We start from the raw sequence: 276,914 nt of genomic DNA, 5'->3' as shown, positions 1-276,914 counted from the left end.
CATCAGATTAAGAAGCTTCTGCACAGCGAAAGAAACTGACAACAAAACAAACAGGCAACTAAATGGGAGATGATATTTTCAAATAACAGCTCAGATAAGGGGCTAATATCCAAAATATATAAAGAACTCACAAAACTCAGCAACAAGCAAACACTACAATAAAAAAATGAGAAGAGTACCTGAAGAGACACTTCTCCCAAGAAGAAATACGAATGGCCAACAGATATATGAAAAAATGCTCCTTTTTACTAACTATTAGAGAAATGCAAATCAAAACTATAATGAGATACCACCTCACACCTGTTAGATTAACTATTATCAACAAGACAGGTAATAACAAGTGCTGGAGAGGCTGTGGAGAAAAAGAAACCTTCACCCACTGTTGGTGGGAATGTAAATTAGTACAACCATTATGGAAAAAAGTATGGTGGTTCCTCAAAAAATTAAGAATAGAACTACCTACCATATGACCCAGCAATCCCTCTACTGGGTATATACCCCCAAAACTTGAAAATATGAGTACATAAAGACACATGCACCCCCATGTTCATCGCAGCATTGTTCATGGTGGCCAAGACATGGAAACAGCTAAAATGCCCTTCAATAGAGGATCGGATAAAGAAGATGTGGTACATATATACAATGGAATACTACTCAGCCATAAGAAATGATGACATTGGATCATTTACAATAACATGGATGGACCTTTATAACATTATATTTAGTGAAATAAGTAAATCAGAAAAAGCTAAGAACTGTATAATTCCATACATAGGTGAGACACAAAATTGAGACTCATGGACATAGATAAAAGTGCAGTGGTTGGGGGAAGGGGGAAAGGGAGGAGAGGGAGGGGATGGGGAGGGGGAGGGGCTTAAAGAGAAACAAAATATAGGGTGACAGAGGATGATTTAATTTTGGGTGATGGGTATACAGCATAAGTGACTATCCAAATGATGTGGAGATGTTTTCTCTAAATTTATGTGCTCTGGTTGACCAATGCCACTCTGTTAAATTTAATTGTCTAAATAAAGAAAAAAAGAAAAGCGATATGGAAATATCTTAAATAACAGTTTTATTGTTTTTTGTCAGGCATTATTTAATATTTTTTCACTGATATTTTAATACTCTTATTATATAATCTAGTTTTATGTACCTCTTTTATTGTTCTTATTTAAATATTAAATGCATGAAATAATAAACTACCTTTCAGTATATCTTTTTTTATACTTAAAATGATCATTAGAGTAGAGAACCGGTTGTTAAATTATCTGAATCTCACCACTGATCTGGGTCCCTCACACAGTCTTACTCTGGGCCGTTAGAGATGTGAGAGACATTCCCCAGAGCATGTGTGCGTGTGTGTGCACGCACACACACACATATGCACATCACAGGGTCTCGCAATGTATAGAGGAATATGTAAGAAAAGTTTTCTTTAGATTTTTGCATTCACTTAAATATCAAATTATTTGAGTAAAAAGCATAAGATTTGTTTTTATAATGTACTCTTCATTTGCTAAATTGAAATTTAAATATGACTAAATGCCCTAGTTTCAACGTTAATTTGGAGGAAAAATGTACATGTGATTAATTTAAAATATTAAAATTTAGTCCCAAACTACCTTGTCAGGTTTCTCGTGACATTTCCCTGTGAAACCTACATGCTGGCTGTATGTTCTTACTTGGGGTCACTGCTCACATATTCACCTTTTTGACTCTTTCCCTTTGCTTTGCTCTTCTTTCTGTCTAGAGTTCCTTTTCCTTTCATTTTCCACAAAGCAACATCCCAATAATTATTCAAAATCCAGATTAAATACTACTCTCTCGCTTGCCTGGTTCCGGAGTTGGAACGAGTCATTCCTTAATAGGGCTGTAAGATTTCCTGGAAAGACAGAAGAGGAAGTGTTTACTTGTGTTTGGAATGGTGGTGGCCACTCTCATACATCTTGTGTTACCCTCACATCAATCTGGCAAAGCCAATACTATTATCCTTAGGTTTACACATCTATTTTTTAATGCTGTGTAACAAATTAGTGGCTTAAAACAACACACATTTACTATCTCAGTTTAGCTTGATTGGGTCTTCAGCAAAATTGCCATTGAGATCTTGGCCAGGGCTATGCCCTCATCTGAAGACTCAAATGGAGAAGGGTCTGCTTCATGTAAGTTGTCGGAAGGATTTATTTTTGGGGGATGTAGATAGACCTCATGGTAGCTTGCTTCTTGAAACCTTTCAAGGAGAGCAAGCCTCTAGAGCAAAGTGTTGTATTAGATGGAGTCCTATATAATATAACATAATCACAAGAGTGACATCCCACTGCCTTTGTCATATCCTACTGTTTAGGAGCAAGTCACAGGGTTATGGTGGACACAGTCTTTCAGTCTACCTGCAGACACAGAGAAATTTGCACTCAGCTATGCTGACAACATTCTTACTAGTAAAAGACAGATGCCAGAATTCTTGTTTTAATTGAACCTAAAGCCATGTAATTGGCATAAGACCATATGCATTTATTTTATTATAGTTAGATGATATGAAGGGATGGAATTACTATGATGCTTAGGAAGCTTCAATTTTCGGGTTCCTCATTTGTATGACCTCATTTGGAGGGCCCAGGGGGAGATCCAAACCTTGTACATAAATACAATATAACAAATATATAATTGCTAGGGCTCCTCTGAGGGCCATTGAAGAAGTCCTCCAAGTAAGGGGCCCTAAAGCTTACGTGTCATGACTTCATGGTAAATCTGCTCCCTGCTGACATGTCTTCACCATCAGACTTTCACTGGGGTCTTTATCTTTAGTCTATTACAAGGCCTGGGAAAGAATCATTTTGCATTACTAAATCAGCAGACACACTCTCTGAGCATGACCTGTTTTCCTGCACTTTGCTGGCTTATCTCCCTCACCACAAGGGCGCTCTGCACTCACCTGCCTCCTAGCCTCCTTGCACAGTGGCCCCTGCATCTTCCACTCCCTCAGCTCTCCACTGTTTTCTTTTCCTGCAGCCAGCATAGCTTTCACAGAATAAAGTCCCTAGCTCTTTTTTTTTTTTTTTTTTTTTTTTTGGTATTTTTCTGAAGTTGGAAACGGGGAGGCAGTCAGACAGACTCCCGCATGCGCCCGACCGGGATCCACCTGGCACGCCCACCAGGGGGCAATGCTTTGCCCATCTGGGGGCGTCGCTCTGTTGCAACCAGAGCCATTCTAGTACCTAAGGCAGAGGCCACAGAGCCATCCTCAGTGCCTGGGCCAACTTTGTTCCAATGGAGCCTTGGCTGCGGGAGGGGAAGAGAGAGACAGAGAGGAAGGAGAGGGGGAGGGGTGGAGAAGCAGATGGGTGCTTCTCCTGTGTGCCCTGGCCGGGAATCAAACCCGGGACTCCCGCACACCAGGCTGACACTCTACCACTGAGCCAACCAGCCAGGGCCACCTAGCTCTTTTTTATTTCTGTTGTACCCATCTGGCAAAACCCCAATCATAGATGAGACAGAAACATTAAATATATAAAACATTCTAAAATAAAAATATTAATTATGAAATGAATATGTTATATACATTTCCTGTGCCCTTTGTCCCAACCATGCACTGGGATCCTCATGCTGTGGGACCACGAGCTGCTCTTAGAGATCTCTCTGGCTACCTGACCCTCTCCTTCCAGGTGACCATTTCAAACATCACCTCTCCTCAGTCTCAGATGCCTACTCCTTTTGGCAGATTAATTAGCATCCCACATCACGGAGAAAACAGAAGCCACCAGACGGATATACCTAGTCTCTGCAAACCGCCTTTAAACTTCACCGTTCCGCTCTTTCTCCAGAGAGAACCCGGACTTCCTCCAAGTACAGAACCACTCCCCACCTGTGCTCTGAGTGCTGCCCGCCCCCACCGCCTCCTCCACCAGAAACCTCACGCTCAGGATCATTTTCTTTTCTCCTTTCTCTTCTTTCCTTTTCTTTTCACTATCCCTTTTATCTTTTATCTTCAACTCCTCCCACCAAAGGGCTCTTTATCATCAGTTTTTAGATATCCGCAAACCAAACCGATCCAAGTCAGAAGAAAGGAAACCCTCTCTTCTCGCCCATCCCCAAAGCCGCGGCTGCCTTTGCTTTCTGCCTCCTTACAGCCAATTTTCTCAAAATTCTTGGTTATTCTTTCTGGCTTCCTTTCCTTCCTTTGCATTCACTCTTTTGCACTGGTTCAGCTCTTGTTTGGGGGAACCGGTGATCACCACATTCAAGAAATGCTTTTCAGTTGTCATCGCACTTGTTTCAGCATCATGCGACACTGCTACCTAACCACCCCCTCCCTGCCTGCCTTCTGGGCAAGACACAGTGGGTTGGCTCCTGCCACATTCATTCCACTCCTCGCTTTGCATACCTTCTTGGCAGAGGGTAGAAAGCTAAAAACAACATTTTCCATATTCTCTTGCCACCGTTTCCAGATGAGATTTAGGTTTCACCAATCAGACGCCCTCTCCTAGGGACTGCCATTTGAAACCGAGACAGGCGGGGCTGGCGGCATCTGCTTCGCGGGCGAGCACCGTGCTGGAGGCAGGAAGGCGCTGAGCCAGCAGCTGGTGTGGCTTCCCCATCGCGGGTCCTTGCCCTGTGGGTAGTAGCTCCTTTGGAGGACCAACTCGGCAGTGTGGTTTTGGGAGGTATTCCTGGACATTCAGCCTAAAGTTCATTTCCTTGCCTTTTGTAACAATTATATTAGTTGCCTGTGACTTTTAAGAAATCTTTTTTTTTTTTTTAAGGCTGACCAGGCGGTGGCGCAGTGGATAGAGCGTCGGACTGGGATGCGGAGGACACAGGTTCGAGACCTGGAGGTCGCCAGCTTAAGCACAGGCTCATCTGGTTTGAGCAAGGCTCACCAGCTTGGACCCAAGGTCGCTGGCTCGAGCAAGGGGTTACTCGGTCTGCTGATGGCTCATGGTCAAGGCACATATGAGAGAGCAATCAATGAACAACTAAGGTGTCGCAACGAAAAGCTCATGATTGATGCTTCTCATCTCTCTCCATTCCTGTCTGTCTGTCCCTATCTATCCCTCTCTCTGACTCTCTCTCTCTGTCTCTGTAAAAAAAGAAAAGAAAAGAAATCTTTCTTTAATTTTTATTAGGTAACATGGATCCTGTTGTCTGAGATGAAAAACATTGCCAAAATGATGAGTTTCTTTAAAAACCAAACAAACTGATGAGCCATTTATTTGGATGAGACAAAAACATCTCCACACTGTTTCCTTTTATATAGAAAGTGGAACATTGCAAATATATTAGTTTTTTTCTCTTTTCAACACAATTCATTTCAATCTGATCTCCCAGAGTGTTTCTCATTTTAAGATTCATATTTAAATAGCACATATGTGCCCATTACAGCCGCAAGAGCCTACTTACTCCACACAGTCATTCATTATCACAGGGACCATAACAACATATGGTTAGCAACTGTCTGGCCCTTCCTACATGTCCTCCTTTTAAGTCAGTTCTGGCCTTGTCTGTACAAGCCTCTATCATCAACTGCATTATTATCTCCTTCTGTCGAAATGTGATGTCTCCATTATCATTTTCATGAACTTTGATTACTCTGTGAACTATTGGAATGCTTGATTCTTCCAACTTTAAAAACAACTCCTTCACCAGCTCTCATAGGCTCTTCCAGGAAACGTGGTAAGAACAGCAGGTCTACCCTATGAAAGGCTAGCTGCACACTGCCACCGAGAACCCCCCCATTGGGCTCTTGCCACCAGGGAGGACCACCCGTGATTATTCGCATCTTCCTTGTGCCTTGTGGCTCCTGCTGCTGCTTCTGTCTGCCAGGGCAGGAAGCAATCCCTGGGGCTTCCCCCTGGGCGCCTTCATCTTCTTCCCCTCCCTCCCCTGGGACACTCTGATCCCTGTCCATGCTGCTCTCCACCCCTGTATAAAGTTGACATATCCAACCAAACCCCTTTTCTGTATATAACCAATGTATTAATTTTTTATTGTTCCTATATAACAAATCACCACAAATCTCGTGGCTTAAAACAATATCCGCTTATTATCTCGTAGTCCCGAAGGTTAGAAAGTCCAGCATGGTGTGAGGCTTAATAGGCACGTCTGCTTAGAAGGGAAGGCCAAAATCAGGGAGCAGCTGGCCAGCTTTCCTTTTTGGAGGCAGGGATGAGCCTGCTTCTGCTATTCAGGTTGTTGGTAGAATGCGGTTCCTTGAGGTTGCAGTGCTGAGGTTCCTGTTTCCTTGCTGGCTGCAGGCTGGGAGCCTCTCTCAACTCCTCAAGGCCCCCTGTGCCCCTCTGCCGCCCTCTCCCACAAACCAGCAACCTGTGTTGAGAATTTCTCATGCCTTGAATCTCCGGTTTCTCCTTCAGCCTCATTTTCTTCTGATTGCTCTTGGAGAGAATTCTCTGCTTTTTTTTCTCTTTTTGTATTTTTTTTTATTGAGACAAAATTCATATAACAGGAAATTCCTCATTTTAGACCAAGGGTTCCCAAACTTTTTACACAGGGGGCCAGTTCACTGTCCCTCAGACTGTTGGAGGGTCGGACTATAAAAAAAACTAGGAACAAATCCCTATGCACACTGCACATATCTTATTTTAAAGTAAAAAAACAAAATGGGAACAAATACAATATTTAAAATAAAGAACAAGTAAATTTGAATCAACAAACTGACCAGTATTTCAATGGGAACTATGCTCCTCTCACTGACCACCAATGAAAGAGGTGCCCCTTCCAGAAGTGTGGCGGGGGCTGGATAAATGGCCTCAGGGGGCCGCATGCGGCCCGCGGGCTGTAGTTTGGGGACCCCTGTTTTAGACTATATAATTCAGTGGTTTTTAGTATACTGCAATATTGTGCAACCATTGCTGCTGTCCAATTCTGGAACATATCCATCATACCCAAAGGACTATTAGGTAGCTGTTAGCAGTCACTTGCAGTTTTTTCCCTCTTCCTGTTTCCTGGTACTCACCAATTTGCTTTCTATCTCTACAGGTTTGCTTATTTTGGACATCTCATATCAATGTCCAAATGATTATAATATAATTATATGCCATATAATATATAATTATATGTCATGTAATTATGTGATCTTTTGTGCCTGGCTTCTTTCACTTGGCAAGATTCACTCATGTTGTATCACGTTAGCTCTTAATTCATTTTTTTTCTCCCCCACTGATTTGAGAGAAAGAAGGAAGAGAAGAGGGGGGAAGAGAGAGAGTAACATCAAATTGTTGTTTCACATAGTTGTTTTATTTAGTTGTGCACTCATCGTAGGAGAAGATTGCTACTCCTCCGTGCCCTGACTGGAGGTTGAATCTGAGGCCTCAGTGGATGCTTTCTCCACTGAGCCCCCTCACCCCGCCTCAGACAGGGTTAGGGTTCTTTATCGCTTTCTATGGCAGAATAATATTCCATTTGTCTATCCATTCGTCAGTTGTTAGTCGCTTATACGTTTGGCTGCTGTGAATAATGCTACCTACTATAAACATCCACGCACAGGTTTTTGTACAAACATATGTTTTCATTTCTCTTGGATATATGCCTAGGAGGAGAATTGTTGGGTTATACGGCAACTTCATGTTTAACTTTTTGTGGAGTTATCAAAATGTTTCCCACAGTTGTACCATTTTGCACTCTGACCAGCGCTCTGTAAGTGTTCCAGTCTCTCCACATCCTCACCAGCACTTGTTATCCCCTCCCCCTAACACGGTCAACCTAGTGGTATTTCATTGTGTATTTAATTTGCATTTCCCTAGAGACTAATCATGTTGAACATATTTTAATGTCCTTATTGACCTTCTTTGGATAAATGTCTATTCAGGTCCTTAGCTCTGTTTTTAATTGGGTTGTTTTTTTTTTTTTAATTGATTTTACAGAGTTGGGGGAGTGAGAAGTATCAACTCATAGTTGCTTCACTCTAGTTGTTCATTGCTTGCTTGTTGTATGTGCCTTGGCTGGGCAAGCTCAGGGTTTTGAACCAGCAAACTCAGCATTAGAGGTCGATGCCCTGGTCACTGCTCCACCACAGGCCAGGCGGGTTTTTGTCTTTTTATGGTTGAGTTTAACAGATTTTTGTATTTTTAGGATACTAGATCCTTGTTAGACATATGGTTTTCAAATGTTTTTTCCTATTATCTTCAATTTCTTGATATAGTACGATGATGTACAAAGGTTTTTAACTTTGACTAAATTTGTTTAATCTGCCTGACAAGGCGGTGGCACAGTGGATAGAGCATCGGAATGGGATGCGGAGGACCCAGGTTCGAGACCCCAAAGTCACCAGCTTGAGCGCGGGCTCATCTGGTTTCAGCAAAGGTGAGCTTGGACCCAAGGTCGCTGGCTCGAGCAAGGGGTTACTTGGTCTGCTGAAGGCCCACAGTCAAGGCACATATGAGAAAGCAATCAATGAACAACTAAGGTATTGCAACAAAAAACTAATGATTGATGCTTCTCATCTCTCTCCGTTCCTGTCTGTTTGTCCCTATCTATCCCTCTCTCTGACTCTCACTCTGTCTCTGTAAAAAATAAAAAAAAAATAAAAATTTGTTTAATCTATTTTTTTTTGCTTGCTTGTGTCATATTTAAGAAATCTCTCTGCTTTTAGGGCTCACACAGATAACCTAAGATTATACCTGAGACTCCTAACCTTCATCACATCTGCCAAGTCCCTTTTGCCACGTAAGGTAATACATTCTCAAGGTCCAGGAATCAGGCTGTGGACATCTTAAAAATGTTGGGGGGAAGCATTCTGCCTACCACAACCAAGCCTTTTGGATTCAACATATCCACAGTCTTTCTTCTTCTGGTTTTCATTATCCTAGCGAAGAATGTCATCTATTCATTTCAAAAAACAATGGGTTCAAAGTCATCCTTGAAATCTCCTTTTTCACTTTCTACACATTGTTCACTGCCAAGTCCTCTGTTTTTTTACCTTCTAAATTTCACACATATCTGTCCATTTTCTCCATTTCTACCAATCTTATCTATCTCTTGTTAGTTGTTTTTTTCACTTTTTTATAAATAACAGATGTTACTATACATGTAACACATCTCTAAAGCATTCAGAAGTGTTCTTGATACAGAGTTAGCTTTCAGTGTTAGCTACTATATTGCTACTATTGTGAGTTGAGGGAGAGACACAGTTTCTTAGCACTACCTATGAGACCCTGTGTGGTTTGGTCCTATCCTTTCTTTCCAGCTTCTTCTGGCAGAGTTCCCCTGCTGTTTGCTCACCTCCTTTAGGTCCCCCCACTCCTTGTGCTTCCTTTCACCCCGTGACCTTGGCCTGAACCTCACTTCTCTTTCTTCTTTCTCATCTGGTAAACTCTTACCCTCTTTAAACTTTGGTGTAAGAGCCTCTTACTCTGAGAATTCCTCCCTTTTTCCTTGACTGGGCCAATGCCTTTGGCTCACATAACATGGTACATGTGTCCTTGTCACAGTGGCCATTTTACATATGTTTGTCTGATTATTTGGTATATGACACTCTTCCTCACTAGACTTGAAGTTCCCCAAATAGCTCTATCACCTCACACAGGACTTGGCACAAACTAACTGCTCAATAAATATTTGTTGAACAAATATATGGTCTTATAGAATCCAAAAGCATTCGGCCTATAGAGCGATCAGTTAGTCTACCCTTTTCTGATGTGGAAATAAATGAAAACCACTAACGTGAAGAAAATGAAAAGCTATTTAGTCACAGCTGGCAGGGAAGTCGGCGACCATCACTGCTTTTGTCAGCGTCTCAAAGGCAGGCAGCGGTGGAAAAGCTTTCAAGTGAAATAAAGGGAAGGTCTGACTGGAGGCTGTGGGCATGGAGAAGCTATAGGGGGCTCATTAGAAGTGGGCATCCTATGTAATTGGTTAGTGGTGCATATTTGGCTTTCTCTGGTTGTTGTTAAGTTGGAAGCAGGTAAAAAAAATCAAGAAAATTGTCAGTTACTAATCGAGTCCTAGCTATTTGGGAGCCAAAATTATGACAAGGACGGTACCGTTTGGCCTCCTGGAGTGTTTACTAGAGATAGTGGTCTCACTTCCTTCAAGTCTAACCTTGTAGTCGATAGTATGTCAGCTTCCAGGACCAGTTATCATACATAATGGGTTGTTTCCTGGGCTAGATGCTGCAGATATGGGTCAGAGCTTTACTTTTTTTTTTTTTAATAAATAAATTTTTATTTTAATGGGGTGACATCAATAAATCAGGGTACATATATTCAAAGAAAACATTTCCAGGTTATCTTGTCATTTAGTTCTGTTGCATACCCATCACCCAAAGAGAGATCGTCCTCCGTCACCCTCTATCCAGTTTTCTTTGTACCCCTCCCCCTCCCCCTTCCCCTCTCCCTCCTTCCCTCCCCCCACCCTCCGTAACCACCACACTCCTGTCTGTGTCTCTTAGTCTCACTTTTATGTCCCACCAATGTATGGAATCCTGCAGTTCTTGTTTTTTTCTGATTCGCTTATTTCAATCTGCTTAATGTTATCAAGATTCCACCATTCTGCTGTAAGTGAGCCGATGTCATCATTTCTTCTAGCTGAATAGTATACCATGGTATATATGTGCCCCATCTTCTTTATCCAGCCTTCTATTTTTTTTTTACAGTGATTAAAAGCCTTTAAGCAAACTCTTGGCCAAAACAGCAAGAATCCATAAAAGAGTAGTGTCCTTAACATGTTCACCAAGTCCAAGTTGGCCCCATCACCATGCCAAATCCCTGAAAAATGCAACCCGACCACAGTTCAGTCTGTTAGGAGCTGTCACAGGGAGCAGGAGTCCAGGAAAAGTCTGCATGGCACTGGAATTGTTGTAACCATTCTATACTTTGCAGCAGAGCTTTACTTTTATATGTAGTCTGGCCACTGTCCATTTGTATATTCCGTCTCTCACTCATATATACAAAAAAGGAGATCTAGGAGTGTTAAGAGACTTGTCCAAGTTCACACAGCGTGCTAAGAACATCTGTCTAGTAATGTATACCTTACCTTACTTACCCCTCCCACTCACACAGAAGGCAGTCTATGCTTGAGGTGCAGATGATAAATTGCTGTCCTGTAATACATGAATCAAGGGCTGAGTGCCTTTTAAAATATTCTTGAGGAGATCAAAGAAGGACTATAAAATAAGTTTTGAGTTGAAAGTGATAAGGCATTTAGTCTTATTATTATGAAAAGCTCCGTATCTTCCCTTGACAAGTAAATTAGCTCCCATTTTTCCCTGGTGTGGTAGGTCGGCTCAGATGATTCATTTAAATGTGGTTTCCCTTTAGAGTATTCAAGGCGGGAGCTGGAGGACACAGAGGGCCATGTTGGCATGTGCAACTCTTAGAAAGATAATGGTGACAGACTCGGGAATAGAGAACTATAATTTGTAGACCTGGGGTAGGATCATTTTTAGCTTCAGGGAGTTTCCCAAGGAAGCTTTTGTCTGGAGTTAGGCTGACTGAGAGATGAGTACATTGAAAATCTCAGTCCCTTTGATTACCATAGGAATACAAGTGGCATCTGGTAGTAGCCCCCGTGGAGTGGCCCCTGTGAAAGCCACATCACTGAGCACCTGCAGTCTGTGTCCCTGAGCTCAGAGTGGTAAAGATGTGTTGGGACCTGTGGTGGCGCAGTGGATAAAGCGTCGACCTGGAAATGCTGAGGTCGCCGGTTCAAAACCCTGGGCTTGCCTGGTCAAGGCACATATGGGAGTTGATGCTTCCTGCTCCTCCCTTCTCTCTCTCTCTCTCTCTCTCTCTCTCTCTCTCTCTCTCTCTCTCCCCTCTCTAAAATGAATAAATAAAGTTAAAAAAAAAAGATGTGTTGGAAAGAGACCCTCAAGGCGTTCTACTTCAAGGGTGTGCCTGGGACATAGCTGAGCCACCGCTGGTGACTTTGGCTTGAAATGGCTTGTACTCATGTTTTCCTGTTGAGATTCAATATGTTTCCAGTCTTTCTCAGCCCATCAAACTACCAATGACATTTTTTAAAGAAATAGAGCAAAAAATCATCAGATTTATATGGAACTATAAAAAACCCCGAATAGCCAAAGCAATCCTAAAGAAAAAGAATGAAGCTGGGGGCATTACAATACCTGACTTCAAACTCTATTATAGGGCCACGACAATCAAAACAGCATGGTATTGGCAGAAAAATAGACACTCAGACCAATGGAACAGAATAGAAAGTCCAGAAATAAAACCACATATATATAGTCAAATAATTTTTGATAAAGGGGCCAACAACACACAATGGAGAAAAGAAAGCCTCTTCAATAAATGGTGCTGGGAAAACTGGAAAGCCACATGCAAAAGAATGAAACTGGACTACAGTCTCTCCCCCCCGTACAAAAATTAACTCAAAATGGATCAAAGATCTCAGCCCTTCCTAGAATAGTTCAACTGCTTACAGTTACTGTAACATTCTGACAGGTGTGAATCACTTACTTATTCAGCTTAAAGATTTCAGCTACTTTCATGAACCATGCCCAAACAAAAATGTGACTTTACAGATTTAAACCCAGCAAGTGGTTAATTGAACAAAAACAGACTCAGTTTTTTTTAATGTCTTTACATTCACAATGTAAACAAACACATTTCACTAATTTCAATTTAGTGCCCTTGATTGAAAAGGCTCAGATCGCCAGTCCAACATATATAGCAAAGTGGTAAAAATCTCAACTTTGCATTTCACTAAGTTGATATATGTTGTGATTTAGGAGGGATGAGGTCAAGTTTATATTTGAACTGTCTGTGGGGGGAGGGATTACTTAAGCAAGTAGTAGAGTGATTGTGGAATAAGATGTTTCTCTACGATGTTACTTTCATGCACCATGGAAGCTTTCTTTTCCCTATGAGTAGTTGTGCTAATTGTAAATCACTTTATCTACACATTAGAAGAGGTTCCCTCAATTATGCAACATTTGCTTAGCCAAGTCCAAGTTACTGTTTGTATTGGAAAAAAATAAATCTGCCTTTCATCAAAAAAAGGAAAAAAAAAAAAGAAAGGAAAAACACTATAGAACAAAGACTACACATTGCTCCTACAAAATAAAATATATGGCAAGAAGCATGCGTTTTCCGGTTTGTGTTTTTGAAAGATAAACTGAGGCATCCTAAAATTTTTAAGAGTTTATTTAACCAAAATCTATTTAAATGAGACAGCACCAAACCGGAAGTGGTTAGCACCCTGCCAACAGAAGTCGGGAAAGACTTATAGAGAAAGTGCTGAAGCAAAGTGAGGAAATTGTTGATTGGCCATGGCTTAAAGCCTAGTGGGCTGTTTATGGCTGGTTGTCTCTAGAGTTTTGGCTTTGTAACCTTGAGGCAATTACCGGCTGAGATTTCAGTTTGCTTAGATAGGACTCTACCACATCAGAGCCGCTCCATTCCAATGGCCTCCTTGTTTAATTAGTTGATCAGTGTCCAGGTCCAGTTTGCAGCTTCGGATTTGACTGACGGTACACCCAATAGCGAACACAATCCCATATCCTCCTCCCCAAGAGCGCCTCAGGCTGCCTCAGGCTCACACCAGTGGCGATAGCTGCAATCAGGCTTAGGGGAAACCTCCTCGCTACTTCCCAGAGGCTACTTCTGAAAGGAGGAAAGTTGCAAAGAGAAAGGTTAAAGGAGAGTCACCCTTCATTTCTCTAGCTGAGTACTTGCTGTAGATAGAATCTCTTGGACAACCACACGCCCCAGGCGATACTTCTGGATGACTCAGAGTTTAGAGTCCTGCCTGGGTCTGAACATTGCCCAACTTACCTTCAGTGTAGGCTGTTCTCAAGCCATGTTTCTTGAAGTGATGGAGTAATTGCCACACAGAGACCAGGTGCCTCCCAGCTCCCAGTCTGACAACATGTTCCTTCGCTCTGCAGAATAGTGAGGCTTCCCAGGATGGCCCTCCTTCCCTACTTTATGTCTTCTGAAGTATTACAGAACAGAAAAAGTCTGTCCACTCAGCACTAGCAGAGCCAAACACTAATCAGTGGTAGTCAACCTGGTCCCTACCGCCCACTAGTGGGCACTCCAGCTTTCATGGTGGGTAGTAGCGGAGCAATCAAAGTATAAATAAAAAGATAGATTTAACTATAGTAAGTTGTTTTATAAAGATTTATTCTGCCAAACTTAGCGAAAATCCAACATAAAGTACTTGGTAAGTAATTATTATTATATGCTTTAACTTGCTGTAACTCTGTTTTATAAATTTTATAAAATAAAGTGACTTCCCTACTTTTATAAATCACCATTACTATGGAATTGGTGGGCGGTTAGAAAATTTTACTACTAACAGAGATATAAAAGTGGGCGGTAGGTATAAAAAGGTCGACTACCCCTGCACTAAATGCTGAGAATTGCAGTGGAGAAATACTGGCTTTTATGAATGGCACCACCCAGTAAAATGGGAAGCTAATGCTCAAAACCCTGAACTCCATGATGGTGTATAGGTGACAGATTACTCAGGACAAAAAGATACTGAGGGTTAGTTGGTTTGGTGTCATACTGGAAGCTGATTGGTTGGAGGTGAGGTAAGAGTAATAAATTATTTTTTTTTCCAGGTCTTGAACAGTTCTGAGGTCAACTCCAGCATCCATCTGTCTGGTCTCATGAGAAAGTAGTCAGCATGTTATTTTACCTTAGGGCTCAGGAGCTGAGACATAACCTATGTCAAGATGTTATCTTGAGCCTGCCAGAGGTTTAGACCATACGGCCATTAGTCAGGCTCTGGGCTACTGTCCTCTGCTGCCTTTGTTGGTTATCCTGGGGAAAGGCTAGGTCTTTGAGGGGTATAAAGAGAGAGAGAGAATTTCTAGAGCTAGCATTTAAAGTTAAATTTAGTCAAAGTCACAGGATGCCTGGTTTCAGAAGTCCTTTTCCTTTAAGCCTTTTCCTCTGCCAGCATTGCCACTTTTTCTTTGCTGGTCTTCCCCACCCAGAAGAAATCCCAAAACCCTAGTCTGGTCCTGCGTCTTGCAAATTCCGTTGTTTCAGGTGTTTGCAGAAGTTCAAAGGCTTATTTCTCAGCTCAGGAGACTGGTGAGATCTGTAACCACACTTTGGTTTTCTCACCTTGTAATGAATTTATTTTCTCTAGCCATTGCTACTCAAGGTGTTCATCATCGTAAATAAGCAGTACTGGCCTCTTTAACCTCAGAGTGTGTTACAAATGCCAATCTTCAATCATTACTCAATCAGAATTTGCATTTTCACAAGATCGTGAATGACTCACATGCCCATTGAAGTTCCAGAAACTCCGCTCTAAACCACCAGATGAGGCCATGTTCCATATGAGGTGGCAGAGACATACTGCAGGAAGTAGATCAAGACAGAACTCCTAAGCCTGCACTCTCTAAAGAAACTGCCTCCCACCCACCGCTGAATTGCACCTCAGTGAGGCCATGGACTTCAGTGTCAGAAATCCAGACCCAGCTTTGGGCTGTGGGTTTTCTTGAATGGAACATGAACAGACTTCAGTGCTCTCATGTTGAAACATGTCTTTGAATTAGTCCTTACTCAGCAAGTGTTTGATGCAGCAGACGTTTAATTCTGACCAGCATCAGCGTGGCCCTCACAGTGTCGATAGCACACCCTCCTTCCATATGATCCTGGTTCTGTGAGAACTGTTTTACAATTCTGTGTGGTGTTCGTGACTGATAAGAGATGCAAATTACGCCTTGTCTGTTAGAAAGGTTCAATTTACTTTCCTCCCCAACTGAAAAAACCAGTTTTGTCTCAATTTGCATTTTAATTTCAGTATACCTGATCTATAAATTTGTTCTTCAGATTCTCTTTTGAACTAGCTGTAAGATTTGTCTTTCTCATGAATTTAATACAATCTTTATCATGGGCTCACTTTTTTTTTTATCTGCATGAGAATCATTGATTTTATCTTTTTTTAAAAAAAATTAGTTTTCTCTGCCTGAGCTGTGGTGGCACAGTGGGTAAGACATGGACCTGGAATGCTGAGGTCACTGTTTGAAACCCTGGGGCTTGCCTGGTCAAAGCCCATGAGAAGCAACTAGTGCTGTACTATGAGTTGATGCTTCCTGCTCCCCCAACCCCTTCTTCCTCTTTCCTCTCTCTGAAAAAAAAAATCAATTAATAAAATCTTTTTAAAAATTACTTTTCTTCTCCTGTTCTAATTTATAGTAGGATTTTTTCTTATTTCTGCACTATCGACATCTGGAGCCAGATCATTCTTTGCCAGGGGCAGTCCTGTGCATTGTAAGATGTTTGGAAGCATCCCTGCCTCTGCCCACTAGATGTTCATAGCACTTCCTTACCCCACAGTCATGACAACTAAAATGTCTCCTGAAATAGTTAAATGTCCCCTGAGGAGCAAAATCACCACCCTCACCCCCAGCCCCAGTTGAGAACCATTGGTTTGTAGTTAATAAACATGCATGTTGTCACAATTAAGCTAACAGAAAACACAGAGTAAAAGTAATATTATTCTCTCGATTTTTTTTTAAGTAGGAGGGATGAGTAAATCTGCTGGGAATATCATGTTTCAGACATTATGAAAGGTCGTGAGAGCTTTGGGAAAAGCAAACATCACTGAAATACCAAACGGAAGCCAAAAGTTTTTGTTGTTTTTGGCAGAAAGCCTTTGCTTTAAGGGCAATTTGGGAGGTTTCAGTGTCCTGAGGTCTCCAGGAACTGGCTCAGGGAAGGCCATCACCTGACAAAGACAAGGTATTTGCTTTGGATTTACTCGGAATTAAAGAGGCTGAATGTCTGAGCTAATTCACTTGAGCTGCTTGTAGCCTAGGAGGGCCCCATGGATGACAGGTGGAGTCAACGTTGACTCACTCCCTCACTTGCCCATTTGTTCATTCACTGACCATCCAACACGGGCCGGGAGCTGAGTGTGCTGAGTGAAGAGGGAGTAGAGATGCTGAGGTGCATTCCCTTTCTCCCAGGAGGGTTTAGTCTACTAGCAAAACGGAGATGTGGTCCTCATGACCATAAATAGTAGCTTGTATTTATTGAGTGCCAGGTGCTCACTGTAGACTTCTTATATTTTTCATGATCGTAATAACTCTACAGGTAGGAATGATTGCTTTCCAAATGAGGAAACTCGGGAAGATTAAGAAACTTGCCCGAAGTCACAGAGCTTCTGGCAGAGCAAGTCCTTGACTGCAGCCTGTGTTAGGTCCGCAGCAGGCGTGCACCTCCCTCTCAGTCACCCTCTGCTTAGTGCAGTAATAGACGCGCCAGAGAACAAGGCGGGCGGGCTCAGAGACACAGCTTCTCCAAGGTGCTATTTGAGCGTGGCCTCGAAGCATGACTAGTGCTGGGATGTTCGTGTGTGCCTGTTCCCACTCATCAAACATTTATGGGTGTCTGCACGGGCTCAAGGACTCCGCGCTGTGAATTTAAAACTAGGCTCACCTCTGTAAGGTTTTTAACCTTTAAAAGCCTGTTTCTTGTCCCCCTTTATTTTATGTGTAGGTTGTATAACTGAGGTTCCCAGGTTCTCCAGGCCTCTAGAATCAGTTGCATGACTGCAAAGAAGGCAGCCCCCCTCGTGTGTGTCAGAGGTTCCCCAGGGGTGGGAGGGGGTGCTAACATGTCCTGGCTGAACCCACGACCTCTTGCTTGGAACTCCTGTTGCCACTTCTGTATTTCCTCTGGTGTCTGGTCTCAATCACCTATGCTCACGCTTCCACTCAGGACCCCTGGCCTGACCATGGGGACATGCCTTCCCTCTGCTCCCCAGGAGGGTGGGGACACATGTCTGCCCACACCGCAGTGGTGAGAGAAGGGAGGGTAAGGGAGAAGGACTTCTGCCAGTGCACAAGAAAACACGGGGTAAATCTGCAGAATTATTACCAAGTTTATGCTTCCCCTTAAGTTGTTGAATTTGATCATCAGTGCTCTTATGTCTTCTTGTCTTTAGTCAGAATTAGACCGAGAATAAGAAAGACTGAAACTGCTTATTAACTAGTGAGAGCTGCTTGGCCGTGTGTGGGGTCATCTCAACAGTAAACCAGATTCCCTCTTGCCAGGGTTCAGGGGCTTCTCGTAGATGCAGCGGAAACTTCTAAAACACTAATTTATATTTTACGTAAAAGGTGGAACAGTTGCTACTAATGTTTTTTTAATATATATTTTGTGTTTTTTCTTTTAATTATAGTAGAATCACTTAAATGTCACCATTTGAATCATTTTAAGTGTACAGTTCAGTAACAGTAAATACATTCATGTTGTTGTGCAACCATGACCACTGTTCTTGTGCAGAACTTCTTCATCTTCCCAGACCGAAACCGGCTACCATTAAACACTAGCTCCCATTCCCCACCCCCTCAGCCCTTGGAAACCACCGTGCTTCTTTCTGTCTCTATGAAACCGACTCCTCTAAGTACCACATGTAAATGGAATTATACAGTACCTGTCTTTTTCTTTAAGATTCTTTAAGGCTGAAAAACATGCCATTATTGGATATACCATAGTTTGTTTATCCATTTATCTATTCACAGACATTTGGGTTGTTTGCTGCGTTGAACATTGGCGCACGAGTGTCTGAGCCCCTGTTTTTAGTTCCTTGGTGTGTGACCCTGGAGTAGAATTGCTGAGTCACATGGTAGATTTTGTTCAGCTTTTTGAGGAGTCAGCTCACTGCTTTCCGTGGCAGTCACATCACTTCATCTTTCCACCGGTAATGCATGAGGGTTTCGATTTCTTCACCTCCTCACCAAGACTTTTTTCCTATCTTTTTAAAAAATAGCCATTTGAATAGGTATAAAGTGATATCTCATTGTAGTTTTGATTTGCGTTTCCCTAATGACTAGTGATGATGAACAGCTTTTCATGTGCTTATTGGACAGTGTGTAGATCTTTGAGGAAATGTTATTCAAGTTCTTTGCTCATTTTAAAATCAGGTTGCTTGTTTCTCTGTTGTTGAGTTGTATAAGTTCTTTATATATTCTGGATGATAATACCTTGTCAGATACATGATTTGCAAATATTTTTCTTCGCACTGTGGTTGTTTTTTTATTCTCTCAAAAGTGTCCTTTCTGCTACACAAACGTTTTTAATTTTGATAAAGTTCAATTTGTCTATTTTTTTGTTGTTGTTGTTGTTGCCTGTATTTTTTATTTCATATCTAGGAATTCAATGGCAGGCCCTGTGGCTGTGACGTTATGAAGCTCTTTCCCATGAAATTTTTCTAAGAATTTTGTAGTTGTAGTTCTTACATGGAGGTCTTGATCCATTTTGGGTTAATTTTTGTATATGGTTTAAGGTAAAGGTTCAACTTCATTCTTTTGCATGTGGATATCTAATTTTCCCAGAATCATTTGTTGAAAAGACTGCCCTTCTTGCACTTAATGGTCTTGCACTCTTGTCAAAAATCATTTTATTATGTATGCGAGGACTTACTTCTGGGCTCTTTATTTTATTCCATTGTTCTATACATCAGTCTTTATGCCAGTACCAAGCCATTTTGATTATTGTTGCTCTGTAGTAAGTTTTGAAATCAGAAAGTATGAGTATTCAACTTTGTTCTTTTTGTTCAAGAGTGTTTTGGGGTTGTTTTTTTTGGGGGTGGCTAGTTGGAGCCCCTTGAGATCCCACATGAATTTTAGGATGAGTGGCACTATTGATTTTAGTGGCACAATTCTAGAGAATATTTTAGTATTTAAAATTTTAGCTTCTTTTTGTTGCTTGAATTCTCTCTACTTAATCATTGGACCAGCAGTCTGTTGCTTTTGATTCCTCATCCATTTGGTTAATAGAAAAATTTCACACACCCTGAAGATTGTATCATATTATATCCTCTTGGTTGGGAATTATTGTTTCCTGCATATCTCCAGAGTCTAGAGGTTTTTTTGTTGCCTTATTTCCATTTTGAAAATATTTTTTTCTGATTTAAATAGAAAATTATATAATTATAATAAATATACTTTTAAAAATGACACCCCTTTGGTTACGACTTAATGATACGGTGATTCTCCAGCCCTCCCACCATTTGTAATGGCTGATCTGCAAGGAGAAGAAGGATGTTACTGTGGACAGCAATTACTGTCAGAAGGTTCTTCTCAGTGCTTGACCATCTGAGATTGTGCACCTACATCACAGTGTTTTGCCTCCTCAGATCAGAGCTGGCTGTACTTTTTTTATTTTTTATTTTATTTTCCTTTTTTTGTATTTTTCTGAAGTTGGAAACAGGGAGGCAGTCAGACAGACTCCTGCATGCACCTGACCGGGATCCACCAGGCATGCCCACCAGGGGGCGATGCTCTGCCCATCTGGGGCATTGCTCTGTTGCAACCAGAGCCATTCTAGCACCTAAGGCAGAGGCCATGGAGCCATGCTCAGCGCCCGGGCCAACTTTGCTCCAGTGGAGCCTTGGCTACAGGAGGGGATGAGAGAGACAGGGAGGAAGGAGAGGGGGAGGAGTGGAGAAGCAGATGGGCGCTTCTCCTGTGTGCCCTGGCTGGGAATCGAACCCGGGACTCCTTCACGCCAGGCCGATGCTCTACCGCTGAGCCAACTGGCCAGGGCCTGCTGTGAGTATTTTTTAAGAAGCATGTCCAGGGGTCTCAAACTCGCGGCCCGCCGAACAATTTTGTGTGGCCCGCAGACTAATCCACGAAGTTCAAAATATTTTGGATAAAATTAAGTAAGCCTAGGGGCCTACTTGTATTTGCCGAACGGCTGTGATCTTGCTCTGCGGCCCACATGCTGAGTTGAGTTTGAGACCCCTGAGTAGACTGTCCACTGACAGCCCCAGTAGGAAGGCCACCATGAACGCTGATGAAGATTCTCTCCTGACCAAACTCTGATCTGGCCCCTCCAACTTCTTTTCCCACCAGGCCTTGACTTTTGGGCTTCTCTGTTTGCCTCTGCATTGTTCAGTTTTAGCAAGAATCCTTCTAAGTCTGTTTAGCCAGAATCTCCCACCTTTGTTGTTATCTGATCACCCTTGATATTGATCATATTCCTCACCCCACAACCCGCCCCCGCCCTGCTTCCCCTGGGTGAAAGGTGATAGCTGACCACCCCGGGCCTGCCTTTCGCAAAACTCCCGTTAGGTCACTTCAGCCAGAACCCCTTATCCCTGATGTTTCCTCTTATAATTTTCCACCCATTGACCCCTACCCTGTTCCTTGGCTGTATATTTCAAATTTCCCTTGTTGTGTTTGAAGTCGAACTAAATCCTTCTCCCCACCATAAAAGTCCATTTTCATCAATCCTTACATCTATTGCTGCAATTCCTTGAATAGCGAAATAAGGCAATCACAAAATTGAATTGATTCCACTTATATTCTTTAACAAGTGTTGTGAGTAATTTTTTATTTAATAGTACCTCTTGATGAGAAGGGGGGAGGCATTTCTCTCAGGCTCCAGGTTCAGGAAGAGTTGTGCTTCCTGTGAATTTCTGGTTTGTTTTAGCTTCTGGAAGAAATAAATATTTTGCATATGGCATTTTTTTCCTATATCAAGTGCGCAGAGCTATATGACGTGCACTTTTTGTGCTGTTCTTACCCTAGTTTTATTATTTCCATACTTATTGGTTTTTTTGACATCAAGTCCCTCAAACGTTTATTAATCCTTAAATATTATATACATTTTCTGGTAAGCTGCCCCAGACCTTTATGTAATATAGTTCATATAAATAGCTTTCTAAAAATAGATTGGATTGCTGTCATCCTCAATGAGACTTAGCCTCACTTTGCCCCCAGAGCCACACCAAACCCATCTGATCCTGTGTCGATTTTAAGAGTGGATAGGTGTCAACCCAAAGCTTTTCTGGGTTGAATCTGAGTGAGTAAAACTTTTAATCTATAAATAAGAAAAGCTTAACTTCCAAATATTATCCTACTGACCCACTATTTAGTATTTCTAATCATGTAAGTATATAACTGGCCTCTCCATCTAGCCCTGTATATGTTTAAGCACTAAATTAGTTCATGCTACTGGGTCTGCCTTTTATTTCCACAGAATGGTGTTTGTTTGGAAAGAATTTTGAGGTATTTGAGTTCTACAAAATACAATGTAAAAAACAAAGCATTTTAAAGCCTGTCAGTGTTTTAAAAAAGAATAAAACAAACCAAATACAACTGTGGTCTTTGGTTAACTCACTGGAGAGAAGGAAGCAAGCCATCTGCCAGGGACAGGTTGCTTGGGGGTGGCTGATCACAGGGCCAAATGAAACGCACATAGTCATTAGCGGCAGCACCAGAATAGTAACTTCAGCAGTGCTTTTCCTGTTGTTATGGTGATAGCCCCCCAAACAGCCCACCCCTCCCCTTCCAAGGCACGCAGCACTTTCTGTGGCCTTCCATCTGGTGTGCGTTCTTGTCAAGTGCAGTGAAATTAAATTGACTGCTCATTTGTCACTCTGGCATTGTGTGTGTGAGCTGGGCTGTAGGGAGGAGGAGGGCAGGGATTAGAAGAAATGGGGGCTGGGGAAAGGCTGTCCCCCTGCGCTCAGGAAGAGGGACAGGACAGCAGCTGGAGCATCAGCCCAGATCACCAGACAGGTGGCATCAAGGCGCTGAAAACTTGATAATGCCTGGGTGACAATGAATTAGAGCTGGCTTTAGGGTTGCAATGAAACAGGCGGAAAACTGATGCCTAAGAGCCTTGATGTAGCAAGACGTTCACACTCTGTCTCTAAGTCGTTGAGTAATTTCCATGGGTTCTTCTGAAGAAGTTGTGAAGTGTAGGAAACTTGTTGACCTGCTAAAAATTCAAGAATTTGGCCAGAAAGTCTGGGCTGCTCCTGTTCAAGAGAGACAGACAGACTCCCGCATGCGCATGAGCCCGACCGGAATCCACCGGGCACGCCCACCAGGGGCGACGCTCTGCCCACCAGGGGGCGATGCTCTGCCCCTCTGGGGCGTCACTCTGCCGTGACCAGAGCCACTCTAGCGCCTGGGGCAGAGGCCAAGGAGCCATCCCCAGTGCCCAGGCCATCTTTGCTCCAATGGAGCCTCGGCTGCGGGAGGGGAAGAGAGAGACAGAGAGGAACGGGGGAGGGGGGGGGGTCGTGGAGAAGCAAATGGGCACTTCTCCTATGTGCCCTGGCCGGGAATCGAACCCGGGTCCCCCGCACACCAGGCCGACGCGCTACCGCTGAGCCAACCGGCCAGGGCCTGTTGCTTATTTTTCTTAGGGTCTTGTTCATTTTGGAGCTAGATGTGAAAGACAGTGATTTGGTTACCAATACTGCCTGCTGCTGTCAGTGGCACCATCTCTCCAGCCCCCCCGTGCCCCCCCTCCGGGTCTGCACTTTGAGGGACCTGATCAGGACATAGCTTCTCTGCCCTGGCACCAGGAATTACAGAGATAATACACAGAAGTGCTTTGAAGAAATGTGTGCTACACTCAGGCAAAGTGCATGGTTTGCCTGTGGTATAAAAAGTCTCTAGGTTTGAATGTTTTATTCTCTTAATAATTCTTCCCTATATGGTGCTGCCCTGTGGACTGGAGTGTTCACGTAATGCATGAAGTTGTTACCATTTGTCTGGGCTGCATAGTGAAGATACTTCCTTAGATATTTGGGTGGAAGCTGAGCCGGTAAGAGTGAGAGACTGCTACCAGGGAACACCCGCTTTTAAGCCACACCTGTCTCTGTGTGTATAAATCACGGCCTCAGGGCCTGCCGTTGAATTACTGGTGTCTTCCACGTTGAGCTTTTGTGACTTGTGATGCTTGAAGCCAACTTTGAGGTCCCTGCATTCAATGCAAACATGTCTATTTTATAATAATATTTCCTTTTTGGAGAGACAGACTCTGCCATTCATCATACAAACTTATTTCTAAGGACATGTTTCTAGTGTGATGTTTAAAAACAGGTCCTATTTGGGTTTGATCATCTTTAGTTAGGCTAGGTCCAGTCCTGTAAAATGGAATCATCTGAGTAGCGATTCACGGAACTGTATGTAGACTGCTAGAGCTAGAAGGTTTTAGGGGCCAACTAGTTGCATTTGGCAGAGAACGCAGCCTGGGTCAGAGAGCTGATGGGTAGTGCAGAACTGCGCTGAAGGACAGCGCTCGCTATCCTCAGCAGTTCGACTTCACAAGTTTGGGGGCTGCTGAAAAGGGAGGAGGTGTAGCAATTTCTAGTCTGGTCAGAAAGAGGCAATGCAGGCTCATGTCCCAGCTGGGGCACATTCTACTCCTGGGGAAGCACATGTATGATTGAGGGGTGCCCTGTGGGCTCAGCCTGCCTGGTCCCAAGTGTCTGCTCACCCTCGCTGGCTCTGTGTCTCTGGGAAAATTACTAGAACTCTGTGACTTTCATTTTCCCAATTGTAAATTGGAATTAAGAATATCTTCTTAAAAAGGTTGCTGTGAAGACTCGGAGCAGTAACGTAGAGAAAGTCTGGGCACACTGCCCGGCACAGAGTAAACCGTCCAGCACCACGAGTTACCCTCTTCAATCAAGCAAACCTCCATCGCCCCGTCCTGCCTGACTCTTTCCTCACTCACTTCGTAGGTCTTAAGCTTCCCCTTCAGGCTCTCGGTAAACAGACTGTATGGCTCTCCCTGCCGGGCAGCTGTTCAGGTTCCAGTGGCAGATGGCCAGCGTCTCATGCCATTAACATCTGACCATCTTTGTGGATGGGAACGGCGCAGGCCTGTCTTGATTGGCATGACCCACAGCACCAGATCTGTGGTTTCAGTAGGCGGTTCTGGCACCATAGGGGTGGGATCAGCCTCCCCAGGGGAGAAAGGCAGCCTCCCCAAGGAAGGAAGCCGGCACAGGCTCCTGGAGCCTGGTTCTGCCGGCCAGTCCTCTGGGGGCCTGCAGACTGAAGTCTACTTCTCTTTATTTTTCCGGATAAATTTCATCCAACAAACATGCGTCCAGTACTAGACTCAGTGCTGAAGACACAAACTGAATAAAATAAGAGTCCCCGGTCCTTGGGTTGCCCACGGTCTAGTGAGCTGGCTGCCCAGACCACAAGACAGGAAAGAGAACCCGCCATGAGAGTTTAGTGGTGTTATGAGAGAGGGAAAGGTAACACCCGCCACATTTTCAGGACTGACTCTACTTCCAGCACAAGCTCTTAGGTCATTTAGTCCTCCCCACAGGTAGGTGCAATCATCCTCGCTTTACAGATGAGAAGCTAAGGCCCAGAGAGGTTAACTGCCTGATCGAGGTAACCCAGCCTGTCTGTGTGCAGTCAGAGTTGAAAAGTACACACTACTCTCAGATGTGCAAGCCCAAGACCCCTCTGTCATCTGTGACCAAGCTCATCTCATACTGGCCGAGATGCCCACTGGTGGTGGCACCAGCCAAACTATGTTCCTTGTGTGTAGCTCTGCCCCTTTCAGCCCTTTTCAGTTTAAAACTGCGATTTTGGAGTTCAACTCCCTTTTCTTCATCCTTGTCCTCCTTCCTCACATGCATCTGAGTGCAAGCAGGAGCTCATGTCTACTCTTTTATTTTCTTTTACAGGGACAGAGAGAGAGTCAGAGAGGGATAGATAGGGACAAACAGGAATACAGAGAGATGAGAAGCATCAATCATCAGTTTTTTGTTGCGACACCTTAGTTGTTTATTGATTGCTTTCTCATATGTGCCCTGACTGCGGGCCTTCATCAGACCGAGTGACCCCTTGCTCAAGCCAGCGACCCTGGGTCCAAGCTGGTGAGCTTCTTGCTCAAGCCAGATGAGCCCGCACTCAAGCCGGCGACCTCGGGGTCTCGAACCTGGGTCCTTCCGCATCCCAGTCCAATGCTCTATCCACTGAGCCACCGGCCTGGCCAGGCTCATGTCTACTCTTGACACAGTCTTCTCCACTGGTTCCCACTGGCCGAGGAGTGACACCCCAGCCCTGGTACTTGAGTGATGGCCTGGGCTCCCTGCTGGTCCCCCCTGATTCTCCGGAGCTGCGCAGGCCCTCGTACTGGTGTATCTGCAGCTGATCTGATCCGAGGTCTGGTTCTCAGCACCATCAGGGTCTCTACAACTTACCCCCACTCCTCAGGTCTGTGCCCCACACTCTTCCCCAGCCCACCTCATCGCCCCTCAGCGCTAGCTGGTGCAGCAGGCGTTCTATGTCCCAGCCTGACTTGACCCAAACTTGGAGCGGTAGCCCTCCTGCTCTCCTGCTTCAGTGAGTGCCCCCTCACCTGGGAGTTCCTCAGCAGGCCGCAGCTCCCTGCAGGCCTCCCCTGGGAGTCGCCTAGGACTGTCTACAGCCCAAACGACCTAGTACAGGTCAGCCAGCCTCGCCATGGACCAGTTGTAAGGAGAGTTCTGGGAGCTGAGAAAATCCTTTCTCTCTCCATGTCTGATTTGTTTGCCTGATGTCTCACCACCTGACTCTAGTACAGGGGTCCCCAAACTTTTTACACAGGGGGCCAGTTCACTGTCCCTCAGACTGTTGGAGGGCCGGACTATAAAAAAAACTATGAACAAATTCCTATGCACACTGCACATATCTTATTTTAAAGTAAAAAAACAAAACGGGAACAAATACAATATTTAAAATAAAGAACAAGTAAATTTAAATCAACAAACTGACCAATATTTCAATGGGATCTATGCTCCTCTCACTGACCACCAATGAAAGAAGTGCCCCTTCCAGAAGTGCAGCGAGGGGCCGGATAAATGGCCTCAGGGGGCTGCATGTGGCCGGCGGGCCGTAGTTTGGGGACCCCTGCTCTAGTAAGTCCGCCTGAGGCTCAAAGCACATCGGGGACTTCTGTGTTCCAGGCAGCACCCGCCCGGTCATCTCAGTGGAGTGAAAAGCCTCATGGCTGAGCATCAAAGGTGGGAAGGCTGCAGGAAACAAACCTGCACAGTAACGAGGGGGAAAAATGTCACCAGTGGAACTGCGCCCTCCGTGTGTGACAGGGACAAGCTGGTATCCGCCTCTCGGTGCTGCTGCTGTGGTGCGGGGGGGCCTCCCCGGCATCCCTGCATGGGAGCCGAGAGCAGGAGGCCCTAACTTCCAGGCCGGGACTGGGGGAGCAGGGGCACACCCTGGAAAAGGTGACTCCCAACTCTTTCAAAACAGACTTCAGTGAATCAATTATGCATGGACAGTGTTGGGGGTAAAAGAAGCAGCATGGGGAGTGGGAGTGTGAGGAATCAGAACAGCTTGTGGAGCTGCATATGTTCAGTTTCTCCTTCAATAAGGGTTTTGAGCAGGCCCAGTTGTCGGCCTGGACTGAATACTAGGGATGGAATGACATTCGTATCACAGCTTAAAATCTAATGGGTTTCTGCTTCACATCTGTGGGGCTGCTGGGCAGCCCTGTGGATGCTGGTGTGGAGTTTGCTATGAGAAGCACAGGAGTCTGGAGGGTGTGGGGAAGATGGTTAGTTCTGCGCAGACAAGCTGAATTCGCGATATCAATGAACAGGCATGCAGATGTGCCTAGTACATCTCTGATGGAACTGAGCTAGGTCAGTGTCTCAGTTCTCTCTCTCGCTGGGTAATAAACCAGTAAACCCCAACTCAGTAGCTGAAAACAACAGCCATTTCATTATTTGACTGGGGGGTTCTGCTCCTTGTGATACTCGCTGTGGCTGAAGACTTCCAGGGCAGGAGCGGTCTGATGGTTCGCTCCTAGGAAGCCCCGGAGGAGATGATTGGAGATCTGTGCTCAGCTCAGAGGCTGAGGCAGCCAAGCCCCCTTCTCTCTCTCCCCCCTCTCACTCCATCGGGACTCGGGGCTTCTCTTTTTCCACATGGTATCTCCACATAGTCTCGCCATGTGGTCTTCCCAACAAGATAGTCAGGCTTCTCATATGACAGTTCAAGGTTCCTAAAGGCGTGTGATCCAAGAGCCAAGGAGCAGGCACTGCCGAGACTCTTAACGGTTAGGGCTGGATGGTCTGTACATTTCTCCTGGTTGATAGGAGTCACCGGACAGCCCAGATTCAATGTGGGAGGAGACTCCACAAGGCAGGAATGTCCAGAAGTGTGGTTCATTGAGGAAGGATGGTCATCTTTGCAGACCAGTTATTCTGTCACTATGTAAATACACAGAAAATGTGGAATGGGTTGTAAAAAAAAAATATATATATATATGTATATATATATATAAAATGTATATATATATAAATAAAATGTGACTAAGCTTTACCCCATTAAAGGCTTTAATTTCTACACACACATATATATATATGTAATCACAGTTCATTTTGGGGGATTATATTATGCTTACTGACTTCTAGCTACTTTTCTTTCACTCAACAGTATATCCCAAACAATACCCCGAGTATTCAGTATTCTTCTATAAAAGTACTTTAACATGTATTAGGTATACAGTAGAGTACACTGGTTTTAATTCGTATAGTTCAGGGCATTTTTACATGAGTGTCCACCTGTGTAGCGTTCCCTTGTGTTGCACCCACCTCTGTCCACGTACCTGCTGTGTCAGATTATAGAGCATTCCAGGACCTCAGGGATTGCCTTGTGCCACTTTCCAGTTTGTACCAATCTCTCCTCTCACTGAGGTAACCACTGTTTGACTTCTAACACTATTAATTTTGCCTGTTTTTGAACTTCATACAAAAGGATCATATAATACATACTGCTTTGGGTCTGGTGCTTTTGCTCATTGTGGGTCAAATAAGTTTGCAAATATGATGTATATGTTTGTTCGCTTATAGTTTGCATTGGGTGTGGGGGACAGGCTGTAAGCAGGCAAGGTCCTTATAGCCTAGGCTTTATTTTAAGACTAAGCTTTTCCCACCCTTTTAATACTAAGATCTTCTCAACACTAAGCTTTACCCCATACCCTTGACTGTTGCATGATAGGAGGTGGTACACTCTTATGAGGAATCCCATTTATGCCTCAGATAAGAGGCTTTGTATCAGAGACTTCCTTATTTGTATACTGGCTTAAAGGCTTTAATTTCTACACTATAAAATAAGGGAGACCAGGGGCTCTCTCTTGCGGTTCCTGAAATTAGCATTGCAGAAGGAGAAGCCAGTTTGTGCAGAGAGAAGGAGATGGGGAACAGAGGTGAATAAGGCTGGTGAGGTAGAAACCTTTGATTCTAGGAAACTCGGATAAGTCAGTGGCTTTGGGAGCCCTGAATGGAAAGGGAACTGTTTTCCCACTGTGTATATTTCTTGCCCGCCGGGTGCGAGCTAGGATTAAAGGTAATGGCCCACCAGTTCTTGGCTCCATTGTTTCATTACCCTCTGTCTGAATCAAATGCTAACCTGCATGGGCCAGGCAGCTGTGACGTTGGCCGTGGCTACTGGCTTTACACTCATCAAAAGCCTTTTAGATTGACCCACATTGTTGCTTGAAGCTTATTCTCTTTAGTTTATTCTCTTTACCTTTATATGATAGTATTCTATTGTATGAGCAAACCACCATTTAATTATCTGTTCTATTCTTAATGAAATTTAGGTTGTTTACATAAGTATTTTAATGATTGTATTCATCTGAATGTTATATAACTAATTTAACCAATCTCTTTGTTGGACATTGTGTTTGTTTATTCTTTTTCTTTTACAAACAGTACTATGATAAATATCTTGGAAAACAAACTGTTACGCACATTATTTTTCTTTTTTTTCTTTTTATTTATTATTTAAAACTATTTCAAACATATAAAGATATAAGAAAAATATAACACACATTTATGTATGTACTACTAATATTAAACTGATACTATTATATTTGCTTCAGATATTTCTCTTTTATTTTTAAAATCACTTGTAATTTTTCAATTATACTTGATATACAATATTATATTAATTTTAGGTATATATCTCAGTGGTTAGACATTATATATCTTTCTAAGTAATCATTCCAATAAAACTTGTGTCCATTTGACATCATACACAGTTATTAGAATATAATTGACTATATTCCCTGTGCTATACTTTCTATCCCTGTGACTATTCTGTTAATACCAATTTGTACTTACTCCCTTCACTTTTTTCACCTCTCCTCCTAACCCCCTCCTGTAGTACTCCAGCCCGCTGGGAACTAACTACCAGTGTTGTGTGGAAAAAACCTACTCAAGACACAAATTTATTTCAAGAGGAAGAGGGGGAGGCTTACCAAGGGAGACAAAGAAGACCTCCTGAATCTCCTTCTCCCTTAGCTTTTATTGATCAGAAGCAGAACAGAGGTGAACAGGATTACAAGGGAGGGAGACCAGGTGATAAGGAGAAAGAATGACTAATGGCTACTTTGCTGACATGGAGAAAACATTAATTTGGGTCAGAACATTCTTTTTCTTTTGCTAATTAACAAGCACAAAGGAAGGGGCAAGCTAGAACCTCCAGGCTAATTTTCTTTCTTTCTTTTTTTTTTTTCCTGAAGCTAGAAACGGGGAGAGACAGTCAGACAGACTCCCGCATGCGCCCAACCAGGATCCACCCGGCACGCCCACAAGGGGGCGATGCTCTGCCCACCAGGGGGCAATGCTCTGCCCCTCTGGGGCATCGCTCTGCCGCGACCAGAGCCACCCCAGCGCCTGGGGCAGAGGCCAAGGAGCCATCCCCAGCGCCCGGGCCATCTTTGCTCCAATGGAGCCTCGGCTGTGGGAGGGGAAGAGAGAGACAGAGAGGAAGGAGAGGGGGAGGGGTGGAGAAGCAGATGGGTGCTTTTCCTGTGTGCCCTGGCCAGGAATCGAACCCGGGACCCCTGCACGCCAGGCCGATGCTCTACCGCTGAGCCAACCGGCCAGGGCCCAGGCTAATTTTCTAAAGTCCTTTCACATGCATTCCTTTGTGTCTGCACAAAGGTCACTTACAGTTTCTTGGTGTTTGCATCCAAGAGACATTCACTCAGGGCTTTTAATTAAAGTTTCCCAATTCAAGTCATAGAGGATTCAAGATTAGATGGATGATTCCCTAGACTCTCTCATCTGACAATTGTCATAATATTCTTTGTATCTATGAATCTGTTTCTGTTCTGCTTGTTCATTTACTTTTTTAGATTCAATTGTTGATAGATGTGTATTTATTACTATTTTATTGTTCATATATTTTTAAAAATCTTTTCTTCTCTTTCTCAAAGAACACCCTTTAACATTTTATGTAATACTGTTTTGGTGCTGATGAACCACTTTAGTTCTTGTCTGGGAAGCTCTTTATATGTCATTCAACTCTCTATGATAGTTTTGCTGGGTAGAGTAATTTTGGTTGTAAGTCCTTGCTTTTCATCACTTTGAATATTTCTTGCCCGTTGTGAGGTCAGTTGGCAATGGGGGAAGGTCACATGAGGAACCACACTGTTGGGCAGATAAAATGTATTATGCTCACTTTGTTAAAGAGGCTGTTGCCCAGGTGATATTAATGTGTGTTGAGAATCGTTGTAGCCTGAGGCTTGGTTTTGGGATTAAGCCTTTCCCACCCTTTTTGATGTGGGGTGGTACAATCCAATCATGCCTCAGAGAAGTGACTTTGTATTAGAGACTTCCCTATTTTGTATATTGGATTAGAGGTTGTGAAGCTACACTATAAAATAGGGGCAGAATAGGAGGTTGGCGGCTCTTGGTTCCTGAGATTATCATTAGAGGAGAGCAGAGAAAGGCCATGTGGAGGAGGCCAGGAGAAGCAGCCAAGATGGTGGAGTGCTGAGTGAGATGCCAGTTTGTGTAGAGTTTGTATTTGGGATAAGGAAGGAGATGGGGAACAGAGGTAAATAAGGCTGGTGAGCTAGAAACCTTTGATTCTAGGAAACTCGGATAAGTCAGTGGCTTTGTGAGCACTGAATGTGACTGGGTTTTGGAGCCCAATGTGTATTTTTACTTGCCCGCCGGGTGCAAGCTAGAATTAAAGACTATGGCCCACCAGTTTTTGGCTCCGCTGTTTCTTTACCGACTGTCCAAATCCAATGGGAACCTGCATGTGAATGGCCACGATGGCAGCTCCTGGCCTTACACACACACACCCAATGCCTGCCAAAAGAAACAGCACAGAATCATTTTGAAAAAGAGCAACTGTCTGTCAGCCAATGAAATTTTGCCACCCACCACCACCCTACCAACGCTATAAATTACCCCCGGGTGGGAGAAGCTGCGCGACTTCCCTGTCCCCTGTCTTGTGGACCAGTGAACCTTGCCCGGGAGCGCTCTAAATAAAGCTTTTGCTTGTCCACACTTGGTGGCTATGTCCTTCTTTCTTCCTCGGCAGAAAATACCTTACACCAGTCCCTTCTGACCTGCAAAGCTTCTGTTGAGAAATCAACTGGTAGTCTTATGGGAGTTCCCTTGTAACTATTTTTCCTTTGCTGCTTTTAGCATTTTCTGCCTTTAACCTTTTGTATTTTAATTATGATGTGTGGGTCAAATAAGTTTGCAAATATATATATGCTTGCTCGCTTATAGTTTGCATTGGGTGTGGGGGACAGGCTATAAGCAGGCAAGGTCCTTCCTTATAGCCTAAGACTTAGTTTTAAGACCAAGCTTTTCCCACCCTTTTAATACTAAGATCTTCTCAACACTAAGCTTTCCCCCCACACCTTTGACTGTTGCATGATATGGGGTGGTGCACTCTTATAAGAAATCTCATTTATGTCTCAGATAAGTGGCTTTGTATCAGAGACTTCCTTATTTGTATATTGGTTTAAAGATTTTGATTTCTACACTATAAAATGGGGTAGACCGGGGGCTTCCTTTTTCTTGGTTCCTGAAATTAGCATTGGAAAGGAGAGGCAGCCAAGATGGCAGAATGCTGAAGGAGAAGCCAGTTTGTGCAGAGTTTGTGCAGAGAAGGAGATGGGGAACAGAGGTGAATAAGGTTGGTGGGTAGAAACATTTGATTTTAGGAAACTCAGATGAGTCAGTGGCTTTGGGAGCCCTGGATAGAAAGGGAAGTGTTTTCCCACTGTGTGTATTTCTCGCCTGCTGGGTGCGAGCTAGGATTAAATATAATGGCCCACTAGTTCTTGGCTCCGTTGTTTCATTACCGTCTGTTCGAATCAAATGCAAACCTTCACGGGCCAGGCAGATGTGATGGTGGCTGTGGCTAATGGCTTTACATGATGTATCTTGGTGTGGGCCTTTTTGAGTTCACCTTGTTTGGTACTCTCTGCATTTCCTGGTCTTGTATGTCTATTTCCTTCACCAGGTTAGGGAAGTCATCTGTCATTGTTTCTTCAAATAGATTTTTAATTTCTTATTCTTTCTTTTCTCCTTCTGGCATCCCCATGAAGCAAATGTTGGTATGCTTGAAGTTGTCCCAGAGGCTCCTTACATTATCTGCACTTTTTTGGAATTCTTTCTTTTTTTTTTTTTTTTTGATGTTCTGATTGGGTGTTTTTTGTTTCCTTTTATTCTAAATTACTGATTTAATACTTGGCTCAATTTACTCCATGATTGATTCCCTGTAAGTTATTTTTCATTTTAGTTATTGTATCCTTCATAACTGACTGGTTCTTTTGTATTGTTTCCATGTCCTTTTTTTGCCGTTGAAGTTCTCACTAAGTTCATCGAGTATACTTATAACCAGTGTTTTGAGCTCTGCATCTGGTAGATTGCCTGTCTCCACTTTGTTTAGTTCTTTTTTTGGAGTTTTGTTCTGTTCTGTCATTTGGGATATGTTTTTTTATTTTTGTCTTTTCATTTTGGCAGTCTCCCTGTGATTATTTCTATGTATTAGGTAGAGCTGCTACCTCTCGCAGGCTTAGAAGAGTGGCCTTATGTAGTAGGTGCTCTATAGGGTCCAGTGGCACAGCCTCCAGCTTCATTTGAGCTGGGCATTCCAGGCATGCCCCTCCCCCCCCACTCCTCCTACCTGTTGGCTGTGTATATCCTCTTCTTGTAGTTGAGCCTTTATTGCTAATGGCATGAAAATGGGAAGAATTTACCACCAGGCTGATCAGCTGCAAGGACTGGCACCATGAAGGAACCATGCAGGGGCCACCTGTGGAACAGGACTTACTTCAGCGGGGCCCTGGGCCTGCTGAATCTACCCCTTGAGTGTGTCATTTGTGGAGGTGATTGGGTGGTGCTTTGATGTGATCTGAAGCTGTCTTCCAGGTTCACTGGCTCTGGGGCCTCCAGAGAGGTGAAGGGCAAGATTAACCACTACCTGTGTTCTGCCCAGGGCCATCTGGCGACAGCTAAAAAACAATCTGAACATGGATGCTACTTATGCTGGGCTTGGAGGTGCTCAGGAGAGGTCAAGCTGTGAACCAAGGCTGGCTGTCATGAGTACTGGGTATGGGGCCACTTAGCGAAAGGAAGGGGCCATATTGATGTCAGACGCTATTTTTTTGAGAGATTTTTAGTTAAGTCAAAGCATGCACCAAGATAGGCTATTTGTATGGAAAAGTCACTGGAAACAGCTTGGGTGGGTCCACAAGTTGGGTGGGGTGGGTCTCGAAGAACCACCAGGGTGGGCAAACAGTGTTAGCCAGGTTAATGGAGACTCAGCTATGGCACCAGCCTGTGGCTCAGTGGGGGCAGGGCTCAGCAAAGGAACAATGACTTCTACCAGCACTTCTGTCTGGGAGAAAGCTGCCTCCCACTCCCCAGCTCACTCTGATGCCAGAAAATTCAGTTCTTCCCTGTATGTCCCTGGTGCCTTTTGAATGCCTGCCCAGTGCCGGAGTTCAGAGGGAGTGAGTCTGAGTAAGTCCCTGTGTGGGCCCTTAGAGAGGATCTGCCTGGACTCCAGCAACCTCCGTCTCACTCAGCCACCATCCCTGCTGGTTTCTACAGCCAGAAGTTATGGAGGCTTTTCTTTTTGGCACTGTGACCCTGGTCTGGGGGTCCTGGTCTGGGGCTGGGCCCCTCACTTCTCAGGAGGAAGCTCTCTACAGCCGAGATATCCCTCCTGATTTTTATCCGCCACCTGCGGGTGTGAGTCCGGCCCATTCTGCTTCTCTGTCCCTCCTACCAGTCTCAATGTGGCTTCTTCTTTATGTCTTTAGTTATAGGGCTTTGAGTCAGCTAGATTTCAGGACTTTCATTCAGCTAGATTTCAGGTTGTTCCGGAGTTTAGTTGTAATTTCTGTAGTTTAGTGGTAATGGGATGAATGTGAGTTGAGATTTCTCCTTTAAAAAAAGAAATACGCCTGACCAGGTGGTGGCACAGTGGATAGAGCGTCGGACTGGGATGCAGAAGGACCCAGGTTTGAGACCCCGAGGTCGCCAGCTTGAGCGTGGGCTCATCTGGCTTGAGCAAAGAGCTCACCATCTTGGACCCAAGGTCGCTGGCTCCAGCAGGGGGTTACTCGGTCTGCTGAAGGCCCGCAGTCAAGGCACATGTGAGAAAGCAATCAATGAACAACTAAGAAGTCGCAACGCGCAACGAGAAACTGATGATTGATGCTTCTCATCTCTCTCCATTCCTGTCTGTCTGTCCCTGTCTATCTCTGCCTCTGTAAAAAAAAAAAAAAAAAAAAAAAAAAAAAAAAAAAAGAAATACAAGATTAGAGGTGTAGCTAAAACCTCATTCTCAAGCATTTCACATTTTTATCCTTTCCAATAGAATCAACACCCGATCGTTGTAGTATATTATGCTTTGATCATTTCTGTGTTTTTATACATTCACTAGACTATTCTTTTTTTTTAAATTTTTTTAAAATTCATTTTAGAGAGAGAGAGGAGACAGAGAGAGAGAAGGGGGGAGGAGCTGGAAACATCAACTCCCATATGTGCCTTGACCAAGCAAGTCCAGGGTTTCGAACCGGCGACCTCAGCATTTCCAGGTCGACGCTTTATCCACTGCGCCACCACAGGTCAGGCCACTAGACTATTCTTTAGTGTGTTTAAATATGTTAGATAAATGAAGTCATGCCATATATATATATATATATATATATATATATATATATAAACTTTTAAACTTTTTTATTCAACATTATATTTTTGAGATTTATTTATGTTCATAAATGTTTATCTAGTTTAGCAAACTTTTTCTGTAAAGGATCAGATGGTAAAAGTTTTTGGCTCTGCTGGCCCTTACAGCGTCTGTCACAACTACTCAGTGTAGTGAGAAAGCAGCCACAGACAATGTGTAAATACATGGACGTGGCTGTGTTCCAATAAAACTTCACTTACAAAAACAAACTGGTGGCCAAGATTTGGCTCAGAAGCCATAGCTTGCCTGATCCAGTTCATATTAACAGCTGAATACTCTGTATACATAAACCAGTTTGTTAATTTGTTTTTCTTCTTCATGAGGGTTAGGTTTTCACTTTTCAGTATTTCAAAGAAAGCTAGAATGAACAACAGTCTGTATGTGTCTTTGTGTATAAGTGAGAGTTTCTTTAGGATGGACACCTAAAAGTAGAATTGGTATTCTCTCTCTCTTAAATAGAAAAAATATCTTTATTTGCTTCAAGTGCATCACGTAGGCAAGGATATATGCCCTTTCTTCAGAAGCGTGATTATATTCATGTAGCTCTAATCTCTGTCTCTTTAGTGGCATGGGTGGTGCCATGCACGTAAGGATGAGACAAGATGGGCTCATTCTAAGATCCTTAATAGGTTTTACTAATGTTCTCAGTATAAAAACCCTCCTTCTCCCTCTGCTATTCTCATCCCAAAGTCTGCATGCCTCCCCCAAAGTCACCTTCCCAGCCAGCCTTCTGTGATCTCACAGTCCCATCACGTTCCTTGGGCTGGTGCTCCACAGATGGCTTTCTTTTTGCTTCTTGTGTATCTATTGAGCCAACGGTCTGCCCATCACCAGAATGTAAGCAGGAACCATCCCTCTTTCCCCAGTGTCACCCCAGTGTCTGGGACATGCCTGGCACCTAGGAAGTTCTCAGTGAGGTATACTGAATAGATGAGTGAATATTTCCTTCCAGTCTTTTCTGTGTGTGTGTGTATAATGTTGACATAGCTAAGATCATAGTCAACATTTCTCAGGAACTCCACACGTTTTTTACACATAACCCCTTCTACTGTTCTCCCTGCCTACACAAACTCTAGGCTTGAGTCAAGTTCCTGCTTCTGTGGGACCAACCAATAACCCCTACGTGTACCCCATGGGGAGCTGAAATCTGGTAGACATCAATTCATGGAGGCAATAATAATATCTACACACTACTTTACATCTACAAAATTTTATCCTCCATCCTAGTGGAGCTTCAAAATCACTTTTGCCAATGGGCAGGGCAAGAAGAGCCTGCCCACCCCCATTTAAAAGGAAGCTACTGAAGCTCAGAGAGACCGTGTGGCTGCTACAATCACCCAGGCAGTAAGTTGACCCAGGTCGTCTGGACCCAAACAGTGCACTCTACGCCATTAGTTTGAATCAGAGAGGATTCACCATAAAAAGACCCAGAGAGGTGAACAAAGGAGATGCCAAGAGCTTGGCTCCAGAGTCTGACTGCCTGGGTTTGAATCCCAGCTCTGTTACTTACTAGCTCTGTGACTCTGGGCAAGTCACTCCACTTCTCTGGGCTTCAGTGTTCTTCCTGTAACATGGGGTGACAATAGTCCTGCTTCATTCTATTGTCAGCAGGATTAAATGATTTAATAATACATGAAAAGGGCAGAGAATGGCAAAAAAAGATCAGAGGGTCACTAATACTCAACAAACACTAGTTTTCCATAAAAACACACCTGTCCAGATGCACCTACATTTATTTAATGAGTGCACAGCCCACCCCTCAGATACAATACCACATCCCTGGGGACCTGAACAGCCAGCCCACAGAGATGAATCTCAGTTTATGCAGTGAATGAATCCCCTCGAAGCTGGCTGTAGATGGACTTCTTGTATAAGCAGGCTCCTACTGCAGCGCTCACTCACACGCAAAACCCTCGCCACTCAATCCAGGACAGAGAGTGGCCCCTCAGTCTCTAGTGTGAAGCCCCCCCACCCACATCCCGCCTGAGTCACAAACACCGACATCTGCAAACACCTTAAGTCAGCAGAGGAAAGAGGGAAAAAAAGAACCCTCCTGCTTGCTGAAAATGGAAAGAGAAATTAGGTAAGGGGTCCTGAATCCCTTCTGAGTACAGTAATACTCTAATAGTCCTCTGCATTTGTCTAGCACAGGGGTCCCTAAACTATGGCCCACTGAGGCCATTTATCCGCCCCCCCCCCCCGCACTTCCGGAAGGGGCACCTCTTTCATTGGCGGTCAGTGAGAGGAGCACATTGACCATCTCATTAGCCAAAAGCAGGCCCATAGTTCTCATTGAAATACTGGTCAGTTTGTTGATTTAAATTTACTTGTTCTTTATTTTAAATATTGTATTTGTTCCCGTTTTGTTTTTTTACTTTAAAATAAGATATGTGCAGTGTGCAAAGGGATTTGTTCATAGTTTTTTTTATAGTCCGGCCCTCCAACGGTCTGAGGGACAGTGAACTGGCTCCCTGTGTAAAAAGTTTGGGGACCCCTGGTCTAGCACATTGTGGTTTTACCCCACAAATGTATATTACCTCAGTTTGAACTCACAATAACTTTCTGAAGAAGGCACGAAAGCTTTCACAGGTGTAGAAACTCATGCTCGGTGAAATTAAGCGAATTATATAAGTATCAAATGTGTCAAAGTATACTAATTCCTGTTCCACAGGCACCTCAAGCGAATTCCTGCTGTTACAATTATGTGCAGATCTTTAAATTGGTAACCACAGTTAAGGCATGAATACTCTCAATATACAAGTCAGTGCATTATGCTGTGTTGAGAGGGACCGGAACCCTGTTATGTCTGCAGGACCTTGGAGAGCGCATGCACCTGCCATGTAACACTCTACAGTGCTAATTGCTGAATATTAATTATTGGAGGAAAGAAGAACCTTTTTATGTTCAGTTACTACTCTTACTGGATTCTATCACATACTTAAGTTTTCTGTTTTGTAGGGTTTTAGGGTCATCTGTGGATATGTACTGACATATTCAGTAGCATAAGTAAGACAGGGTGTATGTTGTTAAAGACATTCTATTATTAAAATAATGATTTTTTTAAGGTTTGTGATAAGAATGTTCTATACCAGTGGTAGTCAACCTGGTCCCTACCACCCACTAGTGGGCGTTCCAGCTTTCATGATGGGCAGTAGCGGAGCAACCAAAGTATAAATAAAAAGATAGGTTTAACTATAGTAAGTTGTTTTATAAAGATTTATTCTGCCAAACTTAGTGAAAATCCAACATAAAGTACTTGGTAAGTAATTATTATTATATGCTTTAACTTGCTGTAACTCTGCTTTATAAATTTTATAAAGTAAAGTTACTTTCCTACTTTATAAATCACCATTACTGTGGAACTGGTGGGCGGTTAGAAAATTTTACTACTAACAGAGATATAGAAGTGACGGTAGGTATAAAAAGGTTAACTACCCCTGTTCCAAACCTTTCCCATGATTAAGGATAAAATGAGATGAATGATGCAAAAATGTTTTGCATACTGTGATTATCACCAATAAATCACTCACTAAGTAGGTGGCTATATATTATGTAGGAGATTTTGTCTTCTCTTTTGTGCTTTTTCACTTCATGTTTGGTCCCTGAATCACATTTTCACTTCATGTTTGGTCCCTGAATCACATTTTCTTGAATCACAATTTTCTTGACAGACACATTGGCCAATTTGAAATTGGACCAGTTTCTATAAATTGTTCATATTTCTTGATACAAATACCAAACAAACAGCCTTTGAATTGCAAGAAGACTCAGAATTGATGCTGGCCATTTTCCTGCTATACTGACTCACATTTTCATTTATAAAATATGAGCCAAAATTTATCCTCCAAAGAGTAGTTGCAAAAAATAGAAGAGCTATTATGTAAAATCACTTCACAAATACATAGTGTACACTGTAAGGTATTTTTCCCCGCTGAGAAGGAAGGAAGGGGCTGGAGCCACGAAGTGTGAAATAGTAAAAGGCTTTATTGAGTACAGAGTGCATCCTGCCCGAGGAGGTTCCCTGGCCCTGAGGAAATATGGAGGCCAGGGAAGTCGCAAGTGGTGACCCGTGAGGGAGATATTTAAAGGGTCCCTAGGGCGGTCGAGCTAATATGACATGGTGAAATCTCACTAGCTGGCAGACGGTCGCTGTTTTCCAAAGGGTTCCTGGGAAGTTTCTTTTGGCGTGCTTGGTTGTGGGCAGTCCTAGCCAAAGTCCGCGGCTCTGGGTTCCCCACATGACCATCCCCCATTATCCACCAACCTTACACATAGCACTGAACAATTGTATCACTTTACTACTTGCTATTATTATCTCTCAAAATATCCTGGAGTATAGTATTGTCTATAGTCTATATCTTTTCAACCTCTCAGGAGATATTGGGAAATTTGTTATTAACACTGAAATTTATTAAGGCACAGCTTTATCTTTGCATTTTATCACAATACAGGACATAATATTTCAGCTGTAACTGACTTACAAAAATGTTGTTCAATTACGCATATCTTAGCCTAAGTGAACATATATCATTATGCTATATGCTTACTATTCGTAAAATAATTGTTACCTACTAACACATTAGCCAATACATTAAAGTTAGTTAATGCTCTTGTCGCAGAAAATGAGACTCTAAAATTGGATAAATGTCTATATAATTATTATTAAAATCAGAAACATTTATCTTGTGACAACATTGGTTTTCAGTAGCTTTATTTCCATTACATAAGTGCCAGGCAGGCAATTGTTGTCCCTGAGGAATAACTAGTAAGGACTAGTTACTTCATCAACAGAGAAGTCTTTCTATTCAATGCCAGATATGATTTGAAGTCCTAGATGTCAATTCAACTTCTCGATTTAAAAAATTTTATTTGTATATTCTTTTGATACATAAGTAATAATCTAAAATTCAGAAGGTTCTAAAGTGTAGATAATGAAACATCCTCTTCCTTTCCTAATACTCGAGCCATTCAGCTCCCTTCCTTGGAAGGAAATGGTGTTAATGGTTTCTTTTTGTTGGAATCCATGGGAGTCTGAAAGACCAGACTAACAGGCTTTAGTGAAAGGAAGAAAGGAACCCTGCCGGGCACTTCTCCGGGGGGAGAAGAGCGCCAGGTTACAGACTAGGGGCGAGTTATATAGTGTTTGGGAGAGCCTGAGGGGATACTGAGGCAAAAGTCCTAGTATGTCCAGAATGCTCCTCCTTGGGGGGCTTGGAGCATGCGAGTGTTAAATTAAAAGTCCTGGTATGTCCGGAGCCCCTCCTTGGGGCGGCTTCTCAGCTTTTTGGAATTCCTCTGTCTCAGGGGCGATAGTCCAGTAAGGGTGAGATCTGACAGATAAGCGGAACATCAAGAGGGCAGTTTGGAATTTACATATCTATCACTTTTGTATATTCCATAGAAATATTATGCATATAGACATATATCAACATTATAGCTATCTTCTTTTTCTTTACTATTATGGGCTGAATTGTGCCTCCCACCCCCAAATTTATATGTTAAAACCCTAGCTCCCAGTATATCACAGTATTTGGAGATAGGGCTTTTAAATAGGTGATTAAGGTAAAATGAGGTCCTATGGGTGGTCCCTACTCCACAGTATCTGGCATCCTTGTAAGAAGATGTGATTAGGGCACAGAGGGAAGGACATGTGGAGACAGCAGGAGAGCTATAAGCCAAGGAGAGGGGTTCTGAAGAAAACCACCCTGTCAACCCTTTGATCTTGGTGTCTAGCCTCCAGCTCCCAGTGTACCTGCACCTTTTCCCAGTTATTCAATGAAATGCCCATCTAGGAACTCCCATGTTGTCATTTTGCAGATATAGTTAAGTTTTCAGATCAGCTAGTGTCAAGATAAAGAGATTACTTGGAAATGGTGGGGGGTAAGAGTTACCTGGCTATATAAACCCTTTAAGAATGGAGGGGAAAGTCAAAAATTTGAAGCATATGAAGGATTTGAGGCCCCCTTGCTGACTTGAAGGTGGAGGAAGCCATGTGGCAAAAATATAATATATATGACATCTGATAGGTAAAATGGCTACTCAGCCACTGTCTTAAGAACAATGTAAGCTTAAAGGAGGAAGTAAGACTTGCTGACTCAGTAATCTGGCCCAGACTTCCCTTGCAGCTGGATGCTGATGAGGGACAACTGGACCAGAGTACAAACGATTTTGAGGAGAAGTGGCACCACTCCCAACCACAAACAGAAGAAGCTATCTTTGCCCAAGGCCCTTTGACAAATCCATATAAACTCTGCTCTATCCCTCCCTCGGGGCTGACTTCATTTGCTGGTCTCAGCCCACCTGCGCCCAGGTGCTTTTTTTGTGTGTGTGTATTTTTTTTTTTTGTATTTTTCTGGAGCTGGAAACGGGGAGGCAGTCAGACAGACTCCCGCATGCGCCCCACCGGGATCCACCCAGCACGCCCACTAGGGGGCGATGCTTGGCCCATCTGGGGCATCGCTCTGTTGCAACCAGAACCATTCTACCACCTGAGGCAGAGGCCATAGAGCCATCCTCAGTGACTGGGCCAACCTTGCTCCAATGGAGCCCCGGCTGCGGGAGGGGAAGAGAGAGACAGAGAGGAAGGAGAGGGGGAGGGGTGGAGAAGCAGATGGGCACTTCTCCTGTGTGCTCTGGCTGGGAATTGAACCCGGGACTCCTGCACGCCAGGCTGACGCTCTACCACTGAGCCAACCGGCCAGGGCCCCCAGGCCCTTTTCAAATAAATTTTCCTTTTGGAACACACCAGCTTTGTGTTTTTGGTTCGCCAGTGGTTTCTGCCTTTCAACATCTAGGTGCTAAGAGCAGCTCTCAGCCGACAGCCAGCAAAGAAGCTAGGACTTCTATTCCATAAGGAGAAGGAACTGAATTCTACCAACAACTAGAATGAGCTTGGAATTGAGTTTTTCTCCAGAGCCTTTAGACAAGAGCTCGCTTGGCCGACATCTTGATTCAACCTTGGATACCCTGAGCATGGAATCCAGCCATGCCAAGCAAAACTTCCAACCTGCAAACCTGTGTGCTAACCTTTGCTTCAAGTTGTTAAGTTTGTGGCAGTTTGTTATGTATGCAGCAAAAGAAAATTAATGTGAAGGTTATTAAACAGGAGGGTTTGGAGATATACTCCTTTCACCACACAAAACTGCACTTAAGTGGGTGGATAGCATTAGCTTCTGGAAGAATGGGGAAGTGGTGAGTGTGACTAAAATAAAAAACTCACTGAACCTGAATGGATTTATATGAGACTAGTTTGAGTTTTCAGAATGAGACAGAATGGGGGATCAAGTTAAAAATTAGTAAAATGAAAATACATTTTACACTTCTGAGTCTATGTGAAATTTATACTCACTGCTATTTTCATTTGGTTGTTAAAAGTGTTTAAGCATTTCCTTACCCTACAGTTTCCACAGAACAATGATATATTTATTTTGTTTATTGCAGACTATTCACATGGTAAGAAGTGTTTACCCCTGTGTCTGGATCTTCCTTCAAACATAGATTAAAAGACTAAGAGAAACATCTACTAATTGCAACATATTCACCTTGTATGGACTCTGATTCAAATAAACTTTCAATAAAAAATTGAGATAATAGGAAGATTAGAATCCTGGTTGAGTCTCACCAGGTGATGGCGCGGTAGATAGAGCATCGAACTAGGACACAGAGGACCCAGGTTCGAAACCTCAAGGTTGCTGGCTTGAACATGGGCTCACCAGCTTGAGCGCGGGGTCGCTGGTTTGAGTGTGGGATCATAGCGATGACCCTATGTTGGTCAAATAAGTTTGTAAATATGATATATATGTTTGCTCGCTTATGGTTTGTATTGGGTGTGGGGGAGAGGCTGTAAGCAGGCTGGGTCGTTATAGCCTAAGGCTTAGTTTTAAGACTAAGCTTTTCCCCATACCCTTGACTGGTTGCATGATGTGGGGTGGTGCATTCTCATGAGGAATCCCATTATGCCTCAGATAAGTGACTTTGTATCAGACTTCCTTGTTTGTATATTGGAGTAAAGGTTTTGGTTTCTACACTATAAAGTGGGGTAGACAGGGAGCTTGCTCTCTCAGTTTCTGAGATTAGCATTAGAGAGGAGAGCAGAAAAAGGCCATGTGGAGGAGACCAAGAGAGGCAGCCAAGATGGCAGAGTGCTGAGGGAGAGGCCAGTTAGTGCAGAGTGTGTGTAGGGAGAAGGAGATGGGGAACAGAGGTGAATAAGGCTGGTGAGCTAGAAACCTTTGATTCTAGGAAACTCGGATAAGTCAGTAGCTTTGTGAGCACTGAATGAGTGGGATTTGGAGCCCAGTGTGTGTTTTTACTTGTTTGCCGGGTACAAGCTAGGATCAAAAATAATGGCCCACCAGTTCGTGGCTCTGTTGTTTCATTACCATCTGTCCGAATCCAATGCGAACCTGCATGGGCCTGGCTGCTGTGATGGTGGTTGTGGCTACTGGCTTTACACCCCATGGTCACTGTCTTAAGCCCAATTGTTGTTAGCTTGAAGCCCAAGGTCACAGACGAGCAAGGGGTCACTCACTCTGCTTTGCATTTCAAATAAAAGGGCAGAGATATCCTGAGATGGAATAGTGCGAAAGCTATTTAAAGTATTTTTAGTTGTATTGGGAGGAGTGGTGGTTCTTGTTATATTATCCTACTCATAATTATGACTGTGTTGGAAAAAAAATGTTTTCACTATTTATGGAAAACTTCAATGGTATAATATTAATGCTGAGTTTCTGAAGGTAGGAAGGTAATCTATTAGAGATGAGGCTATTAAAAGAAAAAACAGGAGAAGGGCTTATTTTCCTTTTAGCAATAGAGCTGGTTACAGGACTTGCCATGAACAGAAAGATCTCCATCTATGCTTCGGTTTCCTCGTAGGAGAGCAGTGCCTTCGTCGTGGGCATGCCTTCACTCAACCTCAAGTTACCAAACAGGACTGTAGTTGGTCCATTCAAAACCCCATCATTATGACTGACAGATGGGGCATGTGCCAGCATGATTGGAACCTGGTAGCGCATCAGAATAAGGAAGTCAGGTCTTCATTTAGTTGTTGGTTTTAAGACGCGAATAAAATCCAGCTCTTTCCCGTGCCGTTCTGTCATCGTTCCCCCAGAGTTCCTGAGCAGAGCATGAGAAAATCCCAGCCGCTGCTCACATTCACTTTGGGGACCTTGGATTCTGCTGCAACTAGAGATGAAGATTATCACAGCTGCTGAAAGATGGTAAATAGGATCTTGTGTGTTGTATTTGAGTGCCACTACTAAAACACACTGAGTAGGTCCAGAGATACTTTATTTTCCTGCGGTATTTATTAGCAAGGGGAGTGATTTTGGCTAACCCTTGAACTTATTTTCCAGAATAAGTCATCCTGACTGGGATATCCCCGAGCAGTTCTCCTGGACCACACTGGGGATGACCCTGCACATAGCACGGCAGGGGCGGCACCTGTCTGTGTGCTGCCTCTGGAGTAAGCCCTCGTCCCAGAGTGGCACACTTAAAGTTCTTTGTGAAGGTAAGTCACAGGAGCGGCCTGCAGGCTTGGCAGAGGGCTGACTGCTTAGACAGTTCTATCAGAGGAACAGGCAAGAAAGCCACTTCAGGGCGTGAACATCTGCAGGACTGTCTCCTCAGGGCTGGGAAGGATGAGCAGTCTGGCACAGGTCTGAAGGGCCAGAGGGCCCAGAGAGAAGGCTTTTCTTGACACTGTTCCCTGTGCTGAGTGCTTAGGGAACTCCCAAGAACATTTTCAGCATCTTTGCCTGTGGGGTTGCTAAGCACTTTGCTGCAGCCTTACACTGGCTGGAACCCTTCCGCTGCTAATGGACCAGAAGCCATTAGCTCCATCGATCGCTGGCCAGGATGCAGCCCCGGCTCCTCCGGTGCAGCCCGCTCCTCCCTGGGTAATTAATGAGATGGGCGTCTGGGCAGCGCACTGACTGACTGCCTTCCTGAGATGTGGTCCGGGCCGCACCAGAATCCTTTCAGCATGAGCCTTTAATCCGGAGTACAGACCTCAAAAGTTAAAGAAGGAAAGAAAGCTGGACAGAATTTGAGGCTGACACTTTGACATCAGTGACAGCCCAAGATATCGCACTTAGCAGAGCAGTGGAGAGGTTGAGGAGAAGAGGGCTGGGAAGGTGGGACAGTTGGAAGAACAAGTTTTTGGTTGAGCAGTTAACCTTTGGGGCAGTCAGGGTCCGAAGCAAAGGCTTCAAGTCTCACCTTTCCTCTGCGGCTTTGCCTTTCCCGGCTTCCTCTGGACAAAGGTTTGCTATCACCCACGGAGCCAGCCTGCGGAATGTCTGCAGAATGTCACCTGGCAGCAGACTTACCCCCACCCAGGGCGATGGGAGGGTCTATTGGTTACACAGCACAAATTTCTTCTTCTTCTTCTTATTTTTGCATTTTGTAGTAAGAACTCACAAGACTCAGGTTGTCTGGTCTGTACACGTGGCAAAACGTGCACATGATCAAAGTTAGCCTTGTAAATCCTTGTTATCCCCCCAAATTAGATTGCGATGCCTCTCAGTGAGTCGGCCACAGCTGGTTTCCTCTTCTGTGTCAGAACTGACTGCTTTTTTTTGGGGGGGGGGTTGGAGGTTGAGCATCAGATGGATTAGTTGGCTTGCATTTAGGAAATATTTTTATGAAAAATATGAATCTATAGTAACAACTCACTTCCGGGATGGCACAGAGATTGTCTGCAGGGACAACAGAGCCCTCACTTCCCCCTCACTGCTCATCCTGAGTCTCATACTGGCCAGGTGAGAAGGTATGCTACGGGCACTAGTACATTGTGCTCCTCTTACTCTGCAGGTCACGAAGGGTTTAAACTGGCATGAATTAAAAAGCATGTAGTATGGCTTCACTATGAGCCATGGGCAGCTGGCTTGCTGGTGAGCTCCAGAATCACTCCTGGCCCGGCCTCGCTCTGCTCCTCTGGAGGCCTTGTCAGCTGGGAGCACCTTGGCCTTCTGACCTCAGTGTGGCTTTGGCCTTGGCTCTCTTCCTGAACTGATTGTTCCTTGTGATTTGGCTTCAGGATGACTGGAGCTCTTTGGTTCTTGGATTGCCGTTTGTTGAAGCTTAGTCTGCTTTTGAATTTACTTCTCAGATTAGACTGCTGTTCTGAGGGGCTCAGGTTCACAAACTAAAGGGCCTGTCCTGCCACTGCCTAGCTGATGCTTTCCCTACACCCACCCTCCCCTCTAGAGAGTGAGATCAGAGACTAGAGGGTTCCCAGTCTCCTGGGATCTGCTTCCTCAATTGGCCCTGGATACAGGTTGGAATCTTGAGTTGGGGCTGGGCTGCTCCTTCTCTAGGACGTCCTGAGAAGGAAGGAAATTCTCCATGTCACTTCTGAAATACCATCTGCGATGTAAGCGGCCCCCACGAACCCTGAGCCACCTCCTTCATCTTCTCTGGAGGCTCCATCACCCTGAGACTCTGAAAAATGTATCACTAGTTCAGGGTCACAACTGGCTCTTCAGGGAAGAATCTTAGGTTCTGCATCCAACAAGTGATGAGCCTTTTCTCGTGCTGGCCACTGTCTTGAGGTTCTGGGTAGACTGTCAGAGTTCTCTGAGGGGACATCTTCGATGGTCTTCTCACCACCGTTTACAGGAGGAAATCAAACTGAACAAATCCAATCATAACAGAATTTTTCACAGAGAGGTCATATATATATATATCTTTAAACCAATGCTAAGAACTTCTATCCCATGCATGTCCACCTCTGGAGCTGGTGGTGTGGGGGTGGGTTGAAGACACAGCTGATTGAAACAGAGGCTCCCACCCACCATGGAGTGAGCAGAGTTGAGACTTTTGTCATCCTTGCCCATCTGCAGCGCCCACAGACTTCCTGATGAAAGCTCCGAGCAGCCCGTGAGGTACCATTTTTTGAACCACTCCATGTGTCATTTCTGTGCTACATGTTTTGCCGACACAATGGGCAAACGATAGTCACTGTTATGACCCATAAAGGGACAGCATTACAATCTCCAATGTGATTGGTGGAAATGGAGATCCAGGAAGGCCCAGCAGCTTGTGTGGGTTGCACAGCTGGAGGCTGCAAACCCTGGCTGGTCTGATTCCAAAGCTTTTATTTTTAACACTCTGTCACACAAATGTCCAGAAAGTTCTGAAGTAGGTAAGTCTCATCTGTGTTACTTTCAGGTTTTCCTCTCTCCCTATACTCAATCCAGGAGACACAGCTCACTATAATACCTCGTTTTGTTCTGAGTTTCAAGTGGAACCCTAAACTACAGTTTATTGCCTAATTCATACCATCACTCTGAAATAATTGGTCCTGGGGCCATCTCAGGAGGCTTGGTGCTGGGCTGGGTGACTCATAACATAAAATGGCTGCAATGCTAGTAAGAGATAATGGCACATGTCTTCCCTTTGATTAAAATGTTTGCACTTTAACCTGACCTGTGGATAGAGCGTTGACATGGAATGTTGAGGTCACCAGTTTGAAACCCTGGCTTGCCCGGTCAAGGCACATACAAGAAGTAACTACTACGAGTTGATGCTTCCTGCTCCTCCCTCCCCCCCCCGCCCCCTTTCTCTCTGTCTCTGTCTCTCTCGCCTCTCTCTAAATTCAATCAATTAAAAAATCTTTTAAAAAAATGTTTGCACTGGCCTGACCTGTGGTGGCGCAGTGGATAAAGCGTAGACCTGGAAATGCTGAGGTCGCCGGTTTGAAACCCTGGGCTAGCCTGGTCAAGGCACATGTGGGAGTTGATGCTTCCAGCTCCTCCCCCCTGTCTCTCTCTCCTCTCTCTCTCTGTCTCTCTCTCTCCCTCTCTTTCTCCTCTCTAAAATAAATAAATAAAATAAAAAAAGAATATTTTAATAATAAAAAAAAATGTTTGCACTTTAACAAACTCTAGCTTAGAGGACTTGGTAGGAATTTGAGGTATGTAACAATTTGGGAATGGAAGATATTTTTGGATAGACTTTGTCAATATCCTGCTGATCTCAAGCCACACAGCAGAGGCCGCTGCAAATGGCTGGGGACTGCAGCACTGAGCTGCCCTTCAGCGAGGAGAGAGGAAGGCAGCATTTCCTTCCTGACGCTCTTACTGTAAGTGCTATGAGGAGACGGAAGGACTCTGTGGTCAGCACTAAGTACTTTAATGGGCTATCTGACCTCTGAGACATGAAGGTTACCTGCAGGAGCCAGACAGAAAGGCATGGAAACAGAGCAGTAGGGAGGCAGCCTGGAGCAGACAGACAGGGTCTAAATCTGAGATTTTCCGTATGCCCTGTGCAGCCCTCACCCTCTCTACGTCTAGTCCATGCAAAAGAGATAATAATACTTAGTTTGCAGGTCTGCAAGGATTAAGGAGTACTCCGTAGGATTATCTACATATCTCCTGGAAGAGCAACCAGCAAATGACATCTCAAAAAAGTGCAAGATACCACTGAACTGTACACTTAAAAATAGTTAAGACTAAATTTTATGTTATGTCCATGTTATGGACTGAATGATTGAGACCCTCCCCTCCCCCATTTCGTATGTTGAAATCCTAACCTTCAATGTGATGGTGTTTGGAGATGGGACGTTTGGGAGGAGATCAGGTCGTGGAAATGAGGACCTCGTGCCAGGGTTAGTGTCCTTATAACAAGAGACGGAAGAGAGCTTGTTTCCTCTCTCTGCTCGTCTCTCTGTGAGGGCACAGGGAGAAGGGGGCTGTCTGCAAACCAGAAGGCCCAGCCCGATGCTGGGGCTGTAGGACCTTGATCTTAGACTTTCCCACCTCCGGAACTATGAGAAATAACTGTCTGTTGTGTATTTGCTAAAGCAGCCCAAAAGGACTAAGAGAGTCCATTTTACTACCATTTTTAAATTTGTACAAAAGTTGTACAAAATGACCCTCTGGCTTTCCTTTCCTTATTCTTCCCAGATTAAGAATTCACTGGGGATGACACCTGGCTCCTTCTCTCACATTTTAGCCATATGTCACAGTGTCTGGAGCAATGACTTAAGACTTGCCTAGTCCGGGCCTCATTTCAACCTATCCTCCGAGGACCTGAGATGACTGTGCTGACATAGACCACGGCAGAACTGACACAAGGCATGAGAAGAAGCTGTTTGTGGGCCTTGCACTGAGAGGAGGCAGTTCCTGCGTTTGTCTGCTCTAACCTACACCAGACTGAGCGAACTTGTCAGCCAGGAAGGGTTGCCACCATCACTGCCATTGTTGGATCCTATGGACTGGCAGGGGGCAGCGGACCCATCATCATTAGATGAGCACCTGAGGATTCGCAGGATGCAGTCAGTGGAGAGCATTTCAGGACCAGCAGCCTCTCCTTCACCAGCGGTTTCAGTCACATTTGCCTCCTGGTAAGGAATGGACATGAGCTAGAAGAACATAGCAGGGTCTGGGGCCAAAGTCATTAGATAAGTGACTCTGGCTGAGTTTCAGTGGGGCTGAGCCCCATCTTCAGAGAATAAAAATGGATTTGCAAAGGAAGAACAGAGATGACATCTTGTCCAGACAGCTGGAGGTCTTCCCTGGGAGCACAGAACCTGGGCACTGGACAGGAGGGTCTTGGGGATGAGGGGGAAACAGTCAAGCGCTGTCTCCTTGCTGAAGGTAGCTGGAAGGCACAGATGTGCCAGCAAGAAGGAGCGACAGGCTTTCAAGGGACTTCAGTGATTTTGTGACAACCTGACAGCAGGCTAGAAGCCAACACAGAAAGTCTACGACACCGCTGAGTCAGGGAGTCCCCAGGGTGGTGTGATTTTAGTCGAGCAGGGCTTCTACTTCCACCACTGGTGAATTCTTCAAGGAGCTGTTTTCAACAGGTGGCAACATAGATGGATCTCCAAAACATAGTGTGAAATGGAAGAAGCTAGACAAAAGGATGCCTATGGTATATTCCATCTATATGAAGTTTCAGAAGAGACCAACAAATCTAGGGTGGTAGAAATGTGAGTGTTATATTCTGACTAGGGACAGAGGCTGATGGTGGAGACTGGCTAGAAAGAGAACTAGGGAGCATTCTGGGGTGGTGGGAATATTCTCTATCTTGATTGGGTGATAGTTGGGTGTAAAAACAATGAATTGGACACTTAAAATCGATGCATTTTACTGATTTAAATTATACCCTAATAGAATTAAGTAGCGCACACACACACACAAACACAATTATGTCCAAGTATACAAAGCATTGTGTTAGGTGGTTATAAGCTACAAGCATAAATCAAACAAGAACCTACCCTAAGGAAGCATGGAGCAGATAACAGAATTGACATAAAAGATATGATCCCCTAAAGTCATAGTACAAGATCGCTGGTGATAATGTCCCTAAGAGAAGTAGGTACAAAGTGACATCAGAGATTGGAGAAAGGAGGATGACTTTTAGCTGGAAGAACTGTGTTGGGCTTCATAGAGGAGGCAACGTTTGATCCGAACTTTGAAGGAGCAGGACAAGGTAGGAGAAACAGCAGCATCCAGGCAGAATAAGAGTCTGTCTAGGAAGCAGCAAAGAGTTCCATTTGGCTGAGATGCAGACCATGAGATGAGAGCAATGGAAAAAAAAGATTAGAAAGCAGGTCTTGAATGTCAGTTAAGAGTCTGGATTGTATTCGTAGGCAGTTGAGGGATTTTAGCAGGGATGTTACCGGTGTAACATGCAGGTTAGACTCAGGAGGGGGAGCCTGGAGGGTGGAGCCTATTTTTATAGCCATCTAGTGTCTTGCTACCCAGAGTGATCCACACCCAGCAGCACTGGCATCAGCTGGCAGACTAGGCAATCAGACCTCATGAACCACAATCTGTATTTTAACAATATCCCAGGGTAATTCTTATGCAGATCAAAGTTTAAAAAATACTAGTCTTCAGTTAGATTATGGAATAGTGGTCTTGTATGAGGACAGGACATTCTGAATCAATCCTTTGTTATATGAATCCTAAGTACAACCGGGGAATGTATATATATAGGTAATGAATCTTTATGTGCTGTTGATGTGACTGGAAGAACTGTTCCTCTCTGGAGACGGAGGAAGAGCGAACAAAATCTCCGGGAAAGGAAGGAAGGGGTGAAGCACTCAAAGTAGAAATGCAATTGCTCCTCCATTTCAGACTGGCCCCTTAGAGTGAAGGCCTCTGTGCATTAGCGACGGTGGGATCAATATTCTTGTACTAAGGTGAGTGGGAGCCAGGATTATTTCATTTGAATAATTTATCAATCCCTAGCATTAGAAACGGAAGACTTGCCAACTATTGAGTTCTTTAAAAGGCTGTGGTTTTTTCTGTCTTTTCCTGAATGCCATGTTAGTTCAGTTCACCATATGCTTTGCCAGACTTTGTCAAGATAATTTTTTTTTTAAGCTACTTAGTTGTCTTTCAATTCTGCTTTGGAATTCCACTTGGCCAGCACCATCATCTTGACTTGTAAATGATGAAGAAGCGAGGGGCAAGGAAAAGGTAGCTTGGCCCACTGAGAGACTGCCTGCCTCTTCCTCCCCAGTGGTTCAGCTTCACTGGTGCTCTACGTCACTTCCCAGGGAGTGGTGGGGGATGACAGAAAGCAGAGGAGAGAGGACCATTACATGCATACGAAGAAGTTAGTGAAGGTGCAGGGATCTACATTTTCTTTTTTTTTTTTTTTTTTTTTTGTATTTTTCTGAAGCTGGAAATGAGGAGAGACAGTCAAACAGACTCCCGCATGCACCCGACCGGGATCCACCCGGCATGCCCACCAGGGGGCGATGCTCTGCCCCTCCGAGGTGTCACTCTGCCACAACCAGAGCCACTCCAGCACCTGGGGCAGAGGCCAAGGAACCATCCCCAGCGCCCGGGCCATCTTTGCTCCAATGGAGCCTCGGCTGCGGGAGGGGAAGAGAGAGACAGAGAGGAAGGAGAGGCGGAGGGGTGGAGAGGCAGATGGACGCCTCTCCTGTGTGCCCGGCCGGGAATCAAACCCGGGACCTCTGCACGCCAGGCCGACACTCTACCACTGAGCCAACCGGCCAGGGCCAGGATCTACATTTTCTATCTCACTCAGACTCACACGGAATATTGGGAGATGATAGGCCATGTTCCCCTTAAATTCAAACCTGACCTCAGGTCTCAGGGAATGCCTGACTGTTCCGAAATAAGTCATTAATTTATATAGTCACGACCTCAAATGCTGAGTACAGACCCTCTAGTTGTTATTCTGGTGAGTCTTAGGAGGGGTTCTTTACTGGTTGCATTCGGGTAAAACAAAAACCCAGGTACCATGGTGAAAAGAACACGCTGATAGGCAGGCACCTTGCCTGGGCAGGGGGATGAGTCTTGCCCTGTCTTGTCATCCTTGTACCAGGTGGATGGCTCTGATGAGTTATTTCTCCGTTTGAATCTTAGTTACTCTTTTGTACAATGTGGATAAAGCAATGCCACATCATAGGGATTTGGGGAGAACCCACTGAGATGATATTCTACAGCAATGTTAACACAGAACTTACTGACAAATTCCAGTCCTGGTGGAACATCTATGTAGCCCATGAGGCCCTCAATTAAATGCCATAAAAAAAGCTCATTCTTCTTGTACCAAAAAGCAAATAGAATCCCATCTCATTCAAAGAGTGGTTTGGGAGCATTGAATAAAGAAAGTGGACTTATTTTGAGCACATCTGATGGGAGGTATTCCTTTTTATGACCCAGCTTATCAAACCTTACTGTCTTCGGGGCACTAAGAAAATCAAATGTAATGTTGTCTCAGGCAGACCTGTCCTCCCAGGAATGCCCAGCATCAGGGGCCTAATATCCCAGCCTCTCCGAAGCCTCCACCAGCAGCTCTCCCCCATGGGCTGTGAATCATACAAGAAAAGATGTTTGTGGTTCTTATCATATTGTTCCTATCATCTTAGACCCTCCCCAGGAAGGAAGGAGAGAAATAATTAAAAGATTCTTCTACCTCCTATATTTGATAAGTTGCTAACCTAAACAACCTTGAACGATTTCCTAAAAGTCAAGATTCCAGGACTGTCTCAGATCTCTTCCAGATTTCCTGGTCTATACATTAGACCAGTGGTTCTCAAAGTGTGCGCCAGGGCACACTGGTGTGCCCTAGAGGATTTCCACATGTGCCCTATGGTATTCCAGAGAAATATGTGCCTGTTGGGGACCAAAAATCCAACCGGGTTTTTGGAGTTTAGATTTTTGGGGGACAGAGGTGTGGGGAATTGGCTGTAAGCTGACAGTCTGCCCAACCCCCTACCTCACTTGCCTGATTAGGTTGCAAAAGGCTATTAAGCTGTGGTGCTGGATTGTTTACACTACCCCCCATGTCCCCCAGAAAGATAGGAGGCAAGTTTCTTCTATCCTTTGTTTGGTATAAAGTTAAGATGTTATGTATGGTGAGGGTTCTCTGCACACAACACAATTAAGAGTAAAAAGAGAGGAATTCTTCAATGTATTGATGAGGAAATGAGAGTTTGCCTTTCAAATATATGCCCAAACATTGAAGAAATCGCTAGGACACATCAGGCTCATGTTTCTCATAAACACAAATGAAAAAACTTAACACATTCATGCTGGGACCTGCCAAATTTACTAAATCTTACTAAGAATGTATCTAAATACATATATAAAAAGGTAACTTTTTTGTTTTTATTTTTTAACCCCTCTTTTTTACAAATTCTGAAAAGCATAACTCAAAATATGTAACATAAAAATGTTTCTAATGTCAGAATAAATTTAATTTTATTGTATTTATTTCATTTAATTACCATAAAAGCACGCTTGGACTTTATATATATATTTTTAATATCCGACTTAATTATTATAACATTTCTCAGAAATTTGTATATAGTGTGCCTACAATTATTTGTAGGATTTTAAATGCACCCCGACTTCAAAAATTTTGAGAACCACTGTATTAGATTGTGCAAAGAATACTTCTAGTGTCATAAAGAGAAAAAGTAGTTACATTCCTTTGGAAAATATCTGACGTACAATTTGAAGAGGAATAAGATTGACTAGAAAGGTGATTTTTCTCGTTTGTGTGCTCACACTCATGCTTGTGAATTTATAATTCCCCATCTGGACTCCTATCTCCGTATGCTTTATTCATACACTCAGTCAATGTTTCTGGAAAACCTGTGTGCCAGACTGTGCCTGTGAGGTGACAGCAGAAACAGAGAGACATGGTTACAATATACAGATGATGTATTCCAGAACTGAACACCTGAAACCTATATAATTTTACTAATCAATGTTACTCCAATAAATTCAGTAAAAATAAATAAATTTTAAAAAATGTACTTAAAACAAAAGTTACTGGAAGCCAGCCGGATCAGCAAAATATCACATTCCTATTTTAACATTTGTTTTTATTTCCTCACTCAAGTTTTACTAGGACAATGGAATACACCATAAAATGAATTTCAGTGGAGAAAATGAACTTCATTTTTCACTTAGAGAGAGAGGGAGAGAGAAAGAGAGAGAGAGAGAGAGAGAGAGAGAGAGAGAGATGGTTCCTGCCCTAACTAGAGCTTACCTTGCAGGACCTCAGGCTCTGGAGTTCAGCCTTCGCCCAATCAGAAGAAAATTAAAGCACTCTAATACTTTGATGACTCATCGGATCATCTTGGCTTCAGCCCTGTCCTAACTGGGAATGCTGGTTTGAATTAGCAGTGGCATGTCTTCCCTCTGGAGGTCGCGGAGGAGAGATACCTGCTGGATGAGCCCTGGTATCTGACAGGCCAGCTCCAAACTTGGCTCAACTCCTTACGAGCTGTGAGATGGGACTTTGGATGAGTTACACTTAATTTAGTGTCTTGACTGTAAAATGGGTTTGTTGGGCGGCTTAAAACAGCTGATTTTTTGCCTGACCGGGTGGTGGCGCAGTGGATAGAGCATCGGACTGGGATGCGGAAGGACCCAGGTTCGAGACCCCGAGGTTGCCAGCTTGAGCGCGGGCTCATCTGGCTTGAGCAAAGAGCTCACCAGCTTGGACCCAAGGTCACTGGCTCCAGCAGGGGGTTACTCAGTCTGCTGAAGGCCCACGGTCAAGGCACATGTGAGAAAGCAATCAATGACTAAGAAATCGCAACGCGCAACGAGAAACTAATGATTGATGCTTCTCATCTCTCTCTGTTCCTGTCTGTTCCTGTCTATCTCTGCCTCTGTAAAAATAAATAAATAAAAAAAAACAAAACAAAAAAAAAACAGCTGATTTTTGAGAAAAGCTCTGTTCAGGGCCTTGCACAGTGAGTGGCCCATAAAGAACAGCTTCAGCTGCCATTCTCCTGTGCTGATATACCTGGCCCTGTAGCACAGGTGCTGAGGCTCTGCCCTAGTACTCTGGCTAAGACTAGCAGCTTGCCTGACTCATTTAACGAAAATGTCCCCACCAATTTACATTATGAAATGTTCAGGCATAAAGAAAAGCTGAAACCTATGTACTCTTATTGATCAATGTGAACACGTTTAAAAATTAAAAAAAAAAAAAAAAGAAAAGCTGAAGGAGTTTTATAGTGATCATTCATCTAATTACCACCTAGACTCTGCTATAACGTTAATGTTTTACTCTCCTTGTTTTATCACATATTTATCTATTTGTTCATTCATCTTTTCATTCATTAATACATTTACAATTTTGGATGCTTTTATGTTTTTCTTTTGAGGTAAAATTTTACACTATTTTAAGGTTGTCATTTGTTGAGTTTTGGTAACTGCCTAAAGCTGTGTAACTGAAAGTGCCACTTCCAAGGTCAGAGCAGTCGCGCAGCCCAGAAAGTTCGCTCAGGCCCTTTTCCAGTTCATTCCCAGCCCCTCCCTCTGAGAGGCACCACCTATCTGATTTTTCTTTTTCTATGATAAAACAGTTTGCTTTCTTTCTTTCTTTTTTTTTTAATGAATACTTCTCTTTTTTTCATATAGTAGTTTGGCCTACACTTAAAGTTTTGCATATTCTTTCTTTCTTTCTTTATTTATTTATTTTTGTATTTTTTCGAAGTTAGAAACGGGGAGGCAGTCAGACAGACTCCTGCATGCGCCTGACCGGGATCCACCTGGCACGCCCACCAGGGAGCGATGCTCTGCCCATCTTGGGGCATCGCTCTGCCGCAATCAGAGCCATTCTAGCGCCTGAGGCAGAGGCCACAGAGCCATCCTCAGCGCCGGGGCCATCTTTGCTCCAATGGAGCCTCGGCTGCAGGAGGGGAAGAGAGAGACAGAGAGGAAGGAGAGGGGGAGCGGTGGAGAAGCAGATGGGCGCTTCTCCTGTGTGCCCTGGCCAGGAATCGAACCCGGGACTCCTGCACGCCAGGCCGACGCTCTACCACTGAGCTAACCGGCCAGGGCCAGTTTTGCATATTCTTGAATTTCAAATAAATGAATTGTGCAGTATGTGTAGACAATACTCTTTGTGGTCTGGCTTCTTTCACTTAACATGATATTTTTGAGATTCATGTTGTTCTGTGTATCAGTACTTTGTTCTTTACATTTTGCTGAGAATTATCATATTGCATGAAAATACTGCCATTTGTATATCCATCTTCTACTGATGGACACTGGGGAGTTTCCAGTTTGGGATATTATAAATATGAGCACTCTTTCACAAGCCTTTAATGTGCATGTGTTTCATTTCACTTAGATAAAAGTTAGATGGAGTTGGTGGACCATGGGGTCGGTGTATGTTTAATCTTACAAGAAACTGCCAGATACCACTATATAACCTCAACAATATATGAGCTCGAGTTGCTTCACTTTCTTGCTAACATTTGGTGTTAGTGTTTTAATTTTAGCCATTCTGATGACTGTGTAAGGGTCTCTTTAATGGTTTTAATCACTTGCATCTTTCTGATGACCAATGGTATTGAGCTATTTTTAATATGCTTATTGGCCATTTGTATACTTTCCTTGTCAAGTACCTGATCATATTCTTGACTATTTTAAAAACTGGTTTGTCCTTTTATTATTGAGTTATAAGAGTTCTTTATTTATTCTAGATAATAGTCTTTAGTTATATGATTATTTCATCTAAGTCTCCAGCTTGTCTATTCATTTCTTTAATAGTTGTTTGATGAGCAAAAGTTTTTAGTTTTGATGAAGCTCATTTATTCTTCTTTTAAAGTCACTATTTTCTAAGAAATGTTTCCCTCTTCTCACTCATAAAGACATATGTTTTCCCTTAAAAGCTTTATTACATCTACGATAACTTTTCCATTGAAATGTCCCATCTCAAGTAATATTTCTTGCTTAATGGGAGGCAGGCACTGAGGTTTCTCTTTTCCATGTGAGTGTCCGATTGTTTGTACATGTTGGATGAAAAGGCTCTCCGTTTTCTAGTGTATGGCTCTGACACCCTTGCTGGGAAATCAAATGAACTTTGGCTTCTGGCAAAGATACAGTAAAGGAGCCCAGATTTACCACTGAGCTAGAAAATGCTAACCGCCGGACAAAAATCTAAGAAACGATGGTTTTGACATTGGACAACAGGCAGGAAAGTCATCCTGAGAGTGGGGAGACCAGGGCCTGAGCTCCACAGCTGCTTCAGCCGAAAGCCTGCAGAGTCATGCCGCGTGGGGAGGGGACCGAACAGCGCCTAATGGTGTCCCTGAGTCTGAGAGTCAGGGGAGAGAATTTGGGGGGCGGGGTCAAGGCAGCTAGAATTTCCAAGGCCGGAAAGCCAGAGAGGGGAGAGCTGCGGGGATGTGGCTGTGGAGAGCCGCCAGGGGACGGGCAGTGGGCACACCCCTTACTGGGGCGGTGGGTGGGACTGGTTTGGGTGTGTGGCAGCGCTGGTTACCCTCAGGGTAGGTGGTGCATTTCATTCTCTCCAGCCTGGGCTGCTAACACTCTGCCCACGGGGGACCGTGGTGTCACAGTACTTCCTCAGTGCTCCTCCTCTACCCTGGGCCCCGGAAACCCTGTGTGCCCCGGACGAGCCCCTGTTCCCTGCCCGTGCCCACCTCCTGGGCCGCTGTGGCCTGCTGCTCTGTTAGGCTGGTGTGGGGAGACGGCTCCTCGGTCCTGCAGGTTCATCCCCGTGTGAGGGGCGGTCTTTGCCTGGCCCCAGTCTTTCCTGCGATGCGTGGTGGGGACCACAGAAAGCTTACATGCGCGCCTGAGGCTTCTGGGTACTGTAAACGGTCACACTTAGGCCGCAGACCTACGGCCTGGATAACATGTTAGCTGTTTCCATCCTACCTGCTTTCGGAGCAGCCACGTGTTCCTCCACTTCCGCGCCAGTGAATCGGCAGAGTCCTGTCCTTCCTCAGAGGGGCTGTCCCCTTTGGCATTCTGTTCACTTTATCGGCTTATGGCCTCACTTCTCTGATGGGCTCAGAGTAGGGGTTGATCGGTATTTTAGAGCTGGCTTTTTGTCGTTGTGTCAGAGCTATGCTCCCCTGCTGGGTGAAGGGGAGCTCTGTCTCCTTCGTTTCCACAAACATTTGCTGACTGCCTTGCTTGTCAGGGTTTGCAGGGCTCAGGAGATAAAAGGTGGGCTTTGCCGTCTGCTAACTGAGCATGTAGAGCAGGGGTCCCCAAACTACGGCCCACAGGCCCGCATGCGGCCCCCTGAGGCCATTTATCCGGCCCCCGCTGCACTTCCAGAAGGGGCACCTCTTTCATTGGTGGTCAGTGAGAGGAGCACATTGACCATCTCAGCCAAAAGCAGGCCCATAGTTCCCATTGAAATACTGGTCAGTTTGTTGATTTAAATTTACTTGTTCTTTACTTTAAATATTGTATTTGTTCCCATTTTGTTTCTTTACTTTAAAATAAGATATGTGCAGTGTGCATAGGGATTTGTTCCTAGTTTTTTTTATAGTCCGGCCCTCCAACGGTCTGAGGGACAGTGAACTGGCCCCCTGTGTAAAAAGTTTGGGGACCCCTGATGTAGAGTATCAGACAAGCAGCAGGGACAACAGGATGTGTCTCTTGCTGGTATGCATGACAATCGCTGCGAACAAGAGAAACCAGCCCAGGGGAGGAGCCAGGGCCTGCGCAGCCCTGGGAAGTTAAGCTTAGGTCACTGTCTCCTCTCAGGGAGGAGGCGCGGCTCCCACGTGGACCAAGGAGAGGATGACATCCTGGGTAGAGAGGCACCACCCCTGTAATCACCGTGGGATATAGGAGCATGACTGTCCTTGTGGGGTACTGTCCCTGATCTCCAAGTTTGTTCCCTGACTGTCACTGTCTCAGAGCCCAGGCCTTTCTTCAATAAACAGCCGGTTATCTCCGTGTTCTGCCAAATGACACCCGCACACTAACAGAAGCTGAGGGCACTGGGCCTCCAGTGGACAGGGTTCCACTGTCCCAGGACAGTTCTGTTACACACTCCTGGGCTGCAGGAGCCCTGCCTTTCCCAGCCGCCCCAGCAGATAGCGATTCCCTCAAGGGCAGTGACGGAGTTTGCATCTCTGAGTTCTCAGCACCCAGCCAGGGCATGGCTTGGCACGAGTTCTGAAAGTGCTGCTGGATGAACTGAAATAAAATGACGATTCTGTAATGTCCGGGTGGTCAGACAGTTCTTTGACCCTCAGGTCTGAACCCCACTCTCCCACTCGGAGGGGGAGTCTGGGAGGTGGACATACAGATCGTAGAGTCAATTTATTTACTTATTTTTAACTGAAGAAAGGGAATCATTTTATTTCAAACTGCCTCGACCTCCTGGAGGTGGCAAGTCTGTTTTTTCCTAAATGTTACCTTCAGTGAGCTAAATTATTCATTTATTCCTCTAACCCAGTGACATTTTGGTTGCTGCATTCACTGTTTAAATTTTGAGTGAGCTCAGATTTTATTTGAGCCTGTCTCCAAAGAGTGGGAACTTCAACAGGAGGGGAAGGAATCACTTGTTCTGCAACACTAGTTTCAACTGTAATTTTACAGAGCAAGTAACTTATGCTTAAACCGAGGAAACAATGAAGGCATCTGTTTTCAAACGTGACGTTCTTTCCCATGGGAAAGGCTTTCAAATGCGTTTTGTTTCTGCCTTTTGCTTTCGCCTGCTTCCTTGCCTCTTACCAGCCTAACAATGCCATATTTTTCCAGAACTAGCTCAATCTTGGGAACATGGAAGAAAAAGATGACTTGAAATATAAAATACTAACATTTTCTAATGAGTAGTTAATTGTGGAAAAACTTGGGAGTATCAGATGAAAATGTAAGAAACAGTTTCTCTGTATATGCACAGGTCAGTAGTTACTCAGATGTTTAAAACAAGTAAAACAACATGTATTTGTAGTGACCTGTGGTCACAGCTTGGGTTGCAGAACTGAGGGAGCAATGACATCGGGGGCAGTGGGAAGGGAAGTGGCTTCAGAGAAATCACTGGGAGCTGGCTCCTGGAGGATGAGGGAAGGTCCTGGAAGATGAGGGAAGGCAGGCTGGAGAGGTCCTTGCAGAGAAAAACAGCACGTCCTAGTTGCCAGATTAGCTGCGGTAGCAAATTTAATCTACCCAACTGTAACTAAAAGCCTATTATTTTTTATATCTCCCATTTGATGTACACTACACTTTCCCACTTAAAAAATAAAAAACGAAACCACTCACACCACCTAAAACATGAACTCTTTCCAGATTATAGGCTCATGTTATTGTCTCCTTCCCTAATTAAACTCTCCATCTCATTTCTAAATGATTGACTCCCCTACCTTTGTGACTTGGCTTCACTTGCCTCCCACAGCCCTCCTGAAATCCTTCTTCCCCTCTGGCTTTCACACAACCCCTCTGTTCCCTTCTGTCTGCTGGTGTATAGTGGACCGGAGGTTGGAAAGCTCCTTCTAAAGATGAAAATGGACAAGTCTGAAAACAGTAGAACAAGTAGCAAATAAATGCATTCTTCTGTTTATATTTTCATCATTTACATTTAACAAGTGCTTTTTAAATACCTACTATTGAGACAGATGTCAAATCAGAGGTGAGTTGATAAACCATGCTACAATGCATGAAATATCAGATGTTAAGAATAATGTGCTATTGAACCCCAGCAGGCTTTGCTTTAGGGAGCTCATGAAAGTTTCACTAGAATAATGAATAGGGGTAGGTCCAAGCTTGGAAATGTCTGAAAGTTACACAGTTTGGTTATCCCTTTAATAAAAAATACTTAATGCTGTCATTTTACAAAAACAACAAATGTCAAGTTGCTAAAACCCTCCCCTTGCAAGGCTGGGAGCTTAAATATCATTGGCTTCATAGTATATCTGCCTCTGAAGATGACATTTGAGTTGGATTTGAAGGATGTCTAGGAGATTTCCAGACAAACAAAGAAGGGAATAATTTACCTGGCAGAGCGATTAGTATTTGCAAGGGCTGAAGACGTGAAAATGAGGTGCATCACAGCATTGATTGCGTGGGGTTGAGTGATGGGGGATGATACCAGAGAAGTTGTCCTGGGGTCAGATTGAAGATGACCTTGACGTACTGAGGAGATTTGATTATATTCTATGTCATACACTCAAGAGAGTTTTCACAAAGAAATAATATGACCAAATTTGTTTTTTAAGACAATTCTTCTAGAGTAGAATGAATAATAGCTTTTCAATGGAAGTGCCTAAAACCACAAATGACTGATATCATCTAATTACTGAGTCTTGAATTATTTACGGAAGTTTCTTTTTTTCTTTTTTTATTAAGTGAGGCAGGGAGGCAGAGAGACAAGACTTGCGCATGGGCCCCAACCAGGATCCAGCTGGCAAGCCCCTTACCAGGCAATACTCTGCCCATCTCAGGTGCTGCTCCATTGCTTGGTGTAATGCCAGTGGCTGAGGCCAGGCAGGTCCACATTGGATTCCTGCAGATGGTAGAGAAACTGTGGAGCCGAGAAGCATTGGGCCATTGATTTAATAAAGTCTCACAATGGCGGACAAGCACGCAGGCAGGGGAAAACTGCTTCTCAGTCAAAGAAACAGCAAAATGGCTCCTTACAGTGGCAGGCAGGCAATCTGCCATCCACAATCCCTGAGTGTAAGCAACCATAGCCTTATATAGGCCATACACACGTGGCGCAGCCACACACTCACATACCAATCAGGCAAAGTGCTTGCAGCCGGTAAACCAGCAAGCAAGCCTAACACAGCTGCCTCACACTTGGCAACCTAGCTATTTTAATGCCAGAGGCAAGGCCATGGAGCCATCCACAGTGCCTGGGGGCCAACTTGCTCAAACCATTCGAGCCATGGCTGTGGGAGGAGAAGAGAGGGAGAAGAGGGAGAGAAGAGGGAGGGCTAGGGGTGGAAGCAGATGGTTACTTCTTCTGTGTGCCCTGACTTCCACATGCTGGGCCAACACTCTACCACTGAGCCAACTGACCAGGGCTAGAAAATTTCATTAATTAAATTAGATCTTTATGTTTCCAAATAAATAGATATTGAAAACATACTGTTAAGTGGATAAAGCAAGGTGCAGAATATTGAAACGGTATAACATTTATGCAAAAAATGTATAAACCCTATAGAACCATATCACATTCTGTTTATGGATACACACACCAGAGGCTCCTGGCCACCTAACCATACTTCCCCTTGGAGCAAGGATTCAGTATGCACTATTTAAGGGTTCAGGGCAACTTTGTAGAACATTATTAATGGGAATAAGAGAGATCAATGTAATTGATACAATATGTAAATGTTAACAAATGTTAAGCATTCTTTTTAAGTAGTAGATACATGAGTATTGTTATATTATTTTTTATCTTGTATCTATATTTTGTTGCTCAAAAAGAAAAGAAATCAAGAGTTTGCTTTGAAGTGTAACCACAGGATAATCTAAAGATTGCTTCCTGTTACTGATATTAGGTTGAAATATACACTTACAATTCTCACATTAAAAAAAAAAAAAGAAGGAGGCGGGGTCTTCTTAATCAAGGGTTTCCAGGGAAAAGACTGCTAAAGCAATCTTTAGTACCACGTAAACATTGAAAGGCTCTTCTCCTTTTTCTTTTAATTAAAACAATTTTTTTTCAATTGCAGTTGCCATTCAATATTATATTAATTTCAGGTGTACAGCAGAGTGGTTAGATATTTATATAACCTATGAAGTGATGCCCAGAGAAATCTTGCCCCAATCTGACATTATACATATTTATTACACTATTAATGACTATATTCCCTATGCTGTACTTTATATCCCCACGACTATTTTATAACTATCAATTTGTACTTTTTAAAAAATTTTTATTTACTTATTTATTTTTAAGATTTTATTTATTCATTTTATTTTTTTTATTTTTATTTATTTATTCATTTTTTCAGAGAGGAGAGGGAGAGACAGAGAGAGAGAAAGGAGAGACAGAGAGAGAAGGGGGGAGGAGCTAGAAGCATCAACTCCCATATGTGCCTTGACCTGGCAAGCCCAGGGTTTCAAAATGGCGACCTCAGCATTTCCAGGTCAAGGCTTTATCCACTGCACCACCACAGGTCAGGCTATTTACTCATTTTAGAGAGGAGAGAAAGAGAGAGAGACAAAGAGAGAGAGAGAGAGAGAGACAGAGACAGAGACAGAGAGGGAGAGAAGGGGGAGGAGCAGGAAACATCAACTCCCATATGTGCCTTGACCAGGCAAAGCTAGGATTTTGAACCGGCGACCTCAGCGTTCCAGGTCGACACTTTATCCACTGCGCCACCACAGGTCAGGCCAATTCGTACTTCTTAATGCCTTCACCTTTTATTACCCAGCTGCCAAACCCCCTCCTATCTGGCAATTATCAGTTTGTTCTCTGTACCTATGAGTTGTTTCTGTTTTGTTTATTCATTTACTTTGTTTTTTAGATTTCACATTGTTGAGAAAACAGCTGTGTTGGGCTTGCTTGCTTGTACTTTGCGTGATGAGGGTGTGAGCAGGGGACAGAGCCACACATGTATAGTCTGTGTAAGGATATCATGCTTTCCTTCAGGGAGGATTGCTTGCTTGCCACTGTGAGTGGCTATTTTGCCGTTCATTTGCCTGCTCTCGTGAGAAATGGTATGCCCCAGCCTGTTTGCTCGCCCACTGTTGCAAGAATGTATTAAATGGGAATGCACCACTTTCTGGCTCTGTATTTCCTCTACCATCTGCCTGAATCCAGTGTGAACCTGCCTGGCCTTGGCCACTGGCATTACACATATAAGTGAAATCATATGGTATTTATCTTTCTCTGTCTGACTTATTTCATTTACTATAATACCTTCTAGATCCATCCATGTTGTTACAAATTGTAAGATTTTATTCTTTTTTATGACTGGGTAATATTCCATTATATATTGAAATATTATAATATTCCACATCTCCTTTATCTATTCTTCTTTTGATTGGGACATTTAATTCATTTACATTTAAAGTAATTATTGATAGGTATGTAGTTATTGGCGTTTTAATCATTATTTTCTGATTGTTTTTGTAGCTCTCTGTTCCTTTCTCATTTTCTTGCTCTCTTCCCTTTTATATTGATAACTTTCTGTGCTGTTGTGTTTGGATTTCTTTCTCTTTATTTCTTGTATATCTCTTTTAGATTTTTGGTGTGTGGTTCATAAATACTAAGCTATAGCAGTTTAATTTTGTAGTTGCTTCAGTTCAAACACATTCTAAAATCATTAACATTTTTACTCATCCCTTCCACATTTATATCTTTGTCATTAGTTTTTATGTCTTTTGTTTGCATGTTTGTGTGTAGCCCTTATTAACCGTTGTAATTACACTGGATCTTTCTACTTTGGCCTTTTTTACCTTGGTACTAGTTTTACTGTTAGTTGATACATTGCTTTGATTATGTTTGCCTTTGTCAGTGAGAATATTTTTCTTTGCAAAATTGCGTTATTCATATATATATATTAATATATATATGTTTAATTTCTTCTTAAAGAAGTCTCTCTAACATTTCTTGCAATATTGGTTTGGTAATGATAAACTCCTTCAGCTTTTTCTTGTCGGGAATGAAAGGCTCTTTTTCTATTGCTGTATTAGTCTCAAATGAGACCCGACCTCAGTCACTTTAGAATCTGTGTTTGGATTTGCATGAGAACATTTCAGAGTTCTGCTCCATCTCAGCTGTCCAACCTCACCCGCTTGTCTTCCAAACTTTAACAGCGAGCAGATGGAAGCTGCTGAGGGGCAAGAGGATGCAGATGGAGGAGGAGAGAAGCCAGTTAGAATGAAGCCCCCCGCCTGACCAGGCGATGGCGCAGTGGATAGAGCGTCGGACTGGGATACAGAAGGACCCAGGTTTGAGACCCCGGGGTTGCCAGCTTGAGCACGGGCCCATATGGCTTGAGAAGAAAGCTCACTAGCATGGACCCAAGGTCACTGGCTCAAGCGGGGCGTTACTCGGTCTGCTGAAGGCCACGGTCATGGCACATATGAGAAAGTAATCAATGAACAATGAAAGTGTCGCAACGAAAAACTGATGATTGATGCTTCTCATCTCTCTCAGTTCCTGTCTGTCTGTCCCTGTCTATCCCTCTATCTGACTCTCTCTCTGTCCCTGTAAAAAAATTAAAAAAAAAAAAGAAAAAAAAGAATGAAGCCCCGACTGGAGGCAGCATCACAGGTGCGGCATGGAGTCAGGTGGGCAGCCAGACAGGGAACCCAGTCCCTGGACCGAGCTGCTTAGATGGCTGCCTTTTAAGTAAAAGGTTGATCTGAAAGCCAGTGGTTTGCTTTCCATCTTCATAGTGAGGACAAAGTTGCATCTCTTATTCTCTTTCCAAATCAGCAATTCTTTCTATTACTTAGTAAAGAATATAGGACGAATCCCCTTCCAGTTGGCTATTTTCAGTGACAGATGCTGCACTGTAACGCCTGGGCCTATTCTCAGTTGATTACAGTAACTGAACACATAAGACTTCTTTATTTTTCTTGGTTTTTTTTTTCTAGGCTATTTTCAATCATCAAAGAACAAATGGGTCATCTATTAAGCTGGGCAATTTACCAGAACGCAGCACTGAAACAGAAAGAGTGTTGTTTGTCTAATGCTGGGTTGTGAAGGCTTTGTGGGGAAGGGGTCATAGCTGATTATCTTCTGAGACCCAGTAAGTGTTTGGGGATTTGTTTGCTCAACTTCTGCTTATTGTGCTCAATGTCTCCAGTACTTCAGAAATCAAAAGGGAGATAATAGAGAAGGTTCCTGATTCCTTAAGGTGCGTGTATACATTTAGTGACACAATTAGATGAAATGATTATAGAATAAGCTTCAGCTGATGGTTCCTGTGGCTGTAAGGTCTGCCACGCAGCTCTGGTTTTATCAGTGGTCTTAGAATCTTCCTCTCCCCTCTAACTCCTTCAACCAGCCTTGGTGGCTTCCTCTTCCACTGTAGGGATATGCTATGAAAGTATGCAAAGTTAGGGTAAACAATTAGAGGCAGAGAGTCACCCTCAGGTGAAAGCCCTTGAGTGGACGAGAGTCCAGGGTTCCCTGACCCTGAGCTGGAAACAGCGAAACAGCAGGGTAAGATTCACTAACAGAATTGTTAGGCTCTCAGAATAGAGCAGGGGTCCCCAAACTACAGCCTGCGGGCCGCATGTGGCCCCCTGAGTCCATTTATCTGGCCCCCGCCGCACTTCCGGAAGGGGCACCTCTTTCATTGGTGGTCAGTGAGAGGAGCATAGTTCCCATTGAAATACTGGTCAGTTTGTTGATTTAAATTTACTTGTTCTTTATTTTAAATATTGTATTTGTTCCCGTTTTGTTTTTTTACTTTAAAATAAGATATGTGCAGTGTGCACAGGGATTTGTTCATAGTTTATTTTATAGTCCGGCCCTCCGACGGTCTAAGGGACAGTGAACTGGCCCCCTGTGTAAAAAGTTTGGGGACCCCTGGAATAGAGATTAGAAGGCAGCATGTCCCTTATCCTTTACTTCACCCCCGTGAAAACTTCTTCTTTCTGTTTCCTTAAATTATTTGCACTAGCTAATAAATATCTGAGTAAGGCTGGGGGCGGGGCTCCAGTCCTTCCGTCTGTGGACCGGGGCTGTTGCCTCCCCTTGGCCCCTTGGAGCATTCCATCTGGTCTCCAGGTAGTTCACTGTCACCATGAAAAGGAACCAGAAGAAACGACCTCCCAAAGCCCAGCAAAGGAAAACAAGGTCCGCTCATCTCATCCCGTTTGGTAAGGGACACCAGCAGCAGGGGACTAGCCCTTGAATGCTTGCAGCTAGGTCACTTTTAGGGAGCAGGCCAGGGGATTTCTCTTTCTCTTCATCCCTCCATCATAGGGAATCCCTTTCCTCTGAGCAGCTGAGTCTCAAATTACAGCTACAGGGACTTTGAGCTGCTGGGTGTCAGACTGGAATTTAACTACCCTCTTGCTCACGATCGGACAACAGTGCCCTTGGTATCCGAAGGAGGGAAGTTTAGACTTAGAAAATTGAAAAAGCACTTTCACCAAGGGGATGGTTGAAGCAATCGGGATGGGATTTGAAATGACCCATTGGGATTGGAAAGGATTTGTAAAAACTGTTCTCACCACCTAGCCCGAATCTCAGACCAGTCCCACCCCCTTAGATATTTCACCAACCCTAACCAGCAGGAAGTAGCTACAGAAGTAGAGACTTTTGGTCCTTTTCCTCAAATGACAAAAGTCTAGAATGTTAGGTTTGGGTCCAGGGTGCCTTTATATTCAAAGCAGGCTATAAAAGTGTGAGGGGTCATGCCAGGAGCTCAAGGTAAAGAAAAAAAAAAAAAGATACTTTTAAAACCCAAGCGGCTCCATAGCTCATCTCTCCCTTCTCTTCAGTCATCCTGGAAGACTGCCAAAGACAAATAAAGTTTTGCTTTCTCTGCAATTATAGATAATACTGTAAAATATAAACATGTCAAAAAAATTTTAACCACGTAGTCTAGGAAAGCATTTGATATTACTGCTAGTTTAAATGTGATTAATGTCTTTTGAAGTTCTTAACAAAAAATATGTTTGTTTTCACTAGGTTTACACAGGTTCCTGTTATGTCTGTTATATCTTCTAAAATGTGTTTATTTGCCAATGAAAGAACCTATTTCTAAAGATCATGTAATATGTTCATAAAAGTATCAATCTAAAATTGCTTATTACTGACTTGCTTGTCACTGAAATTTAAGGTTTTTAGAAGTTAAGAGTTCTGATTAATTAGAAAGAAATTGTATGGCTTTAATGATAAAAGGTATAAGGTATGTAAGTACTTTTGAAAGTAAAATGAAAGTAAATTGTTCTGAAAGCTGGTTATTTCTGAATTGTGAAGGAGGTTTGTGTAAGTTGCAGAAGGTTTGTGCAGGTTATAGAAGGTTTGTGCAGAGGGAATAAACAAAAAGAGAAGGAACTGAGAAAGTAGGAAAAGGTGAGAAAAGAAAAAAAGAGGAAGAACTTTAGAAATAGGATTGTTTTGAAAGGAAAATTAAAAGGGACATTAGAACATTTTTAGGGACTTTAAGAGTTTGAGAAATTCACCCAAACTTACAGGTGTTACAGAAGGAGCTGAAAGCATTCTTTTTTTTTTTTTTTAATTTTTTATTTATTCATTTTAGAGAGGAGAGGGAGAGACAGAGAGAGAGAGAGAGAGAGAGAGAGAGAGAGAGAGAGAGGAGAGACAGAGAGAGAGAGAAGGGGGGCAAGAGCTGGAAGCATCAACTCCCATATGTGCCTTGACCAGGCAAGCTCAGGGTTTTGAACCGGTGACCTCAGCATTTCCAGGTCGACGCTTTATCCACTGCGCCACCACAGGTGAGGCTGAAAGCATTCTTAAGCCCCAACTACACAAACAAAAAAGGCGGAGTCAGGAGAAGAGACTCATCCCATGAGAATAATTGTATAAGGCTCTCTTTTACTCTTTAGTTTTTAAACATTTCCTCTTCTGGAATTATTACAGCTGAGAAGCATTTTATACCAGCTGAGCAAAGGCCTAACCCTCTTGTGTTGTACCAGGATATATTAGCTGGCCCTAAGTGCCAGAATCCAATCATATTGCTAACCTGGGGGCAAGGGTATGTTTCAATTTTGTCATGAACAGGTCCTCTTTGGATACCAGCGAGGAACGTGAAGCCTTATCCCGAGTTGGCATCAGCCCCTAGAAAGCAGCCCAGTTCCAGAGATCCAGCAGCTGACGGTGAATCCACCTTTGGAAGTGAACTAAAAAAAGAGAAGGACACCTAACTCACTCCCAAGCACTCAGGGAGCGCCTGACATCACCTGGGACGCTTTGAAACATTTAACCAGGCATACTAAAGAACTTTTGCAAAATACAGACATGCTTGTGACATCTGAAAACCTGTTTCTCTCTCTGCTTGCCCTTCACCTTCCACTGCAACCACCTAACCATCTTACTCTGTGTTAATCTTTACTAAAACAAGAAAGGGGGATATATTGGAATATGCTATGAAAATATGCAGTTAGGGTAAACAATCAGAGGCAGAGAGACATCCTAGGGTGAAAGCCCTGAGTGGATGAGTCCAGGGCCTCTTTGACCCCATGCTCTCAGAAGAGAGGTTAGAAGTCAGCATGTTCCTTGTCTTTTACTTCACCCCACCCCCCTCGAAACTTCTGTCTGCTTCCTTGAGTTATTTGTACTGGCTAATAAATATCTGAGTAAGTCTGGGGACAGGGCTTCAATCCTTCAGTCTGTAGACCAGAGCTGTTGGAGCATTTTTGTCTCCAGGCAGTTCATTGTTGCCACAGGACATTCCACATTGTTAATGACCCATCCACAAGATAAGCCTCACTGTTTGTTACTTCAGTGTGCCAATGACCTTCACCCTGACTACCTTTCAACCACCTATTTCTGAGGTCATAGTCTTCATTGTGTTATCATGTGGAAGTGTTCTGTCTCTGAGATCTTAGGCCTTTGTGTTTTACTCAGGCCATTTGCAGAGACTGCGAGGAAGCTTTCAATTGCCATTCTGACAGCTATTCAGAATAAAGCTTATATTTTCTAGTCTCCCGACCAGGTGTGACAATGTGACTAAATAATAGTTTGATAGGATGTAAGCAGAAGAGACACATGGCAACTTCTGAGAGCCGTCCTCAAAGGCTCTATCCATCCTATAGTCCTTCCTCCTTCTTGCTGGGTAGAATAAGGATGTTGATGACTGGGGCTGAGCAACCATAAATTAGAATCCCTCATACCAGGGGTCAGGAAACTTTTTGGCTGAGAGAGCCATGAACGCCACATATTTTAAAATGTAATTCCGTGAGAGTCATACAACGAACGACCCATGTACGTTAAGCATTATCCAATAAAAATTTGGTGTTGTCCTGGAGGACAGCTGTGATTGGCTCCAGCCACCCGCAACCATGAACATGAGCTAGGAAATGAATGGATTGTAATACATGAGAACGTTTTATATTTTTAACATTATTTTTTTTTATTAAAGATTTGTCTGCAAGCCAGATGCAGCCATCAAAAGAGCCACATCTGGCTCGTAAGCCATAGGTTCCTGACCCCTGCCTCATACTGAAGATGACAGAGCGACATTACAGAATTCCTTCTGAGTGTGGCCTTCGTCACTACCCTGTCTTGCCTGTTTCCGTGGAAGGGAAATAATCCCCCATTTTGTTTAAGACACTATTCTTTTGGGTTCTCTGTCCTTCACAGCCAGTCTCAATTCTAATACAGCGTGGGGCAAAAGTAGGTTTACAGTTGTGAGTATGTGAAACACAGAGTTTATCCTTGTATTATTATTTAGTAATTATTGTATTATTTTCCATATGAACAACTGTAAATCTACCTTTGCCCCACCCTGTATTCATAGCTCTCTTTTCCCCATTATGTTTGCATTTCCAACCTCAAGAACTCATCTAGTTTCTTCCAGATTCTCTCTTGGTATTATTTCCTTTGCTCTTCATTTTCTCTGACCAGCCTCTGTAGTCCATGCAATATACATTGTAAAGTGACTCAGTTACATGGAGATCTATTTGTTTCTAGGACATGCAGGAACGATTCTGCTGTCCTCGCATCTGTGCAGTGGGGGATCTGTTTGTGAACCAGGTTCCAAATGGAAATGCTGCTTCTCTCAGAGCTCCAGCTCCAGCCCAGAGGCAGCAAATTCACCAAGACCACTGATCCTGAAAGAGAGCAGTGACACCAGGCAGGACAACCAGGCAGGATACTTGGGCTGGGAAAGTGTGTGTGGCTTTGAAGACCATGTCTAGCAGAGCCACGGAAGGGACACGTGCTGTTCAAGAAGACTGATGGAGGCGGACAGTTCTTTTAGCAGCTGCATCAGCAGAAGGCTCTGAGGAATCTGAGAGCTGGCGACCCAGGCAGGGAAGCACTGCAGAGAATGAGCTGGAGCTAGACTCTGCCCCCCGCCACCCTGGCTGGGAGGCATCACCACCTCCTTAATGGGAAGGAGGCTGTGATCTACAGCCAGCATTTCTGATTCACTCATTGACTCTGATATAAAAGCTACGTTTTAATACTTTATTTATTTATTTATTTTTAATTTTTCTGAAGCTGGAAACGGGGAGAGACAGTCAGACAGACTCCCGCATGCGCCCTACCGGGATCCACCCGACACGCCCACCAGGGGGCGATGCTCTGCCCCTCCGGGGCGTCGCTCTGTTGCGACCAGAGCCACTCTAGCACCTGGGGCAGAGGCCAAGGAGCCATCCCCAGCGCCCGGGCCATCTTTGCTCCAATGGAGCCTTGGCTGCAGGAGGGGAAGAGAGAGACAGAGTGGAAGGAGAGGGGGAGGGGTGGAGAAGCAGATGGACGTACAGCCAGCATTTCTGATTCACTCATTGACTCTGATATAAAAGCTACGTTTTAATACTTTTTAATTTAAATGTGAGTTAAGTCTGTCTCAATAAATCCTTTTGCCATCTTCATAAAGTTCTGAATTAAAGAACCTTGCTAAATATTTTTATAATATCTAGAAAAGAAGGAATTAGAAAGGCCCTGAGTCAAGAGTCTCATCCCCAAAGAGGACCAAACTGAGACAGTGGTACATATTTCATGGGGTTCACTTTTGTTGGCATTTGCTACCCTTGAGGTGGAATAAAGGTTCACCCTTCTCTGTGCTTCCGTAGTGCCCTCTGCTAGAATGAAGCAATTCTTCTTTGCTCTTGGATGCTGAGGAATTCCTTGAGAAATCTTCAGAGTTTCTACTCCTCTCCAAATCCCCAAATAAGAGACTTGAATGTTAACAAATATTTGTTGATAGACTGAGTCTTGACTACATTGTGAATATGTGATTAGACTTCACACTGACAACATAAGTACATAAGTACATAATAATAATAATAATAATAATAATTGTTTACGTAGAATTATTGAAAAGGGAGACTACACACAGGCATTTTAAGATGCATGCACAATGTAATTCCTGGGGTGCTTTAGTAAGAGCATGTGATCAGAAGTTGGAAGGAGAGTAGGCTTATTGGTGCACTTGTGTTCCGTGTAGAATTGTACGTATTATGACTAACAAGTGGCACTGGGGACCTGTGTGAGCTTTATTCACTGCTCTTTCTTTTGTGCTGCATGGAGATGAGAGAAAGCAAGTGGTCCAAAGTAGCATGGTTCCTACCCCAGGAGATCCTGGTGTGTACAATCCACAAACAGCCTTGGAGGGAGGAGAAAGGTTTTCCTACCTGCTTAGTGTAGGGCCCCACCTGGCCCAGGGCTATGACTTCCTGAGAGAAGGGCTGGCCCACTCAGGAGGGAAGCATGGCTTCGGGGTGACATGATCTCTGGAGACGGCATCTTAGGTGAGGGATGACTGCTAATGCACAGGTGGAGGTTACCAAGAAGCTCTTCCCTGTGGGAGCCATAGATCTGTTATCAGACAGGTCTTTCAGAAAGCATCTTCTCCAAAGTCACATCAATGTTCTTTTATTATTCATACAAGCTTTCCCACTAGAACTTCTTCCTTTGTTTCCCTGCAAAATCATCTCTTATTCTGACCTGGAAAAAGACACAGGGGGATCTCTTTGTAACCCGTGCCTAGGAATGAACAGGTATGAGGCATGAATGGAGGACAGATGGATGGATGGGTGGGTGGACAAAGAGATGGTTAGAAAAACAGGAAGAGGCCCTGGCCGGTTGGCTCAGCGGTAGAGCGTTGGTCTGGTGTGCCGGGGACCCGGGTTCGATTCCCGGCCAGGGCACATAGGAGAAGCGCCCATTTGCTTCTCCACGCCCCCCTCTCCTTCCTCTCTGTCTCTCTCTTCCCCTCCTGCAGCCAAGGCTCCATTGGAGCAAAGATGGCCCGGGCGCTGGGGATGGCTCCTTGGCCTCTGCCCCAGGTGCTAGAGTGGCTCTGGTTGCGGCAGAGCGACGCCCCGGAGGGGCAGAGCATCGCCCCTGGTGGGCGTGCCGGGTGGATCCCGGTCGGGCGCATGCGGGAGTCTGTCTGACTGTCTCTCCCCATTTCCAGCTCCAGAAAACAAACAAACAAACAAAAAAAAGAACAGGAAGAAATTAGTCATAATATAGTATGAATATTTCCATTAATATTATTAATATATTGATTAATTATGAGTTGAAATTAATAATATTTTTAAAATTAAGCCAGAAAATGAGGCAGAGATATTGAGTGTCTCTTCATCATCTGGCTTTGCCGACAAGATAGCTAGAATTATCAAAAGCCTATAGGAACTTAAAACACACCCTAGTGTAAGCACTGCTTATTTGTTACCCAGTAATTATAAATACCATGATGGCTTAATCTGCACAATTAATAAAAGAATAGGCACTGGAAAGTAGTGATAGAGACAGGAAAAAGTGTGTATATTTTATTTTCTGGAAGATCTTGAGACATGGCTTAGTCATGTGAATTATCTATTTTTGACAAAATGCCATCTTCCAGCAGCACAATATTTGACAAATGTCAGCATGTTAACGCTCTTGGCCCCAGGCTACTGCAGACACGGGCATGTCTCTGTCCTCAGTCACCCTTGGCATCTGGTGCGATGGCTCTGATTTAAACCAGCTTTATTTGCAACTGCTTGTGTGTGCCAGCATTTTCAGGTTGCATCACAATAAATGTCACTGTGTGTTGATACTTTCATGAATGCCTGGCTGGGCAGAGTGTCAGCGTGGTAGGTCTGATAACAGAGCTGTCAGCTAGCTGTATGAGGGCAAGAACTTGGCCTGCTCTGGCTCCTGCCATATGTGCCGCATGTAGTGAGAACCAAGGACATGGTAGAGGTCAAATATTTGCTGAGTGCCTGAATGAAAGTGACCACTGTAGGGACTGGGATGGCACTTGTCTTTTGGGGGTTCAGTGAGGTAGGTGTCTGTTTATAGGTCTCTGAGTAGGAACCCCTGTACACCCTCTGTGGGGCTTAAGCACTCTTATTTGAAGATGACCACCGAGGGTTGAGCTTCAACATTTCCTCCGTGACATCTGCTGCACCACCAGCAGAACAGCCACACCTTCCCGTGGGTCCCTCAGCACCCAGGCCTGTCCTGGTCCTGTCTAGAATTATATTCTGAACATATCTGTGTATGTGTCTCCTTCTTTTGAGGGCAGGAACCAGGTTTATCTGACTCTTGACCAGAGTCTAGAGAGAGTGGTCCATAGGGGTGGGTACTCACTATGTGTTTGATGAGTGAATGAACAAATGGACACAAAATCTCATTTCACTGATGACCCCCAAATGGTGCACAGGTAGGGAACAAATTACCAAAGTTGTGTTTCTGGAGATGTGCAGAAATGCCACAGGGCGATTTGTGCCCCGAGCCAGGGCAGAGGACAAATGGTGCAGAAGGGTCAGGTGCTGGCTACTAGCTGCTGGCTGCAAGCACGGGCATGGGCCCCATGGTCCAGGGTCTGAACAGCTAGCTCCTCTCTTCCTGCCTATCAATGGCCTAAGCTCTCTGAGATTGTTTCCTCACCTATAGGAAGCTTAAGATTGTTGTATTAAATGAGAAAATACCTGGCGTATGATCAAGTGTTCAATAAATTATTGTTATTATGTTTATTATTAATTAAAATTCTGGGACGTATTAGGCCCAGCCAATAAACAGGGGGCTTAAGTGGAGTGATGAGTACCCACGGGAGGCGGAGGGGAGATGTGAGGTTTCTGACACCTTCCTCTCCTGGTCAGCCCCTCCCTTCTTCCTCTGAAATAGCTCAGGGTCTGCTTCAGTGTCCCCCAGAGACCCCTCCAGGGGAATCAGAGAGGCTTCCAGGAAGAGCAGTTTATGGCTTGGTGAGCAGCCAAGTGACCAGAGGACCTGAGTAAGGGAGAGTTGTGGAAAGGGTGAGAAAGAATGACTAATGGGAAACAGCTACTAAACTCAGGCCTCCAAATCAGCATTCTGTGAAGCCAGGAATACATATATGCAAACTGTAGGTATTGGCATTTCAATGTGCTTTTTATTGTTATGTGTATGTTTATGCTAAGCAATGTGTCATTCAGACTACCTGATTAGTCCCTTGAAATTTAATGCACTACACACACACACACACACACACACACACACACACACACACACACGGGTCTACTAATTTGTGCGCAGCACTGTGAGGTCACATACAAGGAAGAGATCTGTTGCTTTCCCGGCGCACAGCCACTGGTGTCTGCGAAGCCATAATGCAGGAATTCATGTTGCACTGAGGGCACGGAGACGTTCCCTTAACTATTGTGTCACTGCAAGTGAGCAGTAAGCTGAGGGAGCTAGAAATATAAAGCAGTCCTCCTTGCGTGCATAGCAGCCTGCTGAGCGGGCCACCAGACCCGGTCGAAGGGTGCGCTCCTGCCCGGGAAAGGAGATCGGTGGTTTCACGCAAAGGAAGAGGCAGTATTCACACTCCCGGTGATATGTCCCATTCGCTGTATCTCCCACCTGCAGCAGTGAACTAAAAAACCCATACTGCGTTTAAAAAAAAAATGCTAGAGTAACGTGCTCATCAGATGCGTCTACTGAGGCTCTTAAGAGAGCGAGCTTCGATGTTGCCAGGCAACGAAGGAGGCGGCGCACTGCACATCCCCAGAGCCAGCGCAGAGCGAGCGTCAGACTCGCGTCACAGTCCCGCCCTGGTCTTGACCACAGGGCAGTTTGCTGCCCATTTGGTTTCCCAGGTGGCGAGTTAATACTGGATTGAACCTCTACACCGGTCACTGGCTGCGTTATGAGTCATCTGTGCCTTGAGTACAGTGTCCCAAATTTCATTTTTAAAAGGCCTGCTTAGTTCTGGCTCCTCCCCTAAGTGGGTCAGGGTAAATTGAGATAAGATCTTTAGTGTCTCTGAGAATTCAATTCAGTTTAGACTTGGCTTTTGAGGACACTGGGTTCCTGTCTTGTTATTTTGGGATTTTTGCTTTAACCAGTAGTATGGTCTGGAATTGATCTCCTTCAGAATGGAGTGGGAGCCAACAAGGCCAGAAATGACTGGAGAGGTCCCCTCTGAAGAGAATGGTGGCCTTTTTTTTTTTTTTTTTTTTTTTTTTAGTAGGAGGAGGGGAGGAAGAGCCAGACTCCTGCATGCACCCTGCCTGGAATCCACCCGGCGAGCCCTCTAGGGGGCGATGCTCTGCCCATCTGGGGCATTACTCCATTGCAACTGGAGCCATTTATTAGCACCTGAAGTGGAGTCCGTGAAACCATCCTCAACCCGTGAGGCCAACTCGCTCCAATTGAGCCATGGCTGCAGGCAGGGATGAGGAGGAGAGAGAGAGAGAAAGAGAGAAGCGAGAGGAGGAATGGTGGAGAAGCAGATGGTCGCTTTTCTTGTGTGCAATGACCAGAATCAAACCCAAGACATCCACATGCGGGGCTGACCCTCTACCACTGAGCCAACCGGCCAGGGTGAGAACAGTGGCTTTTTGCACCAAAATTCCCTCTGCTTTCTCGGGATGTCAAAACTGCCAACACAGGTGGCCCTAACGCTGGAGCTCATAACCATGGGAAAATGCCTTAACAAAGCTGCTCTAAGATTCCTAAGTGGTCCTGGCTGGTTGGCTCAATGGTAGAGTGTCGACCTGGTATGTGGAAGTCCCAGGTTCAATTCCTGGTCAGAGCACACAAGATAAACGACCATCTATCTGCTTCTCCATCCCTCCCCTTCCCCCCCCCCTCTCTCTTCCCCTCCCACAGCTATGGTTCCAATGGTTAAAGTGAGTTGGCCCAGGTGCTAAGGATGGCTCCATGGCCTCTCCTCAGCGCTAAATTAGCTCAGGTTGCCGAGCAGTCCCAGAAGGGCGGAGCATCTTCAGATATGAGCTTGCTGAGTGGATCCTGTCCAGGCCCATGCGGGAGTCTGTCACCCTGCCTCTCACTTAAAAAAAAAAAAAAAAAGATTCCTATGTGGGAGTGGCTACAAGGCTTTGTTCTAGCTGAGTGGGGAGTAGGAAAGTTTTCAGAACTGTTTTCATGTCCATGACATAGCAAGTGGCAAGTCAGCTGTTTGTCTCTAAATAAATGGGTGAGGGGCTATAGGAGAGGAGAGGAGGTGGACAAAATACCCTAACTCCCTCTCCCGGGCCTGCCCCACTGGTTGAGGGGAGGCAGGGACCTGGGACAGTGCACAGACAGCTCCTTAGTATGACACACATTTTAGGTAAATGAAGTATACCTGTGGTCATATCTGAGGGTGCTGGGTACCCCATCTAAGCCCTCCTGCTCTAAACTTTTCTTCATATGTTCTGTCAAAATATTACATTATAGGACGAGACAAGATGGTGATGGAGTAGGCGGACGTACTAACTTCCACCTCCCAGAACCAAAGTGGATTACAAACTAATTTTAAGAAACATCATCTGGAAAAACCAACTTTGGACTAAACTAAGAGGACTCTTCAACCAAGGAACACTGAAGTAGGAAAAGCGGAAACGCGGAGAGGGCTGCCCAGCTCCCCTCAGCGAACGGCAGCCGGGAGAGACTCGCGTGGCGGGAAGTGAATTTAGCAGAGAGGGGAGGGTCCTGAGTCCCAGGAACAAAGCCCCAGCCTGCAGCCCCAGAGCCCAGAAGAGGCGGAAGGACAGTATTTAGCTGGAAACAAGACAGGATACTGTTTGTGAGAAAATATTCCATTATATGGTGTGGAAGTGCCTTAGGCAATTTCCCTGTCTTTATAATCTACGCAGCAAATAAAAGCAATGTGCTCCCAGTGCCTGAATGCATCCTGTTGCATCAGGAGTTATGTCAGGATTTAACAGAAAGCATATCATGTGAATAAAAGAAACTGGTGGAGAAACATTGCTTTCCTGGAACACATTGAGAAAAGATTCTAGTCAAATAGGTCAGGTGAGGCTATTTTACAATGAAGTTAATGACATTCAAGACATTTTAGTCTATGAAGCTCCAGGACAGAAGCAGGTGAGCTGAGCTGAGCCCAAGTCCACCTGACAGCTTGACTGTGTCCCACAGTGGGGCCAAGTGAACAGCACAGGCCAGCCCCACCTGCTCACACAGGACAGGGAGGCTGATGGACTGGGCATGGGCAGCTGCAGGTTTCTCTCAGTAAGACCTCAATAAATGCCAATTATTACCATGTAACCTTGAGGTAGCCAACAGCCTTCCTGAATCTCAGTCCCTTTAGCTATCAGCTTAGGACAATAATCTTGATTTATAGGATTATTGAGAGATAATTAAATGAGATGATATGAACTTGTTTTTTGAGCAAGTTTCATAAGACAAGGCTGTGAGCTACCTCACTATCTCATTCAGTCCACCAGCCACCTAGTTGTTCCCATTTCACAGAATGAGAAAGCCAAGCTGCACAGCGGCTCAGGGCCACGCCCACGACCACACAGAGTGTGGATCTGTGCCCATCTCTGTCTGACTAGAGCGCTAGTTCTTATATCCGGTTAAGACTGTGGCTCCCAAATGATGCTGCAAAATCCTGATGCCTAGGTCTCATCCCAGAGCAAGTCTACCGGGACATCTGGAGTGGGAAACAGACATTGGGTTGTTAAAGCCCTCATTCTCCAGGTGATTCCTGGCTTGAGAACTGCTAGGTTATGAAATTCTGCACTATAGGTAGTTCTCAAGCCTGGCTACACAGTAGAACCACCAGGGAAACATTTAAAATATACTGATAGTCACACCCAAGAAAATCTGATTTATTTTGTCTGGGTCGTGCCTTACATTACTCTTAGTGATTTTAAAATGCAGCCAGCCAGAGACTGCTGTGCTACCTTACAGGGACAGCACCCTCAGAAAATGGTTGTATTATTAAAATTAGGTATTAAATGAAGGCTTGGTAAGGAAACTTATAAGGTCTTTTCCATTTTGTCCCTGTAACTCCCTAAGAAAATCACTGTTCACCATTGTCTCAGTTTGTTGGCTCAATCTATGCATTTCTAAGAAGTGTAGCTAGGAAGAAGGGAAGGGGTGGGAAACAGTATCATTGGAATATTTAGTTCATTTGCTTCTGCTTCATACGTGTCAATTAGGTCAACAATAAGCATAGTTCTACCTTCATCTACCTTCCTAGGTAAAGGAACTAGAAGTTTCTTTTATTATGAATGCAAAGAATTCAATAAGGAAAACAGTAACTTTGCATAGCTCTTACCTCTTTAACATAAACTAACATTTTTACAAGCTGTGAAAATTTGACCTTCTGTTCCCGATTTCCTCATAGTATTTATACATCCGTTATATTTTTGGATACTTATCTCAGTCAGGATGGACTAAGTTATATTGCTGTAATGAATAATTCCCAAATCTCAGTGCCTTAACCTACTGGGACTTATTTGTCCCTGGTGTTACACATTTAAAGTGGGTCTGTGTATGACTGTTACCCAAGGGCCTAGAATGAATGGTCACACACTTCCACAACTGCCAAGGAAGAAAAAGAAGGTAGTAAGTGGTATATTGGCTCTTAAAATTTCTAGCAGGAAGTGGCACAAGTTAGTTTTTGTTCACATTTCATTGGCAAAGAGCCAGACCCAACTTTTTTTTTTTGAGTTTTTATCAGTTTATTTGAACCAAACTAGTGACAATAGCTGAAAATCAAAATCTTAATGGGTTGTGAAAATGCTCCACAAAATGGCAGTTTCACCACTTATTTTATATATCAAAGGGGAAAATGTAAAGGGGTCACATGAAATCCACTGGTGATAGATTAGGGAGACAGGAAAAAGCAAAGTGGGGAAATCTCTGAGATTGGGTAAAAATTAAAACGGATAGATAATACTTCTTTTACTTTATAGGTGGGTGGGTATAGGAGACTTAACAGTTAACAACCCCAGCACCTAGAGATGCTAGGCGCGTTTTACTTGTTTCAATTAAAATTATACTAGAGGTGTTTTCTGACAGAGACAAAACAGATTATTCACTCACACAGCTCAATAGACAATTCTGGTTTTTTAAGCTTTTCGAGATGGCAGGGAGTTGTCAGCATAGAGGAGAGGAAGAGAGAAAGCAGATGGATGGACAGTGTGAGCAGCTGGATGGAAAAGAAGGAGGGTCAGAATCTATAGGAGGAGGAGGGTAAAGTACTGGTGTGGCACCACGTGGTTAGAGGAGTCAAAAAGATTTAGAGCTCTGAGGAGAGGGGAGAGGGCGAGGAGGAAAGAAGCACAGTCACAGTTTGTAAGGAGGGAGGAGGAGTCAGAGAGGAGACAGCAACAGCTTCTAAGGAGGGGGGAGTGGATGAAGAACAAAGTGGAGAAGGGAGGGGCTCCCAGCCTTCAGGGGAGGAGAAAGACTGGATTTGCAGGTGAATGAGAAAACAGGATTCTGCGAAGGGAGGGGGCTTTTTGGAGGGAAGAGAGATTTGCAGAGGGACCAGAGAGGGGTTCTGAGAGAAAGGTGCCCTTGGGGGTCAGGCAGGAGGGAGAGAGTTGGGAGTCCACGGAGAAGGAAATATTAGGAGTGGAGGTTTTAGGTGAGGTTTCTTTGGCTAAAAACGGAAGGCACAGAAATTAAGGACAGGAGAGAAGGGAGAAGAAAGCCTACATGTAAGGAATTTCTGATGCCCTCCCCGTCCGGTGGCAGAAATTGTCAAGATCTCTTAGGATATTGTAATAGTAGTAGAAAGCAAGCTGGCTAGGCACCCAGACTTTCGAGGAAGGCCGTAGAAGCTAGCCACTCGGAGTAGAAACCTCCCAAACTGTGAACCTCAGAGAGTAGAGTGAGTCCCGAAGGAGTAGAGGAGTAGTCTCTGAGGCCTGAGATTGGGAGGAGCCCGTGTTCCGAGGGGAGTCTGTCTGGATGGTTTGGACTGAGAGGAGCTCACAGTAGAGGAGACTGGTGAGAGAAGGGGCCATCCCCGCCTTCAGTCATAGTTCTGAGAGGAGAAAATCTCTGTAGAGAGAGAGAGTCTCAGACAGGAGGTTGTCACCCCAAGGCCGAGATCCCAGGACGTAGGAGAGTGGCCTGGCTAGGCACACCTAGACTTTCATAGAAGTCCAGTTAGAGGAGTAGAGGCAGACCACTCATAGATATGGGGTCCGAAGTCAAAACTGTCTGACCAGGAAGGGGTGTTTTTAGAGAGAAATTTAGAGGCCAACTGGGGAAGGGAGAGGGAGAAACTCCTTACCTTCTGGTCCAGCAGGGTTCAGGACAGGGTTAGACTGCTGGCCAATCAAACTACAATTACACATCCAAACAGAATCAGGGAGTAAGCCCGGGACGAGTTGCCGCTGCCCATTGCTTCCCTGGTTGTAAGTTTGGATGGCAAAGAGGGATAGTCCAGGTAGTTAGTACCCTGTCCCGAGTTTCAGCACCAGATGTTGAAATCCATGAGACTCTGAAAGACCAGAGTAACAGGTTTTATTGAAAGGAAAAAAGGAACCCTGCCGAGCACTTCTCTTGGGGAGAAGAGCCCCAGTACAAGCTAGGGAGATGAATTTATAGGGTTAAAAGGAGGGTCTCAAGCAAGTGGGTGTTCAGTCAAAAGTCCTGGTATGCTCCCTTCCGTAGTTTTACGATACCGGCTTCTTGAAATGCTTCTCCTCGGGGCGGCCGACCAGTTGCCTAGAACTTTTCTGTTTCAGGGGCGATAGTCCAGTAAGTAAGGGTGGGGTCAGACAGACAAGCGGAACAGCAAAAGGGCAGCTTGGAAGTTCTGGTGAATTCATGTATCTATCACTATCTAATAGAAGGGTGAGTTAAGAATCAGACATGGATATGGAGAATTTTGAGGAAATGGAACATTTTGCCTGCCCACCGCCCCACCTGCTGTTCATTTTGTAGACCCGGTACCTGGAGCAGTATGGCCAAGGGGAGGAAGAATGTCTCTGAGATTTCAACTTGGAGGAGGAGTTCAGATTGCCAGAACTGGGCCAGCACTTCTGAGTTCCTGGGGTGGAGGCCCTGTGGCTTCCTTGAAAGGCTCTGCACCATTCCCCAACCCCACCCCTCCATCAATAGCCCCCCTGTCCCACCAGCCCTGTGCCACTGGAGCCTGGGCCACCCAGGTGTGCAGGCCCAATCTGGCCTCACTGTGAGGGCTCAGGGGAGACCCAGTGGGAGTTAGCTGTGCCCTCTGCTAGGCTAAGGGAAAAGGACTTCTTGGTTCCCGGGGATTCTGGGAGAACGGCTGGCTATTCTGCAGTCAATCTCAACCCAAAACTAACAAAGGTTCTATAAATAAAGGTTGGGACCTGAGGAGGGGGGTGCTTGGTTGCTAAGGGGCACATGCGTGACATGGCTACCAATTATGACATGTCTGCCAGTTGTGACACGGTGACCAATTGTGACACTGGTGTCAATTATTCACTTTATCTCAGTGCATGGTACTGTTACCTCATTTACTTAGGTCACATACTGTGAACTACTTGTCTAGTTCACTTTCTGTGTCCCATTTGTGTGAATTGCTCTGTGTCCTGAACATCATGTCCGGGATGCACTTCTGGACCCCACAGCTCCTACTTATGTGGCAGCTGTTGTGGCTCCTAGTCCAGGCTCACCTGCTTGCAGAGCGAGCCCTGGACCCTAACCTGCTGACCCCCACCACCCGGGGGCTCACCGAACCCTGGCCTCAGGATCAACAAAACCTCACTGAAGAGCCCTCATATGCTCCTCTCTAGGAGGGAAATTTAAATTTCCCTCCCAACAGGAAGCCTCAGCTCTGCAGACAGAGGCCCCTGAGGAAGTGGAAATTTCTCCGACTGCCCAAGAAGACTCAGCTCAGCAACCAGAAGTCACTGAGGAAAAAAAAGCAACAGAAAAGGCTTTAGAAGTTCCTCCAGAGATAAAGTCTGCAATATTCCAAGGGCACTTGGCCAGTGCACAACCTTTCTTCTGGTAATGAAGAGGGTCCCACTCAGCCTTCAGAGATCCCTGAGGTGACATTTTTCCATCCAGAGCCCCCTCAAGCTCAGCAGCCAACCACTCCTGAAATCGTGGTTCAGCCAGTGGACCTGGGGCTCACCATCACCCCACGTCCTATGGAGGAGGCTGAACAACCTACCACTCTGCAGCAGACTACAGAGTCTCCACAGCACCCTGAGGTGACACCTCCCCATCGAGAGCCTACTCAGGTTCAGCAGTCAACTGCTCCTCAGGTAATATTTCAGGCCATGGACATGGGGCTCACCATCACCCCACAACCTACCGAGGAGGCTGAACAACGAACAGACCTTCAGCAGACTACAGCTCCTCCAGAGCACCCTGAGGTGAAACCTCCCTATTGAGAATCTGCTCAGGTTCAGCAGTCCCCTGCTCCTTTGATCACAGACCAGTCCATGGACCTGGGGCTCACCATCACCCCACAACCTACCGAGGAGGCTGAACAACCAACAGACCTTCAGCAGACTACAGCTCCTCCAGAGCGCCCTGAGGTGAAACCTCCCTATTGAGAATCTGCTCAGGTTCAGCAGTCCCCTGCTCCTTTGATCACAGACCAGTCCATGGACCTGGGGCTCACCATCACCCCACAACCTACCAAGGAGGCTGAACAACCAACAGACCTTCAGCAGACTACAGCTCCTCCAGAGCACCCTGAGGTGACACTTCCCCATCGAGAGTCTGCTAAGGCTCAGCAGTCAACCACTCCTCAGGTAATAGTTCAGGCCATGGACATGGGGCTCACCATCACCCCACAACCTACCGAAAAGTATGAACAGCCAACTTTGTGCTCATTGTTGAAGACAGTGACTCGTCATCAGACACAGACGAGGACTAGCTAAAGGATGGGAGTTTTGATAGTGAGGAGGAGTTGTATGAATTTTATGATGAATAAAACTTGAGTTCAATAACTTTACGTAATACCTTTTTTTTTCTTCAAATTTTGGGCCCCATAAGGTGCGTCTTATACATGGGATCGTCTTGTACATGGGGAATTATGGTAACTCGATAGAGTATTATTAAGATAGTTTACATTGGCCCGGGCCGGTTGGCTCAGCGGTAGAGCGTCGGCCTGGCGTGCAGGGGACCCGGGTTCGATTCCCGGCCAGGGCACATAGGAGAAGCGCCCATTTGCTTCTCCACCCCCACCCCTCCTTCCTCTCTGTCTCTCTCTTCCCCTCCCGCAGCCAAGGCTCCATTGGAGCAAAGATGGCCCGGGCGCTGGGGATGGCTCCTTGGCCTCTGCCCCAGGCGCTAGAGTGGCTCTGGACATGGCAGAGCGACGCCCCAGAGGGGCAGAGCATTGCCCCCTGGTGGGCAGAGCGTTGCCCCTAGTGGGCGTGCCAGGTGGATCCCGGTTGGGCGCATGCGGGAGTCTATCTGACTGTCTCTCCCCGTTTCCAGCTTCAGAAAAATACAAAAAAAAAGAAAAAAAAAAAGATAGTTTACATTTTTTCTCATTGTGTCTTCAAACTATCCAAAAGTACTATATTATCTTTTCTACATGGAATCAATATAAAAATTGTTCATGATAGAATTTAGTCATTTTTTCATACTATGTCTTTGAAATTTCCATTTCATTGCTAAATTTTTTATCAGAAAGACTTGATCTGTATTTAGATTGTATAAATTTACAGTTGAGAAAGGAGCATTACATACCCCAGTTGTTGCCACCATACTTAAACGGGACTCGGAGGAAGGGCTGTGATTGGAGAGGGCCACCCTGCGGGCTCTGGGATGCTGCAGTGTTCTTTCTTGACATGAATGGTGTCACATGAGCCAGACCCAACTTTAAGTGCAGTAGGAAACCGTGAGTTTATTAATGTGCTCAGAGTAGTAGATGGAATAGTCACAAACAACTCTAATGACAACACAACAGAATTCATAGGTATCTCACTTTTTATTGGCAATACCTTGAGAATGTTGGTACCTGTCCAGAGTCTAACTCCCAGGTAAACTGGTATAAACTTATAACAAGTCCATGCAGATGTGGTTACTGGTGTCACGAGGAACACGTTGGCAGTAAAGCTTCTAGCAGAAAAGGGTAAAAGTGACTCTCCCTACAAAATGCCATAGGTGGAGGGGTGCCTAGGAAAGAGAAACTGACATTCCCGCTAGGGTATCCCTTAGAATGGGGTTTCTATATTGGGGTGCAAGAGGGCATCCTGGGCATCAGAATGGATAAGCCACTTTCCCCCCTTCAGTTTTCTTGCCAATAAACCAAATGTTCTTTTTGTCACATTTGATAGAACACCAGTTCGGTATACAAAGGTAATTAAAAGATCATTTTGAATGTCTCTTGAAAAATTCTGAAAGAGTATTACATGCATCACTTAGGCCCGTGATGGCAAACCTTTTTATAAAAACCGCCCACTTTTGCAATTCTGGCCAACCTGGTCCCTCCTGCCCACTAGTGGGCGGTCCAGATTTCATGGTGGGCCAATCGCAGCGCTGTTTGGTTGCTCCGCTACTGCCCACCATGAAAGCTGAAAAACCCACTAGAGGACGGGAGGGACCAGGTTGGCCAGCACTGCAAAAGTGGGTGGTTTTTATAAAAAGGTTCGCCATCATGGACTTAGGCAATCCTCCTTGAAGTTCTCTGTCCCACTCTCTCTTCCCTCACCACTGGAGAAACCTATGCATCCTTCAAAGTCTTACCTCACTTAGTGTGAGGTCTTCCTAGACATCTCCCAGGCAGTTCATCCCTTTTACATGTTCACTCAATAATTACATGTGCTATTACAATACTTATCATATTGTATTATAATATGCCAGGCATTATTCTTGACAGACATTAGCTAATGTAATCCTCATCACTTACCTATTATGTGAGTGCTATTATTATTTTTATTTTGCACAGGAGAAAACTGAGTCTCAGAGTGTGTGGGTAACTTTCATGAGGGTGTTAGGTTAGAAAGTAGTGGAACAGGATCTGAGCCCAGATAGTGGGATGTCCTTGACCAGGTCATGAGCCTTGTGGGAGCAAATATGTCTTGTTTATGCTTGCATTCTCACAGGTCCAGCCTGGTCATTAGGAATTTTTTTTTTTTTTTAGTTGCACAGCAGAATATTACAATGTATTGATGAACCATAACTTATTTAGTCTATTTCCAAATTTCCTTTATAATTTGGGCTGTGATGGATGTATTTTATAAATTATACTAATTTCATTGTGTGAGATAGTTGGAGTATAAATTCCCTTAAGTGAAATGACTCAAGAAGTATAAACATTCGATTCCCAGCCAGGGCACACAGGAGAAGCGCCCATCTGCTTCTCCAACCCTCCCCCTCTCCTTCCTCTCTGTCTCTCTCTTCCTCTCCTGCAGCCAAGGCTCCATTGGAGCAAAGTTGGCCCGGGTGCTGAGGATGGCTCCATGGCCTCCGCCTCAGGTGCTAGAATGGCTTCGGTTGCAACGGAACAATGCCCTGGGAATTTATAGAAGATTTTACCTTTGAAATGGTGTGGGTTCTTTCAATCTAATAGAAAGAACTTGGCCTAGGAAAAAAGAAATAGACACTCTTATGTGCCCATCCCATTTAAAAAATTTTAAATATCTTTACTAAGGTAAAATTGACATACAATAAACTGCACATATTTAAAGTGTACAACTTGATAAGTTTTAATATATGCAACCATCCCACAGTTAAGGTAATGAACATATCCATCATCCCCAAAAGATCCCTAGTGTTTCTTTGTAACCATCCCCACTTCTCCTTCCCTTCTACCCCCATACCCCCTCACTCCCCAAATATACTGATCTGCTTCCTGTCACTACAGATCAATTTGCTTTGTCTACAGTTTTATAAAAGTGAAATCATAAAGTATGAACTTTTCTTTACAACATAGTGATTAGACATGTATATAATTTACAAAGTGTGATCACCCCAATAAATCTAGTAACCTCCCATCTGACACCATACAGTTATTATTGATACAATTATTAACTATATTTTCTATTCTGTACTTTATATTCCCATGACTATCCTGTGACTACCAACTTTTAGTTCTTAATCCCTTCACAGTTTCACCCATCCCACCAACCTCCTTCCCATCTAGCTACTGTGAAAATGCTCTCTGTATCTATGAGTTTGTTCTGTTTTGTTTATTCACTTATTGTATTTTTAAGATTCCCTATATAAATAAAATAACTGGAATTTTTTCTTTCTCTGTTTGACATATATTTCACTCAGCACAACACCCTCTAGGTCCATCCATGTTGTTGCAGATGGCAGGATTTCATTCCTTTTTATGGCTGAGTCATATTTCATTGTATCTGTGCATCTCTTCTTTATTCACTCATCTGTTGATGGACACCTGCATATCATGGCTGCTTTCATATCTTGGCTATTGTACATAATGCTTCAATAAACATATGGATGGATGTCTTTTCAAATTAGTGTTTGGGTTTCTTCAATAAATAAGCAGAAGTGGGATTGCTGCATCCTTCTTTGTCTCTTCTTATAACTTTTGTTCTAAAGTCCATTTTGTCTGATATAAGTATTGCTACCCTGTCTTTTTTTTTTAATGCAATTTTCACAAAATATCTTTCTCCATCCCTTTCCTTTCAGCCTCTGTGTGTCTTTTGATCTGAAGTGAGTCTCTTATAGACAGCAAATGTAAAGGTCTTGTTCCCTTCAAGAAGACCCTTGAATATTTTTTGAAATACTGGTTTGCTGTGGTGGCGCAGTGGATAAAGTGTCGACCTGGAAATGCTGAGGTCGCCGGTTCGAAACCCTGGGCTTGCCTGGTCAAGGCACATATGGGAGTTGATGCTTCCAGCTCCTCCCCCTTCTCTCTCTCTGTCTCTCTCTCCCTCTCTGTCTCTCCTCTCTAAAAATGAATAAATAAAATAAAATAAATATTAAAAAAAAAGAAATACTGGTTTGGTGGTAAGGAACTTCTTTAGCTTTTTCTTGTCTTGCAAGCTCTTTATCTCTCCTTTGACTCTAAATAATAGCTTTGCTGGGTAGCATAATCTTGGTTGTAGGTCCTTGCTTATCACCCCTTTGAATATTTTGTACCAATCCCTTCTAGCCTGCAAAGTTTCTGTTGAGAAATCAACCAACAGTCTTATGGGAGCTCCCTTATAGGTAACTACCTGCTTTTTTCTCGCTACTTTTAGAATTCTCTTTTTGTCTTAAAACTTTGCCATTTTAATTATGATGCATCTTGGTGTGGGCCTCTTTTGGTTTATCTTGTCTGGGACTCTCTGCACTTCTTGAATTTTTATGTTTATTTCCTTTGCCAGTTTAGGGAAGTTTTCTGTCATTTTTATTTCAAATAGGCTTTCAATTCCTTGCTCTCTCTCTTCTTCTTCTGGTACTCCTATGATGTGAATGTTGGTCTACTTGATGTTGTCTCCTTAAACTATCCCCATTTGGGGGGCTTTTATTTTCTTTTTGTTGTTCTGCTTAGGTGTTTCCTGTTACCTTATCTTCCAAATCACTGATTCAATCTTTGGCTCCATTTACTCTACTGTTGATCCCTTCTAGCATATTCTTCACTTCTGATTTTTTTTATGGGTTATATATGCTTTTTTTTTTTAAGTTTAACTTTTTTTCTTTTTTTACAGAGACAGAGAGAGAGTCAGAGAGAGGGATAGACAGGGACAGACAGACAGGAACAGAGAGATGAGAAGCATCAATCATTAGTTTTTTGTTGCGTGTTGTGACACCTTAGTTGTTCATTGATTGCTTTCTCATATGTGCCTTGACCGTGGGCCTTCAGCAGACCGAGTAACCCCTTGCTGGAGCCAGCGACCTTGGGCTCAAGCTGGTGAGCTTTTGCTCAAACCAGATGAGCCCACAATCAAACTGGTGACCTCAGGGTTTCGAACCCAGGTCCTCTGCATCCCAGTCCGACACTCTATCCACCACCACCTGGTCAGGCTATATATGCTTTTTTAACCTGTTAATGTTTTCATTAATTTCTTTGCGCATCTTTATAACCATTGTTTTCTATCAGGTAGATTACTTGCCTCTGTTTCATTTAGTTCTTTTTCTGAGGATTTCTTCTGTTTTCTTTCATTTGCAGCATGTTTCTTTGTCTCACCATTTTGTCAGCCTCTCTGTTTGTTTCTATGTATTAGGTAGAGCTGTTACATTTCCTCGTCTTGGCAGAGTGGCCTTATGTAATAGGTGTCCTGTGGTGCAGTCTCCCTGGTCACCTGAGCCAGTTGCTCCAGGTCCCTTGTGTGGGTTGTGTGTGCCCTCTCATTGTAGTTTAGCCTTGCTTGCTATTCGGAAGGATTGACTCTCGGGATGATTGATTTAAGAACTGGATGTGACTGTAGTGGAGGAGCTGTTGTGTGGGGATTGACTGTATGTAGCAGGACTTGCTTTAGTGGGGCTTTGCTGCCTGCTGAGTCTGCCCTTTGAGTGCATCATTTGTGGAACTGGTTGGGTGATATTCTTGTGTGGCCTGAAACTAATCACCAGGTGTATTGGTTCTGGGGCCTCTTGGACATGCAGGTCAAGGTCAGCTGCCACTTGTGCCCTGCCAGTGGCCACCCCATTTGAGCTACAAAGTGATTTGCAGATGGTCCATTTGTCCTGGGCTAGGAGGTGCCCAGGGTCCACTAAGTAGGAGGTATGGAACATGCTGAGGCCAGATGCTACTTGTTTGGGATTTATGATCCTTTGAGAGATTTTAAGAAAGCCTGCAACATGAATCAAGAAAGGCCATTTGTATAGAAAAACCACTGTACGCAGCTTGGGTGAGCCCACATGTTAGGTGGAGCCAGGCCTCAGGGAATCACCAGGGCGGGGTGAACGGTGTGAGTCAGGTTGAAAGGAACTGGGCTCTGGTGCCAGCCTGCACCTGCAGGGGAACAGCTCAGCAAAGAACAATGACTTCTGCCAGCACTTCTGTCTGGGAGAAAGTGCCGCTGCAGCCCTTGCTCTGAAACCAGATGTTTCAGTTCCTCCCTATACACTCCTGGTGCCCAGACTGAGTGATCCCATCGGCAAGTCTGTGCGTGGGCCTTTTAAGAGGACTCCAGTAGCCTTCCGGCTCACTCAGGGGCAATTCTTGCTGATTTTCCCAGCAGGAAGTTATGGGGACTTCTCACCCTAGTGTTGGAACCCTGGACTGGGGAACAGTTGTGTGGAGGGTTAGATCCCTCAATCCTCAGGGGGATCTTCACAGCTGAGACACCCCTCCTGATTTTTAACTGCCACATGTGGGTGGGGAGCCAGCCTGTCCCATGTCTCTGCGCCTCCTACCAGTCCCTATGTGGCTTCTTCCGTATATCCTTAGTTGGAGGACTTCTGTTCAGCTAGCTTCCAGGCAGGTCTCAATGACGGCTGCCCTGTAGTTCAGTTGTAGTTTTGAAGTGGTCTTGGGAAGAAGCAAGTATTGTGTTTACCTATTCTGCCATCTTGACCGAAAGTCCTAGCTCATTCTTTTTGATTAGGTTGTGCAGCACCTATAACTGTACCACCCCAGCTCTCCCCAATCATTCCCACGCTCCGAGCTCTCAGTTGTCCTCCTAGAAAGTCAACTTGAAAGAAGCAGGAACTCACTTTTACTAAATTGCCAATGACTGATAATAGCTTACAAGGGATGACTTTTTTTTTTTTTTTGAGAAGGATCAGACCTTAAAAACAAATCATAACAGAAGTGAGAACACTGCTATGTGATTTTGTGGCCTTAAAGGGAAGGAGGTAAGAGGGGAGACCTGTTCTTCCTGGCCCCAGGCCATTGAGAAAACTGCTGGCCCATGCTGAGAGGACCCAGAAGGATAAATAAAGGCTTGGTTCAGCTTTCATCTGAACAACTGGGACAGATTCTAGAGTTAGGAAGTGGAGCCTGTAGAATCCTCGGCAGCAGATTCTAAAGCCCAGTTCTTAATGAGCAGCATGTGACAAGCCTGAGGTTGGTGATGCTAATAATAACACAAAAGCTGTCCTCCAAGCCACCATCAAGGCTTCTCTCTGGGTCAACAGAGCAGCCTTCTATTTTGAAGCCTTCCAATCTTGCTCCTTCTCCTACATCAGAGTAGTCGCTAAAAAGTAACTCCATTGCTTAATATCTTTCAATAGACTTTTTTCCCTCACCTAGCATAAAATTTAAACTCTTTCCCGTAGACCCTGAAGCCTCTCCCCAAGTTCCCCGGTCTCTCCTCCTAACCCTCTCTCCCTTGCTTAGGCCACAATGGCCTTCTTTTGGCTTCTGTAACTGATTTGCAATTACACACACCGGGCTCATGACCACCTCCTCCTCTCAAGGTTGAATCAGATATTCTCTCTCCCTGGCTGACAGCTACTTCTTGTTCAATCCTCAACTCCAGTGCTGTCCCTCCAGGGAAGCCTCTTAGTGACACTCCATCACACTGACATTTGTTTACTGTGTGTTTCTCATCACTTGAGTTGAAAAGAAGCAACAGGCCCCAGATAGAGTCACTTGTGCTAAGCTCATTTCAACAAACCAAGACTTAATTAATAGCAGCCTCAGCTTTTCCCAGACATGTAGCCGTTAGCCAGTAACTGGAATTACCTGGTCAGTACTGGTGAGGTATATTTGCAACAGGCCCCTTCCATTCCCCTTAGGAGGGCAAACATGCCTGAAACAAAGCAATTCCAGCTAATAATTTCCTCCCCAATCCTTTCTGTCTTTAAAAGCCTTCCCTTTCAGGCCCTGGCCGGTTGGCTCAGTGGTAGAGTGTCGGCCTGGCGTGCAGGAGTCCTGGGTTCAATTCCCGGCCAGGGCACACAGGAGAGCGCCCATCTGCTTCTCCACCCTTCCCCTCTCCTTCCTCTCTGTCTCTCTCTTCCCCTCCCACAGCCAAGGCTCCATTGGAGCAAAGTTGGCCCGGGAGCTGAGGATGGCTCCATGGCCTCTGCCTCAGGTGCTAGAATACTCTGGTTACAACAGAGCGACGCCCCAGATGGGCGGAGCATCGCCCCCTGGTGGGCGTGCCGGGTGGATTCCGGTGGGGCGCATGCGGGAGTCTGTCTGACTGCCTCCCCGTTTCCAACTTCAGAAGGATACAAAAAATAAATTAATTAAAAATAAATAAATAAAAGCCTTCTCTTTCATACAGCTCTTTGGAATGGAGCACCTCTTTATTCAGTAGATGGAATGCGGCCCAACTCATGATTCCATAAAGCCAATTCCATCCTCAGATTCATTCAGTTGAATTTTTGTATTTTAGCACTAGAATATAAGCTCTGGGAAAGCTGGGGCTTTATCTTTTCTGTTCACTTCTGGTATTCACAGGTCTTAGCATAATATCTTGCAAACTATAGGTATAATACATAAAAACTTTAATCTTTATAAGCCTGGGAAGTAGGTATAATTGTTGCTATTTTTTAAATGAGTCATAAAGAAACAGCCTGAAGTTATATTGCTTTAATTGTTCAAACTAGGATACAAATTCAGATCTTTCCCCTCTCAGTGCCACACTGATTCAAGTGACCAAAGTGTATTAAATATCCAGTGTCATCAAATTCATTCAGAGAACTTGCTTATGACGCAGCCTGATTTCCTGCTATATTGGTTTCCAGTGCACATTGCATTCAAAGAACGATGATGAAAAGACTAAATGCAAATCAAAGAAAGTGTTTTTTTTTTTTTGATTTGCAATTATACACAAGTACAGTATAATAAATATACACTGGTGGCCTCTTGAAACTATGTTTAAGAGTTAAAGATGCCGGAGTGTCACAATTATGTAAACCGATTGATCAGTGTCCTGAACTGCCTATTTTTGGGGAATGTTCAAGGCTGTTTAAGGTCAGTAACTACATTTCCACCAGCTGATGAATGAACAGAAAGTAGTACATCCATAAAATGGAATATTATTCAACTACCATATAAAAGAAATGTTACTGATGAATGCTACATTATGGATAAAACTCGAAAACATTGTGCCCAATGAAAGGAGTCCAAAAGGCCACATATTGCGTGATTCCATTTATATGAAATATCCTGAAAAGGCAGATCTATGGAGACTGAAAACTGATTCGTGGGTGCCAGGGGCTGGGCAAAGCGACTTTCAGGGGTGGTTATCTTAATGCGTATTTCTTTGTAGGATGATGAAAATACCCCGGGACTATGCAATTGTAATGATGGCACAACAGTGTGAATGTACTAAATGCCACTGATTATATGTGTTAAATAGTTAAAATGGTAAATTTTATATGTATTTTTACCATTTAAAAAAGGCAATGAATTAGAAAATAGAAAAAGATAGTTGTACTTCTCATTTACTTTTTTGAGCAAAATACACATAATTCTGACAAGCTTACTGAAAAAAGAAAGGGTGAAATACAAATGTACTAAATAAAAATTAGAATTATGCGTATTTTTTGAAAGACACATCATGTTGAATACCTTGATGTAACACGGGCACCTTCTCAGGGAGAAAAACAGAATGAGTGAAATGTGGCTGCTACTGCCCACACCTACTGCAGTTTGATGAGCAGTGTCTCTGGGCTGCTGGTGCTGGCCGTGACCTTGCGGGCAGGGCATGCCTGCTGTGCAAGGGCTATTAGCTGCATTCAAAGAATCTGCTCCTGCCTCTTTCCTTAGGGCATAAAGGCAAATGGCACATTAATCCTGGAGACATAAACAGATACCTCCTGTAGACTGCTCCCACGCAGTGGCTCTCCTTCCGGGCCCCGCATCACCCACTTAAGCTGCCTTGGCATTCATTTGGACAGAAGTGTAGAAGACGATTTCATTTTACTATCTTGCCTTTGCAAAAGTTGGAGTGGTTCAACAATAAATGGATTCAGAATACAGTGCCCAAGTATTAGTAAATTGGGTGGTTGGAGAAGTTCCAAACTGGCTTTCAAGGCACTGATGCTGCGTGATACGGCTCTGTTCACTGCAGGACCCGTTCTTAGCCCAGGCACCTCCTCACAGCCCTGCCCAGGTGTTCTTATTACCACCTCCTCACATCTCTGCTCCTACTCGTCTCCCATTGAACCACCTCTCCTGCCTTCTCATGTAAACCCTGCTCTTCCTTTGAGGTCCAACTCAAGCCCATTAACTTAGGATTTACACCACACTACTTTTTTTTGCATTTTGTTTTTTGCCTGGGAATTCCATCTCCCTCAATTAGAGTAGCAAGTTCTCTCTGATGACCAGAACTTCTCCTTATAATTCTGGGGTGCCCGTAGTCATAAGCAGCTTTCACCATCTTCACGCAGTTTCCCCTGTATTCGAACAGCTCCCTGGGTTTTCTTGGCTGGCTCATCTGTCAGTGGTGGCTCAGGGCAGACTTGTGAATTAAAGCAGACCCAGGAGGCTCATTAGTCTTAGGGCTTCTGCAGGAGCTACTGGTAAGAGATCCCTTTCTCTGACATTGCTAAGTTGATAGGAACCGCTATGGACCATCACTACAACTCTTAGGATGCTTGTCTGAGAAGAAAGCTACACACAGGAGTGCAGAGCCCGGTGACTGAGCAGAGAGTCCCGATGGCTTTGTCTGAGGCTCTGGCTTACTGCCTGTGATGCCAAAGCTTGTTCACTTATGAACACTAATAACTTCCCTTCTTGCTCTGGCTGGTGGCTTCCAGCCGAAAGGATGTTATTGTTCCTCTCAGCATTTATCCTGGGCACAAGGTAGGCTTGTTGATAATTTGTTTACAGCTATGTCTAGGGTGGTTAAGGGGAATATTTATTTTTGGCATTAAAGCACTGCTATTGTGGCAAAATATAACGTTTAACATTTTAATCATTTTAAGTGTAGAGTTCAGTGGCATAAATACATTTCTGTTGTCATGCAACCATCACCACTGTCCATTTCCAGAACTTTCTCATCATCCCAAACAGAAATCTGTACCCAATTCCCATTCTTCTCTCTCCCCACCTCCTGGTAACCATTATTTTACTTCTATTTATCTATAAATTTGACTACTCTAGCTTCCCCCATAGTGGGGAAGAAGTAGGTTTACAGTTGTGAGTACACAGAACAGAGCTTATTCTTGTATTATTATTATTGTACTGTTTTCCATATGAATAACTGTAAACCTTTTTTTGCCCCACCCTGTATAGGTGGAATCTTACAATATTTGTTATTTTTATTTATTTATTTTTTTGTATTTTTCTGAAGCTGGAAACGTGGAGAGACAGTCAGACAGACTCCCGCATGCGCCCGACCGGGATCCACCCGGCACGCCCACCAGGGGCGACGCTCTGCCCACCAGGGGGCGATGCTCTGCTCCTCTGGGGCTTCGCTCTGTTGCTACCAGAGCCACTCCAGCACCTGGGGCAGAGGCCAAGGAGCCATCCCCAGCGCCTGGGCCATCCTTGCTCCAATGGAGCCTTGACTGCGGGAAGGGGAGAGACAGAGAGGAAGGAGGGGTGGGGGTGGAGAAGCAAATGGGCGCTTCTCCTATGTGCCCTGGCTGGGCATCGAACCAGGGTCCCCCGCACGCCAGGCCGACACTCTACCGCTGAGCCCACCGGCCAGGGCCTATTTGTTATTTTTGTGACTGGCTTATTGCACTTAGCATAAGGTTCTCCCATGCTGCAGTCTGAGTCAGAATTTCCTTTTGTAAGGCTGAGTAATATTCCACTGTATGCACACCACATTTTATTTATCTCTTCATCCATCAGTAGACACTGGGGCTGATTATACTCTATGGTAAAGAATGCTGTGAACATGGGTGTATAAATAGATGTTCAAGTCCAAGCTTTTCATTCTTCTGGGCCTATAACCTGCAAGTGGAATTGCTGGAACATACGAGGATTCTGTTTAATTTTGGAAGGAATCACCATACTGTTTTTCCACAACAGCTGCACCATTCGACATTCCCACCAACAGTGCATCAGGGTTCTAGTGTCTCCATATCCTCGCCAACAAATAGTTGTTATTTTCCATTTTTGGGGGTATTTATAGAGGGAACTATGGTAATGCTGGGAATAAAACTTATTCTATTAGTGTGTCTAGATAAGAAAATAGTTGTTTTAATGAAACATCAAAGCCAGAAGATTTGACCTAAAATAGTCCTTCAGGTGCTCTTGGCAGTGCACACACCTCTGTTGACTCCTCCTCCACCAAATACATCTCAGTGTCAGCGTGCAAACGCCTGTCCTGCAGTGACTGGCTACTCCTGCTTCCCCCCAGAAGAGGAAAAACATTATGCTAAGTGAAGTCAGCCATTCACAATGGCACATTTGGACTTGCTGATAGCCAGTTTCTTCACAACCCCACACCCACCCCCTTCTTGACTTTTTCAACATGAATGAAGTTGCTTTGTTATCTGTCCCGGGGCTCCCTTACAGCACAGTGAAACTAAACAGTCACGCACTCTGCGCATGCTGTTAGGTATGTCAGCGGCAGCTGCCTTTCCACATGCCCCCTTTCCCACAATCCCCCGGTTATGGCAAACTTCTTCCTGAGCCCTTCGGCGGAGATGGAGGGCGCAGGAAACACGAGGTCCGGAACCGGCTGCCGTCTCATAGAGGCTTTATTTCTATTCACCTATTTCACCACGTCTCATACAGACTCTGAGGCACCATCCTGGGCTTTCATGTGGTATCCTCCTGACTTTTTGTAGCATTTTTTTTCCTTAAACAGAAAATGTTGAGTAAACACTGCATATTGTCAGTTAATCTTTTAACAATAATTTAAAAGTGCCATTGCTGTTGTATCATCAATGCAAGAAGACAACAGAAGTACAGTACAAGGGAGTTCACAATGTGTCACGATGGGACAGACAACTCACACAGAGGTGATGGTGAGACCACAGCAGCAGTATGTATGTACATGCACGCAGTGCTTCAAACCCGAAGACGTGCAGGTCGCGTAGAATATGTGGATTATACAGAGTTTGGGAAGCCCGGCTGAGGGCCGGACCTGCTCCAGAATGCCGACACGTAACCCTCCAACATACAGCACATCTGTCTGGTCTACTTGGCTTCATGGCTTTTCACTATGAAGAGTTCACTGCATCAGTCTGAAGTTTTCAAAGATGCTTAAAAACCAAAAAAACACTGACAAAATAAAATTAACTTAAAACACTCTAATTCAACATGGAAATAAGCCAAACCAAAAATGTAACAGTGCGAATTTAATAGAGGCAGTCAGTATTGACAGTGCGGGGGTCCAGAATCGCTTAAAATGTGCATCTTTAAAACTTTTATTATTTTTTTAATTTATTTATATCTTATTTACCTTTTTTCTTTGATATATATATATATACTGTGTGTAAAAAAAGATGGAGGACAAAAATAGTTTTCTGAGCTATGAAAAAAATTAAGTTCTTACAGGCACATTTACTGTTTCCTTCTAGAAACATCTCAGGTTCACAGGTTGAACATTCAGCAGCTGTGTGTGTGTGTGTGTATTTTTTTAAACATTCTTTGACCTAGGAAAAAGTAGATCTCTCTTTTTGGGCAGAGTTGGGTTGATGACGATGGTGTGGCTATGCAAATTACAGTGAATTATTCCGTGATAATCCATGCAAACTTGCATCACGTCACAGGTGTACCTTCTCCCCGGGGGGCTCCTCGTCGCCGAGCTCCTCCAAGGAGGCCAGGTCTCCGAGTGACTGAGCCGGTGAGGCAGTGGGGGGATGTGGCGCCCACCGGGACGGAGGGCGGCGGTTTGCTGGTCTCTCGGGCCTGGAGAAGCAGGGTTCTAGGGATGGAGCTAGGGCGGAACAAGGTAGTTCCTTCAAAAGCCAGAAAGGGAAAGACAGGGTTAGTCAGATGGATAGTTCTTCCAGGGGGCGATTTCCCCAAACACACTTCTCAACAAACTAAGTTAATGTAAACAGACCAGGGGCAACTTCCGAGTGTTAATTTATATCATGCTCATGGAGACTAACTTAAAATGATAAGAATCCAACATGAATGATCAGTGATGACAGTAATGGGAAGGTATCAAATTAGGATAAACAATGATAAAACCATGAAATGGGTGTGTTTGCAGAACACCATCAGAATTAGGCTGGAGCACATGGAAGGCGGGGAAAGACAGAGGCCATGCGGTCATACTCTGATTCAGCTGATCCCAGCATGTTGGCCCTCCTGAATGATCTATTTAGTGACAGTGACTGGTCCTAAAGGCTAAAGGCCAGCCTCTCTATGCCTGGACTGTTGACAGCCCATGATTTCCTCTAGCTGTGTTAGAAATGACTCGCCTCAAAACAAACTCCGCTACCATTTATTCTAAATTGACTGGCAGTGGGTTAAACAAACTCCCACAACATGAAGAAATGCTGCTGGCAGAAATTTTAATTTGGGTCTAGTTCCCTATACGAGGCTTCCTTGCAGCAGTGTTTACAAAAGTGAAATCAGAGTGTGGTGTTCTGTCGTGATGCAGGCACCCCCATGCCTCTGAGAACAGGTAATGCAAGACACCCTCCACCATGGTGCAAATCACCTGCAATACTTCTCAGGGGCCGCGGCTCCGTTTTCGGTTTTAAAGAATGTTAAGCTACTTGACCTACGTTTTCACCATCAGAAACAAGCACACCCAGACTTGGAATTTGCTGGCACAGAGGAATGTGAAAAGCTGTGGCTTGAAGAAACAGTGAGTTCTACAGGGCGGAACCTGTCTGCCCGAATGACACTCAGACAACAGAAAGCTGTGATGGTAACCACTGCAGTGAAGGATGACACAGACCAAAGGCCATCGGAGCCAACCAGGAAGTTAGTCAGAGGATTTAAAGAGAGGCGACAAGCAACTGCAAAGATCAGAATGAGGACAGTTCAGTCAGCAGAGCAGGGGAGCGACACGGGGAAGAGACAGCGACGGTGTTGAAGGACAGTGTGATGAACAACGTGACTAGGAAGATGGAAGGTGCAACAGGAGAGGGATGCAGTGAGGTGGCCGCCTCCCTGTGGGATCAGCGGACAAGCACTAACACAGGAGACTAACTCAACGTTCCCTGACTCTTCTGTGGTTGGTACTTCATATGACAATGGGGAAGCCCCAATTAGCAAGCATGTAGCTAATGAGAACCATGGCAACCCCACCTGTGAAAACACCATCAGTCCTGAAATGGCTGAAATGTGAACTAACAGAGGGGTAAGCTGTGTCCCTACCTCACTCACCTCAGCCCAGGGCATTAGGGGACACATAGTTTGGGAAATCGGCTACTGTAGTATTTTTTGTCTCCTCGTGTCACTGCTCCTGGTATTGTGTGTGTGTGCTTGTGTTGTATGTGTGCTGGTATTGTGTGCAAGTGTGTGCACACTGGCAAGGCGGCTGCTATCGGTTTGTGATGTGGGCTTACAATTCTTGTAGCACCTTTTTAGTATTTGAGAGACAACTGTACTTTGGTACTCAACACTTCATGTTGAGACCAGGGAATGAGGCAGATGGGCAATTATATCCTTGATTAAAAGCAAGCCTCCTGCCCTGGCCAGTTGGCTCAGCAGTAGAGCGTCGGCCCAGCGTGTGGAAGTCCTGGGTTTGATTCCCGGTCAGGGCACACAGGAGAAGCACCCATTGGCTTCTCCACCCTTCCCCTCTCCTTTCTCTCTATCGCTCTCATCCCCTCCTGCAGCCAAGGCTCCATGGGGGAAATCTGGCCTGGGCGCTGAGGATGGCTCCATAGCCTCTGCCTCAGGCGCTAGAATGGCTCTGGCCGTAACAGAGCAACGCCCCAGATGGGCAGAGCATCGCCCCTGGTGGGCATGCCAGGTGGATCCCGGTAGGGTGCATGCAGGAGTCTGTCTGTCTGCCTCCCCACTTCTAACTTCGAAAAAATACAAAAATACAAAAAAAAAAAAAAAAAGGCAAGCCTCCTATTTTCTCATGTACTTCAATTGGGGCTTGGAAGTCAATTCTGAGAGAATCTCTTTTGGGGCAGGGATGACTTTACTGTTCATCCAATCAAAAAATATTTATTGAGTACTCCTAGGTTACCTATGGTGATCATTTCTAAGGACAAGATGTATTTGCTTTTATTCCTTCTAGTACGATTATCAAAAAAAAGGAAGAAGCCTCATCGTATTATGGTCACACCTGATACTGGACATGTTAGTGACACGTGTCACCCAATACCGGCAGCAGGTCCAGGCTGCCTTGGAAAACGCTTGGCTCAAAGATGCCCAGAGGCGAGAACCCTTTGGCAGAGGCAGCGCCTGCTCTGGCCGGTGTCCCTGCCGTCGGAAAGCGAACCGGCTGCACACTGCCCAGGACAGCAGGAGCCTCGGCAGGACCGCCACAACCCGAGGGCCTGTCTGTGCGCTGAGTGGCCAACACTCGGCAAAAAGGGACGGTCCGGGCTTTCAATCTGTCCCTGCGGACAGACCCAGAGCCAGGGTCTCCCTGGGACACTTCTGCGTGGTTTCTGACTGTCAGATGCCAACCCCGAGTCGCACCAATGACCTCTCCAGACAGTTCGGAAAGAAGGATGAAAGCACTTACGGCGTGAGGCAGTCAGGGCTAGAGTCCCCAGGGGGCAGTTAGTAAGACAGTTTGATTCTGGACAGAACAGACAGAGAAAAGAAAAGAAAAGCAAATAGGTTTGAAAGTATTTTTTTAAAAAAGAAGAACAGTAAATGTTGACAAGCCAGGTGCCAGCTCCAGGGACGGCTATCAGGGGAGGCGTGAGGTCCCGCAGAAGTGGCACGTGCACTCCTGGGGCACACCCCCCCTCTGCCCTATCCAGAGGGAGGAGGGACCCTCACTGTGCAGCAGCCACAGGCCTCTCTTCCGGTTTCCACTCTTCCCCGAGTTGCCCTTTGGCACACGGGGAGTTGGAAGTCTCAGGACTCTGGTGTTTGAAACAGAGCACGGAACAGCCAGTTTGTTTTAGTCACGGTGATCAAGTGCCTGCCGCTCATACTAAAAACTTCTCCTTCCATTTTCCACTTGGACACGAGAGAGAGGAACGGAATTGCATTTCCAGATCATTGTCGTTCTCTCCACACCAGCCTCCCTCTGCACCACTGCCATGGCTGCAAGAGGAAAAGGGTAGGTGGCCTGTGGGCTGTGGCGGGGTGCCCTGCTGTGCAGGGGGCCTCGCCAGCATCCCCACATCACCCGTCTAGACATCCGAGTGAACACTCAGGGAGAGAGGCCACGGCCGGCACTCACAGCAGGCTGAGAAATCAGAATCACTTCTGGGGATTCTGGAATGAAAACCCGGAACTCCCACCTAATTTATGGGGTGAAGTGCTCTCCAATGGGTTTAATAGTGTTAAGTCAATTCAGACAAAGAATAATTCCACTGGAATCTAGAACAAGCAAAATTCCAATAAAAATAGAGGGGGTGGAGAGCCCCTGGCATTGACGCTGTGCCAGGGAGTGCTCCAGGCGGGTTCTGGACCCCTGAGATGGCGCTGTGTTCCTTCAACTGGCCCATAATCTCTGGTGGCTGTAAACACACCAAGCGAGAAGGAAATCTAAACAGGCCCTTTCCAGAGAACTGAAGGGATAGATAGGTATCTGTACTGATACACCATTTTCACGCCTTAGAGCTGTGATTCAGCCATCAAACCATTTTCTTTATAGTAGCATAGATTACTTGGAGCATTTTTTAGTTCCTAAAAATTAATTTCTATTTAGTCTCTCATATAAATGGATACCCCAGACACAGCCAGTTAATGCTTTGGGACAAAATCCTGATTTCAGCTGCTGCCCCCAGAGCCCGGAGAAGGCAGGCGTTCACACAAATACACCCTCCACAGCGGGTCACTTACCTGGGGGCTCCAGAGGGACGGAAGTTAGCAGGAGACACCACCTGTCATGTGCGAACACTCAACCATGATCGCTGTTCTTCTCAGAGCACTTTTACCACACACTTGCATCTTCGCAAAAAACGTGGGCCACACGCTTTCAAGATCGGGTTGAACTACATGACAGGGCCACTCCTGTAGGTCACTGGCCACGTCACAGGGTTTGACCTATTTCAGATTTGCCTCTATGCCTTGAGTTCAATAACACTTTGTAGGCTGGACTGGGAATCTGACCAGCATTGTTCCCTGTGGAAAATGTGGGGCAGAACCGTAGAAAAACACCTCTCTCCTCTCCTCACTCAGGAAGCCGGGCCAGGGTGGGTGGGGAAGCGGTGTGCCGCTCAAGGAAACATGTTTCTCTCCCTTTCTCCAGCCTCTGCTACAACGGGGTCGCCCCACCAGAGGCCACTCTGGGTGCCTGGGCTCCAGTTTGTCTGTCTGGGCTACTGGTGGGTCGGGGTCCACCCCCAAGTCTACACGGGGATCACTCCTAAACGGAGGCGGACCAAGGGCTGGGGACCATGCATTCCGACCCACCAGTAGCCCAGACAGACAAACCGGAGCCCAGACACCCAGAGTGGCCTCCAGTGGGGCGGCCCCGCGGGTGGCAGAGGCTGGAGGAAGGGAGAGAAACATGTTCCTTGAGCTGTGGGGACCCTGAGGCCGCCCCACTGCTTCTTCCTCCCGGCACTGTCAGCAGGCTTTATTTTGCTCACTTTTTGAAGTGGAAATAGGGATTTAAAAAAAAAAAGTGTGGTACAAATATACTATGTTGTGGAGATGCAGCAGAATTCAAGGTTGGCAGATTTGAGAATATCGTTAAGGGAAAATATAGCGACAGAATACTGTGATCTGTGTGGTCATATAATAATCATGGGAATATGTGCTGTGTCAGGGGGATCGTAATGATCACATTGTAGGCAGGCAGGGCTTTGATTGTATGTTTGCCTCACCTGGTTTTATTACGAGGGGGGGATCCGTGGACACAGGGACAGTAATTTGTGAGATGTAAGACTGCTATTACGCACTAAAGCCAACGCGGAATCCAGCCGCGTAGTTCCTCATGAGAGCTGTTCTAGAATCCACACTCTCAAAACCCTCTGCAGCACATGACTCTCGTGTCGTCACGGAAACAGATCTGGAGCACGCAGAAAGCCCTGACACGACCCTCCCGTACTTCACACACATACATTCCTAAGGACACAGATTCATTCAGAAAGAAGGCAAATTATGACCCCAAGTGAGAAGCCCAGATCAGCAGGTGAGCAGCCATCTCTTAGACCAGAGACAAGAACGTGAATTACTTGGAAGCAGTTGCTCAGGGTCGGTGGTTCTGCCTATTCCATTCTCCCACAAGCCTGGCCTCACCCCAGCTCCCAAGAACCTGTTATGGACTAAGATCCCTGCAATCAAATGACCTAGTACAATCCCAGGTTCAAACTTGTTTTTTTTCCCCCAATGTTTGGATGGAAGAGCTAGCGGGGGAGGGTGTGGAGCACTCAGCCTTCATTACCTCAATAGACCCTGGCTCAACTTTGACCGTTTCTCCCAGGTGGCTGTCACTGGCGGGACCCGTGAGGCTGTGGGGGGCCTGCCTCCTCTCCTCCTTTAAGGCGTGCTCCAGCAGCTTCTTGTTGAGGATCCGGGCCACGCTCTCCGTGAACGTGTAGCCAGGGGGAGCAGATAAGTCCTGCCTCGCAGGCGTGCCCTCTCCCTCTTCCTCCCTACAGGTCTCTAGGCCAACCCTGACGGGGCTGGGTGACCGTCCCCGGGAGCTGGGGCTGGTCTCCTGGCCGGGACCCAGCTCCGGCCGGGGTTCTGCCGAACAAGGCCGACTCGCAGCCCGCACCCCCTTCTGGAAGGGGTCCTGCACCACGGGGCTGTGGTCAATGATGTTGAAGAGGCTGGAGAGGCCGTCGTTGATGGCGGTGTGCACGGGGCTCTCCCTCGTGGTGGTGGAGCGGGCCCAGGCAGACTCGCTGCACCCTTTCTGGGCCGGCGCTGGTGAGGTCCTATTATTTGGCTGGTCAGCTTTGGGGAGGGGCTTCCTCTGCAGCTTGGGAGACCCATACTTGGGGGAGCAGCACGTGCGTTCAAACTTGGCCTGCACCTTCTCGATGGCAGGGGCCACCTGCCTGCTCCTAAGGCCGCGGGACGGAGAGGACGTGGGTGTGGCGCCACCCCCCGCCTTTGGTGTGAGACACTTGTGGGGGCTGCTGGTGAGGGCACCGCCGCGCAGGGCTTCAGTCTGCAGGCCAATGCTGATGGTCCGCACCGTCTGCGTCCCAGCTGTCCGGGACCCATTGGTCTGGCAGGCCATGTCCTTGGCCGGGGGCTCGGGGGAACTGGGGCAGATGACATCCCTGACAGAGAAGGCCGCCTCCTTCATGTCATCGCTCATGTTCTTGGACATCTCCACACTGCGCAGCGGGGAGGAAAAACCCAGGGGGGCGCAGAGGCTGCTATCAAGGGGGCGCAGCCCCCCCTCCCCGTAGTCTCGGGGGGGCCTGGAGGGGGCGCAGGGCCACCTGCTGAGCATGTGTTCGGAGGGGCCCCCCTTCATGTCTCCCGCGAGCCCTCTGGCTCTGCTCGTGGAAAACGGGCCTTCGGGCTCCAGGCGGCCTGCGCCCTCGCCGCCCGCCAGCGCAATGCTGTCTACCCTGCGGACCGCAGGCGGGCTGTGCAGCACCCGCACCCCGGACGGCTCCGTGTGGACGTGGCTCCGCAAGGCCTGCTTGTGGCAGTGCTCCGGGCTGGTCATGGTGTCCGTGGTCATGGTGACGCTCGTAGTGAGGTACCAGGAGGAGTCCGGGAAAGGCTCGGCACTGGCCTCGCTCCCCGCCCGGCCCCGCTCGGTCCTGTCTCCCCAGGAGTCTGGGGGTCTGTCGTCCCAGCTCTTGCTGTGGAATTCCTCAATGTACTTCAGGTCATCGGGGGACAGGGGTGGGGTGATGTCCTCCTTGCCGCCGGCAGCGGGCAGACCTTTCTCCGGCAGGAAGGGAGAGACGTCCATCAGACGCTGGAACTCAGACATGGAGGACACGGACACTGCCCTGTGGGGGGGGGTGAGAGAGAAGGTGTCAGCTATGGAGGACACGGACACTGCCCTGTGGGGGGGAGTGAGAGAGAAGGTGCCAGCTATGGAGGACATGGACACTGCCCTGTGGGGGGGTGAGAGGGAAGGTGTCAGCTATGGAGGACACGGACACTGCCCTGTGGGGGGAGGGAGTGAGAGACAAGGTGTCAGCTATGGAGGACACGGACACTGCCCTGTGGGGAGGGAGTGAGAGAGAAGGTGTCAGCTATGGAGGACACGGACACTGCCCTGTGAGGGGGAGTGAGAGAGAATGTGTCAGCTATGGAGGAAACGGACACTGCCCTGGGGGGGGAGTGAGAGAGAAGGTGTCAGCTATGGAGGACACGGACACTGCCTGTGGGGGGGTGAGAGAGAAGGTGTCAGCTATGGAGGACACGGACACTGCCCTGGGGGGGGAGTGAGAGAGAAGGTGTCAGACATGCAGGACATGGACACTGCCCTGGGGGGGGGAGTGAGAGAGAAGGTGTCAGCTATGGAGGACATGGACACTGCCCTGTGGGGGGGGGAGAGAGAAGGTGTCAGCTATGGAGGACACGGACACTGCCCTGTGGGTAGGGGGGAGTGAGAGAGAAGGTGTCAGACATGGAGGACACGGACACTGCCCTGTGGGGGGGAGTGAGAGAGAAGGTGTCAGCTGAGGAGTGACGTCACGGAAATGGCGCCGTGAGAAGCGTGTCCGACAGCTCTCCCCTAAATCACAACAAATTTATCAACTAGAAACAGAAAAATTTATCCTCGGAGCATTCCGGAGTTCCACACAAACTGAAAGCAAAAGGACTGTTATCACTTGAATCTGAGAGACGAGGCTGTGGAGGAAGCTACTGCAGCAGCGACGCTCATTCAAGCCGCGAGGGAGTGCGCCTGCGTGCTATCAATAAGACCACCCTCAGATGCCGATAAGAAAGAGGAAATCGAATATTATGGATACAAAAGAAAGAGAGGTAACACAAATAGATGTGGAAAAATCTATGGAGAAAAGACTTAACATATTGGAAGACTTGGAGCTAAATGAAAGAGAATTTAAAATAGAAATCTTAAAAATACTCAGAGATATACAAGAAAACACAGAAAGGCAATATAGGGAGATCAGAAAACAACTCAATGAACACAAAGAATATATTACCAAGGAAATTGAAACTATAAAAACAAATCAAACAGAAATGAAAAACTCAATTCACAAGCTGAAAAACGAGGTAACAAGCTTAGCTAATAGAACAGCCCAGATTGAAGATAGGATTAGTGAAATAGAAGACAAACAACTTGAGGCCCAACAGAGAGAAGAAGAAAGAGACTCAAAAATAATAAAAAATGAGAAAGCCCTACAGGAATTGTCTGACTCCATCAGAAAGAATAACATAAGAATAATAGGTATATCAGAGGGAGAAGAGAAAGAAAATGGAAATGGAGAATATACTCAAACAAATAATAGAAGAGAACTTCCCAAGCCTGTGGAAGGAACTAAAGCCTCAAATTCAAGAAGCAAACAGAACACCAAGTTTTCTTAACCCCAACAAACCCACTCCAAGGCACATCATAATAAAGATGACACAAACCAATGACAAAGAAAAAATTCTCAAGGCAGCCAGGGAAAAGAAGAGTACAACATATAAAGGAAGGCCTATTAGATTATCATCAGATTTCTCAGCAGAAACTCTACAAGCTAGAAGAGAGTGGACACCAATATTTAAAGCCCTGAAAGAGAGGAACTTTCAGCCAAGAATACTATACCCATCAAAGCTATCCTTCAAGTATGAAGGAGATACAAAAACATTCACAAATACAGAAAAGATGAGAGAATTTATCAACAGAAAGCCCCCACTCCAGGAAATACTAAGGGGGGTTTTCCAACCAGATTCAAAGAACAAAAGAAAACAACACCACAAGTAACAGCTCCACCAAGAACACAATAAAACCAAACTTAAACTGTGACAACAAAGGAAAAAAAGGGGGGAGAGGATGGAGATTAACAGTAGCAAAGGATGATGAAGTGCAGAAATACTTTTAAGATAGGGTACTACAATGAATATGGTAGGTACCCTTTTCATTACTTAATGGTAACCACCCTTAAAAAAACCACCACAAAAACACTTGACTTAAAAAAGGTAGCAACAGAGGAAAGAAGTATGGAACACAAACAAACAAAAACAAATGATAGAAAAACAAAAGAGAAGAATCAAACTAGATACAAAACTAACAGAAAGCAATTTATAAAATGGCAGTAGGGAACCCACAAGTGTCAATAATTACACTAAATGTAAATAGATTAAACTTACCAATAAAAAGACACAGAGTAGCAGAATGGATTAAAAAAGAAAATCCAACTATATGCTGCCTACAAGAAACACATCTAAGCAACAAGGATAAAAACAAATTCAAAGTGAAAGGCTGGAAAACAATATTCCAAGCAAACAACACCCCAAAAAAAGCAGGTGTAGCAATACTCATATCTAATAATGCTGACTACAAGACAGAAAAAGTACTCAGAGACAAAAATGGTCATTTCATAATGATTAAGGGGAAGTTGAATCAAGAAGACATAACAATCCTTAATATATATGCACCAAACCAAGGAGCACCAAAATATATAAGACAGCTACTTATTGACCTTAAAACAAAAACTAACAAAAATACAATCATACTTGGAGACCTCAATACACCGCTGACGGCTCTAGATCGGTCATCCAAACAGAGAATCAATAAAGATATAGTGGCCTTAAACGAAATACTAGAACACCTGGATATGATAGACATCTACAGGACACTTCATCCCAAAGCGACAGAGTATACATTTTTCTCTAGTGTACATGGAACATTCTCAAGAATTGACCATATGTTGGGCCACAAAGACAATATCAGCAAATTTAGAAAAATTGAAATTGTACCAAGCATATTTTCTGATCATAAAGCCTTGAAACTAGAATTCAACTGCAAAAAAGAGGGGGAAAAACCCACAAAAATGTGGAAACTAAACAACATACTTCTAAAAAATGAATGGGTCAAAGAAGAAATAAGCGCAGAGATCAAAAGATATATACAGACAAATGAAAATGAAAATACGACATATCAGAATCTCTGGGATGCAGCAAAAGCAGTAATAAGAGGAAAGTTCATATCACTTCAGGCCTATATGAACAAACAAGAGAGAGCCGAAGTAAACCACTTAACTTCACACCTTAAGGAACTAGAAAAAGAAGAACAAAGACAACCCAAAACCAGCCGAAGAAAGGAGATAATAAAAATCAGAGCAGAAATAAATGAAATAGAGAACAGAAAAACTATAGAAAAAATCAATAAAACAAGGAGCTGGTTCTTTGAAAAGATCAACAAAATTGACAAACCCTTGGCAAGACTCACCAAGGAAAAAAGACACAGGACTCAAATAAATAAAATCCAAAATGAAAGAGGAGAGATCACCACAGACACCATAGAAATACAAAGAATTATTGTAGAATACTATGAAAAATTATATGCCACCAAATACAACAACCTAGAAGAAATGGATAAATTCCTAGAACAATACAACCTTCCTAGACTGAGTCATGAAGAAGCAGAAAGCCTAAACAGACCAATCAGCAGGGAGGAAATAGAAAAAACTATTAAAAATCTCCCCAAAAATAAAAGTCCAGGCCCAGACGGTTATACTAGTGAATTCTATCAAACATTCAAAGAAGACTTGGTTCCTATTCTACTCAAAGTCTTCCAAAAAATTGAAGAAGAAGCAATACTTCCAAACACATTTTATGAGGCCAACATAACCCTCATACCAAAACCTGGCAAGGATGGCACAAAGAAAGAAAACTACAGACCAATATCTCTAATGAATACAGATGCTAAAATACTAAACAAAATACTGGCAAACCGAATACAACAACATATTAAAAAAATAATACATCATGATCAAGTGGGATTCATCCCAGAATCTCAAGGAGGGTTCAACATACGCAAAACGGTTAACGTAATACACCATATCAACAAAACAAAGAACAAAAACCACATGATCTTATCAATAGATGCAGAAAAGGCTTTTGATAAAATACAACACAATTTTATGTTTAAGACTCTCAACAAAATGGGTATAGAAGGAAAATATCTCAACATGATAAAGGCCATATATGATAAACCATCAGCCAACATCCTATTAAACGGCATAAAACTGAGGACTTTCTACCTTAAATCAGGAACAAGACAGGGTTGTCCACTCTCTCCACTCTTATTCAACGTGGTGCTAGAAGTTCTGGCCAGAGCAATCAGACAAGACAAAGAAATAAAAGGCATCCATATCGGAAAAGAGGAAGTAAAGCTATCACTTTTTGCTGATGATATGATCCTATACATCGAAAACCCGAAGGACTCCACAAAAAGATTATTAGAAACAATAAACCAATACAGTAAGGTCGCAGGATACAAAATTAACATACAAAAGTCCATAGCCTTTCTATATGCCAACAATGAAATATTAGAAAACGAACTCAAAAAAATAATCCCCTTCACGATTGCAACAAAAAAAATAAAATACCTAGGAATAAACATAACAAAGAACGTAAAGGACCTATATAATGAAAATTACAAAGCATTGTTAAGGGAAATTGAAAAAGATACAATGAGATGGAAAAATATTCCTTGTTCTTGGATAGGAAGAATAAATATAATCAAAATGGCCATATTACCCAAAGCAATATACAAATTTAATGCAATTCCCATCAAAATCCCTATGAGATTTTTTAAAGAAATGGAACAAAAAATCATCAGATTTATATGGAACTATAAAAAACCCCGAATAGCCAAAACAATCCTAAGGAAAAAGAATGAAGCTGGGGGCATTACAATACCTGACTTTAAACTATATTATAGGGCCACGATAATCAAAACAGCATGGTATTGGCAAAAAAATAGACACTCAGACCAATGGAACAGAATAGAAAGCCCAGAAATAAAACCACATATATATGGTCAAATAATCTTTGATAAAGGGGCCAACAACACACAATGGAGAAAAGAAAGCCTCTTCAACAAATGGTGTTGGGAAAACTGGAAAGCCACATGCAAAAGAATGAAACTCGACTACAGCCTGTCCCCGTGTACTAAAATTAATTCAAAATGGATCAAAGACCTAAATATAAGACCTGAAACAATAAAGTACATAGAAGAAGACATAGGTACTAAAATCATGGACCTGGGTTTTAAAGAACATTTTATGAACTTGACTCCAATGGCAAGAGAAGTGAAGGCAAAGATAAATGAATGGGACTACATCAGAATTAAAAGTTTTTGCTCAGCAAGAGAAACTGACATCAAAATAAACAGACAGCCAACTATATGGGAACTGATATTTTCAAATGACAGCTCAGATAAGGGCCTAATATCCAAAATTTACAAAGAACTCATAAAACTCAACAACAAACAAACAAACAATCCAATAAAAAAATGGGAAGAGGACATGAACAGACACTTCTCCCAGGAAGAGATACAAATGGCCAACAGATATATGAAAAGATGCTCAGCTTCATTAGTTATTAGAGAAATGCAAATCAAAACTACAATGAGATACCACTTCACTCTTGTTAGATTAGCTATTATCAACAAGACGGGTAATAGCAAATGTTGGAGAGGCTGTGGAGAAAAAGGAACCCTCATTCACTGTTGGTGGGACTGTAAAGTAGTACAACCATTATGGAGGAAAGTATGGTGGTTCCTCAAAAAACTGCAAATAGAACTACCTTATGACCCAGCAATCCCTCTACTGGGTATATACCCCAAAACCTCAGAAACATTGATACGTGAAGACACATGTAGCCCCATGTTCATTGCAGCACTGTTCACAGTGGCCAAGACATGGAAACAACCAAAAAGCCCTTCAATAGAAGACTGGATAAAGAAGATGTGGCACATATACACTATGGAATACTACTCAGCCATAAGAAATGATGACATCAGATCATTTACAGGAAAATGGTGGGATCTTGATAACATTATAAGGAGTGAAATAAGCAAATCAGAAAAAAACAAGAACTACATGATTCCATACATTGGTGGAACATAAAAATGAGACTAAGAGACATGGACAAGAGTGTGGTGGTTACCAAGGGTGGGGGGGGAGGGAGGACATGGGAGGGAGGGAGGGAGAGAGTTAGGGGGAGGGGGAGGGGCACAGAGAACTAGATAGAGGGTGACGGAGGACAATCTGACTTTGGGCGAGGGGTTTGCAACATAATTTGATGACAAAATAACCTAGACATGTTTTCTTTGAATATATGTACCCTGATTTATTAATGTCATCCCATTACCATTAATAAAAATTTATTAAAAAAAAAAATAAATAAAAATAAATAAATAAATAAAAAGAAGGTGTCAGCTATGGAGGACACGGACACTGCCCTGTGGGGAGGGGGGAGTGAGAGAGAAGGTGTCAGCTATGGAGGACACAGACACTGCCCTGTGGGGGCGGGGTGAGAGAGAAGGTGTCAGCTGCCCACCAGCCAGACCTGTGACCCCCGGACCCAGCACTGTCCATGTCCTTCCCGCCTCAGAAGTGCCTTTTCCTTGCCAGTCTCTCCCTGAACTATTAGCACACCTTCCAGCTGCTGCTGCTGGAGACGGTGTCCGCTCCTGAGCTGACCCTGTGGGTGGTTCGTGGGCTTTTATGCTCTTAAGTTATTCCAGCAGCTTTGCATTGGTCAGAATGTAATCAAGTCAACCTTCAAACACTATGGGAACATAGTGGAAGTGTGGGTCTATCGGGAAGGGACAGCTAAGCTCCAAATCCACTTAGGATATTTCTTTTATTCCACAGTGTCCCACAGGCAGAAGAGAAACCTGGCCGTTCTACTACTGACCACTGCCTTCAGTTCCCAACTGCCCGGGCGGGCGTTTCCTGCGTTCCAAGCGCTAGGTCAGGTGCTCATGCCACAGACACGACTACACCACAGTCCCAACCCCAAACCAGCAAATGCTATGGGGGCGGGAGAGATACCGCAGCAAAGGAACTATAACCTGAGGCTTTTCATCCACTGGCCTCCCCCTCGAGCGACTTGAAGTCCTAACGAGCTCCGAAGGCCAAATGGAAAATGTAGAAGGCAGGAAGGAAGGTGGAAGATGTAACCAGGTTGGCAAATCAGTTTCCAGATATCGTTTCAGATGGAGATTCCCTCTAGCCCTGCCCAGATCTACCAGCGGGGCCCAGCTCTCCTCTCCCATCTCTGCTTCCTGCCTGACAGTCAAGCAAGCCTTCTTTCTGTTCTTGCTCCTTCTGTACTTCTGGACAAGAGGAAGACACCCACAGACACACGGAAGGTGAAGACAGGTCAGCTAAACCAACAGCCAGACTTGGTTAAGCTCCTGCCTGATAGACATGGGTTTGCATGTAGACTCCTCAATATATTAGCACTTTAATTCAATGTATCCCTGTGTGACGTGCATTCGCTGACTGCCTCTGTAGACTAGGGCAGGCACTGGAGAGCCTGACACGCTAAGACAGAGAGGAGGTTGCTGGTATTGCTCAGGCAGTTTTCTCCCAGGGCAAAGAAGTGGTGGCCAGGAAGCAGGCTTGGGGCTGGCCATGCAGGCTCAGGCTATGGACCTGCTGGTCTGGAATCCGTCTGGAGGGAGTGGCGGGGAGGTGAGGTGTATGCCCACTCACTGTTTCTACAGCTAGACCACTTTCTCACAGGACATATTATTATCCACCTACCTCCAAACAGAGCCTTGAATACTAACCCAGGCCCTGCTGAAGCGGTCTCAGATGAAGCCCACGGGCCTCTCCACTGTAGATCTAATTAATGATGGTGAGGCCAGAATTGGGGTCTGTACCACATGGACTGGCCCACAAAACCATAAAGGGGCAAGGCTCTCGGTGGCTTTGCCATCACCCTGGGTGGGGCATGTGCTCTTGTGGTTGTCGCCATGAGGCAAAAGACCAGGCTATAAATGCTTTCCATCTTGTTATTTCTCACTGGAGGCAAAAGTCAGTGGTATTTTTTTTTTTCTTAGAAATCATCTACAAACTGTCAACGCCCTCTGAAAAACAGAAAGATGGCTATAACCAGTGCTGGAAATAATTGTACCGGTCAATTTAGTTACTAGCTCTTAAGCTTTCCAGGAAGCATGGTTTCCCTCTTCTTGTCTCTGGTCCAGTCAAGAAGTTGCAGAGTTAATAATGTGCTTCCGAACATGGTCGAAAGTGCTCTGCAGATACCAAAGCCCCAGTCTCCCAAACTTCCTGGATGTAGCTCATCTAACCCCCGCTTCTGCCCACGGGAGAACTGGTCACAGAGGTAAGCCAGGGGCACCTGTGTGGGGACTGTGCCCTGGGGGCTTAGATGGATCTTGCGGAACAGGGATGACAGAGACAGAGAAAGGAAAGGCATCAACCTTTAGTTGTGGGATCCAAACAGAAACAATAACTACAGAACACAGGATGCACTTGAAACAAAAGCAGGCACGTCGAAGGACAAAGGAGACAGTGCGGAGGGAGCCCGAGAAACCGCTAGCAACAGGAGGGGAGAGGGAAAGGGTAGGGAGGACACATGCGCTTTCTGACTCTGGACATTTGTTAGTATACATTTTACCAGCATGATTTATCTGAAATTAATAAAAGCAATGAAGATAAAAAATAATAAAAAGCTGCCGTGCACAGAGGAGCTCTGCTAAGAAAGGCAGAGAGCGCAAGGACCTAATAATGAGAGCTAAATGTTTTCTACTTTTTATTCCGAGCCAGGAGTAGTAGTATGTGTATTAACATATTACACTGTGGAAAGGTCTACACACCTCTTGTGTACAGATGGGAAAACTGAGGCACAAAGCAGTGACCCGGCTGGTGAGAGGCAGGGGCAGAGCTGAACCCAGGCCACTTGGCCCTTGAGCCTTCGCTCTCCAGGGCTGCCCTGTACCATCCACGGAGGGACAAGAAGACAGAGTGTGAAGGACAGAAATGTGTCACAGGCAATTCTAGGTTTTAGATGAATCGGATAACGGGGGAAATGGGCAGGAGACAGGAATTCATGGACTTGAAGTTCACAGAAAAACCAGAGGCGACAAGATCTGAAAAGACCAAGTGGCCCAGAGGAGAGGTCTCATGGAGTGGAGATGGTACGTGCCCATCTATAAAAAAAAGGCTGTGTGTGTGGGCGGGCCGGGAGGGGGGAGTTGTAATGAGAAATATCTGTATATTCTCCTCTGTTGTATATTTTTAATGTTTGAAACAAATTTGCTTTTATGTGTCTTTTCAGAAATGTCCCATCACACCCACGACCTAAAATATATGATTATCAACATCAACTACTTTATGTCTACTTCAAGGATAACTGCTGGGAAATATTTCAATAAATCCTATGAATAGAGCTTTTAAATTTTTTTTAAATTAAAATTTTTTTATTTATTTATTCATTTTTAGAAAGGAGAGAGAGAGGAAAGAGAGAAGGGGGGGGGAGCAGGAAACATCAACTCCCCATATGTGCCTTGACCAGGCAAGCCCCCGGGTTTTGGGCCGGCGACCTCAGCATTTCCAGGTTGATGCTTTATCCACTGCGCCACCACAGGTCAGGCTGAATAGAGCTCTTAAATGAATAGTATAATGTCTCATAACATATCAAGAGGGAGTTTTTCCAGACTTTAAGTTAGAGGGGAGAAGTTCCTATGACTTTTCAAAAACTAGTTAACATAAACTTCCTTTATACAATACCCAACTATAACTGCGAAAGTTCTTACCCTAACACTAATATACAAACACAGAAGGGCTCTAGCCTTTTTGCTAATAATAAAAAATGGCATATTTATTGAATTAAAAATAATAAAGCAAATACTTATTCCGAAGCCTTATCCTAAGTCATTTTGAAGAGAGCATTACAACAGACTGTAGAGACAAGCTGGACTTTTCAGACAAGAGGATTTTATTTTAGTCGTCTACTATTGTTTTTATCAATCTTACTTACCTTTGAAGATTTCCCTTGTGATTGTCTTCTTCCTATAAAGAAGAAAGAAGTTCGTCTGAATCAGTTAGTACTAGTTGCCTGAGAGCTCTCAGCGTGGAGTGACTTGTTTTGCTCTCCTGCCCTGGGAAAACAGCTTGAAAATGTACATGGAGCCGCGTTTTGGTCAGGAGTGCAGCTGCCCCTTGGCCCTGGGGGGTACAATAATAAAACCCTGACCCCACAGTGTGAGGAGGGTGGGAGCTTCCACAGCCCAGGGAGGAACCCGCATGCGTGATAAGAACTGGCTTAAACTTCCTATGAACCTTGTCATCGATCAAGGACACTCCTGTGCTTCCTCAGAGGACTTTGCTGACTACACGAATTTCCAACCTGATTTTGTAATGACCTATGTGCGTGCGTGTGTGCGTGCGTGCGTGTGTGTGTGAAAGAGAGAGAGAGAGAGAAAGAAGGAGGTGGGAGAAAGGAAGATGAGGATATGAGGATGACAGAGTGAGTTAGGAGACTGATGTGCCTTGGTCTGAACCTCACTCTAGAAGTTGGTTGGACAGCGTTAGGCTTGAGTACTTTCTTAATTTTAAACATTGCCATTTGGAATCAGAAACAAAGCTATGGTGATTTCTGCGTAAGGACAATAGCTGTGCTGGCCGGGGACAACACGAACACAGGCTGATGTGAGGAAACACCCATGAGTGGCATGTCCTGAAGAAGGATCAAGGGCCCCAGCAAGCCCTAGATAATAGAAGCTCATCTGTGGGCGCCTTGTGCTCCCTCGCAGTGAGCGTGGCCTGCTGTGCAGATCAATGCGGGGTCCAGGCCTCTGTGGGGCTGGCCCAGGGACAGTGTCCTGACCCCAGGCAACCTTCCCTGTGAACCTGCTGTGAAACTGGACCGTGTGAGATTGCCAACAGACCAAATGGTATACTGGCGATGTCGCATCAGCTGGGTATCTATGGCTGAGGACAGGGCACCTGACCCCACCGACACGTGACTGAGTACGATTTCCCCACATTGCAACAACACTATTGATGTGAACCCTTCTCAGTTGGTTAAGTCCTTGGGACAGGTTAAATGACAGGTACAGCAACTGTTAAATGGACTCACAGGTAATGATTTCTAAAACTAATTTTTAAAACCCGGGTTTAAAAAGGGCTTAACCAGAGAAAGTACTGCTGGGCCATGGAAGTGTCAGCGCAGAGCTCAGCTCACGCATGTGCTCCTCTGATTTATGTACGGTTTCTCCGTGCTGGGCTGCTCTCCCTTTGTGCAGAATGAGGCATTTGTGGTATGTCCTTGTTCAGTGAAATTTGCTACTTCCAAATGTCAGGTATTTTCTTTAAAACAGATTTTTTTCCCCCTGTTATTATTGTTTTCCAGAATCAGAAGACTGTGCTATGATTTTAAGTAAAGCTGAAGAGCTACATTCCCCTGAATGATCTGTTGCCTCCTGTGCATTTCCCTGGACACACCCATTCGTGAAACCTTTCCGTTTACATGGGACACAGAGCCCTGTATGTCCAGACAAGATGGCAAAGTAGCACTGACCACAGCACCAGCTACAAGGGCGCTGGAGTCACCGAGCAAAGCCCTTGCATTGTGAGGTTTCATTTTTACTTAAGCCCCGGAGCCTGCCCGCCCTGGGGTGGGGTTCCCCGACAACCCCTCAGGGTTCCCGACAACCCCTCCCTCGGTCTTCCTGCAGTAGTTAACTGGATGCGATAACCCAGGCCGACCTCAGGGAGGCAGTTCCTGAACTCTCTCTGGGGCCTGCCGGCGGGAGGCTCCTCGGGCTCATCCTCCAAAGACAGGGCATCCAAGTAGAGGTTCTCCCGCGCTGAGCACCTGTCCGACTCCTTCAGCTTGGAGAGCGGCCGGTCTTCAAAGGGGGCAGAGTCCGAGTCTGTGCAGGGCCACATCCCCGGGGCTCGGGGCAAGCGGGGGCTTCCCGGGGGAGCGAAGGGCCGGACGCTGCCTTCTTTTTGATCACAGAGGAAATTTCCACCTCTCCAGGGACTGTTTTCTTTCTGCAACTTGAGAGTTTAAAAATCAAAAACAATTAGCCTCACTTTTCTGTCTGTTCCTCTCTTTAAGATCATGCATGGTTTCTCTATAAGTTCAGATAACAGGCCCTGGCCGGTTGGCTCAGTGGTAGAGTGTCGGCCTGGCGTGCAGAAGTCCCGGGTTCGATTCCTGGCCAGGGCACACAGGAGAAGCGCCCATCTGCTTCTCCACCCCTCCCCCGCCCCTTCCTCTCTGTCTCTCTCTTCCCCTCCCGCAGCCGAGGCTCCATTGGAGCAAAGATAGCCCGGGTGCTGGGGATGGCTCCTTGGCCTCTGCCCCAGGTGCTAGAGTGGCTCTGGTCGCAACAGAGCGACGCCCCGGAGGGGCAGAGCATCGCCCCCTGGTGGGCAGAGCATTGCCCCTGGTGGGCGTGCCAGGTGGATCCCGGTCGGGCGCATGTGGGAGTCTGTCTGACTGTCTCTCCCCATTTCCAGCTTCAGAAAAATGCAAAAAAAAAAAAAAAAAAAAAAAAAAAAGTTCAGATAACAAAGACCATGGGAAGTAAATATTTTTAAAGTTCTGACCTTGATTTCAAAATGTAACCCAACTGACAATCTGTGTTAAGCACATACAAGGCAACTCCTTCTGAATTGTAATTATACGTAACTCTGAGTACTGTACTCACAGGAAACTACTTATTTATTTGTTTGTTTTAAAGTGAGAGACGGGGAGATAGACAGACAGACTTTCACACATACCCCAACTGGGATCCACCCAGTAACCCCCGTCTGGGGCCGATGCTTGAACCAACTGAGCTATCCTTAGTGCTCAGGGCCAATGCTATGAGAGGGGAAGAGAGAGAGAAGTAGGAGAGGGAGGGGAAGAGAAGAAGCAGATGGTTGCTTCTCATGTGTGTCCTGACCAGGGATTGAACCCAGGTCGTTTGTATGCTGGGCCAACCTGCCAGGGCCACATATATTTTTTAAAAATTTAACATTCAGTGACATATTTAGAACTCTTCCTTTTTAATTTCTTTCAGAACTTAAGTGGAAAACCAGCAGAGACAACAAACTTCAGAGGGTAAAGCTGATTTTCCTAACTAGCAGTATTATTTCCAAATCACGTGGGACAGGTCTTAGGTATAGCCCAAGTGATCAAACTGCTGTCATCACTGCATGCCAAAAACAACTTCTGGTCTACTTTGCTGGGAGGATTAAGATTTAGCTGTAACAGAATGTCAGATCTGGTATGACTGGAAACAGATGAACACAAGATACATATTTCTGAGTCAGACATTTTTTTTTGCCTGACTTGGGAAACTCAAGGAGCAGCTGTGGGGAGCACGCAGGGCCACTTGGAGTCAGGAAGACCTGATTTGGACACGTTGTTTGAGTTTGCCGGTTTCCTGTCAGGCGTTAAGTCCCCTGGTCCTCTCAGCTCAGTCCTCTCATCTGTAGATGGGGACTGTATACCTGCCTGCCTCACAGGTCGGGGCGGTGAGCCCACCGCGAGCCCGCTGATCTGCCCTCCGGGGCTGTGTGCACTGATGATCGCCATGCCTCTTCACAGCACAGGGACCGTGCGGAGGATGAGGAGGAAAGGGCGCCGCTGCGAAGTCACAGGGACAGTCGGAACCGCAGCAAGGGCGGGTGCTCTCGCTTCTCTCCTTGGAGAAGCCCTAATGGATGTTTACCCTCTACTCCCTGGAGCTTTCCTCATGGAAACACACACAGGAAGCAGAGTTGAGAACTGAGGGTATTTCCTCTTACAGATCCCTAGCGGGGTCTTTATTGAATGACATGCCCAGCACTCTACATACTGACTGATCTTTTGAATAAGTAAATTATCTGCAATGACTAAAATGACAGTTGGATTTGTACTGAAGGGTGACAGAAGAAAGATTTTTCAATCCTTAAGTGCTGGGACAGGAAGTTCTAAAACTCCCTTATAGAAGCATATTAACTTTTTTTTTTTTTTTAAGAAAGGATCTTTCATAAACTATACCTTTGTGTCGCCTGCAAACTACTACCTTCTTTATTAGATCTAGCTAATAACACTGTTCTGTCTTTTTTCCAAATAGCTCCAGATATATGGAAAAGATTTATATAGGCAGATGGGGATCCTCAAACCCCTCAGCAAGATCTTCTAAGCATGGCTTTTAAGATACCTAGAGGCAGAAAAAGCCCAATAGAGATCAGGGGGAATTACCAGCTTTTAGGATACACCCTTAAAGGCTCCAACACCCCAAAGGGGTCTCATAGGATGCCATCTGGGTCCTGCTTCAATAGTGGAAAGGAAGGTCATTGAGCTAAAGCCTGCCAGGCTTACACGCCTCTGCTGTGAGGAAACAGGGACACTGGAAGGTGGGCTTCCCCCTCGCTCCTCTAAGGGAGGGTTCAGTCTCTTCCAGGCCTGCTCCAGCCACCTATGACCTAACCTTGCCCAGAAAGCTGGGGTTTACCACTGAAGGCTGAAGGTGCCCAGGGCCATTGGCCCCATCTACGACACTGTAGACGAGCCTAGGGTATTTCTTCCAAGAAGCAGGTAAACTGATCTCATTCGCACAAGGGCCACTTAACTATGTTTTGCCTGAATAGTCAGGTTTTTTATTCTTCCCTCAAAGATCTCTGTTGTGGGTGTTGATAGTCCTGTTTTCTGCTGCTTTGCTTAATATATAGTGTTTCCTTTATCCCTCCTACCTCAATGCCCCACTCATATTTCAGGCTGGGACCTACTCTTAATTTAGAGCTCTCTTTCCTCCTTTTGCCAACTTGTATTATGAATTAACCTTTGCCACCCAGCTTAGTGTATCCCAAGGGTCTCTTTACCAGGCCACAGTCACAGAGCTCCAGGGAAAAGCAACCTGGTCTCAACTCTCCAGGCAGAGGAGAACAGAAGCTCCATATCCACGCATGCTGCAAACGGCTTTTTCCAGTCTACCTGAATCATTACCAGCTAGAAGCAGCGGTCATTGGGACTTGGACATGAGCTGCAAAGTATAGATTGGTGACAACAATTCCAGTGCCATGCGGACTTTTCCTGTGGGGAACTTTCCTGGACTCCTGCTCCCTGTGACAACTCCTAACAGACTGAACTGTGGTTGGGTTGCATTGTTCAGGGATTTGGCATGGTGATGGGGCCAACTTGGACTTGGGGAACATGTTAAGGACACTACTCATTTATGGATTCTTGCTGTATTGGCCAAGAGTTTGCTTAAAGGCTCTTAATCACTGTAAAAAAAAAAAATAGAGGACTGGATGAAGAAGATGGGGCACATATACACCATGGTATATTATTCAGCTAGGAGAAATGGTGACATCGGATCACTTATAGCGGAATGGTGGAGTTTTGGTAGCATTGTGCGGGGTGAAATAAGCGAATCAGAAAAAAACAGGAACTGCAGGATTCCATACATTGGTGGGACATAAAAGCGAGACTAAGAGGCATGAACAGGAGTGTGGTGGCTATGGGGGGTGGGGGGAGGGAAGGAGGGAGAGGGGGAGGGGGAGGGGTACAGAGAGAACTGGATGGAGGGTGGCAGAGGACGATCTCTCTTCGGGTGATGGGTATGCAACAGAACTAAATGACAAGATAACCGGGAAATGTTTTCTTTGAATGTATGTACCCTGATTTATTGATGTCACCCCATTAATATAAAAATTTATTTATAAAAACAAACAAACAAACAAACTATACCTTTGTGTCCCAATTTCAGTCTTCACCCACACATTAGCTGTCTGTCAGTGTGGCCTATGTGTTATCCGGAACAAAGCCATGTGAAACAATGGGGCTAAGAACTTTTACCTATTTGTCGTAATTTCTGAGGTTATGGGATCAAAGTCTAAAGAGTATTATCTTCATTTTAGGAAAAAGATGAAGATTCAAGTAGCAGAGCTTGAATGTTAGCTTCTGTAAGGCCGGTGGCCATGACCGTGCAGGTTCACATTGGCTTCGGGCAGACGGTAAAGGAACTGTGGAGCTGGAAAGTGGTGGGCCATTCCGTTTATTAGTCTCCCAACAGCGGACTAGCAAGCAGGCAGGGAAAACTGCTTTTCTCCCTCCCTCCTTCTCTCCCTCCCTCCCCCCATCTCTCGGGTTGGGGGGGGGACCCCTTCTCTGGCACACAACAGCCCCTCCCAGGGGTGGCAGGCAATCCACAATCTATAATCTGCCGCCCTGAGGGCAAGCTCCTGCAGCCTTACATAGTCTATACACACATGGCACTGCCCCTGCTCATGCACCAATCAGACTAAGTTCGAGGGAGCAAGCCTAACACACCTGTTTGCCCAACAGTGTCTCCGGCAGGACTGCAGTGGTGTCCGGGAACAGACTCACCACCTTGGCTGTCAGCTCAGCGGCCTCTGCTCCACCCCTCTCCACCCCCACACTGCTTCACAGCTCTCTAAAGGTGCTAAATGCTTTCTTTAATAAAAAAAAATAATAAAAAAATAAAATAAAAAAGAAAGCTTTCTATTATGTTTATCTAAGGCACATCAGGGCAGTTTAGTTTCAACACATGATCATCTCCAAGCTGTTTCGGGCAAGGGAATTAAAATGCAAGAATCACTCACATCCGAAGCTGTAAATGTGCACCGAGGGTGTGTGTGAAGAGGGGGAAGAGTGACTAAAAAAGAGAGCTATGAGTAAGCAGGTTCTAACTCAGTAAAATGGAATTTCAAAACTAACCCCCCAGCCAGGAGCAAGGAGCACTAAAGCTGGAGTGAGGTTTCCTAAAAAGGAACTGGAGTGGTTTTAGCTACAGGTATCTATCTGCTGCTAAAATGCCCCCGGGGTGTTGTAATAGAATAATGGGTCCTTAAAAGGATAGGGTTTCTTCCAGTCATTTCAAACCAGGCATCAGCAATTGCTGTACTTAGACTCTTGAAGTGGAACAACTTGTCATGCAAATAGAAAATTTAAAAGATTTGCATTTCAAATCATACAGGAAACAATAAACCCTCAAGAGCTCACCTTATCTGAACTGGGCAAAAGGAAAAAAGTCAACCTGTGAATAAGTTTTAAAAAAATGCCTTGCGTGGTGTAGAGACAACCGATTTAAGGAAGTTTCTGGGATGAGAATAAATTTTCCTTTAGCTCTTTAGAGCTGCAAGTTCTTTGTCATCAGCATGTTAATTGGGAATTTAAACAATTCCTAAGGAGAAATGCAGTGTGACTCCATAAAAGTGAACAATCACCCAATCAAATTTGAGTTGAGATAGAAGATGCTGATAAGATAGATGATACAGTGTTATGTGACCTTAACCACACTCTCACAGTCATTCGTCATGTAAAATGCCTCAGGTGGCAACAGAAATTATATAGGGATTCAATGACACAGACAAGAATGAAGCATGTGTTCTGAAAGTGGAAAATGGATTTAGTATTACTTCTTTTACCATCTGTATTAGGTTATCCTAGTCAAGGTTATATGGCTCACCAAGTAGTCAAATATCCCGAGCATGCTCTATGAAGAGTGTTTACTCTTGTTTATCTGTGGGATACTTAGCTAAAAGTTAACCAGTGAGCAATCCAGGTACTGATAAACAAATCTATATACAATCCAACCAATTTCCTCTTTCACAGAGAATGCCTATAACTGCTTTACCTAATTTTCAGGATTGGGCGCTGAGATTTATAAAATCTTCTTTTAAAATCTTGAATATTTGAGGCAAAAGGCCAGGCTTATTTTTGAAAGCCACAATTGAATATCTGAAGCACCATTCACTGGCAACAAACCCTTTTCTAAAAACAGCAGTGAAGTCATTGTACCAAGCCTGTGGGATCCACCACTCACAAGATTTCAGAAACAGATGAATGCCCGGCACCCATTATGCTCAAAGATGTCAACCTTGAGGACTGAGGTCTGGGGCTGTCAGTTTGGAAGAACTGTTGCAGTATCAACAATCTGGACATGGGGTTCGGATCCTGCTCCCTTTTCTCCTTCCAAAATATAGTCTTAAAATGAGGCAAATGCTTATCCTTTGGTTATTTTAAAGCTGAATATCATCAAATGCCTTACCATTTTTTCCTTTACTAGAAATTCCTCATTCCCAAAAGTAAAATAAAACTCTAAAAGACTTGCTTAACTTATCTCCGTGGTGTGACTTACAAAATGAAGCCATACAAGACCAACAAGTCTGTGTCTAACAGGTAAAGGGGGACCCAGAAGGGCAGCGATTGTGATGGCCTTTCTAGGGTACAGGGGTGACAGACAAAGTGAGAGAGTGCCTGGAGGGAAGGTCAAGAGGGAGCTTCCGTGGTAATGAGGTGCCTACCATCGCTGTGATGCTGAGAAGCTACCCATGGATATAGCGCACCTGTGGCCATTCTTCTGCTCACATACCACTCTGCTTCTACAAATTTCCACTGAACAACTGACCCATCCAATAGAGCACAAGCACACAGGGGATTTAATATAGAAGGTTCTCCCCAAATGCTGGCATTTCTAGGCTGAACAGAAACTAGTCAACTTCCCTTTGATAGAATTGGGGGAATCCTGAAATGAGCCATATCAAATATCAATAGGGTGACTCAGTTGTGTGAATAATCCAGCCCAGGAGGAAGTTCAGCTCCTTTCTGTCTGCAGGCACTTCCTCCTGCTCCAGGCTTTCTGAGCCAGAGGCTCCAGACCTTTCCCAGTTCATTCTGCCTCCCTCCCTCCCTCCCCTGCAGTGTGCAAAAACTGCTAACCACAGGTACCATATGCCTAGGGATAATGGAGCACATCCATAAAAAGGCTCCCACATAAATGCAGGCAGTATGGGTATTTGTAATAGAATAATGAGGTTAACTTTCCTGAACTTGGTTTCTTTTTCTTTCTTTCTTTTTTTTTTAGCAAGAGAGACAGGGGCAGAGAAAGAAACAGAGAGAGAGACAGGAGCAGACAGGAAGGGAGAGAGATGAGAAGCATCAATTCTTCGTTGCAGCTCCTTAGCTGTGGCTCCTTAGTTGTTGTTCATTGACTGCTTTTTCATATATACCTTGACCAGGAGGCTACAGCAGAGTGAGTGACCCTTTGCTCAAGCCAGCAACCTTGGGCTCAAATTAGCGACCATGGGGTCATGGCTATGATCCCATGCTCAAGCCAGTGACCCCACACTCAAGCAGAGAGCTTGGGGCTTTAAATCTGGTTTGTCTGCATCCCAGTCTGATGCTGTCATTCACTGTGCCACCACCTGGTCAGGCATGAACTTGGTTTCTTACTAATATACTCCCTTAAGGCCGCATAAATTTGTAAGCGTGACAAGCTGAAATGAAATAAAATGTATGCTATGTAAAAAATCTGGCCAGGGCAGAATTCCAAACCTTCCTCTATTTAATGCAAAAATGCAATCTGTGCATCACTCAGGCACAACCACAACTCTGCAAACTGCCCTGAGTCTGACGCAGTGCAGAGAGTGATGATCTGGGCAGTAGGAAAACAACTCCTCCTCTTCCCCTCGAATTCATCTGAGTTTCTGAATCATTTGTTTAGCTGGTGATGAGCTACCAGCTACCTCCCTGAGTACGATCCTATCTAATTACAGCTCAGCAATATCCGCAGCAGGTGCAGACAGTCTGATTTCCAATTTAATTCAGCAATTTCTTTACTAATGGACAATAATTCCACTCTTGCTGGAGCAGTCACCGTGACCACATGTTTAGAGGGAAACTTGAAAGTTAATTTTCTTTAGACGGAAATCACTTTCTAAGACCTGAAATAACCTCACCTTTCGAGTTTAGTCTTTAAATTCCTTCACAAAGTTATATCCCGTCCTGGAACATACTACACACCACACGTAAATACACACAAGGGAGTTACCTACAAACTTTGTGATGAAAACATCTGCATAATGGAAGGGCTGAGTCCAGGTTTCCTATACAAAAAGTCCCACTTTTTCTTTTTCTCGTCTTCCTCCAGAAGCTTATGAAATGTCCTGATATATAGTAAGGACCCCTGAGCAACCTGACTGTTTCTCCCTCAACACGCTCTGATTTCCAAGTCGGCTTAGCTGTCTCCTCTCTCTTCCCCGTTCTCTGTGTCTTTGGGCCTCCTTACCTGTTCTATTTTCCACAGGAGTTCCTGCTTTTGCCGCTCCCACTCCTGCCGATCTCTGTCCAGGCGGTTGAGGAGTTCCACCTTCTCCTGGTTCCAGTTCTTCTCGCTGTGCTGCATCTGCCAGCGCAGGTCCATGACCTGGCCGTGACTGTCTGCAAGGAGCTTCTGGTGCGTCTCCCTCTCCTTCTTGAATGCCCCTTTGCTGTCAGTGCTGGAGGAGCCCAGTTCTCCCAAGTTTTTCTCAGTCTTTTCTTCCAGCTGCCACAGAGAAAAAACTTAGGAATTTAGTCCCTGCCAAGTCTCACCTTAGCAAGTAAAGAAAATCGCAGAACATGAAGGTATCTTCCCTGAAAATATGTTTAAACTGAGATTTGACCAACCCCATGGAAAAAACCATTTTCAGTTTTAAAGTCCTGATTACGAACATTTGACACAGAGGCACACAGAAATCAAGGTTCTCATAGTTTGCTTTTCAGCTCTACTTCCCTACTGAGTCACCACCATTTCTCGCCTGTCCTCCTGTAAAACTCCTTGAGGACAGGTGTATGTCTATCCCTATATTCTTAGCCCAAAATGGAACCTCATGATGGAGCAGTGATGGGACCTAGGAAGCTGCAACATATATTTAACAAACACCCAGTAGTTAAATACCAAAAACAAACAAACAAGCAAAAACAAAACAAGCAACAACAAAACCCTCCTATATAGACATCATATCAAATGGCTGAAAACCAAACAGGAAGACTTAGTGGCAGAGAAAAAAGACACACACAGACAGACATGCACACACAGAGGCACATGGATATGAATGACAACAGACCTTTTCTCAGAAACTATGCAAGTCAGAGAACAATAGAGTGACCTGTAGCGGGGAGATGGCACTTTGATAGAATTATACACTCAGCAACAAAATATCTTTCAAAAATAAAGAAAAAACATTTTCAACAAATAAAAATGGAAAAAATGTCCATTGTCAGCAGACCCTCACTTCAAAAAAATGATAAAGGAACTTTTTAGGCAGAAGAAATAATACAAATAGACACTGTTCTACACACAAAAAAATTAAGAACACTGGAAATGGCATAAATAAATACAAATATAAAACTCATTTATATATACATATATATATATATATATTTTGGTGACAGAGACAGAGAGAGGGTCAGATAGGGACAGACAGACAGAAAGGTAGAGATGAGAAGCATCAATTCTTCAATGCAGCATCTTAGTTGTTCATTGATTGCTTTCTCATATGTGCTTTGACTGGGGGTTACAGCAGAGCGAACGACCCCTTGCTGAAGCCAGTGACCTTAGGCTCAAGCTGGTGACCTCAGGCTTCAAACCAGCTACCTTTGGGCTCAAGCTAACAACCATGGGGTCATGTCTATGATCCCATGCTCAAGCCAGTGACCCCACACTCAAGCTAGTGAGCCCGTGCTCAAGCCAGTGACCTTGGGGTTTCAAACCTAGGTCCTCCATGTTCCAGTCTGACACTCTATCCACTGCGCCACTGCCTGGCCAGACTTTACCTATTTTTAATTGCTTTAAAAATCACTGAGTGTCCAGACTGACCAGTGGTGGCAGTGTGGATAGAGTGTTGACTCGGAATGCTGATGTCCCCAGTTTGAAACCCTGAGGTCACCAGCCTGACCATGGGGTCATCAGCTTGAGTGTGGAATCAAGGTCACTGGCTTAAGCAAGGGGTCACTGGCTGGGCTAGAAACCCTGGTCAAGGCACATATGAGAAGCAATCAATGAATAACTAAAGTGAATCAAATATGAGTTGATGCTTCTCATCTCTTTCCTCCCTCTCCTTTCCAGTTTCTCTTTCTCTCTCTCTCACTTAAAAGAAAAAGATTTAAAAAACCCACTGAGGCCCTGGCCGGTTGGCTCAGTGGTAGAGCATCGGCCTGGCGTGCAAGGGATCCCGGGTTCAATTCCCGGCCAGGGCACACAGGAGAAGCGCCATCTGCTTCTCCACCCCTCCCCCTCTCCTTCCTCTCTGTCTCTCTCTTCCCCTCCCGCAGCGAGGCTCCATTGGAGCAAAGATGGCCCGGGCATTGGGGATGGCTCCTTGGCCTCTGCCTCAGGCGCTAGAGTGGCTCTGGTTGCAAAGAGCGATGCCCCGGAGGGGCAGAGCATCGCCTCCTGGTGGGCAGAGCGTCGCCCCCTGGTGGACGTGCCGGGTGGATCCCGGTCGGGCGCATGCGGGAGTCTGTCTGACTGTCTCTCCCCGTTTCCAGCTTCGGAAAAATACAAAAAAACAAAAAACAAAAAAAAAAACTACTGAGTGTCCAAAGCAAAAACAGTTGCAATGTACTATGTGTTTCTAGACCGTGCAGAAGTATACTGTACAACAACAATAACACAGAGGACAGGAAGGGAGGAATTGGGAGTATACTGTTGTTGGAGAACATAAAACATTTTAGTTACAGATAAGTGAACATACAGATGGATCTTTTTCCTTTCTTAGTTTGGTAGGTCCCATGGACCCATGTTATTCCATTCAATTCTAATGGTTTCTAATCTATTCTCTACCTTGAAGTCAGAATAACCATTTTTAACAGCAAACCAAAATGCTTTAATTCCACAATAAAATCAGGATTATTGTTTCAATTCTTTGCATATTCTTTTCTTTCACACTTGACTAGCCGCAACTTCGCAGACATGGCATGCTCCCTTCTTCACAATGTTCCTTTTCTATCTGACATATCTTTTCTCATCTTTTGCATGTACTCACTCTTATTCATTCTCTGAAGTTCACTCTAAGCAGGACTTTCACAAACAATCCTCCCCTAAACCCTCAAGCTGAGCTGTGTGCCTTTACCTCCCACCCCAGCACTGTGTATCAACCTGATCGGTTGCTTCTCATACAGTGATAAATTATAGCCCTGTCTGGGTCTCCCACTGTCCTGCAAATCCAGGCAAGAAATACATTATTTGCTGTCGAATCCTTGCACTGGGGAGTCAACTGAAGGAATCATCTTTGGTAACTGACACAATATGACCTTCACTCAGAGAAAATACTTAACTTTTGGTAGAATTCACCTGTTTTGCTTTTCCGTAGAAGAGGGTAAAGATGGGAACATCACAAATGAACCGGCATCCACCCACACTCATTGCTTCCTGGGCTGCAAATTTTTAAGGAACTTCTTAAACAATTTGGGCAGAAGACGAAACTCACCCACTACCACCTGCTTCTAGGCTCCAGGTCCTAGCGTTACCTCATGGTGTTTAACGGCTTCCTCTGGGAGGCTTTATTTGTAGCAAACATGTGGGTGGATACACGGTTTCTCTAAAACCAAGATGCAATGTTTTGAGATTGGTTTGCATCAACGATCGTGCCTCTTTCTTTAGCTACACTTCATGTCTTTGAAAATACTTCCTTTTTTGTCCCATAAACATAATTTTATATAGGTTTAAAGGTAGCACATCAGAAAGTGTTTCTACTCATTTCTTCTCTGCTGAAGGGGGACTATACAGGCTGTCTCTTTACATAAACAGAACATCTAATAAGAGTCCATGACCAGGCGGTGGGCGGGATGTAACTGGGTCAGCAGCTCGGCCATCTGACCAGCTCCACTCGGTACTCTGGTGTTCCTATGCTTTGCAGCTTCCTCTGCAGAGAACACTGTGCCTCTGCTTTTCCTTCCCAGGCCTGTGAGCCAGGTACCATTACTCCCCTGAGCCAGGTGACAATGTAGGTGAACCTGTGCGTACCAGGGGAGAGCTTTTCCTTTGACATGCTATGCCCTTTCATCTCTTATTAAGGCCATTTGGAAGATGTCTCTTTTCTGGGCAATTATTTTTCCGTGCAGAACTGAGCTAATTTATATAAATTTTTAATTACTTTATGGTATGCCTCAAAATTCAGCCTAGAAAATAGATGATCAAAGATGTACAGACCTTCCCATCCCCCCCCCCCCCCCCCCCCCCCATCAAGGGGCTGGAAGAAAGCTGGAGAAACCATCTGAACAGGCAGACACTGTGCAGGAAGCGACTGCTTTCAGGATTTCCAGGGAGAGAATGTTTCTGAAAACAGTCAGGATGTTTCTGGCTAAGTCTGATTATAACAACCATGCCCGGCTCTAAAATCTCCCAGGAGGCTCTGCGTTGTTGGGCGTGTGGAGGCAGGAGCCCACTTTCCTCCGCACTTGAGCGCTAAAGGCTCTGTGATCTGAGACCGGCCTGTGTTTCCTTTGGTGAAAATAAGGACACAGAAATTGATTAGACTTCTAGGGCATTGAATGGAAGGTCTACCATTCTTCCCAGTATTTGGAGAAATCTAAAGAAACACGTGTTTACCTTTTGTCAGAGATAACTAAACTACAGTCTGCGCTGTTCTCCGTTTCTGTCTGAATTATGTCAGCGCGCTCTGAGCACCGCTTCGTGCTGGCGGTCCTTCATGGGACTAAATACAACCTCGTTCAATGCGGAAATGGGGAGAGAAATGCTTCTTTAAATTGCTGACTGTGTTCCATACTTGGGAGAGGGAATGGGGGGGAGAAGGAGGTATACCTTGGAAAGGTTGGGAACTTTAAGAAGAGCCGGCAGGAGAAGCGCCCATTTACTTCTCCACCCCCCTCTCCTTCCTCTCTGTCTCTCTCTTCCCCTCCCGCAGCCAAGGCTCCATTGGAGCAAGGATGGCCCGGGCGCTGGGGATGGCTCCTTGGCCTCTGCCCCAGGCGCTAGAGTGGCTCTGGTCTCGGCAGAGCAACCCCCTGGAGGGGCAGAGCATCGCCCCCTGGTGGGCAGAGCGTCACCCCTGGTGGGCGTGCCGGGTGGATCCCGGTCGGGCGCATGCGGGAGTCTGTCTGACTGTCTCTCCCCGTTTCCAGCTTCAGAAAAATACAAAAAAAAAAAAAAAAAAAAGAAGAGCCATCAGGCAGCTGCTCCAGGTTTCTCCTCAGAGCCCTCTTTCACTTAGACAAAGGTCACTAGGAATCTGAGTAACTGTGCCTCCTCCCCACCTGTCCCCGGGGAGACGAGGGCAGGTACCTGTTCCAGGCGGCACTTGAGCATGGCCCACTCCACGTCCCAGGCAGCCTTGTCACTGGCGTACTGCTGCTGCAGCTGCAGCCGGGCGAGCTGGTCCTCCCGCAGCTCCGAGCGCAAGTCCTCTAGCAAGGTCTTCAGCGCGCTGAACAGCTGCTGGTTTTCCACGACCTGTGGGAACACAGGAGCAGGCTCTGGCACCTCATGCAAGGCTCTTCTTCAGGACAGAAGAGGAGAGGAAAGAAGCCTGGCAGTCAAGGTGGTACTAGGCTGTTTCCAAGGTGCCACTGGCAATGGGTGCAGAGCCAAGGGTCCCCATGCAGGCCAGGGGGCCCTTGGTGCTATGGGGACCTGCAGCAGAGGAGAGGAAAGTGCAGAGGCCATAAGGAGCCCCAGAGGCCAGGGCTGCCACTTCAGATGTCCAAAGCTGTGGTTTGGGATGCAGATAAAACAAAATACACTCATTTAGGTGTGCTGTCGTTCTAATGCCAGCTGTTGCACAGAAGGGAATGAATAAAGGCCTTGTGCTTCTCCCTCCTTCCCTCCCTTCTTTCTTTTATACCCAGAAATCTGATGAAGGCCCTGTGGGATACGCATTTGGAAAAATGCTTCAAATCTGGCCCTGAAGGATCCTCCTACCAGAGGCCAGTTCTCAGCTGCCAGCTCTACCTCTGGGCAGACTGGGTTACAGGGACAGCCAGGCAGAGACAGGACAGATCCTTGGAGCCTAGGATGGGGCTGGGCCTGGCTCTCCAGCTCGCCCTCCACTGTGCCGGGCTCTGCAGGTCAGCTGGGGATGCTGGGTCTGGCTGCTACAAGTAGCACTCGGGAACTTCTTGGTGGAGTCCTGGTCAGGGGGGTTTCGTCTTGACTCTTTTGGCGACTCTGTGCAGCAGTCCCGTAAGAGAGGAGACCCATGGGATAGCAGGGGTCTCTGGATTTCCTGGAGAAGGCTGTGGCTGGCTTCTCCCTGGGTGACACCTCACCCACAGTCCCGCGCGGGCCCCCGGCTCAGGTGGGGACAGTCCCAGCAGCCAGCCTCAGGAGGTCCGGGTTGCTGACGGTGGTCACGGTGGCCGGCCCACTCTGTCTGCCGGCGGCACTGCTGGCCCAGGTCATCCGGCTCCCGCCGCACCCCCTCCCTCTGCCAGCGCCCTTCAGTCTTCCCAGCAGCGCCTCGCCTGGAGCTGCTTTGCTCCTGGGGGAGCCACTGCCTGGTGGCCTCCATGGCTGCCTCTTTCCGCTCCTTCTGCGAGTGGACACCTGTCAGGTGCTGCGCCACTTCTCCTCGAAGTGGAATGAGCACTGGCCGCCGGCTGTCGCCACCTCGCTCCTTCTTCCTGTGTGGTCCGTCACCATGCGGCCTGGGCTGCGGCTCCCAGTACCCAAGACACTTCCAGTATCGCCAAAGGCCTTACGCTTCTTGTAAACACAGGGTGGTTATCCTCTGACCTGTGGCCACTCAGAGGTCATGTATATGACAGACATGACCATGGGGAGGGGGAACTTTTCAAGTTTAATAATTAAAGCCAAAAGAAAATGCCTAACTTTTTCCCGAAGGCTTCCTCATGGTCTCTGAGACAGAATCACTGTCCTTTCTGCTTCACTAACAGCACAAATAGCCAATGCATGCTTGGCTCATGTGATGTGTACAAACAGGTCCAATAAATAAAAATGGTTCTTTTTCTTACTAATCTGCTTATACCTAACTTAAAAGATTTTATACTTTCTAAAACCTTGAAGGCACATTTCAAAACCATGATTGCTATCTCAGTACATTTCAGCATGGGCGTTTTACCGGAAAGGCTTGTCTAAATGAATTAATTCTGAACCTGGATAATAAAGAGCCACATGAGCCCAACTCTTCCAACCAGACGGAAAACACAAAGTGTATCACCACAAGGTCTCAGGGCAAGCTTGCTGGCGCATTCATGACCAGGAGGAACCAAGTTCTCTCAGGCCAGCTGGGTGCAGACTCTCTCTCTCCAGAAAGGAGTCTCATGGGAATCCCCTCACTCAGTACACTAAGGGGCCCTTTGCTCCCAACTTGGATCTGCACACATTTCACGTTCTCCTCTCCATCATGTGAAGAGTCAGTTATACTTCCAAAACCATCTACTGCTAGTGCTCGACTTACGACCACCATTGGTTCTGACAGACAGGTCGTAACACGATTTGGTCGTAAGTTGAGTAGGCTATATGTACAGTACTGTGAAATGATGTTATAAAAATCTTTACGTCATATTTTATCATAATTTTCTTTCATTATTGTTATATATCATAATTATCTTTGTTCATTTTATGCCATTTGTATCATCTCTACACCATTTTGTTTCCTATTTTTATATTCGCCAGGTTTAAGTAAAACACTGCATTACCAGTACAACTGGTTTAATATTTGCAAAGACAATTTCCTCTTGGTAGACATCTTGGGAGGGGTTTGATGAAAAATATCCAAGACACAAAACACAAATTGCTGTACTGAGTCTGGGATAACAGTTGAAATGGTGCACGTGAAGATGGTAGTGCTACCGGAAGCTGATCCGCACTGTCGTACGCCCAGCTGGGCAACGCTTGTGCTGCCAGACGCGGAGCAGTCGTGGCTAGCGATTGCGGTCGTAAAGTCGAATGGTCGTAAGTTGCATAGGTTGTAAGTCGATCAATATTTCTAGTTAATCCACTAAACACACATGTGTACAGACACAATGATGGTCAACCACATATGGGAAAATTTTAAGATACTTTGGATATATGTTTGGATTTAAGTAAAGTTGAATTAGAAAAGAGAAAGTCTTCAACACGAACAGATTTATTACTGAAAACTCCATAGTTGCCCCCATAATTTACACGAAGAGTTATAATATTAATACTGTAGACTTTGATGGAGTAGAAAGGCCTATTTATTAACCTTTTTTTATTTCATTTTTTTAATTTCATTTTTTTTAGTTTATTGAATTTTAGAGAGAAGAGAGAGGGGGAGAGAGAGAGACGGGGGAGGAGCTGGAAGCATCAACTCCCATATGTGCCTTGACCAGGCAAGCCCAGGGTTTCAAACCGGCGACCTCAGCATTTCCAGGTCGATGCTTTATCCACTGCGCCACCACAGGTCAGGCCTTATTAACCTTTTTATTTATTGCTTCTTGAGTTTTCTCACCTTGAATACTGATTTTTACTTTATTAGCTCTGAGATTAAAAGGCTTATTAGGAGTACAATTCAGTTAACATTTGTAAAACTCAAAAAACCTTTAAAAAATTTTATATATTCTTTCCAAACACCTGAATATAAATAAATCACCTCTCTATTCAATGAGATGCTTTTGCGATGTGTGAATCTGTAATAAGTGCAAACAGTTACTTCAAACTGTACACCAAAAGTGTTTTAAAATTAGGTAAGTGTAGATGAGTGAGGTATTACAATAATCTTTTCAGAAATATACACCATTCCAAGAATAAGATTATCTGAAAAATTATGTATATTTTATGGTAGATTTATTTGACATTTTCATGTTTGGGTTTTAGAGTTTAAATATATCATTACTATTTTTATAGTAATTCTATGTTTAATTTTTTAATTAATTTTAATTTCTTTTGTTAACATGGATTCAAGTGTTCCACTCAATATTACACCCTCACCTCCACCCCTATACCATTACTTTTTTTTTTTTTTAACAGAGACAGAGAGAGTCAGAGAGAGGGATAGATAGGGACAAACAGTCATTAGTTTTTCGTTGCGACACCTTAGTTGTTCATTGATTGCTTTCTCATATGTGCCCTCACCGTGAGGCTACAGCAGACTGAGTGACCCCTTGCTTGAGCCAGCGACCTTGGGTCCAAGCCGGTGAGCTTTGCTCAAACCAGATGAGCCCGCTCTCAAGCTGGCGATCTCAGGGTCTCGAACCTGGGTCCTCCACATCCCAGTCTGAGGCTCTATCCACTGTGCCACTGCCTGGTCAGGCTATATACCATTATTTTTTAAGTCTAAGTATTTTGAGCATAAAATAATGATAATGATTTTGATCCAGTCAATAGCTCCCTATGAACTGTAAGTCACACTGTGGCCAGCCTGTGGGATTCTTAACCCTACACCAACTAGCTCTGGTGACATTCGACCAGTACTTTGTGCTTCTCGAAGGCAGGGGTTCACGGGACAGTCATTTTGCAGATTGAAAATTTGGGGGACTATCTCTGGAAGTAAGTACTTTTTGACATTAGCAGATTATCAGATTAAATAAAATTAAGCCTTAATGTTTTCGTGTACATTTGGGTCAGAGTAATCAACACAATGTCCTATTATAGCAGTATAATATTAATCATCATGAAATGAGCTCAAAATTGCTTTGGGGTAAAGAATCCATGCTACTGGTATTTGTCACTATAGTCACCTGGGAACAGCGTGTGGCATGGCAAGAAGCCATATTAGCTCTCTGCCTTGGTGCACACCAGCAAGAACTGATGTCCAAGTTAAAATTTCTGAAGACCCTGAATGAGTCATTGATGAATATAATCCTTCTAAATGACTTTTCCACACACAAAACCCCCAATAATGATAACCAATATTGTTCCTAATGGGCCAGGGGTATGTTAAATCGTTCATCTCCATGACCTTGCATTTCGCATCAACAGTGGGTATATACTACCATGTTTTCTGTGTGATGGAAGAGGAACTGAAGTGTACAGAGATTGCCCAGGTCGCACTGCTAGGAAGAGCAGAGCCAGGACTGCAATCCAGGTCTGTCCCTTCGAAGGCTGAACAATCCAAGCCAGGATATTTGAATTCTGTTATCATGCCTTGCCTAGGCTTTTATTATTATTTTTTAACTTGATCTTAGAGAAGCCATCTAATCCTTGTGAAATGAATTCCATTCCCTTATCAAGGAAAATAATAGTGAGTGTGGGGCAGCTGTGTTAGGCTTGCTCGCGGGTTTACCAGCTGCAAGCACTTTGCTTGATCAGTGCGTGAGCACGTGGCAGAGGCACGTGTGCATAGCCTATATGAGGCTATGGGTGCTTCCCCTGGGCGGCGATTCTCCCAGATCGCTCTCTGGCCACCGTGAGGTGCGGTTTTCCTTGCTCCCTTGCCCTTACTGCAAATAGCAGATTCTCCTTTGTTGATTAGCTCTTTCCCTTCTGCTGTTTATTTGCTCACCTGTCTTTGTGAGCCTCCAGTAAACGGGTATGGCCTGATGCTTTTCAGCTCCACAGTTCCTCTACCGTCTGCCCGAATCCAGTGTGAACCTGCCTGGCCTTGGCCACAGGCATTACTGTGAGCCACCCCGAAAAAATACCTAGAGGTTACTTCTCTCACTTTTCCTCTGGCAATGGCCCTTACTGGGCTATGTTTAGGGTAAAAGATTACTCAAATTAAGTCAAGAATGGAACCCAGACTGTGCTCCATTTGAAGGTCTTTAGGTGAAAGTCTTTTTAGATACAGTGCTGCTGAACTTTCTGTGCCAGGGGCCAAGCTATGCAACCTTTTAGTTTATGTATCTGTTAAATATATGTCAATTTCAATGAAAAAAGGACAACTTTTCAATTTCTTTAAGTTCAGCTGGTTGGTTTTCTCAGAAAGAAGCAGGATAAAATGGCTCTATTTCTTCTCTGCAGTCAAGAGCATTCCAGCCCTTACATACAAGCTCATCTTTCTTGGATGAAGCTTAAAATAATCTGATCCCAAAATTGGGGTCAAAAGCTTGACTGTGCTATAAAATGTTAAACTTTAGAACAGCTTCAAGGTTGGTGTCAGCCAACAGGTACACAATAAATATTACTAATAGAAAGTGAAAAAGAACTTGTGGAAAAGGTAACATACCAAGCTACTTGTGATGCAATGCCAGCAATTTTACAAACTCGTTCTTGCTTAAGATTTCTAAAACCCGTATATCCCAATTCCATGAAAGAGCTAAATTACCATCAACTACTTTGCTTGTATCAGAGCTATTAACTTTGCAAATGACTTTAATCTAAAGGTTGAATAGAAATATTGCCTTGTTGCTCTAGGCTGACCCACAAAAGCCAGTCACAACATAAGAGGTGATGGTCTCTACTTCCTATTAGGCTATTAGACATAGGCAGGGAGTTCTGGAATACCTCAGTAGCTGCTCCTGACCCGCAACACACACTGCTTAGTTTCTATTTCATATATAGAAAGAGGGGGACCTCATCTGCTGTGCTCAATAAAAGTAGCTTTCATCCACAGGAGTCCTGAGACAAGTCCTTTCTGTGAGATTAACCAGAAAGGATGCATTTGCACTTCCAGCAACATTTTAATAGATAAGCCATTTATGATTCTTACCTGTATTATTATATTCCGATTAATTCTGATTCTTTGTTAAAACCATTATGCCGCCACAGATAAAAGATACTGAGCAATGTGGACTGGCCGTGAAAAGATCATCTCTGATGGAGGATATGAGATGATAGGCTCGTTTATGGGCAGAAATCATTTTTCCTCTGGCTGAGAAAACACCAGGTGATCCAGGCCCTGAGAGCCCTGCACCTGCAGGCCAGCATAATTTACCTGAGAGCTTCCCAAGAATAAATGTGGCTGCATGGAAGAGCTAATGGGCATATATTAATAAATTAGAAACCCAGAGATACCAGCCAAAGGCTTCAGAGAAACCAGGGCAGGTTTGAGAAAAGTCAAGTGGCCAGACGGGAAGAAAATCCCTCATCAGCGAGGTTGCGAGTTTGTTACGCACTTTGAAAGGTGTATCCATAAACAGCCCACTGTGGTTCACTCTGGGCGGTAGGACCGGGGCGGAGAGCCCTTCCTTAAATCCCCATTAGTACTTGTAATGCCGGTGGCCGCCATCATGGCCAGGTAGGTCCACACTGGATTCGGGCAGAAGGTAGAAAAACTGCAGAGCCAGAAAAGGTTGGGCCATTTCGTTTAATAGAGTCTCATAACGGTGGACAAGCACACAGGCAGGGAAGGGAAACTGCATCTCAGGCAAACAAATAGCAAAATGGCCCCTCACAGTGATGGGCAGGCAACCCGTCATCCGCAGTCCCCCATCTCTCCGGAGAGCAAGCACCCATAGCCTCACACAGGCCACACCCACGTGGGGCAGCCACACACTCACGTACCAATCGGGCAAACTGCTTACAGCTGGAAACCCCGCGAGCAAGCCTAACACAGCTGCCCCACAATATTGTGACTTTTCACCTCCCTGCGCAGGTGCTATTTCCACAGTAAGAGAAAAAAAAACAAAAAAGTATACAGCAAAAAGAAAATGCTTTGTCCTCATACGCTCAGGTCTGGCTCCTTACATGGGGTGGCGTGTCTCCTAGACGAGGATGTGAAACTGCGGAGCTGAGGAGTCGCCACGGCTAACACACAGAATTGAATTGTGAAAGCTCTTGAGGCTCAGAAAGAACGTTTTCTTATTAGGAAACACAAAACAAAAAGGAAAACATCGGGGCATGCCACAGCTGTGACATTCAGGCTTTGGCTGGAAGAGGTGCCCTTTCTGGAAGCTTCTCTGCCTTTGGGGCAAAGCAGAATGATGGGTAGCTGCTGGGCACCCAGGTGAGTCAAAGACTGAGGTCCAGGGAGCCAAAGGCACTGTGGCTCCAGGAGGAAGGCCCATTGTTACCTTGGGCGGCCCTGCAGACCCTAAGCTTCTGCTACGTCTGGAATCAGTGACAGGCCCAGGGGAGCAGGATCTGCCCAGTCCTCAGGCCGGACCCTCAGTGACCCTTCAGGGGTCAGTCCCAACGGAAAAGACTTAAAGACTAATATGAAAAAAAAAATTCATTAGATTTTGCTCTGAGTTTTAAATTAGATTACTTATATTTATATATAGATGCTTTAATGGTATATCCCTGAATGAAAAAGTAACTTCTCTTTAAAAAAAAAAAAATTAATCCAATTCTGGGAAGACTAGTGGTTAGAATCCCAAGGTCATAATTCTGTCACTATTAATCACCTTGTTCAGCAAAGAAACACTTGATTTTAGGAATTACTAATGAATATAAAATACATACATAGATTTAGCAGTGCTGATCTCAAAAGCTTGAACACAGTGGCGAGTGGCGAGCGACCCGGAGCTCAGCGAGAGCTGTGTAACGGGCCCTTGCACAGTGCCAGCCTCTGCTCTTCCTCAAGGCAAACTGCAAGTGCTTACTGTTCTCAAGGACAACGGTCAATGCTGCTAGATTGTATAACCAAAGATCGGTCAGAACATTCGCAGAGCCAAACCTTTATCAACCTGATGGTTCTCATGAGCTATTTCCAATATATGTAATTTTTTTTTTATCTCATTGGACATGATAAATGTTGCCATTTATTGTATTCAACTGTGAGAATGTTCAATTTGACACAAAGCAAAAGACCAAGGCTTGGGAAATTTTGTTACATGTGAGTTTATCCTTGGGAAAGAAGTTTGTTTCTCATTCTGCTTATCACCTTGGGAGGTTCTCAAGAGTTTCTGAAAGGGTGTGGCTCTGTTCTCTTCCGCAGCTCTGTAAAACACCCAGACTGCCTAGCGAATGCCCAGGCCCCTAAAGGGCAGGCAAACCTAACAGAGAAAGTTCACTCCTGGGGAACCAGCTGTCGCTTACAGTAGAGCTCACTAATCTTGTGTCTTCGGACAGATGGCACTGTGCACTTAATTACTATGGAAAGACAGGTCCATTAGAGGCAGAACTGATTCTGCCCATCTGGACTCTACGCTGTGAGCCCACTCATGTGCTTCTGCTGCCCACTGTGCAAAGTGAAAACTCACAGGTCCATCTCTACTTTAAGGGGAAGGTCTAAAAAAATAAGCACTAGAAGAGGAGGAAAAGAGATAATATTAAAATACAGTGAATACGAGGTTCCAACTGAGTGACTTTGCGTTATTTTCCAACCCAAGGGTAAAATTTTCATGACTGTGGTTTAGAAAACCAGATGTACTCCATCCCCTCCACTTTCCAAAGCATTTGGACATATGCATGAGAAACATCCAACACACGATTTTAGTGCAGCGGGGTTCCGACTACGCGGAAACCAAGAAATACTATTTGAGTTAATCACAGGTACTTTATAGTACTGACTGCCAACATTTCTTTTAAAAATAATAACAGTGGTTCTTACCCAAGGCCACTGCTGTGCGCCGACCCCAGGTGAAGCCAACATCACCAGGTCTGACTAGGAGGCAAAACCTTAAATGGAAGACTTGGGGGATTGGAAGTAAAGAGAATACATTAAACTCAAAGTCATTGCACAGGACAGCAGTGAGATTCACTTCAAAGTGAAAATGAAGACACATCTCAAGAAACTCAAAGAATCATACTGTCAGAGACACGGAGACCCAGTGAATTCACTCAGGCTTCTCTTCGAAGGTCAGCGAATCATGAATATTCACTCTAAGAGAACCAGGAACAGAGGAGCAGATGTGACTGAAGTTTATCAGGAACAGCCAGCGGTCCAACAGTTTAGATATTGTTTTTACTTCTTTTTCTTTTCCTTCAATCCTTTTTTTAGTTTTAAAAATACTTCCTTTGTACTGTGGTGTTTAAAATGGAATTGAAAACTGCCCCCACCCCCACCCCAGTTCTTTAAAATATTTGACAACTGGAATTGTGGTACAAACATTACTATTATCCATTATTTGTTCTTGTTTGTTTTCACTGTGCTGATTGTTAGTGCTCAAACCTCAGTGCCCTTCCTACTGCCCTCTCCTTTTCACATGCCACACGTGTGTACAGAGAGGCCACCTCTGTCAGGACCGCCCAGTCTCAGGCTTGCAGTCCATTAGGTGGAGCCATGTAAGTCAGGGGTCCCCAAACTATGGCCCGTGGGCCACATGAAGCCCCCTGAGGCCATTTATCCACCCCCGCTGCACTTCTGGAAGGGGCACCTCTTTCATTGGTGGTCAGTGAGAGGATGCAGCCTGTGCTCCTGGAGTACTGTATGTGGCAGTGCCGTAAAGCGAGGCGTCGCTCACATACAGTACTACTTCCCGTGACGTGGGACGCACGCATCACAGCTCTGGAAGCGCGTCGTATCACTTGTTACGGCTAGCAGTGACAAATATGGAACCGGACACTGATCATCTCATTAGCCAAAAGCAGGCCCATAGTTTCTATTGAAATACTAGTCAAAGACTATACTTTCAGGGATCATTTCTATAGTTTGTGAAATACTAGTCAGTTTGTTGATTTAAATTTACTTGTTCTTTATTTTAAATATTGTATTTGTTCCCATTTTGGTTTTTTTACTTTAAAATAAGATATGTGCAGTGTGCATAGGGATTTGTTCATAGTGTTTTTTTATAGTCCGGCCCTCCAACGGTCTGAGGGACAGTAAACTGGCCCCCTGTGTAAAAAGTTTGGGGACCCCTGATGGAAGGGCTCACAATGACTTTCTAATTGGCTCTGAGGTTCTGGCATCTGACTGCTTCGCTCTGAGACTATGACTTTCCGTGGGAGATGGAAGTTTTTCAGAGAACTTCACCGTGGAAAAATGACCTTTCCTTAACTTGAAGCTACTTTTAAAATCTGAGGATCTGAACCAAAAGAAGAGGAGTATCAGGTTGGAGTCAAGACACCAGACAGGGTGAATGGAAAGGCTAATGTCAAAGATGGCTTCGCTGAAGAAAAAATATTCTAAGAGTAAAGAAAAATCTTGTCAGAAGACCCCAGAAAAGTTCTAATTTTCATTAGTAGTTAATAAAGTTATTCATGTAGAAGTATGTACAACAGAACACTGCTCTTGTTTATTTTATTTGTACTTTTTGGCCCGGGGTATTAGTTTTAATGGACATTGTCTGTACCAGCTTCATTAAAATAAAGTATTTGTGTAAGGAAAAAAAAAAAAAAGCCTGGCAGATTTGAAAGGAATATTTAGCAAAGTAGCATTTTATTTTCTAACTAAGTCATTGTTGGAAAACTCATTCCATGAGCTAAATTCTCCCCACAGACTCTGGCATTATGACGAACTTCCTAAAAACTGTAATTAAAAGTTCCTCTGAAAATTCTTCTTTCTTGAGTCATGCTAGTCAGGGAGAATGAAGGGAGAATAGGGTGCATAGAAAACAGCTCTCCAGTGTAACTACTTAAAGCCTCTTGTTAGCACGGGAGACTTCTCTATTCTGTCTTGGTAAAAACCACTTGACATAGCAGCAAACTGGTTTTGAATTATGAAAATGGTTTACTGTTTAGTAAACTAGTGACTGATGCACATATTTTGTTTTCCATATACTCAGTAATATAAATAAAATTAAATCTGTCCCTTAGTTTTCCTTTGAATGACATCTTCCGTGTTTGAGAAAACATGCATATATTTGGGGGACACAGATATCTAATAGTTTCCATTTAGGGGGGAGCTTAAGGATTTTTCTTTTTTCCTGTATAAAACATGTTTTATTCTTTCTAATGTATAGTACTTGGAGTTCTTACCAGAAAATTAATTAAAATTGATTGAATTTTGAAGCCTTTATTCAAACTACTTTTAAATGAGCGGTTTATTGTTAATGTTTATTTTTTTTCTAGTATATTTTTCTTTTACTTTCTATTTCTTTCTTTCCATTTTATATCAAATTTCCAATCCAGGTTATTTCCCTGCCACTAATAAAAAATGTTCTGGCACCAAAAGCAATGGCAAATGTTAAGTGTAATAGAAAACTAGAGCCGACAGTCATTCAGCATCAGTCTTCACGTACCATGATTAAATCATTAAAACAACACATGGTAATTGTTTACCTGCAGAACTGTGGACTTGTAACATTCTGCTCCCTTTTCAGTGAACCAGAGTAACAATATTCATCTACTGTGACTGCTATCTGCTGATATTTTTTATGGTAATATTGGATTCTTACGACACTGCTGCAATGAGGTTGGCCTTACCACCTTGGCTTCAGAGGGTATAGAAGACAATGGACTACCATCTATATAGCTGTAACGTGTTAAGAATTATATGCTTGTAGAATCTAGTTTGTTTCGGGTAAAAGGTATTCTTTCAGTTTTCATTTTGAATGTGTTTGGATTAGACAAACTGTAAACTTACTAATTTCTGCAGCGAAAAAAGAAAACAGCTCTTCAGTTGTGAAAATCTTATTTGTCTATGGAGAGAAAGCAGTAAGTAAGGGGGAAATACACATTTTTCCCCAGGCCTGTGCTCAGACATGACCACTTTTCCTCCTTTGGATCTGAGCCAAAGTGCTGATGACAGCCCTCTCCCACTTGACCCTGGGAGGCTCCGGGCTGAGGGCGGGGCTGCAGCTGCTGCGCCGGGCGGAGGAAGCGCCCAGATATTCTTGTGGTTGAGCAGCCGCAGCCGCACCGCCCTCTCGGAGGGACTGCTGTACCGAGGGTCCACCCAGCCCAGCCCCTCACCCAGAGCCAGGGTCCGGGGCTTGGGGCCTTGGGCTCTGCCCTGTGGAACCCTCAGAGAAGCAACATCGGTTCAAAAAAAGACTCAAAACAGGAAGTCTGGGAGCGAGGAAGCTTTAACACTGGGTGCCTCCCAGGGTCTCAACACTCCAAACCTACCACAGCTGCTGTTTTGAATAAAACTGCAAAAAATCTGGGTGATATCAATAGTATTTTTTGGTTTATTAAGCAAGATCTATCTTCTTAACAATTAATACATGTGGCATCTGTAAACACCAATAATTACTTAATATTTACACTGAAATCCCACCTCTCTTTAATGCTTTAGTTTTTTTAAGTGGCATCAAATATTTTATTTGGGGCATTATGTTTCAAACGGCCCCAAAGGAACATGACACACTTTATACACATTTAGGGCTATCTTTTTAAACATACTTGCTCTTTCCTCCTTACGCATTATGTTACCAAATTAGTGATGTTGCCAAGTGCCTATTCAGCTAAAAACCAACAAAGAAGCCCCGTGCTTTCTTTTCTCTGCCCGGAGAAAACGGCACTCTGTATTCTCTCCTCCTTGGGAGAACAGAACCTTTATAAGACTGCTGATTACTCTACAGAACACTTTCTTTTCTCTTTCTCTGGCACATTTGTTGGCCCTGAAGGGACACAGTTGATTTGATCTTACTATGGTCCTTATTTCTATGTGTAAGCCAAGTGGCTGACATGAACACGAAAGCCGTAATGAGGTGATTTTAGCAGAAGTACAGTAACAGGCCACCGCAGGCAGTCAGGGAAGTTTTCTGCTACCCAGAACATTGGCGTATGATGAAAGATGATACAGACAGAGATCGGGAGTCTTCTCTCCCAGGTGTGGATAGGATGGGGGTGGGACCTTGGCACCCACCTGCCTGTGGAGCTGTTCTCCATCTGCAGGCTGCAGTCGCAATCCATGGTCACCGATCTGCACAGGGGAGTGTGGAGGCCGCTCCCCTGCTGAAGAACCACAGCCTGGACCACCGTCATCTCGGTCTGGGATGTTACCCTTTGTGTCCCCCTGGAGGCCAAGCTCACCAAGGCTCGGGTGGAGCTCGGAGTGCTCATTCTGAAAATAGCAGGAGACGATGATCACAGCTTTACATAAACCCTTCTGCTGTGCAGTCTGATTTTTATAATTTGAGGATAATTATCCACTTTATGGGTTATCAACTCTTCACTTCTCAGCCCTTCCCCTAATGTGCTCATTTTGGCCACTTCACTCACTGGCCACTTTCTCCATTCAAACAATACACAGTGTAGTCAATACAGTTTACTAGAAAAAATTAGAAATTTTACTATTTATAAGTTACTGCTTACAGTTACAGTTTTATAAATTAGAGGAGGAACTTGAAAGTATTGATCAACATGAAACTTCCCAACTATTTCTAGGTTCCACTTAGTGATGATTTTCTACGTCATGGATATTTACAAACTGCTTGAATTAATTTTTGAAGACTTCACCTTAAGGAAAGAGAATCACTGTGTCTTCCCATTCACAGGATGACTTAAAATTATACCTACTGCTCACAGAGTGAAAAGCAGATGAAAGAGGTCTTTGGGGACTAAACGGAAACCAATATTCACAATGCCGTGAAGCAGCTGACAGAGCAGCCAGTGGTGTGTGGACACACCCACCACCAGAGACTCCAGTCCTGCGCTCACCAGAAAGCAAGGCCAGGAAGCAGGTCACGCTCATTCTGGCTTAATAAAAACCCCATCTGAAAACAAACATCTCTCTTCCGGTCCTGCTATGCATGTTCTCTTTCTCAGGAGAACACACCCAAATGTCAGAGGCGGCAAGGAAGTAACTCATCTGGAGCTGAGAAGAGACCCTTAGGAAACTGCCCTGGCGGAGCGGGCTCTGACATTTAGGAACGAAAACTGAAATGGAGAGAGGAGGGAGGCACTTAGAACTGGGTTCTACAAACCAGCAAGGGCAGGAGATGATAAAGGATCTGGGGGTGATCACTAATGCATTCATAATCAGCAACAAAAGGGATGGCAGCAAAACTCTGTTGCAGAAAGGCACCACAGACTCTTAAAACGAGATCAGAGGACAGCACAGAACTCTTGTTCTGATAGACAGCTGGACAGCCCACTGTATTTTCATTGCTAGAGTGGACCTGACAAAATAACCCGAACTGAAAGAACATGATGGCTCGGTGTGGGGGCTGGGGGGGTGGGGGGGTGGTGGCAGTGTCTGGGGGTCAAGGTTAAAGCCGATGCAACTAAAAAGAACTCTCCAGGTGGACGCACCTCAGCAACATCCTCTCCTTCTTCCTCCATCTGCTTCCCTTGTCGCCAGTGCTTCAGCAGCCACCTGAGCTTGACATAAAAAAGGAAAATGTTCTGCTTCAAGGACCGGAGCTCCTGCTGCATCAGATTCCTCTCATCCGTCCAGGTTCGCTCGTGGAGGGAGTTCTGCAAAGCCAGGCTGTGCATTTCCAGCTCTTTCCACCTCAAGGCATAGAGGTGCTCCTCCTCCATCTTTAATAGGAGAAAAGGGAAGTGTGACAAGCAGGTATCCCGATCTGCCGCCCAAACCAAACCAAGAGGCCTTTGCAAAATGCCATTCCATCCGTATCTTTTTGCATCTGGTATGTGAAACACAGAAACCAAAAGTTTAATGGACTCCTTGAGATGTTCACTATTCATAAAATCTTACGAGTTTCCCAATTCAGAAGAAAAATGCTATTTCAAGGTAAAGTATTATAATCATTTCTCATGGTCAATTCCCTCATGGTGTTTTCAGATGTCTCCAAGCGTCTTTAGGAAAGTTATTTCTCGGGGCGTGTGGCTAGAGCTGACTCAAATGCAGATTCTGCTTGCCCTCTGCACCTGGGTGTGCACACCAAGACTCACTGCACTGTAAAGGGGGAAGGAGTAGCAATCCTTCCCCTTGACTTCCTGGCTCTCTGGGCCCCAGCCCTGGACAGAAGAACAGCAAGCTGAAGCAGAGGCTGATGGAGAGCCTGCTAACGAGAGCCGGGGGCCAGCAGGCACTCTTACTGAACATGCGTATCCACCGCATGCCCACGGGCTGAGCCTACCCTCTACTTCCATGCTTAAGATGCCACAGTCCTATTACATACGGGTCACTCTTAAGGAGATAAAAGCACTGCTGAAAAGGAAATGTTTTCCATCTCTCTGCATTAAGTTCCTGCTTTTTCCATTCAGGTCTAGAAACTTTTTCTTCTAAGCAATTATTCTTATGTCAGTAATGACTAAGCAAAAAGGTATGAACAAAATTTAAATTCACAGACAAGGGCACAGAAATAATATCTATAGTAGCTGAAGTGGGATGAAGAAAGGATTAGATCACCAGCCTTATCGTTATCAGCTGTCCTCGCCTGATCTGAGACTCCCTCTTGTGCCAAAGACCAAGGCAGGGGGTTTTGTTTTGTTTTCCTACAGTATTAGATTAATGTTCAGAAACCTTGGGAATACGGCTTACACCGCCTGAGGTGGATGAACACGACTGATGTGCTGAAGGCCAGTGAAGAAGAGCTGGAGGCAGCGCTGGGAAGGTCCCTGGGTTTGTGCAACGACTTGCGGGGTCATTAGGTCATGACTGACCTATACCCAGGTTTTGTCTGCACTTCTAGCTGATTTAATGCTGCATCTTAGCAGCCCCGAAGAGTCTTGCCACTGGTTCTCTCCCCCCGTCTGGACACAAGAACGGCAGAGTGGGTAAGACGGGCAGACTCGTCTACTGGAAATCCGGTGTTTCCAACTTACTTGCAATGTTATCTTAGGCCATTGACTGCCCCTGGTAAAGTTTCAGCTTCCTCAGCTGCAAAGTGTTACAGCTAACAGGGAATAAACTGCAGGCGCCTCGCTCAGAGCAGGTGGTGGCGGTGCGGCACTGGGGGACGGCAGAGGTGCGGCACTGGGGACTTTCCGAGTCCCTTCATCTGCAACCTGCTGGAAATGCTCCCTCTGGGCTGCTCCCTCTGACCCCTCCTCCACTGCCCTGCTCAGTCTTGCTCCCGACTCCAAGCACTTCCCAGGACTCGGAGCTGGTCCTGCCCTGGGGTGTGCTACGCTAGTGTGCCGTGAGACATGGTCAGGTGTGAGTATAAATACATTTAGAAACTATATTATTAACTATATGTATAATATGTACTGTGTTAGAGTGTCATTTTGTGTCATTTTGGTAGGTGGTGTGCCCCAGGATTTTGTAAATGTAAAAAATGTGCCGCAGCTCAAAAAAGGTTGAAAATCACTGCACTAAAGGACACTGTAACAAAAGTTGTTGGATATACATTCATGTCCAACTGCACTTAGGTTTCTTATTTTATTTTACTTCGCTGGTTCTGGCTGCAGGGAAATTTAGATTAGATATTAAGAACTTCCTGAGACCACACCATACCTATTGAAAAGCATGTTTTAGAATAGAAAGGTAGACAGTTATCTTTACGAGACGTCTGATGGGGGTGCTCAACTGGATGACCTTCCCATACCCGCCCGCCAGGCCAATGAATCCAGAAGCCTGTGCATAACAGTGCTCTTTTCAAACATCTTGTCATCTCTCTTGAGAGGGGGCTGGCAGCCAGACACGCAGTGGCGCTGAAATCCATGTTAGGTATTTACCTTCCGGATCTTGTTTGTAAATTTCTCTGTCTCCTCTTGATGCAGTCTGGTCGCCTGCGCAAGCTGACCCTGTAGCTCGTCTAGCGACACACTCTGTTCAGGTAAAACAGGGGGCCCCCTGAGCTGATCAGTGGAATAAAGGAAGGGGTTTAGTGGACTCGAACTCGGCCTGATGTGAAGACGCAGGACAGACATCTGCACAAGCCAGGGACACACACAGAATGACAGCACGTGCAGGTGCTGCAGCAGTGGAGTGACAGTGGCAACTCCCGTGAGATTCTCTTCCCGCGCCCCTGCGCTATCTCGGGAGGACAGCTCCACCTGCCCTCGGCTCTCTCGCCTAGAAGGCAGGTGAGGAAGTGGTCCCTGTCACCTGAAGTTCGACCTCCACAGTAACAAATCAGGCTGAGGAGGGAGCCAGGGTACCTCAGAGGTGTCTTTGCTACCATAGCAGCTTCTAGAAAGTTTTTTAAAATGCCGGGACTACGAGAGATGGTGATCGTGACAGAGTCAAGCATGACTGACCCACACAGAGTCGATCTCTTAGAATGACTGTCCAAGTTCATACATGTCTAAGTTGCATAATGAATTTGTTTGTATGCTTTCTTACTAGAGTTTTTCCTGCCTTCCGTTTCTCCTGGCAGTCCTATCCTCAGTGCTCCGAGGAATTGGGGTGGGGGCTCCTTCCGTGAACAGACACATCATTTTAGGACTTCTCCGCCTCAGAAGACTGCACAGAGATCTGCTTGTTAAATCTTAGGTTAAAAATAGTTAAAGGAATCTTTTCAAACTCCTTTTATTGTTAAAGTCTATCTCTCATAACTTTTACGTCCAAACGGCAATGATAGAGGAGTCAGAACTACTACTTTTGAAATGTGTTTTTTTTTAATGAAACACTGTTACATTAAAAATCTTAGGCATCAATAAAATTGAAGCATGTGATTTTACCCACTGGTTTATGCTACCTGAAAGATAGGTGATTTATAAAGCTAGGAATGACAGTGGATTGTTGCCATAAAAATGGTATCATTTCACTATTTCCTTCTGATCACCTTTAACTAATCCGTTATTTCTCATTGAGGATATTGTTTGCTCTTCCTAATCTGATGTTACCTGAGTTATCATGATTGAAAATCATACCCTAGGAACAGGAAATACAGAAAACAAAAGAGTAGATCACTTCCCTTAGTACAAGGGATGACTAAGAGAGTGTAAAGAAAAAAGGATCTAGACCAGGTGTTCCCAAACTACGGCCCATGGGCCGCATGCGGCCCCCTGAGGCCATTTATCCGCCCCCCACCCTGCCCCAGTGGCACTTCCGGAAGAGGCACCTCTTTCACTGGTGGTCAGTGAGAGGAGCACTGTATGTGGCGGCCCTCCAACGGTCTGAGGGACAGTGAACTTACCCCCTGTGTAAAAAGTTTGGGGACCCCTGATCTAGACAGAGAACATCAGAAATATCAGGGATTCACCAACTTTGGGATAACATTTTTGAAAGACTTAAGCTCAGCCTACTTTCCAGAAACTCAGCTACTGAGAATATTAGTTAAAGATTGTCATTATAGCTATTAATGGTTATTATTGTAGTCTTTAATATTTACTAGGCAGGGTTTTGGTTCTCTTTGAAGAGAGGCGCTTCTCTACACATTGAATTTACTCTAATGACTAAGTTCTCATTTCTGAAAGTTCTATCTTATTGTTTTTTTAACGTGGTCCTTTATGATAATGACTTACTCTTTCCTCGTGTTCGCTTGCCTTTTGTAGTTTTGAGCACATTTGTTTTACAACCTCTTTCTATTAATTCTAGAGCCTGAAGGTCTCAGCATCAAGTCCTGCGGTTGGACATTGGCTGACTCCTGCAGCAGGTGCACGGTTTTGGCTTGGGTTTGCAGTTTTGCATTGTGAGGTCATCTTCAATGGGGAGTTAGTTATGATCTCATATGCGACCTGGGCTGAAAATGTACCTCCAGATGGGGTTTGCGTTTTTTTTTTGTTTGTTTGTTTTGTTTTTTTGTTTTTGTTTTTGCAAAATCCAGCAACAGAACATAAACTCTTCTTTCCTTGGAGACTCCTAAAGTTCCAGGTGCCATCAGTTTCGCCTGATTCTGGCGAGGCTGCCCGTCCTCAGGGTTCCTTGGGGGTGACTCCACCCTGGTGGACAAGCTCCCCTATTGCCTCCCTCCCCCAGCAGCCAGACGCTTCTCCAACTTGGCCTTGCACGATGTGCAGCCCTGCAAGGATCCTGGCTCATGTCTTTCCCTGCTCTGTGTTGTCGGGCCCAAGGCCCTGTCTCCTGTCCTGTTGGAATTATTAAAACCCAAGGCTCAGGTGTATGTATCCATTCTGGCCACTGTCCCACCAACCCACCCACCTAAAAGGCCACTGACTCTGCTCTGGTTTTCAATCCTGAAATCGATTCCAACCCTTGAGTGTTTTCCTTTCTTGTGAATTCAGGCATATATTTTAAAGAACATTTTATATTTTATGCTGCATTTTCTGTCTTTCTTAATAAGCAGCTAGCAGGTCAGGCACTGCACCAAGGACACAACAGTAAGTAAAGCTGCCTCAAATCCCTGCCCTCCTGTGGACTCCGGACTGGCTTTTTGCACAGGAGTGCTTTCAGGGAACCCCAGCTGCTCAGTGACATACTACTCTATACATTTAAAATGTAAAAATCCTCCATCTTTTAACACATTTGGCCATTAGCCCGAAGCTCCATAAGTAAGGTTAAAATAGGCATCCTAATCAAACTTATCTTTTAAGAAAAGCAAAAATCTTTGAATTTAGTTTCTATTTATACACTAAACTATTTAGTTCCATTTTACTCTTAATTATATAAACCGTTTTTATTTTAAACAAACATCTGAGTCTCCTGCTTCAAGCATCGTTTGATGAAAAACATGTCCCTCTGTTTGCACCACCCCTTTGAAGGGTCAGAGGAAAGGACCCTTGAAGTCCCACGGAGCTGTCCCTCTAGGATGTCTCATTTATCCCCAGTGGCTCCTGTGATGTCTGTGGAGACTGGTCAGCAACACAAACTTTCAGATCCTCCTCATCTATTAGAACAGCGGTTCTCAATATTTAAAAATGTATTGTATAATAAATATTTATTTTCTGATGGCTTTAGGGGACCCCTGTGTTTTGGTCATTCGACCCCCGCCGGGGTCGCGACCTACAGGTTGAGAACCGCTGTATTAGAAGTTTTACTCTCTGTTCCTGTTCATCTTTGCTAACAGAATATTAAAACTCCAGACAGCCAAGGGGCTCCAGGTTGGGATGCTGCCACTCCAGTGTTACAAAACAAAGTACAAACAAGCTACAGCAAAAGGTTCGGTCTAGAATTATCCTACTGCCACACAACCACATACAGTCACATACATCTGAAGAAAAGTTTCCACATAACACATAGATTTCATCCAGAAAATAAGTACTTCTGTTCGTTACCAGGTTCCCAAAGATTGAATTCTAATCCCATCCTTTGCCCACTTACCGAAGATCCTGGGTGACACATCTAACAAATTCATCTTGACATCTCCACGGAGGCGGTTTATTTAAATACCATCCTCACTTGATTCTGAGGCTGTGGAGGCCTGTTAACCTTGACATTACAACCACCTTCCCCGCTCATGTTCTGAAACCTCTGCCCATGCTTCCCCTCATGGCTGGGTCCCACCCCAATCTACACAGCTAATATCCTGGATTATCTTCAGAGAAAGTGACTTATAAATTACTTCCCACACCAGAGAGGAGAACTGCGCTATACCTCATTCTATAAAAGGAAGGAACGTGTTTCATAATGGCCACCGTAACACCTAACAATGCCTCTGACACAGGAGGACTCTGCTCCACCTCTATCCCCATGACTTCATATTCTGGTGAGTTCTATCTGTTCTGGCCAGTTTTCTTACTTCTTCTTCTTCCAAAAGTGGTCTATGAAGTCAACACATGTGTACACATACTTGGCATAAAATCACACACACATCATTTTATCATGGCTGGTATGTCACAGCTGAGGCATAAGTGCTCCATGTGCTTTGTTGATTAAAGGATAAGGAGGGAAGCTGGGGGAAGAGAGAGCCCCTTTGAGATTTCTGATGCAGAAACTCAATCCTCTGGGCACAGGGCTTGGTTTCACTTATATTTGAAATCTGACCAGTGCCCATGCTGGACCGCTTCTCATTGAGAACTATTTTTAAGGTGCCCTGCACATTCCAAACCACATAGTCCATACATTGCTCTCTCCTAACAAATGGGAATCTCTCATGGGGGCAAAGTCAGGGAAGAATCTGGTGCACAGAGTTGAGAATCTTGCTAAGACTTATGGCGATGAACAGGTAATAGGAATACTGTCCCTCTGAAATCTTTCTTTTCCTGACAGTTAATTCTTGTGTGGCTTCATGAGTGGGTCAGTGGTTGTCAGTGGACTCTGACTTCAGCTGTCCCTGCCGGTGGTTGTTGCAAGAGGCCGAGGTGTGGATGTGCCTTCCCGTCCTGAGCTGGATACATGTGCTGTCCGAGCAGCGGGCCTTCTTTTGCACGGACTTGTCATCTGGTAAAACGCCACAGAGCAAGAATGAGGACTGTATTTTTCTCCATCTGTTGTTCTTGCTGCTACTGGACCTACCAGTCCAAGCAGTATTTTAACCTGGCCAGAATATCCCAATTTTCCAAAATAAGAACTTATCTTCTTTCCCTTTCCCCAAATATAAAAACTATAAAGCAAAAAATCATAGAAGATAGTTCACAAACACAACTTGAGAAATTGACCCTTTCTTAAAACTCCAGCTAAAATTCAGAAAGTTGTTTCTTCTTCTAAGCCACTGAAGCTAGGTGTCTCATCAGGCCCCGCTCCCTACCCCAAGAAACGAAAGACAAAGAGCTAGAGGAAGGTCATGTGTGGTAGCAATGGCTTGTGCAGACAGTTAGCGGTAATTTTAGGGCAATGGAAGAGGGAGTAAAGAAAGCTGCTACCGGCACACCCAGCTTAACCCTGTGAGCAGTACGAACGTTCATGTCCGTCCTCGTGCCTCCTGACCATCCAGAGTACGATCGTACATTACGACGGCAACATTAAAAAAAAAGGCAGATGGCCTGACCTGTGGTGGCGCAGTGGATAAAGCGTCGACCTGGAAATGCTGAGGTCGCCAGTTCGAAACCCTGGGCTTGCCTGGTCAAGGCACATATGGGAGTTGATGCTTCCTGCTCCTCCCCCTTCTCTCTCTCTGTCTCTCCCTCTCTCTCTCTCCTCTCTAAAAAAAAATGAATAAATAAAATTTTTAAAAAAAGGCAGATGTAGGTTTTTCTGGTTTCCATAAATTGGTTATCAAACAAACATGATTTTAAGTTAATGAAACTGGAACTAATTTCATTTTTTGAAAAAAAAAATCATTCCTGGGGGTCAGCGAGCATGAAAACAATTCACTGCTCAAAGGGTTAAGTCTCAGCCTCATTCTAGATGAAAAGTGTCCTGTTTGCCTTTCCTCCAGTTTTCGTGGTGTCTTAAACAGGGTGGTGTCTCAGCCCAGGCTGCCCTACCTGGCAGGAGCTTTGTGGACCATGTCCATCACAGCCTCATAGGAAAACAGAGGCGAGCAGTGAATTCGGGGATGCTTTCATTAAAAAGCTTCTTGGCCCTGGCCGGTTGGCTCAGCGGTAGAGCGTCGGCCTGGCATGCAGGGGACCCGGGTTTGATTCCCGGCCAGGGCACATAGGAGAAGCACCCATTTGCTTCTCCACCCCCCCTCCCTTCCTCTCTGTCTCTCTCTTCCCCTCCCGCAGCCAAGGCTCCATTGGAGCAAAGATGGCCCGGGCGCTGGGGATGGCTCCTTGGCCTCTGCCCCAGGTGCTAGAGTGGCTCTGGTTGCAACAGAGTGACGCCCCGGAGGGGCAGAGCATCGCCCCCTGGTGGGCAAAGAGTCGCCCCCTGGTGGGCAGAGCATCACCCCCTGGTGGGTGTGCCGGGTGGATCCCGGTCGGGCGCATGCGGGAGTCTATCTGACTGTTTCTCCCCATTTCCAGCTTCAGAAAAAAAAAAAAAATACAAAAAAAAAAAAAAAAAGGCTTCTAACAGGAGTTCTCCCTAGAACTGTCTGTTGTACCACCCTTTAACCCAATATAATATTCACAGACCAAACTCAGCTGTCTGTCAGGGTAACATCCACCCGAGGGACAGAGCAGCTTCTTCCAAACCCAGACTCCACAGGGTCGACCTTCGGATCCTCAGAATAAAAGAAAAACTATGAAGCTAAAAAAAAAAGCGGTCCTAAAGTGTGTGTCATCTTTTAGAATACTTTTAAATATTATACGCTTGCAAATATAAGTGAGTTTTCTCTTCTGTGTGAAATGCCTTCTTATGAATAAAAAAGTCACAACAAAGCATGTTTAACTTCTGATTTTTACTATTTTCTCTTCTAGGAAAGGATGCTCCCTAGACCCTGCCTTTCACTATGAGTTATTTTCATTTTTTTTATGTCCTCATTAAAATATTTCAAAATGAATGTGAAGTGATAAAATATCCCCTAATTTTTGTGAACCGTATATATAAAACTAAAGAAAACCAGACAGATGTTTAAAAAGAAGAAACATACTGTGGCAACATTCCTGGCTGTACAATTAGTCACCTAAGTGATCTGTGCTTAGAAACATCCCACAGGAGATACAGTTCTTGTTGGAGTGTCCGGGCCGGGGGTGGTCACAGTCCCGGCAGCACTGGGCAACAGGTGGGGAGAGGACCGCCCAGGCCTGAGAAGATTGTTCTAGACCCAGTTATACCACCAACCCCCCAGGAGCTGACTGGCCAGCCGCTCCACTCGGGCCTCATTTTTCTCACTCTCAGAACAAGGGAATCAGTCTGAATTCCCAACATTTCCTTCTGAGCTGTATTGTTCGGCAATCCTGACTTGCCATAGGGCACCAGCTAACTCTGCTAATCGCCTGTTTGTGGAGGTTTGCTCTCCTAGAACATTCGTTTTATTCAATGAAGTGTTTCCTTCTAAAATTGCTGCTGGTGTTTGAAGCTCTGTGGTACATGTAGGCATGTGGCAGGTGATGGGAAGGCTTCGTAATGCCCCAACCTTATACCCTTTTTAGAGTGTAACTAGACAGGGTTGTCTGTGACGTGGCATGCGGGAAGGGAACTGCAATTCTCCTCAGTGTATCCAAGGGAAGAGGGCTGCCATGTTCAGCCAGAGCTGCGCTTCTGTGCAGGACCAGGAAACAGCCAGTATCACATAACAAAGGGCTATGGGCAGAGAAAATTAGTCCCATGACCAGGGCACCTGTGACATCCCTGCCCGCCTGCAGTCTTCAATAAAGCCAGATGTATTACCCGCTCCTTACTATTAATCATACTTGATGTTTAGATGGCATTTAGCGCTTTTTAGTGTATTTCTTTAGTTAATAGCTCATTGGCTCTGGGAATCATCCATATATAGCCACGCATAGCCGGCAGAGCCATTTTACAGCTAAGAAAACAGAGGTTGACACTTTCCCTAGGAACAGAGCTAGTCACAGACACAGTGGGGCTCGAACCCAGAGCCCTGATATCCATGCCAGGGTAGAGTCCAGCACAGTCTGATGGCCCTGCTGGACATCACCCGTGCTGCAGTGTGAACCAAATGCTGGGAAATGTGTCTTCCGAGCTTTCCGCCTTGGAGATGCGTCATTCAATGCATTTAAACTGTACAGAACTCTGAGTTTGCTACTACAGCCCAAGCAACAAGCGTTCTCGGATGAAGACCCGGGTGGGGCAATGGGTTGATCAAAGGGGCCTACTGTGGAAGTTTCCATAGAGTTACAAGATACACTAACCACTAAATCCCTATTTGGGGAAAAACCCAAATATGCCATGTTCTATTTTACTTTTGGTATGAAACCTAGAAACATCTCATCTGCAAATTTGGAATGAGAACACACTAAAGTTGATAGGCTGTAATGCATGTCCAGCTCCATGTCCAATGCCCGTGTTTAGAAAATATTTTTTTAAACAGTCACAAATGCTTATTCTGGCCACTGTGTGCTCCTGACTGGGAGGGTCCGGGCATCCTGCAGCGCTGGGGCCTGCCTGAGGCAGCCCCAGCACACGGGCTCCTGCTTGTTCTCCGGGAACGCAGCACTGTCCTGTACTTGGCTTAGCAAGCAGAATGTGTCCTGTCACACCTCGTGTGGTCCACAGTTGCTTCTGTCTGGGGCACGGACTTCATGGCCACCTTTTGGGTGAGCCTGGCCTCTGCCAAGGTAAAGTAAGGATGGTGGGACTCCACGGACTGTTTCTGAAAATTGTTTTTGTTTCACATAAGAGTTGTGAAGGCAGTTTCTATGTTATTGTGTGCCTAGACAATGAGATGTGACATACTCTCCCGCAGAACAAGGGACAAGCCCCAGGTGGGAGATATCTGAACTCGTCTGCGGGAGCCGGCCTGCCCGGCCCACCTCTGACAGTGGGACTCGCAGCCTAACCAAGGCATTGGTTCCAAGCTCAGCAAAAGGCCCACACTCCATCCCAAGTGCCTCTGTGCACTTCATTTCCCAGTCAAATGTCTGACTCTCTTGTGAAACGGAAGCTCCTGTTTGATTTCAAATGTGACAGCCACCCCCCATTCTGTCCTTTGGGGGCCCCTAGGAAGCCTCAGAGCTGAGTGGTAACCTCCCCACCGGGACTAATAAATTAAAATTCCTTATTCAGATATTTTCTAATATGCAACATGTTGCTCTGTCCATGTAATAACCTGCCCTAGCCAGCAGTATCAAGAGTCAGAGGCTCACTCACTCCTCAGCGACACCTGTCCTTCTGTTCTGGGTGGAACTCCTTGCATGGAGGAGCTTTTGCTGACAGGACTGCTAACAACTGTTTCACACAACAGAGTGTCTGTGGTGGCTAAGGGCTCTGTTGACAAGGGGTTACTAGGGCAAAAACAGAGCCTGCTCCAGGTCAGGAGTGCACGCCTGGACTCTGCCCACCGGCTGGAGCACTGTCACCAGAAACTACGGGACATGTGAGACACAGGGAAGCCAGTTTCCTCCAGACTAGCAAGCACAGTGTTTGGCTTTCTCCTGCTTCCCTTCCCTTTCAACCAGAAGCCACGAGATGCTCACAAACCAGTCTCCTACATCGTGCTACATCTCCAGGCGCCCGCGGGCCCTGGGGACACTGGGCCACAGGCAGGACGATGCCTGTCTGACAGGGGCGCTGGCAGTGCTCTGCATTCCCCCTGTGCCGACCCTCCAATGCTGGTCGTGGGCAGTGGGTCCGCTTCTAGTTAAGTCCTCCGGGTTCTGTATTCCCCCACTGTGTTCCCTAGGAGCCTTAGACTCGGACAGGAAATGTCACACACAGGCCCTGGCCGGTTGGCTCAGCGGTAGAGCGTCGGCCTGGCGTGCGGGGGACCCGGGTTCGATTCCCGGCCAGGGCACATAGGAGAAGCGCCCATTTTGCTTCTCCACCCCCCTCCTTCCTCTCTGTCTCTCTCTTCCCCTCCAGCAGCCAAGGCTCCATTGGAGCAAAGATGGCCCGGGCACTGGGGATGGCTCCTTGGCCTCTGCCCCAGGTGCTAGAGTGGCTCTGGTCTTGGCAGAGCGACCTCCCTGAGGGGCAGAGCATCGCCCCCTGGTGGGCGTGCCGGGTGGATCCCGGTCGGGCGCATGCATCTCCCTGTTTCCAGCTTCAGAAAAATACAAATAAATAAATAAATAAATAAATAAATAAATAAATAAATAAGGAAATGTCACACACAGCCAACCACACAGGAAAGGGAGGGGGGTGGCGGGCAAGGGGGCGGCTGGTGGGACCAGCCAGCATGCTGACCTCCAGGTTGAGACCGCTCTGGCCTCCCGGCCTGCAGCTCCTGGCATCCCCGTCGGCTCGGCGCTGCGGGGGCTCCCGCTCGTCCCCACGCTCCTGGCCCAGCGGCCACTCCATCTGATCTCTCAGTCTGGACTGTGAGGTGCATGGAGGGATTTGGTTGTTTTTTGTTTGTTTGTTTGTTTTTTAAATTTTAAATAAAAACAAAGGATAAGAGAGTGGGGATGGGGTGGGGAGGGGGGGATAAAGAAAACGAAAATGGGTGAGGTAGACGACTGAGAACACTACCAGACAAAGAAAAGCATGGAGAGAAAAACCAACTTAAACAGAGTGGCGTAAGAGAGTGACGAGAACAGAACCAAAATGAGGCTGAGCAAAACGATGGGCTGAAAGATCTGAAAAGCAAAAGAGAGAAGGGGGGAGAATGCAAAACACGGGTTATGAGGCACATGCGATGGCGAGGCGTGGGTCACAGATGCAACCGCAAGCACACTACCCGCGAAGGATACGGAAACAAGGCTTCTCCTTCCGCGCTTGCACCTGAGCAGCCAAAGCCACAATCCGGGGGCGGCGGCTGGGTCATGCACCCGAGGGCGATGCATCGGCAAGCAGTCCTGGGACGGCTGCTCCGCTCCACCCTCACCCTCGGCTCGGGGAGGGCAGCGGGAGCATGCCAGCAGCGAGAGTTTCCATCAGAACATCCTTCGCTCAGAGCCGTGCTCCTCTCCCCCATTCTGGCTCATCTTCGGGGGGCGGGAGGGAGGGGGGAGGCTGGCTGCTCTGAAAGGGAGTACCTTTCAGAACTGTACTGTGTCCCTCCAGCAATAAACCCACGGAGGGTTGCAAAACGCTCCTGAACAAGTCTGCTAATTATCCTGACTGTGAAATGAGTTTGTACTTTCTGTTTTACACTCCTCTTTGCTTCTTCAGCAGGATAGCTGGTCGGCTGAGACACCAAGAAAGGAGAAGGGACGCCTGCGTCGGGTCCCTAGCACTTCCATTGGGATTAGCCTTGTGTCATGAGGGAGGACTTCTAAGCCAGGAGCAACAGCACAGTTAAAAATAAGAGAGGGCAAAGGAAGAAGAAACAAGGAAACAAAAGAGAACTTAAAAAAAAAAAAAAAAGAAACAACCAATAGGAAGGATTTGGTTGACACTTGAGGCTTTAGTACAGCGTAGGTTTGAAATCATAACCAAGCAGCCGTAAGCAGAATGAGTTCGAGTGCAGCAATACCAGCAAGAAGGAGAAAGAGCAAAACTGAGCAGGGAGGCAGAGCCAGGAGCCCCCTTACCTGCAAGTCCGGGACCAGCTCTTTCCCCAGGTTCCCGATGGGGGAGTCCCGGGACATGGAGGTCACAGTTGAGAGGAAGCTGGAAGACTCTGTGAGGTGGGGCAAGGGGGACAGGCCTTCCAACTGCTCCCTCAGACCATCTCCAATCCGGTTCACCTGCTCCAGGAAAGCCTGGAGCTCTTTCCTGAAAACCTTCATCTTGGCATTGATGGTGCCCAGCAGCTGAGGCTCCTTCTTGCCCCCCTCCCCCTGAATACCAGGCCCTGGCGAGGCCATGTCATCCATAAAGCCGTTGGTGTCCATGATGAGACTCTCCATGGTCCGTTCCAGCCGCTCGGCCTCATGCTTTATGTTCACCAAGCACTCGGAGTCCTCCCTGGCCCTCAGGACCTCGGCTGGACACGGCTCGCTGGCCTCTGACGGCTTTCCACTGCTGAAGCCTGAAGTCTTTTCTAACATCTCTTCCGAGTCACTCTCACCGCCGACGGGGCCCTCCCGCTTGGGCTGTGGTAGGCGGCCTTCCTCCCCATCGCTCTCCTTCTTGCCTGTGTCACTGTCAGCGTCACTGTCCCGGGGGCTCGGGGCGCGCAGGCCTAGGTGGGCAGCCAGGTCGTAGCGTTGGACGTTGGAGAGCAGCACCCGGTTCTCATACTGCAGCTTCAGCACCTTCCCGCTCAGCTCGCTGATCTGCAGCCGGGCAGCCTTCAGCTCCTCCTGCAGGGAGGCCCCACCACCCACGCCCTTGCCTCCGCTGTCCACCAGCCACCCGGGCTCCGGTCGCGGTTCGAACTTGAACTTGCTCAGCTCGTGAGTCAGCTGCCGGTTGTGGTCCTCGATCTCAGATATGGACCTTCGAAGCAGCTCCGCTTCCTCCTCCACAAACTGCAGGTGTCGGCGGAGCTCCGTGGAGGACTCCAGGGAGTCACCGAAGGGTGAGGTGGGAATGCTGGGGAGGTGGTCCCGGCCTGGGCCCTCTCGCTCATACTGGCCCCGCATGTCCTCCATCTCTGCTTTGAGGCCTCGGTTCTCCACTTCCAGTTCCACGATCTTCCGGCCCAAGATGTTGGCTTCTTCCTCCACCAACTTGAGCCGCAGCTTCAGCTCGGCCTCCCTGGTGCTGGGCGGCCCACCGGCTTCCCCTGTGGGCAGGGGGCTGTCCACGTCACCGTACAGGGCCTTATACTTCTGGAGCTCCTGCTCCAGCTCGTCCTTCTCCCTCCCCAGCTTGGCCATCTTTTTACGCATCAGGGAACCTTCCTCTTTGGCAAACTGAAGCTGGCACTTTAAATCAGCACTGTCATCCTGCCAGGAGAAAACAGCCCGAGAGAAGGTTATTTGAAAATACCAAATGTTCATGTTTTTGATGATTTCCCACGCACCTGGCCCCCAACACACACACACACAAACACAAAACACTGATCTTTTTGTCAGTGCATCAGGTTATAGTAGAAAGGCCAAAACAAAGCCAGGGTGGGCGCAGCTGGGCCTTCACGGAGGGGCAGCAGCCACACCCTACGGTCTGTTGCTTTGTCACAGAAACAAAAGAAAACAAACAATTAGTTTGGATAAAACGTGCACATGAAAACCATCATACAAGGTGGATGAGTGAAGAGTGAGAAAATGAAATGAAACTCAACACTCACTGGTGACACGGGGATCCCTGATACCTTGCTGTCCCCTCTGACCGCTCACCAGCGGCAGTGGGAGAGAGCAGATCCTTCGCTAGGCCTGGCGCAGGCAGACAGGCTTCAGTCACCACTTCTACCTGTTGTCACTCACTTCCTCCAAGATACAGACTTCCCTCATCCAAAGTGCTCAGCAACCCATAGGTACCACCAGGAGGGGGAGGCCAGGTCACCCCAAATCAAGGCCAAGCTGAGAACCCGAGGCAGGACAGTCCAGCTCTCCCCCTCCCCTGGCCCGCCTATCCCCAGTGTATCACAAGAATGATATAAGAACAAAATTATGAGGGGGCCTGGCCGGTTGGCTCAGCGGTAGAGCGTTGGCCTGGCGTGCGGGGGACCTGGGTTCAATTCCCGGCCAGGGCACACAGGAGAAGCGCCCATTTGCTTCTTCACCCCCACCCCCTCTCCTTCCTCTCTGTCTCTCTCTTCCCCTCCCGCAGCCAAGGCTCCATTGGAGCAAAGATGGGCCGGGCGCTGGGAATGGCTACTTGGCCTCTGCCCCAGGCGCTAGAGTGGCTCTGGTCGTGGCAGAGCGATGCCCCGGAGGGGCAGAGCATCGCCCCCTGGTGGGCAGAGCGTTGCCCCTGGTGGGTGTGCCGGGTGGATCCCGGTTGGGCGCATGCAGGAGTCTGTCTGACTGTCTCTCCCCGTTTCCAGCTTCAGAAAAATACAAAAAAAAAAAAAAAAAAAAAAAAGAACAAAATTATGAGATGACAGGCATGAGGGTGCTTTGGGAGTCCAGGTGGAGTAAGTACCAAGCTCTGACAGTTAGTATGAATTGGTTACTGCAAACCTGAACACCTGGGTTACCCCCAACCTTCCACCACGCATATGCAACTTCAGAGCCTTGGGTTACGTTCCACTCCCTTTATTTGCTATATCTCAGCCGGAAACTAAACTCAGAAACCCAGGAAGGAGGTAAGGCTTTCAAAACCTGAGATGTAGTTCCTATGGGAACACCAGAAGATTCTGGAGGGTCACCAAGACAGATTTTTCTGCTACTAACTGCCCACACTGCTTAGATAAAATCAAGAGTCACTTTTTGTCCAATTGGAAAGTTGGCTCTGCCTTCGCAATGCTGGTCTCAAAGCCCTGAAGCTACATGAACTCTGATTTGGGCTTGCAAAATGGTTTTCTATCAGTCATGAATGGGAAAATGATCACGTTCATGAATCTTTCCTCCTTGATTGGCAGTCAGAAGTTTCACAGGGCTGTTGTGGGGACAAAGACCTCAGCAAAGCTTCCCCATCACACAGGAAAACTCAACAGTATGCTTGAGGGTCGTCCAACCTCATCATCTTCAGGGGAAGTGGAATCATCAAACCAATGTCTGGAACAAATCAACCATCTGAGGCCCTGGCCAGATGGCTCAGTGGTAGAGCATCAGTCCAGTATGTGAATGTCCCAGGTTCAATTCTTTGTCAGGGCACACAGGAGAAGCGACCATCTGCTTTTTCACCCCTCCCCTCCCTCCCCTCTCTCAGCTATGGCTCAACTGATTCAAGCGCGTTGGCTTCTGGCGAAGAGGATGGCTCCGTGGAGCCTCCACCTCAGGCATTAAAGATAGCTAGCTCAGTTGCGAGCATTGCCCCAGATAGGGATTGCTGGGTGGATCTGGGTCAGGTTGCATGTGGGAGTCTGTCTCTCTATCTCCCCTCCTCTCACTTAAAAAGGAAGGAAAAAAAAAACAAACCCATACAACTCAACCCTCTGAGGGAGAATGACTTCTTTGAGATTGTAGTTTGTACTCAAATGGCCTAATAGAGTTGACAGCCCTCACACTCATTCTTCACTATGTTTCTGACACACTCTCACCAAAGATATAAAAGGACCTCTCTTGGTGATGCCTCCTTTTCATCCTTTCATCCACCTAGACCCCTTTTCCCTTACCACAAATCCATGGAAATAAAAAGAAGTGATGCGACCAGGCAGACTTGAGGACAAGTCTAAGGCCAACTGGGAGCCTGTGCTGTGTGGAGAGCAGGCTCTGGTGCCCCCTGTGCCTCTTCTAAGGGACCACGCTCCACTGCCATGCCCCGAGTAGAGCACGGACCAGTCCTGCAGGGCCTGGACTCAGACAGGCTTCCCTGAGTCCCACTTCTGGCCTTTCTGTCCCTGGCACCATGGGTGAGCCTGTCTCCTTATGGCTAAATCAGGATCCACAAGATTGTTTTGAAGGTCAAGTGGAATAACACACAGCCGAGTGGTTTGTATATGTATGATAAACCTCCATACAGCTTGAAATTAACTGTCTGCTTTGTCAGAAATACAACTAATATTGGGGAAAGGAGTCTCTCTATGCATTAGAGAGTAATATGTAAATACCACCGGGAACAGAGCATGGTCTTCGTGTTCTAAGAACCTACCCCATTAAGGATTTGGTTTTGGGGGTTAAACAGACAGAAGAAGGGTTTCTGTGACTAAATAGAGAAGAAAGCTGTCTGCCTACTCACACTGAGCAAAATGGGTTAGCACCACTGCTGGGGTGATGTTATATGTGTTTTTAAAGGGCTGATATAGATTAGACAGGCTGTAAGAGATGGACTGTATTTCCCCATGTATAACACGCACCCTTTTACAATAAAATCTGGGGTATAAAAACTGGATGTGTCTTAAACAGTGATTGTAGATTTTTTTTTACTTGCATTTCCCACTTTTTTGTGCTTGTTTTGCGCTCATTGTTGAAGACAGCAATTTGTCATCAGACACAGGTGAGGACAAGCTCATGGATGGGAGTTTTGACAGTGATGAGGAGTGTATGAATTCTATGATGAATAAAACTTGAGTTCAATAACTTTATGTAATAAATACTTTTTCTTTTTCAAATTTTGGGCCCCAAAATTAAGGTGCATCTTATACATGAGAGCGTCTTATAGATGGAAAAATACGGTCCATTGTAATTAATCCTAATACTAAGGGAAAAGCATGCTTATTTGTTCACTCATTCAGCCTTCCAGTAAATACTGAGTACCTACTATGTACCAGAAATTGGCATTTATGACCCCAGCTTCATAAAACTTTCTAAAGTAGAACAATCAAGGGCACCTTTTCATTTTTTTTGGTTAAACTTAGATTCCTAAAAATCAATGGAGACAGACTGTCAATGCGTTGTAAACGGAGTAGTTTGGGAGTAAAAAGCCTGGAACAGGAAGACAAGGTAGTATCATTTTATTAACTTAATAGCCAGTGTTCTGTCCTTTGTCCAAAATCACCTAAGAGATCCTATCTCTACCTTGAAGCAGAGAAATTCACCTTTGTACTTGAGGACAGCAGCAGAGATCACAGAAGACAATGTCGCCATCCGCAAGGGAACTCTGCTCTCTGCCCACCTCAAGCCCGGGCAGACCCAGAAATGGGTAAGACCACCTGTTGTGACCAAGATCCTGACCCTACTTCCACGGCAACTTGCAGCTGGTGAGGTCGTGATATGGGAGAACAGGTTGAAAAAGGGTTAACGAGGAGCATAGATTCCCTGCTTAGTTCAGGGAGCTTTTGTCTCAAACCAAGATCAGGGCGTTTCAGGCGATCTCTCTTGAGGGTCTTCCCTCAAAAGCGGAACTAAGAAGTTGAGGAAATGGGTGGAGGGCCTGGGGCACATGGAACCCAGGCCTTGCAGAAGGGTTCTGAAACACCTGGTTATAAATGCTTAGGGGAGAAACATTCTCAACGGCCCTTCAATTGCCTTGATTTATGAAAACCTTGAAACCTGCACCCTCCTCCCTTTCCCCACAAGTCTGACTCTACACCAGCAGCAATTCTCCTCCGTCTCCTTGAACCTCAACCCAGGTCAGTTCAACAAGCAAGATCCTATGACACACGCTAACACGTGTCCAATTCCTAGATTACCTGAGGATTGATAAGATATCCGAAAGGTCTTCTTGTTCCTTAAAGAAAGAACGATACACACAGCAGGAATTCTGACCTAACGATTGAAGCACGCTGTCATTTCTACTAAACACCCATGCACCGTTAGGCCTGCCACCAAGGCTAAAGCAATATCTGACAACAGTCTCGGAAGCCGAGGGAGTGTGTGCGTTTAACCGAGGGGTCAGATGTCCTCACTACGCTGAGGCAGCTGGAGAAACTGCTGTACCTTCTGGGGCCCGTGTGTGGGAGGGGGGGAGGCCCAGGCTGTGTCCGGCCTGTTCTGAGCCAGGATGTCACTCCTCCCAACAGGATGGAGAATCACAGCCTCGGCTAAAACAGCAGGAGGCTGGTACCCATCCTATCTTGTAACCACAGACTTTCTAAAACTCTGCCAAAACTCCGGGGGAGGGGTTAGGAGATCGACTCCGGTTTCAGGAGATCAGGAGATAGCTCCAGGAATGCGGGGTGAAAACAGAAGGTTGAGTGAAACTTTCCACACGGCAACGAGGACGACGCTGTCCCTGCGGCAAGCAGAGAAGGCAGGCATGGCACGGGGGAGGACGCACACGGGACCACCACCACCACCACCAGCAGCAGCAGCAGCAGCAGCAGCCGAAAGGCCTTGTCAAGCAACAGAAATATATCATGACGGGTATATATTCTTTGGCTTGCCAAGTCTGATGTCTAGCCAGCACCCCAAGCGCTGACTGCTCGCACTCCTACCTTGCGCCGGGGTGCCGGTTTCCTTTGAGGTTTGGTTGCAGACCTGCAGTTCCCAAGGTTCTCCGTTCCACCACTCTGCTGGACAGAAACTCCTTTCTAATGATACTGCGGACCCAGAGGGGGGCTGTCCACACGCCCAGTGCCCGGGGCTTCTCAAACACTCCTGAGGGGCAGTGGCGGCTGTTCTCAGCCTGCTTGACCCACTCCTTCCAGAATGGGGAAGCAGTTACCCGTTTAAGGGAAAGATCTGCTCTGGTCAAGAGCCAGCACGTTGAGACATACTCATCCTCCTGTACTCAGGAGGGCTCAAGCACCCAGCAGCAGGACGACAGAGTTAAATTTCCCTGTTACTTGGTAAGTGGCAAGGCGAGACCGAGGAGAAGAGTGGTGGAGAACAGTTAGTTACTCTTTGGATTCCTGCTGTTCACACAGCCTGGCCCTCCTGGAAGCGCACCCTGGGGACCAGTGAATTGGGAGAGTGGAGAAACCCAGAGGAATCAGTGTGGAGTTGAAAGGGGTGGGCCAGCTCTCGGTGACCCAGACTTACTGCGTCTCTCTAATTACTACTTGCTCTGAATGCTAGGGGAACTGATATCCCAATAATGCCTTTGTTCTCTCCAACATCTAATACTAGCAGTGATTTAAAAGAAAAAAAAAAAAGACGAAGAAAGGAATCCAGTAAAACAAATATTCAGAAAAGCTATGCCATGTACAGAGGGCCTACACTTTTACCGTCTCTCAGTGAGAACATTTCACTTTCGTCTAGGACATTTTAGGACACTGTTCAGCTTGTACTTATTAAAGAAAAACTCAACGCTCAGGACAGTGCCTTATAAATGACCCACCACTACAGTCGTTATACTACTTTACTATGTGAACTCTGAAGGCCAAAACACTTTTCACCAGTTATGAGTACTGCCAGAGCCCTGAACTGCACCAAGTGATGTCTCACACAAAGCCAGTCCATTCTTCTCTCTCTTGAAGGAATCACCAGCTTATCGGTGTGAGAAACAGAAGGGGGGAGCTGTTGGCTTGAGAAGAAAAGTTTCACCCGCAGAAGTTTTGAATGAGTCGAAACTTTTTGGCAGGTAATGTTTCTTTGAATATTTTAAAGGCAACGCTAACACTTTTTAAAGAAAATTCAAAATGAGGTGATTGCCTCTTGAAGAAATGTAACATGAGAGCAAAATCTCTTACCTGGTTAAAGGTTTTCTTCTCTTTGTATGCTTCCCGACTGCCTCTTCTTTTCAGGGAACTCTGAAAGAGATCCAAGTGACATTCTGTTATGAAGGGGTCACATGTGGAACCTGTGCTGGGCAGACACTGTCCCCACTGGTCAGGGACACACACAAAGATGGAGGCTCTTTTTTTTTTTTTTTTTTTTTACTAAAATCCAGAAATCATGTAGAGACAATGTTGCAATGCAGTTAGGTTGGTTTGTGAGGTCTTTGAATCCAAAGAGGCTTTTTAAATCCTAATTATATTTCAGATATTCCTCAATTATTCAGTTTCATGAAAAAGGAGCGTGGTTCGGATCATTTGTACCAGTGGAGGGAAGATGAGAAGAGGAGGAAAAGATAAGGAAGTTTTGAAAATAAATATGTAATGTTTCGGGGACTGCCTTATCTCCCTAATTATGTTTTATTTGGGCTAATATCAAAATTATTTGATGTTTCCTAAATGCCAACAAGTAAATAGCCGTATAAAAAAGTGGTAGGAAAGGAGAAAAGGGTGGCCCTTGTTTATGGAGAAAACCTAATCTAGGTTGCAACATTCTCCATGAGCAACCCACTCCAATTCATGATTAAACCTACATCTAAGCCTGACCAGTGGTGGCACAGTGGACAGAGTGTCAACCTGGGACCTGGAGGTCCCAGGTTCGAAACCCTGAGGTCGCCAGCTTGAGCACAGACTCACCCGCTTGAGTATGGGGTTGCTGGTTTGAGCCCAAACGGTCACTGGCTTGAAGCTCAAGGTCACTGTCTTGAGCCCAAGGTCATGGGCTTGAGCAAGGAGTCACTGGCTCAGCTGAAGCCCCCTGGTCAAGGCACATGTGAGAAGCAATCAATGAACAACTAAAGTGATGGAACTACAAGTTGATGCTTCTCATCTCTCTCCCTTCCTATTTCTCTAGCTTTCTCTCTTTCTCTCGCAAACAAACAAAAAACCAACCTAAATCTTAAAGATCTAAGAGAGTTCATAATTCATTCATTTGTGATGTGGCCTTGGCTGTGTCCTCCAGTGGGCTGGGTCCCTGCCTAGTTTTACACACAGTACACACCCCTCTTGGTTGACCAGGGAGTGCACCTTTGCCTGCTACGGGCAAGAAATGTGTCTGAGGCCCTGGCCGGTTGGCTCAGCGGTAGAGCGTCGGCCTGGCGTGCGGGGAACCCGGGTTCAATTCCCGGCCAGGGCACACAGGAGAAGCTCCCATTTGCTTCTCCACCCCCCCCCCTCCTTCCTCTCTGTCTCTCTCTTCCCCTCCAGCAGCTAAGGCTCCATTGGAGCAAAGATGGCCCGGGTGCTGGGGATGGCTCCTTGGCCTCTGCCCCAGGCACTCGAGTGGCTCTGGTTGCGGCAGAGCGAAGCCCCAGAGGGGCAGAGCATCGCCCCCTGGTGGGCAGAGCCTCGCCCCTGGTGGGCGTGCCGGATGGATCCCAGTTGGGCGCATGCGGGAGTCTGTCTGACTGTCTCTCCCCGTTTCCAGCTTCAGAAAAATACAAAAAAAAAAAAAAAAAAAAAAAAAAGAAATGTGTCTGAAGTATATAAAAGAAATGCAAGTATGAATAAAAGGGCCAAGGGTGTCTGAAGCAGAATAATATGGAGGCAGACAGTTCCTGCTACAGTAAAATATGAAGACAGAGAGAAATGACTGGAAGAATAGTGAGGAGCATCCTAGAAGACAAAAGAATTCATGGAATCCTGAGACAAGTCGGAAGAAAGCAGTTTAGAAAGTTAAGATTGCTGGCTATCATTCAGATCTCGGCAAACCTGTGGATGAGAAGATTCTTCCTGACAGCCCCCCCCCCCCGTTTTGCAAATGCACCCTAACCGAGGCAGGGCCTGGGTCCTCTGTAGCTCATCTTGAGGTGGGCTCAGTGCCCTCTATACACTTCATTCCTTTGCTGCAGCCCACGTACCAAAACAGCTGGGAAAGGAGGCTCTTATGCAAGTCACTTATGTAACAGTCAGACCTCAAGTTAATTAACTCAGTTGGGCTTACATTTTAAGTGTCTCACTCACAGAAGACAAGACCATGCCGTTTATTGGATAAATTTCAGGGTTAGGCAACAAAATTCTAATCTCTCCCAAGCCTCTAGAAGGCTGGAGGCCTGGGGATGGGAGGGGGGCAGTAACTGAGGGAAGCGATGAGGTGGTTGTAGAATCGGCACGGGCCATGGGGGTGGGCACTCCCTGGTCAGCCACCCGGGTGTGGAAGCTGGTCACTGCTCCCCCCCCGCCCAGGAGGGGTTTTATTTCCTTCAGGTTTTCTGGTAAAAGTAGGGTCACACTACAATCCTCCAACAGGTTATGTTCAGCAAGTCTTAAGAAGGGCTAGAGCAGGGGTCCCCAAACTTTTTACATAGGGGGCCAGTTCTCTGTCCCTCAGACCGTTGGAGGGCTGGAGTATAAAAAAAACTATGAACAAATCCCTATGCACACTGCACATATCTTATTTTTAAGTAAAAAAACAAAACGGGAACAAATACAATATTTAAAATAAAGAACAAGTAAATTTAAATCAACAAACTGACCAGTATTTTAATGGGAACTATGCTCCTCTCACTGACCACCAATGAAACAGGTGCCCCTTCCAGAAGTGCGGTGGGGGCCGGATAAATGGCCTCAGGGGGCCGCATGTGGCCCGCGGGCCGGGCCGTAGTTTGGGGACCCCTGGGCTAGAGTCTCAGTTCCCTCACCCCTATAAAAAGTAGGTTTTCTAAAATTCTTCACATTGCAGTGAAGGAGTTTCCTCGATTTGAATGAGCTGAGTGAGATTCACGACAGAGAAAAGTTACAATAAAGAAGCAGGGAGAGACTGTTCCCAAAGCTTCGACCTCAAGGACTCAGTTCTGGGACTGTGGGAGCGATCCAGGCGACGAGTGCCCCGCATCGCCTCCCGCGAGCCTCCCGCGAGCCCCACCTCGCATCGCACTCTCCCAGTGAGCGGGGAACAGGCTCTGCCTGTACTGCAGGAAAACCAGCCAGAGTGAGATGAGAGCTGAAAGTGGAGACAGCGGTTTTGGAGTATCTGTCAGATTCAGGGGCTGCTTCATTTCGGGGCTGGAGGAAGGAGCACCTTCCGGGTGAGCCCTCCTGCTGCGCGGGAGCCAACAGGGTCCGCCTACACAGATTCCTCTGACCTTTACTGAGCCCTGAACAGCAGCCTGCGTCCTGTGCTGCTTCTAGCGAGTCATGGAACAGGCAGCATGGACTCCCCCAGCACAGAACCCAGTTCCAGTGGCAACTACGATGAGACACACTGCAAAGATGAAAGTTGACCAGAAATCTGAAGGACCTACATGAAAGAAACCGTGACGGACATAAAGCAATGTTTGATGGCATCTGATTGAAGACCGTATGCTGCTATAAGTATATATACACATACACAGTCACAAATACCTTCTGTTTATTTGGGAGGGAGGTAAGAGGATGAAAGGACTTGACAAAATGATTCAAAAATTCATTTAGAAGGGGGCTGGCACACTATGGCCCTCAGGACAAATCAACCCACAGCCTGCTTTGTAAACAGGTTCTTCTGAGGTGCAGCCTCCTTTACTATTAATCGTGTTTCCGCTACCAGAGCACAGTTGAGTATTGACAAATCATATGGTCTGTAGAACCTAAAATATTTACTTTCTGGTCCTTTTCAGGAAGGTAGCTGATCTCTGAGCTAATAAAATATAAATATATGTATGAGTTAAATTGTGTGTTAGAAGAGTAGACTATCGAAATATATATCAAATGTTAATAGTGATCATCTTCAGGTGACAGAATTAGGGGTGATTTAAATTTTTGTTTCTGTAGGTTTTCATAGTCTCCAAATTATCTATAATAAATGCTATTTATTTTGTAACCCCCCCAACCCCCCCCCCCCAAAAACTAAAAGAAACCCACGTATTAAAATTTGTACTTAGAAGAGGTGAGAGAAGCAAGGTGACCACTGATCTCCCATGTCCAATTGGGAGCCTCATCCAAGGTTACTTGCCAACTTCTTGGGCTTTTTTTCCATAATTAGAAATTGTTTTCCTTAGCCTGGTCCTTGAGGTATAACCTATACACACAGGGTTATTTACAAAGACTGAGAAGCCCCCTAAGGGTTGGGGGAACTGGCCAGGTACCTCACTACATTGCAGGTCCCTGGTAGATGGCTCCCTTGCCAAGTTGCAAGTTGTCAGGAGGCCCCTAGCCTGGGGTGCAGTTTGCTCCCACGCTCACCTGCATATTAGCCGAGGTACCTTGGGTGTAGGGCAATTTGTATGAGCATTACTCACGGCCAGTTCACTTCTCTGGATTACTCAGAGACCCAGTGGAGAGTCTCTTCCAAGAAGCAATTAAGGGCCTGACCTGTGGTGGCGCAGTGGGATAAAGCGTCGACCTGGAACACTGAGGTTGCCGGTTCGAAACCTTGGGCTTGCCCGGTCAAGGCACATATGGGAGTTGATGCTTCCTGCTCCTCCCTCCCCTTCTCTCTCTCTCTCTCCTCTCTCTCTAAAAATTAATAAATAAAATATAAAAAAAAAAAAATTAAAAAAAAAAAAAGAAGCAATTAAGGGAAAGAGGAAAATGTAGACTATCAAGTAAATGGAACCCAGCGTGGAGATGTGCCTGCTGTTTAATTCTACTCCTTCTTTTTAGTCTGGCTTACTGCCAGAAAATCACCTCTAAATCCCTATAAAAAAAGGGAAAAAAAATTAGATTTGTGAATCCATCTAAGTCTGATGCATTTGCTGTGTATTGAATATGGTTTAAATAAAATAGGAAGTTAGGCAATTATTTGGACTTCCTTGTCAATTCTTAATGTTTCCTATTTTAAGTTAGCCAGTTTCTTCCAACCAATTTCAGAAAAACTAACAAGCTCTTAATTGCTAACGTGTTTTCAGAGACAGGCTTTGGGCTTAAAATTTAGATTGGTAAAAAAGAGGAGGCAAATATAAATTAGGATGCTATAAATCATAAAAGTCTACATGGAAAAGAGGGTATAGATGTAGGCAAATGATTTTCAGAATTCCTACAGATTTTTATTATCTAGCAAGCTGTTTGGGTTGTTTTGGGCTGCCTTATAACATACAGTTATAAAATCAGAATACGAAAATGACAGTACATAGGTCCTCTTCCTTTTAGGAGAAAATTATCAAGAATCTTTTACCCACATTAAAGTTCCTATTTGAGCCTTAGGGGATGTAAAGAGGAAGAACGATTAGCTTCTCCTTCAGCTGGAAGAACCAGTTCTTGGCTGGAAGATGGCCCCTGCCCGTTCCTCCTCCCCACTCGCCCTCACACAGCTCCCAGGGCACCTGGCTCTCCTCACGCCACCAGGACCAATACACATAAACCCTGGAGTCCACGGGAAACCCTCCATGCCCATAAAGGGAAGGGAACACTCTCTCTTTGGCCCTGTTTGGGAGGCTAATATGATATTAACAACTACGATTGGCTGGGCACTTATATGTGCCAGGCACAATGCTAAACTCTTTCTTTACACATCTAATCTTTAATCCTCAAGAGAACCCTGAGAAGCACATTTTATTATTTACTGATGAACATTCAGAAGTTAGGTAATGTTTCAAGGTGCCCCAGACTTAGAAATGGAGCGCCTCCCTGACCCTGACTCCAACCCTCGCCCCCCAGCGCAGTCTCCGTCCTCAGAGCTGCCTGCCAGGCCTTCCACAGCGCAATCTCCCAACATGGGCTCTTCTCCTCTTTCTTTTCTCAAGGTTTCTAAGCCCTGAATTGCTGAGTTTTCTGATCCACAGAGTCTCTCTTCTCTTTAAGAGAAAGAGCACAAAAAAACTATTCTAGGAATGGTTGCGAACTGCTCTGCTCACAAGATACCTCGGGGCCATGAAGTACTTGTTGCACTGATTATTTGTGAAGGGATCTGAGCTGCAGACAGCAAAAGTCCTTATTTGGCAAAGACATAGAACTGTTATCTGAGACAAAATCTCACAAAGTAAATGAGGAGAAGAGGAGGAAAAGTACATTGAGACACTTTGACTACAGAGAAGTACAACCTTGAAAGTCAAGGCTAGGCTGGGATTCCCAGCAGCCAAGAAAGAGGAAGGCCCAGCCACACTGTCCAGGCCACGGGGCCCACCGGGAACAGACAGAGGCCACTGGCATACCCAACCTCTAAGACGGCACTTTCTCTCCAGAAAGAACACGATGATAAAAAATGACAGGTCACTGCACATTGGGGAACATGATATTATTTGTTTTGCAATATGGGCTAGTTGGTTCATTTTAATCTTGGAGAGGCCTAATGATTAAAAAATTGCTGGTTAAAACATGCTACAACATGCCTGACCTGTGATGGCTCTTTGGATCAAGCGTCGCCCTGGAAGGCTGAGGTCACCAGTTTAAAACCCTGGGCTTGCCTGGTCAAGACACATATGGGAGTTGATGCTTCCTGCTCCTTCCCCCTTTTCTCTCTCTCTCTCTCTCCTCTAAAATGAATAAATAATTTAAAAAAATGCTACAACACAGTAACCTCAACCAAACATGACTAAATAAAGAAACTGAAGATGATAATATAAAACTGTAAGTTAAGTTATCCTTGGTATGCAAAAAGAAAAATGGAAACTCATGACATCACAAGACCATGATGATGGCTGCACCAAAAACAGTGTCCTTCTCCCAATTGCAGGATTCCCCACTCTTTTTTCTTTAGTAAGGGACACAGAAAGAGAGAGAGAGAGAGAGAGAGAGAGGGAGGGAGAGAGGCAGACAGACAGGAAGGGAGAGAGATGAGAAGCATCCACTCATAGTTGCAGCATTTTAGTTGTTCATTGATTGCTTCTCATACATACCTTAACTGGGGGGCCAGCCAAGCCAGTGACTCCTTGCTCAAGCCAGCGACCTTGGGTTCAAGCTAGTGACCTCGGTCAAGCCAGTGACCATGGGATCATGTTGATGATTCCATCCTCAAGCGGGGGAACTCATGCTCAAGCCAGCAACTTTGGGGTTTCTAACCTGGGACCTCAGTGTCCCAGGTCAATGCTCTAACCACTGCACAGCCACCAGTCAGGCAGATTCCCAGCTCTCAATGTGCACATCAATATAGGCCCTCAGCAACACCACCAAGCATGATGTGAAATATGAAATTAGAATCTACATTTCAGAAGTCTCTACTGACTCACTTAGTAAGTGACCAATAAATGCCTATTGGGCACTCAGAAAATATGAAAATTGATAGAAATATATGTCATTTGCCTGTCAGAACTGCAGGTAAGGCTGGAGTCTTTTAAAAAATAATCTGTTTCTGGCTCCCACTGGTCTACTGGAAAGAAATATACTAGTTCATCAAGAGAGGCAAATTATTTCCTTAGTCTAATGAACTAATAATACAAATGAGTTAGAAGCACTTTAAGAAACAAAGCAAAACCAAAAAACACCATATATACATACATACATATATATATATATATGTATATATATATATATATATTGAAATGAAAAAATAATATATATTGAACAATATATATTATTTTTTCATTTCAATATATATATATATAAAATGTTGCCTCCTTTCCAGAGAAAATCCATTACTCATTTCTTTCAGGTACATGTACCATGAGTAAAATATTTAGTACTTTTGCTTGTCTGTTTAGCTTTCAAACAAAAGAACAGAGGGAAAAGTTCTGAATTACTTGTGATACTATTTCATGATATCTGCATCACACTCCTTGAACCTTCTAATTTGACTCTGCATGCTGTTCTCAAGAATAATTTACGCACACATTTGCTAAAACTCAGTAAATATAACTCATTATATATAAATCAACTCAAAAATTAAGCTCTACTTAACAATGTATATTTAAGGGAAAGTGAATTGGTGTCTACAGTATATTTTCAATGTATTAAAAAATAAGATGGGTTAATAAATAGGTGGATGGATAACAGATATCTGATAAATCAAGTATAGTAAAATGTTAATGTAGAATGAAGGTAGTAAATATGCAGGTGTTAGCTATAAATTTCTTTAAACTACTGTATTTGAAAATTGTCATAATATTGGAAAGAAAAACATTATGCACATCAGTTTATGATTTCACAGAAAACAACTAATAGTGTATAGCCATTAAAATTATGATTATTAAAAATTTTAAATAAAATGGGAGACTTTTTATTAAATGACAATCTTTGAAATGCAGGATAAAAAACAAATATAATCTCACAAAGATTAAATAATTTTTGTTTGAAATGTTTAGAAGCAAATACACTAAAATGCAGAGGTCCTGTTAATAAGCAGTAGAATTATGGTTAATTCATGGTTTTCTTTATAGACTTTATATTTGTCCAAAATAGTAAAAATTAATATATATTATTTTTTCAAATAAAAAGATTATATATATATATATATATAATCTTGATTGAGTTTAGAGGGAGGGAAAAGGAGAAAAGAGGGAGAGAAGCATCAATTTGTTGTTCCACTTATGCATTCATTAGTTGACTTTTTTATGTTCCCTGAAGATTGAACCCACAACCTTGGGGTATCAGCGTGATGCTCTAAACTACTGAGCTACCTGGCAGGGCAATGATGTTGTATTTTAAGGACAACAGAATTGACTCAAAATGCAAATGTCCCCACTAAAACTAATACTGTACTGCCTTTGTCTGGCCCTCCAGAAGTGATGGACAAGACTGGTGGATAAGACTGACCATGGGCCCTCCGATGAGACTGAAACTGACAGGAACTTAAACTGGAGGATTAGTCCCCAGCAGGATTAGCTCTGTGCTCCCGGGGATCATCAAATGCATCTTCCAACAGAAGACAAACACGGCCTAATGGACATTTGGGGACAGCAAATGGATATGAGATTCTAATCACCCTCCTAGGCTGATGGCTTTCTCTCAAAGCGCCCCCCCCCCCCCATCAGGTGAAGGCTGACTTGCTGACCCAGGTCCGCTGAGCAGCCCTGTGACCTGGAGCCACCACTCAGCTTCACTAATCGTCCACTGAGATGTTTTGGAATCTCAACACTGTCCTTGGTTAGCCCTCCGCAAAAGCCATTCCTGTCTCTTGGGTACATCTTTAATAATTCTTCTCTCCAACTCATGGTAACTCGGATTCCCATCCCTAACACTAAGGCACACTCTAAGTGACTTACGGGGACAGTGGAGATGCTCAGCCATGGTTTCATGATTCCTGTGGAGCAAACGCTCTCTCAACTGTCCAGTAGCCTCCACTACCATTCAAGGAACTGCAGATGATTCAATTAAGCAAGGCCAGTGATTGAGCTGCAGAGCCAGGGGCAGGATGCTAGTTGCTCTTATGGCCTGAGAAAACCCTAGAGGCCAAGAGCTGCTAGGACGCTGTGGTCAGAGATGGCCAGCCCTGCCTTCTGAGGTGGGCCCACCTGTGGGGACTGGGAAATAAACACGCTTGCAGTAGAAGGTAAGCGGGGCCCCAAACCACTATAGCTGTGCTGGGCTAAGGATGGGCATAGGGCAGAGCGGAAGGAGCAGCTGCTCTGCCCTGCCCTGCCCTGCCCTGCCTAACGTGGCCCGGGAAGGTCCGGGGCAAGACTTGGCCTAGGAGAGGCATTCTGTGGAAGAATGAAAACAGTCTGGGTTTAGGTAAGTAAAAAAGCAAGGAAGCTAGTTTTATCATCTGTCTTCTTTTGTAAACTACACAGACTAAGAAACTTTGACGCCCCAAACCATGCATATTTCTGCTAGCACGTTGCGTTGATGAGATGGCACATCCTAAACAGTGTTTGAAAGCACAGTCAGCTGCCCGAGACTGTGTGGGTCCACGGCAGTCCCTCGACAGCTAAAGCAGCGTGGCCACCATGAAAGCCTGAGGAGCTCCCCTTACCCCCGACACACACACAGACGAGAGGGCTCCCCACCCCCAACGAGTTCCAGCAGCTCCTGCCTTGCTGAGGCCGGGGCAGTGTGGATCAGGCTCCTGGGACAGAACTACCCTGAGAGGGAAGGACCTGTTCCCGTTAGGCGCCATTCCACGGTGCGGCCTGTACATGCAGGGCTGCAGTGCTCACACACGCGCTTTGCTCGCATGTGAAATCTGCTTTGTGGTGTTCATAGCCACATCGGTCTAGTTTTCTTTTTGTCTTTTAAATGACGCCAAATCTATAACCAGTTTCATATATAGAATGCTGGTCTGAGAAAATGCAGATGTTGTTAGAGCTTTACGTGCAAGGTATAATGATTTAGAAAACCTCATCAAGGTCCGGAAGGGCAGGCTGTTCTTCACTCAGACTCCTGGCAGCGTGTGGTTAGGGCGCCCCGCCCCGGGCTGTGGTACATCTATTTATGCAATCAAGCTGGATTCTAATGGCTTCAGAGTTGACGGAGTCAAAGGGCCTTAATCAGGAAGTCCCTTCTGCTTGAAAGCATTATCCTGCTTCCTCCCCGATGTACCTTCTGTGACCATTTCCCCACTGGGACATATCACTCATCTCTGACAAACCAGCACATCTACTGAGCCATCACCTGTCCAAAGATGAAAGCAGATGTCCCAGGTCCTTCCAACTCTTAGATTCTCTGATTCTATTGTTCAGCAAAATCACTCTCACTCAAGGTACACTGGGTTTGGGAAGAGTGATGTGTCACCTGGAGGAACTGTGGGTAGAGGGAAGGACACCCCACAAGGTGTGCATAGCACCCTGCTATCTGCATTTTCCAGACGGAGAATGGGACTCACGGTCTCTCACTGGGCACAAAGGTACTTGACACAGGCAAGAAGAGGCAGGGGGAAGTCGTGCCTCACGTGGGAGTGTTCTGCTCGAGCACAGCAGGTGCCTCTGAAGCGTGCACAGTGAGGAGGCCGCAGAGAGCGCAGCCACTCAGAGCGAGGGGCTTGGCCACGCCCACCTGCCAGCTGTTCGGTCCTCTCTCATCCCCGGGCTCCCCGAGTCCGGTACGTGCCCATGTGTGGCTGCACCATCTTTTCATCCCTTTCTGCCTTCATCCCCTTCACAAGTTTCCAGAAGGAAATTCGGCAGCCAGGGGCTCATCCCGTCCACAGCCACCTTCCCTACTTCTCGGCCTTCCTCACGTGCGCATGCTCGGTTGCTGTGTGTCAACACTTACTTGGGGATGCAAAAGTGCTGCGGATCATTACCTGGAATTCAAAGAAAGAGTCCTCTGGAGATTTAAGTGGCTGATAGCCCGCACACAGGAAAATGCCAGCAGAAAGGCATTTCTTCCTCCACTGAAAGCCCACTGGCCTTTCCCGCGGGCCACACAGCTCACGAGGCATGCCGGCACCCCTGTTCCGCCCTACGTCTCTGTACTCCACTACTTCCCTCTGACTCTTGTTTTTGGCATTTTATCTCTTCTCTTTTGTCTTTCTAGAGTAATAGCACCTGAGATATGTCTCAAAGTTGAATGTGTCATTTCAACTGGTTTTTAAAAAGGGTTCACAGTATAGCTTTAGAGAAACTTTGAAATTCAAATTATAATTTTTTTGCATTAAATAATAAACTTTATTCCAAAACTGCCAACATCTTCGTGAACTTTTCAGTTTCCCAGCAAGCATGTGAAAGCAAGCTTCACACACATGTGAAGTCACGTGTGTAAAAGGGAAAGATGAATTAGGAACAAGGGCATTCACGTCCAATTCCAGGCACATCACTCATGGTCTGTGACTTGGACTAGGTCCTTGAGCTCCTGGTTTCCTTATTTAACAGTAGGAATAATATTAATACCCACTTTATGTAAAGGTTCTTGTAAGGACTAAATGAAGCAATATGCTTAATAAGTGACAGCCATAACAAGCAACGGTTAGCCTGCTAAACAGTTAAAATTCTTTCCTTGGTTAATATTTTCAAATGCTAATTATAGCCTCTTCTTTTTTGCAAATTGAAGGTCAGTGCCCTTATTAATCATTCCAGCTTTCTTCTTTCACTAGAAAAAAACAACAATAACAACAATGTTTACAGAAATGTCTGTTTCACTCTGTGGGAAATGTGTGTTTGGATTGTAAACTTTTATATCTGTGTAGTTTCTGGATATTCTTTTCTGCATATCGGATGGAACTGGGATAATTTAGGACTCTAAACTCATAACACAGGTCACATAAAACCTATTGTGAAACTATCTCACTATTGTCCGTTCATAATTCACAGAAGAAATTTTCACTTGAAAACATTCTCTCTCATATTAAAAGAGTGTTGTTTCTATCATTTCAGGGAGATAAGTAGGCCCGATTTTCCACAAAGCAATTAACTATGCCAAGAGGCAATGGAAAAAAAAAAAATGGCTTCATGTACAATGTTATTTAGAATGAGTCAAACTACAAAGAGAGAAACAAAGGCAGTTACATGCCTTCCCCTATTTCAGATCAGCATGGATCCCAGTTATCAAAGGAGAGGCACTTGTCTTTATGACTGACAGGCTTTTCTTTACTGTGTTAACATAAAGTGAATAATAAGGCGGAGGAAGATTAGCTGAAGGGAAGGATAAGTAAAAGCATGAAGCAGAGGACAGGGATATAAAGAGAAAAGAGATTATGAAACCTTTTCCAGACAACAGCTTATCTGGTTTTAGGTGGAAGCTGAGAAGCCCCCTGAGTGTGAAATGAAACTGGGAAAGAGCTCCTCTCTGTGATCAAAGCTCCTCTCTTTGAGTAAATACATGCTGTCTCACCTGGATATAAATAAACATCCACGTGGAAAAAACAACAACAACAAGAAAAGAGTTCAATTATACACTTTTCAGGCCTTTAGACGAGGTGGACTCATGTGCCTCGGACGGCCCCACCCGGGAGCCCGTGCCGCTGGCCTCGTGTCTCTGCTCTGTGTTCTTAGACATTGTTTTCCTCCTCCTTTATTTCTAACCTCTTGATAATTTCTGGGTTTGGGTTCTCCGCTTTCTTCCACATGACTGAAAATGAACACAGGTCCTGTCACAAGGTCTCCTTCCCTCTAGGCAGATACTGCACATTCTGTTAGTAATTAGGACATTTAGAATGGCTTTAATTGTGAATTAACATTCTGGGGTAGAGATGTTCTTTTGTGCAGTTAGCAGGTTATTTCAGGCTATAAAAACGCACAGAAGACTCTACCAAAATTAGTTAAGAATGAAACTGATAAAAGAGGAGAAAGAAGGCACAGAAGCTGAAACGTCCAGCAGGACAGAGCTGGCTCTGTGAGAGGGGCAGGGCGGGCACAGCCCACCAAACCTCCCGAGTCGTCGCTTCTCACGGTCTTCCCACTCGCCCGTCTGCTGTGAGCTGCAGCTCTCACGTGTCTGTAACCCACACAGAGGGTCCCTACCTCCCCTTCTCACCACACCCTGTGTCCCATCTGCTGATACCTTCTCCTTCCTCGGTTCTGGCTGCTATTGACAGGCCCGCTTCTCCACCTCAGGGTTGGGGTGGGGAGGCATGAGGGAGGGTTCCTAGCAGCCCCCTCATCTCTCCTCAAGGATAGAAGCCATGTGGTTTCCACCGACTCTTCTCTCCTCACTCCACATTTGTAACATGCCATCCATCGCACAAAATCTTTTGTATTTAGCCTTCTCTCCTGCAGCTGAGGGAAGGCTTGATTACCTTGATCAGATCATTCTGCTGGAAGGCTCCTTGGTGGGGGTACCGCCTCCAATTGATGCTGAACCATTTAGTCAGGTTTCTTCACGGGGGATCCACAGAGACATCTCTATCTCATTTACACGTCAGTGCATGTGCCAGGTGGCTGCCTCAGGCTCACGGACAATGTGTTTTGTGTTCGCAGTGTCCACAGGCACGTGGTCAGCTTTAGCTACTGAGACTGCACAATATAGGAGCTGGTTTTCGTGACAATCTTAACCTACAGAAAAATACCTTTTCAAAAAACTAATTACTGCCCTGGCCGGTTGGCTCAGCGGTAGAGCATCGGTCTGGTGTGCAGGGGACCCGGGTTCGATTCCCGGCCAGGGCACACAGGAGAAGCGCCCATTTGCTTCTCCACCCCCCCCCTCCTTTCTCTCTGTCTCTCTCTTCCCCTCCCGCAGCCAAGGCTCCATTGGAGCAAAGATGGCCCGGGCGCTGGGGATGGCTCCTTGGCCTCTGACCCAGGCGCTAGTGGCTCTGGTCGCGGCAGAGCAACGCCCCGGAGGGGCAGAGCATCGCCCCCTGGTGGGCAGAGCGTCGCCCCTGGTGGGCGTGCCGGGTGGATCCCGGTCGGGCACATGCGGGAGTCTGTCTGACTGTCTCTCCCCATTTCCAGCTTCAGAAAAATACAAAAAAAAAAAAAAAAGTAATTAATGAAGACTCAAATGGATACTTGCACAATAATGTCCACTGAAGCATCATTACAACAGCCAAAAGTTTCAGACAACCCAAGTGCCCATCAACAGATGAACGGATGAGCATAACGTGGCAGAAAAACGCAACGGAGTACTCTTCAGCCATGAAGAGGAAGGGCAATCTGATACATGAGTGAACCTTAAAAAACATTTCACTAGGTGAGATAGCCAGATCAACATGAAGGACAAATATTCCATGAATCCATTTTTATGGGATACCTAGATTAGGCAAATTCACAGAGACAGAAAGTAGAATAGAGGTTATTGTGGGTTGGAAGGAAAAAAAGGTTACTGTTTAATGGGTGCAGAATTCCTGTCTGGATGATAAAAAAAAAAAGTTCTAGAAATAGTGATGATGGTTGTACAATATTGTGAATGTATCCAATGCCACTGAATTATATACTTAAAAAGGATGAAAATGGTAAATTTCATGTTATGTATATTTCACCACAATAAAAATAACTAATTATATGTAAAATAGTCTATTTTAAAAGCCAAAGCAAAGCATGACAAACGAAACTCTATGGACTGTTCTATAGCTTATATTTTGGGAGTCACTCTAAGATCCTGTGATTTATTTCACTTTCCATGTGTACAACACTATACATTCTTTCTGTCCTTTTATGGCCAAAAAGTTCAGATTATCAAGTACTGTTTTTAATTTGTAAAATACACATTCAGATAGATTCAAATTGTTTATAAATGTTGTGAAGGCAGCTTTTAAACAGTGACCAAAGCTTCAGCAAGTTTTTTTTCCCCCCAAGGGCCTTATATATTTTTAAACAGTGGCACACATTTTAATTTTATTTTAGTATACCTCTAAAGGTAATTTCTCTTTTATTGATGTTTCAGGGCAGCATATTTTAACCAACTACTACATGCATGGTTTCTTTATAAGAAGTAAATCATTTCTCTCAGTGATCATAACTTATTTGTGGACAAAAGTTTTAATTTATCAGAAAACAATGGTGGGAGAAATTTTTGATTTTTTCATAGAGGTATAGCATCTTAAAACTTGTTGGAAGCAATGCAGAAATACCTTTTACAATGTGTTCTATTTGCTTTTGATACACAAACACACAATTACATTGCTTGTTATAGAAGTATCAGAAGAAAAAGAATGAAAGCAGTACAGAAAGTTGGAAAGAATGAAGTTAAAAAGGGAAAGTTCCAAGCCTTATAATTTGTTCTTAGCTACAGTGCTGTCTGAGCAGCTGCTGCACCTTCTGTGCCAGCTGTGAAGCCCAGGCCACAACACTCGCTTTCTGATGGGTTAGGAGAGTCAGGAGGGCAAACCTGATGACCACCCACCCGCCAAAGATCATCCCCAAGAACGTCAGGTGAAGTCAGAAACACGCTGCTTGCACTCTGCATCTAATAACTTGCTCCATTATTTCCGAACATTTTATATTCAAGATCTTTTCTACTCATAATACTATCTCCATGAGATATTATTATTCTCATTTCCTATGTGAGGGAACAGGCTCAGAGAAAGTAACTTGTTCATCACCACAGGCAGGATTTGAACCCCATCTCTCCCCTCGTAGCCTGAGTTTCTCCACCTAACTGCTGCCTCTTGGTTGAGGGAGTTTGGGCGAAGCCAGATTAGACCACTGGTGGGCCGCTCACCCCCCGTGCTGACTGCTCTCTTGCTCCGGGACGGACTTGTGAGGTTAGCCTTTGTCCCAGGAAAGTGTGCAACAAGGAACAGTGATGTGACTTTGGTATTTTGGGGGCTCCAAAAGGGAAAAAAAACATACCTTGTTCTGCTAAAGTCACTTCACATTTATCCATCTTTTTTAATGGAAGGAGGGACTCCACCCTACAACACAACTATGAGGTGTAGCACACCAATCCTCCAGGACTCTGGGGCCCCACAGGCATGAGTCAGGCTCTTTAGCACCCCCTGGAGAAACCTGGGATCCCAAACCATGCCACCGAGCTCCTAGGTAGCACACCATAGTGTGTCTCCATTCTACCCTCTTCAAGACTGAGTCCTTGGAGACCCACGTCTAGTGTTTTCTGGGCTGTTGGTGGGCCCAGAAAACCTGTTATAATAACAGTGTATCATTTATGAACATTTATATTCTTCTCTAAAACTGTATGCCAACCACATGCTTCTCTAACAGTCCTGGGTATTTGAGAACCTCCTTTTCATAAGAGCCTCATCATGGTGTTCTGCTTTTTAAACATCTTTTTTATTTTTCTGTAGAAGACTGTTTTCACACTGTTTGTGACAAATGAGAACCTCTTCAACTTCCTCATAGGAAGGGTCTCAGAGAGTCCTCGGGGGATGCAGTCTCACCATGAAGTTAGAATTGAGAGAGAAACCTCTCTCCTGTGTTCTCCTGGCTGTCCGGAAGAAACTGGACTCTTCAATCTCCAAGAGTCAATGTGACAGCAGTCTTGGGATCAGCAGCATCTTTTCAGAATTCATCCTGAATTTGGCTCCTTCATGTCGCTGGAGACGAGCAAAAGCCGGGATAGATGAAAGTGTTGAGCTCCAGGAAGAATCTTGAAAACACGTAACACTTTTCTTCTGCCTTAAGAAGCAGCATTCACTTTTAGACCTTAAGCCACACAGATGCACTTTATAAAAAGGTAATGCTTGGTGGCCTGTCAGACACTCTCGACGAGTCTAAAAGCACAAGGTGTGTGTGTGACCTGCTACTTAGGTCTTTCCACTCAAAGGCAATTTTCCTTCAAAAGTGATCCCAAATGCAGAATTAAACAACAAGAACAACTCCTCCCCCTCAACTCATTCCTGTCATTTTTTGTCATCTTTTTCATCTGTTCCTCTACTATCCTGGACTGACATTCTGGAGGAGGCATTTCAACGTCTAATAAGTGGAGAAAAAAAGGAGAGTCTTCGAGAGAAATCTACAATGACGTTGTAGTCAGTCCGCTTTGATCTCTATTTTAAAACCCTACAGCTGGATTCCCCGGGTACCAGCACAATTTGCAATAATAGAGCTGCTTCCTTGTGCCTTGTTATCATCTATCTATTGTCTGATCACAGACACTTGATAACCAAGAATTCTCAATTCACTGAGGCCCTTGGCCCTTAACATGAGAGCATGCCTAAATGTAACAGGCATTCACAGTTCTCAGGAAAACTTCAACTGCATAAAATCATACAATAGAGCTCATGTAAGATCAGACTTTTAGTTTTGGGGGTGGGGTTGGTTTTTGTTTTGTAGCGAGAGAGAGACTGACAGACAGGAAGAGAGAGAAGCATCAACTCATAGTTGCAGCACTTTAGTTACTCATGGATTGCCTGTCACATGTGCCTTGATGGGGTAGGGGGGGGCCTCCAACCGAGCCAGTGACCCCTTGCTCAAGCCAGTACCTTGGGCTCAAGCCAGTGACCATAGGATCATTTCCATAATCCCACATTCAAACTGGCAAGCTTGCGCTCTTGCCAGATGAGTCTGCACTCAATCAAGCCCTGGGGTCTCAAACCTAGGACCTCAGCATCCCAGGTTCATGCTCTATCCACTGCGTCACCACCAGCCAGACAATTTTTACACATTTATCAAGTCATATGTGCTCGAGTATTATCCTAAGGCAGAAGTGCCAAGCTCATCACAGATTAGATTAATCATGAAACATTTACCCACTGTCTTTCATTACCTCAAATCCTATGGATTAAGAAAAAGCCAGGTGATGGCTTTGTTGTAATCTATAGAAGAAAATATCACATGAAATTATCTCCACCTAGGAAACACGGTCAGATAACCGGAAGAATCTCTCTGGTGACGTCTGGCGGAATTCCTAAAGGATTAGCTGAGTGGGTGCTGCCACCCAGGATGAGTCATTATTGAAAACTCTTCCTTTTTATCTTTCTGGATAAAAAGCTGACAAGCCAGTCTCTAAAACCGAATTTAGCCAAATCTAGTTATAAAACCAGTTACAGGAAGAATATCCATAGCAAAAGGACATGTGCATGTTATTAATATTAACAATAATAAAAAGACAATAGTATTTAATACAGTAAAAAATATTTAAAATGCTTTTAAAGAACTATAAAACTTTATCGGCCCACTTTTATTAGAAGACAATATTCCCCCAAATCCAATTGCCTTCCTTTTTCTCTACCTGTACCCCCCTCATGCCTGTGGTTTGTAGGGATGTGCTCCTGCACGGTGACTGGGGTCAGAGTGCGGAGGTACAAAGCTCTCCTGTTACAGAGCCCACGGTGACTTCTGATGGGAGATAATACTCGCCTTGACGTGTTCACAAACCCCCTTGCTCCCTGGCCTTCTTATTTCTGTTACTGAACAGTATTCCGTGCGAATCACCTATGACAAAGCCTGCTGGGAGGATCTTCCTGGTCCCCAGGACACACATCTTTAGTTTCTATAATGATGGTCGCTAACTGGACACCCTCAGTAAAAGAGGAGTTCCACCTGGTTTCCAGGGAACTAAAACTTGTCCCTGTAGGAGCTTAGACTTAACACAATACAGAAATGGAGTTAACATTATAGATGACTATGAAGTTCTGAACTTCTGGAAGTGTGGAACCTAGGAGGAGAGCACCATGGTAGCCCACCAACCTCAACAGTGAGAAAAAAAACAGTATTTCTAATACCCAGTTAGTCTTTTAAAAATATAGTGTGCTTTTCCCTGCCTTCTTAAATGGCATTTATAGGCTACACGTCAACCCTGACCTCGCGTCTGGGGCTCCATTACCAACCTTCAGGGGCTCTACAGTGGGCTCTCGGGCTGACGGTGCCCCAGGCCAGGGCTGCCCTCAGTCAGCATGGGGTGTTAGCAGGGCCTCTCCCTTGCCCTGTGCCAGCCTGATCCTCTGGTGCCACATCAGTTAGGGGTTGGGGTAGTGGATGACCATGGCCATGAGAAGTCAGTAAAAATCCAGCTAACATTAGGGAAATGGGCTCTAGAGGAGACCTTGCCCAGTAACTGCATCACTTGGGATTCAGGATAGCCCCTTTGGGGCTCAGAACCTTTTTCATTTTTTATTTATTTATTTATTTTGACAGAGACAGAGAGAGAAAGAGTCAAAGAGAGGAACAGATAGGGACAGACAGACAGAAAGGGAGAGAGATGAGAAGCACCGATTCTTCATTGCAGCTCCTTAGTTGTCCAGTGATTGTTTTCTCACATGTGCCTTGACTGGGGGGCTACAGCAGAGCAAGTGACCCCTTGCTCCAGCCAGCAACCTTGGGCTCAAGCCAGAGACCTTGGGCTTCAAGCCAGTGACCTTTGGGCTCAAACTAGCAACCATGGCGTCATGTCTATGATCCCACACTCAAGCCAGTGATCCCATGCTCAAGCTGGTGAGCCTGTGCTCAAGCCGGTGACCTCGGGGTTTCGAACCTGGGTCCTCCGTGTCCCAGTCTGATGCTCTATCCACTGTGCCACCGCCTGGTCAGGCTTCAGAAGCTTTTTAAAAGTGCTCTGGGATTTGTGATTATGTTCTAGTTGCTTAAAGCTAACAACACTTCATCTTTCATACTTTATCTTCTCTTTCTCCTTTCCTTATAGTCTCTAAATTTTTCTTTTATACAGAAGTTTGGCTTTATCCTTCAATATTCCTGGAACTCTATCTTAAATGAGAACTTGAATCTCTTGCCTTTGACATATGCAATTCTTTTTCATGGATAGCTAAGTCTGAAATCTAACAATGTTTAATAATGGACATGTGACAAGGGCCAGAAGTCACCAAACCACCATACAACCTCCAGAAAGGCCAGGGACCTTAGAAGAGAGACCACAGCATCATGCGCTAAAGCTCAGCACATGACTCTTTGGTAGAGACTCTGTCTTCATTCCACACCTATGATTCTCATTGTGAATACAAGCCTAACAGAATACACTGCTCACAAAATTAGGAGATCAGGGAAGGTGCAGATACTCCAGTACTTTCAGCCTTTTGTATAGTGCATTTTCACCAATGAAATAAAAGTTGGTTTTGCATCTCAATTGCATAATCTAACAACTTTCTTTGACTTATCGTTTGCTTTTCTGATGCTGTTGTTTAATAAAGAAAAATTAAATGCTTCTTTTTTTTATTGCTTCATATTCATTTTGAAATATCCCTTAATTTTTGTGAACAGTATAGATGAGAATAATCATATCTGTGGGGTGTTTCATAACTTGCTATATAACCTCCACATCAAGTCTTGCTCCATGCATAATGCCCTGCGAGCAACCTTTCTGTGGACTTTACAGACTGTATTCGATCACAGAGGTGATGGTTTGTCTTTCAAAGGTGGCTTAGACATTAAAAATAGTCATGGCCCGTCACAAAATAGGTCAGGTCATCCTGGGGCCCCAGAGAGATGTCCTGGAATTTAAGGAGCTGCACTGGCTTCAGGAGGATTTTCTGGGACAGAGCTGGTCCCAGAGAAAGTGAGAGAAGGGTGGGAGATGTCCTCCAAGCGTCCTCGGTAGAAGAAAGCCTAGTTCGGTTATCACTTTCCCAAAGAGTAACAATCGCCTGGCCTGTGGTGATGCAGTGGATGAAGTGTTGACCTGGAATCCTGAGGTCGCTGGTTTGAAACCCTGGGCTTGTCTGGTCGAGGCACATATGGGAGTTGATGGTTTCTGCTCCTCCCCCCTTCTCTTTCATTTCTCTCTCTCTCCTAAGAATGAATAAATAAAATCTTTCAAAAAAATTCTTTTAAATAAAGAGTGGCAATCATCCATGCTGCAAGTGTCGAGACTAGATCATTATCTCAGCTCTCTCACCACACTTATTCAATTTGAGCTTGATAAGGGGAGATAATCAAGGACTAAACAACATTTTTATTTCTTTTGCTAATGTGGTAGTTTTCATCTCAAATAAATCCTGGTTTACAAACAACATAAACCAAAAATCCAAAAGCACTCATGACTTTGGTTTTAGAAGGCCTGAGCCCTGGACCTCGCCCTGTCACTTTCTGTGTGACCTTAGGCAAGTCCCTTGGTGCTCCTGTACCACTCCTCCTGTGGTTAGATGGCATGAAGGCGAGTGAGACCATGGCACAGAAGCACTGGGCATTGTTCAAATGTGTCACATTGTTACACAGCCGTCTAACAGAGAAGTCACGCAGGGACTCTACAGCACTGTTTCCAGTGATTTCAGGCTGAGTGCCTGCCACCCCACGTCCCGACAGGAGCAAGCAAGAGCTGGTTCAGCTGCCAGGCTGCTCATAGCCAGTGGTCTCTAGTACTGGCACCATGGGTCAAAGCTGGTGCAACATCTAGGAGACTTTTTCAGGTGAGCCCCACCAGGCCAGCTATCTTTTTCCCACCTAAAAGCCTAGAGAACTAAAGCCCTTTTCCACAAATACTCCTACACACTTCACACCTCAGAGAGGGACAGAGAGATGAGAACAAGAGAGATACAAGACCCAGAGAATTGGGGGCGGGGTTCAATCTCAGGCAGCAGGCATTTTGCAGAACTGAATGCTTCTGTCCTACAGTTTTATGAACCATGGTGGTTATAGTTATGAGAATACAGACCAATTAAAAATATGTAACCAGGCCTGACCTGTGGTGGCACAATGGATAAAGCATCGACCTGGAAATGCTGAGGTCGCCAGTTCGAAACCCTGGACTTGCCTGGTCAAGGCACATATGGGAGTTGATGCTTCCAGCTCCTCCCCCCCCGTCTCTCTCTCTCTCTCCTCTCTCTCTCTCTCTCTCTCCTCTCTCTAAAATTAATAAATAAAATAATTAAAAAAAGAGTTCATTCTTAAAAAAAATGTAACCATTCTTAATAGAAATGTTACAAATGATTTGGTTCGCTTTGCCTTCTGTCATCATTGGTCTTTCAATAATGGTCTATCAATCATCTATCAATCGATACGTTTACTCTGGTTGTCTCATGCCAGTCTGTATCATCATTCTAATATGTTATAAAACCAATGGCACTGACATAATTATCTACTTCCTCTATATTCCCAACTGCATCTTATAGAATAGAATATTATGTACAAAGAGGTTGTTTAAAAATGAAGGGGGGGGGGCCTGGCTGGTGGTTCAGTGGATAGAGCATTGGCCCACTGTATGGACATCCTAGGTTCGATTCCCGATCAGGACTCACAGGAGAAACGACTATCTGCTTCTCCCCCATTTATCTCTCCCTCTCCCCCTCTTCTCTTCCAAAAGCCAGTGGCTTGATCAGTTCGAGTGTGGTCCTGGGTGCTGAGAATAGCTCCAGTGGAGCACACCAGTCTCAGGTGCTAAAAATAGCTTAGTCCTCAAGCATCGGCCCCAGATGGGATTGCCAGGTGGATCCTGTTTGGGACACATGTGGGAACATGCCTCACTTTCTCCCCTCCTCTCACCTAAAAAAAATTAAAATTAAATAAATAAAAATAAGAGGGAGAGGACGGAAGAGACAAATTTTTTCAAGTGGTTGTTTATCACATAGTCTGTAAGAAAAGGAATTGGACTTTTAAAATAAGAATATCTATTTTCTTTTTCTTTTTTTAAAAAAAGATTTTATCTATTGATTTTACAGAGAGAAGAGAGAGCAGGACAGGAAATGAGAAGTATCAATTCACATTTGCTTTACTTTAGTTGCTCATTGATTGCTTCTCATATGTGCCTTGATGGGGCAAGCCCAGGGTTTCAAACTGCTAACCTCAGCATTCCAGGTAGTCACTCTATCCACTGCGCCAACACAGGTCAGGCAGAATATCTATTTTAAACTTGAAATCTAGAATGCAATTGTATGATAAAAAAATATAATTTGTTAAATAGACTCAAGTTTTAGCACTACTCTCCAATTTTCACCTGTACATTGTGCTATTTATATCGTTAGGAGATGGTCTCCATGGGTCTCTCTATTCCTCTTATCTGCAGGGTGTGCCAAGGACATAGGCTTGGATCGGTCTTTTTTTTTTTAATCTTTATTTATTTATTTATTTTACAGACAGAGAGGATAGATAGGGACAGACAGACAGGAACAAAGAGAGATGAGAAGCATCAATCATCAGTTTTTCATTGCGACACCCTAGTTGTTTATTGATTGCCTTCTCATGTGCGCCTTGACCGTGGGCCTTCAGCAGACTGAGCAACACCCCCGCATGAGCCAGCAACCTTGAGTCCAAGCTGGTGAGCTTTGCTCAAACCAGATGAGCCTGCGCTCAAGCTGGCGACCGCGGGGTCTCGAACCTGGGTCCTTCCGCATCCCAGTCCGACGCTCTATCCACTGCGCCACCACCCGGTCAGGCAGGCTTGGATCGGTCTTTACCTGGACCATTGCTCAGGGCTGGGTTTGCAGTGAGCACCTTGAAGAGTGAGGCTGCATCTCCCTCTGCAGCAAAGAGCACACGTGCACAGTATCCATCTGGACCCACTGGGTCCTGCTCCTTGGACTTGGGAACAAGGGAACCCTGACTGTGCTGATGCTGTTGTGCCCAGAGAAATAAAGTTCTTTGTCGCTAACCCAGGAGTCCCATGACTTCTGTCAGCATCCCTGGAACACACTAGCTTGTTATCTTGTAAGTAGGGTAAAATCAAACCCCGGATCTGTCAATATCTTATTTCAAATAATGAGTGAGTGTCTCCATTTGACTGCAGAGTTGAGTCAAAGGAAAACAATTGGATTCAAAAGCCCTGCCTATAAAACTGAATTTAGCACTGGATACTTTAAAAAGTGACTTTGACTCTTTCTGAACAGCATCTCACCCACCCTGGGCTCTTCTCCATCCAGGTCTGCATGTGGGTGAAGATTCTCACCGTGACCCGGTTGGGCACCCCCCATTGCCTGACCGGGGCTTTGGCTTATTTGCTTCTTCTGCTCTCATGTCTTTCTGAGGCACTGGGGCTCGGCTGAAGGTGACTAGTTTTGTGGTCTGAGAATAGATAACGTTCAAACAAAAAAAAATTCGAGTGTAACCAGCTCTGCCTTTGGTGCAGTTCCACCCTTTGTCCCTACAGTAGTAGGTCAGCATGGCCATGTTAGGGTCACTCTTTTCGATGTTAGCCTTCCATAGTCTCTGGGGCTTTTTATGTCCCCGTTGTCTATGGCCTGGTGCCTCTGCCTCACTTGTGGTGTACTGTTCACTGTACAAGGCACAGCGCCTCCCCGCCTCACCCCTCCTGGACTGCAGTGGCTCTGCAGTTGCTCAAATAGCAAGAGGGCTCTCAGTCCCAACTCTGGAATACTTGATGCATGAACCAATCAATTTATTTCTAGCTGTTATTTGCAACCATGGTTTTCAATATTATTCTATTGGGTTTGAAAAGTGGGAAAGTAGCAAGGAGGATTTTTGTGTGTGTGTGACAGAGACAGAGAGAGAGAGTCAAAGAGAGAAACAGATAGGGAAAGACAGACTGGAAGGGAGAGAGATGAGAAACATTAATTCTTTGTTGTGACACTTTCATTATTTATTGATTGCTTTCTCATATGTGCCTTGACTGGGGGCTACAGCAGACCGAGTGACCCTTTACTCAAGCCAGCGACCTTGGGCTCAAGCTAGTGAGCTTTTGCTCAAACCGGATGAGCCTGTGCTCAAACTGGCGACCTCAGGATTTCGAACGTGGGTCTTCCGTGTCCCAGTCTGACACTCTATCCACTGCGCCACCGCCTGGTCAGGCGCAAGGAGGACTTTTTAACAGTTATCCCAGGAGCCATAGAACTGCTCTGTGTGTCTGGCATGAGAAATGCAGCACCTCTCAGAGCAGAAATGCTCCCTCTGTGAGCCTGCCATCCCGCACCGCTCTCTCAGAGACAGAGCCACACTAGGCCTTTCTCAAACTGTTCTCCAAATCAAACCTGGAAAAACAAGTAACAGTTGCTAAAGAAAGCCATAAAACTGAAAAGAAAAGTATTTTTCTATTTAAAAGTTAACAATTATCAGCTCTTTCTCAGTTATTATACAAATACATTGAAGCTTAAATATGAAAAAATAAAAGTTTAATAAAGTCTACAAAAGAGTACACAAAATTCACTACTTCTAATATGCAGATAATTTTTCTCAAGTCATGATCTTCACACATTTTATTCAAAACAACACTATTTAAATGTTTCTGCTTAAAACACTAGGTGATGTTTCATTTTACCTCATTCTGCAAGTCAACCTTGACCTCATCTTCTCCCCAAACCTGCCCTCTCTGTTTACCATCGAGATGTCCCAGATTCAAGGCACCAGAGTCCTCTCAACCTTTCCCTTTCCTTTCCTTTTGGCTTCACAGAGGCATCAACAGAACTCCTCTCAAGATCCCTCCACATCTACTGTTCCTCCTCGGGGTCAGCGTCCCTGTCCTGATCGAGGTCTTCAGTACCTCATGCCCAGCTAGTGAAACAACTTCCCAATGAGCATACCATTGACTCCTTCCTTTTTATGTTTTTTTATTTTTCAAGTACAGCTGACAAACAATATTATATTAGTTTCAGGTATACAACTCAGTGATTAGACATTATACAACTTACTAAGCGATCACCCCGATAAATCCAGTGCCAATCTGACACCATACACAGTCACTACAATATCATTGACTATATACTCCCTATGCTGTACTTTACCTCCCCGTGACTGTTCTGTAACCACCAATGTGTACTTTTTAATCTACTGACTCCTTTTGCCCCAACTCAAAGCATGTCTAACCTAATCTATCTTTAACACATGATAAAAAAAGGCTTTTTTATTGTGATGTTCCCTTCTTCCAAAAAAGCCAGTGGCCACCTCCCTTTCCTTGTGCCTCCCCCGTATCTCCTCTTGCACTGAATCCGTGGGTTCAGAACAATGAGAAGCTCACCCTGAGTTTCTTTGACCATTGAAGGACATGCAGCAAAAACCCCCAAGTACAAAAAGTGATTGTTTTTAATGTTGATATACAAGAAATGTGCCCCAAACAGGGTCCCTGTGAGAATTTATAGCATAAAATTTAAGTTATTTTGTTCTAAAACAACAGCCATCTATTCTGGCAGGACTGAGACGGTGGAGCAGCCAGAACAGCAGCAGCAGCAGCAGCGTTATTACTCTTCCACCCAGAAGCAGAGATAAAATATCACGTTACACTCCTGGGTGGTTATAGAAGAGACGTGTTTAATGTCTCTGCATACAAAACCTACTACAGAGAACCCAGCATCTGGTGGAATACCTTCCTGGAGCTTTCTTTTGACAGAACACACACAAGCTATGTCCAAACATGTTCAAAATTCCTTGTAAACACTCAAGTCAAAGTGCAGAGTCAGCCGCGGCTTAAGCCTTACAAATTTCTTTTTTGCACAAATATTTTCCTCTCAACGGATTCCAGACACACACACAATCCATGCGCTGAGAGATACGGACTTACTGCATGAAAACGCAGTCACGTGTCCACACCCACTAGTCCTTTTTGGGGTCTGGTGCCCGAAGCACCCGCCTCACCGACCGCCCTGGGACCCTGCGTGCCTGCTGTGGAGGCCCACAGGGGTAGGGGTGGGGGTGGGGAGGCTGGCCAAGGGGCACGCCGGGCAGAGATGCGGCATCCACGGCCCACGGTTGCTCACCATGCTCCCGTCACCTGCTTCCAATGCTCGTCAACATATCAACATAAAAGCAGAAGGCAGCTCTGCAGGCCTCAATCCCAGCAAAGCCAAAGGTGACTATCTTGTGACTCCCTGATATAAATTAAGTTCTACTGGCAAGTCGCTTCACTGTAATGAAGACAAAGCACTCTAATAAACCAACAGCTCCCTTAGGTCAGACGGATCATCTGATTATAACTGTCATGCATTCGGAAAGCACGATAATAATCTTGTTACAACCCTTCCCACACCCAGAAAAAAACATTCTCAAGTCTTTTGCAGAGCAGTGTCCTCTGGTTTTGTGCATTTGGGGTCCAAGTTTGTAGCCCCAAGGAAAGCTGCTGGCATTTTATAGATCCTCTCTGCCCTCCATCTGATTAGCAGATAGAAACTGCCTTCCTTCATCCAGCCAGCCAGCCAGCCAGGGACAAGCACATGCTGCCCTGAACCTGGCGTCTGGACCCCTGCAGGGTGCCAGGGGCACAAAGGTGGTAGGTGTGTAACCCACCCTTGAAGAGGGTGGGCTCAGGTCTGGGCTCTCTCCAGGCCAGTCTGGCTTTGGTGGTCACACACATGGCCACCCAGCTGACAACTTTAATATTCACTTAGGCTCACAGAAAGAAATTCAACGTATTTTTACGGTAGCCTGTACCTCCTCTTAGAGCAAAGCTTTATCTCCTTTCAGCATCAGGACCAGCTCATGAGTAGGTACTGTTACCTCTACTTTACAGCTGCAGACACTGAAGCTCGAATAACTCAGCAACCTGCCCAAGGCACAGAGTTATGAAGCAACAGAAGATCTGATGTCTGAACCGTGCCAGCTCAGGCTCTGCAGCTCAACCCACCGAGCCCTGGTGCCGCTACAAGTGCAAGACGGTGCTCTTTCGGGCGGCGAAATCCTCTACAGCTCAGAGATCTAGGACCTTTCTGCACCTCCTTCATTTAGCCAGCTCTTCTCTCCCTTCATACCACTGCCAGTTACCTTTCAAAGATACAATTCTGACCGGGTCATCCCCCTTCTGCTGACCGCCTGTGGCAACCCAGTGCCCTCAGGACCACACCCAACACTCCGAGCCCGGGCATTAGATCCTGCGGTCTGTCCTTAGCTAGCCTGACCTGTCCAGTCTTACCTCTGTGCACTCCACACCCAGCCCCTTGCAGTGGTCACACTGAAGGGCTTGCAGTCCCGGGCTCCACTGCTTCCCTATTCTGCAGTGATTTAATTACTGCTACAGCCTGAGCCTTGGGCAGCTAGCTGCATTTGGGCATGTTATGGTACATCTGTTATTTTCTTTCTTTTATTTTTAAGTGAGAGGAGGGGGGATAGACAGACTTCCACATGTACCCCGACTGGGATCCACCCAGCAAGCCGTCTGGGGTTGATTCTCCAATCAACCAAGCTAACCTCAGTGCCCAGGGCCGCGCTCGAACCAATCAAGCCACTGGCTATGGGAGAAAGAGGGAGAGAAAGGGGAGAAGGAGGGGGAGCGAAGCAGATGTTCACTTCTCATTTGGGCCCTGACCGAGGTTCAAAGCCGGGACTTCTGCACACCAGGCCAACGCTCTGTCCACCGAGCCAACTGGCCAGGGCCACATCTGTTACTTTCTAATTGCTCTTCGATGCCTTTATGAAATGAGTTTGGAGACACTGCACAGGGAAGAAGTTCCAGAGACTGAGAATGCTACTGGTTGATCAAAGTGCCACCTTAAAAAAAATTTTTTTTTTTTTTGTATTTTTCTGAAGCTGGAAACGGGGAGAGACAGTCAGACAGATTCCCGCATGTGCCCGACCGGGATCCAACCGGCACGATGCTCTGCCCCTCCGGGGCGTCGCTCTGTCGCGACCAGAGCCACTCTAGTGCCTGGGGCAGAGGCCAAGGAGCCATCCCCAGCGCCGGGGCCATCTTTGCTCCAATGGAGCCTTGGCTGCGGGAGGGGAAGAGAGAGACAGAGAGGAAGGAGGGGGAGGGGTGGAGAAGCAGATGGGCGCCTCTCCTGTGTGCCCTGGCCAGGAATCGAACCCAGGACTTCTGCACGCCAGGCCGACACTCTACCACTGAGCCAACCGGCCAGGGCCAAAAAATTTTTTTTATTTACTGATTTTAGAGAGAGAGAAAGGGGGAGAGGGAAAGAGGGGAAGGCCGAGAAGGGGAGATAAAGCTGAAAATATATATAGAAAGAAACACTGATTTGTTGTTCCACTTATCTATATACTCACTGGTTAATTCTTATATGTGCTCTGACTAGGAATTAAAACTGCTACCTTGGTGTATCAGGATGACACTCTGATCCGTTGAGCTGCTCAGACAGGGCAAAAGTGCCATTTTTTTCTGCTGCCAAACAAATAAGGTAAGTGGCCAAATATCTCATCAGGTCATCTGAGGCAATTCCAGGGTCTCCATTTATAACAGAACTAAAAGTAGAGATGAGGCATGACATTGTGAGGGTGGCATCATGTGCTAAACGGTGCTAACAGAAGACACTTCATTTGTCCTTGTGCATGAGAAAGTACCCTGAACAGACAGAACCTCTCGGACAAGCATGACCACTCCTGAGGAGCCTTGATCACCTATCACATCTGGCGGTAACACGCAAGGATCCAGTTTCCAAACCATGTGACTTCCTGGTTCAAGCCTTGTACTTAGTCTAGTGATTCCATCCTCAGAGACAGAAGTTGCTGACCTTGAACTGATGTCAACAAAAATTCTGAAGGCTCTGTATTAATATGTCACTACATTTCTCCAGTTCTGACAGTAATATGTTCTATATTATATATCATACATAAGGTATATCTAATACCTTAGGATTTGAAAATGTGAATCAGTGCCATTTCTCTGTAGTTGTGAATTTTCATTCATCCTCAGTCATAAAATAAGTTTCCACCAATTAGTTTTATTTCTATTGTATAAATCTTTGGCTTCATTAAACTTGTTGAGACATTTGATTAGTATTGTCTTCAAACAGGGCTTTATCTCACTCACTATATGTATTGTACAAAGTCACAAAATAGTTCACTAATTGTCCATTGAAAGCAATCAGAAACCATGAGGAATTTTTTTTTTTTTTTTGTATTTTTCTGAAGCTGGAAACTGGGAGAGACAGTCAGACACTCCCGCATGCGCCTGACTGGGATCCACCCGGCACGCCCACCAGGGGTGACGCTCTGCCCACCAGAGGGCGATGCTCTGCCCCTCCGGGCGTCGCTCTGCCGCGACCAGAGCCACTCTAGCGCCTGGGGCAGAGGCAAAGGAGCCATCCCCAGCGCCCGGGCCATCTTTGCTCCAACGGAGCCTTGGCTGCAGGAGAGGAAGAGAGAGACAGAGAGGAAGGAGGGGGGGGGGAGTGGAGAGGCAAATGGGCGCTTCTCCTATGTGCCCTGGCCGGGAATCGAACCCGGGTCCCCCGCACGCCAGGCCGACGCTAACTGCTGAGCAAACCGGCCAGGGCCAAAACCATGAGGAATTTTAAGGAACTTGAGTAAGAAATGTTTATAGATCCAAAAATTATTTTTTATCAACACAGTTTGAGCCAACAGCTAGTCTGCTGGTGATGCCACGAAGACCTTGTGCTCAGCTGGGCCGGCAGAGCAGCTGCGACCTCCTGCTTGGGCCTGCATGTGCTAGGGCCCTCATTTTCCATATGACTCATTTCAGTTGCTTAGCTTTAATGTATACAGCTGGCCATTCATTCATTCATGCACTCAGCAAACACTTATTAGTGTTTTACTCCATGTTAAATAATACCCCACTGTGACGGAGATAAAATGAATAAGAGCACCTATTTTCAATGAGCTTAGGGTCTAGGAGAGGCGTTGAGACCAATCCCCTAATAAGAACAAAACAGGGCAGAATGTGATGCGTGCACAAGCTGTCAGAGGACAGAGCTCGCATTTGCAGCAGGTTCTTCAAAGGATCGAGGAGCCTCAGTAGGTGCGGACCGAAGGGGGGATTGCTGCTCATGCCAATCACATGAGCGGCAGCCCTGCAGCGAGAGCTCTGGGCATGTGGCCGAGAGCAGTCAGTCACCAGGGATCCTGGGATGAGGTGGAAGACAAGGGGGGGGGGAAGAGTTTATGTCAAGGGGGCCTAATGCCAGGCTAAAAAGTTTACTTCATTTATCAGAAAATGAGCCCCCGCTGATTTCTGAGGGGCGTAGTCTTTAAGAAGACAAGAAGACCCACCTGACAGCTTGTGCAGAACTGACCGGGGAGCAGGACCAAGGCAGGGGTCAGTTTCAGGACCCTGGCCACAGTTCCAGAGAAGGGAACAAAAAGAGCAGAACTTTTTGTTCTGCCATTCCAAGTCACCGCCATTCCAAGTCACCGCCATTCCTAGGGTTTTGCTTTGCGAACTGCAGAGCAGCAGCACCAACAGCACGATGTGGAAGTGAGGGGGGGGGGGTGCTCGCGTGCGTGTACACGTGCGTGTGGCTTCCAACCAGCTCTCCTAGCCACACAGGAGGCCTCTCTCAGCAGGACCTCAGCACGGGCACCTGAGCGAGAGGCGGCGAGGCCCTGAGCCCAGCCCAGCGCTCTCAGCATCTCTATCCAGGAGCAGCGTAAGAGAAATAAAGTGACTGAAGGAAGGAATAGAAAGTGCAAGCCCACCGATCCTGTGCTTGACAGGATCAATCACGGCAGCGTCAATGCCTACGAGAATTCCGGAGGACTTTCTCGCAATTTCTGTGCTTGCCTCCATGTTCTGGGTTCACTTGTGTCCCCTCGAAGGGGTGTGTTTAAGTCCTAACTCCAAGTACCTTTGAATGTGCCCTTATTTGGAAATAGGGTCTTTCAGATTTGACTGAATTAAAATGCGGTCATCAGGAGTAGGGTGGGCCCCACTCCAACATGACTGGTATCATTAGAAAGATACGTGGGAACAGAAGCACAGAGGAAGACACCCCTGTGAAAACTGCTGCAAGTCAAGGACCGCCCAGGACGCGCGTGGCGAGAGAGCACAGATCGGTCCTCCGCAGGGTCCGCAGAATGAGCTGCCTTGTCGACACCCTGACTGCAGACTTCCGGCCTCCACAACCGGGAGAGAACGGATTTCGGTTTTCTAAGCCACCCAGCTTGTGGCACTTTGTCACGGCAGCCCAGGAAAGCCAACACCTGGCGGGCCGACAGTGCCCTGCCACCCACTAGGGAGGGTCTGGCGCTCTGGACCTTGTCACTCCAGAAGGCTGACCACCCTCTCGTATTTCCACTAGAAAGAGCCATGCCATTACCGACACACAGAAAGCAGGACCACTGTGATTCGTAGTGGGCTCCAGACAACAAGGTCCAGCGCACGTGGACAGAATGGAAAAAACAACAGCATTACCCCTTCGTTACACAGCTTCGTTCCCCTCTCCTCATACTTTTTACCGTGATAAACTTGCCAGTCACCTGTGTATTTACACAGACATGTAAAAGTCCCAGGTCTGACCAAGAGGGCTGCCGGTCAGCCTTGACTAACAGCATGATATAGTACAGCAGCACCTTTTGCAAACGGTGAACATATATATAAAGTATCCCCTCTACAGCAGCGGTTCTCAGGGAAGAGAGGTCAGAGTCTGCTTGAGTGTTTTTTCACAAACACATACACCTCATTTAATATTCACTTGTCGGAATTGGGGCAGCGGGGGGGTTGGGGGGGGACTCAGTTTGCAAAAGCTTCCTGATAATTCTGGGACACGCCCGCTCCAAGAGAGTGACTGGTCTAGAAAAAAACGCAATGAAAGGCACTGGAGTGATGGTCATAGCAGTGAGGTGAGAAAGGCTCTCTGCTCACACCCCGCCGTACAGACAAATCCCATCTGTGTCAAGAACCTCATTGTGAAAGTTGGCAAACCTATAAAATTACAGGAAAATATGTTCAGGGAGGAATGAAGGGAAGGGCATGCCACACACAAGAAAACATTTTACAGCCTCTGCAAACTAAAACCATAGGGATATATCATTCCATTCACCAAACTGGCTAAAAATTTTAAAGTCTGACCAAACAAGCATGGGTAGGGAACAAACTAAGCAGTATCTTGTGGTTTTGACTTGCATTTCCCTAGTTACTAGAGCTGTTGAGCACCTTCTCATGTACCTATTGGCCATTGGTATGTCTTCTCTGAACAAATGTCTATTCAAATCCTTTGCATGCACTCAGTTTTACTAGGTGATGCTAAATGAAACTAGAGAAAATGGATACTATGAGGCTCTGGATGGTTGCTCAGTGGATAGGGCACTGACCCAATATATGGACGTCCCAGGTTTGATTCCCAGTCAGGGCATACAGAAGAAGGAACCATCTGCTTTTCCCTCTCCCCCTCCTTCCCCTTCTCCTTCCTCTTTCCCTCCCTCTCCCCTTCTCCCCCCTCTTCCCCTCCTGCAGCCACTGGCTGGATTGGTTTGAGCGTGACCCTGGGCACTGAGGATAGCTCTGTTGGAGCACATCAGCCTCAGGTGCTAATTAGCTCAGTACTCAAGCATGGTCTTGGTAGATCCTGGTCCGGGAGCATGTGGGAGTCTGCCTCACTATCTCCTCCACTCTCACCTTAAAAAAAAAAAAAAGGCCCTGGCCGGTTGGCTCAGCGGTAGAGCGTCGGCCTAGCGTGCGGAGGACCCGGGTTTGATTCCCGGCCAGGGCACATAGGAGAAGCGCCCATTTGCTTCTCCACCCCTCCGCCGCGCCTTCCTCTCTGTCTCTCTCTTCCCCTCCCGCAGCCAAGGCTCCATTGGAGCAAAGATGGCCCGGGCGCTGGGGATGGCTCTGTGGCCTCTGCCCCAGGCGCTAGAGTGGCTCTGGTCACAACATGGCGACACCCAGGAGGGTTGCAACATGGCGACGCCCAGGATGGGCAGAGCATCGCCCCCTGGTGGGCAAAGCGTCGCCCCCTGGTGGGCGTGCCGGGTGGATCCCGGTCGGGCGCATGCGGGAGTCTGTCTGACTGTCTCTCCCTGTTTCCAGCTTCAGAAAAATGCAAAAAAAAAAAAAAAAAAAAAGAATACTATGAAAAAAATTTTTTAAATAGGTGTTGGTGAAGATGTATAGAAATTGGAACTCTTTCTATGTATTGTTAATGGGGATGTAAAAATGGTGAGCCATTGTGAAAATGTACAGTGGTTCTCCAAAATATTAAAAACAAAATTATCATATAATACAGCAATTCCATTTCTGGGTATCTACCCAAAGGAATTGAAAGTGGGACTTACTGCTTCTCGGCCTTTTGGCTAAGTTCAAGTGAACGTGGGACTTGAACAGATATTTGTACACCCGTGTTCAAAGCAGCATTACACTATTCACACTAGCCAAGAGGTGGAAGCAACTCAGTGGATGAATGGATAAATAAAATGTGGTCTATGCATACAACGATATAGTCAGCCTTAACCAGAAAGGATATTCTGACGCCTGGAATAAACCTTGAGACATTATTCTAAGTGAAGGAAACCAGATATAAAAGGACAAATATTTTATGCTTTCACTGACATGAGTCAAATTCATAGCAATGGACAGTGGAACGGTGGTTGCCAGGGGCTGGGGGGAGAGAGGGTGAAGAGTCATTGTTTAATGGGAAAGAGTTTCAATTTTGCAAAATGAAAAGGTTCTGGAGATGAACGGGGGTGACAGTTGCATAACAATGTCACTGAACTTACTGCCAGTGAACTGTACACCTAAAAATGGTTAAAATGGTAAAAGTTAAATTATGTGTATTTTACCATTAAAAAAATTAAAAATAAAAAAAAATTAAAAATTAAATTGAACCTGTGCACACACACCCTGTCGCCCAACACACCTACTCCGAAGGACGTACGTGAGAGATGTGGCAGTGCACAAGGCCCGGGCGATGCCAGGCAGGCGGACGCACGCAAACATGGCTTTGTGATAACCACAACCCGGAAGCAGCCAAACAACCCACAAGACAAGAGCAGCGACCCAGACGATGGAGTAAGAAAGAGCAGTAACAACGCACAAACCGCAGCTTCCGTGCATCGGCATGGGCGGATCTCCAAAGCGCACTGCCCAATGAGAGACTAGATCACAGAAGGCTATCTGTTGCACGACTCCATTTTGTTGTTTATCCAAAAATGAGGAAAACGAACCAATATATTTCTTTGGGATACATAGTTGGAAAACCATAAAGAAAAGCAAGAAAAACAACACAGTTCAACAGACTCTTGACTTGAGGGTGGGAGATAGTCATACATGGATTTTTCAAACCAAATGGTAATGTTCTATTGCCTAAGTTGCGTATTCTTTTTACTGTTCTTTACATTACCTATATATACATGTACACATATGTTAAATATGTCTATATTTAAAATATATTTTTTATATAGCACATATTTCATAATTTTTTCATCATTTAAAAGCTCAAGGTGCCCTGGCCGGTTGGCTCAGTGGTAGAGCGTCGGCCTAGCGTGCGGAGGACCCGGGTTCGATTCCCGGCCAGGGCACACAGGAGAAGCGCCCATTTGCTTCTCCACCCCTCCGCCACGCTTTCCTCTCTGTCTCTCTCTTCCCCTCCCGCAGCCAAGGCTCCATTGGAGCAAAGATGGCCCGGGCGCTGGGGATGGCTCTGTGGCCTCTGCCTCAGGCGCTAGAGTGGCTCTGGTCGCAACATGGCGACGCCCAGGATGGGCAGAGCATCGCCCCCTGGTGGGCAGAGCGTCGCCCCTGGTGGGCGTGCTGGGTGGATCCCGGTCGGGCGCATGCGGGAGTCTGTCTGACTGTCTCTCCCTGTTTCCAGCTTCAGAAAAATGAAAAAAAAAATAAAATAAAATAAATAAATAAATAAATAAATAAATAAATAAATAAAAGCTCAAGGTGATGAATTTGGTTTATAACTGAGAATCTCAAATCTCAAACCCTCTGAAGTATTCAGAGGCAGGAGGCAGGCTGCTTCCAGCTGTCGCTCCTTGTGGATCACGGGATGAGTGGAGACCACAGACCACTGCTGGAACACTTCCGTGGGGCCAGCTGCCCTGCTTGGGGCCGCCGACTCCGAGATGTTCCCTGCACGGGTCTTCAGCTGTCACCAGAACAAGGGCACCTAAGGGGCGAATGGGGGAATGAGGGGATTCTCTTATAGAATTTTGGTACAACACAATCCTACAACAAACAGAAGAAACAGAAAACAATATGTGAGTGACATCATCTTTAATAAGGGCTGTGGGCGCTATTCAGAAAGCCTGAAGGTATCACACTATGGTTTCAATGGGCCATATACATATCAGAGTTCATACACTCTAAAAAATATTTCCAACTTGTGAAAGAAAAAAAAAATAAAACAGACTGTGTCAAAGACAAAAGGGGAAAAAAAATGTGTAATTTAGTCCCAAAAAGCAGCAGGAAGCAGGGAAAGGAATGAAAACAAGGTGATGTTTTTATCTTAAAATTTCCATATTTATCCTCTGAGGTGTTTGAATTAGGTAATTTACAATTAAAAATCATGCTCCAAGAGGATGAAAAAATATGGTGGTCCCTCAGAGAAGAAAATCAGGAGCCACAGAGGTTCAAAAGGCTTGAAAATACATAAAGATACTTCAATCTTCCTTCAAAAAGGAATTGCAGAAAAAGACATTACTGCGCATGTCACAGAGGAAAATGTGAGCTGGCAGAATGGCACAGTGGAAAAAAGAGTGCCAGACAGGAAAGCGGAGAGCTGATAGATAACTGTACACACCCAACAGGTGGTAGAGAGTAAGGATAGGCTGGAACATTTGACAACTCCGGACGTGAGAGTCTCAGCTCTGCCACTTATCAGCTACATGACACAGGGCAGGTTTGTCAACAACTGGAAGCCTCAGTCTTCTTATCATTAAAGTACAAATATAAAAATACTTATCTTAAAGGGTTGTCATAAAGATTAGACAGCATTTGGAAGCATTGAATACTCAATAGTGCATAATACATGTTATGCTGCAGGCTTCCATTTTCCAAAAATACATATGCAAAAAGGAATAAGTCACAGCTCTAACCTCACCAGCTCTGAAATTTTGTCTCTCTTCTGTGGGAAGCAGAATAACAACCCCTCTCTCCCAAAATGTCCACTTCCTTAATCCATAGAATCTGTGACTGTATTGATGTGATTATAGGGGAAAGGTGGTTGTTAATCAGCTGATCTTAAAATCCCATGGTCCTTAAAAACAGAAGAGGGAGGCAGGGCAGAGAATCAAAAAGGCCATTGCTGCCTTTGAAGATGGAGGAAGAGAACTTGAGTCAAGAAATGAAGATGTGTCTAGAAGCTGGAAGGGTAAGGAAATGCATTCTCCCCAGGAGCCTTCGCGAAGGAATCCAGGCCTCCTAAGCCTTCTTCTTAGCCAGTGAGACTCAGTTCGGACTTGTGAACTACAGTACTGTAAGATAATAAATTCTCATTGTTTTAAGGCACTAGGTTTGTGGTAATGTTACAGCAACAGTAGGAAAATAATGCACATGTCCACGGTACTAATACCTACTGTGCTCGGGACTGTACCTCTATACTAGTAATAAGTGGGGTTTTTTTTTTATCACTTATTACTCCACATATTAATAATTGATAAATGCATTTATCAATTCATTCATGTTTATGTTATACAAAAGTAGTTTCCATTGTGATTACTAAAAAGTTAATTCTAATAACATTTATTTCCAACCCTAAAGGTGCCACCTGGGCACACAGGGAAATGGAAGCGCATGCGTTCTGAAATTCCTAGCATTTTGCTATCATGCTGCGCCCTACAGTTCCGGGTTTTGTGGGTTTCGATAAAGGAAACTGGAAATTATGATGTCTTCACTTGTTATCACATGCTCTATCTAGTTTTTCTGTTTGGAAGAAGGGAATTCTTAGAATTCGAAGGGATATTTAGATGTCTCGAGCCAGCGCGACTCGTGATTTTGCAGGTCTCGAGTGGGAATGGTGGAGGATGAGAAAATAAACACAGAAAGAAAAAGGATGGGATCGGGAGGTCTCATTGCCAAGGCTGATGGTCTGCAAGAGTGAGCCTGCGCCTCCAAAACACTTTATTTATAGTGCAGAGAGCAAAGCCATTTGCAAAACAAAGAGAGTTCTGATACAAAGTCACATTTCCAGGCAAACCAAGAATTCTCCCCAGAGCCCCCAAAACCCGCCACACCACCGTGCATAACATCTTAACTTCACAAGACAAAGGGTAAAAAGAAAACTGCCCCCAGTCTCTTCAAGGGACATGGGAGATGTGACATAGGGGATGTGACCAGTGGATGTGACAGCATCACAGCTAACACAGAGGTGTGAGGAAGGGCATATAAATTGCCTTTACCAACTTAAACAATCAGAAGTTGTGGAGAAGAGCTTAGCCTTTTGGCTTAAGCCTTAAACTGAGAGGACTTTTGTGAGCCTGTAGTCTCCCACACTTAGAAGTACTAAGTACCACATACAGATATTGATCAACCTACGACCTATGCAACCTACGACCATTCGACTTTACGACCACAATCGCTAGCCACGACTGCTCCGCGTCTGGCAGCGCAAGCATGCCCAGCTGGGCATACGACAGTGCTGGCCAGCTTCCAGCAGCACTACCATCTCCACGTGCACCATTTCAACTGTTATCCCAGACTTGGTACAGCAATTTGTGTTTTGTGTCTTGGATATTTTTCATCAAACCCCTCCCAAGATGTCTACCAAGAGGAAATTGTCTTTGTCTATGCCTCAGCCTGCTAAGAAGGAAAGAAAGGCCATCAATCTCAACACGAAAATGAGCGCAGGCTCATCCGACTTGAGCATGGGTTCACCAGCTTGAGTGCAGGGGCACTGGCTTGAGCGTGGGATCATAGACATGACCCCATGGTTGCTGGTTTGAGCCCAAGGTCACTGGCTTGAGCAAGGGGCCACTCGCTCTGCTGTAACCCCCTGGTCAAGGCACATATGAGAAAGCAATCAATTAACAAGTATGAAGGAGGAAAGAAAGTGAATGTGATCGCACATGTTTATAAAAAAACCAACTCCGGTAACCCCAACTGCTGCCTCAGATGACGACATCAACGATCCGCAGCCAAGCACCAGCGGCCAATAAAATGTTTCGTACATGTTTATATATTTTGATATGTTTTGCAATTGGGAAAATGTTTCCTATGGTATTTTTTACACCTGTATTTTGTATTTTTTTATGCACCTGTATTTTGTAATTTTGTATGTTTTGCAAATATTAAACTAGTTGTACTGGTAATGCAGTGTTTTACTTAAACCTGATGAATGTAAAAATAAGAAACAAAATGGTATAGAGATGATACAAATGGCATAAAATGAGCAAAGAAAATTATGATAAAATATGACTTAAATATTTTTATAACATCATTTCACAGTACTGTACATATAGCCTACTCAACTTACGACCAAATCGTGTTACAACCTGTCTATTGGAACCAATCATGGTCGTAAGTCGAGCACTAGCTGTATGTAGATACTTGGGATTTGCTTTAAAGGACTCAGTGCGGGAGGTGGGGGTGGGGTGAGGGGACAGAGAAAGGGATCAAAGACTGGCAAAGTGTCCAGAGGCTGAAGCTGGGTGATGAGTATTTGGAAGTTTGTTACACTATTGTCTCAAATGCTGCCTCTATTCAAAACTCAATTTAAAAAATTAAATCAGGTATGCTTCCCACCTGCCAAAATGCTCCCACCCAAATTGGGCTGTGTGTCCTGTCGAGACGTGGCTTTTTGCCTCTGGGGCTGTGTGGCCTGGTCCAGCAGCAGGGCAGTGTCTTGCCCGGCTAGGGCTCCCGGGCACACAGGCTGCAGCTGCGGAGGGCTAGCTGGATGGGGACCGAGGGAGGCTGGGGAGCAGGCTGTTCCTTGGCGACTCAGCCTCCCTGGTTTCCACGGCTTCCTCAGATGTCATTCTCCCCTCAGAGTGCAGCCCAGCAATGGCAACCAGGCCCCAGCTTCCAGATGCACCGAGCCAGCTTCTTTCAAGAGCCATTTAACTCTCCATTAACTTAATTTGATAAGATCCTGGATGGCCACCAGGCGCACCGAGAAATAGACTCTCCCGAACAGCATGCACGTTCGCAATTGACCGCATCCATTAACTGATAGGCGAGTCTGTGCCGCTTGGCACAGAAGTGAACCCTTTCTGCTTTCTCCTTTCCCCTCACGTCCTTCCTAGTTTACCGTGCACTTAGTTGGCTCCTCCTCTTTTGCAGTTTTTCCATTTGGCTGTTATTCCATTTATTTTTTTCCACCCCATAATTTTTTATAGTACAGGTTGTTGCTATCGCCAACAGTATAATTTTTGCAGACCTGACCTAGCTTTCGAGACAAAAATCCCTCAAGCCTTCCAAGTCCTCCCACTTCAAATATTCACCAAGACCAAGGAACACTTGGCCATGCCACGTAACGTCTGTGGCCCAGGCTGCTCTGGGCAAAGGGAAATGTTCTGGGGTCACTTCTTGGGGACAGCGCTGCATCTGTGGGAAGACCTACGAGGCAAAAGATCTAGTTTGATGTTTAACTTCAATTCCATTCACCAAATAGAGGAGCAACTACTGTCCCAGGTGCCATCTGGCACTATGGCTACAACAGGGACCACAGCGCTGCCCTGAGGAAGCTTACAGTCAGACCTACAGGGCTTTCTCAGTGAATTATCGAAGATTACCTTTCTTTCTTTTCTTTTTTTTTTTTTTCTGAGAGAGAGAGTCAGAGAGAGGGATTGATAGGGACAGATAGAAGGAACGGAGAGAGATGAGAAGCATCAATAATCAGTTTTCCATTGCGACACCTTAGTTGTTCATTGATTACCTTTGTTTCTTAATCTCCTCCGGGAATCTGTCTAACGGGGGTGATAAACAATCAGCCTGCCTCCTAGTGCCGTCTGTAAAGAGCAAATAATTGCAGCATTGTACACAGTGGCCAAGACATGGAAACAACCAAAAAGCCCTTCAATAGATGACTGGATAAAGAAGATGTGGCACGTATACACAATGGAATACTACTCAGCTATAAGAAATGATGACATCGGATCATTTACCAACATGGATGGATCTTGATAACATTATACGGAGTGAAATAAGCAAATCAGAAAAAACAAAGAACTGCAGGATTCCATACATAGGTAGGACATAAAAACGAGACTAAGAGACATGGACAAGAGTATGGGGGTTACCGGGTGGGGGGGGGAGGAGAGGAAGGGAGAGGGGAGGGGGAGGGGGAGGGACACAAAGAAAACCAGATAGAAGGTGACGACGGAGGACAATCTGACTTTGGGTGATGAGTATGCAACATAATTGAATGACAAGATAACCTGGACATGTTTTCTTTGAACATATGTACCCTGATTTATTGATGTCACCCCATTAAAATTAATAAAAATTTATTTAAAAAATATATATATATATCCTGGAAAAATAAAAAATAAAGAACAAATAAAACCAAAGCCTGCAGCGCTGCCCTGAAACAGCCAGTACCTGGGTTCTCAGGGACTTCTCACGCTTGAGCAGCTTCCCGCATCCCGGAATGCTACTGAGTAGGAGAGCTCTATAGACTGGAATCTGCTCAGTGGAAAAGCAACCCAGATAAAGGTAGAGAGAAACACAGAACTGTTTCTTCACCAAACCAACTCTGATGAAGACATACTGCCTCCAAACTCAAGAGAACTAGGCTCTAGGAGACATGAACATATTTTCCAAGGAGATAGCTGTTATCATAACCTTGAGAAAAGAAATGCTACTCATTTCCTCTTTACAATCACAGATATCTGCAGCAACCTTTTTGTACAGCACTTAAACTAAACGTGCACACAGACCCCCTCTGACCAGAGGCTGTGATTAGTGCTGTTTCACCAGGCTGATGCGATGTTCTCCCTGAACTTTGTCAATTCCTGAGTGGCTCTGACCTCTCTGAATATAAGACAGATGCTGATGTTGACCTCTGGAAAATGTATCCTTAATAACAAAGGCAAAAAAACATCCTGGGTAGGGTAGGGGCTCTAATAAAGCCATAAATACGCTATGTTGATAGTAGTTATGTTGATAACTACTTTCTGTCACTGCCTCTCCCCCATTGTGACACATGTGACCACACACAGACGCACCCTGCCCCCATCCTGTGGGAGGACATGCTTCCCAGAGGAGCAGCTCCTTGTATGCCCTGGTTCCCCACATGTCAGAGGATGTTCTCGGATAAACGTGACATGCACGGAAAGACACCAGCTCCAGACTTCTGTGATGCCATCTGTGAGCTAGGTGGACTCCTGCCTCTGAGCAGTATCTGTAGCTCGAAGTTATGATTTATGATTTCTCACTGCTGAGCCTGGTTTGCTGAGGAGTTATACCCAGCACAGGCCAGTTCGGGGTGGAAGTTTACCAGAAAGGACTCCCTCTGAGAGCCTCCCTGCCGGCTCTCAGCAGCGTATTCTCCCGGCCAGTCCGACCTGACTTTCTAAAAGGCAGTTCTTGGGCAAAACTGTGTATTGTATGGAGGGATGAGAGGGTATTCTCAAAAGAGGCAGCTCTATTTCTTATTCTGAAAGCAAACAAAATGTCATGCCTTCATGCTCTGCAAATCGTAGAAGGTCAACTAGACTTCCAACATCTTCCCCACGGTAGTTTTCTAATTATTTGTGCTTACTGGCAAACCTATCCCAAAATATTAAAGACCATCACCTCAAAAACTATGCTTTAACCCTCAGGGCTTCACATTAAGAGTATGTATAAAAATCACTTTGCAAGAGAAGAAAAAAAAAACACCTGTGTTCATTCTTTTAGTTTCCTACTTTATGTAAACAGAGAGTAAAATTGCCACTGTAAAACCTGTGCATGCAAAGACTTATTAGTAGGACACAGAGTAACAACTCAAATGACAATATTGCCCTATAACAAAGAGATAATACACCAAATTACCTTTTAAAGAACTGCACTGGTAAGCTCCGAGCAGAGGCAGCAAATGGGCCCCTAAATGTTTCATCAGACAGCAGCCCGCTCTACTGCAGAACCTCGGAGAGAAAGGAAAAAGCCCTCTCGTGTGGGCCTGGGAGGCCAGGCAAAGCGTCTTCGGAGGGAAATGTTGTTAGCCACGAAATCATTGGCTAAACTGTTATTTCTTAAATAGTATTGAAGGAGAAATAACAAAAGTGAAAACTATGTTTATTCTTTTAGACCAACACAGGTCAGTAGTAAGATTTACACGATGGTCACCCCAGAGGACCTGTGTTTAGTAGATGTAGATTTTTAACTTCTAAAAGCTCTGACTGAGATCATTTTCTTTTGAACTCTGCGTTATCAGATTTGTCTGGCATGGCCAGGCAATTAGACCTGGACATCAAGCAAATACTAGATAGGCTGGGCCATTATATTCAAAGGGACCCCAAACATAAGAAATGAGGACAATGCACTGCAAGTTCCAGGAGGGATAAATAAAAAGAAATCCATATCAAGATACATCTTAGTAAAACTACAATAGTAACAAGAAAATCATAAGAGGAACCCGAGAGAGAAATGTCAGGTTATTGGCAAAGAATGACAATGAGACTGACAGCTGCAGCAGTGACAACAGATACCAAAAATAAATGGAACTGTATTGTCAGAAGTGCTCACGCAAAATAACCGTTAACCTAAAACTGTCTACTCAATTAAATTATCGAGTCAGCACAAAGGAAGTTAATTTTTAGATATACAAAGGCACTCTGAAGAGATTAACTCCTACTCATGCTTGCTGAAATAACACTAAGAGATGCGTTCCAGCAGGAAGAAAAAGAACTCAGTAAAAAAAATAATAACTAAAGTTAGTAAATTTAGATCTAAATGGTGTATCCACATTGTAAAACATGGCAGCTTAATGCGGGGAGATGAGGAATATGACACTAAATGGCTGTCAGCAAGGCACGGGGTCTGAAGGAGCTTATCTCAGTGAGGAGAGTGATACATATACTGTCGAGGACGTTTCATAAAATTTGCAAAGACAACCAGTAAAAGAACAAAGAAAGACGATACCACTCACTTCTAAATCCATAGGGGATAAAAACACCCCAATATTTTGGACAGAAGTCAGAAAGGTTAGCAGGACATGTAAAGATAATAGATCTAAGTCCAATTCCAATTCCAATCACAATAATTCTAAATGGAATAAACTCACCTATTAAGATAAACTCAATTATCACACACACGCACGCGCGCACACACACACACCCTCTAGCTTAAGCAGTTTAAACATGATATAGCCTGACTGCTGGTGGTGCAGTGGATAGAGCGTTGATCTGGGATGCTGAGGTCCCAAGTTCAAAACCCTGAGGTCATCGGCTTGAGTGCAGGCTCACCAGCTTGAGTGAGGATCTGCAGGTTGGGGTTGAGCACAGGATCATCGACATGATCCCAAGGTCACGGGCTTGAGCCCCAGGTTGCTGGCTTGAGCAAGAGGTGACTGGCTCGGCTTGAGCCTCCCAGTCAAAGCAGGTGTGAGAAGTAATCAATGAATAACTAAAATGCCACAACTACAAGTTGATGCTTCGCATCTCTCTCCTCCTCTCCTGTCTCTCTTTCTCTCAAAAAAAAAAAAAAAAAAAAAAAAAATACAGGAAAGTTGAAAACAAAGGAGTAGAAAAATTATACCAACAAAAATACCTAAAAGAAGCCTAATGTAGCAATATCAATATAATATAATAGTGATAGCAAGATCAGACAAATTAGAATATAAATATAAAGAAAGCATTAACAGGGATAAAGAATATATTTAATAACAGAAATAGTAGAGTCTACCAAGTTATAACAATCATAAATTTTTAGGCACCTAACCATAAAGCAGCAAACAGTTCCCTAAACCAAATTCATTTTATTTTGTTGAAATTTAATCCAAAAAAGCAACAGACACAAAGCCAGCCCACTGGTCAGATGAGCCCACTGATAGGATGAACCAGAGAGACCATGACCTTGACTCAGTAGCAATTTCTAACCTGCCAGTGGCTGTGGAGCCCTGTGCAGCCACAATTCTGGCGCAGTTCTGATGTAGCCAAAGGCTGTTTCCCTCCTCCGTGTGTCATGGAGCTCAGATCCAGGGCTCAGGGTTTAGCCTGAATCCCTCAGTCATCCTCTAGGCCCTGAAGCATTTGAGGGAGACAACCCCGAAACCAACCCGTTAGGTACCTGCTTGGCTCTTCAATGATTTCCGCTCACTTCACCTGCTGTCAGGTTCTAGAGAGAGCACCCACCCTGCCCGCAAGCCTGGGTCACCACGGCCGTGAGGTCTGCCTCATGCTGCTGGGCACTGTCCCTTGTTAACCTCCCAGAAGTCATTTAAACCAACTTGTCTTTAAATCCAGCTGGGAAGTACCTTTACCACAGGACACTCTCTGTCTCTGTTTAAATTTCTTACTAAATGTCAAACTTCAGTCTCGTGCAAGAACTAAGTGAAACTCTTTATAAGGAATGTCAACCACTCTATTAAGTTTAGTTTTGTTTGTTTTTTAAATTTTTTTTAAAAAAGATTTTATTTATGCATTTTAGGGAGAGGAGAGAAGGAGAGAAGGGTGGGGAGGAGCAGGAAGCATCAAGTCCCATATGTGTCTTGACCAGGCAAGCTCAGGGTTTTGAACCAACAACCTCAGTGTTCCAGGTCAACACTTTACCCACTGCGCCACCACAGGTCAGGCCTGCTTGCTGTTTTTTAAAGAAGACAGTAAAGTCAGACTCAGGAAATTTTATGTGAATGTCCCGCCTTCCAGGACTTGACCACCTTATAGAAGAGAATAGGAATTCTTACGGCACAGGCAACAATCTGCACAGGTTATAGGAATACTCCTAAAAGGCGCTGCAGAAAGTCTTCCCACATCTGACACAGAGACAGACTCCCACAGGCATGTTCTAGAGCCCCTCTCACTTCCTGATGTACCTAACTCATGTGGGAAGTGATTTGGGCAAGGGACTTAATAGGGGTTATCCAAGGGAAATTTAAGAATATGTACATGCCATATTTCACCGATTTTAAGATACATACTCCTATCTCTGCATTCAGGCCGCATGCTATCATATATAGCATGTCATAATTTAACTGGCATCACGTTTAATTTTCTCTTAATGTTGCATCTTGTCACTGATGAGTCAATGGAATTTGGTTCATCAGTGGAAACAGCTATCCCCGGTCTGATCATGTGACACAGGATTAAAGTAAGGAGGATCCAATCCTTCATCTTCTTTATTTTGCATAAACACTGCCTGAATATATAAAAGTAAGAAAGACACAGTTATACACTTCACACATCAACCCCTGAATTTCCCCCACTTCTCTTCAGAAAAGGGAAAGGAATTTTTTTTTTTTAATTAAATATTTACTCTGTTCTTTGTAAAGGGGCAGTTACCCACTGGTGGGAGGTCCAATGTACTCTGTATAAGTTGTGTGATTGGGAAAAGTCACTTATTGTCACTGAGGCTCCATTCTCTCTACTGAAAATGGGTCTGCTCCGCCCAGCTCAGGGGGTTGCTTTAAGGATGAGACAAGGTGAGGTTCTTAGAGCACTGAGGACTGTCCCTGTACCCAGGAAACCCTCAGTCGTGGCTGTGAGGGGCTTCCCACTTGTTCTCTCACAAGGCTCCACCTTCTGCTTCTCACTGTCACCCACCACCACTCCCACGCACAACCCCACTGGAGGAATTCCCAGAAATAAAGAGCAGGAGTGAGACACCCAGGTTGGCACGCCACCCTTCACCTTTCCATCCTTTTCCTGGCAACGTGTTCTGCTATCTTGAAAGCAGTTGAATAAACCAAAATCCCAGCACTCGAATGGGTGATTTCAAAGGCCCATGAGAGTCTCAGAGGCCGCTTGGACGGTGGCAGGAGAGATTCACCATGCAGCCAGCCTTCATTCTAATGAGGGTTGCTGGCCCAGGTGACCTGGAGCACCAGAGCCACACACAATCAGCACAATCCACAACAGCTGGAAGGATGCCCTTTTTTGGTGAGTAAAAGGGGGGAAAATAGGAGAGAGAAAAAGAACTAGGGTGGCAAGAGAGGGGTGGAGTGAATTTGATGAGCAGCAGGTTCAAATAAATTGCAGACTGATGAGAGCCACTGTCATGCATGTGCTAGAATCTGGCCTTTGAGGTATTTTAGAAAAACTATAATGAATGGGCTGAAAGCCACACTGTCACTGCCCCTACAACTCCCGCTGTTATAAATATACACCCCGAGACTGTAGACTGACTAACTCACTAGAGCAATTACATGTTGTAAGCTCAATCTTCTGGGACCTCTGCTTTACTGAAAACAGGGGACCCCAAGGCCCCATCTTCTCCAAATGCCTGTTCTGGAAGCTCTTATTTTACCCTTCGTTAACCTAATCAGCTGCAGCACTGCTCCTGGTGGGAAACATTTAGCTACAGTTATAGAGATGCTTCACACACACCATATTGTGGCAGTGGCTGCTGCTGATCTCAGATCACTGGGAACTTTAAAGACACTGGTGCCTGGGCCCCAACCCCAGAGGTTTTGCTGTAACTGGCCTGGCTGTGGCCTGGGCAGCAGGAATCTTAAAAGCTCCTGAGGGAATCGAATGTACAGTCGGGGGACGCATCACGTGGCTAAAGGGTTCAGTCCATGGCTCGCGTGTCTGCAATCCCTTCCACTAACTACCTAATAAAAACTGGCTCGAGAGGCAGCCTGTCCAAACCTGCTCTGAGCACTACACTCTCTAATCCTCCCGCAAGAAAGGCTCCAACCGGCTATCTACACAGTCATCTCAAAGGGCGCCTCTGAAGAGAGCAGACTTCAAGAGTCTGAGAGCAAAGGTGCACCTGCAGTGCCCACTTTCTACCCACCTTGTTGTAGTTAGGAAATGTAGGCCTTTCAGAAAATAAAATAACTGGCCAAGCTCTAGACTTCTAGGATTTGAATCACATAGAGTAACTTGCCTAAGGTACTAGAACACACCTTGTGAAGCTCCCTCACAGTCATAACAAATCTTCCTTCAAGAAGAAAGATCCTGACACCATTATCAAGGCCAAATACAGCTCAACACCACTGCACTGCATGCTCCTCTGGTCAACCGGGATTTTCCCTCTAAAGCTCCAGGAGGCAGAGATGTCCCGCTAGCCTAGCCTACTTAGATGTCCCGCCTGTCTCTCTCAGCCAGCAGTGCTTAACAGCCCATGCCCCAGGACATTTGGCAATGTCCACAGATGTTGTTTATTTTTGGTAACAGAGACAGTGAGAGAGACAGAGGGAGGGATAGATAGGGACAGACAGACAGGAAGAAAGAGAGATGAGAAGCATCAATTCTTTCTTGCAGCACCTTAGTTGTTCATTGATTGCTTTCTCATATGTGCCTTGACTGGGGGGGACTACAGCAGAGCAAGTGACTCCTTGCTCAAGCCAGCAACTTTGGCCTCAAGCCAGGGACCATGGGCTTCAAGCCAGTGACCTTTGGGCTCAAGCCAGCATCCATAGAGTCATGTCTATGATCCCACGCTCAAACCAGTGACCCTGCGCTCAAGCTGGTGAGCCTGTGCTCAAGCCGGATAAGCTTGCACTCAAGCAAGCGATCTTAGAGTTTTGAATCTGGGTCCTCTATGCCCCAGTCTAATGCTCCATCCACTGCACCACTGCCTGGTCAGGCTCCAGAGATATTTCTGATTGTCATAAATGGGGAGGCTTGTTTCTTCCATCTAGTGGATAGAAGCAAGAGATGCTGTTATGCATACTACAACATACAGGACAGTCCCCGACTACAAATATAATAATTACACAGTCCAAAGTGTCCACAATGCGGAGGTTGAGAAAACCTGCTCTAAGCAGATTACTCAAGAGCGACACCTGAGCACATCCAGGGGCCAGCTGCAGAAAGCATTGGATCAGGACCTAACAACCCTTGCTAGAGTGGTATCCTAACGAAAATCTCCTCACATCCGGCCTAGCTGAGGCAAGTTCCACTCTCTGATCAGCACCGGCACAGTGGCTCATGTGCATTGGATAAGATAGAGCTTCACAGTCAGCTGGCCTGGGTGCTGAATATTCTGTCCTGCTGGGCTAGATTTCACAGAGGGGAGGGAGAGAGGCTTGGAACATGGACATTTAAAGTGTGAGTTCCTATGAGCCTATTGTTAGATCTGGTTGAGGAGCTTAGCCACCTTCAGGAGGGGCACAGTCAGCCCTAGGAGAGGACTCTCTCAGTCTTCTTCCCTAAGACCAGGGTCTAAACAGCTGAAAGAACTTCTCAGAAGGGACTATTGGCCACACTCGGTCTGAACTTGCTGCTCAACTTCTTGGTGAGAAATAAAATTTGAGTATCCAGCAGTGGCTGAGAGATAAAGCTCTGAAGTAGGGGCCACATTCCCTGTACTGAGCTCCTGACCAAGAGACCTCTGAAGTAGGGGGTCCCACAAACGTATTCACAACTTCAGCTGCCCTAACCCACCAAGCATGCAACCTATAGAGGTGTTGGTTGGGTGAGGCCAATCTGAGCCCACAACAGTCTTACTACAGAAGATTCTCTGGAAAGACCAGGCAACTGCAAGAGGAGGAGGAGCAGCTGAAAAGTGGAGACAAATCTTACAGAGCTTGGGGCTTTTACGGAGCTGTGGTCATCTCTAAGTAGGAGGAAGCTGATCCTTATACAAAGGTTGGCCCCTCCCACACTACCCAGACACAGAAAACGCAGACACAAACAGTGAACAGTGCAGTAGCTGCAGACTGGTAGTCCATAGCGGATTACAAGCAACAGCTGACACCAATGCAAAAAGAACTAGAGCCAACACTATTGGTAGTGGGTGGCAGACAGCATCAACCCTAGATTCAACTACCTACACAGCAGCACACCCAAAGGTGGAGTCTAGCAGGCACCAGACACTGTGGAGAATAAATACGCCCAAGAGGACAGACATGGCACAGTGTGTAATACACATATTCAAGGTTGACCCTTAGAGCCAGCCAGCCTGAAGGAATAACCATACCCACAAAAGGACCAACTGCATCTAATACTCACATACAACTAGAGGGAAAATAGTACCCTCAAGAAGCATTCCTAGAACAAGGAAAACAAGTGGCCTGGAGGATTGACTGTACCCCCGAGCCCGTCTTCTTCATAAAGACCACACAAAAATTTCAAAGTCAAACAGCGCTACCTAATACAGACAAAACAGGCAGACAAAGAAGTGTGAACCAAATGAATCAACAAGAGAAATCCCAAGAAAAAGAACTCAATGGATGGAAGTAACCAAAATACCAGATGCAGAGTTTAAAACAATGATTTTTAGGATGCTCAAGGATCTTAGAGCAAAAATAGATGGACATAATGAGCATCTAAATAAAGAGATAGCAATCATGAAAAACGACATGGAAATCATAAAAAAGAACCAGTCAGAAATGACAAATACAATATCAGAAATGAAGACTGCACTAGAAGGAAATAATAGCAGGCTGGATGAAGCAGAGGATCGAATCAGTGCTTTAGAGGACAAGATAAATGAAAGCATGGAAGCAGAGCAGCAAAATAAAGGGGGGGGGGGCTCAAAAAGTATGAGGAAACTCTAAGAGAACTCTGTGACAATATGAAGAGAAACAATATCTGCATCATAGGAATTCCTGAATAAGAAGAGAACAATCAAAAAATAGAGAACCTGTTTGAAGCAATCATAACTGAAAATTTTCCGAAATTGATGAAGGCAAAAGTCACACATGTTCACGAAGCACAGAAAGGTCCATTAAAGAGGAATCCAGGAAAGCCTACAGCAAGACACATCATAATTAAAGTATCAAAGTTAAGAGACAAAGAAAGAGTACTAAAAGCTGCAAGAGAAGAGCAGTTAATTACCTACAGAGGAGCCCCCATAAGGATAAAATCCAACTTCTCAACAGAAACACTTGAGGCCAAAAGGGAGTGGCAAGAAATATTCAAAGTAATGCAAAGCAAGAACCTAAAACTAAGACTTCTTTATCAAGCAAGGCAATCATCTAAAATTGAAGAATAAAAAACTTCCCAAACAAACAAAAAAAACCCTCAAGGAATTCATTACAACCAAACCAGTACTGTAAGAAATGTTAATGGGCCTGCTGTAAAAAGAGAAAAGAAAAAAAAATCTAGAAAAAGAAGATTGTAGATTTAAAGAATAAAATGGCAATAAACTACATATCAATAATAACCTTAAATGTAAATGGATTAAATGCTCCAATCAAAAGACATAAGGTAGCTGCATGGATAAGAAAACAGAATCCGTACATATGCTGTCTACAAGAGACCCACCTCTGAGGAAAAGATACACATAGACTAAAAGTGAAAGGATGGAAAAGAGTATTACACGCAAAAGGAAATAAAAAAAAGCTGGAGTAGCAATATTATATCTGACAAAATAGACTTTAAAACAAAGACTATAGTAAGGAATAAAGAAGGTCACTACATAATGATAAAGGGAACAATCCAACAGGAGGATATAAGTGTTGTAAATATCTATGTGCCTAATACAGGCTCGCCTAAATGTATAAAGCAGATTTTGATGGACATAAAAGGCAAGATCAACAGCAATACTATAATAGTAGGGGATTTTAGTACCCACTAACATCAATGGATAGATCCTCCAGACAGAAAATTATCAAAGAAACAGCAGCCTTAAATGACACACTAGATCAACCAGATTTAATTGGTATCCTCAGAGCCTTTCACCCCAAAGTAGCAGAACATATATTCTTTTCAAGTGCTATGGTACATTCTCTAGGATAGACCACATGTTAGGATACAAAACAAGTCTCAATAAATTTAATAAGATTGAAATCATATCAGGCATCTTTTTTTTATCACAATGGCATGAAACTAAAAATCACTTTCAATAGAAGAACTAAAAAACATTCAAACACTTGGAGGCTAAATGGCATTTTATTAAATAGCAAATGGGTTAACAAGGGGATCAAGGAAGAAATAAAAAATTTCCTTGAAACAAATGAAAATGAACATACAACAACTCAAAATTTATGGGACACAGCAAAAACAGTTCTGAGAGGGAAGTTCATAGCATTACAAGCATACCTTAAAGAGCAAAACAAAGCTCCAATAAACAACTTAACCCTGCATCTAAAACAACTAGAAAAAGACCGGCAAGTAAAGCCCAGAGGAAGTAGAAGGAAGGAAATAATAAAGATCAGAGTGAAAATAAATTACATAGAGGCTTAAAAACAATACAGAAGATCAATGAAACCAAGAGCTAGTATTTTGAAAAGGTAAACAGATTTATGAATCTTTAACTAGACTCATCAAGAGAAAAGAGAGAGGAGTCAAATAAATAAAATTAGAAATAAAAGTGAAAAGTAACAACGGACACAGCAGAAATACAAAGGACTGTAAGAAAATACTATAAAGATCTGTATGCCAAAAAAATTGGACAACCTAGGCAAAATGGATAAATTCCTAGAAACATATAATCTTCCAAAACTCAATTTGAAAAAATCAGAAAACCTAAACAGACCAATTACAACAAATGAAATAGAAACAGTTATCAAAAAACTACCAGCAAACAAAAGCCCTGGACCAGATAGTTTCACAGGCAAATTTTTCCAAATATTCAAAGAAGAACTAACTCCTATCCTTCTCAAGCTATTTCAAAAATTCAATAGAAGGGAAGACTTCCAAGCTTCTTTTATGAGGCAAGCATAATCCTCATTTCAAAACCAGGTAAAGACACTACCAAGAAAGAAAACTATAGGCCAATATTCCTGATGAATTTAGTTGCTAAAATTCTCAACAAAATATTAGTAAATCAGATCCAAAAATACATAAAAAAAATCATACATCATGATCAAGGTGGGATTTATTCTGGGGAGGCAAGGCTGGTAGAACATTCGCAAATCAATCAATGTGATTCATCATATAAACAAAAGAAAGGATAAAAATCTTGTGATATCAATAGATGCAGAAAAAGCATTTAATAAAATCCAGCATCCATTCATGATCAAAGCTCTCAGCAAAGTAGGAATACAGGGAACATACCTCAACATGATAAGGGCCATCTATGACAAACCCACAGCCAACATCATACTCAATGGGCAAAAATTAAAAGCAATCCTCTTAGGATCAGGAACAAGGCAGGGGTGCCCCCTTTCTTCACTCTTATTCAACATAGTTCTGGAAGTCCTAGTCATAGAAATCAGACAAGAAGAAGAAATAAAAGGCTTCCAAATTGGAAAAGAAGAAGTAAAACTATCATTATTTGCTAATGATAAGATACTGTACATAGAAAACCCTAAAGTCTCAGTCAAAAAACTACTAGACCTGATATATGAATTTGGCAAGGAGACAGGATATAAAATTAATATTCAGAAATCAGTGGCATTTTTATACACCAACAATAAACTGTATGAAAGAGAAATTAAGAAAACAATCCCCTTCACTATTGCAACAAAAAAATAAAGTACCTAGGAATAAATTTAACTAAGGTGGTAAAGGACTTGTACATGGAAAATTATAAAACATTGATAAAAGCAATCAAGGAAGATACAAACAAGTGGAAGCATATACCATATTTATGGATAAGAAGAATAAACATCATTAAAATGTCTATATTACACAAAGCAATCTATAAATTCAATGCAATTCCTATTAAAATACCAATGGCATACTTTAAAGATATAGAACAAATATTCCAAAAATTCATATGGAACCAAAAAAGAACATGAATAACCTCAGCAATCTTGAAAATGAAGAATCAAGTGGGAGATCACACTTCCTAATATCAAGTTATACTACAAGGCCATTGTACTAAAAACAGCCTGGTACTGGCATAAGAACAGGCATACAGATCAAAGGAACAGAACAGAGAACCTGGAAATTAACCTACACCTTTATGGATAATTGAGATTTTTTTTCCTATTTTTATTTTATTTTATTTATTGATTTTTTTAGAGAGAGAGGAGAGAGAGAGAGAGAGAGAAAGAGAGAAGGGGGAGGTGCAGGAAGCATCAACTTCCATATGTGCCTTGACCAGGCAAGCCCAGGGTTTCAAACCCGCAACCTCAGTGTTCCAGGTCGACGCTTTATCCCACTGTGCCACCACAGGTCAGGCAACAATTGAAATTTGATAAAAGAGGTAAGAGCATACAAAGGAGTAAAGATAGTCTCTTTAATAAATGGTGTTGGGAAAATTGGACAGCTACATACAAAAAAATGAAACTAGACCACTAACTTACACCATTCACAAAAATAAACTCAAAATGGATAAAAGACTTACATGTAAGCCGTGAAACCATAAATATCTTGGAAGAAAACAGGCAGTAAACTCTCCAATATCTCTCGTAGCAGTATTTTTGCTGATTTATCTCCACGGGCAAGTGAAATAAAAGACAGGATGAACAAATGGGACTATATCAAACTAAAAAGTTTTTGCACAGCAAAAGACACCATGAACAAAATAAAAAGACAACCCACACAATGGGAGAACATATTTGCCAATAAATCTGATAAGGGATTAATAACCAAAATTAATAAAGAACTTGTAAAACTCAACACCAGGAAGGTAAACAATCCAATTTTAAAAAGCACAAACGAGTTGAACAGATGCTTCTCCTAAGAGGAGATACAAATGGCCAATAGGCATATGAAAAACTGTTCAATGTCACTAATCATCAGAGAAATGCAAATTAAAACCACAATGAGATACCATCTCACACCAGTGAGAATGGCGCTCATCAACAAAACAACACACAATAAGTGCTGACCAGGGTCTGGAGAAAAGGGAACTCTCCTGCACTGCTGGTGGGAATGCAGACTTGTGCAGCCACTGTGGAGAACTGTATGGGGTTTCCTCAAAAAATTTAAAATGGAACTGCCTTTTGACCCAGCTATCCCACTTTTAGGAACATACCCTAAGAATACCAAATCACTGATTCAAAAGAAGAAATGCACTCCATGTTTATTGCAGCATTGTTTACAATAGCCGAGATCCGGAAACAGCCCAAGTGTCCGTCAGTGGACGAGTGGATTAAAAGGCAATGGGTACATATACACAATGGAATACTATGTGGCTGTGAGAAAGAAGGAAATCTTACCTTTTGTTACAGCATGGATGGACCTGGAGATGATTATGCTAAGTGAAATAAGCCAGGCAGAGAAAGGAAAATATCATATGATCTCAAATATATGTGGAATCTAATGGATAAAGTGAACTGAGGAATGGAATAGAGGCAGAGAGGCAGGGTCACAGGGAGCAGAGGGACAGCAGTCAGAGGGAAGGGGGATGAGGAGATGAGATCAGAGAAGGTAAAGGGATTAGTGAAACTATGTATACATAACACAGAGATACAGATCACAAGACAGCAAATCCTAGAGTGAAGGGAGGAGGGAGATAGGGGGAGGGGGACAAAGGAATATAAAAAGGGACACGGGGGTGGGGGTGAGGGAATTATATTTAGTGGGACACTTGAATCCATGTAAACACAATAAATTAAAAATTAATAAAAAATTTTTAAAAAGGTAGTTTATTATTTCATGCATTTAATACTTAAATAAGAATAAAAAAGGTACACAAAACTAGATTATAAGAAAGTTTAAAATATTAATGAAAAAATATTAAATAATACCTGACAAAAATAATAAAACTGTTTTAAAGATTTTTTTCAATGACAGCTTGTCCTGGTTGTTTGGCACTTTTTCTCTTTACATTATATGTTTGTTTACTGAAGTAACAAACGCGAGGAAATTAAAATGTAATATTTCATCAAAGGCATAATGAGTTTTATGAAATGAATAAATAAATATTATATAAATATTTTTTTAAGAAAGAGTGACACCTGAAGCAATTCCAATGTGATGTCTCTATGAGCATTGTATCGCATTGGGGGCCCATCACCTAGGTAACCCCAGGAGTAACCTTGTTTGCATATAAATCCAAACCCAAACAAAAAACCCTGCACACTAGGACTCAGAGAAACAAACAAGAAACTCTCAGTGTTACTTCAAAATTGAAAACCAAAATAAAGGCCTGGCCAACTCCTCCCCTGAATCAGTGAGTCAGAGGGAAAATCGTCTGTAATCTAGAGAGAATGTTCTACAACTCTCCACTAGTAGGGATGTTTAAAGCTCTTGATCATGAGAAGTGTTTTAAACACACATATTAGATCAAAACAGACAGGCACTTGTTGCAAAAATTTATATCATCTTCGAACTGTAATGTTTCCTATGATTTATAAAAAAAAATAACAAATAGCCTGACCTGTGGTGGCACAGTCGATAAAGTCTTGACCTGGAACGCTGAGGTCACCAGTTCAAAACCCCAGGCTTGCCTCGTCAAGGCACAAACAAGAAGCAACTATTAAAAGTTGATGCTTCCTGCTCCTCCCCACTCTTCTCTTTTTCTCTCCTCTCTCTAATATCAATCAACTAAGAAAGAATTTTTTAAAATAATAAATGGAGGACTTTTCAGAAATGATTTTGTTTCATTCATTTATGAAAAAAAATTGTTGCTAATCCCTGTGAGTAAATATAGATGACCAAGCATTCATAGGCCTCTTTGCACCCCACTTCCAGCATGGTGGTTCCATAGTCCTGGAAGAAGTACCCGGTGCCCTGACATCCCACCACTGGCTCCCCCAAACTACCCTCTCCATCTCCCAGGCCTGCTAGCCAGAAGGGACAAAACCATGTGTGATGGAAAAACACCTGACAAGGATCTACTCCCAATGTTCAGAATTCAATAAACACAAATATGTACTTGATAAATATTGCTTGCTTGGCAACCATCTCACGTCAGCATCCAAAGATGAATAGCATCTATATTCAAATGCCAACTGTCTTCTACATTTTCTACATTCCCCGTTCCAGTGAAATTGCTGTGGGTCACAACATCCGAGATGCTGGGAAACAAATAAGAACCCAGCCATCCCACACAAACATTCTTTCAAACGGGAACTAACCAACCTGCACAAGTATACCATGAAGAAAAGTACCCCAGGAGGGCTTAGGGTCTCTCTTCTTTCTGAGGCTCCTCCTGAGTCACGAATTCAAATGCCGTTTGACCAACTGCTCAACAGTAAGACATTTTGTATGGTTGTGTAATATATAGGTAGACAGGTAGACAGATAGACAGATAGATAAATAAATAACACTGGGGAATGATTTTTTTTTTAATTTTCTGTTGCATGAGGTTTTAAAACTTCCTATATATTTCTGTATCGCTGATTCCAAATCTGAAATTCGTTTTATGGTACATGCTCGAGTTTTTAATGCAATTTTAATTTCTTTTTGTTACAGTTAATGGCATGCATTGGTTTTTAAATTGGACTGAAAGGGCAATGACTCTTGGATTGAACATAATCACAAGACAATTAATGTTTTACAAACATCACTTTTACATAATTGTAGTTATTTTTAAATGTAAAAATTATTATCTGATAAAAACACCCTTTTATCATATATTTTGTTTTAAGATTGAATCATGGCTTCTTCGAGTAGGCGTAAATGTAAGAATAGTCCTGACCCCTTCTGTTATATATGTGGCTGTTACACACTTTAACATCAAAGGCGCAATATTTCATCATTTGTGACACGTGCATATATGGCCTATTTTCAAGTTCCCCTTTGCGATCAAGACAAGAATTGGGCTCCTCAGATTGTGGGTCATAATTGTGAGGAGATGCTTCGTGATTGGACAAAAGGAAAATGCAAAGGAATGCCTTTTGGTATTCCCTGGTTTGGCGTGAACCTAAGGACCACAGCAGTGACTGTTACTTCTGTCTGATCCATACAAAGGGCATCGGCAAGAAAAAACAGCATATGATCGCATATACTAATATTCCTTCAGCAATATGACCTATCCCACACTCCGAGACACTCCCAGTTCCAGTTTTCAATGGTTTTATTTCTTCTAAGGACGAAAAAAGTGAACATGGTGATCAAGTGTATTTTGATAAGATGCATGAGGAAATGGTTGTAGAATCTGAAGGGTCTTCTTCTGATGCCAAGCAGTCATTAACCCCTCAGCAGTTTAGCCAACCCGAATTGAATGACTTAGTAAGAATGACATAAAAATTGTTCTCAACTTTCTGAAGTATAGGGAGCATAACTGGATCATTTGTGTGGATCTTAAAATGGTAAATTTCCTGCTAGGACAACAGAGAGGTTTCACCTCTTGCTTTCTGTGTTGGTGGGACAGCCGAACTCGGGAGAAACACTGGACATAGAAGGAGTGGCCGAAACGTGAAGCTCTGGAAGTAGGGATGCAAAATATTGTGAATGAACCTGTAGTTAATCAAGACAGGATCATTTTTCCCCCACTTCACATCAAACTTGGCAGGTGTGTTTGATGGACCTCAAATTCAAACCCTCCTATGTGACAAAGAATTTGCCAGGAAGATGAATAAGGAGAAGAAAGCAGCATGGCAGTCTTTTGTGGCGTTACAAAGAACTTCCTTTCAACAAAAAAGCAGAAAACTATGAATTTCTGGTTCAAAGGATGCTGTTGGCTTTCCGTGACATTGGATGTAACATGAGCGTTAAGATTCACATCTTGAACAGTCACCTTGATAAGTTTCCCGAAAATCTTGGAGCTGTTAATGATGAGCACACTACGGCTAGCATCCAACGAGATTGTCCTCAACAAGTACACAAACACAAGAGCTACAAATGCAAATTTTTGCCTGAATAGAATTTAAATAAGTTTCGTGCAAATTTTATGATTAAAATAAGTGTTTTAATATGTTCCTTTTCGAAATTATAGACGAATTCTGATGCAATCATATCTTTTAGTGTATTTATTGCATTATATAAATTATTATATTTTCACAAAGATGATGCCCAAGAAGACATTCTACTTCATTATGTTAAACTAAATGTTGAAAATTTTACAATAAGATGAAAACCTAAAATCTTGAATTGCAAAAACACTGTAGCTTATAGAGAAAAACTAATGTCAGATTTGAGATCAGCACACTCAAATGAGGTAAGAACAAGTGTTTTTGTGGATGCAACAAAAATTTTGTTCCTCAGTATAATCTTGGAGCCTTTTCAATGCTGAATAATTTTTGATTACTAAGAAAAATAATGGAAACTGCTCATTTGGCTCATAATCATACTACTCAATGTATAATGGCTTGAGTCAGAGAAATACCAAGAAAATATACTCAGGAAATAGACAATATTATGTAATATTTTCTAAGCAATTCTATATCTCTGACTCTTGATTCTGTATTTGAGGATATATGCTACCTAAATTATATTATAATTTAATATATATATAATGTTATATAATATAAATAACACCACTTATAGCATAAAATTTTTATTTTTATTTTTAAGTGAGAGCAGGGGAGATGGTGAGACAGACTCCTGCATGTGTCCCGACCAGAATCCACCTAGCAACCCTGTCTTGAGCCAATGCTGGAATCAACCAAGCTATTTTTAGCACCTGAGACTGATGCGCTCAAACCAACCAAGCTGTCCTCAGCACCCAGGGCCAATGCTTGAACCAATCAAGCCACTGGCTGTGGGAGGGGAAGAGAGAGAGAAGGGGGAGAGAGGGGGGAAGAGAAGCAGATGGTCTATAGCAGTGGTCCCCAACCTTTTTTGGGCCACGGACTGGTTTAATGTCAGAAAGTATTTTCACAGACCAGCCTTTAGGGTGGGACAAATAAATGTATCATATGACCGAGACAAGCATCAAGAGTGAGTCTTAGATGGATGTAACAGAGCGAATCTGGTCATTTTTTAAAAATAAAACATCGTTCAGACTTAAATATAAATAAAACAAAAATAATGTATGTTATTTATTCTTTTTCTGCGGACAGGTACCAAATGGCCCACGGACCAGCACTGGTCTGCGGCCCGGGGGTTGGGGACCACTGGTCTATTGCATAAAAATTTAACAAATCCCAAAAATCAAATATTAATTTTGGAAAGGGAAATATTTTTTTATTTATTTCTATAGCATAAGCCTGATGCAGTTAACTGCCTAGTGAAAAATCTAATATTCAAAAATATATACTTGGTCTAGATTTTCATTATTTTTTTTAAATAAAGGTGATGTGAACATTGCATTTCACTAAAATTCACAAAAGTTCCATTGGAATGCTTAAGCAACAGTAGATGACATGTTCAAGTTTTGCCGTCCACATTATATAAGATTCTCATCTGCCAAAAAAAGCTGTGCTGAAGGAAGAGAAGATATGGCTGGATCTTAAATATCTGGGGGAAGTGAATGTGGCCTGCAAACCCACAGCTGTTCACACAATGTCACTACTTCTAACATGGCCATCCCAAAGGCACCATCCTCTGCCTAAGAGGTCGTTTGAGCAGCCCTGACCAGTTGGATCAGTGGTAGAGCATTGGTCTGGCATGTGGAAGTCCCAGGTTCGATTCCCAGCCAGGGCACACAGAACCACCCATCTGCTTCTCCACCCTTCGTCCTCTGCTTTCTATCTCTCTCTTCCCCTCCCACAGCCAAGGCTCCTTAGGAGCAAAGTTGGCCCAGGCGCTGAGGATGGCTCCATGGCCTCTGCCTCAGGTGCTAGAATGGCTCCGGTTATGGCAGAGCAAAGCCTCAGATGGGGCCGAGCATTGCCCCCTGGTGGGCATACCGGGTGGATCCCGGTTGGGTGCATGTGGGAGTCTGTCAGTACCTCCCCCTGCCCCCACTCATTTCAGAAAAATACAAAAAAAAAAAGTCACTTGAGCACCCACAGTCCCTGTTGGTGAGATCCTACAAAAACAAGTAAAGACGTAGAGGCTGCCCAGCTCACAGGGGACACTGGGTGTGGCAGTGACGGACACTCTGAGCCTGGCTGAATGTTCAGGAAGCCATAAACAGAAGCTAGTTCCTTATCACTAACAGTGTGATGTTATAGCCTGCCGTCATTGTCAAAAATACTTGACCTAGAGTGGAATTACCGGTTTGTATAAACAGTCCTGAAGTAATAATCATTTATAGAATCAGAAATTCTTCACCAAAAGATCTTAAGATAATGTTTTGGCTCTTTCTCATGGAAAACTAAAGATAATAAAACCTTAACTCATTCAACAAATATGTACTGACTGCTCAATTAGGGGGAGAGATGCGTAGACACACTGGTGTATACCTATAAGGCAGAGATGTGAGAGCTCCGAAATGCCTTGGGAGGATGAACTGAAACTCAGGCTGCTGGTTAGAGTAGATACTGCACGAGGAAGGCACCTTCAGGATTTACACGGCTAAGTAATCAAGGCTGTATTGGTGGAGAACAAGGGAACAGAACAGAGAACCCAGAAAAAGACCTACACCAGCAGTTCTCAACCTGTGGGTCGCGACCCCGGCGGGGTCGCTTAAAGCCATCGGAAAATACATAATGCATATCAGGTATTTACATTCCGAATCATAACTGTAGCAAAATTACAGTTATGAAGTAGCCACCAAAATTATTTTTTGGTTTGGGGTCACCGCAACATGAGGAACTGTATTGCGGGGTCACGGCATTAGAAAGGTTGAGAACCACTGGCCTACACAAATATGTCCAACTGAAATTTGACAGAGGTACAAAAATAATTCAGTAGAGGAAACGCAGCCATTTCAACAGATGGTGCTGGAGCAACTGGCTCTCCACGGGCGTTCAACACTGAACCCTGACCAAGGTCTCGCACTTCATACAAAAACGAATTCAAAATAGACCACGATTTAAATGTGAAACATAAAACAATGAAAGTTTTTTTTTAATTGCAAAAAAAATATTCAGAATCTAGGATGAGGCAAAGAGCTTTAGAATCGAAACCATAAAAGGAAATATTTATAGATCAAACTTCATCAAAGCACTTGCCCCGAGAAAGACTGTGAAAAGGATGGAAGACAAGCTACAGAGCGGGAGAAAATATTTGCAACAGACAGAGAAAGACAAACACTGTATGATCTCACTTATGTGTGGAAAATTAAAAAAATAAACAATGAAGAAACGAAACAAAACAGAAACAGATCCACAGACACAGAGGAAAGTGATGGTTGCCACAGAGCTGGGGGTAGGAAATGGGAATTTAAAAAACAAGAAAAGAAAATTTAGAAAATAAAGAAAAGCTAGGTAAATAAACTTAGGGGTGAAAAAGAGAAAGAACTTTCAAAACTCAACAGTAATAAAAACCAAAAAACCCCAGCAAAACAAACAAGCAATCCAATTAAAAAATGGGCAGGAGACACAGAGACATTTCAGCAAAGAAGATAGACAGATGGCAAATATCCCACGAAAAGGTGTCCAACCAACACCGTTAGCCATTAGGGAAATGCAAATTAAAACCACAAGGAGACGTCACCATTCAAAACGACTGAAATAAAAACAACAAATGCTGGTGAAGATGCAGAGAAACTAGAGTGGTAACATTAAATGGCACAGCCACTCAGGAAAATACACTGCTCACAAAGATGAGGGGATATTTCAGAATTAATATGAAGTGATAAAATATCCCCTAATGTTTGTGAGCAGTATAGTCTGGCACCTTTTTAAGAATATGAAATATGCAACTACATACAGTTACTAGATAATCCAGGAACTGAGCTTCTAGGCATTTATCCCAGAGAAATGAAGATTTACATTCCCACAAAAACCTGCACACAAACATTCATGGCAACTTTACTTGTAACAGCTCCAAACTGGAAACGTCCCAGGTGTTCTTCGACTAGTGAAGGATTAAACACACTGTGGAACCTGCAATGCCAGCTAAAACGACTCAGCAATAAAAGGCCACAAACTAGGGATATGCGCCACCACCTAGGTGAATCTCAATAGAATGCTGCCGAGTGAAAAAGTCAATCCCCAAAACATTCTTGAATATGTAACGTTCTTGAAATTACAAAGTCATAGAAATGGAGAACACAGCAGGAGTGAAGGTTATGGGTAGGGACAGGAGTGGAACATGTGTGGCCATAAAAAGGACTCTTGTGATGATGTAACTGTTCTTCAGCTCGAGTGAATCACTGTCAATATCACAGGTGTAACATCAAACCAGAGTTTTACAAGATGTTAGCATTAAGGGAAACTGGGTAAAGGATGCGTGACACCTCTCTGCATTATTTCTTACAACTGCATGCAAAGTGCCTCAGAACAAAAAGGTTAATTGGAAACACTATACTAAGAAGCATATATGGGCCTGACCAGGCAGTGGCAAAATGGATAAAGCATCGAGCATTGACCTGGGATGCTGAAGACCCACATTCAAAACCCCAAGGTTGAGTGTGGGCTCACCAGCTTGAGCATGGGGGTCACCGGCTTGAGCGTGGGATCCTAGACATGACCCCCTGATCAATGGCCTGAAGCCCAAGGTCACTGGCTTAAGCAAGGGGTCACTTGCTCTGCTGGAGCCCCTGGTCAAGCCACATCTGGGAAGTAATCAATGAACAACTAAAGTGCCGCAACTACAAGTTGACGCTTCTCATCTCTCTCCCTTCCTCCCTCTCTCTCTAATATATATATATTATATATTATAATATATATATAATATACGTATATATCTTTGGTCTTCACCAACAATTCCTGGCTCATAGCTCCCAAAACCCTTAGAATTTCCCAAGTGATAAGTGCAATGGGAACATCTTTTATTATATTTGATCTCTTGTCCTCATCTAAAAAAGCTTCGGAGCCATCAAGGTGAAATAAATGTCATTATTCACAACAAGCCCTTTCCACCACAGCTTGGTTTGTGTTAATGAAAGTGACAGATGTAGGTCCTGCCTGGTTGGCTCAGCGGTAGAATGTCGGCCCGTGTGGATGTCCTGGGTTTGATATCCAGCCAGGGCACACAGGAGAAGCACCTATCTAATTCTCCACTATTTCCCCTCTCATTTCTCTCCATCTCTCTTTCCCTCCCACAGCCAAGGCTCCATTGGAGCAAAGTTGGCCCAGGCACTGAGAATGGCTCCATGGCTTCTGCCTCAGGCGCTAGAATGGCTCCAGTTGTTCTGGTTGCAATGGAGCAACAACACCCCAGATGGGCAAAGCATCATGCCCTAGTGGGCATGCCAGGTGGATCCCAGTTAGGTGCATGTGGGAGTCTGTCTGCCTCCTTGCTTCTCACTTCAGAAAAAGAAAAATAAGGAAAAAGAAAACAAAAATGACATTTGTAAAACACCTAAGGATGTGGGCTGGTTGCTGGGGACTGAGGGCTGGAACTTGGTCCCACGCCCTGATTTCCAGGGAGGAGAGAAGGAGAGGTTGAATCAATCACCAATGGCCAATGAGTTAATCAAGCATGCCTATGTAATACAGCCTCCATAAAAACCAAAAAAAGGGGTAGGGATGGTTCAGAAAGCTTCCAGTCTGGAGAACCAGGACACTCCCACATGCCACCTTGCCAGGCCCCAAGCTCTAGGAAAGCAGAAGTTCCTTGGTTTGGGACCCTGTATTATGTATCTCTTCATCTGGCTGTGGGGTCATATCCTTTGCAATATCAGTAATCTAGTGAGTAAATGATTTCCCTGAGTTCTGTGAGCCATTCTAGCCAAGTCACTGAACACAAGGAGAAGATCACGGGAACCTCTGATTTATAGCCAGTCAGTCAGAAGTACAGGTAACGACCTGGAGTACAGGTCAGGTAACAACCTGGATGTGAGACTGGCTTCCTGAGTTGGAGGGGGTCATTGAAACCTCCAATCTGTAGCCAGTTTAGTCAGAAGCACCTGCTGGTGTCCAAGATTGGCTTTGTTAGTGTGGAGAAGCCTATACACACACTTTGGAATTCAAACCAGGGCCCCTTTCACCTGGGGAAATGACAAGGACTGCAGGCTGGATGGGAGAGGGCAGGGGCACGAGGGATCCCACAAAGCAAGTGGGAGGTCAGGCTGGGAGGACCCACGCTCACTGTCTTCAAAGGTAAATCCTGGCCTTCTTCCTATAATTTTCTCAATAGAGATGAAAGAAGCAACTTAATAAACCCTCCTAAAAGTAGAAATTAATTTTACAGAGAAGCATTAATAGGTCAAGAAAAGATCCAAGCGCCCTTCCTTGCCAAACCACTGGAGCAGGACCCTGGGCTGCTCGCTCTCCCCGCAGCTTCTCCCAAAAGACGCTCCATTCAAGCTGGCTGCACGGTGCTGACCTTCCCTTGCGACCTGGCAACTGGCCTCTTCCAAGTCTACCAAGAAAGGGGGTTACAGGTCCGGAGCTACAGTCTGGAGGAAAGAAGGAGGGAAAGAGAGCTGCTGGGAGTCAGAAGACCTGGGGTTGAGAGTCCGGCTCTGCTGGGAATGAGCCACCTGAGTCAAGGCCATTCGCGACCGGCCCAGACCATGGTTTCTTCATGTAGGTGGTGAAAGGTTGGCTAACTCATCGCAAAGACAGTTCAGACTAACACTCCATAGGCCTGAGATCTCAGGCCGACATCTGGCCTCGCACATCTTCATATCCATCAGGCGTGAGCTGTCAAGTATACCGTTGTTCCTCTCAACATCCTTCCTTTGTCCACACCACTGTATTCCCTTTTTCCAACATAAAAAAAAACAAACACACAAAGTAGAAATAAAATACTCCTGTGATAACAGAACTTAACAAAATAGCATAACCTAAGCAATGAAGGCAGTTCACATACTGAAACCCGGGCCAGCCCTGACCTCCTCATGCCTCCACCACAGGTCGCCATGAACAAGCAAAGCGCCGGCCATGTGCACGCAGAGGCCTGGTGAGGCTCACCCAGCGGGCGCCCCAGCAGAGCACAAGACTTGCCGTGAAGAAACCCTCAGGATGACTCTGTCTTGATTTTGACAAGGGCACTGGTTCTGAGTGACTGGGACAGACGATGCTAGGCTGTCAGTCCTTCCCAGCAACAGCATGAACCAGCCACTTAGTGCTATTTATGGCTGTTTAACTGGTCGCACAATCCCCTTTCTTCCCGGACACCAGAACTGCTCCATTTACAGCTTATGAATTCAAAATCACGTACGCCAGACCTGCCTGCGGCAGCTGCCCTGTTCCCCATCCCCCCCAGCTCTGACCTCTGGATTTCCAGGCCTGATACTCGTCCCTTGGTTGACATGACCCTAGTCCAATCATCCCCTGACCTCTGGGTCTGGTTAGAACCCACAAAAGGCCATTTCCCTCCAGATCCCTGTGTAGACATTGCAAACATACTCACTCACATGCACAGGCCAGACTCTCCTCATGTTTCAGTGTTTGGGAAAAAGACAACCAGACACCCTGATTCTTTCGGCTCCCACTCTTATCCCATTTTACCTCGTTATGAACTTAGCAGGCCACAAAACTGGAACATCATTCAGGGCACCAGATTTCTATGCCCTTCCTAGTCTCTGCTAGTCACCCTGCCCCACCCCATAAATTTACAACTAGCAAGTGAAACCAGATGCCACTTTTTCCTTCTTAGGTGTCCTCTATAAGAGCCCACCGAGCTAACACAGCTGTCTTTATCCCACATGACCTGCTGGTCCTCCCACCCACAGCTGACTGGGCCGAGGTGAGGCCGACTGACTCCGCAGCAGCCACTAACTACCTGCTCAGGGCTCGAGCAGATTCCTGGCACCAAGACTCCAGCCAGAGATGCTTTACACTATCTCATCCAAGCACATCTCTTCCTATAAGGGGGACTATAAATTCTGAAAACAAAGATAATATTAAATTAAATGTAGCATAATAGCAATAAAACCATTTATTATGTTTGTACACTTATATTTCCAGATTTTTATGGCTGCCTGATAGTTTCAAGGTAATGACATACAGAGAAAAGTATGTGCCCACTGGTTGAGATAAAAGTAGAAAGACTATCTTAATCTGTTCTGGCAGCTATAACAAAAATACCACAGACTGAGTGGCTTAAAGAACAAACATTTATTTCATATAGTTCTATAAGCTGAGAAATCTAAGATCAAGGTGCTGGCAGATTCAGCGAGGATCCTACTTCCTGACTCACAGACAGCCAACTTCTCATCGTGTCCTCACATGGTCAAAAGGACAAGGGCACTCTCTGAGGTCTCTTGTATGAGGGCATTAGTCCCATTCATGAGGGCTCCACTCACATAATCTAACCACCTCCCAAAGGCCCCACCCACCAACACCGCCTCACTGAGAGTGGGGGGGGGGGCGGCACAGAAACATTCGGTCTATAGTGGACACCTAGAGAGAAGGCAGTGAGCAGCAGACATAACATAGAGAAGCCATGAGTAAAAAAAAGGCCCTGAGGAAAGTGGGAGCTGATGAGCAGCAGGGTGGAGAAACTGACCAGTGCAGGAAGACCGAAATGCTGAGTCACGACCTGGAAGACTCCTGGGTTACTCATGGCACTCCAGAGCTGCCACGGCAGAGCTTCCGCTGAACCCTGAAGGGTCACATCCTGTCTCAGCAGCACAGTGCACTGACTTACCGTGAGCCCTCCCACAAGGAACAGCTAGGAATGCTAGGGAAGATAAATAAGCAAAAATTACAGACAGCTAAACTCACACACAAAAAGGAAAATTCCCCAGTATCAGAAATGCCTAAGATATTGAAAACCAAAGCGGTTAGCACAGGGGTATGTGCTCAGCATTGTGAGCACCTACCTATTGAAAATAGTGATTACACTAAATCAGAAAAAAGCAAAATTAAAGAGAGGGAGGTAGATAAGAAGGAAAAATCTAAAGATAAAGAAAGTGTACATATAATCAACTCCAAACACTTCCAGGAAGAGAAGAAGTCAAGTGTAACAGACACACATGAAAAAACTTTACCCCTTAAAGAAAAATCAATAGGTAGGTGGGGTAGGTGGGAATGATGGAAGTTACCAGGCGCAGAAATAGGCCTTCATTGACAGAAGTGTGACAAGAGGCTTTCATAACGGACCCAGGCAACCCACTGAAGAGATGCACCCCAAATAACAGTAAACTAAAGATCACCCCAGGAGGGGCAGTCAACTTCTCCTCAGGTCACAGGAAAACCGAATCTCCTCTGAAGGATAAAAATACCTTGGATCCTGTACTTCGTGTGAGTTTGACTTTCTCTTGACACAACCCACCTGGCACACAACTTCACAAGTCAAAAATTAAGAATTATATTTGGACTAATGATACTACCAAGGCCTCTAAAAAAGGACCAATGCAAAAATCTCACTAGAAGGACATTTCAACAAAGTTCATGGAATTTCCACTAAGAAGGGGTCAGAATAAAACACACTTGCAGTGAGAGTCAGTGCAGTGGATATAACAGAAGGATTGGTAACATCAAGAACTGAAAATAACAGAAAAAAACTGAAAGAGACTATGACTTTAAAATGTTTAAAGATTTAAAAGAAGAAATAGATGAGGAAAGAAGAAATATTATAAAAAAGAACAAGCAAATTTTTTTAAATTCCAGAAATGAAAGGTAAACTCATTGAAACAAAGACTTAGTGAATAAATAAAAGAGTAATTTTTTAAAAGATTTTATTTATTCATTTGAGAGAAGAGAGAGAAAGAGATGGAGAGAAGGGAGACACAAGGGGGGGGGGCAGGAAGCATCAACTCCCATATGTGCCTTGACCAGATAAGCCCAGGGTTTTGAACCAGCGACCTCAGCTTTCCAGGTTGACGCTTTATCCACTGCGCCACCACAGGTCAGGCAAAAAGAGTAATTTTTTATAAAAATAAGAATTATTAACTTGGACAAGAACATAGTACAGAAAGATAAAAAGATACAAAAAACAAAACAAAACAAGGCCCTGGCCGGTTGGCTTAGTGGTAGAGCATCGGCCTGGCATGCAGGAGTCCTGGGTTCTATTCCTGGCCAGGGCACACAGGAGAAGCGCCCATCTGCTTCTCCACCCCTCCCCCTCTCCTTCCTCTCTGTCTCTCTCTTCCCCTCCCACAGCCAAAGCTCCATTGGAGCAAAGTTGGCCCGGGCACTGAGGATGGCTCTGTGGCCTCTGTCTCAGGCGCTAGAATGGCTCTGAATGCAACAGAGCAGCGCCCCAGATGGGCAGAGCATCGCCCCCTGGTGGGCGTGCCCACATGCGGGAGTCTGTCTGACTGCCTCCCCGTTTCCAACTTCAGAAAAATACAAAAAACAAAACAAAACAAAACAAAGACCCAAGGAATAGTTAGGTAAGATGGAGGATGGCATAAGAACGGCCAACATAAGAAGATTCCACACACAACCAATAGGAATTCTAGAAGAAATGCAGAAAATAGGGCAGCAACCCTATTCAAAGACATAATTTCACTACTAAACACTATTCAGAGTTAGAATTTTCCAGATTTCATGAAAGACACTCATTTTAACAAAAACTGCCGAGCAAAAATAAAAACAAATCCAGGTACATCTGATTAAAACTACAGAATGATAAACACAAAAGGAAAAGTATCCAAGTAGACAGATTATCCACAAAAGATGAGAATTATCTAGCAGCAGACCTTTTGATAGCAAAATAGAACAAAAAATAATTAAAATATTATCTTCAAAGTGTTATAATAATTCTATGTCTAATTTAATCTTTCATAACTAAATATGAAATAAAGGAGCATTTTCAGACATTTACTGAAAAAACTACTAAAGGATAATTAATAAGTCAGCGAGAAGGAAGGAGTAACATTCTTGAAGCAATGATGACAGATTGGAAAACACGCAAATGAATATAAGTAGTAATCATTAATCAACTTAAGGGGATGTTTTTAAAAAGAGGAAACTAAAATTATACAAAATAACAACAATATGAAAGACGAGAGTGCATTAGAGTTGAAGCTTTCTAAGACGCTTGTACTATTCAGAATGGAGATAATGATCAGCTCTAGATGTTAAGTCAAGCATGCATGTAAAATATGTAAGAGTAATCACTAAAATAATAGTAATAGAACGTATAACTTCCTAACTGAGAAAACATAAATTAAAAATTCAGTCAATCAAAGAGAAATCAACATTAAAAACAAAAAAGAAATAAATAAAAGGCATGAAATATAAAAAGCATAAAATACAGTAATAGAAATAAATGCAAATACACCAATAACAATAAATGGAAATGGAAAAAGGTTTTAAAAGAAGGAGAGATTCTCAGATTCCATTTTTTAAATGGTAGCTATGATCTACAATATATATACCTAAAATAAAATGACACAGAAAAACAGAAACAGAACCACCAAAAAACCTATACCAGGCAAATACTAACCCAAAGAAATTTGGTATAGATGATAAAAACAGAGTAGACTGTATAGCAGAATACGTTACATGAAAATAAAGAGGTAACTACCAAATGATAAAGGGAACAATTGTTTACAAAGAACAGTTCTAAATCTGTATGCGCTTATAATCAAAGTATGTAAAGCAAAAATTGACAGGTTACAAGAAGAAAATTGAAGGGCAAAGTGATAATGGGTGATTTTAACATAACTTTATTACAAATAGATGTAGTTAGCAGACAAAACTATAAAAATTTAGAAAATTTGAGCAGCACAATTAATAATATGATATATTTTTCCCAAATTGCAGCAATCCACTAACAGACTATGAATCCAATTTATAGCCACATTAAAAAACTAAAACTGAATGGAATTGAAAATATCAGAATACATCCCATACGGCAAATATAAGCATTATTTTGTGAAACCCTTATATTTGTACACTGAGTGATAATATAAAATGTACTTCTTGCTGTAGGTTAAAGCTTGAAAAATTTCAATCTAATCAATTTAAATTAAAGTCTTTGCTCTCATATTGGAGCAAACATATTCTTTTCAAGCACTCAAGAAAAATTTACAAAAACCAACCATTTACTAAGCACAAGAGAATTACAAGAGTTATCTGACTGTTAGTTGATTCCCTGAGACTCCTTTCAACAGGGGTGAGGGGGTGGTCAAAGGTATAAACTTCCAGATATAAAACAAATATGTCATGAGGATGTAATGTATAGCATGGTGACTATAGTTAATAATACTGTATTCAATATTTGGAAGTGCTAAAAGAGTAGATCTTAAAAATTTTTATCATAAGAAAAACAAAATATTTGTAACTATGTATGATGTTGGATATTACCTAGATTTATTGTGGTGATCATTTTGTAATACATACAAAGAATGAATCATTATGTTGTACATCTGAAACTAATATACTGTTAATGTTAATTTTACCTGGTTTAGAATATTAAGAAAAGAGCTACCACATGACCCAGCAATCCCTTTATTGGGTATCTACCCCCCCCAAAATCGAAAACATTGGTATGCAAAGACACATGCACCCCCATGTTCATCGCAGCATTATTCACTGTGGCCGAGACATGGAAACACCCAAAGTGTCCCTCGATAGAGGATTGGATAAAGAAGATGTGGTGCATATATATAATGGAATACTACTCAGCCATTAGAAACTATGACATATTGTCATTCATGACAACATGGATGGACCTTGAAACATTGTGCTAAGTGAAATAAGTAAATCAGGAAAAGCTTAGAACTATATGATTTCACACAGAGGTGAGATATAAAAATGAGACTCATGGACATAGAGAAAAGTTAAGTGGTTACCAGAGGGAGGGGGCAGGAGGAGGGGAGTTAAGAGGAAGAAATATACAGTGACAGAAAATGATTTGACTTCAGGTGATGAGCACACAACGAAATCAACAGTTCAAATGCTATGCGATGTTTACCTGAAACCTATTTATTCTTATTGACCAATGTCACCTCAATTAAATTTATTTTTTTTAAGATTTTATTTATTGATTTTGGAAAGAGGAGAGAGAGACAGAAAGGGGGGAAGGAGCGGGAAGCATCAACTTGTAGTAGTTGCTTCTTGTATGTGCCTTGACCGGGCAAGCCCAGGATTTCAAACCAGTGACCTCAGCATTCCAGCTCAATGCTTTATCCACTGCACCACCACAGGTCAGGCAAATTTAATTTCTTAAAAAAAAAAAAAAGTATCTTAAAAATAAAAAAAAGAATAAAACAAAACACCAACTCTATTTTCCTAGTCATCTAAAACAAATTTCTATCCCTTGCAAGTGCCAAGTAAGCTGATATTATAGTGTTTAGCAGGTAATAAGTACTCAAAAAACTTCAGTAGAAAAGAATTGGGGTTAGAAAGAAATGTTTCTGAGTAGAAGCACATGGGCATCTTTGAGAAGTTGAAACTATCCTAAGATTAACCGTTTTTAACCGTTTGAGATAGGCCACCATAGAACTGAGTACTAAAAGAAACATACCCCACCCCTTCAAAAAAAGGCAAAAATGTTTTAGTGTGCACAACCGGAGGGATGCATGGGTGTTCGGATTTATGGACCGTGGTATATACAGGCCAGGCCAGGAAGCAAGCAGGCAACCAGAAGGGACAATTCCAGGTGGGTTAATATCGCAGCCCTCTTTAATCGTCTCATTTATCAATGGAGAAGTAATGTTTGTTTCCTAGACACTCCTTTATTAGTTCAAAGAGGATCAGAGCACACAGTCCCTTCTCATCATTCTCAGCTGCTTTTATTTCACTCCGGGGTTTATAGGCATGAGATGGGAGACCCAGCTGTGAGACAGAGATGGGCCAGGCAAGAAAGGTCCTCTTGGTCATCATGCTAAAGAGGCAAACAATCAGGAACCCAGGCCAGTCTGTTTGGGTAAGCAGAGAGTAGCCCAGATTTGAAACCAGAGTAGTAAATGGCTTTCATGTGGTGATTGCATAGTGTCGACCCTCAAAAGAAAATTTTTTTAGAGGGCAGTGATGGAAAGTATGGATAGAATAGTGAAGTAAAATTTTTAATTGAGGTTAAAATGAACCATTATAAAGCGAAAGATAAAATTCAGCGGCATTTGGTGCATTCAGAGCGTTGTGCGACCCTCGCCTCTGCCTAGGTCCACACATTTTCATCACTCAGAAGGAAACCCATACCCCTTCTCCCTCTCCTCAGGCCCTGGAAACAGCTAACTGTTTTCTGACTCTATGAATTTACCTCGTCTAGATATTCCTATAAATGAAATCCTACAATATGTTGACTTCTTTCAGTTAGCCTATTTTTGAGGTTCATCCAAATTATAGCATATATCCATGAGAAAAAAAAATAATTCTGAGACTATAAAAGCGAGGAATAGTGGAAACTGGCGCACCTGGCAGGTAATGGAGAGTGGGGAGCAATGACAATCACTTAAGCCTGGGTGACAAAAAGGACAATGGCACCATTAGCCCAACTGGGACAGTGAGAAGCGAGGGGTAAAGTCTGTTTCCGACAGACTGAGTTTGAAGTGCGGGGAGGAATCCACCCGGGATGAGTCCACCAGGCTGCTGGGAATAGTCCGGAGCTTCAACGAGAGAGGCGGACTGTATTGTATGGTAGTGTGGCTGCCTGCTTTATTTCTGCTGTCTGGCTTGTTTGGGTTGGTTCTCCTGCTTTCCGTAAAAGATCTGAAACAGGAATTCCGCTACTTTGGTGATTGAGACGGCAGTTGACTTAAGCTTTAACTAAACATTAGTTAGCTAAGATTATCTTCTTTTTCTCATCGAGACACTTTAACTTTCTTTGCCAGTAGTCACTCTAACCGATGTAAATTCATCATGTCATCATTATGAATTGTGATTTTAAATGAAAGATTCATTTCTTTTGTTCTTCTCAGAAAGAAGAGAGAGAGAGGCAGAGGCTACAGAACTGAAGAGGCGCAGACTGTTTAACGTCTGAGACCAAGAGCATGTCTACACCTGCAGCTGCTTCTACGTGCAGACTCTCGTACACAACTATCCTTGCCTTTTCCGCATCTGCTTTTTTTTTTTAATTTTATTTACTCATTTTAGAAAGGAGAGAGAGAGGGAGAGAGAGAGAGATAGAAGAGAGAGAAAGACAGAGAGAGAGAAGGGGGGAGGAGCAGGAAGCATCAACTCCCATATGTGCCTTGACCAGGCAAGCCCAGGGTTTCGAACCGGCGACCTCTATCCTTGCCTTTTCCAGAATGTGATGTATCCATTTACAAAAATTCAGAGGTGAACAATAAGGAGCAAGGCTCAGGAGAGAGAAATATTATCCTCACCCTGGAGCAAAACTCATGGCATATTTTGTTCTGGCTTTCAGAGAAAGAACCCATTCACAGAGATCGCTGCTGGCCTTTTCCAGTAAACACCTCCTCACCCACTCTGACCCTTACTGCTGGGCTCCATCATCCTCTGCTTCCAGCATAGCCACTCAGCATCTAACCCTCCTCAGACTCCCAGCAGTTTTATGATTTGTTTGGAACAGAGATTTTCAACCGTTTCCATCTCATGGCACACATAAACTAATTACTAGAATTCTGTGGCACACCAAAAAAATATATCTTTTGCCAAGCTGACCAAAAAGTAGGTATAATTTTTACACAAAATATAATAATAATAATAGTAGTTTCCTATGCTTTTTGTTCCAGGGTGACTTTTCTAAAAACTCAGTAGCCTATACTTGTATGTAAGGATTTCTGGTACCAAGAATTAACCAATCAGATACAACCTTATTATCTGATTTGACCAACAAGAGGCAACTCTATTATATAACTTATATATTTATGATTCAAGACTGAAAATTTATAACAGACAGCTATTGCTGTGTTGGCTGTTGTCATTTTTTATTTGGCAATCCAAGGGAAATGAGGTCAGTACCCCTGACTAAATAGTCAGATATTGCATGTTTTAAAAATTCTTGTGGCATACTGGTTGAAATCGCTGGCTTAGAAAATTGGTGTAGCCTGACCAGACAGTGGCACAGTGTGGTTAGAGTGTTGGCCTGGGATGCTGAGGACCTAGGTTCAAAACCCTGAAGTCGCCGGGCTTGAGCGTGAGCTCACTAGCTTGAGTGCGGGGTCACTGGCTTGAGTGTGGGATCATAGACATGAGCCCAAAGGTCAATGACTTAAGTCCAAGGTCGCTGGCTTGAGCAAGAAGTCACTGGCTCAGCTGGAGCCCCTCGGGTCAAGGCACATATAAGAAGCAGTCAATGAATAACTAAGGTGCCACAACTATGAGTTGATGCTTCTCATTTCTCTCCCTTCCTGTCTGTCTGTCTCTCTCTCTCTCTCTCACCAAAAAAAAAAAAAAAAAATTTGGTGTAAATATGCAGCCCCACCAGTCTGGTTCGACTGTAGCTCTAAAGGAAAACACTTATTGCAACCCCATTGAGCAATCCCTCCCTGAGTAACTTTCACCCACAAAGGAAGGGAAGCCCTGACTCCTTCACCTTCTCTCCTCTTCCAGCCTCAGCCAGCATCGCAGCTCTGAAGACCCTTACCTCCCAAGTGCCTGGCTTTGAATGGCAAGATCAACAGCAATCATTCCTTTCCCCAAAGAGCTATTATTCATGACCTGGTGCCAAGTCCTACACAATCCACTTAACTGTGTGCAAAAGAAGTTTTGCTTTCTTAAAAGTATGTGTACCCGTATTGCCCCATGTAGAAGACGCTGCCATGTATAAGATGTACCTTAATTTTGGGACCCAAAATTTGAAAACAAAAACAAAAACATTACATAAAGTTATGGAACTTAAGTTTTATTCATTATAAAATTCATATAACTCCTCTTCACTGTCAAAATTTCCATTCATTACCTTGTCCTCATCTGTGTTTGATGACAAATCACTGTCTTCAATAATATGAGCAGAAACAAGTGCAAAGAAGCAGGAAATGCAAGTAAAAAAAATCTATAACCACTGTATAAGACACACCCAGTTTTTAGACAACTTTTTCAGGAAAAGGTGCATCTTATACATAGGGAAATATGACATTTGCTTATATGTATATAACTTATATATTATACACAAATGTACATACATATAAAATTTATGAAATAAACTTCTAATTTGTTTTCTATACCCTCAAGGTCAGGTCAGGATCAAACCAGAAGTTTTGAGGGAAAAAACCATTATGGCATACCTTCTAGTAAACTTAGACCAGAGGAAAAAGAAGAGAGCAAATTACTAGGAACAGTAAGTGCAGAGCTAAGACAGCTAAAATCAGAGGAGGTTCCTCCAGTCCTGGGAGTAAGGACATGTGCAAGGTAAGGGTAAGGGTAACCCCAGGACATGGTCGGAACCTACCTCTTCCTCTGTGAGGCTCCCTGAGTCTCCCAGGCAAGCTGTGGTCACCACAGCTCCACATCCACACCCTCCTTTACCCCCTCACCCCACGAGTGCCCAGTGACACCTGTGTGCCAGGCACTGTTCTAGGCGCAGGATGCCACAGTGAGCTATAAAAACGAGACCCCCTCAGCCCACAGAGCTCAAATTCTAGAGGGGCATTACTGAAGGGGGAAAAGCAAAGAAATAAAACACAGCATTTTCAAATGAGTGGTGACAATATACATGTAATGTTCCCAAATCCATAACGTATCAGATCGGAAGGCAGACAAGGAGGGACAGAGTGGAAACAGGGACAACCGAATGTGGATGAGCTGAGGGACTGTCTGGTGAGGGGATGTGTCAGCAGAGACCTGCAGAGAAGGCAGGGAGCAACAGCAGGAGTTCTGGGGAAAGAACCTTTCAGGGCAGGGCGAGCCCAGGCCGCTTGTGAGGGGAGGGAGCTGTGGAGGCATCAGAGAGGTCACAGCACTGGCTCCTCTGCTGTGATTTGTTTTATTCTCTGGATGCCAAGGTGAACTGTAAACACCAGGAGAGCAGCGTCTGTGCTCCCAGACTTCCGTCTGCACGCCTGCATCTGCATGCCTAGCACATAGCACGGGGCCTGAACAAGTGGGGCGGGTGGGTGGGGAATGGCTGGTGAATCAGGGGAAAAGCCAACCAAGTCTGGCTGCTGCAGGTGATACACTGGCTCTAACAAACATCTTTTTTTTTTTTTTTCATTTTTCCAAAGCTGGAAATGGGGAGGCAGTCAGACAGACTCCCGCATGCGCCCGACCGGGGTCCACCCAGCATGCCCACCAGGGGGCGATGCTCTGCCCCTCTGGGGCGTCGCTCTGTTGCATCCAGAGCCACTCTAGCACCTGAGGCAGAGGCCATGGAGCTATCCTCAGCGCCCGAGCCATCTCTGCTCCAATGGAGCCTTGGCTGCGGGAGGGGAAGAGAGAGACAGAGAGGAAGGAGAGGGGGAGGGGTGGAGAAGCAGATGGGTGCTTCTCCTGTGTGCCCTGGCCGGGAATCAAACCCGGGACTCCTACATGCCAGGCCGACGCTCTACTGCTGAGCCAACCGGCCAGGGCAACAAACATCTTTTTCCTTTGTAACCATCATCTTAAAGCCTTCACCAACAGTTTTTAGTTTCATCAACATACAGGATATTCTCCAAGAAAATGCTCAGCTTAGTCTTACAACAGACGTCATCAAGAGGATTTGCATTATTGTATGTAAATGAGTATATATATATATATTATATAAATACATATATGTATATTCATACATACACACATATATATATTCATATATATTCATTTTCTAGACCACTTTGCTAGGAAAGTCACTCCCCAAGTTTTTTTGTTTTTTTTTCTGTATTTTTCTGAAGTGAGAAGCAGGGAGGCAGAGAGACAGACTCCTGCATGTGCCTGACCAGGATCCACCCAGCATGCCCACCAGGGGTGATGTTCTGCCCATCTGGGCTGTTGCTCCGTTGCAACTGGAGCCATTCTAGTGCCTGAGGTGAAGGCCATGGAACCATCCTCAGCGCCCGGGGCCAACTCTGCTCCAGTGGAGCCTTGGCTGTGGGAGGGGAAGAGAGAGACAGAGCGGAAGGAGAGGGGGAGGGGTGGAGAAGCAGATGGGTGCTTCTCCTGTGTACCCTGGCCAGGAATCGAACCCAGGACTTCCACAAGCTGGGCTGACGCTCTATCACTGATCCAACCAGCCAGGGCCACTCCCCAAATTTTTTAAAAAATCTATATTTAGCATGCACACATTATCTGTTTACACAGACAATCATATTTTCCAGCTTGTTGAAAGAGAAGACTTTCAAGAAAAAAGCTACCACTTAATGTTGTATTCTAATAATAGTACACAATATTTGGACACATAAAAAAATTAAAAGCCAGCTCATCTGAGTGGAAATTATTAAAAAAGCTTTAGACCAAGACTCAACAAGCCTTTTCTGTAAAGGACCAGGTAGCAAATATTTAAGGTTTTGCAAGTAACATGTACTCTTTGTCACATAGTCTTCCTTGCCTTTTTTTTTAGTTTCTTTTGTGTGGTGGTAATTGTTTTACAACACTATAATAAAAGGTAAAAACCATTTTTACTTCCCAGGCCATACATACAGACTGTAGTTTGCACACCCTTGCAAACCACATTTAATGGGACACTAACCATCCCAAATTCCTCACAATTAAACCCAAAGGAGAAATCCCCACACATTTCTGGATTACCTCTTTCAATCTCTCCAGCTCATTTTGGAGGGCCTGTTTGGATATTTCCACCTCAATCATCTGCTGTCGGAGAGTTTCATTTTCATCTTCAGCTTTAGCACGTTTTCCCTCCACAGTTTCAAGTTCATGGTGCAATCTAACAGATACATCTTTGGCTACCTGCGGAGACAGTCATCAGGATATGAAGCTTTCTGTTCGACAAGGCTACATTTAAACAACTTTTTTTTGTTGTTCATCTTTAGAGGGAGAGAGGAAGAGAGAGACAAACACTAACTTGTGGTATCACCTATCCATGCTTTCAATGGTTAATTATTATATGTGTCCTGACTAGGCATCAAACCCACAACTTTGGCATATAAGAGATGATGCTCTAACCAACTGAGCTAACTCGCCAGAGCTCAAACAACTTTTGAGGCAGAATCATTAAGTGATAATGTTATTACACCAAAGAGCAAAGATTAACAATATTAACAAACTTATTTTAAAAGGATGGTATCAGTTTAAAATGTGATATCCACATTATGAGGAAGACTATAATTTTTATTTGTATTTATTTATTCTTTTTTTAGAGAGGACAGGGAGAGACAGAGAGAGAGAGGAGAGAGACAGAGAGAGAAGGGGGGTTGGAGCTGGAAGCATCAACTCCCATATGTGCCTTGACCAGGCAAGCCCAGGGTTTCGAACCGGTGACCTCAGCATTTCCAGGTCGACGCTTTATCCACTGCACCACCACAGGTCAGGCTTTTATTTGTATTTAAATGCCATTTTGGATAGCCCTACTCCCTTACACACCAAGAATGTTAATTCTCCTCAGGTGCAGATGCTTTAAGTGATGTTAGAAATAAGGTAGTCAAGTTTTAAATCGTCTCCTGTGGTAAAATATTTGAATGTTAAAAGCAATTAAACATTTATACTTTCTAAAGGAAATGAGAAAGAAATTTTACAAAAGAAGTATAAATGACTCATATCGCATTGAGTGACATTTGGTAAGTGGCTTATAAATTTGACAGAATTACAATGATTCATTTTTTGTTATCATAATGAAAGGCTAAATGAGGTTTCATAAGTCATCCCAGAACAAGGAAGACATTATGTATAATTCATCTCAGATGAATAATTTGATAATTGGGGCATGAGAGAAGCCATGGTACCCATGAAAAAAGCAAATGGTTTTAAAGACTAGGAATTCTTCACTTCATTCCCGCTCTCAATGGTTCTCAAAGATACTTTCAACAATTGGTTATGATCTTATGCCTCCTTCAGTTAAACCATCACTACACTATACAAGTCTCACTTGGATTCTGGTATTAAGGTTTTCTATACCCTAGAAACTTAAATAACAATAAAAATGATAAGTGATTATGGTTAACTCTTAAGATTGGTCTTTGACTATAACTGAATTTATACTCAATAGGCTTTTTAAATATTTCATATCTTTAGAAGGAGTTTCTGTATAACTTCTTACACAATTGCCAAACCCATTGTTAGGTATTAATTCTTTTTTAATATAGAGCTATTATTGGCCCTGGCCAGTTGGCTCAGCGGTAGAGCGTCGGCCTGGTGTGCGGGGGACCCGGGTTCGATTCCCGGACAGGGCACATAGGAGAAGCGCCCATTTGCTTCTCCACCCCCACCCCCTCCTTCCTCTCTGTCTCTCTCTTCCCCTCCCGCAGCCAAGGCTCCATTGGAGCAAAGATGGCCCGGGCGCTGGGGATGGCTCCTTGGCCTCTGCCCCAGGTGCTAGAGTGGCTCTGGTCGCAAGAGCGATGCCCCGGATGGGCAGAGCATTGCCCCCTGGTGCTAGTGCCGGGTGGATCCCGGTTGGGCGCATGTGGGAGTCTGTCTGACTGTCTCTCCCTGTTTCCAGATTCAGGAAAAAAAAAAAAAAAAAAAAAAAAAAAAATATATATATATATATAGCTATTATTATGATTTCTTTTCTTTCCTTTTTTTAAGTTAGAAGATTCCAGTCTATATGACATTTAAATTTGGGGCTGTCAAAGCCACATGACTACACACACCCTATGAACTTTCATTCATAAAGTAAACAAAAAAATGTTCACACTGAAATCTGTTGAGAGAGAGAGAGAAACATGAACAGAACATTAAGACCACATGTGAGGTCCAAGGGCTGCCTTTTCACATCTGCCACCTCGGCGGCGGCAGCTCCCTCTGGGAGTGCGCTTCCCATCAGCCCGCGCGCTCACCTTTAAGTCCTGTTCCAAACTTCGGATAAGCTCGCCGTCCACTTGCCCAGTCTCTGCCACTTTCAGGCTCTTTTGCTCAGCTTTCCTGAGGCGGTACTGCAGGATTCGGCAGTTTTTATTAGCTCGGTCCAGTTCTCGCCGAAGCTCCTGCAGCTGGTAAACATCTTCCTCTAAATAACTGTCTCTCATCTCTTCCATTTCAGCCCGGAGTTCATCCAACTCATCCTACACAAGCCAGATAAAAGAGATTTATAAGCCAAGAACGTTTAAAAAAAGAAAAATGGATGATGTCCCCTCTCCACTCTCACTCTGTGACGCTGAATATTAATTAGCTGTACACTCACCCATGGGCTATAACTACACGTGTGTGATACAGCACAGGGACCTCTGGAAATTTTTACATGAGAGAATATCACCAGATGTCTGTTCAAATCTTATGGAATCAGAAACTAAAATCCAGCCCAGATTATTCATTCTGGCCTCTGAATATTGATTCCATTTCCAACATTTCCTTACATAATCACAATCATAAACGAAAAAACTCAGCAGATAATTAAACCTTTAGATTCGAACCAAACTTTTAACCCCATCTCTAAGGCACAATCCAGGTCCAAAGATGAGTCAGACAGAACCTGCCTTCAAAGCACATAAACTTTAATGAAATTGTAACTGTGACTGCCCTGGAATTGTAATATCCCTGCCAATGTCCCTAAAGTACTGTTTCACAGTGCAGATCTTGACTTGACACAGTGCGAGTGCTGACCAGGTGTCTCGCAATTCTAAATTGTTTTAAATACACACGGGGTTTGCTTTTTTCCATTTACGTATTCTTTACTTCCCAACTCCATTTTACTTTGCTGTCATATGAAGACCCTCTGGGTACATGAGAACCCAGATGTCGTCCCTAGCTCCCCTCCACCCCTCCCATTCCAGAGCTAATCCAGTGCTGTAAATTTAGCATCAAAATACCTGAGGGCAGTCTCTTCCCAAGGACCACACCCTCAATCCCTCTCAAAGGGGCAGCTGCACAAACAGATAAGTTCATCACACAGGACTCCCTGCTTCACCTCCCCTCGTCTTCCCCTCCATGGTCCATTCTCATCCCAGAGAGTTATCCTTCTAATGTGCACCTCAGACATCTTCTCACACTCAAACCTTCCAGGGGCTTCCCATCACACCCAGAAATTCTTCAAAGGCCTACCCAAGCCTCCGGGCCGCCCTTCTCTGGCCCTGCAGAGTAGAGGACTGCTCCAATCCTTTCCCTGGTTATACCCTCTCCTTAAAGTGCTCCTCCCAGAACTTTGTGAAGCTCCCGTCTCATAATTTGGAGGGCACACAGTGCTCTAGCTCAGTGGTCCCCAACCTTTTTTGGGCCACGGACTGGTTTAATGTCAGAAAATATTTTCACGGACCGGCCTTTAGGGTGGGACAGATAAATGTATCACGTGACTGAGACAAGCGTCAAGAGTGAGTCTTAGACAGACGTAACAGAGGGAGTCTGGTCATTTTTAAAAAATAAAACATCGTTCAGACTTAAATATAAATAAAACGGAAATAATGTAAGTTATTTATTCTTTCTCTGCGGACCGGTACCAAATGGCCCATGGACCGGAACCGGTCTGCGGCCCGGGGGTTGGGGACCACTGCTCTAGCTGACCACTGCTCTTCCCCCTGATCCCACTGTCATTCATCCCTTGCTTGCTCTGTTTTCTTCCACCTGTTACCACCGTCAATTTATCCCCTGTCGCCCACACTAAAAGGTAAGCCCTCTGAGGGCAGACACCCGTTCCTCTTTGCATTCACAGCACCCAGAACAGGGTGTGCCACACAGCAGGCCCTCAATAAATATTTGAGAAATGAATACACAACACAGGTCAACACAAAGTAAGACCAAATCAGAAAGATGACCAAAATCAGACATAACTGCATCTTCGCTTTGTGCCAGTCTTATAACTTAATTATATATATATATTTTTTTAATTTCCCAAACCCCTAGACAGAGCTGTAATATGTGCAATATGAATTCTACTGAAGTATCATAAAAATTTTTAACACGGAGCAATTTTGGAGGGAGATTAAGGAAAGCACGCTAGGAATTTTCCTGATTCGTTGGATAATTGATGGTTTAAATGCCTCCCGAATAGGGTACACTTAGTCACTCCCATTTGTTTTGTTCAATTAATATCAAGACTCAAGAAAAAAAAAATTTCTACAGAAGTTCATCCTAAATGTCAGTGCTCATCCTGCCGTTCAGCTTGCTTCTGGATTTTCACCACTCTTGCTAATCCTGCATTTGTCCTTTTTTTTTTACGTTTGTTGTTGTTGTTTATTTATTGATTTTAGAAATAAAGGGAAGAGAGAGAGAGACATCAATTTGTTGTTCCACTTATCTGTGCATTCATTGGTTGCTTCTTGCATGTGCCTAACTGGGGATTGAACCCGCAACCTTGCCATATTGGAACAACTAACTAATTAACTAACTAACCCAGACAGAGTGCATTTCTTGTTTAAACTGGGGATTTACTTACAATAAAAACAAAAGTTTCCCAATTATCAGAGCTTCAGGTAGATAAGCAATTGAACAGAAAGAAACCTCCTACAGAGTATTTTATCTTACATAAGATTAAGCACAAAAACATTAACAAGCCTGACCAGGCAGTGGCGCAGTGGACAGAGCATCAGACTGGGACGTGGAGGACCCAGGTTTGAAACCTGAGGTTGCCGGCTTGAGTATGGGCTCATTTGGCTTGAGCAGAGGCTCACAAGCTTGAGTGTGGGGTCACCGGCTTGAGCGTGAGACCAAAGACATGACTCCAAGGTCGCTGGCTTTGAGCAAGTGGTCACTTGCTCTAATGTCACCCCTCCTCCCCCATTAAGGCACATATGAGAACGCAATCAATGAACAACTAAGGAGATTAAGGAGCCACAACAAAGAATTGATGCTTCTCACTCTTCCCCTTCCTGCCTGTCTGTCCTTATCTGTTCCTCTATCTGTCTGTCTGTCTGTCTCTCTCTCTCTGTCACGCACACACATACAAAATGTTAACAAATAAACTGTGAATCATTATGGAAAAATACAGGTTGGTTCTTCAGCCAACCTCAACTGTATACAGTGGTCTACTCTGAATGCCATCTCATTTCCTCAATCCTAGCCTATAGCTTCTCCCTACCCTGTCCACTCTACCCTAACCAAGAGAATGGCCTCCACTGAACACTCATGAACAGAATGGCTTGGCTGGGCTCTTTGGGGAACTGGAGGACACAGCTGTTTCACAAAGGCCTTTGCCACCTTCAGCAAAGCGGTTGTGACTGATGCCGGATCTCCACATCAGGCTTGGAGGATGCAGTGCAGGAGCTGTGCCCCTGACCCAGCCCATCCTGGAGGAGACCAATTGCAGACCGAAAGCTTTAAATAGGCCTTGTGGATGTCATTCTTTCAGGGGTCGTCAAACTTTTTATAAAAACCACCCACTTTTGCAGTGCTGGTCAACCTGGTCCCTACCATGCAACCAAACAGCGCCACAATTGGCCCATACCAGCACTGCAAAAGTGGGAGGTTTTTATAAAAAGTTTGACGACCCCTAAATCAAGGTCAAGTTTCACCCAGGTTCCATTCATGAATATGATGAATTCGACTTTGAAACAGCCTCATCTTTACCCTTGAGTCTGAGGCCAGTTAACAGGTAATTGTGTCACTGGGTCACTAGTAAAAAAATAGTTCAATACAAGCAATACTCATTTTGTATTTGTGTGTGTACATACAAATATGCAGTGCCTGTAGCCATTCTATTCATGCAAGGAATTGTTTGTTACTGCTTTTTCATCTAGAAAGCTTGTCTCTAAAAGCCTAAGTCATTAATGCGTAGAATTACCTATTACTCAAACCAAAAATTTTAAAATGTGATATACCCATAAGAAGACATAAGATACAACTTCCAGGCACAAAAATGTTTAATAAAGTCTAGTTTTCATACTTTATAATAGGAGAGCCCTCAATGACCCTAATGTTAAATGCTGGATATGTTATATAGAGGCATAAACAACCACTGTAGGTTAAAAAACTGTTTAAGAGTTAGACAAATCCACACCTCCGAATCATTGAGTAGGCCAAATATAGACAATACTTTTTGGCATAATTACTAACATTAATTGCACCAGGGCAAAAGTAGGGAAAGACAATGACTGTATGTATTTGAATCATTGCTTTTAAAATCATTATTTTAACTAAATTTATAGAATAGCTGATGGCCTTTACTAAGCATTTACCTTCATTACTAACCCTATAATACCTCTTCCAGGAACATATTGTTCCCACCATATAGACAAGGAAACCAAACCCACACTGAATAACATGCCCAAAGTCCCCGATAATAAATGGAAGCTAGACTGTAAACCCAGGCTGTCTGGTTCCAAACACATAATCTTTCTAATAAATACTATAAATTATTTGCAAAAACTAGGACAAATAAACCAACTGGCTTTAAATGTCACTTTTAAAAGCCCACTGTCAGTATAAAATAGCAAAAGCAGACTAACACTAAGAGCTTGACAATTGTCAGTATACCCATTATCACAATTGGTCCTCTGAATAACACTGTAATGTGCAACAAAGATATTAATACCCCCTTTTTAAAATAAGGAAATTAAAATCCTAAAAGTTTAAATGGCTTCCCAACACTAGTCAGTTTCAGAGGTGGGATGAAGCCAGTGTTTCAACTCTTCATAAAGCCTTGAAAAAAAGCAATTTTAAGGTTCAGTGAAACACAGTTACAAAAAAAGCAAATTATAAACCATGTAAACTGCAGCAGACATTTAGAAAGCAAAAACTGTGATTATTCAGATTAGGGTCATGATGGATAGTGATTTTCAAACTAACTACATTAATTTTTTGATAGTATGCTCAATCTATATTTAAAAACCATAAAGATGTCTGCCATCTAAATGTTCCATTTTTAGTATATATAAAAAATTGCTAGTAATCAACAGTTTTATATTGAATTAATGTTGAGTCTGTCAAATACTTACATATTAGATCTTTATTTCATTGAAAAGCTCATCTAATCTTTGAATTAACTATAGTTTTCAAATTTTCATACTGAGTGAAATAAATTTAAAAAAAGCTAAGAACTATATGATGTCACACATAGGTGGGATATAAAACTAAACTCATGGACATAGATAAAAGTGCAGTGGTTACCAGAGGGAAAGGGCAGTGGGGAGGGGGAGAGGGGAAAGGGTATAAAGAGGGACAAATATAAGGTGACCGAAAATGATTTGACTTTGGGTGATGGGTATACAACATAATCAACAGTTCAAATGCTATAGAAATGTTTGCCTGAGGGGGTCCAGAAGATGGTGATGGAGTAGGCAGACGTTCCAACTCCCACCTCCCAGAACCAAAGTGGATTACAACTTAACTTGGGAAAAATCATATTGAAAAACCATCTAAGCATCACCGAAGAAAACACCGTGAGACTGGTAGGAAGGGCAGAGATGCAGAAAGGGCTATCCCTGCTCCCAGGAGTGAGTGGGGGCCCAGAGGGACACTCATGATGGGGTGAGTTGCTTGGGTGAGTTGTGGGTCCTCAGCCCCAGGTCTGAGCCTCAGCCTAGAGCCCCAGAGACTAGAAGAGGCGTATGAACAGTATATAGCCGAAAGAAGAACCAGGTTACTGTTTGCGAGAGGGAGACAGAACTCTCAGACCCAGGATCCGTCTTAAAGGGACCACACAGAAAACCTTGTTCACAACCAATTACCTGGGGCTCCGGGAGCGGGGAGCGCTGAGAGGACCGGAGTTGTGAGAAGAGAGTGTAATCTTGGGAGCACAGGGTGAGACATTGTGGGGGACAGCCACCTTAACCCCTGTGCTGAGTCACTCCTCAAATCTAAAGTGGCCATTTTTCCTGGGAGAAGCAACACTAGCAAAGGGAAGCAATTACCCCGCCCACTGGAGGTGCTCTTACTCCAGTCACTTAGAAGCAGGGGAGCATCAGGGACACAGGTTTTGAGTGCTGAGGTCTGGGCTAACCCCCTCCCCTATGCTACTGAGTACCCGCCAAAGGGCAGGCGGGCCCATCTGCAGCACCTGCAGTGCCCACCCATGAATGCCCAAGGAGGTGGTGGCGGTGGTGGCAGGCCGACTGGAAGACCACACCTCGGGAACACAGAGGTCACACCCACTGGCCAAGAGTAGATAAAAGCCAGCCTGGGACTGCAGCTGATATTTACAATGGCACCTGGGCCCAGCAGAGGCAACCACAAATTCTGGATTGCCTGTAGCTCCAAGAAGGCTAAGGGCCAATCATAGGCAGTGACCCCCACTGGTCTGCGCAAGGTTCCAGCCAGAGAGGACTGGCACATCCGGCAGCCGGATATGGAGAGCATCAGCTCAGGACTTAACCCTTGTTAGGGTGGTATCTTAAGAAAGGGCTCCTTGCACCTGACCCAGCTAAGGCATAGAAAACGCCGACACAAATAGCAAAAAGAACAGTAGGAGCAGACAAGTGGCCCACAGCGGATTATAAACAACAGCTGATGCCAACCCAAGATCTAGAAACAACACAACTGGAAGCTGAAGGCAGACATCACCAACCCTATACTCAGCTAGCTACACAAACAGCATACCCAAAGGAGGAGTCTATACACAGACAAAATGGGAAGACAGAGAAATGCAATCCAAATGAATCAACAAAAGAAATCCCCAGAAAAAGAACTGAATGAGATGGAAATAACCAAGATACTGATGCAGAGTTTAAAATAATGATTGTTAGTATGCTCAAGGATCTTACAGCAACAATGGATGGACATGATGAGCTCCTAAATAAAGAGATAGCAAGCATCAAAAAGGACATTAAAATAATAAAAAAGAATCAGTCAGAAATGACAAATACAATATCAGAAATGAAGGCTATACTAGAAGGAATTAATAGCAGGCTGGATGGAGCAGAGGATCAAATCAGTGATTTAGAGACAAGATAAACAAAAGCACAGAAGCAGAACTGCAAAAAGAATAAAGGCTCAAAAAGTCTGAGGAAACTGTAAGAGATCAGGAACAAGGCAGGGGTGCCCCCTTTCACCACTCTTATTCCACATAGTTCTGGAAGTCCTAGTCACAGAAATCAGAAAAGAAGAAGAAATAAAAGGCTTCCAAATTGGAAAAGAAGAAGTAAAACTATCATTATTTGCTGATGACATGATAATGTAAATAAAAAACCCTAAAGTCTCTCTCAAAAAACTTATGGACCTGATAATTCAAGGTGGCAGGATATAAAATTAATATTCAGAAATCTGTGACAACAGGAAGAGAAACAACATCCACATCATAGGGGTTCCTGAAGGAGAAGAGAAAGAACAAGGGATAGAGAACCTGATTGCAGCAAACATAGTTGAAAACTTCCCTAAATTGATAAGGGAAAAGTCACACAAGTTCAAGAAGCACAGAGAGTCCCATTAAAGAAGAACTCAGACCTACACTAAGACACATCATAATTAACATACCAAAGTTAAGAGATAAAGAAAGAATACAAAAAGCTGCAAGAGAAAAGCAGTCAATCACCTACAAAGGAGCCCCCATAAGGATGACATATGACTTTTCAACAGAAACACTTGAGGTCAGATGGGAATGGAAAGGAATATTCAAAGTAATTCAAAACAAGAGCTTACAACCAAGACTTCTTTATCCAGCAAGGCTATCGTCTAAAATTGAAGGAAAAGTAAAAAGCTTCCCAGACAAAAAAAAACTTAAGGAATTCATTATATCCAAACCAATGCTGCAAGAAATGTTAAGGGGCCTGTTGTAAAAAGAACAAAGGAAAAAAAAATCTAGAAAAAGAGGAGTGTAGATTTAAAGAATAAAATGGCAACAAACAACTATATATCAATAATAACCTTAAATGTAAATGGATTAAATGCTCCAATCAAAAGATATAGGTAGCTGCGTGAATAAGAAAAAGGACCCATATGTATGCTGTCTACAAGAGACCCACCTCAAAACAAAGGCTATACATAAATTAAAAGTGAAGGGCCTGACCTGTGGTGGAGCAGTGGATAAAGCAGCAGATCTGTAATGCTGAGGACACCAGTTCGAGGCCCTGGCTGCCCTGGTCAGGGCACATACGGGAGTTGATGCTTCCCGCTCCTCCCCACTTCTCTCTCACACTCTTTCTCTCTCTCCTCTCTAAAATAAATAAATGGAATCTTAAAGAAAAAAAAAGTGAAGGGATGGAAAAAAATATTTCATGCAAATGAAAATGAAAAAAAAGCTGGGGTAGCAATACTTATATCTGACAAAATAGACTTTAAAACAAAGGCTATAGTAAGGAATAAATAAGGTCACTACATAATGATAAAAGGAGCAATCGAATAGGAGGATATAATCATTTTAAATATTTGTGCACCTAATATAGGAGCACCTAAATATATAAAGCAGATTTAGATGGACATAAAGGGCGAGATCAACAGCAATACTACAATAGTAGGGGATTTTAATACCCCACTAACATCAATGGATCCTCAAGAAAGAAAATTAACAAAGAAACAGCAGCCTTAAGGACACACTAGATCAACTGGATTTAATTGATATCTTCAGAACCTTTTACCCTAAAGCAACAAAATATACATTCTTTTCAAGTGCTCATGATACATTCTCTAGGATAGACCACATGTTAGAACACAAAACGAGTCTCAATAAATTTACGAAGACTGGAATCATATTAAGCATCTTCTCTGATCACAATGGCATGAAGTTAGAAATCAACTACAGTAGAGAAAGTGAAAAACATTCAAACACTTGGAGACTAAATAGCATGTTATTAAATAAAGAATGGGTTAACAATGAGATCAAAGAAGGATTGAAATTTTTCCTTGAAACAAATGAAAATGAACATACAACAACTCAAAATTTATGGAACACAGCAAAAGCAGTCCTGAGAGAGAAGTTCATAGCATTACAGGCATACCTTAAGAAGCAAGGAAAAGCCTGACCTGGTGGTAGCGCAGTGGATAGAGCATTGGACTGGGATGTGGAGGACCCAGGTTCAAGACCCTGAGATCGCCAGCTTGAGCACGGGTTCATCTGGTTTGAGCAAAGCTCACCAGCTTGGACTCAGGTCTCTGGCTCGAGCAAGGGGTTACTCGGTCTGCTATAGCCCCACGGTCAAGGCACATATGAGAAAGCAATCAATGAACAACTAAGGTGTCACAACGAAAAACTAATGATTGATGCTTCTCATCTCTCTCCATTGCTGTCTGTCTGTCCCTATCTATCCCTCTGACTCTCTCTCTCTCTCTGTCTCTGTAAAAAAAAAAAGGAAGCAAGAAAAAGCTCAAATAAACAAGTTAACCCTGCATCTATTAGAACTAAAAAAAACCCCAGCAAATAAAGCCCAGAAGTAGAAGAAAGGAAATAATAAAGATCAGATCAGAAATAAATGACATAGAGGCTAAAAAAAATATATAGATCAATGAAAGCAAGAGCTGGTTCTTTGAAAAGGTAAACAAGATTGATGAAGCTTTAACCAGACTCACAAAGAAAAAAAGAGAGAGGACTCAAATAAATAAAATTAGAAATGAGAGTGGAGAAGTAACAACTGACACAGCAGAAATACAAAGGATTGTAAGAAAATATTATGAAGAACTGTATGCCAAAAAATTAGACAACCTAGGTGAAATGGACAAATTTTTTAAAACATATAATCTTTCAAAAATCAATCTGGAAGAATCAGAAAACCTAAACAGACCAATTACAACAAATGAAATTGAAACTTATCAAAAAACTCCCAACAAACAAAAGCCCTGGGCCAGATGGCTTCACAAGTGAATTCTACCGAATATTCAAAGAAGAACTAACTCCTATCCTTCTCAAGCTATTTCAAAAAATTCAAGAGGAGGGAAGACTTCCAAGCTCCTTCTATGAGAAAAGCATACGTCTCATTCCAAAACCAGGTAAAGACACTACCAAGAAAGAAAAGTATAGGCCAATATCCCTGATGAACATAGATGCTAAAATTGTCAACAAAATATTAGCAAACCGGATCCAGCAATACATGAAAAATATGATACATCATGATCAAGTGGGATTTATTCTGGGGAGGCAAGGCTGGTACAATATTTGCAAATCAATCAACGTGATTCATGGCATAAACAAAGGGAAGGAGAAAAATCACATGATAATATCAATAAATGCAGAAAAAACATTTGATAAAATCCAGCACCCATTCATGATCAAAATTCTCAGCAACGTGGGAATACAGGGAACATACCTAACATGATAAAGGCCATCTATGACAAACCTACAGCCAACATCACACTCAATGGGCAAAAATTAAAAGCAATGCCCTTAAGATCAGGAACAAGGCAGGAGTGCCCCCTTTCACCACTCTTATTCAACATAGTTCTGGAAGTCCTAGCCACAGCAATCAGACAAGAAGAAGAAATAAAAGGCTTCCAAATTGGAAAAGAAGAAGTAAAACTATCATTATTTGCTGATGACATGATAATCTAAATAAAAAACCCTAAAGTCTCCATCAAAAAACTTATGGACCTGGTAAGTCAAGGTGGCAAGATATAAAATTAATATTCAGAAATCAGTGGCATTTTTTTTCCAGTGGCATTTTTATTCACCAACAATGAACTGTCTGAAAGAGAAATTAAGGAAACAATCCCCTTCACTATTACAAAATAAACAAATAAATAAAGTACCTAGGAACAAATTTAACCATGGAGGTTAAAGACTTGTACTCAGAAAATTATAAAACATTGATAAAAGAAATCAAAGAGCATACAAACAAGTGGAAGCATTTACTGTGTTCATGGATAGGAAGAATAAACATCATTAAAATGTCTATATTACCCAAAGCCATCTTTAGATTTAATGCAATTCCTATTAAAATACCAATGGCATACTTCAAAGATATAGAACACATATTCCAAAAATTTATATGGAACCAAAAAAGAACACAAATAGCCTCAGCAATCTTGAAAATGAAGAATCAAATGGGAGATCACACTTCCTGATATCAAGTTATACTACAAGACTATTGTACTCAAAATAGCTTGGTATTGGTATATTGATCAATGGAACAGAACAAAGAACCCGGAAATAAACCCACACCTTTATGCACAACTGATATTTGACAAAGGAAGTAAGAGCATACAATGGAGTAAAGACAGTCTCTTTAACAAATGGTGTTGGGAAAATTGGATTAGTACTTATAAAAAAATAAAACTAGACCAGCAACTTACACATTCACAAAAATAAACTCAAAATGGATAAAAGACTTAAATATAAGTCATGAAACCATAATCATCTTGGAAGAAAACATAGGCAATAAGCTCTCTGACATCTCTCGCAGCAATATATTTGCTGATTTATCTCCACGGGCAAGTGAAATAAAGGACAAATGGGACTATATCAAACTAAAAAGCTTTTGCACAGCTAAAGACAATATGAACAAAATAAAAAGACATCCCACACAATGGGAGAACATACTCGACAATTCGTCTGATAAGGGGTCAATAACCAAAATTTATAAAGAACTTGTAAAACTCAACACCAAGAAGGTAAAAAATCCAACCAAAAAATGGACAAAAGAAATGAATAGATGCTTCTCCAAAGAGGACATACAGATAGCCAATAGGCATATGAAAAAAATGTTCAAATCACTAATCATTAGAGCAGGGGTTCCCAAACTTTTTACACAGGGGGCCAGTTCACTGTCCCTCAGACCGTTGGAGGGCTGGACTATAAAAAAAAAACTATGAACAAATCCCTATGCACACTGCACATATCTTATTTTAAAGTAAAAAAACAGTGCTCCTCTCACTGATCACCAATGAAAGAGGTGCCCCTTCCGGAAGTGCGGCAGGGGCTGAATAAATGGCCTCAAGGGTCTGCATGCGTAGTTTGGGGACCCCTGCATTAGAGAAATGCAAATTAAAACCACAATGAGATGCCACTTCCCACCTGTCAGAATTGCACTCATTAACAAAACAACACATAATAAATGCTGGCGAGAGTGTGGAGAAAAGGGAACCCTCCTGCTCTGCTTGTAGGAATGCAGACTGGTGCAGCCACTGTGGAAAATAGTATGAAGATTCCACAAAAAATTAAAAATCAAACTGCCTTTTGACCCAGCTATCCCACTTTTAGGAATATATCCTAAGAATACCAAATCACTGATTCAAAAAAAGAAATGCACCCCCATGTTTATGGCAGCATTGTTTACAATAGCCAAGATCTGGAAACAGCCCAAGTGTCCATCAGTGGACAAATGGATTAAAAAGCTGTGGCACATATGTACAATGAAATACTAGGCAGCTGTGAAAAAGGAAATCTTACCTTTTGTGACAACATGGATGGACCTGAAGACCATTATGCTAAGTGAAATAAGCCAGGCAGAGAAAGAAAAATATATGACCTCACTAATTTGAGGAATGTAATGAACAATGTGAACTGAGGAACTGAATAGAGGCAGAGGCGGGATCAAAGGAACCAGAGGTAAAGCGGTCAGCGGGAAAGGGGATGAGAGGATAAGATCACTGAAGGAAAGAGAGTAGTGAAATTTTATATACATAACACAGCGTTACAGAGAGCAGGACAGCAAATCCTGGAGGGAAGGCGGGAAGTTGTTGGGGGGGGCAAGGGGGGTGTCAAGGGGAACACAGGGGTGGGGGGCAAGATATATTCAGTGGGACACTTGAATCTATGTAAACATAATAAATTAAAATCAGTAAAAATTTTTTAAAAAGAAATGTTTAGCTAAAACCTATGTACTCTTATTGATCAATGTCAGTCTGTTAAAGTTAATTTCCTAAATAACATTTAAAAAAATAATTCTTAAAGAAAAAGACAGAAATAAATATGGCAAAACATTAAAAAATAAATTTTGAAGTAGTATTCCTCCTCAACTAGTCTCCTTTGCCTATAGATAACAATTGAGTCTTATTTTATATATCAAATTAGAAGAACAAGATATCATGTGTGCACTACAGTAAACCAAGATAAAAATGAAATATTTTAATGAAAATTTTTATGAGGGTAGTTTTAGCCACAAATATAATATAAAACCCAAACCCATAGTTTCTTAGTATAACTGATGAAAACTCTTCATCATATTGATAATTTTACTCAAGTTGTAATCTCCTTTAAACAAACCGAAATCAGTAACTACTTTTGATTTAATAACCCGTCTTTAAATAGATCCAGTTTAGACAGTAAGAGGAGTCATGTGACTCCTGTTGCAATAATCCCATCTTCTGGGAGTGTAGATAGAAACTATTGTCTGCTGTTATATAAAAATAATCCACCTCAATTCCCTCTGGACAATGGGAATGTTCTCTGCAGAGTCCCAGCTGTAGCTAAGAAGGCTCAGGGGCTGCTACCATTGTTTACCAAGTGACAGTTCACCCACAGCAGCTGATGGGCTGTTTGCCCTGGTCTACATTATCTTACCACCCAAGGTTATTACAGCCGCTCCTTCAGAGAGCGAATAAAGAATGGATATGGAAAGTGGAATGTCAGGAAAGAATAGGAACGCTGTCCACTTGAAACCTTCCAAAGGAAGGGGGGTGGATCAAAGGCCAGAGGGGGGAAAGGAGGAGCTGAAGCACTTCAGTACTGCTTGGCCTGGCCTCCTAGTGTCCCCGCCTCTGGGCCACACTGAGAGCTTACAATCCAGGCAGCCAAAGTCAGCAAAAGCATTTCAGAGCTTGAAACTGAGAAGACGACCCCCAGTGAGAAACAAATGGCAAGGCTGGATCAGTGCTGATGCACTGCATCCTATAAGACGCAAAAGACCTTCCGATGATCTCCGTTACTCTCAAAGAATTCAGTGACATTTGTCAGTATAGCTAGCACTGACTTCTTTTGTTTTAATCAACAATTATTCTTATGAAATAACTGAGAAAGTAGAGCAAAAATACGCAGCCCTTCCCCACACCAATCTCCGCCCACCCTACAGGACTTCGCACTTTGGAGTACACACACTATTTGGAAGCAAGGGTGCGGGTGTTGTGAACACATCACCAGTAGTAATGTGAAAAGCATTTTAAAAAAATAGGCCAATAAACTCAGAACAATTAAATCCTCTTGAAAAGCCTGTGGAAACGGAGAACATAATTAATATGTTCACAATGGGCACTAAGGTTGCCTGATTATCTCAGAGCACTCGAGCAAAACACAGTGGTGGCAGGCGGGCAGGCAGCAAAAACACACCAGGATTGGTTTGTGGAAGTCCTCACCATTAAGAAACATGTTTGGATTAAGTTTGAGAAAAAAGCAGGCCTTTGGGTAACTGAACTCAACTGTTCACTTTTACTTCTGAATATATACAAATATATTCAAGCCCACCAGAAGTAAAGGGACAACAAGAGTCTTTTTTCTGACTGTGATCATGAAAAATGGGTCGATTTTCTGATTTTTTAAATTTTTCATCGAGTCACCCTGGTGCCCTTTGGTGAATGAAGGTAGAAAAGGAACAGAAAGCAGGGTCAGGGATGGCCCCACATAGCACAGCGGAAGGCATATACTTCTCTGCTGACATTCGCTATTTTTAAAAAAACACAGGCCAATCTGGCTAAGAACCAAGAGAATTCCACTTGAATTTTCTGATCAATGAGACATCCTCCCATGATTTTACAGGCCTTATTTTTCTGCTTCATTACCCCATGGTCTTTCTAGCTCAGAAAGTGCGACAATCTTGTACAGTAATGATGACAAAACTGACTAAAGAAAAAGTGGAATCTTTAATATGGTCATAATTCCTCCAGAATATAGTGAAGTAAAATTTCTGGGCTGCATCTCTTCTTGTTAGGTAACATTTGAACAGATAGATGCTCTATCTAATAGCCAGAGTTCAATAGTCCCTAGGAAAGCAGTAGGTCAAGGATGCACTTTTACCTACCATCTAAAAAAGCACCCTGGAGCCACAAGAGCAGAAAAGAGGGAAGTTCCAACTTACAATGTAACAAATTTCCCCATGAATAAGATGCATCCTTCTTTGAAAAAATTGGGGTCTAGCGTCTTATACAGTGGTTGTAGTTTTTTTACTTGCATTTCCCGCTTTTTCGCGCTTGTTTTTGCGCTCATTGTTGAAGACAGTGATTCGTCATCAGACACAGATGAGGGCAAGCTCATGGATGGAAGTTTTGACACTGATGAGGAGCTCTATGAATTTTATGATGAATAAAACTTGAGTTCAATAACATTATGTAATACTTATTTTTTTTCAAATTTCAAGCCCCAAAATTAAGGTGCGTCTTATACAAGGGACCGTCTTATACATGGGGAAATACGGTACATCTTTTATTATTATTATTATTATTTTGTATTTTTCTGAAGCTGGAAACGGGGAGAGACAGTCAGACAGACTCCCGCATGCGCCCGACCGGGATCCACCCGGCACGCCCACCAGGGGGCGATGCTCTGCCCCTCCAGGGCGTCGCTCTGCTGAGACCAGAGCCACTCTAGCACCTGGGGCAGAGGCCAAGGAGCCATCCCCACCGCCCGGGCCATCTTTGCTCCAATGGAGCCTTGGCTGCGGGAGGGGAAGAGAGAGACAGAGAGGAAGGAGAGGGGGAGGGGTGGAGAAGCAAATGGGCGCTTCTCCTATGTGCCCTGGCTGGGAATCGAACCCGGGTCCCCCGCACGCCAGGCCGACGCTCTACCGCTGAGCCAACCGGCCAGGGCCCGGTACATCCTTTAAACACCACGTGCAAAGAAGACATTCCTACTGCCTCTGCCTGGTGAGGTCATCCATGCTCCAGGCCCAACTTTGCATAAGTGGGCGGGCTCGCCGACCTTTGGAAAAGTCAACCAGGAATGCTGTGTTTCTTTCCCAAATTGAACTACTGTAATTTAAGCTTTAGAATGACCAAACACATAACTCACATATATATTTGCAATCCTCTCCTCCTTCAAACCTCCTTTACCCATTTCTCTCTCCTGTTGTAAGAGAAAGGCTGGGAGATGGGTTCAGGCATAGTAAACAGTTGGTTGTGACATTTGCTCCACAGGAAATGGTAACTGAACATTTTCCACAAATTAAACATTGCCTGTGGGACTTACATGACCATTTGTATATAGGCTAGTGGAGAGATGTTCATCATGGCCCTTTCACCTACAAAGAAAATAGGTCCCTTAGGAAAGCTAAACATTGGGAACATTTTGAGCCAATACTACAACTCTAAGGCAAGCAGCATACGTTGAGAAAAGCAACCTTGCTGAAAAAGAGGATACAGCCTGGTGCAGCGAAAAGAGCCAAGACTCTGGCGGCAGGGAAAATAGGAGCTGCACCACTTACTAGCTGTATGACCTTGGGGAAATCATTTCAGTTTTCTGGGTCTCAGCATCCTTGCCTCTGAAATTGGGGTTGTGATAAAGATAACAACAACCATACCCGATGTTGTTGTGAAGAGTCACTAAAATATCAAATAGCCAGACCAGTCTTCATTCACTGAGAAACTAACACTGTAAAAAGATAAAGTAAATAACCAGTTACTCAGAAATGAACCCTGAAATGATGTTCCACTGCCTTCCTTAAGATCAAAGATGTAACAAGTAACAGCTTTTCTTTTTTTTCTTTTGTATTTTTCTGAAGTGAGAAGCCGGGAGGCAGAGAGACAGACTCCCCGCATGCGCAGGACTGAGATCCACCCAGCATGCCCACTAGGGGGCAATGCTCTGCCCATCTGAGCGATTGCTCTGTTGCAACCGGAGCCATTCTAGGGCCTGAGGTGGAGGCCATGGAACCATCCTCAGCGCCCAGGGCCAACTTTGCTCCAATGGAGTCTTGGCTGCTGGAGGGGAAGAGAGAGACAGAGAGGAAGGAGAGAGGGGAAGGATGGAGAAGCGGATGGGCACTTCTCCTGTGTGCCCTGACCAGGAATTGAATCTGGGACTTCCACACTCCAGGCTGATGCTCTACTGCTGAGACAACTGGCCAGGGCTGTAACATCTTTTCTTTAAAAATTATTTTTTCTTTTCTAGCCCTGGCCGGTTGGCTCAGCGGTAGAGCGTCGGCCTAGTGTGCAGAGGACCCGGGTTCGATTCCCGGCCAGGGCACACAGGAGAAGCGCCCATTTGCTTCTCCACCCCTCCGCCGCGCTTTCCTCACTGTCTCTCTCTTCCCCTCCTGCAGCCAAGGCTCCATTGGAGCGAGGATGGCCCGGGCGCTGGGCATGGTTCTGTGGCCTCTGCCTCAGGCGCTAGAGTGGCTCTGGTCGTGACATGGCGACGCCCAGGATGGGCAGAGCATCCCCCCCTGGTGGGCAGAGCTTGCCCCTGGTGGGCGTGCCGGGTGGATCCTGGTCGGGCGCATGCGGGAGTCTGTCTGACTGTTTCTCCCTGTTTCCAGCTTCAGAAAAATGAAAAAAAATTATTTTTTCTTGTTTAGCTGTTACAATTTGGATAAACATTTAATCAGGAACACTGTGGGTCAGGAATTATGCTAAGAGTGGGGGTTACAAAATTGAACAAGATTATCTTTCTCACCCCTAGGGAGTTTCCATTTGTTGATTTACCGAAGTGCTACTTTCAATCATACAACATAGTTGCCGTTTTTCTTTAACACCTTTGAATTTCACCCTGTTGTCTATTACATAAGAGTAGGTGACAAAAGCAAATGTACTATTTGACTCCAAGTCCCAATCTGTTCTCTTTTCTCATGTCTCTCCTCTGCCTCACAAGACAAAATATCTACTGGGCTCAGTTGGTCAGAGCTGCTCCTGATTAAAAAAAAAAAGGTTTAGGATTAGGAACGAACACTCAGTTAGTTAACTGATTCCAGTTTGAATTGCATACTTCAACCACCATTCACCATAAAAGCCCAAAACTTTGGTCCCACTGGCCAGAAACTGCCTACTCAATCAAGTAGGTTCAGCATTTGCTGAGAAAACAGTGCAAATCGTATAATCCACTGATAAGCCCAGTGGTTTGGGAGTGTACATACTATCATCCTATCAAAAGCACAGATGTTGTATCTCTGGAACTATTTACTAACCTGAGGATTACAATAAATCAAAAACCATTGTCTTCAATATAATTCCTCTTATTTTCTCTCAAGTCACTTCACATCTCAATTGTCTTAACACACACACACACACACACACACACACACGAACATTGTCTAAGCCCTCTGTTCTCTGGCACCAGCCAGCCCTCTTCCTCAGAGATTCAGATTCCGTGCCCCAATGCTATGCCCCAAAGCGAACAAGCCCAAGAGGCCATTGCTTGCTGACCCTGCAGGAAAATACTCATAAACAGAGCGGCAGAGGTTCTGATTCCCTCGAAAGTACTGGCGTGTGGAGTTAATCAAGTGGCCTTTTCTGACATGGGAAAAAACGGTTCACGGGTGCTTACAGAGGCCTGAAAGGCAAAACACTGTTGTCCCACAACCCAAGCCCCACTCAAGGGATCCCTGAACTTAAGGTTTATCACCGAAATGGTGGGCACCCTCTGTCCGTGCTGTCTGAGCCTCCCAGGAATACACACGGGGCACCTGATTTTCTGTAATTACAAGAGAAGCGGCAAGCGCGCTGACAGTCTGGACCACCGCACCCTCCGAAGCCCCCCCCCCCCCTACACACGGCTGCGGCCAGAGTTCCTTGACCCGGGATAACCCCCTCCCTCCCACATTTGAGGGTGGGCACGTATCCGGAGCTGGGTGCAGAATGTAGGGGTCGATCTGTAGATTATAACCACCTCTCGCCTACAAACAGGGGGAAAGGCATCAGGAAAGAGAAGCAAAACTTCTAAAAACAAGAAAGCTAAATGGGTGAGAACCTGCCCGGACCCACAGGTCTTGTAGCTTCTTCCGAAAGTTTTGGCTTAAGTTCCCAATGCCCTGCGTGTTCGGGGACAGAAAAGTGAAACGCAGACGGGGAAAGCTCCGGTCAGGGCTGGGAAGGCTGGGCTCTCGGGTCCCCGCCGGCAACCAGATCCTCCAGGGTCGCCTCGGGACACCTGCAGGAGAGCCGGCTGCTCACCTTGAGATAATCATTCTCCGAGCGCAGCTCTTCCATCTCGCGCAGCAGCTCCTCCTCCTCCACCGCCGACACCAGTCGGGACTGCTCGCCCGGGCCGGGATCCTTGGGGGTCCCGGGAACCGCTCGTTCTGGATACACGCGCCCCACAGCATCCTCCGCCCTGCTGGGCTCTGCGGACCCCGCGGCGACCCCGCCCGGGCTGCTCCGACCCCCGAGGAGAGCGCAGGCGTTGGGGGGCGCGGCAAGGAGCGCGGAAGGCTCCGGGCTGACGAGTGGCGCCCCCCGAGCTGCGGGACTCGGTGCGGGGGCTCCTCGCAGGGGTTCTCGGTCGCTAGATCCCGTGCCGGACTCGGCATCGCTGCTGGCGGCGGGAAGCAGGCGCTGCTCATCGGACAGGGGTTCGGAGGGGCAGTCGGAGAGGTCCGAGCTGCTGTCCGTGTGGCTGATGCGCGAGCCGGGCGCAAGGGGGCCGGCCGCCGGGGTCACGGCGAGGATCACCGCGGGGGCCGAGGCGGCGGGGATCAGGGGACCGGGAGCACGTGCTAGGGGAGCCCCGAAACCGCGTTTGGTTTTACGGCCCTTCGCAGCGGCGTTCAGCGGCTCGGTCCCGGGCGGCGGCAGCAGTTTTCCAGCCCGGGACAGCGGCTCGGCGGGCAACGCGCGCGTCGTCCTTTTGGGGCCGGGAGAGGCCTTAGCGCTGCCCGCTGCCCTGGCCCCGGAGCCCGTTGGCGGCTTGTCCTTCGCGCCAGGTGCGCCGCCGCTGCGCCGGGAGAGGCGGCCCGGCGCGGCCAGGGTCCCAGGCGAAGACGGTGCTTTGCCTGCAAGGCTGGGCGAGCGCGGGGCGGCGGGCGCCGGAGATCGGCCGGTGGAGGGGGCGGCGGGGGCCGGGCCGGGCGCCGCGGACCGGCCGTGCAGGTCCTTGAAGAATGGTCGGGCGGGAGAAGGTACACGGTGCAGCCGCCTCCGTTCGGCCAGCGGGTGAAGGTGGTGGTGGCGGTGGTGCTGGCCGGGCGGCTGTGGCTTCGCGTCTGGAGCTCCGCCCGCGGGGCCATTCAGCGTCTCCATGGCTGGGGCCCAGACCGCGAGCGGCAGCTCCAGCAGCAAATGCTCCGGGTGGCGGAGGTGGCGTGCAGCCTCCCGGCGCACTGGCTCATCCCTGTCCCCCAGCCCCGCCCGGTCTGCGCCCCGCGCTCCCGCGCTCCCGCGCCCCCCTCCCCCTGGCCCGAAGATCCCGCGCGGCTCGCCGCCGTCTCGCTCTCCCTTGCTGAGGTCACTGCCGCCGGAGTTCTTCGGGCACAGCAGCGCGGTGGCTTCCTGCCGTTCGCATCCCCTGGACGCTGCGCTCGCGGATCGCGGGCGAGCCGCTGCGGCCTCGCACACCCGCACTTGTCCCGCCGCGACGCTGGAGGCGCGTTCCCCGCTCCGGTGTCCGGCTCTCCGCCCACGGCTGGCCGGCTCCGCGCGGCGCCCTCTGCTCCCGCCCGCGCAGGCTCTGGGAAGAGAGAAACTGCACGCGCGTCCGCCGAACTCCTGGAGCCCTGCGCCCAGCCGCCGGGTGCGCATGTCCCGCCGGCCGCCAGCCGGCGCCGGTGGGGGCAGGAGGGCGGGGCCTCGCTCACCGGGGCTCGCGCGCAGGCTGCTTTTCCCACCGCCCACCCCGCCTGCTCCGCTTTGGGACCCTACTTGCTTGCTGAGTTCGCAGCGACACAGTACTTGGCGCTGGGAAAGGAAGACAGTAGGAAAGGTGACGGCGGAAGGGGTGCGGGCACTGGCCACTTGGGGGAGACTGGAAGTCCATGAGGCGTGGATGGCCTCCCTGTGGAGTGCGCCTTCCTGCGCCTCTTTCCCTTAGTTGACTAACGTCCTCCAGAGGCCCCTCCATCCAATCCCTGCCCCCAGGGTCCTTTCGACGTTGTGCCTGTAGCCTAAACATTACATTAAGGATTGCTGGTACCCGAAGCCGGTAGCGTGTCAAAACCGGCACAGTGCTCCACTGTTGGCACCCCCAGTGGCCTCAGGATCTCAGAGAAGGAGGCGCTGCTGTAGAAATAGGAGAAGCAGCTCGCCAAGCTTGAGGTCAGAAAGGGGACTCAAATTTATAGTCCCGGCTCCGAGCCAGACACTACATAGGCATTGTTTTATTTCATCCTCATAACAACAAGTCCAGGTTGGAATTACTGCCTTCTTTAAGGCTGAGGACACAGACGCAGGGAAGTGCAGTCGGTGCCTTAGCCTAGCCCGGCCTAGGCTGCGTCAGGATCCACACCCAAATCGGTAAAAATGCTTAGCCCTACATGTGATCCCTCAGAGAACCAGAAGCTTGCCCTGGGTCTGCCACCTGAGAGTCAAACGTGACCACTGACCTTAGGCCTCACAGTTCCTTTGTCTGTATAATTGGAAAATATTGCCACCTCAGTGATTGTGGGATTAAACGAGCAAATATGATATAACACTGTGTAAAGTGTGAAGTGCTTTTCAAATGCCATTGACCACAGTTTTAGTCCCCCGCGTTGGATGCTGGGCAGTGCTCAGACGACTAGGGGCAGCCTTCAGCCTAGACTGGACTTGGCTGGGCGGTAGAGGGGCAGGCAAAAATAATGAGTTGGTAGGGTGGCCACTTTCCTGGCCTGGGAGGGTGGAGCTTTCCTGGAAGTACAGGTTGGCCTTGTAAGCAAGTGCCCAGGACCTGCTAGAGTAGGGCTTTGTGTGAAATGACCGGGAGGGTAGGCGAGACCAAAGTTTTTGCCAGGGAGTTTGGACCCTACCCCAGAGGCTGGGGAAGCCCTTGGAGCAGGGGTCCCCAAACTTTTTACACAGGGGGTCAGTTCACTGTCCCTCAGACCGTTGGAGGGCCAGACTATAAAAAAAACTATGAACAAATCCCTATGCACACTGCACATATCTTATTTTAAAGTAAAAAAACAAAATGGGAACAAATACAATATTCAAAATAAAGAACAAGTAAATTTAAATCAACAAACTGACCAGTATTTCAATGGGAACTATGCTCCTCTCACTGACCACCAATGAAAGAGGTGCCCCTTCTGGAGGTGCAGTGGGGGCCGGATAAATGGCCTCAGGGGGCCGCATGCGGCCGCGGACTGTAGTTTGGGGACCCCTGCCTTGGAGGATCCTTAGCATGACTGATCTTATTTGCTTGGAAGTATCCCACTGAGAGGAACGCCGGGGAGGGGAGCGGTTAGAGGCTGTAGCAATAAGCACAGGTGAGGGACAGCGGTAGTAGGAGCAGAGAAAAGGGGGCAGACTTGTGATAATGAATGGAAAGACAGACTTCAAAGTCTGTGATCTAACCACAAAGTATCCTACTTAGCCACCTACTTCAAAAAACGCAGGATAAAGTGATTTTTTTTTTTTAAATCCTGTAGGTCGAGAGAGCCATACTCCCAAAAGACGTCCTGTTTGCTTTCTTTTCAGATCCCCGAGGAGATGACCGGCAGCTCCTGCGACGGAGCTCTGAGCGCACTGAAACTTCGCGGTTCTGGCTGCTCTCTCGCGTGTTTTGGGAGTCGTTAATCTGGCTATTCCTCTAAATATGTGACAGCAACACGCAAAATATAATCTGCACTGAATCTCCTTTGACGCAATATTTAATAAGACCACAGCCATATTTCAGAGAGTGTTTTAGGGGAAAAGGGACTCTGGTAGTGACAACACTGCAGAAAGGCTTGAAAGGTGCCCAACCACCACGCCAGTCGTGGCCAGCTCTCCCCTAGAGGGCGCTCTAACTTTCCCCTTTGAGACGGCCAGTTAATCAGAAAGTGGCAGCTCTCAGTCAAGTGACGAATTCCTCCACCTAGAACTTCCTCCAGAAACCCAGAAGTCTGCAACTCCCTCACGTTTCTGAGGAATGACGTCCAGGACTCTTAGCACAGCTTGCCACCTCCTTAGGCCGAATGTAATCATGCAAAAGGCCACCTTAAAAATGTTTCAGTAGGTTAGTTTTCCAAAAATAGAAGCCTGATGACCTTACAATTTGCAGCCAGCTTCCCTTTTCCATATTTCCTCCCAATATTCGGTGAGTTACAAGCAGTATAAAGAGTTATCTGCTTTCATAATAGATGCTTTTAAAGTTATATGTGATGAAATATTTTTGTTGTTCAATCAAGTAAGTCCAAAGGCAATAGGGGTTTATTATTTAAAGGAGACTTAAAGTCCATTATTCTGGAAAACGGCAACAAAATCCGGCGTGGGCGTGCCTGCTTGGGTCGGTCTGCCCTCAGACCCTGTCCTTGTCCGTTCCTCACTCAGTTCTGTAGAGAGGGAAACAAAAAGCCCATCAAGGTTGGTGCTCCAGGGTCCTGGGTTTGACCCATAGGGGGAGATTAGAGTGTAACAGCAAAGAAGAAACCAGGGGGCCCTGGCCGGTTGGCTCAGCGGTAGAGCGTCGGCCTGGCGTGCGGGGGACCCGGGTTCGATTCCCAGCCAGGGCACATAGGAGAAGCGCCCATTTGCTTCTCCACCCCCCCTCCTTCCTCTCTGTCTCTCTCTTCCCCTCCCGCAGCCAAGGCTCCATTGGAGCAAGGATGGCCCGGGTGCTGGGGATGGCTCCCTGGCCTCTGCCCCAGGCGCTGGAGTGGCTCTGGTCACGGCAGAGCTACGCCCCGGAGGGGCAGAGCATCGCCCCCTGGTGGGCAGAGGGGCAGAGCATCGCCCCCTGGTGGGCAGAGGGGCAGAGCATCGCCCCCTGGTGGGCAGAGCTTCGCTCCTGGTGGGCGTGCCGGGTAGATCCCGGTCGGGCGCATGCGGGAGTCTGACTGTCTCTCCCCGTTTCCAGCTTCAGAAAAATACAAAAAAAAAAAAAAGAAGAAACCAGGGTATTTTTTACCTTCTTCGCTGCCACAGTGGCCACTTCAGAGCGGCTGGATCTCCTTTATGGGCTGGCTTATTGGGGTTCCAGCCTTCACTGGATGACCTGGTCCCTCTGATAACTGCCTCCTGTTGTCTCTTAGTCAAGACTGGTAGCAGCTTTCTGAGGCTGGAGATCTCTGGAGTATTTTACCATCTCCTGTTTGCCTCTTGACTCCTCCCCCTCCTTAGTAACCAGTTTTCTGCATTGTAAGCCCTGTGTCCTAAATACTTGCACCATACTGCAAGGTTCCAGTTTTCTTACTCTCCTGCAGAAGCCTAAGTGTGGGCCCCAGGAGCTACATGCAGAAGCACTGGTGTAACAAGTAATTTGCTATGACTTATATCTATGACTTTCTTGTCAAAGAGCAGTGTAGTATGGTGACAAGAGCTGAGGCTTTGACACCAGGTAAATATGGATTCAAAGCCTGCCTGAGTCACTTGTGCTCTGTGTAGCCTTGGGTAAGATATTATCATCAACACCATCATTATGATTTAATACCAGTGGAATAATCTTTCATACTCTTTAAATGTAAGCAAGCCAAATTTGGAGGGAGAGTTGGAAATCTAGTCTGTGTCTATACAGTTATATAAAAAGAAATGAAATGATTTTTTACTTTGACTCATAGAGGAAAAAATATAACTTAGGACTACATTTTCTTGACTGCTCTATACTCACAGGCAGAATTATATGCAGAATTTCTGCACCCTCAAAACCTTGTCCAAACCTAAGCACATATTTATTTTCCAATATTTTCCTTATTTCCACACAGAAGCATATTTAGAATATAAAATCATTCCTGGTTTAAATCGTAAGAAATAATCTTCTTTGAAAAGAATGGAAAGAAAAGATTTTTTAACAGAGGGGGCTATTTTTTTTTTTTTTTTTTTTTTTTTTTGTATTTTTCTGAAGCTGTCAACGGGAGAGACAGTCAGACAGACTCCCGCATGCGCCCGACCGGGATCCACCCGGCACGCCCACCAGGGGCGAAGCTCTGCCCACCAGGGAGCGATGCTCTGCCCCTCCGGGCGTCGCTCTGCTGCGACCAGAGCCACTCTAGCGCCTGGGGCAGAGGCCAAGGAGCCATCCCCAGCGCCCGGGCCATCTTTGCTCCAATGGAGCCTTGGCTGTGGGAGGGGAAGAGAGAGACAGAGAGGAAGGAGGGGGGGGGGTAGAGAAGCAAATGGGTGTTTCTCCTATGTGCCCTGGCTGGGAATCGAACCCGGGTCCCCCGCACGCCAGGCCAATGCTCTACCGCCGAGCCAACCGGCCAGGGCCTGAGAGTGGGCTATTTTTTTGGTGCTTCAGGAAGGTTAGGGTTGTAAGGACAAACTGAAGACAGGTGATGCTCCTGAGGTTGAAGCTGACGCACCCAACAATGGGGGCTGGCTGGTGCCACCCAGCTCCTCTCGCAGGGTTACTGCCAAAATGCCAAATGGGACTTCAAGCAGGCCAGTCCTACAAGGACCCACTGACCCCTTCTCATGGCCAGATGGACAGCTGTGTATGGAGATGGTGGTGGTGATAATGATGAGGACTTCAGGGGCTCTGAAACCTTGAGTACATTAAAATCAACTGGTGAGCCTGTTTAAAATGCAGATTCTATGGCCATATCTTTGCATACAAAATGAGAGTAGGTTTACATAGAAAGCAAAAATAGAACAATGGATTTCTGGAAGGTTCCAGAGCAGACAATACTAATGAAATACGTTTCCTGATTAATTCAGGAGAGGGAACACTGTATAAGATCACACAGGAAAATACATTTAAATTATTATTTCTATGTAAATTACTGTCAAGGAAATTTTACCAATGAGGAGATAGAACAGTATTAGTTCTAGAGCTGGTTACAATGATTGTTCAGTTACCTTGGACGAAACAGCTCAGTCTCCCTGTGAAGGCCATTTGAATTATCAACATGGAATTATTCATAGTAAATTGTAGGTCAGCACTGTTCGTTCTCTAACAAAACACACTCAGAGAATATAAACAATTTTTTTAATTTATTTATTGATTTGTTAGAGGAAGGGAGAAAGAGAAAGAGAGAGACAGGAACATCGATCTGTTTCTGTATGTGCTCTGACCGGGGATCGAACCCATAAACTTCATGCTTCAGGACAATGCTCTAACCAGCCAAGCTACTGAGTCACGGCTAGAAGAATTTTAATAGAAGAATTACTATAATGGCATATGTGTACAAATGTTAGTGGTGAAGACTATTGACAATTAATCATATTTTTAAGTGGCTGTAATGCCAATGGCCAAGGCCTGGGAGGTCCATATTGGATTTGGGCAGATGGTAGAGAAATTGCAGAGCCAGAAAGCGTTAGGCCATTTCCATTTAATAGAGTCTCGCAATGGTGGACAAGCAAACAGGCAGGGAAAACTGCTTCTCAGGCAAATGAACAGCAAAAATGGCCCCTCACAGTGGCGGGCAGGCAACCTGCAATCCGCCATTCTCCATCCACCCTGAGCGTAATCTCCCATAGCCTTACATAGACTATACACACATGCCTCTGCCACGCGCTCACGCACTAACCAAGCGAAGTGCTTGCAGCTGGGAAACCAGTGAGCAAGCCTAACACAGCTGTTTTCCCAACAGTGGCCCTATATTATTGCTTAGCATAAGTCCATTTCCTATTTTCCTCTTTAAGTATTATCCATAGGGTCTAAGAATTGAGAGCAGTAAGAGGCCTTGGAAAGCATTTGCAGTCCTCTCGTTTGTCACTCCCTATTTTTTTTTTTAATTTAAGACTTTATTTATTCATTTTAGAGAGGAGAGAAAGAGAAGGAAGGGGGGAGAAGCAGAAGCATCAACTCCCACATGTGCCTTGACTGGGCAAGCCCAGGGTTTCGAACCGACGACCTCACCATTCCAGGTCGACGCTTTCTCCACTGCACCACCGCAGGTTAGGCCCATTCGTCACTCCCTATCTAGGGACCCCATGACTGGGTCCACAGGTTATTCTGAAGCAGCCCCCCACTTCTATGATCAAGGTGATCGTAGATTTTTTTCACCCAAACCACACAAATACTGAGAATGAATATTTACATGAGACCACAGGCATGAACTGAACCTGGGCAAGTACATTTCTCAAGGTAAGACTCTCTCCAAATTGAATCTTACTGACTCATCTTTGTATCCACCTACACTAAGAAGACATGAACTCTATTTTCTTTCATTCTTTTACATATAATTGAAATAGAAGACTGTTAAAGAATATCTACAGCCCATTCATCCACTCATTCGGTTAAAGATTCTTTATTAAACACCTTCTAAAATGCTAGGCTATATATAAATAGTGGGTATAGCAGGGATGAAAAATTATAGCATCTGACTTTATGGGACTTATAACCCCATATAAAAAATATTATGAGAAGGAAAAAAGCTATCTCTGATACCTGGAGCTGGCCTCCACTACCATCCAAGCCCACATGTTCCTAGGGTCTGGCTGGCTTTTAAAGCTAGACCCTGGCATTCTTCTATTAAACATAATGTCACAGAACCTCAACATCAGACAAGGCTACTGTAAGACTGTGATGGACAAGACAAAAACAAGGCCACTCCACAGTCATGTCTGACCACAGACAAATCATGAACATTTTCTAAACTACAGAAATAACCAGGCCCTGGTTGGTTGGCTCAGCAGTAGAGCATTGGCCTGGCGTGTGGAAGTACTGGGTTCGATTCTCAATCAGGGCACACAGGAGAAGCAACCATCTGCTTCTTCACCCCTACCCCTCCCCGTTCTCTCTCTCTCTCTCACCTCCCATCAGCAGCCATGGCTCTAATTCAAGCAAATTGGCCTCAGGGGCTGAGGATGACTCCGTGGCCTTGCCTCAGATGCTGAAGTAGCTCAGTTGCCCTGCAACCAAGTAGCGGCGCCAGATGGGCAGAGCATTGCCCTGTAGGGGGCTTGCTGGGTAGATCCTGGTTGGGAGCATGCGGGAGACTGTCTCTGCCTCCCTGCCTCCTGTCTCTCACTTAATAAAAAAAGAAGAAGAAAATAAGAAATGACCATACATCCCTCTCTCCCAGCTAATTTGAGTGACTGCTCTTCTTATCAATTATGGCTGTAGCCTTGCTCCAGTTGTCCTCTCTTTTAGATAAAAATTTATTAAGATAACCAGTCATAGAATTACCCCCACTTCCTGAAAACACCTGATCCACCGCAAGGTCCCATGTCATTGAACCCTCCCTAAAATCACCTAACACAGTCCAAATCCATATCCTTTCTAACAGCCTTACTTCCCGGAGCAATCAGTCTAACTCTACCATAGATGTGTGTGCCCCCGGTGGGTTCATAATTACGACTGTCAGCACAAGGCAAGATGAAACTGAATATAGCATGCATTCTCTGTTTTACAAATAAAGGAATACGTGAAACATAGTTTTTGTGCTTTAATGGGTCTTGTTTTTCCTTGAAAAAGACTGCATAAATGTTGAAAAAACAGTATTTATATGTGATATTTAAAGGCTATAAGTCTCTGAGCAGCTAAACTATTTTACTAGTTGCCTGGAGCAAAGCCTACTTTGGAGATGACACTTAAAGGAAAGTCTTTAGCTCCATGAATTGCCTTTCTTCTACAGTGAAGCAAGAACCTTATCTTTTGCACCAACGTAATGTCATTTCATAATCTAGGCTACAGCATTCAGGTTTTTGTTTTTTTGGGTTTTTTTTTTTTTTTTTTTTTTTTTAAAGAGACAGAGAGAGAGTCAGGGAGAGGGATAGACAGGGTCAGACAGACAGGAACGGAGAGATGAGAAGCATCAATCATTAGTTTTGCATTGCGCGTTGCAACACCTTAATTGTTCATTGATTGCTTTCTCATACGTGCCTTGACCGCGAGCCTTCAGCAGACCGAGTAACCCCTTGCTCGAGCCAGCGACCTTGGGCTCAAGCTGGTGAGCTTTTTGCTCAACTAGATGAGCCCTGGCTCAAGCTGGCGGCCTCGGGGTCTTGAACCCGGGTCCTCCGCATCCCAGTCCGATGCTCTATCCACTGCGCCACCGCCCGGTCAGGCAGCATTCAGCTTTCACTCCCATGTCCTCTCTGCCAAACACCTCGATTTGTGTTTATTTCTATTTTCTCTATAGGATGCTTCTCAAATATAATCAAGGAACTACTAAAGTGAGTTTAGAAATTTGTCAAGTAATAAAAAATGAAATAATCATAGAAGCATAGAAAGAGGAGATTAAATAAAAAGTCATTGCTTATTCAACAATCCAAACATTCTGTGTTTCATTAACACAGTATTTGAAGGCTATAGTTGTTTTCATCCCTAAAAAGATCAATGAAATAGAATGGAATGACCGTCCCCAGAAGTACAATTGCAAGTGTTCTGGAAGGGATTTGCCTGGGCAAATGGCCATCTTTCAAGGATGCTATAGAGAAGATTCTTATCTGGACAAGGGGTTCTCTTTCACCTCTACAATTATACCCTTGCTTTCTCCTGTAGAGTTGAACCCTCTCTAGTGCAGAGCCACAGGCAGTACAGAAATCTGCATACAATAGCCCAGGGGTAGGGAACCTTTTTGGCTGAGAGAGCCATGAATGCCACACATTTTAAAATGTAATTCCGTGAGAGCCATACAACGACCTGTGTACATTATGCATTATCTAGTAAAAACTTGGTGTTGTCCCGGAGGACAGCTGTGATTGGCTCCAGCCACCCACAACCATGAGCATGAGTGGTAGGAAATGAATGGATTGTAATACATGAGAATGTTTTATATTTTTAATGTTATTTTTTTTATTAAAGATGTCTGCGAGCCAGATGCAGCCATCAAAAGAGCCACATCTGGCTTGTGACCCCTGCAGTAGCCAGCTAATGTAGCTTTACCTGCTATATAACTAATATAACTCACCAGTGGAGCAAGTAGGTGTCAAGAAGGAAGACAGCCGGGAATTTGCAGAGTTGGAAAGCTAAAAAAGCTGACATTGTTACTATGGTTTTCCTTCTTAAAGATGACAAGGGTAATAACTTTGTCCTTGTCTGACTCCTTGAATGTTCCACACACAAAACATTCCATAATCATAAAAGTTGCTTTTCTCCTTTTCTTGTTCCTACTCATAAAAGTTCTATAAATGTTTCATCAAATTCAAGTAAATTATTACTTAGAACAACTTAGAATTTTCTCGTGTTTAAATCTCTGGGATGATGCCCTCCATCTACTCACTGTGTAGGATTCTAGAATCTTAGACAATATTCTATCAAGTAGAATATTCTGGATTTCATCTTTGCTTTATTTACTGAAAACTATGGAGACCAAGGCTTTCCTTATACTACTTCTACATATATGTCCAGTGGGAGAAGAGGGAGCAGAAGTATAATTATTGCTTTTTCAAATGAAAACTCATTTTAATTTAAAATTATGACATGTAAAACAAAATCATGACCAAGAGTATCAGCAGTTAATACCTTCTACAAATAAAAGCAGAGTCATCCCTTTTTTTTTTTTGTATTTTTCTGAAGCTGGAAACGGGGAGAGACAGTCAGACAGACTCCCGCATGCACCCGATGGGGATCCACCCGGCATGCCCATCAGGGGTGACGCTCTGCCCCTCCGAGGCGTCTCTCTGCCGCAACCAGAGCCACTCTAGCACCTGGGGCAGAGGCCAACGAGCCATCCCCAGCGCCCGGGCCATCTTTGCTCCAATGGAGCCTTGGCTGCGGGAGGGGAAGAGAGAGACAGAGAGGAAGGAGGGGGGGGTGGAGAAGCAAACGGGCGCTTCTCCTATGTGCCCTGGCTGGGAATCGAACCCAGGTTCCCCACACGCCAGGCCGATGTTCTACCGCTGAGCCAACCGGCCAGGGCCAGAGAGTCATACTTTTTAAAGAACTTGTAGCCCTGGCCAAATAGCTCTGTTGATTAGAGCATTGTTCCGAGGCACAGAGGTTGCCAGTTCAATCCCTGGTCACAGCACATAGAGGAACTGATCAATGTTTCTGTCTCTCTTTCTCTCTCTCTCTCCCTCCCACCCTCTCTCACTAATATCAGTAAATAAAAATTTTT

The 276,914-nt window shown here is 44.7% G+C and overlaps 1 protein-coding gene across 8 annotated transcripts; it reads right to left on the bottom strand.

The window, feature by feature from the left end:
• Positions 1-97,219: 97,219 nt before the first annotated feature.
• MTCL1 (microtubule crosslinking factor 1) lies at positions 97,220-266,548 on the bottom strand. Of its 8 annotated transcripts, XM_066246436.1 has the most exons (17): positions 265,030-266,548; positions 246,048-246,272; positions 243,841-243,999; positions 166,023-166,082; positions 164,826-164,903; positions 158,551-159,852; positions 157,262-157,393; positions 147,460-147,582; positions 145,123-145,353; positions 143,735-143,932; positions 130,522-130,689; positions 125,524-125,781; positions 117,218-117,514; positions 115,488-115,519; positions 103,978-105,517; positions 101,152-101,208; positions 98,311-98,443 (listed from the first exon to the last, which is right to left on the bottom strand). In XM_066246436.1, the coding sequence occupies exons 1-16, from the start codon at positions 266,092-266,094 to the stop codon at positions 101,170-101,172; spliced, it is 5,907 nt and encodes a 1,968-aa protein (XP_066102533.1). In that variant the 5' UTR covers positions 266,095-266,548; the 3' UTR covers positions 98,311-98,443; positions 101,152-101,169. The 8 variants fall into 8 exon arrangements, with proteins under 8 accessions (XP_066102528.1, XP_066102529.1, XP_066102531.1 ...); XM_066246431.1 differs by lacking the exon at positions 101,152-101,208 and having other exon boundaries at positions 97,220-98,443; XM_066246432.1 differs by lacking the exon at positions 101,152-101,208 and having other exon boundaries at positions 97,220-98,443; positions 164,826-164,900.
• Positions 266,549-276,914: the final 10,366 nt, after the last annotated feature.

This window comes from Saccopteryx bilineata, chromosome 11 (assembly GCF_036850765.1).
Source record: "Saccopteryx bilineata isolate mSacBil1 chromosome 11, mSacBil1_pri_phased_curated, whole genome shotgun sequence".
Lineage (NCBI taxonomy): Eukaryota > Metazoa > Chordata > Mammalia > Chiroptera > Emballonuridae > Saccopteryx > Saccopteryx bilineata.
Note: the sequence above shows the minus strand (reverse complement) of the source record. Positions and strands in the feature narration are given on the sequence as shown.

Bases quoted from the DNA above. Each gene is read 5' to 3' on its own strand.
- MTCL1 (XM_066246431.1), bottom strand. From the start codon at position 266,094: ATGGAGACGCTGAATGGCCCCGCGGGCGGAGCTCCAGACGCGAAGCCA. The intron at 159,853-164,825 runs GTAGGAGTGCGA...TTCTCCTGGCAG, and splicing joins AACCGGCACCCCGGCGCAAG to GATGACAGTGCTGATTTAAA. The intron at 147,583-157,261 runs GTCAGCATGCTG...TCCACTGATCAG, and splicing joins AGAGCGGTCTCAACCTGGAG to CTCAGGGGGCCCCCTGTTTT.